The sequence below is a fragment of the Melanotaenia boesemani genome, chromosome 16 (assembly GCF_017639745.1).
Source record: "Melanotaenia boesemani isolate fMelBoe1 chromosome 16, fMelBoe1.pri, whole genome shotgun sequence".
In the NCBI taxonomy this organism is placed as follows: Eukaryota; Metazoa; Chordata; class Actinopteri; order Atheriniformes; family Melanotaeniidae; genus Melanotaenia; species Melanotaenia boesemani.
In genome coordinates, this window is record NC_055697.1 from 9431410 (window position 1) to 9661608 (window position 230199).

At 38.7% G+C, this 230199-nt stretch overlaps 9 protein-coding genes and 1 long non-coding RNA gene across 21 annotated transcripts; 8 read left to right on the forward strand and 2 right to left on the reverse strand.

Annotated features, from left to right (window-relative positions):
- Positions 1-34581: 34581 nt before the first annotated feature.
- fam204a (family with sequence similarity 204 member A) lies at positions 34582-51756 on the reverse strand. The gene is made up of 7 exons (XM_042010500.1): positions 51387-51756; positions 50991-51075; positions 50827-50857; positions 48919-49021; positions 47345-47434; positions 34917-35026; positions 34582-34698 (listed from the first exon to the last, which is right to left on the reverse strand). Exons 1-7 carry the CDS (start codon positions 51636-51638, stop codon positions 34647-34649), a joined length of 723 nt encoding a protein of 240 aa, XP_041866434.1. The 5' UTR covers positions 51639-51756; the 3' UTR covers positions 34582-34646.
- Positions 51757-51922: 166 nt separating this feature from the next.
- On the forward strand, positions 51923-56269 carry LOC121655704. The gene is made up of 3 exons (XR_006013273.1): positions 51923-52109; positions 55883-55955; positions 56064-56269. It is a non-coding gene; the product is annotated as an uncharacterized LOC121655704 (long non-coding RNA).
- Positions 56270-72833: 16564 nt separating this feature from the next.
- pik3ap1 (phosphoinositide-3-kinase adaptor protein 1) lies at positions 72834-86060 on the forward strand. 2 transcript variants are annotated; one of them, XM_042010468.1, is made up of 17 exons: positions 72834-73143; positions 73958-74383; positions 74956-75182; positions 75333-75477; positions 75593-75735; positions 75816-75948; positions 76201-76397; positions 76509-76686; positions 76792-76854; positions 77071-77268; positions 77360-77416; positions 79022-79215; positions 79300-79372; positions 79524-79691; positions 80819-80889; positions 81635-81735; positions 85642-86060. In XM_042010468.1, exons 1-17 carry the CDS (start codon positions 73116-73118, stop codon positions 85754-85756), a joined length of 2517 nt encoding a protein of 838 aa, XP_041866402.1. In that variant the 5' UTR covers positions 72834-73115; the 3' UTR covers positions 85757-86060. The 2 variants fall into 2 exon arrangements, with proteins under 2 accessions (XP_041866402.1, XP_041866401.1); XM_042010467.1 differs by having other exon boundaries at positions 72836-73143; positions 77017-77268.
- Positions 86061-99132: 13072 nt separating this feature from the next.
- LOC121656107 (serine/threonine-protein kinase pim-1-like) lies at positions 99133-100573 on the forward strand. The gene has a single exon (XM_042011153.1). The coding sequence runs from the start codon at positions 99133-99135 to the stop codon at positions 100405-100407; it is 1275 nt and encodes a 424-aa protein (XP_041867087.1). The 3' UTR covers positions 100408-100573.
- Positions 100574-115260: 14687 nt separating this feature from the next.
- LOC121655661 (sorbin and SH3 domain-containing protein 1) lies at positions 115261-155161 on the forward strand. 8 transcript variants are annotated; one of them, XM_042010450.1, is made up of 28 exons: positions 115266-115363; positions 115454-115509; positions 123899-123941; positions 124104-124181; positions 124520-124636; positions 125423-125529; positions 125658-125799; positions 126050-126079; positions 127254-127396; positions 127851-127911; positions 128025-128099; positions 130761-130796; positions 130899-131001; positions 132023-132137; positions 134021-134104; positions 139114-139163; positions 141070-141248; positions 143202-144665; positions 145771-145835; positions 146019-146189; positions 146851-146897; positions 147054-147168; positions 147433-147558; positions 147668-147862; positions 149805-149900; positions 151260-151447; positions 151609-151715; positions 152009-155161. In XM_042010450.1, exons 2-28 carry the CDS (start codon positions 115492-115494, stop codon positions 152074-152076), a joined length of 4023 nt encoding a protein of 1340 aa, XP_041866384.1. In that variant the 5' UTR covers positions 115266-115363; positions 115454-115491; the 3' UTR covers positions 152077-155161. The 8 variants fall into 8 exon arrangements, with proteins under 8 accessions (XP_041866388.1, XP_041866384.1, XP_041866383.1 ...); XM_042010449.1 differs by having other exon boundaries at positions 115454-115505; XM_042010455.1 differs by having other exon boundaries at positions 115454-115505; positions 151395-151447.
- A 1445-nt stretch (positions 155162-156606) lies between these two features.
- Positions 156607-162487, forward strand: pdlim1 (PDZ and LIM domain 1 (elfin)). Its single transcript, XM_042010493.1, has 7 exons — positions 156607-156886; positions 158004-158155; positions 158631-158715; positions 159744-159928; positions 160904-161052; positions 161187-161304; positions 161824-162487. Exons 1-7 carry the CDS (start codon positions 156794-156796, stop codon positions 162008-162010), a joined length of 969 nt encoding a protein of 322 aa, XP_041866427.1. The 5' UTR covers positions 156607-156793; the 3' UTR covers positions 162011-162487.
- A 6968-nt stretch (positions 162488-169455) lies between these two features.
- sgpl1 (sphingosine-1-phosphate lyase 1) lies at positions 169456-177977 on the forward strand. The gene is made up of 14 exons (XM_042010480.1): positions 169456-169610; positions 171818-171983; positions 172553-172620; positions 172871-173018; positions 173134-173213; positions 173364-173492; positions 173571-173659; positions 173752-173860; positions 173952-174050; positions 174128-174274; positions 174506-174744; positions 174831-174977; positions 175060-175180; positions 175837-177977. Exons 1-14 carry the CDS (start codon positions 169599-169601, stop codon positions 175978-175980), a joined length of 1698 nt encoding a protein of 565 aa, XP_041866414.1. The 5' UTR covers positions 169456-169598; the 3' UTR covers positions 175981-177977.
- pcbd1 (pterin-4 alpha-carbinolamine dehydratase/dimerization cofactor of hepatocyte nuclear factor 1 alpha) lies at positions 177491-180625 on the reverse strand. The gene is made up of 4 exons (XM_042010502.1): positions 180482-180625; positions 179641-179772; positions 179440-179520; positions 177491-178566 (listed from the first exon to the last, which is right to left on the reverse strand). The coding sequence occupies exons 1-4, from the start codon at positions 180608-180610 to the stop codon at positions 178474-178476; spliced, it is 435 nt and encodes a 144-aa protein (XP_041866436.1). The 5' UTR covers positions 180611-180625; the 3' UTR covers positions 177491-178473.
- si:dkey-192p21.6 (uncharacterized protein LOC565246 homolog) lies at positions 179779-205632 on the forward strand. 3 transcript variants are annotated; one of them, XM_042010475.1, is made up of 19 exons: positions 179779-180319; positions 181372-181496; positions 181864-181958; positions 183450-183571; positions 185563-185678; positions 187413-187482; positions 187560-187626; positions 190148-190230; positions 193083-193159; positions 193925-193955; positions 194061-194221; positions 196195-196307; positions 196895-197016; positions 197593-197716; positions 197810-197896; positions 199029-199106; positions 202517-202587; positions 203642-203754; positions 205276-205632. In XM_042010475.1, exons 2-19 carry the CDS (start codon positions 181415-181417, stop codon positions 205455-205457), a joined length of 1794 nt encoding a protein of 597 aa, XP_041866409.1. In that variant the 5' UTR covers positions 179779-180319; positions 181372-181414; the 3' UTR covers positions 205458-205632. The 3 variants fall into 3 exon arrangements, with proteins under 3 accessions (XP_041866409.1, XP_041866411.1, XP_041866410.1); XM_042010477.1 differs by lacking the exon at positions 181372-181496 and having other exon boundaries at positions 179779-179894; XM_042010476.1 differs by lacking the exon at positions 179779-180319 and having other exon boundaries at positions 180707-181496.
- Positions 205633-208146: 2514 nt separating this feature from the next.
- On the forward strand, positions 208147-228587 carry ret (ret proto-oncogene receptor tyrosine kinase). 2 transcript variants are annotated; one of them, XM_042010463.1, is made up of 20 exons: positions 208147-208360; positions 216159-216392; positions 216642-216935; positions 218656-218894; positions 218983-219178; positions 219264-219463; positions 221242-221524; positions 221751-221882; positions 222281-222391; positions 222488-222604; positions 222737-222981; positions 223067-223214; positions 223313-223420; positions 223503-223717; positions 223949-224071; positions 224152-224222; positions 225734-225871; positions 226016-226115; positions 226670-226817; positions 227706-228587. In XM_042010463.1, exons 1-20 carry the CDS (start codon positions 208294-208296, stop codon positions 227861-227863), a joined length of 3327 nt encoding a protein of 1108 aa, XP_041866397.1. In that variant the 5' UTR covers positions 208147-208293; the 3' UTR covers positions 227864-228587. The 2 variants fall into 2 exon arrangements, with proteins under 2 accessions (XP_041866397.1, XP_041866398.1); XM_042010464.1 differs by having other exon boundaries at positions 226670-227819.
- The last annotated feature ends 1612 nt before the right edge of the window (positions 228588-230199 follow it).

Consider the following 230199-nt stretch of genomic DNA (forward strand, 5'->3'; position numbering starts at 1 on the left):
GGGCTCTTATTAGCGGTTGCTTAGAGTGTAAACTTCTCAATTAGTATAGTACTTAGTTTAATACTTTATCATTTGTGAGGGGGGAAGAAAGGACATCATCTGAGGTTTTGACACCTAAAGAATGTGTTTACCTAAACTAAAGAGCAAAATAGCGACACAAACATCATAGTTGTGTAATTTTTATAGTAAATGTAGTATTTCAAAACAGCACTTCTCTTCATGCTCAATGTTTATTTATCAGAGGTATTTTGTAATGGTTGTTTCTTCTATTTCCCTCAAAATCTAAGTGAAAAAGTTGCCAAATACTTTGCAAACTTATTGTTTTGTCATCATGCCTGTTAAAAGGTAAAATTCATTCATGCAGTTAATTGCATTTGTATCTCTGCTTTGCTGCAGTTTTCACATCAAGCACAATGAATAGTTTATGTTTGACAAAGTCAGGCACCAAACAACGAAATGAAATAAAAAAAAAAAAAGTGCAGGAGCGACTGTGAATTATTAGATAGTTAAGTTTATGGTTATGTAGAAGAATCACACCCAAGAACTAAACTGTGTAATTTGCTGATGATGTGAATTCATTTAATTAATGAAGTGTGTGTGTGGGTGTGTGTGTGTGTTTGTAATGTTTCTGCGTTGAACTGTGAAAGTTAAGAGCTGGGAAACATTCACTGAAATGCGCAGTATCTTATAATGTGCTTGATAACTCTTGTGCTGACACGGGCTAATTTCCTCAAACATCCTTAACTGCGTAGAAAGTGAAAATCAGCTTCACTCTCAAATGCACTATTGTTCAATTAAAATTCAAATTGGAAATTTTTATTAACAACATTTCATCAAACTTTGAGAATAAGAAGAACTGGAGCAGCTATTTGAGGAATCATTTTGATTAAGGAGGTTATAGTTCTTGGATTAAACTCTAAATATGCTTCAAATATTGAATAAAAATTAATATAAACATTTCCCATTTGAAGCATTGAGCATCTAAAATTGCCTGAAGAGCTGAGAGTCATTCCCAGTGTGTTTTGGTGAACTTAATGTAAAGTTGTAACTCCATGTAGTGTTACCACCTCAGCAGGACACATACTGACTGAACAAACTTGTTTTTCTTTGTCTTTTTTTTTTTTTTTTTTTTTTTACATCATGTCGTAAAGAAGAGGATATTTGTGGTGATACAGTCCGATTGTCAATGAAGTATGCAGAGAGTAGTAAAGTATTGTCTTAAATATTCCTGTTTATATGGACTCCAGATGTGCAAAATATGAAATCCCATGAATCACTGGAGGCTGATTAACTCTCTACATTTGGCCGTTGAAAAATGCATAAGTACATCACTCATGGCTCAAAGCAGATTTCTAAAGATTACAGAGATGCATATTTTCTAAATAGTGGCAGGTTTTAATGTGGTTTACAGAGCGTGCACATGGGAGAGCGAGGAAGCAAGACTCATAAACCGGAGACACCGACGGCCGATTCTTTAAGTCGACATGTAGGCATTTGCCTGTTTCTCACACATACAAACATGTGCTGCTAAGATACATAACTTATAGAGCATGTGAAGGGCTCATTTGTTGTCGTTCTTAAAGAAACTTAAAAGACAAAACTTTCACACTCAGTGGTATCTATTTAAAAGCCGTCAGCTTAAAGAATAGATCTATTCATGCAGGTATGAGTGTACAGTTTAAAATAAAAATGATAGGAAAATTATACTATTAAAAAAGGTGCCTGATTGGAGTTGAGGAAATCTGGTGGTCAGTAGGAACACATGAAAACATTGTTTCTTCTTTCTTCTAAATGCTTTCACAGCTTAAACAAATTTAATAAGACTTCTTTTGACTGACAGGAGAGCGCTCTCCCACAATGTCTTCTTTTTGCTCTCACATTCCTCTTAAGCAGCTGTGCAGCATTTTGAATGCGATGAAGGCTGGAAATCTGCGCTGCACACGCACACACACGTGCACACACACTATCGACTTGGAACAAGTGAGACTTTTATGCAAGTTTCTGCAGGTTTGAATGTGCTACTTAGGATACATCACTGAAGTTATTTTGCGTCATTGAGAGTTTTTATACATTAGAGTATGTTTAAAATCTTTAAATGGATCATTGTTTTATTTTAATCCATGTAAGGTTTTTCTGCTCTGATATTTGCATTTCTTGGGCTGCTGTAAAAGAAGTGATGTGTTTAAATTTCCTGCTGCAGCAACATGATTCTTTGCACAAAGCCACACCTAAAAGAAAATACAGCACTGCTCAAATGTCTGTTCTGTCTTGATTGATAGTCAACAGAAAAAACCCACAATAACAACAGGAAAAACTTAAGAAATCTTTACTTTCCAGCTCTGCAGCGCTGTGTCTGAGTGCTAGTTATGTTTGTCAGGTTTCCCTCACTGAGTCAGAGGCACAGTGGAGGTCTGTGCAGGTGGCATGGCTGTCGAGCCCTGCAGGGGTTTTCTGCTTCCTTCTCCTCCTTCTCCACAGGTGCTTATTAGCACATATGAGCTGCCACATGTTCCCAGCCTGGCCACCGCCCGAGGGGGCAAAATCAGTCTTCCCCCATAATCTCCACAGCCTGACCAGGCCCTCACTCTCACTAACAGGGGCACATGGCGTAGCGTTTATGAAGCACAGCAGAAGTAATACCCTGCCGATTTCTTTTTTTTTTTTTTTTTCCCCCCCTTCTCTTCCACAGACTCCGGGATAACCTTTGAAAGCATCTCCTCCTTTATTTCCATATTCCAAGTTTAAGGTCAGGATGGAAAGTGATTCTGATGCAGATCATGTGAACATTGAGGAGATATCTGTTTTCAAAGGCTAAGAGTCACTCAGACGTTTTGTTGCAAGTGTTCTTCCTACAGATATCAAACAGCTCCGAGCTTGGCCATCAGTTGAAATGTTTTGCACCTGGTCTGCATGACAGAAACTCATTGTCATCTTAACAGCCCCCCACTATGTGAGACCTGTGAATGGTTCCGCTGTGTGTATGTGAGAGGGCAAGATGAGGGGCGGGGGCGCAGAGGGATAGGAGCTATCGTGTTTGAAGTGGGCATATGGCCGTCGCATTTGCATTTAATGCCCTTCAGATTACTTGTTTTAACTCGTGCTAAACACCTCACTCGGTTGGGGCTAATTTGATGAGGTCATGGTATGACCCTGTGACCCATTCTTTCCATGTCCCTAAGTGAAACCAGCTGAGTCACAGAGTGGGAGAAAGATGGAGGGGAGTTGGAAGGGACTCAAAGTTGCGGCTGGACTGAGATGCACACACTTGTCAGCCTTGAGCGGTGTGTTTTTGCTTCTCGGTAGAAACTTTACTGGTGCAGAGTCTTCTCCCACCCACTAAAGAGCTCTGGAGCCAAACAGCAAAGCATCTAGTCAAAACACAATCAATAGATCCAGAAAAAATAACAAATGCTCCGGCTTCTTATCGCCCCGATTTCCACTTTGTAGATGTTTGCAGGAGAGGATGTATACAGCCAACTGTGTGTGAGTGTGGATGTGAGCTGCAAGATCCCTATTAAGGCATTTATTTTCCTTTGCATGGCCATATTTTGTTCATGTCTCTTAAAAAAAAAACAAAAGAAAGGTTCAACATCAACCTTTCTGATATGACTGATTATTATTCATTTATGATTCTGAGATATGTACGTGTATCTCTGTGCAGTGTGGTGAAATTGTGAGATAATATTTGAATTTTACAACAACAGCCATCAGCGTGTGTAGACTGGCTCATTAAACAACATACACACATGCAGGCATACACACACACGTACACACACACACACACACACACACACACACACACACACACACACACACACACACACACACACACTCTTCTCAACATGAAAGGCCATCCGTAGGAAAAGTAAAAGCCCTCTTATGGAATGTTAGGGAGGCCTGTTGAAGTACTGATCCACAGCGGCAAACCGGCTCCTTTTCTTCTGCTCCAGACTCAAGTGCTGTCCAGACTCCAGAGAATAGTCCCGTATGGTCTGAGGGGCTACATTTTCCTAACCTCCAAGGCCACCGCCGTGGAGGCGCCTCAAGAGAGCCTCTTTCGTGTCAAAGGGGGAAAGCCATTCAACTCAAGAACGGCCTCTGGCTTTTGATCAGTTCACAAGTTACAGTTTTGCAGAGGTCCTTTTTTCATGCAAATAGGAAATCTTCAAACACTGTGCGGAAATACATCTCTTTCGGATGTACCTTAATAGGTAGTGCTTTTAACATGGGAACTTTCACAGCCAAGGACTTGTTTGAAAGCCTCCTCAGACTTAGTGAAAAGCGCGCTCATCGCCCAGGTGGACACGGTTCCCTTTAAGAGATTCTCTGTGTCCCGAGTTCCCTCCAGCCGCCGGCTTTGTGTGTTCACAGGAGAATACATTGACTCCCAATTAAGGGATTAGGAAAAAGATTATCAGAACCATTTTCAAAACACATAACATTTACAGGCTTTCCCACAGCACTTTGGATCACCAACCTCATTTTGGCACGCTTAAACTTTATTGTTGTAGATGGAGCAGCTGTTTCTGAGCCCAGTGTTAGTGAGACTGTTGCTCTAAGACTTCCAGCATCCAGGATAAACACTTTTCATTCCATTCTGACAAAAAGCTGATTTTTTAAAAATAATATTTGTTCATACATGATGTATACCTCTTGTTTGAATCCATACATAGTCCTAATTTGAGAGGCTGTTTGCAGTGTGGGGGTCATGTAAATACAGTAGGAGAGGTCTTTCCCAAGTGGGTTGAAATTCAAAGGTGTTGGAATGTCAGGTTTTATTTGGGGTGTCTCCGTGTTTCGTGTGTTTCACTTGGCATTTGAAAACTGCCAATTATGCTCCTATTAAAGTTCATGCTGCTGGAGTATTGGGAAGAAGGAGGGGTGGGAGTGAAGGGCGAGGTGGGGTGGTGGCGGGTGGAGGGGGGGGTTAGTGAACCAAACTCTCGTCAAGGTCATGTTCCAGTGGAAAGAGCCAACAATGCCAGCACTAATCCCTCCTCCTCCACCGTGCTTTGACCCCATCCCGTGGCTTTCAGGACTCTGTGGTGGGAGAGGACAAGAGGACCTGACTTGTTCCTATACTCAGTCCAGCATTAGGCAGCCCAGAGCTCCTGGATTATCTGCCAATTAGCACCAATTGTGCCGGACGGCATTAACGTAATGTTCTATATTTTTTAATACCGTTTAATTTTTGCTCCTCTTCTCTCCCCTCCTTCTTTTGGACCTAATCAAGATTGTCTTGCACTCTCTTTTGCCTTTTTCTCATTTAAAATAAAAGAGTTGGGGTTTAATTTGGCATTAAGGAGCGTAGAATATGCCTTGCCAGCAGAGCGTTTGTTGGAGGCAGAGAGTTAGCGGGGAAAAACGGGGGGAGAGAAAGAGAAAAAGAGGGGAGAAAATCATTTTAGGGGAGATACTGTGAAGGACTTGTTTGAACAGGCCGTGAGCCTCAGTGTCCTGCTATATTAGCGGGGAAGTCAGCTTTGTGAACGAATAACGTGTTGCCTCACTTTTGTGCCCCCTATGGTGGAAGGGTTTGGTGGGTTTGGATTAGGAGACTCCATTACATTACCCTAATAACTGGATAAAGCCGCCTCATCCAGTGCAACTGATCCTCAAGTATTAGCGCTCATGGCTCGTTACAGCATTTCAGCAGCTGATCTGCAGACAGTTGATTTCTCATTATAACACTCTAATAGAAACACACAGCTGCAGAAGATGTTGTCTGAGCATGCCGTGATGTGCCTCTGTCTTTCATAGCAAATGTGTTATTCATAAGAGAATTTTATGAGTCGCTTTCCACTGATTTTAGATCCGAGTAGCAATAAACAAAGTCAGCCAACCTCCCTTCAATTTAGGAGGTGAAATGATAATCTTTAGTCTGCTATGAGGGAATTTCCACTGTGATAAATTCTATTTTACTTTGCCCATAATTGAGTCTGTACTGACTATAAAAGTAGCTCATCATTATAAAGTGTGCTAGTTTCACACAGCTTAATTATACATCAGCTGCGGTGTTAGGGCATGTTGGATACTGGATTATGAGACCTGCATTTTATTGTGATTCTTTGTTTTGTTTTGTTTTTTTTTTCTTCCCCCCCAAAATGGCTTCATTTACCCCACATAAGCTGAGTCCCTTTCACACACCACATGAGAGCAGAGGCTACAAGAAAAAAAAAAAGGAAGAGAAAAATAGAAAAAGGAGGTAAAAAGTGTGTAAGACAGCAGCAAACTGAGCGCTGAAAGCGATGAAGAATTTTTTATTAAAATGCAAAAATTTTGTCATTATAGATCAAAGTGAATTGATGGAGAATGACCTTCATTACAATGTTTGAACATATTAAAAAAAAAAAGGCACAGGCACGAGAATGTGGCAGAGGAGCGAACAGATTACATATAAAGCCGTGCTTCTTTGATGTTAACTGTCCGGCCCAATTAAGCCCGAGGACATGTGTGAATCCTGACACTTTCATGGATGGATCCACGTTTACTGTCTGCAGCAGCTACATACCAACCTATCCCTGAAATTTTGTCTAAATAAACTCACTTTTTCTATAATTTTTTATTATATCTTTTATTTAATGTGGCTGTAATAGTTTCTAGTTTAGAAAGTATTCAGTTAATTCATTAAAAACTTTCAGTATTAGTAGGTAGCTAATTTCTATATAAAAACAAACTGCATTAAAAGCTATAAATTAGTTCTGTAAACTCACAGTGTGTCCAGAGATGTGGCTGCTGCGTGGGAGGAGCTCAGGTGAGGCCAGAGGCCACTGGTCATTAGCAATCCAGCTTCCCTTCATAGTGTTAATATGAGGTCAGGCTGTGGACCAGAAATCCACAACCACAGCTGGCACATTCAGCGTCTCCACGGTTGCTGTTTTCTCTGGTGCAGTGAAAACAATCCGCCTGCTGTTCCCCCCGGTCCGTCGGGGCTGACCTTGCCCTTGGGCCACAGCACCATACACCACCCCAGCTGTTGTCACTCTGCGGCCGCAGAAAAAGCACCGCTGCCTCGCCTGCCCTTCTCCCTTCTCGCTGGGACCTTTTTTCTTTTGCTGTGGGCCCTTCCTGCAGGTGTGCTAAGGTCCTGCCTCCCCCTGTTTGATTACAGCGCAGGCCAAACACCAGGGCTCTCCTCCGCCCGGTCCTGTGGGTTTGGTTCGGGGCCTTCAAATGCCTTTTAGATCCCTAATCCTAAACACTTAAGCCCTTCCTGATGGGTTCAGCTCCAGGTCCCGGCGATTTAGGCAATCCAAATAGTGAGAGCACTGAGGGGTCGACTTCGGCCAAGTTGCCTTTTGCCCTTTTTTTTCTTTTAATTCAGTGTATTAACCAGTTCCCACTGATTGAAATTCTACACATGCAGTTGTAAAAACACAAGTGTCATTATTTTATTAAAGAAAAATTACTCTGCACTTCTTTAGACACTACATCTGATCCTCAAAACTCATTGTTACACTGTCTTTTGTCTGGACTGATTCTTGTCATGAAATCAAAGTTGCTGTAAAATATTAATTTAGATAAAACAACTTCTCAAAGTCAATCATAAAGTAACATGACTTGTTTCTGAGTGCTTTAAGAAGATATTATTGACAGTTAAAAAAAACAACAAAAGAGAGAGAGAGAGAGAGAGAGAGAGACTTCTTCTCACTGAGCCTATATGCTGGTTTGATGTTTCCTATTTTCCTTGTGCTGTTTTAGTAAACAGGGCTGTCTGGGCCTCCACCTGTTTCAGGGTGCTTGAGAAATGGACTTTTCCTAAAAAGTCTGTGACCCCTGACCCCTGCAAAGCAGGAAGGGGCTGCCAGCAGGCAAATGCCCTCCTGTGTGGCCAACTGCCATTTAACCCCATAATTGTTACAAGGCAGCTCCTGGCCCGTCCGAAAACTTGGTTTCCGGAAATCGCTCTTAAACAATCAAATAAACGCACATGCAGGGAATTCGTTATGCCTGAGGCATTAAGATGGAGCTTGTGAAGCAGTCATTGCGGAATTGCTGGCTGGATTTGACACATTTGAAATGACACAAAATAAAAATGAAATTTATGTGAGAAATAAAAGTGAGAAATATTAAAGATATTTCTATGTGAGTAAAAACAGGTTTTCCATGTCAGAATAGAAATATGTTGAATTTTGCCATTTTATTTGTGCAAACTTGTACACTAAACCAGCTTATAATTGAAATAAGTGGGACAATCTTTTCTTTTAGGCATCTTTCAGCAGTTCAGATCTTTTTATTTTTGTTTGCTGTTGAATTACAGTCGGCTTTAGGTTGTATTGTAGATACAGTATCCACTTTACCTTTATCATGCAGTGCCCTGGCCCATCAGCTTTCTGTGTGGTTGGCTGCACTTGGTTATTTTTTCCATCCCTGCACATTTGCTTTTTGCTCAGCGCTCACCTCCAGACTCGGGCTTAGAGTGTTTCCCTAGCAGCCTTCCTGATAGCAGCAGTGCTCGGTGATTGCTTCCCAGGATCAGAGCAGCATGCAGCACGAGCAGGCGGCTCAGCATACCACACATGCTGCAAGATCAAAGGTCATTCTTGGAAGCCCGGGATTATGGGGGAGGTAAAATTATATTTTTTATCCTTGTGCTTTGTTTTCAATCACCCTATCTGACCTGCTTCAACCTGCAATCCCACACCACTTCTCACCACGGCCCTTACTCTCAGGTGTTAGTTTTCAAGTGGGGCTGCGTGGGTCAAGAAAGGGCGAGGTTTTGTTAATGTACAAAAACAACAGACAGATTGGATGCAACCTTGAGCAGCAGCTCTTAAAAGAACTCTAAAGAGACTCCAAGGTCATTGGATGTGGGAACTGCCGCTGCCTCTTGGGTCTGACGGAAATAGTGACCAAATCAAAGACGGCTCATGAGTGATACGTTCACTGAGGTCACAGCTATTTATTACTGTAGCAGGAGAGTAGCACATACACAGCCGCTCTATGACAAAAAACAACATTAATGACACCTGATGTTTGTCATCAGCAGGTGTGAATGACTTGTCATCTTAGAATTTATTATCCAAGTGACCAGAGCTTACACAACTGAGTTACACCCCGTATTTACCTGAGTGTGTATGTGTTCAGTATCATGTTGTTGGGTGTGTGGATGCGTGGAACCACTGTCGTACTTGTTTTCATTTTGGGACGCTCTCTAACTTTTAACAACAGAAGGCTCCAGCTCATTTGTGAGGCGCAGGGTATGAAATTGACAGAGAATGCACTGTATTGTATTAATGTCAAAATTGTACAAATTTGTAAACAAATAAAGCAAATACACAGAGTGTGTTATTGACTTAGTCTTGTAATTTCAAGGCTATTGTAATAAATGTCATGGTGTTTTTCACCATTGTAAGGACATTTAACATCAAACACAATAAAAAGAATAAATAAATAAATAAATAAAAGTAGTATTGCATTTATTAAATAACAAAAATATTACCCCATGTGCCAAATTATGTCTCTAGGACATATTTGTTTTGTACTTTTTTTTTTTATTAAACGTGTCTTCTGTTGTGCACGTATTTATTAATCTGGCAGAAATAATTATGATGTTTAGTTAATGCTGGATTTTAATGTTTACATTCATGGGCTCAGAATTTTTTTAAGTGTATTTATTCTGCTTGAACAACAAATAAAATGGTAAAGAGGTAAAAAAAGAAGTGAATGATTTGTAGTTTTGTTCAGTTATTACCTTAGCTTTGTTCAAATGCTGAATTGAAAGGCATTATGCAAAGTCATGAGTATTTTAAGCTTGTGTACGTATTCTTAACCTTTTAATAAAAACTATTTATGTACATAAAAGTTGCATAATTTATGATATATGTTTATAAAATAATCATATTTTCAAAAGGGGGTACAATTAGCTTAAAATTCACATATTTAGAAAATATGAATTTCAAGGTGATGTTTGTTTAATATAAATAGCCATTCACCAGCTTAATGTTAAAGCAATTTTTTCTTTTTTTTAACATATAATAATTTAGATTACACTACAAAAATATACCTTATATGCTTAAAGAGAAAGAAAACCATTAACAGACAGTTTGTGTAGATGTGTAGATCTGGTACCACAACTGTGGACTCACACAATGATGTGATATTCAAGGGGGGCGAGTTGAATGACTGACGAGACCCTGTAGAGAAGAGGCTGCACTCCGTGTGTTTCAAAATGCTCTGACAGAGTGGGAGCAGACCATTAAGTGGTGTGTTATTTACACATCATAAGCCAGTCTATTATATTGACATCCAGACGACCCAGTCCACCAGTGTTTGCCGCACGAGGCGGCCTCGCTCTCTGTTTGCTCTCAACACCTGCATGCTGATTGGGTGATTTCACTGATATGACATTCCAATGCTCCGGACTCTGTGCAAGATCTTTTTCGTCTGAAATAGTCCGAAAGCATTCATTACCCACCGAGAAATGAGACAAAAGGTCAAGAAAGCGGTTGTGGCGGGGTGGAGCCATGTGAAGTGGAGGTGGGGTTTACAATCCAATTGGGGATCAAGTTATCTCTTATATCTCTTACTTACAATAAATCCACACGTCTCCATCTGAAATGTCTTGTTTAAACTGTAGAAGAGCATGAAGCAAATGTTTGACTTTATTTAAAATTCATTGTTCAATATTACATTGCCGGCTGGGGTGAGCCCTGAGATTGCAAAGGTGAGCAGACAAGCTATATATATATATATATATATATATAAATATATATATATATATATATATATATATATATATATATAAATATATATATATATATATATATATATATATATATATATATATATATATATATATATATATATATATATATATGTAAAATTCTGATCCACAAATTGCAGAATTGCCATTCAGCTGTTGTCCTCCACACACTGCTACCATTTACTGATGGCATCAAAATATTTGACATCCTATAATGGGATTGCATCCAGAGTAATTCTTGTAACTACTCTTGACATAGGTGCCCCAAGTAAAATAAATCTGTTTTGGCCATTGATGTGAATGAACTCTCTGTGAACCACTTAAAAACAGATAAAGAAGAATACATTTCTTGGGCTCAGATCATTAGAATATGACTGCTACAGAGTTACTGTTACTGTAGGCTCTGCTGAATACACTCCCGTCATTAATGTATTAATAAAAATGGAGAGACTGTAAAAATGTATTTTCTAGTGAGTGGGATTGTACTCTCAATTGGTCTGAAATGATTTGTAGAGCAGTTGCTGCTTTTATTCTTTTTCTAAGATCGTTCATACCCCCCAATCCCCTCCCCCACTGCCAAACACAAACACCCACACACAACACAATGCAGGTTCCTTTGAAAAGTTTCCTTCACAGACTGAAGCCAAATGTTAATTTGTGACAGTTTTTATTTGTTAATTTATCTGTGTATTATTAACCCCATAATATTTATTGAACTATTTCAAGAAACAGAAGCATAAATGTAGAAAATGTTATGGAATTTTAAATTAAGTTTAAGCAGTCATGGGATGCTTATTCTTATTATTTATTTATTTGCTTATTATTTATTACAACCAATCCAGCTGGGTTTTATGAATCTAATTATTTCAGTAGACACATTAATTTATTCAGTTTTTTTTCTTCTTCTTCTTCTTCTTCTTTTAAACAAATATTTATTGATTGGTTTGAGGTTCTGTTCTGTGTATATTAACACAAAGGAGGGAAACTCTTTTCAGTTAATACAACAATTCTTTCTTTCATTTTTCTGAATTGTTGGCGAGGGGAAAGAACAGACCTGAAGCTCCTTCACATTAGGCCTATCTGACCGTACCGTAAACTCTGGAGGATGAGTTAAGTACTTTCTGAAGTGGGGTTCCCTGGTAAGAACTCAAAGGGTTTAAGAGCTCCTACATCTAAAAACACAAGTTTGATTTTCAGTTTTTTCTGGAATCACAGTGGAGTCAATCAGCAAATTAATCAGCATAGTAATGATGTAATGCATCTCACTACTTTTTGTCTAAATGGATTTATAAACAAATAATAATGTCACCGACAACTTGTGTGTTTCAGTTTGTTTAAAGACATTAAGTATGAGAAGTTTCCAAAAGTGATTTTATTGTTTTCATCATGTTCTGCAATTGATCGTGTGGGTCGGGTCATGGTCTTATCACAGCGATCCATCTGTGGATTTGTACTACGTGCATTTTAACTCGAAGTAACTAAGAAGTAACTTGAACCCATGCACTGAATACAAATTAAATATAAAACCTTCAAGTTATAGTGATTTTTTAAAACTTTTTTAGCTGATTTTCCTTTTAAAAACTGATAAAAAAAAGTTTGATCTATTAATGTCCTTATAATTTTTTATTAACTAGGTTGAAATAAAAAAACACCTTGAAGTATCCGTTCTTGTAAAAATAAAACAAAAGATGGGGCTCCAGATTGCAAAATTATTAGGATAATTTAATATCCAATAATTTCTGCTAAAATGAACTGATCTAAACAAAGGTAACTTTTATGGCCACTGTCATTTTTTTTCTTTCTTTTTAATAAACTGTGTCTGGATAGTAAAGACACTGTAAACACAAATGAGAAGCTGATAGGAATCTGTTATAAACCCAGCAGACAATTTCCTCTCCTCACCTCAGCCGGGAGCCGCAGTACCCACGGGGGCTGGAGGCGTCCCACTGGGAGAGCCTCTCTGTGGTTATCATACTCCATCTAGTGGCTGCAGTGGGTTAAAGTGGAGAGGAGGTGGTGAGGAGTCGGCTAACTGCTCTCTCTACTAATGGTAATACAGTTTATAGATAGATGGATGGAAAAATATTTTGCTTTGATTGAAACTCAACTTTGCATGCATATGACTGTAAAATTAAAAGAAAACAGACATAATTTGATTAAATTTGATTATGTGTTTGAAGATCTCATTAAGAACAGTCCAGTAGGTGCAAATTAAATTTGATTTAGGGAACAAAAAAAAAGAAAACGGAGGTGTTTAGACTGAAGCGGTACATGGCTCATATTACAGATATAAGGCCATAAGAATGTGTGAAAGCAATGCCCTCTAGATCCCCTCTTTTCACAACCCCATTATCCAATTGAAAACTGATCTTCAGCAAACTCCTATTGTGTGCCTCTCTCAGAGAATAAATGCACCAAAATTGATCTCAGGTCTCTGGAGTGAGCCTGCGGAGCTGGAGTTTACAGATGGGACCATTTTACTCACTTCTGGTGGCAATTTACAAACATGCAAAACTGAGGGCTCTCCAATGCAACCTGTGAGCCAAAAGCAGGAGTTCCACCTGCCTCCTAACCTTGTTAGAGCACAATTTTCAAAAAAAAAAAAAAAAAATGGCAATGACATTGTCAAACAATGTATGTTAACAATTCATCTCAGTGTAGGGGGGATGCCTCGCAGAAAGAGCAGCCAGGCGGAGGATCTGCTAATGTATTGTGACTCCTGCTGTCAGCAGTTCAGCTCTACTCTCTCTTCCTGTAATTTCCAGCCATCTCCACTGCACTCATACCATTTCAAAAGGCTGCTCGCTATCACTCATGCTGAAGCCGTGGGAGCTCTTAACTATTCGCTCTGGTTTTGATGTTTTTTGTTGTTGTTTTTTTTATTGTATGAGAGCAAAGAGAGGTGCTTTCAAAGCACCTGTGTGGCCCAGCTGAATTAAAGGTGTTGCTGCTGAAAGGATAATCAGACAGTTTGGTGTAGTAAACTCCAGCATCCACTCTGAGACGTGTGAGATTGTTAGCTGTATGAAATTGAAAGCCCCAAAACAAGAACCTGTATGTTTCTAAAAAGAAATAAATACCTCTGGAATTATATTTGACCAAAAATAAAGCTACATGGTGATTCTTTGATTTAACTCCCTATCTGGTATTCAGAAACACACACACACACAATTTATATTATTATATTATAAAGCATAAAACTATTTGTGTGCACAGATAATAGTGGATCATAAACTAGAGCGCTTTTCTACAACATCTTTAATTAGCATAAAATTATAATAAATGAGTAATGCTTTAAGTAATACTTCTAACTGTAATTGGGAAGTACTGGTGAGTTCAAATATGTTTATTGTACAATAACATAACACAGATGTCACAAACATTTTAATTTTAATAATTAAAAAAAAGTTAGATATGAGAGTAGCACTGTGACAAAATCACTGTTTTACATTTGTTTTACCATCTTTCACTTTGTTTCTTATGCATATATACATACACACATACATACATACACACATACATACATACAACATGCACACACAAAATGGGGAGTCCATTATCTTTCTGACTTTAGCCATAGTAGTGCTCTAATTATAGCACATATCCTAACCCAACAATTTACAAAAACTTGAATGTCACTCATTATCAGTGTATATATATATATATATATATATATTTGCTTCCTAGAAGTTGGTAAGTTTTTGCTAAATATATTACCAATATTTGATTTGAGTGATATTGTTCAGATATGGATATAAAGACATTAGGCTTTTATAAAAAACTTATTTGTGATTAAATTAACATTTCAAAGTTGATTATATATATATATATATATATATATATATATATATATAAGAAATATTTAATGTTTCAAATATTTTTAGTGTTTGTAAACTGTTTACTTGGGGTTTATATGTTATTTGTTAAAGGACATTATGAATTTATTAAAATGGATGGGGGTTCTGTAAAGAGGCGACTCATTTCTAACATTATTTTTATTAATATCTTTTGAAATGAAGAACTTGTAATTGACGAAAGTGCCAGCTGTTGTGTTGGTGTTGGACTTTTTTCTCTTTTAAATCATTCATTTACTCTAGAATGAATGAAATATGGGATAAAACAAGATCCCTCTCTGCTCTACAAACATATGTAGACCACCTTTCCTTGAGCAAAGATTAAAAATACACACCCTCCCCCCCTCTTCTTTGACCCCCACCCTACCTACTAATTTCCATCTTGCCCTTTAATCAAAGCCATTAAAGCAGCTTCATCCTGTGTACCACACTGTCATGGTGAAACTGAGGTGCATCTTCCATGCAGGTATGTAAAAGTTGTTCTTATTGCTGAAATTATGTCACAAGTCCTGTTATATGTTGTATCATTACAAAGACTTCAGCTGTTTCCACCTATTTCCTGAGCATTCTTCTAATCAAGCTTTGGTTTAAGTTTCATTTGTCCAACCCGTGGATGAAGCAATTGGCGAAGGCAAAGCTCTCCATTCATTAGATTCTTTTAATGTGCATGAAAGCAGTTGTGCAAATAAACAAGCTGTTACACAGAAAAGAGGAATCCCTGAGTCTGTGCTGTAAACCAGCAGGGACCACATTTCTAACTTGTGCCTTTTATCATATTAATCCCACGCAACGTCATTTTGCAGGTCCCAGAAAAGGACTTATAAATTGCCTCTAATAGGCTTCAAATCAAGCACTAATTAAAACTGCATTAACCTTAATGAATCAGAAAAATTGAGACCCAATATATTGGAGTTGTGTTTATACAAGAGCTGGTTTCAATAATACATGACGTAAGCGGCTGTGTGGGATGAGCCCATTCCGACTAATGCGAACCTCCTGTGAGTGTGTATATCTAAACGTGTGTGTGTGTGTGCATCAGTGCGGTGTGTTTTTGGCCCTCGTCATCATTACCGGCCTTGTTAGAGGTTAACTTTAGCAACATTCAGACGTCTTTAGCACCGTGGAAGCAGACGGAGCCGCATGGTGCCAATCAGCGTCACAGGTGTTCATAATTGTCTGTCTAATTGCTTCATTACTGCTGAGGAGGCCTGAGCCCCCTTCTGCGCCGCCACCACATCTGGATTTTGGGAAGCCCTCTCCAGCTCCAATGAGAAGCCTCTCCTGAGTTTTAACATGTATCTGCTTGTTGCCGTGATTTCCCAGGAGCTCATCATTTATTTGTACGCCATTTCTGCCTCAAACTCCTTTAATGGAAATTCCCATGGCTGAAAGGGGGGGTTGGTAGGGTGGAGCGCTTATGGCAATTTGTTGACGGGGAGCTCTCATTTGTTTTGAATGAGTGGGAAAAGATGGGGGAGAAAAAAAAAACACATGCAAATGATGTCAGTGCCATTGTCGCTCCAGTTCAGTACAAGGAGGTTTTTTCCTCCCGCTGTCTGTGTTTTTCTGTTCCGTCCCAGTCACTCATACGGTTAGAAGACCCTTGAGATTTCCCTCAAGAGACCTGCTGTCCTAATGAATCAAGCCTCTCCAATGTGGGAAGGACCTAAGAGAGAGAGAGAGAAAGAGAGAGGAGGGGGGAGACTTGGATTCCTTATTACTTCATCAACCTGCCAAATTCACCAAAGAACCCTCCTCACTCTTATGTCAAGTTACTGACTAAAATTAAATGACAAAAAAAGGTACATGTTTAAGTTGTGAAACTCACCTCATGTCATTCTGAATACTCACTGCCTTGATTTGCAAAACTTCTCTCAACAAGGAAATGGGCAGTAGTCCAGGCTGAGGTCATCTGCGTAAATGAGACATGTAACATGCCATTTACAGAAAGTAAAATCTAAAATCTCCCCTCTCTCCATCAAAGGAGTTCCAGTACGCCTGCGTGAAACTGTACGAGAGGAGGACCGAAGCTCGACCTTAAACCTCCAGCCACCTTTGCCCGCCCACACAAGCTGTGTTTTGTATCCATGCTCACGTCAAGCCTGGGCCTGCACGTGCCAATTAAGTCTCAGCCATATGGATTTCAACTGTGGGCTTTTGGCAGATGTTTGTCCAACCCATCACTCAATTTGGCACATGAGGGATACGGTGTCACCTTTTGGGAGTTTTGGAGATTTCTGTCAGATTTTGATTATCAGTCCTCATCAAGGGAGTGGTGTTTTCCCAGAGGTAAAATTGTTGCCCAATGTGGCTGTTATTTATACATAAAAGTTGTCTTAGTAGTTTGCGGTGCTGCCATTCAGTCATTGGAGTCTATGCCAGTGATTCCATACATATTGTGAATTATATTCATTATAGTTCTGTTAATGAAAAGACAAAACATTTAAACAGAAGAGTCTGTCAGATGTCGATGGGCATGTCAGTACTTGATTCTCCCTGACAACCAAGCTACAGGCTGCTGCATCTCCAGTCAGGCATGCTGAAGTCCTTGGAGAGCTTGCTGGTGTTTCATGTAATGTCAGCATTAAACACATCGTGCCAGTCCTGATTTGCATCTCACTATTCCACTCATGCTCTGTGATTGCACAGGAATCCAGCTTCTATGATGTAATCATGGCGTAGCAGCTCACATCGAGCATCTTATGCATCAAATTTAGTTGCCTGTAATTTCTCGCTCTTACCGGCTGTATTGTGTCCACGTTCTCCCTAACTTGAATGTGGAGTCAACATATCCTGACATTGTTTATTATTGACTCCACGGTGAGTATTTCAAATCCAAGTAGTGAAATATTTCATGTTCTTTGCAGCTTATGTGCAATAGAGTTGGCAGCAGCACAATAGCAATTGGAAGTGATTTATTTTCTTAAAGCAATTAAATGCCTACTTGATCACTTTTTCTTTCTTTTTTTTCTGAGAAAAAGTGAGAATGTGGCAAGCAAATTAAAGGAGCACTCCATGACTAAACCTATCCCTCGGATTGGTGGAGGCATCACGAGCGAAACAGGAGCCAAACCTTCTTAATCTACGTGGCTACATTTGGGAGTTTGTGAGGAAACAATTCAGAAATGTGTTTTCTATTTCCGTTTGCGTCCGATTATTAATTTCAATTTATGTAACTCCACTTACTCCCACAGTTTAATTAATGATGCTTGTTATCAGCTGTGTTTAAGAGGTAATGGACAATACTGAATTTTGAGTGTTTACAGCGCTGGAGAAAAATCCTGCTGTACCTCTTTGTAATGGCCTGCCAGCAAACAAGAGATTAACAGTGTTTGTCACTCTTCCTGCAGCTGCGTTATAATGCAAAGCAAGAAGGGGAGGGGGGTGGGACAGCATTAAGCACATAACTTTGAAATGGTGACTTGAAATAGCCACCATGGTCAGAAGAACTGGCATGGCCTTCCATCACCTAATCCATACCATAATTCCTGATCTAATTAGAGGAAAGCTCAACGTTAGGCCGGCCATAGAAGCAGGGACAACACAGACACATCATGTGCCCAGAAAAAGTAGGACATAAAAAGTCAGTGGAATAGAAAGAGAGAGGAAGGGGAGGAACAAACAAACATAAAAAGTGAACACAACAGGTAAACAAGACTGGCTGTGTTCACATCCTTAACCTACTCTATTTAATTACTGACTGTGCAAACTGTGGACATACACACAACTTTGAGAAAGTTTGTATTTTATTAAATCTGTTCAAGAATGAGAAGCAAATATATTTTGATAATAACTTATTTCAGCTGGGTAGTAGGGAGAATTTTTTATTTTTGCCAAGGGTATTGTGGCAAAATAGGCTAAACAATCTGGTCCACCAAAATATTCCAGATAATTTTATCTACAAAATCATTGAAGTGAGGAATTAATGGACATAGCGTCACAAGGCAGCTTTGTAGAGAAGCTTCAATACTTTGCTAGACCTGCTCGAATCTAGAGCTTAGAATTCATTGTGGGAAAAGATATGCTACCTTTTTATTTCTGAATTTAAAAAATTTATTATTTTTGGTGTTTATTTTTTTCTTATTTATTTTTTTAAACCTCTTTAGTAATATAGAGTTATGTCACAAAGCTTTGGCCCCAGTTTTGTTTGTATTACATGCATGGACAAGGATGCTAAATTAAATGTAAACATGACTTTTATTCATTTGCACAAAAACTCAGCAGAGCACCATTAATTCAGGTCCTTAAATTGATCATGTGTGTGAAACTATACAAAATATAATAAAAGTGCAAAATGGGATACCATAAACAAGTCTCAATATTAAAAAGGCTCAGATAATAAAAATAGACATCAACATGAAACGTTAGTCACTTTGAAGATTGGTCATGTACCTTATTTGGATAAATTCCCAAGTAAACCTCTGTATAACTTTTTGAGTAATCCTGCAAACAAACAAACAAAAAAAATACAACCCAGCCGGAGCCTTATTAGCAAAGATGAGATGAAGTGACAACCTGGAATATTGTGTGCTGTAGTTGTGTGAAAGCATGGGATATTTGCTACAGGCAGAGTCAGTATCTATAACTCATTTTCCACTCGTAAATTGGCATTCAGTTTAAAATCCCAAACATGGACAACATCTTATTGGCTTTGTTGTGTTCATTGTTTCAGGACCTTTGTCATCTATAGCAGGCACCACTGCTGATTTTATCAACATTGTCCATTAGTTCTCCACTTTGTTTCTACATCTCTCTATTAATTTGATTGTTTGACTTAAATAACAGAGTAAGAGTAAAATTTAAGATCAGAATAAGTATTGTTTTATTTTCTCATATGCTGAATACAAATTATTAATGTGCAAATTCAATATAAACATTTGTACTCAACATATGGACAGAGCTTCACAGGTTTGTCTCACAAGATGTAACTAATAAATAAATTTTCATTATTATTTGTGTGCTCAGTGTTATACTGTATAAAACAATAAAAGCTCAACGTTGAACAGAAGTTCTGACTAGTTCTGACCATGTCTTCAGTTTATAAACACATATTTTAAAAACAGTCATGAAGTGGGACCAGATTTCTGGACATTAGCAAGCTACAATGGAGAAGTCAGGGTTAAACGTTTTAAAAGAGCAACAACCAATGGAAAAATACCTTCTAACCATTGTTTCAGCTTTATCTGTTGCAGTCCAGCCAATAACATAGCAGCAATTTAAGGTCAAAGATAACACAACTTTGTAGTGGGGAAAAATACTATGTATGTATGCATCCCCATTTGTGTGAATCTGCAGGAAGTCGAAAAGGGTACTGTAGGTAAGGCTATTTATTTGTTTAATTTATGCAAAAACAGGTGTACTCCTAACAAACTGCAACTCATGGAGGATTTGAAACTAATTCAATTCATATATCCATCCATCCATCCATCCATCCATCCATATATATGCTGCTACACAACAGTTTTTTTACTTTTTTGTTATTGTTTCAGTTACACTTAAAAAAACAACAACATGCTGAAATCAAGAGTGCACACTTACAATATGTGCTCTCAGATTCTTCACTCCTTCGGGGCTCCGTGGAACATTACTCACACAGCAAGAACTCAAAATAAAAACCAAACTGTGAGAAAGAACAGGAAAATGTAAGGCATGTACCTAATCTCTGTTTGTGAAACATGTTTTCCCTTTCATCTGGACAAGATGAAGTCATTTAAAAAAGCTGGGCCTTGCTCGGCTTCAAAGTGTTTGAGGTCTCAGACTGGACACTTGCTGCAGGTGCAGTGTTGGAAACACTGATGCAACACCAGAAATGTTCAGCCCCATCCCATACAGGAGGATTTGGGTGGTGGGAGGGGTAGTACAGCACAAGAGCAAAGTGAAGTCACCTCGTGCATCCACGTGGACAGGCATAAATTCAAATCTCCAATATTTGAAAACCTTTCAAAACTAAACTGCATAAAACCAAGTGGCAAGATAAGATACCTCCCCTGGGTACCCAGGTGAAAGTAATAAAAAATCACTCTGCTGCTTCTTCAGATACAGTAGGACTACAGTAAGTTAGCTGGGGATTACGCTGTTAAATAGCCGAAGGCTGCACTTGTATCATCAGCCTGGATAACTGCACTATTGCGTACTACACCATTGTGCATTACCAGTAATATGGGCTGTAGCCTGAATTACATTCACAGAGATGTCAGTAAATTCCCCTGTGACGTATCTTTGTAGGTTAAGAAATGAAATACACTGATCCATAAGTAAGATAGATGTGCTTACCAAGGTCAAGGAGGCTCCCCAGCGTAATTACATGACTACCAAACACAAAAGGCATTGTTATTGGACAAGTATAATGCCGCACATTACCAGTGCAACACAGCTGTTTCTATCAGCGAACATTAGCTTGGGAAGACATAGGGCGGGCATCAATTTAGCCTACTTATCTAAAGTCTCTAATTACTTGGTTTATTTGATAAACAGAACAAGGAGAATCCTTAAATGATTCTGCAAGATCCAAAGGGGATTAATTTCTTACTCCCTGGAAAAAAAAAAACAAAAAAAACAAATCGCTGGTAGAATCCCATATTTCACTCTTTAATCACGCATTAATTAGGAGCAATAGGGCACCAGTTACACTTGGCATTTGGTGAGATTGGAGGGGAAAAAAATGAGGCCTCGATTAGCCTCTCAAGAGGAGGAGGCGAGCACATCAGGCTAAGACAAAGACGCCACAATCAGACAGAACAGCAGGAAGTGTGAGTTGGTAGAATGAGGATCTGAGCTCCTCAGGCTCCTTTCCTACACAAAAGCACTCTTTCCTTGGGCAAAAAACTGGGCCTGGATACTTGCATTCAGGCAGTCTGAATAAATTAAATTAAAACTATCATTTTAGTACAAGTTTTTAAACATATCATTACTGATGAAACTATCCCTGCTAGATAAAAGTGAAAAAAACTGAAAGCAGTTAAACTGAGGAAAACAAGCACCACCAGGAATCACTGAAAATACATCTCATCAGATTAATCTGTAGATTTATCATAAGAGTGATGAAGGTGCCCCATTTTTAAAAGCGTTTGAGATGTTGTGGAAAGGGCTAAGAAGTAACCAGAGGAGACTTGAACTCTGGCAGGTTTAGCTGGAAAAGAAAAGCGCTCAGGGAGAAAGGCTTAGTGCAAAGCAGGGGCTAAACACCTTGGCTGTGTCTACATGCATGGACTGACTTAATGAATGTCCAATTAAGGTTTGTTTGAGTTGCACTATTTACAACCAGCTAACAAAAACAAAGCCAGTATGCACCCGTTTGACAGTGTGGGCTCTCAAGCAAAATAAAGCCATTCTTCTTCTGCTTGTATTGCTAGTGGCAGTCATTTCTTTCTTTTTATTCTTTTTTTTTACTTTAAAATGGACCTGTAACAGATACTGTTGTGAGGCTTGGTTGGATTTTTTCATATGTGAGGCATCACATGGTGAAAATGAAGCTTGTATATAAAGCCACCGGTCAGTAATGTTAACTTATTTTAACATAATCCAATTAAAAAAAAAAAAAAAAAAACTATTTAATATTAATTGAAACCACTTTTGCAAAAACTTAACTGGAAATATGGTTTAACAGAAGCATATTTGCACATCTGTTCTGCAGTACACATTCTTTTAAAAAATAACAGGGTACAACACCTGATGCAAACAACTAAATGTCAATTATGTCTTAACTCAAAATGTTTTGGTTGACTTTTTTTTTTTTATCTAAGATGAAAACTGTATCAAAAGCAATGATCAAAATGGGCTGTAAAATGTGTTTTGAAACCATTTTGCTCTCAGCCTGTTTTCTGATTCCTCAAGCTTAAATAAAGAGGTAGCTTCTCAAGCAATCTTGGTCTTGTTTGTTTAACGTAATTACTACTTGTCCTCTCATCCTGCCGGCCCAGATGATGCATGAAAATTACCATTCCCCTACTTCAATCAAAGCAGGGAAAAGAAAAGGGAGAATGGGGGGAAAGGAGGCAAGGCAGATGGGAGGGGGAGGCGGTTAGAGAGGAACTCTGTGAGACGCACAGAGCTCCCTCCCTGCATAACAAGAAAGGGCACTGTCTCTGATTAATTAGCTGGAGTTGGTAATCAGTTTAATAAGACTGAAGTTGATGGTGAGAGGTCCCCTTTGGCAGAGCCACGCTAAGCTTAGCACTCTGTTCAGGGCCTTCGCTTTCTTCCACCAAGTAAACACGCAGTGTCTATTTACATAAACAGTTTTTTTTTTTTTTGTGGGGGGCAAATTTTCTTTCCAAACCGCCTGAAAGCCTAACCCCACCGCTTAAGTCACTCCCAACAATGACAGCAGGAATTGCAGACAAATTCATGAATTTTTCAGCATATGAGAACTAATTAAATTGAGGTCTTTTTTTTAATGAATATAGTGTGAGGTACTCACTGGTCCTTTGCACACAAAGAGGGAATAATTCAGCGATTGAGTTCTGGCTTGATAGCATTCAGCCTTTTACCACGGTGAGCTATACAGATGGCTGCGGTCCTTTTTTATTCTTTTCTTGCTTAATGGCAAACCTCATTATGGCAGTTATCGCTGTATGGAGAGCAAGACAGGAATGATGGGTTTAAAGGCACACCGTGGAGGAATTTGGCACCTGACTACTGGAGAACATGATACCTTCTGTAAGGTCACATTATTGTAAGAATGTTGAAATTGATTTAGATGACTACCAGAAAATATGGTCTCATTACAGAACATTAAAAAATACTTGCAATGTCAAGTTACTACATACTGCTTGGCTGTTTATTATTTTGGGATTTGCTTTCCTGCTTAGAGTTAAACGTAAGTTTTGGAAATTCTTTAAAGTGGCATTACTGAATTTGACAGATTTTCCCACCTTAGGGCCCTCTATGAAGGCTTATTCAGCATCCAGCTTGTATTCTGCCTCCTCCCTGAGCTCTCTCCAGTGAGTACAAGCCATTCTGATGTTGACTCTCGCTCTGTTACTTTCTCTCCTTTTTCTCACTTACTGCTATAATGTCTGTTTTGGCTTCTTTGCTGAATTAGCCACAGTGCATCCAGAATGGTCAGTGTGTTGATATGCAGTAACTGGTGTGTGACGCAGTGCTGTAAATCAAAACGGAGCTGTCTCGTGATACTACAGGCTGGAAAAGTGAACTGTGGTTTCTTAGCACCAGGATGCTGCAGCACAAATATGGCCCCATAATGTGCAAAATGAATGTCAGTGTGCCACGAAAACAAGTCGGAAACTTATGTAGAATTGCTTTAATGTGCTCCTCACATTGGGGCTTTGCAAAGCTAAATGTTTTGGCCACTTACATGTTATTCTCACTAGGGGGCAAAATATGGGGTATGTGCTGCTGTTGGCTGTTGTTGGCCCTTTAGCTTAGTTTTTTAATGAGATTGGTTGTTGTTGGTGACCCCTCCAAACTCTTAATGACTTGAGCTAACTTCCAACTAATCAGCATTCAATTAAACGCATAGTATCCTCTCTGAAACATTAGACAGATTTACATTAGAATTTCGTTGTCTGTGGGGCCTAAGATATAAAACAGCTCTAACACAGCTCTCACGTGTGGCCAAATATGAAGCAGGTTAGCATTAAGACTGAAAACAGCAACATAAAAGTCTCCAAATATGTTTGAATTAAAGTTGCAGTGCAACAATAACAAAGATCTGCTAGGAAAATGTATATTTTATGTTTCTGTTATTATCTAATCATTTTTTTAGATTCATTTTTGTTATGAATTTAGAAAGAACCACTTATGTCTATTTGTGCATTGGGTCTATCTGCATAAGATAATGGACATATATACGGTCATATAAAAAACTGTAGCTTTTACATAATGCAAGAGCAAGCAATGAGGCGTGACTCCACCTTATTAAAGAAGCAAATACTTGGGGACAAATAAGACAAGAAGACAAGAGCAAACGTTGGTGTGGCTTTTCCCAGATGGAAAGTGCTGATGAAGAACAAAGGTCTATAGAATAATGCTGAGGCTGCTCTTTCTCCATAGGTAATTCAGCTGAGTGATATAGATGCAGATTGTTGTGAGATAGTGGAAGGATGGTATTTGAGATTGTTTCTGGCTTGACAGCTTGATGTCAGTAACTGTTTCACAGCTACTTTAAATAAAATAGATATAACATTTTAGTCTATAACATATAAGGAGGCTATGATAAACTTTTTTTTGTCTTTCTTTCCGTGTTTTCCCAGGTAAATAAAAGGCCTGCAAAGCCAGTGCTCTTGGTTTGCCATAAGGATCCTTCTACTTCAGTTGCTTATCCACATTACCAAGACACATGCATTGTGGCTAGCTTGGCACACCATTAAGATAGAGTAGCTACTTTAGTTAGCTTTAATTATGTTATTTTTGACCAATTAGCTAACCAGCCAGAGTGGACTAGAGCTGTGCACCTTCACTGGTCTCATGATTCGATTCGATTCAGTTCGATTCAATACATCACTATGTGTTGCATCCTCAATTTTTTTTTTTTTAAACTGCACATTGCTACTTTTTTCATCAATGATTGAACCTTTTGTTTATAATTATTTCAGAAATCAATATGAATGTACTGATATTGAAAAATATCATAAACATGTAAACACTGATATTTTCAGCTCATTATTAAACTTTATGTTACCAGGGGGAAGTGTGTAACGTAAATTTAATAAAGAATAAACAATGTAAAGTTTTAACTCAGTTTATTAATCACATAAATGTAGGGGGTCATCCCCATTTGCTCCTCCTGTCATCTAACCCGGAACCTGCCTACTCCCACCTGACTAGAACCGCACACCACAAAGGCGGAGAACCCGCTTAGGTAACCGGCCCTATAGCGGGCAAAACCAAAACCACACACGATTGCACTGCAACCCACTGCAAACTAACACCCATGTCTGCATGAGTCAGATGTAGAACGGTTCCGGGTGGCTACTGACAGGAGGGCTAAACTCATTCGCAGGGGAGTGCCCAAACAAACAAAACAAACAAACAAAAAATTAAACAGTTAGTCCGCTCGTACAATCAGCACCATCAGAGACAACTCCAGGACCAGGAGCGGACTAACTTTAAAACAAAAAAACCTTTAAAAGGACAGCAGGCAACGGTATCCAACAGCTGCAGACAAAAGAAATACGAAATTACTACAACAAAAAACACTTTAATTCAAACACATTAATCACAACATACCTGCAGCGTTAAATCCCCTTACTCAGTCAACACTCTTTTCCCAGGATCAACATCACTCAGATCCCAGCCCTGCATTACAAACTAAATTTAAAACTCATTCACCATATAAAATTCAACATATAAAAACATATTTACCTGATGCTGCTAAAATCACCTTTCACCAAGGCTGACGTGGCCCAGCAACGTCCTGGCAACTCCAGCAGGAAACTGGCACTCCCTACTACAGTGCCACTTCCCCTTTTATAGAGGAACAGCCCCCCACCGACACAGCGACACCCTATGGTGCCAACCGCTACATTTATTTATCTATTGCAGGAAAATCAAGAAGCATCATCACTATACTGTGACATTCTGTTATCAACACTGTTTAAGCAGCACTCTAGTGGTAAGATTTCTTGCAGTAAAGCTGTGTGTTTTGTCCCTTCAGATTTTCCATAGTCAGTTTAGACAGAATATGGAAGTTAAGATGTTTTTCATGTTCTCCTTTATGGCCAGAAAACATTTGCTTGTAATAGAGATGGGCTTTATGGCTCTTTGAAGGGAGCCAAATCTTGAGGAGCTGTTCCTTTAAAAGAGCCATCCAAAAGACTGCCTCGTTCTTACAATATTTTACAAAATTTCACAATATATAAGAATGACAAACAATCAAAATATGTACCTATAAAAAATCTACAATACAAGATTAAAAAAATCATAGGAAACATATAGATGAAAAAGGATAAACCTGAACAAATTCTTGTAAATGTTTTGAATAGAACTCACAGTATTTGTTTCCGAACAATACTCTGCCCATAGGTGCTTCACATGGAGTGTGTTGGACATCAGACTTCTATTATGTCACAAATGTGATGAAAGCAGTGTGGAAAATTTGTATATAAAAAGAATGGCTCTCAAATGAATCGCTCGCAGCTGTGACTCGGTTCCCATTGTTCATTAAAAAGAGTTCAAAAGAACTGATTCATTCATGGGCGTCACATCTCTAGCTTGTAAGTATTGTAGTGAATTTGTAATTGAACACAGAAAATATTGTTGAGGTAAACATATGTTGGTGGACAAGGTTGTTTTAATCCCTTTAGTCCGTTTGCACATGCTAACTGCTAGCTATAGACTTTAGCCTTAAGCTAACTTATCTGTTTTTATACATTTTTGTGTGTAATCAGCCCACAGACAGAGTACGAGGACAGGCATTTGATCACCATGGGCGGTCCCCATTTATCAAATGAATTTTGAATATATAAGAGGACAAATTCCAGTTTAAAAATTCAATATTTGACCCATGTCTAAACAGATTAGGTATAGATTAAAAAATAAATAAAAATTCTTCCTCTACTATTGAAAAATAAATTAATAAATAACTTTTGCCAACACTTAAAATCAGATCCAGCAGATATCAGATGTAACAGGATGGATTGAACAGAAAACAGAACATTTAATTTATGAATAACAAAGTCAATCTAGTCATTTCAACCAATAATCAGACTTTAGAATTCAATGACAGACTGTCAGAGGTCAAGATCAGTTAATCAAAAAACCTAAACAGTGACATTATGTGAGAGCTGTTCAGACACAAAACTACATAAATGCTCAGCACAATGCAGATGTTTCCATCAAGTTCTAACCACTCAACAAACTTCTACATCCCAGCCAAAGAGGAACCGTGGTGGAACACTCAGTTTGTCTTAAAAAAGGCAACTGGACTTCAACCTAACTGATTCTGGTTCATTTTGTTCAACTTCAACTCTGTAAAACAAAAGAAAAAAATCTGCAGCAGACAAAAACTGGACATACTAAACATGTAATTGCGACTTACTATACTTAGTAAGGATGAGTTGGACTGAGTTTCATCCAGCAGGAGACGATGCTCCAGAAGAAGAGCAGAAAACAGGACACATGCACCTAGGTTGCTATGGTTACTATCTTGCAAGGTCTCATCACATTGCTGTAATAATCCAAACTGCTGGAAATGGTTGATTCTTGTTGTGTGACACCTGATGCATGTTCCTTTCTTCATGTTATCATTGGATCGCTTTCTTATGTCCATTGTCCAGAGGTACCAGTCTGCTACTACTTCATTGAAGCTAGTTAATGACTTCGAGCCAAGTATCACGAAAACATAAAGAACGCATTATGTCCTTTAAATTGTTGCAGGATTTGGTGAATATACACACACGTAAGTTAAATATACAAACACACACACACACACACAACTTGCAAATATCTCGGGAGATATGTTTTGTCAATGCAAAAAGCACATATGGGAACTGATTCTACGTATGATCATTTAGGACCACTATAAAAATACCGGTTAAATAATTATAAATGAAAATGATATGTAAAAGTATATAAATTAAAATGAAAAGGCTGGATGGGAGGGCCTGACTTGTGAATAGGCAGGCCTTGCCCTCTGGGGCCAGTCGGTAGCGTGTAGCATGTAGCCTGTAATCTGTAGTCTGTATGTAATATTACATGATTTTGCTGAGATAATGAATGTATTTGCAGTGAGATACTGATGTATTTTCTGTATGTTTTCTTAGTTTTACAGCTTTCCTAAGTGAAGATTTCATAACAGATTCAGCCTTGGATCTGTAGAGCTGTTGCAACAGCTACATCACGCCACACATGCAAGCGGCAGCAGAATATATACATTACATTATTATAATAGATTATGTTCTATTGCTGCATCAATGCAGAATTGTCCAACACCGCATCACGATGCATCGTAGAAATGCTTAAATTCAAAACGCCGAGAGCAAACTGGAGCTTTTGGGAAAGATGCCATAAAGACACATCAGCTAAAACTTTGTCTTTTTGGCCAGAAGATGTCAAAAAGTGCTGCAGCAAAATACAATATAAGAAAAATATGCTAGTGCATGCTAAACCTTGTTTTGTAGATCTCTCCCAACATAAATTCATGAATCTAGCTTCTTTCAGACAAGTAATTACTAGGGGGGGTAAGGGTAAATAAATTGGTGGTAACTACACCAATAATAAATATAAATACATAACAATAATAATAATAATAATAATAATAAAAATAATAATAATACTTTATTTTTTTCTGACTACTCAGACAATGCTAGCTAGAATATTTATTAGTAATATTAATTAATTGTTGGTTTTATTTATGTTTTTCAAGGGATTTAAGAAATACTGTATGCTTTCAGCAAAAATATTTTGTTAAATTTAAGGAAAAGATTGAAATGTTCAATAATTTAGACAAACAAAATGTCATCTGTTGAGTTTGATTATAGAAGAACATTTTAACATCCATTCTAATTAATCAATTTAATACATAAAAAGATATCAGTGGATTTATTTAACCCCTCTCAAATGCAAACGTGGCTCTATAAATTCAACATCCATTTTCTTGGAAATTTGACACCATTATTTTATAGTTGTGGCATATTTTTTCCAGTGAAATTCCCTTCAATCATGGAAATCGATTATCTTCTCTGCTAAAATCTGCATGCTATCATTTCAACAATTTATTTATTTTTATTTATTCGTTTATTTTGCATGGACATTGTACATTAATAGACATTACTGTAAATATACCAGAGATCCCTGGAGATAAAAAAAAAAAAACAAACAGCAACAAACTAGCTAGATACAATCTCACACAAACAAACAATGATAAAATAAAAGTAAATAAAAATACTAATGACAGTCTAAAATAAAATAAAGAATATTGCTAAAAAATACCAACTAATACTGCTGTTGTTGCTGCACAAATTAAAAAGCTTTTTGAAATTATAGTTTTGCTTTCCACATTCTTCACTCTGGTACACTTAAATCTAATAAGTGACCTTTCAGGGGGAAAAAAAAGTTGTTGTCATGGCCGAGCAGTTTTTATCTGAAGTAAACTCTGAGGACCAAACTGGAGATAAGACAGCACCACATCACCACATGGTGTTAATGATCATCCGCTGTTATAACACAAAGACAGTCAAGCAGCAGATAGAGCACAGAAATCATTTAAGCAGTGCTAAGTGCTCTATTGTCATACAAATGATAAATTAAGCTCGGCAGAGGTTTTAAAGTCACTTTTGCAAAGCATCACCATTGTTTGCAGAGAGACAAGGTTTTAAGTTGTCAGAATGGAGGGAATTAGTCGGGAGAGTTTGGAGTTCCTTGGGGTTTGGACACAAATTATTTTGCTGCTCATCGGGTCTGCCCAAACAACTGTCAGACTAGCCTCCAACATGGCAGCACCAGAGTCCACACAGGACCGCACTGCTGAGACAACAGTACAAAAAGATGAGGATGTGGAAGCAACATGGCAGCTTGTTTCAATGTCAGAGTTAAGATATAACTCACAGTGTTAAAATAATCTTCTTGATCACATGTCAGAGATAATTGGTGGGACATAGGTTGGCTGTCTGTAGGAATCATCTGTAGGAATTTCTTGTTGGAATACATGGGAATCTTTATTCTTTTTGGCTATATCTGCCACTGCAACTGTTATTAACATCACCTTTAAGTGACATGGTTGTACACTATGGAAGGAGATGATATAACTGTATTTTATCCTAAAAGTATAAAAATGCTGCTCTTTTACATTTTAATCATTCATTGGTTGCAGATGTGGTCAATAGCATCTGCTACTACACAAACAATGGCTTAATTCACAGCCAGTATGTATAATTGCCATGTTTTAAGGTAGGACTCAAGCTGAGAAGTGTTCAAAGTATCAGAGTTCAAATTATTTAGAAAAAGTTGTCACGTCTACGGTGGGATTCTGGAAACAGGAACGCTCAGATTTGATGACGGACTGATGACTGGTGGGTAAAGAAACCAGGCTTTTATTTATAGCAATGAAGAAGGTGATGAGGGACAGATGTGCTTCAGTCCTGTCAGGTGCAGCTGGAGGTGAAGAGGGAGCAGCGGTGTGAGACCAGGAAGTGCAGGAGATGCCAGAGAGACAGGGTGGAACTGTCGCATGACAATAATATGTATGTATAGTGACTTTTGTCAATGCAAATTTGTTTCCTAATATACTTTAATTATATTTTAACCTCAAAAGTCTTAATCGCATTTTAAAATATATATATACAGATCAGACACATTTTGGACAGCTGAGATTATAGTGCAGGTCATGTTTCACCCACTTTTGGATTATGTTCAAATGCATCTGAGGCTTAATTCACTGACCTGCTTCTGTTTAGCTGCACTGTAATTATTGTATTAGTATTAATTGATCAATAACAACTGTGGCAGTTTTTTTCTCTCTTCTAATCAAGCCTGTGTCTGTAATTACCTGCTGTACAGTAGGTGGGCGTTCTTTATTTAGCCACCAAGCAGTAAATTACTACACGACGGGCTTACTGAAGGCCTTCCTAGGACAAATCAAGGCAGTGGTAATTACACAAATAAACACGAATAAATCCCCTCAGGCCTTTATGTCCATTCATAAGATAAAAAACAGGTTTCAGGTCCATCTTTGTGGAAATAAGAACAGGTCAGTTAAGGTGTATTCATACACATTAAAAAACAAATGAACATATCTTTATGTTGCACAAGTTAAACTGACTGATCAACAGTATTTTCCTCTCCTTTTTGCAGGTACTTGACCTGCTTAAGATGTCATTACCTCTGCTGGGACTGTTAAATGGTTCCATAAAGAAATATGAAATATTCATTAACTTGGTTAATAATTCATTCAGATAAAATGGAATATGTGCTTTGTAGAATGAAGATGAATACAAAATGAGTGCATGCTCAGCATATTGTGCGTGGGAATGTTTCCGTTTCACGATAGCAGAAGAAGAAAATTAATTGAAAGTTCATTTAATTTTTTTTGTCATACTAGTTGTGCTAAATGATAAAACTGATGCTTTCCAAGCAATTTTGAACTCAGAAAATATATGTAACCTACATTATATGTTATTAATTATAAAGCTGGTGCATTTTTATTAATGATAATTGTTAGCTTGACCTAATTCTCAGTGCACTGCAAAGAACTTTGTACTTAGCTGCCTGAAAATTGGAACCCTAACCTAAGTTTCTTTATACTTTTTGTCTCAGATTATTCAGTTGCTGCTCCAGATGTCACATCAAATGTTTCCCGACTTCTGTAAGTGTGTACAAGTTGCTTCAAATAACACCAAAGTGTTGACATGTTCCCACACTGCCACAACACAGCGTAAACACCACTCATCCAAACACTGTCAAACTAATTTCCTCACACCACAGAGGTTCATTTTGGCTTTCAGATGAATCAATACCTCTTCTAATTATCAATTGTGACACCCATAATGACTGGGAGACTGTAGCTCTGAATAAATGACATGTCTTTTGTGTTATAATTCGGTGCATCTTGACAAACATGACCCATTAAACAACCCTGTGGCCTTTTTCAAGAGTGATGATTACACTAATTAAAACTGCTAAACATCTGAGAGGGGCTGCAGACGTGCCAGAATTAAACAGGTCATTAAATCTGCCAAGGAATACGTCAACATCCTCTCTGCCTGCTGCTCCCACAGTATCCCACTATGGGAAGAAGGAGACAAAAATACCTAGTATCTAAAATTATTCCCACAAAGGAGCTTATTTCAATGTAAAACAGCAACAGCTTGTACTTTTTTTCTTTTTTACAGTACATGCACCACGAGGTGAAAAATACACCATATTAAAGAAAAACTATTAAAAAGAAAAAGAGGACAATTAAGCAGCATATTCCTAATACAATGCTTTCAGATGCAACATTCAACCAGGGAGTTCAGGATCTGTTTGTGTGTTATTCATTGTGACCACTCCATCAGCCTCACTGACAATAATGATACACAAACTGAGCAAAACTCCTCTGAGCTACGCTGTGGTGCTAGGTGTGAGCTGTTTTAAACACCGCTGGCCTTTATCAGCAGCATCTCGGAGAGCTCTCCTCTCCCTTAATCCTCTTCTCACCGGTGATAGCAGCAAGCGATAGTGCTGATGTCTCCTCACCACCGACACATGTTCCCTTTCATACAACAGCAGCTATCCAGCCGCTTAATGGGATTGTTGTTGTTGCTTTTCTAAACCCCGCTTAACACAACAAATACTTTTCCTAGAAGTGGTTCGACTTGTGCCCAAGGAATTTGTCTCCGAGTTTCACAACAAATCATCCTGGGTCAGGGGGCTAAGACTGGCCTCCAGTAACAGACTGCTGAAAACGGCTCCTCAACATGACGAGAGGGAAAAGTGGATTTTCCAGCTTAAGAGCAGAATCATCTCTGCTCAAGGCATTATCCTGTGTTCAAAGAGATTAATAAAGTAAGATGGTATTGATATGCGGCTATGCTGCTCTTGTATCAGCTCTGATTGTGTCTGCTGACATCTTCAAGCTTTAAAAAGTGGCTACATGGGTTTTACATATGGAAAACACAAACACAGATGTTATTATTTTCCTTTGAGCTGAAAAATTTAACATAATAGCAGCTAAAAAAGAACTTAATTAAACCCAACAGAAGCGGCAAAATATTTATTAACTGTGCAAATATCACGCCTCCACTCAGAAATTCTCTGTATATAACTTCCTATGAAATTCCATGAAACTTTCCAAGGTTTTCGAAGTTTTTGTCTTCTTTTGTGCCTGTAATGAAGCATCTCTGCCGTTTCCTCAGTCAAAATCTACTTTTTTCATAGCAGTCATCAAAGTGAAGAAATCCCATGTTGTACTTTGATGTGCTTAACACAAATTTAACTTGCGTCTCATTACAGAGATAATTAATAGTTTAATTAGCAGCAATTCTCACCAACTAGCAGCTTTCCAGACTTATGATACAAAGCTTTTTTTTTCCTTTTAATTCAGTGCATGTTCAACTCTCATCTAGGTTTATTCAGCTCAGGTGTTTTTTTTTTTTAATAAAAATTACCTGCAAACTTTTCTAGCTGATGTTGTGTTAATATTTTTTCTTATACTGGTTCAGCCTGCACAGCAAAGCTATGAGAATAGGCCGCCTCACCAGAGGACAAACTACTAAAATATGTGCAATGCAAACAACTTAGTTGGATTAATTTTAATTCTCATTACCTTGAAGCAAAGCAATCATTTTCTATAGTTTGGGAGAGAAAAAATAGCAAGCATTACGAATAAAAGTAATTATCTTTCTGACGTTTTTTTTTTTTGCATGCGCATTGCAATTAAGACTTCCTGGAATGTGAATGAGCATTTCGGAGGCGTGGGGTGGCTGCAGAGGCAGACGCTGCAGATCTAAAAAGATCAAAGCAAAAGCAACTGGAATCTCTGGTTTTTAGGCACGTTTACAGATGCTGAAGAAAGCTCAGCACACAATGAGCGGCGAGTGTAGGCTTGAAGAAACAGCGCGTGCCTCTTGTTCAGCCTGAGAAACAATAGCATGTCTTCCAGCATGGGTGAGGGCCAACAGCAAAGCCTCTGTTTCAAACTTCCAGTTTACGACCGCTCACAACAGTTTACAGCAGCCAAATTTCATTTTCTGTTCCCAAATCCTATCGCACATTATCCTGTACATTGCATTAGAGCCCTAATCTTTTCTTTCTCTTCCTCTGAAGAAGAAAGGAGCGCCTTCATGATTAACCCACTTTACAGCAATAAATAAACGCATCATCCAGTAATGTACACCAGATTTAATTTGAAGGGAAAAAAGGGCCAGCGCGCTCAAATCACTGCAATGTAATGAAAAATAACACAATGCAGACACCAATGGGCGCCTTAGGAATTAATTTGAATGCTCCATCATTTTTTTTCTCCCTCTTTTACTCTGGATTGGGTTTTTCTCAGCCAACAGCCTGACTTTTTCCCCCTCACATGCTTCTGGTGGAAAGCCTTCAAAATATACAAAAATAATAAAAAGGAAACAGAATCAGTCCTCTGTTGGAAAATAACATTTTTTTTAATAAATTAAAAAAAAAAGTTTTCTCCTTCTCCATGTTTGTCACATGAAACCCATGTTGCTTTTGGTTTCCCATCGTTTCTTCGCCTCAAACCTGCAACACAAACACACACAGACACAAAATAAACATTAAACCACTAAAACCTCTTTAAATGTATTTTAGCTGTCAGCTTAAACCTCTGCATTAGCTACGATTCAAAGTGCAGCTAATTCTTGCAAATGTAGCTCCATCTAAACTGTGCTTGAACCCAGAACGTTGCACATGGCGGTTATGATGATGAACAAATATGAGGAGAGAGATGGACGTCATACCCCCAAGCTATTTGCCTCTTCCTCTTCTGTGCTGCTCTCAGAGCTTCCTCTTCCTGTTTGTGCTGCACAAAGTCACGGCAATCGGCAGCTTGAGCAATTTTCACAGCCATCTTTTTTGGAGACAGACAGAGTAAAAGACCATTAGAGAATGAACATCAATCGTTGAAAAAAATCTTGTCTGCATTGCCTCCTCAGTGCACAGTAAAAACAGTATACGAATGCTGCACTATCCCACAGTATAGTAACTCTTACATGACAACATGTGGCATTAGGGTTAGCAGTTTAGGTGCAAGATACTTCAAAAACATACATCATATATACCCATATAAACACAGGGTGTCCCATTCCAGTCTCAAGTAGAGGATCAGGCTTCTGATCAAGGCATTTTTTTTGTTGATCGATGCGGGGTTTACTGAGTAAAGCTCCACGCCCATTTCTGTTGCCTTTAGTAGGCTTAAAGAACTCATTCAATGTACAATTAGCACGTGGCTAATTAGCATGTCAATGCAAAGACACATAACCAAAGCTATTCATCTTTAATTAAACAGTTGTGTCTCACTGTTATCACCAAATCAGTGAGAGATGGAGGGATAGTTTCAGACAGAGACAGCAGCATTTTCCAGGATGATACATGATGCGTTAAAGGACATTGTTGACTGTAATTTTCTGTAGTTGTGTTTAAAAACAACTGTAAATTCATTCTTCTAATGATACAAATTATTACATGGTTATATTTGTTTAATAAAATGTACATATGGTTTGTACTTGGGCTGTTGGAAAATGCAGGAATCGGACTAAGACTCGGCTGATACTCAATACTAAATGACTCGGGTCAGTATTGGCGACAACATATGTTGATTAGTACAACCCTAGAGTGTGCACACATATATACACAAAAACACAATTAGAAGGTAAACTCAGTTTAACTATTGACTTGTCTTACTTGTGTATAGCACAAGCTGATAGTAAACCTTATAAATGTTTGTAGGTGTACAAAACAATGAAAATGAGGAAATATTCCAAGTGGGAAAACATGAACAAAGCCAAATTTTGTTGCAACTGTCCTTTGCATCATGCTAGAGTTATTCGGGAACCTAAAAGGGCTGTAGAAGAAGAGTTTCTTCTTGTGTTTGGGATCGTCATATTTCTAAATCATGCTGGACCTTCTTCATTACACTGCATGTTGGATAAATGGAAATGGTTTACACTTACTATGTAAAGTGCCTTTTTTAAACTTCGTACAAATCCCACGAAGCCCTTACAATGTGCTTCCCATTCACCCATTTACAGACATATATGAACTACAATGTGTCTTTTTACATGTTTGTACTATTTATGCAGCACTTTCTTTTACAGTCACACACAAGGAGCACATCAGGACTAATGTGAAGTTCAGTGTCTTGTACAAGAACACACCAACACATTGAAGTACTCACCACTTGTCACACCTTTTCACAACTGCCCCATAAAAGTCCAAACTTCCTAAAGTGCCATAAACCTGAACATTGGTATCTGAATTGGCATTTGAGCTAAAACGAATGTTTTTTTACATTATTATCAAAAACTTTAATAACTGGTTTGTTCTTTAATTAAGCTTTTAAGGAAAAGTGGTGAATATTTAAATTCTACTCAGCAGGGGGAAATTATTTTTGCTGATGTTTAGAGAAAGAAAAAATATTTTAAAAGAACATTAAAAAACAGCTCCAAATCAAACTTGTCTTGGGTGGCGCCCAAGCCCAGGATGCAGGGACAGTGTATAGAGGAACTTGTTCTTGTGTAATCCGTGGGAACGTGTGCACCAATAAAGCATAAATATGTCATGTCTTGCTTTTAGAAACCATTCATGAAAGATACAGTATGGCCTACAGTATTGCAAGTTATAAATATTGGTTGAGAAGTGGTATTTTCCAAGTGTTTAGTATAAAAATTAAAAGCCAAAAGTTGTTTTAGGTCGATCTCTTACGGTCCTACATATTTCCCCCCCAGTCTTCAATAGTTTAAGAGACAGTGTAAGAGACACTTTTCTGTTTGGAGTGATGCAGGAAGTCCCTGAAATCAGAAGTGAAGAGAATGACCGTGACTGCAAGAGGCAAACATTCAAATCCCAGAGAAGACATGTGCGTATTGTGAAGCAGAATAATCCCAATAACCCCAGTCACACAGAAGCTCTGGAAACAAAGGAAAAAATCCTGCCGCTTCTTTCACTCCTGAGATAGGTTTATTATTCAAGCAAAGGCAAACTTTGATAAACAACTTGGAACAATTTCACCAAACCTTTGGGTAATTCTCTGTAATATACAGAGAACAATCAGGGGGGAGAGAAAGTCTTAAGGTAATGAAGAAATGTGCCACCACTGCGCCACTTGAAAAAAGAAAAGAAAAGAAAAAGACCTGCTGGAAAAAAATGTTTCAATTATAATTAAGTGGGATAAACTTTATTAGAAAGACTGAAACTAAAATATCTCCTAATGCATGCTGGGATTAAGCAGGTCAGAGCGAGCAGGCAGGAAAAATTAAACTCTAAAGGCTTTTTATCACCATATTTCAGGAACCAAGGGTGTAAAATGTTCTAATTTGGGATACATTAAAAGCCATAAAGGTCTTTCAAAAAGATTAATGGTACTTTGCTTGGATTTAAGATAAGGGCTTCGGCTGGCTGCAAGTGCTGGGCTACGGCTGGGCCCTCAAGGCATTCATCTATACAGTCACTGGAAGATTTGTGAAAGCGTCTGAATAACCTGAAGCGTACATGCTATGACAGTTCCCCAGTTCTTTGCCATTTTAAACATTTTAAATTCCTCAAATCATGTTTTCTCCTCTTAAAAAAAAGGAGTTATAACGGATGATTGCTCAAACATTTGCAGTAGATTTCCAAGCAGATAAAACCCTTCTGGGTGTTCCCTGCTCCTTGTTGGAGCAGTGTAGGTGCCAAATGCTTCTGAGCACCTCCGATGCACGATGAGATTATTAAGCATGCGCTTATTAAATTTGTTGACAAATCCTCAAACAGCTTCTGCTCTTTGCATCTGCAAGAAGAAGAAGAAGAAAAACGGGCTCGTTTTGGGAGGAAATCAAATGAAACTGCATGATGCTAAATGGTTTCATTTGGAGATTTACAGACAGAGCTTTTTCTTTTTTTTTCTTACACACGGATTATCCACATTAACCAGCTCTCCTGTTGGGATGCATCTGAAAAGGTCTTCTTGAAAATATGCCTTCTAAACATTCCTAAAGCAAAATTAAAACCCACCTCTATGGACCTCCTTTTCCCTCTTTTTTTGAATTCACAACATAGTCGTTATCATATTTAATGCATTAAAGGTCTTTAATTTTCCTCTTCATTTTGGTCTTTTTTTTTTATCAGTTTCGTCTGCTCTCCAATTGTCTTTACTGAGGCTCAACATTAATGTCAACTAAGTTACCTAGGAGACAGAACAGATCAAAGAGACAAAAAACCCCTCAAATGTCTGATTAATCAAGCCTGCAAACAGCTTATTTCTTTTAGCCTGCATGCAAGTATGAAAATGAGATTCCGAGAGCAGTACATTGTGCAGATTTGTTCATTCTTATCTGAACAAAGCCAGCGGCAGCTTATTTCATGGATCACTGGCACTGTCAGCGCTGTGGAGCCGAGCAGGTGACGGCTCCTCTTTCTGTGGCGAGAACAAAATTAGCAAAAAGTCGGCACAAATTAGCCTCTCATATTTTCAGTAATATGACATTATTTTTCATTTACTTTTTTGATCCACTTTTCAGGATTTTTTTTTCCTCCCTCTTCCCCTTGCCTGCGTCTTAGTGCCAAATCCGTTCACATCAGAGGCTGGTTAAAAATAAGAATGGGAGTACAAAGCAGGAATAAAGGGAAGAGACAGGAAACCTTCTGCATTCTTTGTTTATGTGGCACCTAAAAAGCATTTCTTCCCACTCCACCACAAATTAATGTACAATTAAGTGTCCATCATGGGTATGGTTCTGTGCAGTATTCCTCTCTCTTGTGTGGCCCTGCTAAAAACAAGGTTTATTCAGAGGATTAATTCTCTGACCTTTGAAAGATTTGAAGGCAAAAAAAAAAAAAAAAAAATCATCCTGCACAATGCTGGCACTGCAGCAGCAGCTTAGGGCCAGTGTGTGTGTGTGTGTGTGGGGGGGGGGGATGGGGGGGGGGTTAAGTCAATAGTACCGTTTTCTGTTCATTCATGTTTGGGTCGTCAAGGAGATTCAAGTGGAGACCTAAACATGACGCCACGACAAGAAGGAAGAAAGATAGCAGTGCTGTGCATAAGACAGACCAAGTCCATTTGAGAAACATTTTTACACTTTTTCCTTTTGTGTGTCTGTCTTATTGCATCATTACTGAGGCGTTTGATAAATGAGTAGCATGGGGGATCACAAAAACAGTGTGGCAATTAACGTGCAGAAAGACAATAGCTGAATGAAAGATGAGAAAAACGCGTCTCCATGTGGATAAAGTGTTAAAGCTCCTATTAACAATATGAAATAAATGATGGCTTTAAGGAAGAAATGGCCTTAAACCCATTCATAAATTTCCTATCCAGGAAGCCACTTCCAATTAAAACGTGTGAGAGGTGGATTAACAAGGGCTATATGGCTTTGCCTCACTAAATCACCTCCCCGAGCTGCTCTGCTGCATTTGACGTGTAAACGATTAATGACCAGCCTAATTCCTTTATCACACTACCTTAATGCCTAAATAATGTGGCCTTAGTCAACTTTGGAAAGCAGGGCTATATAAGAAAGGAATGAATATCAGATTAGGCAGCTTGTGTGTTATTTTAGCATAATTTCTTGGTAAAAAAGGCAGAGGGAAGAGGCAAAATGCGTCTCTGGCTGCAAAGCCTCAGTGTTGCAGGATCACTGGGAGGGTCAAAAGACCAAAGGGTCAATCAATACCACCCGTATCGTATTCAAAAAGGAAGGAGTACAAAGTTTGCTCAGTTAGTCCATTTGGAATCGCTAAAGTAGAGTAATGGATCAGAGTTCTTAAACAATAACCAGGAGAAAACACTCAAATCTTTGGGCTTGTTTAACTGGTTTTTCTTTTCCAGTCAACAAGCAGGTTGTTAAATTAAACATTAAAATTTCAAGTTTCAAAATCTCAGAGGTTATAAAATGAGAATAAATCAAAATATTTGACACAAATAAGAAAGAATGAAAATCAGCATTATTGTTGTTTTATAGCAATGTTTTCAAAATTGATGCTTAAATTGATGTTTAAGAGAAGAGAATACGATTTAGGACACTCGTGCAATTATTTTGAATATACGTTTGACGTCTGTGTGTTTAAGTTAATGAAATGACAGCTTATAAATCAGCAAAGCATTTATTGACTTTATTATAGTGAAGTAGCTTGACGTACCAACAGATTATATTTTGTAAGTGTTCTACTTTTTTGTAAACCTTTAACATGTAAAGTTTGCTAGCACTACAAACCCGCTGCTAGCAACTACAGCTCTTAATTAGAAATAGCAGAAACGAAAAGTTCCTTCTGAATTGTTGCACAAAGTAGAAATGATCTAACAAAGTCCATCAAATCTGCATTAATTTGCCCAACTTGAGCTAATTTATATAGTTAGATTCCTATACTTGCCAGGCAAGTAACTGAGTAATGGAAGAACTTTAAAGCTCATTCATTACCTACATAACGACCTTTGTAATATCACGTTACGAAAACAGCAACACCCCAGTTAATGATTTAATTCAGTAATCCAACGAAAGAGAATAAGTTTTAATCTGTTTAAAAATTCACAGCTACATAAGAACCATAAATCCAAGTAATGCAACAGGCATCTTCATGCTACTTAGTCCCCAAAAGTTTATCAGTTTTCTGTGTGTGGGGCTTCATAAGAGCTTTTAGTAGTCTCGCCTCTACTTTGACAAACAGAATCACACGGTGAGTAAAAAAGAAAGCCACTCCAGGGAAGAGTAGGCATGGCTCATCTTTCTATTCTAGTAATCTGATGCTAGATACACATGTCATGTCATCTTCAGGGACTAGACACACACACACACTCGTACACAATTTAAAAAAATAAATAAATAAAAAAAATCTCTGAAAGTTCGCCTGCTTTATGCACATGCCATTATCTTGCCTCTTCTGAGTAGGGTAGGCTTATTAGCAAGCTTTGAACTCACACTTACAATAATATGCCATCAACAGTTTTATAAGCTAATTAGAAAAAACAGTTTAATTAATGAGTGACTGGCAATAAAATGGCAATCATGAAAAAGGAAACTGAGGGTGCTAAGCTTCCACTACCACCAATTAAGGCCTAATTACAAACAAATTATATATGTGTTTTGCTGTGGGCTTTAATATAAAAATGGCTTTAATTAAAAGAGAAAACATGCTAATTAATTAAACAGCACACAAATCTACATTGAAAAGTATGCTTTGTCTATCAAGTAATTAATGAAATACAATAATCCAAATGAGATTCTCAGGCATTTGATAAAAGCTTAGTACCCATTTCAAAATCCATTTCAAAATTAATGGGCGAACATTTAATGTGAGTCATCCAGAGATACAATAAAAGTTCATTCAGTGATAAATTGCTTATGCTGAAGAAAAAAAAATTAAACAAAGAGGAGAGTTTCCTTAAACTCTCTACAAGGTGGCCCGGGGGGGCTTGCAGGGGAGATGGAGTCAGACTCCTGCTCTGATGTGGGGCGGGGAAAGTCAGGATCTGATAAAGCTCACTTTCCACAAAAGCTCTGCTCATTAATTTTTCGATTACAAACACGGGACACGGCAGGGAGAAGGTGGTGAGAAGAAAAAAGGTGTTAAATAACATAAATATCATGAAACCCTCTTAGTTCAGCTCTTTGTTTCAACTAAGCCACCATGTCTCCTCTGACAAAATGCTGCACCACCTTTGTTTCACAGCATTTAAGCGAGGCTTTCCAAAGGGTAGATTTCAAGGACAGTGGGGCTTTTCCTTTCAGCTGCTGCTTCTATTGAAATATGAGCTTCAACATAATGAGGGATAATATAACCATCCGCATGTTCAAAAGCCACGGAAATAGCTTCAGTTATTACATATTCATGTGGTTAATTGTTGCATAGTCTATTAGGAGGGACCCATTTTTAAATAGTTTCATTAATCGGGTTAATCTTGGACAAATCAGTCTACAGAAAGGTCCAACCGTGAAGGTCCAGCCACTGGTCATGAATAAAGCTACCAGTATAATACAGTAGTTTCACAGACATTTCGTAGAACCAGAAGGACTTCAGACTAACCAGCCAAGACAAACATAACAGTATTTAAACTTAACCCTGATGTTGGTGGAATCAGCGAAAAGGCTATAAGGACCTGAACAAGCTCAGGTTATCACAGGGAAAGCAAAGTTTTGACATATCTATGATGTCAGCTGGTTGTCATTCACATCCTCCAGATATCCATGTATTCATCTGAATGAATGTTCAGTCATCCAACTACTACTGTATAAATCATGACACTGTAGCAATTTAACAGCGACTACGTGTGAAACCTTTCTTTGTCCTTTATATTGCCAGATTTTTTTAAATTAAGATGTCTATTAGGAGTTTATGTTTTGAAATGGTAATGGCACTATAGTAGTTGTGATGAGGGGGAACCCTAAGCTCTACCGTGGTGCGACGCAACATTGTCGGGAAATGTACTCGTACTGTACATCACAGAATATCTGCTAACAATTTCAACTCTGTCACTCTGCTTAATAACAGAAATGCTTGGTGTTGAATCTATTATGTTACAATAGGCAATAACTGCAATACTTTGACAATAATTCCAATAAATTAAAAAAAAAACATCCATGTGGCTCTAAATGTATGCGTCTTTAACATTACACATAAATGAGGCATAAGGATACACATAATACCACCATGAAGCTGATTAAGCCATGGCATTGATGGCAGATTTATTTATTAGGTAGTGTTTTTGTACAGTTGTGATTATAGACTGTTTCTGAGGGACATTTCTTTAACCAAAAAAAAAAAAAAAAAAAAAAAAACACTGATTGCATCATTTCATTCAATTGTCTTGAATTTTTTTAAGTACAATAATCATTTAACAAAAACAATGGTGATCTACTTTTAACAAGAACTACAAGACGTTTGTAAAGTTACATCATCTCTGAAGTCATGTAAACATGTCCAGGTCATCCAGGTTGTGGTTGCTGTAAACGGTTAAATAAAGTCAACCAGACTTTTGTTTCTTGGTTCTTGAAGATGTTTCATCTCACATCTAAAATGCCTCTGATGAAGCCTGAACAGAACTGAAGAAGACTTTCAGATGAGAGGCGAAACATCTTCAACGACCAAGAAATGAAAACCCAGTGGACTTTATTCAAGTGCTTACGAACAGTGGTAATGGTTTACTAGTTCAACTAGTTCATATATCTTGGCATAAAATTGCAAACTGGTGGAAATTTCTAAATCTTGTGTTTAAAACATAAAATAGATTTTGCAGTAAAACATGGAGACAAGGACCCTAAACCAGTACTCGTGATCTTCAGGGCCCTCAGGTGGAACTGCATTAAAAACAGACCCAGTGGTTGAAATCAGTGGATGGGCTCATCAGCAAAGGTTTCCTACAGATGGGACGAATCCAATGTTGCAGCTTGTCTTTAAATATATAAATAAGCTTTAAATATATAAACTGCACATAAAATAAACAACAAACCTATTTGTCATTTTTTTAGTTTACACAATATTTTGCACAGATTTATTTACCAAGAAAAAAATCAATCTCAAATTTGCACAGGTGAACGATTTGGAGCCTCCTGTCAGGCTTTCAGCAGCTTTTAATGTGTGTGTCCGTCACTGCTTGTTATGAAAATTACTGAATTAATTTGCCTATATGCAACTTGCTGAGGCCCCAGTTTTTTAACTGAAGGACTTGCACTTTTTAAACTGTAACTACTTCAGAGGGAAGCAGCTTCTATTTTAACGTGGTTTTGTTTCCTCTAAAGCTTTTGAAAAGAAATCTAAACCTGCTGCAGAGGATCAGCTAACAATTTTATATGAAAAAAACTTTATTAGCAACGTTTACAGTGTGTTGTCAAACCAGTGCAGATAGTATTAATATTTTATTACCTTAAAGAGAATGTAATTTCTTTGCAACATCTCTGGGGGCGTTAAAACTAAAGATGTCTACATGAATTAATCTAAAACAAAGGTTTTCGACCATGGGAAATATTTAAAAGCAGCAATAAGAGTAAAAACTGCAGTATCAAAGCAGAGAGCCTAAGAAGTTTGAAGGATGAAAGAGCAGACGCTTCAAAAACGGCTTTTAATCTAATTATTTTAATGCTGAGATTTGGAAAAATAAAAGACAAAGAAAAAAGAAAGTAGAGCAAATGAAAATCATTAATTGATTCGTGAGAGCAGAAAACAACAGAAATAAACATTTTTCTCTTATAAAAGGGGACATTCTGACAGCAAGCTTTCTGTCTCTCTTTTATTTCCCTTTGCTTTGAGGAGATAAGTGGGAAAGCGTTTGATTGAGGATGTAAATACGTTGAAACATTGTCATCCAAGATGTACCAGTTTTTCTTTACAGAACAATGCCTAGAGGGACAAACAGGCCTCGTTACTTCTTCATAGCTGTCAAAATGCTTTTGCATTTTTTTATAAAAAAGAAACCTGCTGCTATTCTTCCAGTGAAAAGCCTGCCATGATCATGTCTTGCTGTTATGACCGTAAACAAATTAAACATCTAAGCCATTCTAAACCAAATGAGGCACTCTGTTATAACCTTGAAATTGATTCTGGCCACAACGGAGATTATTGATCCTCTAACTGTTTTGTCACCGTGCTGTCAAATGTGAACAGGATCAGTGTAAACAAACATTACTTTAAATGCAATCTACATTACCAGCGTCGTTTAAGATATACTTTAATCCTTTCTAACTGATGCAAAATCCTCCAAACTTTTTTTTTTTTTAGCTGTTGGCTTATAGCTCCTTTTCTACTTTTCTATATATTGTTTGTGGGACTGCCTTTCTTCTAACACAAAAGTCAACATAAATGACTCCTGCATCATTTTGGTTTCAGGGATTTGAAAATGGTCAATTCCTTACTTCCTTGAAATGAAGTTTTTACTGCTTGACAATGAGTCGCGGCTGCCAAACTGCTGTCACGTCTCATCACGGTTCTGGCAAGACATGAGGCAGGTGCCAGGGAGGCGAGAACCTGAGCTCAGACTAAAACCAATCCACCGGTGCTGTAAGAGGCTTTCTGAAAGTACAGCCCAGGTGCCACTCACAAGAGCTTCCATTCAACTCCCCCATATTTGACCAGTCTGGTAGCAGTTAAGATGGGAATATGAAAGGACTCTGAAGCTGCAGACCAATGTTACATATTGGAGTTAACAAACCATGTTTAAAATGCCAGTTCAGTGAATTGGACAATGGCTTTCTTTTTCTTTAAAGATCACTCTCTCAAGAACATGTTTACTAAGAATATGAACAAAGTAAAGAAATATGTAAATATACATTCTGTAACAAGGTCTCTCTAAGGCGATGTATTGTTTATGTGTGGTTGCATGTGTTGAATGTCTGACTTTTCAAAAGTCAGAGATGTTTTTATGTACTTTCTGAGGCATCACTTGTCAGTGAGAGAACAACACAGGAAGATGTTATTTCAATCGATCCTGTATCTAGAAATAAAAGCTGTATCCATTTTTCTCACAGTGTTAAATGAATCACTAGAAACACCCAGCTGAATCTTCATAAGAAACCAAAAGTTTCTTTCTCTAAAGAAAAGAAAAACTTGGGTAAAACTTGGAACTGAAATTCAGTATAATAAAATAAAACACTCAGTCATAATGTTGGGAGTAGGTACAAAGGAACAATGAAAAGGTTAGAGCACATCAGCTGTTTAACTTTCATGGCTGAGATTCAGCATACAGACTTCTGAGTATTACTGACTTAAATCTCTGTCATAAAATGAATTATGGAACCATCTGGACACCACTTCCAAAAGCCTGCAGTCTCTTCATTTCTAGCTGTATCAATTGGTACATGATACGACATTAGAAGAAATTAATCTGCTGCCTAAGCCCAAACAAAATGACTTTTACACTGTTCACTTCCTGCACAACTTCTTCTCGAGCTATTCCTACAATGTTGTGCTGTTTTCTCATTACAATTTAGAAAGAAAACTGCAGTGAGTCCAGTCTTGAGATGCCATCATAAAGAGTTATGTTGTAGTGTTGACATCACAATTTGCTTGCATCCTGAACAGTGCAACAACCGCAGTTGCAGCTTTACACTCCCAAATAACAAAAGAAACCATTAAACAGCCAAAAAGCTGACAATAACAGAGAATAACATCAAGGGATATCTTGTACAGAGCTGTAACGCTGTCCAGTTTGCTATTCCATACAGTACATTTTTTGCTGGTTTTGGTCATCTGGAAGAAACGTTATACACAAGAGCTGAGAAGGGGTACCTAAATATTTATTCAAAAAATTTACTCTCCTACTGTGCTTGCAGACTGGAACACGTAGATCACGCAGCTCAACTTCATTGTGCACATACTGACTGAGACGAATGGATGAATTAAGAATCTACAGCATCCTATCTTGTTAAAAACTGCATAACAAAGTGCAATAAATTCACACTTCTGACTGCCATCCTCCCAAAAGCAGTAGCAGCTACTGGGTATTGTAGTATTACTCTCTGTTATGGAAAATACACTTAAATGCTTTGAAGTACTAGCTGTAAGTTACACCTACAATATCATGAAAGAATGTTGTAGATTTTTGTTTTTTTATGTTGAGAAACACAGAGGATATTATTAAAAGGTGAATGGCCCCTCCCATTTTCGCAACTCTACTGAAATCCAAGCCTGGCAGTAAAACCTGAGTCTGCACTACGTTCCATCTTTGTGTTGCTGCCATTCTAAAATGTAAATGGTCACATGCTGTACGCAGCATGCATCATAAAACAAAGAAGTTTAACTTTGATTTTCAAAGTGCAACTACTCCCTTGGTGGAGAAGTAACACCGCAACTGTGTCTTTAAACATATGTGTGTGGGCTACATTTTATGCTAAATTAGTTTCAAACCACTTGATCCTTGATGCCTGCCAAGGCGGTTAGTTACAAAACTTCAGGCAGTGCATTTAGGGACATGTACACTTCAAAGGTATGAAACTCTTACCTGGAGAATGATTTAACAGTTGGCTTGAAAGCAATGTACCCTTCATTAAAAGGCAGAGCCAAAAGTCCTTTAGACACTGCAGCACTTCAAAACTAAGGGGAGGGCTTTCCATTAACTCAATGGAAAAGGGCTGCAGGACTGAATGGTGGATGTCTGCATGTGTTTTTGTTCCTCTATGTCTTTGCTGCAGAAATGGCCACGGATCCATTAGCCTGATTTGTCACAGAGGGAGCACCCCAAAGATCTCTTATCAGCTCTACGTACCTCTCGAGTGGCGAGTCTGTCGCTCATCTCCTCCGCCTTTGCAATGTCCCCTTCAGCTATGGCCCTCTCTATGCTCTTTTCTAGGCCGGACTGCAGAAGAGGGGGAAGAAAAAAAAATCTGATTTTTTTTTCTTTATTATTTGAAATAGGGGGTAGAGAGAGAGAGGAAAAAAAAATCAAAGAGTAACTTCAAAAGTCCCCAGGGCCTTATTTTTAATATGATTGCCATTACTACAAATATGTAGATTTTGCTTCACAAATGAAAACCTTTTTGATTGGATATTAGTGAGGAAATCTTAGAAATGCTACAGGAGATTACCAAACATAAATGTGCTTCTTTAATTACACATTTCCATTCCAGGCCTAGGCGGAGAAAAAGAGGGGGGGTGCAGCCCTCAGTTACTGATGGCAAGCTAGTTCTGCTGTGATGAGCCCATAGGAGAGATTTTTTCACATTTCTCCAGCCTTCCCAAAATTTCATCAGGGTAGGGAAATACACCAAAAAGAGGCTGTAATTATTAATTAGTTTCATTTAATGTATTTCTGAGTCACTGTATAAGTAACAGAACACAAGGTTTAAAATGAAACAAATTAGGGAATTATCTTTCCTGTAACTCATAAACAAAACTCAAGCTGACAAATCATCGTTTTATATGACTAGAAATGTGCTTTGGGTTACTGAATAGCAGCTGTCAGTAGATGAATTATGACATCAGGCCAATGGTAGCTATGATATATTTATCGTTCTCCCCCAAATGGCTGTATGAAAGTCTGGCCAGTGTTAAAATAAAATTAATTATAAGGATCTGCATTTGAGGAATGAATGAGTCCCTCATTATGATGATGTGACAAGTTCTGTTTCATTCAGCTTAATCATTTCTTTTAGCTCCCTCATAGTTGCTCAATTCAAAATGAGGCAAAATCAGCAAAAACTCAATTTTATGCTGCTCTGAGATAAATTAAGCACAAAATACTCCAAAATAATCATTAAAGGGATTTCAAATTGAAATGAGAACAGTCCCCATTCACTGGGTCAGTTATAATGTTCTTCAAGCTTGCAAATGTTTTACTTCCTTGGCAATTTGCAAGCGTTTGCAGAAAATGTTCATTCCTCCTTCAGTGCAGAAATGTTGTCCAATAAAAAAAAAGTTTAGCTTTGAGTTTTTTAATTATGAATTCTGTTGAAGTAGTTGCACGTATTCATTTATTATATAACCATCGCTTTAAATGTTTCAGCTACATATTCAACACCGTGATCTTTTGTGAAGAAACATTTAAATTTCTATTATGCGTTTTCTAGAGAAAAACCCACATCTCACCTTAATCTTAACCATACCAGAAAGGAGATTCATCCTAATCTTATCACTAAACGTGGCTGAGCATAATCCCTAATATTCTTCTCTCTGTCAGGTTGACTTACTACAAAGGGTTCTTCTAATCCAGATGTCATATCACATAAAACAATGAGACGCTACAGTGGCGCTGAGACACAAAGGATGTAGAGGTGTTACTAACAGCTACGACAGACGCAGAATTCAACCTCAGAAGATAAGTTGGAAGGAAGTCTTTGTTACCTTCGGAGGGGGTTTGGAGCATGCAGGCGGGTGAAATCGATCATTTACACCAAAATACTGCTTAAGCTCATCCCAGTGCTTCTCTCGCTCTTCTTGATGCTCTCTGACAACAACAAAATGTGTCTGTTAATGTTGACAATGTGTAAAGCAGCATTGTAGTGAGGCAAACCATATTTAGTATTTCTATTCCTTCTTTGAACTGGATTTTATTTCTGGAACGATGCAGAAGTTAGATGTGGTGTGTTTTTTTTAATAGTTTTTTTCCCCCAAGTAGAAAAACATGTACTGTAGGTCTAAAAACCTGTTGAGGATAACAGCCATTTGTGAAGGAAATTACTGCTGTCACTAGTTATATTATAAGATAATATAACTTAATTTATTTATATATATATATAAAATATATATTGGTACTATGAGTTAAACGGCTGCACCTTTTGCAATTAACACACAACGAAACTTTTTGTGTTTAATTGAACTGAACACAGTAACACCCATTTTATTTTTATCACTATTACAAAGTTGTCTTGTACAACATAGGCCCCAAAAACTCTGCTGTAGTTCAGTGATTCAGTTTATCTCCAGGTGCTTAACTTTTCATATTTCTTTAACTGAAAACACCACAACTTGGTTTTGGGATGTTTTTGTTTTCAAGGAACGTGTAAAGTGAAAAATCAAAAGAAACGCTTAACACTTAGAGTGGTAGAAAGATAGAGGACAAAGGATGCCATAGGAGCCATTTATCTCTTGTCAGTAATGATTTAACTTTGTTAGATAGTTTTTATTTAGTTTGAGAACATTTTTTCTTGTTATTTAGCTAAGTTTCTTTGTTTTTGTTTAGTTAAGAGCCATTTGTGATGACTACATTTATAAAAATGGTGTCAGGTATAGGACCAAAATGCACTGGGGTGGCATATGTTTTTTTTTTTTACCAGCACATAAAATCTTATGGACTTTGTTTTTCACGTGTAGAGAACTTGTCCCTGGTGCATCCGTGGCACTTTTGTTATATGTTTTTTTTTTTTGTTTTGTTTTTTTTATTAAAGAACAGCCTAAAACTATTAATGGGTTCAGGATTTATTAGTTTACTAAATATCAGTCTTCAATAGTTGCTGCTGGATTCTAGTGATGTCAAGATAGTGTGAAATTCAACTAGCTATTAATGTGTGAAAATTAGAAAAAATGCATTCTGTTTGTTGCACTTGTTCATCATTTTTAAGCTCCACCAGATGAGATTTTTATGTTCCATTCGAGCTTTTGCTCTATGTGCATCTATTTTACCCATGTATTTTCTTCAAGTATACTTCCGCTGTCTGCTGTGGGTCAGTTACCATTATTGTATGATCTCATAACCACAATTACTAGAGTTGCCTGGAGTTATTTAATAGTTTGCAAATACCTGTTAACAGAATTGATGTATTTGTGCCACTATTTTCAGTTAATTTTCCACCATTTGCAACAAATTGTTTATTCCAAAACACTCATATTTGAATGACTACATTTAATAAGGATCTAATTAAATTATCCTGGATTTAGTTATGAGGTCAAACACTGCAACCTAACTTTGGACATCATTTGAGCTCAAGTCAAAGAAAAAAGTAAAGCCAATAACTTGATAGATGTCATTAGTTGGACTGGCAGCAGAAAAGAGGAAGTCAAAGGGCTTTATCACAAGACTAGAAATTATCCACACGCTCATACCTCTACTCTTATTTGTATGCTGTATTACTATATCATCATTTGTGTCACGACCAACTAGTGCACTGTGGGTGCAACATCCCTTAAAGTTAATGCTCTAGCAGAATGTATATTTCAATAATAAGTAATAAAAATGTATCTCACTTTATATGCTTTTTCAATGTCAACACACTGTATAAACACTCCTGAAAGGACACTGCAATGAGTTTGTACCTTGTCTCTGTAGGTTTCTCAATTCCTGCTCCTGTAAAACATATAGTTCACATTTTGTCACATGTTTGCATGCAAATTTATACCCGCTAATCAGAAATTTTAAAATACACAAACAGTGCAAAAATAAGCTTTAACACACTGTCAGTGTTGATCATTGCTATTACCTTTCTTGCATCTTCTTCTTTTTCTTTTCTCTGGAATCTTCATTGCCTTAATTTCATCTTTCTTCTTCCGGAGTTCCTCAAATTTCTTAAAAGAAATACATATTTCATTTACAGAACCACAAACCTTGATCTATTTTTGCTGGAAGCCATGCAATGTTGTACACATGCTCTAACGGGACTTTTACGCCTAGTTTGTATCTTTACTTTTATTTTTATTTTTTAATTTTATTTTTTTTAGGCGTCGCCTTAAGTCCAAGCAGGTGTGGAGATACTAATACACTGTAATATAGCTTGAGGTTTACATTTACTTTTACAGACAGCACCAGTGGAGCTAACCTGTAGCTGTTTCTGTAGTAGCTGCTAACCTAATGCTTGGCATAGCTAAGAACATCCTACCTGCAACATTTCCTGGGAAATACCAGGCATACTGCTTGTCGAACAATCACTGGCAGTGTTAGAGGACTGTGCCTCAACCACCGAACCGGGATTTCTAGCGGCACAGCTGAAAATTTCAGCAGGACCTTTTTCATTGTCCTTGTGGTCGTTATCATCTTTTTGCTCGTCTTCCTCCTCCTCGTCAGGACTAAGCTCATCTTCGGTTATACCCTTTGGCAAAAGTCCGCTGTACATACCTACTCTAGTTAACATACGGATTATGTACGCATTTATCACTAGAGTATATTGAAAACGGACAAAAATCAAAAAGCTGTATTGAAAACAGTTCAGAGCAAGTTCTCATTTCCGGGTAAACACTATGACGCCTGTGTTAGAATCGTGTTCATTGGCTGATAGCGAGCAGCAATGAACAGATTGTCCAATCAAACGTGCATTCCGGACATTCTGAACAGAGGCGCGTGGGGACGAAACAACCGCTCTCATTGGCTGTTTTCTTTTATTTATTTATTTATTTTTCCCAGTTAGCTCAACGTATACAAAGTTTATGGTTTAGCATGGTTTTTGTTAGTATGACCTTTTATTTTGTTTTGTCACTGGGATAAAGGGACATTATAGCTCAGAAAGAGACACGTTCAACTCATTCTAGAGGTGATAGGAGTAAAAAGCTTGTTCTTGACTTGAGAAAAGTCGGGAGAAAACTGTGGCTGACCATTTCTAATTGAGGTGAGCCAGCTTCTAACAGGTCTGTGAATTACCGGGAATCATTCAAATGTTAACCTATATTTGTGTCATGTTCTTGGTGAGATAAGCTTCCTTCTATGGCCAGTAGTTCGCAATTTACTCAAAATGCTTTGGGCATTACATTATTATTAGAATGATTAGCATGCAAATCTTGTATAGCCCCTAGCACTGGCACAGGCATCTACCCTTAAATTGCTCTTTCACAGTCATTCACATTAGGCTCTCTTTTGGTTGCATCTTATTGCAATGCCCATAATATACATAAATTATAGCCCGTATTTTGTATGTCATGTGAATGCAGTATAAAGAGTAAGTCGCATAATAGTAATATATTTAAAAGGTCAATTGCCAGGTTGCACTGTAAATGCTGTTGTAGTATTTTGTGCTGTGCTTTTAAACCATTTTTTTAAAGTAATCTTTCACTATTTTAGTGTTTACAGATTTCAATAAGCCAAACATAAACTTTATAAATATATATATATATATATATATATATATATATATATATATATATATATAGTTTTTCAAATACTATTTAAAATAGGCGTAACTGACTTAAAGCTGGCTGACTGGACTTAGAGCTAACAGATTGACCAGTTGCTTAATCAAGAGAAGACTATTTAAAAAACATTTTTATTATTCTTAAGTAATTAATTTGACTGAGTAAAAGTGTAAACTATTCTTTAATGGTGTTTTTTTTTCATCCTGGTCATCTGCCAAAGCATTCAGCACCAAATACTGTTCAAAACAGTATTAAAGTTTGATACTAAGCCCTGTCTTTTGGCTGAAATGTAAAAGAAAGAAAATCTTGACTCTGTGTTTCTTTTTTTTTTTTTTGTTTTGTTTTTTTTTGGGGGGGGGGGCTTAATTTAACAATAGTTGGACATTAAAGGGATTCAGATAGAGCAAGGAATGACCTGCAGCAAAGGGCTTCAGGCCAGGACCTGAACCTGAAACAGCAGCACAAGCAGCTGTAGCCCCTCCACATGGGCAGCTGTACAACCAATTGAGATAAACACAACCTCAGATGCTAAAATTTTGAGACATACAACTAACTGTGATCTCTCTTCATTACCCACCATTGACCATTACTATCACTTGACCATTACCTGGTCAAGCCCAGGGCAAGAAATGCCTCATCATATTTTCCTGTCTATTTTTTGGTAGTTGAAATCTCTGTGGTTGATTAAACATTGTTTCCCCATTGGTACTTTCATAGATTTGTCCACGTTTTGCTGGCAGTGCAAATACTATATTTATTGATGCACTCCCCCTGTCATAACCCTGGGCCCCCCCAGTTTGGGAACCACTGCTGTAGTAATTTGAGATTAAGTCAGACTTTTTTTTTCCTGCAAAATGCAGCTTATATTACAGTTGGCTGATAAGGCTTATGCTATATTGCATGTCATCTTGAACATGCAAAATATCTCATCCTCTGAAATATGGAACCATTAACTGGTGTCACTCATTCAGCATTATCGTGACTTTAATTACATGTGTGACAAGGTCATGAGCACATCAGTGACTGAAGGTAAATGAGAGTCACAAAGTCCTGTTAATGCTAAACAATTTGGTCTTACAGGTCTGAATCATTTTTTTATTGATTACCAGGCTTTGTGTTCTATTTCACACTTGAATTAATGTCTCTCAGCTTTCTCACCAGCCATGTCTCTGTGTCTCTTCTCCTCTGCCTGTGTTTCTCTCTCCCTGGCAAATGCTCCAGTTCATTATTTCTGTCATTTCTTGGTAATTTGGAGTTGGCTGTTTAAAACTTAGAGCCTCTTATTAAGTTTTGGCCGTGGTGGATAAGAGGCAGGACTGTAAGAGCACAGAGATAAACTAATCATCTTAAAACCCTAATTATTAGTATCTTACTGTGACAGACTGTTTTTGCGAGCCAGCCAAATTGAGCCTCAAATGAGGAAAGGCATATCTGTGGAAGTGGTAATAATTTTAAGTCATCTCGATCTGGCTTGGTGTGGCAGAATTCATTAGTGGAGATTAGCACTGTGTGTACAAAGTAAATGAGATATCTAATAGCAAACGTGGAGGTCTGGGGACTCTTAATTTCATCCCCAGTATGAGGGATGATGTTAAGAGGTGATTATATATATTTTAACATTGTAGCTTCAGCTGTGTAGATTTGTCTGCTCCTTTACCAAGCAGTTAAACTAAACATTGTGACTAAACTGTTGACCTCTCACCTTTTTCTGAGTTTCTGCTCCAGAGAGGTGACAAAATTGAACCGCAAATCAGATTAAACTGTGCTTCTCTGACGCAGAGCTGAGCTGGCTTTTTGTGAGGATATGAGGGAAGTTAATTACGTGTGTAAGGAGAAGGTTGGGGGGAAAAAAATAATAAGATTACAGAGAATAATTTGCTGATATAATTACACCAAAATTGGGTACACACAATTGTAAAATACATGTATTGCTTGACCTGGGTTAGCCAGTGAAATAAATCCTCCTTCTATAGCCTTTGTTAATTTGTTTTTATCATCTCCAAGTGGTGTTTGTGCAGGCAGTTCAATTTGCATGTGTAATTCCACTGTGCAAATTGACAACAAGTAGATAATTCGAGGAAATAGGCTGGTTGCAGACCCCTGCTATCTTCCCAAGCCTATTCATTTTGAGGAACCGCTGAGGCATGAAACTCATACATCAACTATTTCCTGACAACGCTTGGGCTTATTGTCCCCTAAAATGTCATTACAGCCATTATTTATGAAGCTAATTCATTTATTAAACCATATTTACTCCGACAGAATTTGTCACATTCTATCCATATCCTAAGCATTGCTTTTAACATTGTCTCTCAAATGAGTATGTGTGGACACGTACTACTCAAAGTTTTTAAACAACCTTATATGTCACTCATAATAGTTGGAATAATGCAAAGAAAAAAAAAAAAAAAATAATGACAGCAGTTCTGGGGTTTGTTGAGTTTTATGGAAAATTTATCATAGCTAAAGCCTATACCTTGAGTTGCACTACTCTGCTGAAAGAAATTTGATAATAACCTGCATCATATTATGTACTTATGTCCAAATAGAGTATTTAACATGAACATAATCAGATGCAACACAGCTATTTCCGTAGCATTGATAAATCCCCTGCCTTGACAGCCTACTTCCTAAATGAGTGTGCATTAGTCAGTTTTAACACATTGCACTCAGACATAATACTACAGAGTTCTTGCATCAAGCCTCCTGGCCTGTTGCTGCTGACTTATGGATCTGTCAGTTTAGTGCAGCACACTTCATGACAGTGTGGATAATTTTCAATTGTGAGCAATGAAGTAACACATAGAGGGGGGGTTATAAATTTTAATGTTACATGCTCTCCCTGGATAATTCCGTCACACCATTCTCCTGCATCTTTTTCTTTGGACTTACCTGTCACCCAAAAGCACTTATCACAGCAGTGGCGATGAGTTGTGTTTGAACTGTTTTACAATATTGATTTGGAGGCATGACATTTTAATTAATACTGGGTGTTAGCTGTCATATAGGCAGCCAGCCTCTTGGTTAGAATACGAGACAGGCGAGGTGGGGGCAGCGAAGATAAGACTAAAGCACTTATGGGGAAAAGGCTGTAAAAAGGGATCAATGTGGAGGAAAAGAGACAGTCATGGGTTGAATTTAAGGTGGAAAGAAATACATAGTGATATCTGTGCACACTGTATTTCTGTCCAAGCCCATTCTCTGCACGATAACACAAATCACTGAGACACAGCGTGCTCTCTGTCTTCCACAGGTTGCAGAGCACATCGAGTTATTGGGAGTCTGTGTTGCCAGCAGAGCCAGAGAGACGACCAGGGGGAAATTAGGTAACTTTGTAGCACTTCATTGAACAGCAACAAGCTTTCAGGGCTTAGCAAGCATAAACACATTAAACTGATGAGATTCATCAGCACTCTTGTGTCAAATCTATTGAGCCCACAGACAGAGCGTAAATGCTGCACACTGCAGACCAAGGGGACAAGTTAGAGGCAAACCAGTGCTGCATCCCCCTCCATGCTTCCTGATTTATCCAGAGCGAGACTAGCAATCTTTTAGCCAAAAAAAAAAGGTAACCTTAAAGTTTTGTGTTGATTTGGCATTTTACCTTTGGAGGAGCAGAAAATGAGAAGAAGTTAAAACTACATGGAAATGTTCTTTTCTGTTTATTTTCTTTCCTTTGTGTTGGTCATATTTTGATTGTTGTGATTCATGATTTTTTTCAGCTTGTCTGTTTTGTTTTGTTTTTTTTTTTCTTTGTTTGTTTTTTATTTTTATAGGTGCTCCTGATGATTGTCAGCTTTGTTTTTCTTGCCGATGCGGTAGGTGTTTTTTTGTTTTCTTACAGGTGTAGTAGCTGGTTTCTTGGTTTTTCTGTTTTGATTGAACAACTGATGCTGTTGCTTTCTGTCTGGTGTATCCGTGTCTCCTTTTTCTTCTCTTCACTCTCTTTTTCTCTTCTGTTTCCTTTCTTTCCCCCCCACCCCTTTTGTTGGGTCCAGTATTAATGTGTGAATTCAGCAATAGACTAATAAAAAAAATAATACTCAAGTGTCAAGAGGAGCCTTATATCCATAAAGCTCCTCTTGGCAAAGCCAATTTGTTTGGTACAACACAACAGCCAGAACATCATTCCGCCTGCTACGATGCTGGACAGGACAAGGAAAATAAAAATAAATGGAAATAAGATGAAGTTTAGTTAACTATAGGATCAAAATATTGGTTTAAATGACCAAAATATTATTTTCATTAATAGTTCTTCACTTTATTCTTTGCTTGTTAATTAGTTTTCAAGACTGGCTCAAATCTGAGCATTTGTAATAAACTGAAATCACAATTTAATAGTTTTCAAAGCAGTACCCTGAACTTACTTAAAATTCAACCATTTTTTTAAGCTTCATGTGTAAGAGCTACAGATTGAGAATATACAACAAAACAGAGGCAACAAGTTCAACATACATGGTATAAGCAAACAAAATATATAGTATATAGTTATACATGGGGACGGATAAATACAGTAAAAAACAGGTGCTTTTATGTCTATATTATTATGTATTTATGCATACAGTGTAATCAGATTTATGAATCATTAAAATAATTGTTCAATGTCTTTATATATTATTTATAATGTACACAACAAGCACATAATGACTTGCTATATAATTTGGGGTTTATACAAGCCTTTAACTAGTAGTGTGTATGATTTATGTTATAGTATTTGTATTTCGCCTTGCAAATTCAAAATATGTCCAACAACATAAATCGATTTAAATCTGTAGCTAATTTTTTAGACGATTTTGTCTTATCACTCAAGTAATTTCAGGCCAATATATCCGTTTATGAACAGTGTGATTTGGTTATAAAATATGTATCAGATATAAATGTGGTTTAATGTCTGGGAACAGAATTATGCCAAACAGGAGCACGCAAGACATGTGCTCATTTGCAGTTAGTTCACCATATTTGGTATCTAATTGGTGTAAACCCAGAGCCGCAAAGCTGGAGGACCTTACCCTGATAAAAATGATACATTTAAATTGAAATATTTCTTCTCAAAGGTAAGAAGGCCCTTCAACTTAAATTAACCATTTATCTGTTGTCTGTTCCTTTCCAAATCATTATACCCTTTTGACTTTTGGATAGTTTCACTGGAGGCAACAAGATCGGCATGAAATTAGCTCAGTTTGAATCTTTGTATGGTCCAATCAGATGAGCTCAGATTTTATCTTAGCTGGCCTTCCCTGCCAGAGTGCGACCCCTCCGATGAAATGGACTACATATTCATAGGTTCACTTGCATGGTTGATTATAGCAGCATAGATGGAAGGTACAACCTTTCCTCTGTTTTTCTTTATCCAATTTTGCTGTGTGAGAATGAAAGATTGAATATTAAACATGAACTCCCCCATTACCGATCCAAGTGAATGTAGGAACAGATCATGCATGCTTTGGCTCAAGCACACAGTCAATATTTAACCCGTTTCTCAACAGATTGTCTCATTTTGAATAGTTTCCTTGTGAGGATTTCTAGCTGTCCACTGTGTCAGATATACTGAGACAGGGTTGTATTTTGCAGCAAAAAATAGTGTGTGTGCCCTCATAACTATTCATTGCTTACCCTGACATAAAATAATGTCTTGGTATAATGGGAAATTTTACCTGATGAATTAATTGTCATGATACCATCTAGGGTAGGAGGAATAAATGCCATCTTAAATTACATGCAGACAACTTTTAAAGTTGTCTCATTTGCATTAAAGGAGCAGGGCTGTGCATAAATACAAAGCCTTATTATTATTTACATTATACACTAACTGGAAAACTGCTCAATTAATGCTAATAAATAACAGAAATTAGTTCTAAGTAGGTGAAATAGTTCATTTATGACTGTTTTGTGAATACTGTATGCACTATATACCAAGTATTGCTTATATGTATGAAGGGTGCACAAATACTTGCATAGATACACATATATGCATAGACATGCACACATATCTCTTGAAATAAAATTAGCTTTCACAACGACACAACAGCAATTTTCTCATTACTATATTGGACTGCCAGAGGTGATTGTCTCCTGCAGTGGTTCAGCATTTTTAATTGACTTGTTGCATAAAATGTCATTTTAGAAGCAAGGAATTATATTTGGTCACTTCCCAGATAAGAAATGGTCAAATGTAGTGCAAAACATACTAATATAATTCATTGTATTGTTTCATTATGTGCAGTAACCATCAAGGTCTAATAACAGAGAATGTAAAAGAGGTTGGGTTAATGGCATTTGTCTGAAGGAAACAGTGATGTGTTGAGGATATTGCTGTAATTGCTAAAACAGCTGAGAAGCAGCTTTATTGTTGCTGAATAGATAAATAAACGAGGGGATAATTATTTTCTATGTGGTGGAATTTGCAGAAAGAAACAATTAAGTAAATCTTACGTTTTCTGAAAGGCAAACACGACTTAATTGCTAGTCATAATTTTTTAATAAATAGACTCCACTGCCCTTCATTCATAATTTAAATGAAGAGATTGTCTGTAACAGCCATTTTGTCCCTTTCATCTTTAATTTAACCTTTAAAAAGTGTGTTTTACTTGCTGAATATTTTTTGTGTAGTCGCATTAGAGTGAAAAAAAATTCTACTCGTCCTCTTTCACAAAATAGTCCATTACTAATTAGGCTCATAACACCTTACAGTAAGTTCACAGGTAACCTCTCCATCATGACATTATGGCACAGGAGGGGGATAAAAGCCCCCATATTGTGGAAATCTCCTTCTCCTTAGAGAAAGAGAGGGGGAGAGAAAGTAGAAGGAATGCCTTGCCTTCCTCATTACACTGCTGTCATTTACTCTTCATCCCCCGTACTCTTTAGTGGCATTAAGACGGGATGTAAATTTGACAGTTAACGCTGTTAGAAAATGGCTAGTTCAAGAAGGGCAGGAATTAGAGATGGGCATTAGGCGCTGATAAGCTCCTTTCCTCTGCCGCGGCGGCTGCTTAACATTCATGGGAAAGTCATCATCAAACAACGTTATCACAGCTCTGTTGACGGCTGAGGAACATCATCACTATGATAATTTTTTTTATAGCTGTGAGCCAAAAAAGCACTCTTTTATTTCAGCGGTTTGTTAATGAGATAGGAGCTTGTTGGTATGGGCGAATGCAAACTTGCCACTCTCCAGCGTTTGTTTGAGCCCCCTCCTTTTCCCCCTATGTCTCCTGCTGCACCCACCCACCCTCCTTCCACACTGTTTAATGTTGCAGGGGGGGGGGGTGCATTTTATGTACTCCTTTCGAAGTGCTGTGTGTACATTGCTGAAGGAGGGCCTTTATGTGTACCTTTGCAGATCAGTCGCTCAAAGAGAGGAAAACACGCTTATATCAACAAACGCTCTCTCCTAACAGCCCTGTAGCTGGCACCTGTCACTCACCTGGGATTTAGCCACAGATCTGAAAAGAAGGAGAATTTCGATATTTATTGAGGCTGAGTAAACTCCCACCAGCAATAGAATATGATCTTTACTATTAATGACGAAAAGCCTACTTAAACTGTCGGATCTTGGGGCGTTCAGTAATTGTAGCTGCAAATCATTTTCATTGTTTCTTCCTATTTAGTGATCGTGCTCATCAAAGCTCAGTTAAGCGTTAGCTCAGATGCCTTTTTCCGAATTTTTTCCTACCCTGCTGTCACTGGAGCAGCTCACAAGTGCGCTAGCTGCTAAGGCTAAGCGGCTTTCTTATGGATAGGGATTCAGACTGCAGGCTATAGATACCAAAATCTGATTTTGGCTTTATCACTGTTTGTTTTTGTCTAGTAGAGAGATTTGATCGTTAGAAATCTTTACCAAGGGAGACAACAAATCATCTCTAGCTTGTTCTAATGACTTTTAAAACTTTTTGTTTGCAGCACAGTTAGACAACAAGAGTGGCTCAATGTTTTTTGTACTGCTACACACCAGTATTTAATTAAATCTTAAGGCTAAGAGACACTCTTATTATAAAACTACATTGTTATTGTATTGCACATATTAGATCAATATGATGTGCAGGTCTGCAGAAAACATTTTATGTCCTTTGAGAGATGCCAGTGCAAGCATGGAAATAAATCAGTGGAAAATATGTCTGACCCACTACCTTCCTTTATGCTCACCAGATTCAAGAAATATGGGCAATATGTGAATGCATGGTGTATAATTCACATGGTAACTTGGTTTCAGTGCTGCTATGTGTGACGTGTCACACTGCCAGAGTGATTTATTTCTGTCCAAATGATGAGACCCTGTGTTGCAAAGAGCAGTAGTCTGTGCTGCATCTAGTTGAGACATACTTAGTGTCCCTAAGAGTGTTTTTAAATTCTGGCACACAACTCTAACATCTCATCACCAGGTAGAGGAGTGCAATATCAGTGTCCCTACTCTATGATGTAGTGAAGCTCTTAGTAATCATTATGGCAGATGTAAAGTCAACACTTTCTGGCATAGAATTACACCAGACAGATTTATGCATAAAATTTCACTGTGTCAATTAACATTATCGTGCTCTCGGGTATTGTAGTGCTAAGAATTTTCTTTTACATCTTTTTCACACAGAATGCATAATGATAATAGAACATATTCTCAGTTTGTGGGACTTAAATACCTGAAAATGGCACACTTAAATGGTTCATACATTTAAAAATATTATTGTTTATTACACCATCAAGGGCAAGATTTTCTAAATTGTGTTTCTTAGCAGGTCTTGCCATATTTACTTTGATATTTCAGTTATTGTTTCATGTTTAAGTCTATTATATAGATTAGTACTGGACAGATGCAAAGTAAAATACTATTAGTCTAACACTAATTTATAAAATCCCAGTGAAAATGCCAGTAAATGATCATTTCCAGTTTTTTAGTTATAAACTATGGCTGATGCATACAGCATACAACATGAGCAAAGCTGTACTGATGTATGACATGAGTCTAAAATTAATCCATTTTAAAGCTGCTTTTTGTTTAATCATTGTTTATCAGTGATTGATGTTATGTTTACAACTTCATTACATTGAAAGTGGTATTTCCTTTCTAATGATTTTCATTGAGCGATTGGTATGAAAACTGACAAAACCGCAGTGTGTTACTCTGTCAGTCAGATTGTTGCACAGTTTGTAGACATTTCTTTCATTGGAAAAATATATCACAGATGTTGTGCAGTTCTTTGTGGAGCAGCAGCATTATCCTCACTTTGTGGTGGTTTGTTGGGCCTTTTGTCAGGTTAGTTCAGCTTTCCTCTGCACTGTAAACTGCCACCGCTTTGTGTGAAGCTCTGTTATTCAACACTTTGCGGATTTGATCCTGTGTTTCTGGTCACAGAGCTCCTCAGCAGGGTTGAGAAGGCTGACAAAACAAGAAAATAGATTTGATCATTTAAGCAAAACAGAATTTGTTGCAGCGCTTTTTTTGAACATATATTACCACATAATAAATAAATCACAAATTTAAATTCCTATTATTGTTTAACTATTTAAAATAACCTTTTTTATGATAGGAAAATCAAATTTGAGCTCTTTTAAACGACTTGGGGTTAGGTCTTTGCCTCAACAACTCCTCATAGCTAAGCTCCAGTTTGGCTTTCCTTATTTATGATAATGAAATATAATTCCATCCTTTACTGACATGCAGCTCTCTTATACTCAGTAAATTATTCCCTTTTTACCCTTACATCCATATTTTGAAACCATTACTTAATCACATTGTCAAAATCCCCATTCCTCTTCATCAATCCCACACTGAGCTTTATTTGCAATCCGCTCTGTCTTTTGCCCTCTCTACATTTCTCTCATTTAGTTGTGCTTCACATTGGTGTTTATTTATTTTAAGGATGCTTGGATTACCCCTACGGAAATAGCTGTTACTCAGATTTTAGGTCATCTGCCAAATCCATTAGGGAGAAATAAACAAATAACCCCACTTTTCTCTGCCATCCATAGTGGCCTGCTGTTTTTCATGTTGTTGCAGCAGAGTTTTACAGTGATGTTAATGCCAAGTAATCCGCAACCATTTTGTCTCCTGCTGTATTCCAGCGTTATTGTGTTGCAGGAAACACACCTTTTAATGATGATAATGCATATGTCATAACTGCAGACAAGTGGGTCGCCGGCTTGTTCGGCACGCACGCTGAACTAAGTCACATTGCTATCAATAACCGAAAGCCTGTATGAGAGCTAACTGTAGCAGTTCTCATAATCCATAATATATTAATTTGTAATTAGCAGGTTTAATGAAACTGATACGGCAGTATTAGTTATTAGGTGTACAGTTTCAGCAGAAACAAATCTGCTCTTTCAGTACAATAAATGTGGCCACATGAAAGAAATAAAGTGAAGAAGCAAAGAGTATTGAAGCTAACGAAGTGTATTACACACTTATTAAAGTAATTTTCACTTTGCCTCCCAGACCTGGCCAAAAACACTTTTAAATTCTCATTGTACTCCAAGGCAGGTTATGTGGAGCTTTTTTCCCCCCTTGTTAACTTTGAAGTAAGCTCAAAAACGTATAGGTAGACAGGGGTGGCATCAAATAATCAGCAACTTCAAAAAGCATGCTGCCACTTAGCACTCCTAAAGCTAATGTCCCCAAGACATTCAGAATGGAAATTATTCAAACTCATTTAGTGGCAGCAAATTGGTCTAAGTTCAATCAGAAAACAGACTGACACTGAACAAGAAGTGCAGCCTAATTATACTTGTTTGTCAAATGAAAATTTCATTTGGGCAGAAATGAAACCTTCCAGCAACTTCTTTTAAGGTGAGCTCCTAGTTGTATTATCAGCTAAATGCAGTAAAATCCATAATCATATGATGATAATGAAAATGGAGCCAATGTTAACATTCAGGCTTCCAGTGCCCCGGGCACATGGTGATAAAAATTAAGTACCATAGTCCTCTGCCAGGCACGCTGACACCCGGGCTGGTCTTTAGCCTCTTAGATGCGTTTTTGCATTTTAAAAACTTTATCAAAGCACTGTTGCAATGTGGAAAATGTCAACGTGAAATGCACTGAAGGCAAATTGGAATTTCATTAATAGTAAAATTATTGCTTTTGACTGATGTATTACTATGCTTGTTAAAAGCTGGGGAGTGGAACGCTCGCCTGTCTGGTCGGCAGTCTTGCCTCTTGTCCTGTGCCATTTGCTGAAAGTTAGAGATCTACTTTTCGACTGAAAATTAAGCATAAAGTTGCTAAACTTGCAGGAAGCAAGGAATATCTAATGTTAAGAACTTCATTTACTGTGCATGTGATGATTTAAAATGAAACGTTCATGATTTAACATGAAGCTGAAGCTCACATCCTGATAGACAGACATGATGTAGAGCAGTAAGGTTGTCTTGTCGTTAGTAACTATGGTGACATCTTATCTTAGCCATAAAGAACAGGCCCTTGAAATACCACCTGGGATTGTTATTTCAGGTAAATAAGTCTAAATGACTGAGCTCATTCATGAAGCTTTGGTGTTTATTGATTTACCCTCTAATCCTCTCAGAGTCAGTTCCATCAATAGTGGAGGAAGACATAGGAACAGTGTGTCAGATAGAGGACATTTTCTGACAGCCAAACAAGACAACAGATTAGTTATAACGGCATACATGGTATTAATGTTCCCTTGTGAGAATTAATTTTGTCCAATGCAGCAGTTAGTGGACCAGACATATTTGTTTTTATGAAGCCAAAAGACCAAATAGTATCATACAAATGCTAGTAATGTAGCTTTAATATGTTTTGACATTGTTTTATTTTGATATTAGTCATGACAACCAGTTTTAAAGTGCTCTAATGATGTAAAATACATAGATAAAATAGAAGCAAACTGCTAGAACAGGCTACAGTGAGCTAGTATTCTAATAAAATCAACAATATTTATAGATAATTTAAAAGCAAATGTCCTCTAGTTTAAACAGGTTGCTTTCTTGTCAGAGTTTTGTTTTTCCTCCATTGTCAGATATGGACAGTACCTAATATTGCTTTACTAGTTTAGATACGTCTAGTAAGTTTTGTCAGGTTTTTCCTGGTATAGGAAGTTCAACTCATTAATTGACTTGACTGTTTGCCAGAATAGTTTCACACAAGAGTTTTGCCTTTCTGTGTAACTGACTGAAATATATTTACTCTTAAATCTTTCCTCCATTTTGTCAATTCCAGCCTTTTTTCCACAGTGCACATAACAAAATCTTTCAAAAGAAATCTTCTTTATACTATTTACAATGAAAGGTTTGAGCATATTGAGACTTATACCGGTCTTTGGGTCTCATGGAAAGAAAAAAAAAGTGCTCTTCATAAACAGTACTTCCTTCATCAGCAGGTGATTTCCAGTGAACCACTTCCTCTGGTCTGCTAATCTTCTCATAGAATGAATGGTCCTGTGTTGTCTGTGTATGCTTGAAGACGACTCTTAGACATTGACCTGGTTGCATGCACGTACATGGAATGAGATAAATGTACTGTGCACATATGAGGTTTAACTATACTTGTAAGACTAAGTGAATGAATACAGTATTTTTGTCATCACTCTCACAAAACCAATTCTCTCCAGCTAAACATATTATCAAGCCTACCTTTTTTTAAAAATCAGCCTAATAGTTACTTTGCAGCCCAAAGCAGTACCTTCTTTGATAACATCTACATTTCACCATCACTGAGATATTACATTACTACCTGCTTCACTATAAGCTTTTTGTAATTTAAAAGAATTTCTCGCCCTACAATGTTGTCACCCTTTTCATCTAGTTTAATGACAGTATTAATTGGATTTGTAATGATGTTTTAGGCAAACTTATTTCAGCAGAAATCTTTCAGGCGCTGGCCTTCATGATAACGGTGAATGGTGCATGTCTTGCATACAGCAGCTGTGGATATAACACAGAGGGAGTATTTGTAGTGGAACTCTGACCTCTTGTGCCAAATTGCGGAAGTGCAAAATCCTTGTGCTGCGCTGGCACTGTTGGTAATAACAAGCTCTCGAATCAAATATCTTTCTAAGTATGCACTTTATGTTTTGCTATTGAACCTTCTTAGAGGCCTATTTCACATTTCCTTCGTGTAGTACTTTATGAACTTCTTCAGCTGGCTTCCAGAAAACCTTTACAATAATCCCAGTTTAGGTTTGGGGATATTTTTGAAAAGCCTGAAGAAATGATCCACAAGGACCCACTTATGGGCTGGTCACAGTGAAAATGTGGAAGAGCATGTTAGTTTCTGAAAGGCCTTATTCCAGGGCTGCTTAATCTGAGCTGCTGCAACGGCCTGTAACAGAGCAAACTTGGTGTCAGTCATGTCATCATCTCATTTGCATTTAATTAATGTATGTGTAGTGTTGCCCTATGGTTCTATTCTTTCTTATGGTTCATGACCTTTACTGCCTGACATCCGTAACTGTCTCATCATTCCCGTCACCCTCCACTGCATGTGGTAAAAGCAGAAATGTCATCAAATATTCCTAATGTTCCTTAATCCTTCAACAATACTGCATTAACTCCTGTCATATGCAACAAAGGAGCAGGATGAGGTATGATGTTTCTTTACTGCCTTAGATCAACAGTCCAATATGTAAAACCATGGGAGTCAAAAAATATAACAAGGTTTTGTTTGGAGTGATGAAATTGTCTTAAAAATCCAGTTCAATGAACAATAAATGATCAGGTATGCTGGTTTGAATAGTTCCTAGTGTCTCGTTAACCATTAATATAACCATTGCTACTATACTGTCTCATTACAAAACAGTTCTTTTTTTTTTATTTAGCTAGTCCTTTAATGCATAATTGCTATTTAGAAGTAAAATATTAATAAATAGAGTACAGGACAGCAATACAGTAGACTCCACAGAACAGTAACCAGACCACAAAGCCTCCAAGGGAAACTAAAATTTATTCCATTAAGTTTGCTTTTGCAAAAATATGTCTTATTCCACTGAGTTATGATATTATTTCAGTGGTAAACTACAGGTGCAAAAATGATCTAATGACTGGAATTATTATAGTATCCTGCTATATATTTTAGTTTTAGTTACTTTCAAAAAATTTTTTTACAAACAGTTGCCAGTATGAGCATCTATCCATCCATCCATCCATCCGTCCGTCCATCCATACATACATACATCCATCGTCTTTACCCATTTATTGTCATGCTGTGTCCTTATTCTAGCAGCCATCAGGCAAGACAGCGTACATCCTGGACAGATGTAGCATAAAAATGAAAGACATTAAAATGTGTTTTCTTTGTCTAAAAGGTTTTATGTATTTATGAGCCATTTCTTTCAGGTGTGACTCTCAAGCTTCATCTTTTGAGCTGTGGAACTCACACTGAAGTCACTGAAAGGACAATAAAAGGACTCGGAGGATGAGGGATTGCATTTGCTTTCTTCATTCATCTCATGACTCCATCTTTGTCAGCCTGATGAATCCTAATGAAGCAGCAATCTGTCACATTTACTCCACAATGAGGGTAGCTGGCAAACTTTCTCGAGAAAATGAACTATTATCTTCTACTAGACACGCACGGGGCTCAATCTAAATAAATAAAGTCACACTTATCTAGTGGGCAACGTGATTACTGTAGCCAAAGCTGACATCCAAATTGACTGTCTTATCATGTTGAAGTGATTTAAGCAGAGTGGAGACCAAGGATGAAAGTAAAATGATCTTTAAATAGTAGTTAATGATAGTTGCTCGATAAGTTGCTCCACAACAGTTTTGATCAATGAAGCATGTATTAAATATATTGCCTATTTAGATGTACAAGATAAACTTGAGTGGTCTTTAAATTGTTCATAAATGACATTTTCTTCAGTCAAAGGTAATGACTTCTTGGCCTTCTTGGGTTCTTACATGTTGAATGCTTCAAGTAAATGATGTTGAGCTGTAAAGATGCTTCTTGACCTTGTAATACACCAAAAAAAATTTGCTTTTAGCCAACAGTTTTGTTTTAGGAAGATGCATCATCTCAAAACATGAACAATTAAACACTTCGGTGTCTTTTCATGAACGGTATATTTGGATGTTGACCACCCGTCGAATAATTGAAAACGGGCCTTCGAGTAATATATCAGGAGAAAGCTTTTGCTACCTCACGTGTAAAAGCCTATGAATTGAATTTGCTGTGCTCTCCCACGACAAAGCCTTTCAGGTGGGAGCTCCTGCTGAGGAAAATGTCAAAGCTATTTTGCTCTTTACTAGTCAATGCAATGCTTGTTTAATAGTAATTGGAATCTTATCCTGCTGTTTGCTCATCATTTCCTGCACCTAGTTATTCCACAACTAAACTCTATTTAAGTTTTTTAATAACATTTTAGAATAGTTCCTGTTGAGGTAAACACAATCTGATTACCTTGATGGATTGAAAATGTATGTCTGACTGTGGTTTATTTGATTTATTTATTCAAGGGACCTCAAATGGAGGGACTTAAACTGAGGCAAACAAACCGGTTTCATATCTTTTCCAAGAGCGCAGAGGTTTACAGAAAGTGAGATTTTTGTGTTTTGTTAGCCTCTGCACTTCTCTGTTCCCCTGTTTAGAAACACCAGAGATGAAAATACTGTGGGCCGGATTTGATTTGTTTGTTCAGGAGGTTTTCTTTGTCAGCACTTTATTTTTTTGTAACATCTAGAAAGGGTCAGGTCATTCCACACAAAGTTTCCACCTCTTTAAGAGAAAAATACTGTGGACTGGAGTGGACAGTATCTGCGATAGTTTTGGATTTCTCTCTCTCCATAAGCCTCTCATTGTACTGGAGGAACAGCTTTGTACAAGTGCTTGCCAACTGCTTACTAAATGAGGTTATAGTGTTTCCCTATCAACTGTAAATTTCAATAATTTGTTGGAGGGGCCTCTCACTGTCAGTTTTTATCATATTATCAATGACGACTCAATTTTCCTCTGCCACTCCATCTCAAGCACTGACCCCCGGCCCTATTACAGTCCTGTAATGAAGTGCAATGGAGTGGTAATTGGTCCACATTATACCAGATCAGGTAACAGTAGACTTATTTTCTTATCACAATGAGCCCTGCTGGTGACTCTCAATGAGAAACCAAACACAGTTCCTTTCTTATGCAGGCTATCATCCAAATAACATTTCAGCTCCAGCCCTTTCCCCATTTCAGTTTTCCATTTCAAGATTGCACCCCATGTCCTCGGACTGTGCTTTGTTTCTGGTTTCCTCTGCTTTAAAAGTCTCCCAAACAACCTCAGAGGTAGTGCAGATATGAGGTAGAGCCTTACCAGAATGGGGAAGTACAGTAAACAAGATGGTAACGTGACCACTGAATTGGAAATATTAGACAGCCAGCTCTGCCTCCACCCTCCCATTACAGCTTCCTGTCCTGGAGTTCTCTGTAACATCAGGTTTAATATTTTTTCATGTTTTCTGTAATTACACTTTCCTCTATGGGCACAGCAAATTTCAGGAGCTCATGAACTAGTTTCAAAGTGTAAAAATGCATTGCCATCACTGTTACTGTTAAAATTACCTCCATGTAGATGCAAAGTTTCCACCCAGGAGGCATGAAGATGTTACTGAAATCAAATGCAGTTTGCTAAATTGGTACAAATCCATTTACTCGCATGCATTTCAGCAATTATATGTCTGTCTGCTACAAAAGACTCTCCGTAACTGAGTAATATTAAGTTAACTTTAAGTGCAAAAGCACTTCTGCCCAACGATTAAATTGTTATGCAAAAAAAAAAGTGCTTTTTCCTGTAAAATTAGCCAAACGTTGTCAGACTGTTTACTGACTCATATTGAGCAGCCCGCTCAGATTTCCTGTTGGTTTGGATCAGACTGAAAGAAACCAAAACCAGTGGATGGCTGGGTCAGTAGTGAACCGTTCTACCTACAGAAAACTGACTAATCCAGTGCCAGTATTACAGGATAACACAGAGCTGTTAGTCAGTGTCTGAACTTTTGTGCTTCAGGATGTCAGGCCTCTGTTGTGGCTGATGCACTCTCTAGTAGAGTCGCTGTGTGTGCTGAAAACACACAGAGGAATAAAAAGACAGGATATTGGATAACAAGGTTAAAATATAGGAGCAAAAATATTCCCTTATTAAACTCAGGCTGCCGGGATTTGATTTAAGCCACCTAATAGATAGTGGTTTCAAGGGAGCCCAAACAAAAGGTAACGGGCCGGTCATGCTTATGGTAGCTAATGGCAGATTTAGAAGAAATTAGGGGATTCTTTTTCTACAGGAAATTGTACTTAAAGGCAGGTCATGGATCACCCGGCTCTTCACAGGCAGCTTCAGAAGTCAGAAAGTGAACTTTTGTTGCAGCCATTACAAGGTCTGTACCGTGGATATAGTTAAAACAGTTGTGTTATTGGAATAAGGCAAAGATGTGTAAATTGATTTCGTGGCTGAATTTTTCAGGCAGGTGCATGAACTCTTGTGATTTTTTTTTTTTTTTTTTTTTTTTTTTCTGTTAGGCAAACCTCTGCGTAAAAGCACCGAATAAACAAACCACTCACACAAAGTTTTAGTCTTTGAAATTACAAAAAAACCAGTCTGTTGGCTTCAGGAAGTTTGGTGAAGTAATTGTGATGGTGTAAAGTTTTTTTTACTACAGTGGGAAACGCTCTTTTTATTACTGTTAAAATCTGGATTGAGCATTTTACTGGGCGGCATTCAAATTAATCCTCATACAGTGATTCTCATCATTCACCTGACATACGTTTACCAACTCAGTTTCTTGTAAGAGCTTTTACCACTTTTCATATGCATGACAGGTTGCACAGCTGTGGTTGTTAGCATTGTTGCCTCACAGCAAGAAGGTTCCTGGTTTGATTCATGCATGGGGTTTTTCAGTGTGTAGTTTGCATCTTCTTCTTGTGTATGCATGGGTTCTCTTTGGGCGCTGTAGCTTCCTCCCACAGTTCACCAGTTTAGGTTACATATTAGGTTAATTAGTGTTTAGGAGTGTGTGTGTGTGTGTGTGTGTGTGTGTGTGTGTGTGTGTGTGTGTGTGTGTGTGTGTGTGTGTGTGTGTGTGTGTGTGTGTGTGACCATGAATGGTTGTTTGTCTCATTTGTTTCTGTCAGGCTGGACTGGATGGACTAGTGACCAGTCTGTGAGTTACCCTGTTGACAGCTGGGATAGGGTCCAACCCCACCATGACCTTCACTAGGATAAAGTTGGTATAGAAAACAGATGGAGGGTATTTGCATGACTAACAGCTTAAACATATTTGAGGGGGAAACTTAAGCTCTTTAACCTGTCAGGTGAAGTGATCTGTTTTTGTCCTAAAGTTAACATTTAATTTGTAGTTTACACACACAGTTTACACATTTGTTCACACATCTTTGCTTATAGTATGCAAAATTCCAATATACATAAATATACAGAAGTACAAATATGGACGGTTTAAATGTTTTCGTTTTCCTATGCAAGCCAATATATCCAAAGCAAGACAGGTTATATCCACATTAAAAGAAAGATGGTGTTTGAAATATTTTTTCACTGTTGAGATCCAGTAAAGAAACCAAGTTAATCTGTAGCTGACTGTAACTATAATGTGATATTAATGCACATCTTTTTTGACAATTATTTGGACACATTTTTCCATTATATTTAATGGGAAAGTGTGTCCAAACCTTTGACTGGTACTGCAACTATATTCCCTCTTTGTATTCCCTGTAGTTATTGCTGTCTTCACTTAATTTTTTTGTATAGTTTCCAGCAGTGTGGTGTGTTTGTGCTGATGTGAGGATTTCCTGCCCCCTAGTGGTTATAATAAGCATGTGCATTAAATTTTAACTTATTGGTATACTGATTGTAAGACAGGGGTTGTCAACACTGTCTGCCTCACCTTTAGACAAAGTGTGAGAAAACATGACCCTCCATCTATTTGGTGTCTATGAGTTTGTGATTTTATTTTCTTAATCTTATAAAATAATTTAGCCCAAGATAATCATATAATGTAGTCTAAGATTAATTCAAACAATACTAATACATAAGAACAGGTAGATTCAGACAGTATATACATAATGGATTATATTTATATAGCGCTTTTCAAGGCACCCAAAGTGCTTTACATTATATCCATCATTCATTCACTCCTTATTCATACCTGGTGATGGTAAGCTACATGTCTAGCCTCAGCTATGGGGCAGACCGACGAAACAAGACAGCCAATCCGCGCCTACAGCCTCTCCAAACACCACCAAACATTCATATCCACATTCATACACCAGTGATGCCAACACTGAGGGCAAGGAGGGAGAAGTGTTATGCCCAAGGAAACAACAACAAAATATTATGTGTATATATATATATATATATATATATATATATATATATGTGTGTTTTTTTTGTTTTGTTTTTTTGCCGTTGTTGTTTTTTTAACAAAGAAACAAATTTAGGCTGTTGTATGCAGCAACTACTGTTATAAAACCACAAACTTCCATTTAATGAGCACTCACTGAAACTACATGAAGTCGTGGGAACTGGAAACAGTACATACTGAGTAACAGCTGCGTCAGACATATGACCCACTCAAGACATTAACTCATTCATTGGTCATTTGGCTTTTAGACTAAAGAAATGCACCATGTTTCATTGTGTGCTTGTGCATTGCGTGTGTGAATGTCTTTGGTTGGCACATCAGCTTACGAGTTTGTCTGCTAAAGAGACAAAATAACCTCAGATCCTCTATTAATATAATATATGTTACTCATTGTTATTTGCTGCAGTAACAAAATATACATATTAGACTTTACAGTGGCACAGAAACGGTGTATCTGCATCGTAAAAGTAGGTTTTAGTACCTATAGTTATATAACCTTTGGCATCTGTATTGTTGTGGAGTCTTAATACCTGGCAACACTATCACACTGTGAATGTTGTAGTGATAATCATGTTTATGTATTTAAACTATAGTCGTAGAAAGTGACTATGAAACTCTCCCAACCCTATGCACCTTGTTAAGGAAGTGAAAAAACAGAAGAGGCGTGTGGGACAAATAACAGGTGAATTGATCCATTTGTGTGTGTATGTGTGTGTGTATACAATTTTTCTCAATTGTTCTCTACACACAAGAGTAGAGATCTCATGCTTTATGATCTGTGTCTGCATGTTTAAAATGTAACACATTAACTATTTGCTACCCCTTTATCTGTGTTTAAATCAGTTTTGCCCCCAGAATAATTAACTTTCTGCAGATCTCTAGGGACAGCGGGCCAAAAAGTAAAGTGAAATTAAACTCAAGTTGCACGTTCTGACATGGTCGAAGTGCGTTTTCTCACTTCTTGTGCCGTTTCAGGAAGTTGAGCAGAGCCACCAAAATCAGGAAACTAAGTGTTGCTATTTATACAACTGAGCAAAGTGCTTTACATGTAGCTGGTGAACGCTAGTGTGGTGTCAGTTGACGAGTAGAGACGCTTCAGTGAGTTTAAGAAAGCAAAGGGAAATATATGGGCAAATTATGTTCATTTCGGGGTGATTTCTGTGTACTTTGGAGACTTGAACCATGGAGGAAGCTGTCTCAACTGAATCGGGTGAATATGACGCATCCTATTTGACTTGTTTTGGATAAAATAATTTTTAAAAAAACAGCTAAACATATATGTACTTAAAAGCGTAACTTTACAGTTGGTAGTTATCGAACATGGATCACTCTTTTTAATACATTTTTTTTAACTAGCTTTTTATTTGATAGAGTGATGTTTGACTGAGCTTTCATTGAGAATTTTCTTCCGAACCTAAAAAAAAGAGGAACCAGCATCTTAGCATCATGTGTGGATAAATTCATGTGTCAGTTAATGAAGAATTCTTCACACATTTAATTTGAATCAGTTATGTTACAGCTCCTTTCACATACAGATGCCAGGTCTCGCTGCCCTGTCATTAGTGGGAGCAGTGATGAAGGTGAACACTCGTGTTAGGTTTCTTTCCCGGTGAGCGTGTACAGAGGTGAACTTGACCTGATTAAACACTGTAATGAGTCAAACAAAATTACTCCGACCAGTGTTGACACACTGCAGTGTTTGCACAACTTCTTGTTGGCTCTGTGCTGAAATATCAAACAGATCGGACATTCATTCACCAACCACAGTCACCTTGACATTCTGCAGCCGGACAGCTGGTATGCTGTGTAGCATTTCCACCACAAACATAACCTGCTGCAACATGGAAACCAACACATAATATCACCAGTGTCATGTCATTTAGTGTAATTTTGGTTCATGACTGTGATTCATTTCACACTTTTAGGCTTGATCAAAGGTGTTAAACAGAAAATGATGATTATGTTCTGTTTGAATATGTGCACTGTACTCACTAATCACAGTTTAATATATTCTTTTTTTCCAGCTAATTCAGAATCCCTCTCAGAATATGAGCTGTTGATTCTGCACACTGCTGAGGCACAGGAATGGGCAACGTATTTGCAGCAGATCTTGAAATCTTCTCAAAATTTCCACAGAAGGTCTATCTTGCTGTATGCAGTGAGCTCAGCCGATGAGCTCCACCGATATAACTTTGAAGATTTTCAAAGCTGCAGCTGCATTGTGCTGCTCCTCACAGGAGTATTCCTGGACATCCTCTGTGACCACGAACTGCAGGGAGCACTACAGAGACTCCTTTATCCTCCACAAAGAGTAGTGGCCTTCTTATGCGGAGTGCCAGAGGATGACATATGGACTGAGAGTTTTGAAGACTGGCCAAGCTGGAGAAAACTCTATGCTGACGATGAGCCTGCTCTTTACATTTCCACCATTTTAGAAGCAATCACTGACAGTATGTCGCCTTTTCTTACATTTAATATATGTCTAATTTATCTTATTTGTGCCAAATTGTGCACCACAAAAATAAAATTAAACCTTTAGATTGTATTATTGCAGGTTTTAGCCAACCAATGTTTATCCAAAAAAGTTAGAAACAGTTGAATCTCACCTACATTATAAAAAGACTCTTCATTTACTTGGATCAGTTTGTATGTTGCAGTTAATATCTTCATGTTTTGAAAAAAAAGGAAACTAAATGAGAAATATTTGTGCATTTTACAGACAGTTTCAATTCGTGTTACCATGAAACTTTTTTTTTCCATTTTGGATTGACTAAAATCCCCTGTTAAGACTGTTTAACCTATAGGTTACAAAATATTAAAAAATCAGAATAAGGTTAAATTTAGCTCTGCTGAGCATGGGATATTCATAAACCTAAAACTATCTGTACACATTAAGAACATGAGTGAAGCTTAAACACTCCTTAAAGCTTAGCATGAGGCCTCTAATCTGTTTACCATTTTTAATTGCATGATGTTTCTGTGACAGTAAACATAACTTATTGTTGATCATTTTTTCTCAAAGGCAATCAAGCAGGGGCCCCGTGTGACAGTGAAGCAGAGGAGCTGCAAGCTGCTTCGACTGAAAATCCCACCTGCGATGACACAGAGGAAGTGGTCTTAGAAGAGCAAAACGAAAGCGTCTTGAAGGACGAGGAGCCTGTGAGCATGGAGAATTCAACAAGAGAGAAGATTACTGCACCTGCACTCCTCACCTGTCTCACTGTCCAACCAAACAGAGTTTTGTGTGGGGTAAGACTACAGCGTTTTCATAACCGTAGCATGAACGGCTGTATTTGCTGGACTGTGGAGACAGAAGTCTGCAAAGATGATTACACAGACGTCTATTGTTGCTGCTAAGTTGATTGACATGCCATTTTATTGTGCTTTACTGTGTTTAAGAAACAGGAGAAACTTTTTATCATTTTTACAACCAAAGTGGATTGTGAGTCGGTACCAGAGGTGGAGTTCTCATCTGAAAGTATCACAGCAAAAAGAGTGCCGGGCACTTTGGAGAACGAATACACAATTAGTGTAACCGCACCTGGCAAGTATCAACAGGAAGTCATTTGATCTTAAAATAATAACTTTATTTTCACTCCTGTATGCTGCATATCCAAAATCTAAATCTTATTATTTTTTTTATTTTTTTTTTGGTTTAGACATGCCTGCTGGGCCAATATCGCTTACCCTGTACACTGACCAATCATCTGTGAGCTTGAGGCCAGTCACATATTACACCAGTATGGAAGAAGTCAGTCGTCATCTGGAAAAAGCTGCTGATCCTGTGAACTTCATCTGCCAGGTTTAGACTTTTTCCTCATTCTGTTGGCTGGTTTTCTCTTTTGTTCTTAGGTTTGCTAACTTATTTCTATTAAATTCCAGGCCTTTAAATTGACTTCAAATGCAGCAGAATCAGTGGACACTATGCTAACTGACTCATTGAAATCCAAGATGCCTGAAACTGGTCTTCAGTTGTTTGGTGTCAGACAGATTGAAGAAAACGATATGTCGGCATGTGAGTTTCTTCAAAAAGTTTGCTGTTTCATTAGTTACCTCCGATTACTGACGTTTTTTATTAAGATTCTTCTCAAATGATTGACAGCTGACTCGCATTTGTCAGATTTTAAGAGAGCTGAAGAAAACTTTACTCTTTGTTACTTTTTTTACAATGCTCATTTAACCGTTTTTGCAATCACACAAAACAAACTGAAAGCAGCATTTAGGAGTCGGCATGTAGTCTTATATAAGTAGTTGTATCTGTTTTCAGATCAACGGAATGAGGAGTTTCCCACTTTGCTCCACTTTGCTGCTAAGTACGGCTTGAAGAAGCTCACAACAACTCTGCTTAACTGTCCTGGGGCTCTGCAGGCTTACAGTGTGATGAACAAGCATGGAGACTACCCAAACACACTGGCAGAGAAGAGCGGCTTCATGGAACTCAGGCGTTTCATGGATGAATTTGTTGTAAGTCCATTAAAGAATCTTTTGTTCATTCCTGCAACATGATCATAATAAGAATACAAGTGAAACAGCTGGGTTTTTCTCTGGCTATTCAATGTGCTTTAATCACTCCAGGAGACAGCAGACATGGTCAAGTTTCACTTGGAAGACACTGCCAATACGGAGAATGATGTGGAGGTTTACGAGTCGATGTCAACAACCTCTCAGGACATCATGATGAAGCACTCTGGCTGCTCAGTGGACATTTATGAGTCAATGCTGGGGCTCAACCCAGAATGTGCAGAGGACTTCTGTAAGATCAGATATAATTTATTTTTGGTTTTAGCATTGATCAAAAATGGAGGCTTTAAATGCTGATTCTGCTGATTTTTGTTTACATTTTTATTTTTTTTCTTAGATGAAGTGATGACTGCCGTAGATGAGAACCCAGAGGAAGCGATGCTCAGGACGTTCTTCCAAGGTACACATTTATACAAGAAAAAAAGGGGGCTTTGTTGATTGTCCTTTAACTGAGAAGCAACTGTAATCCTAAAATCCTAAAAAATGCAGATATTTCTGTTTTTACTAAATGACACATATCAGTTTTGTGATACTGTGTAAAAACTGTGTTTTTATTCTCCAGCAAAACCACATGCCACTGAAGACAATGCTGACAACCTTAACTTTAAATGTGCAGAGGTGGAGACACAGGAGCAGAGTAACTTGGATGAAACTGAGGAGGAGGATCCATACAATCTTTGTCCAGAAGATATCTATGATACTGTAGATGCGAACAGCACCTATAACCCAGGAATCCTGAACCGTCCACCAGCCCCTATCCCCAGACCTGAGACGGAGTCAGAACCTGAACAAAAAATTACCTACATCTCAAGAGGTATTGCACGTTTTGCTCTGTTTTTATTTATTGATACTTCTTTTTTTAAAACTGTCCTTTCAGCAAAAATAAATAATTAAATATTTGACAGTATTTACAGAGAAGAGTAAATCCCAGAGCAAAACCATGGAAACGCAATACCCTGCAGGTAAAGCAGTTTGATAAGCAAAATATTTATTTTCTTTTTGTTTGTTAAGTTTGTTTTTTGTAGCATGGCTAATTAATCTGACTGATTGTCCTTATTCATTGTTTATTAGGCCAGTTAAACACTGCAGTGGTTGTATTCCGCTTCAGTTTGGAGGGGCCCAAATATATAGTTTGGATTTATTAAACCAACTAACAGGTGTCTTGATCAGTGTAGAGCAGGGGTAGCCAACGTTGGTCCTCGAGGGCACCAATCCGGCAGGTTTTCCAGATTTCCCTGCCCCAACACACCTGACTTAAACTAACGAGTCATTGTGGAGATCCTTATAGGCTGTTGGATCCATTTAAATTGAGTCAGGTGTGTTGGAGCAGGGAAATCTGGAAAACCTGCCGGATTGGTGCCCTCGAGGACCAACGTTGGCTACCCCTGGTGTAGAGTGTATGAATTGTCACATGCACTAACAGTGCGCTTGCTTTGTTTAAATAGTACACATGCACACATCTGGAAAACAAAGAATTTACCTCTTGATTCTATCTGAGTATACTGGTATTAATGGTGTGAGACACGAGGCATTCAGTAACATCAGATCTTTGTCAAATAAAAACCAACAAGAAATACTTAATAGTCATGACTAATTTTGGCTCCAGTGCCCCACATTGCTTATTGGGAAACACAATTGAGAGCTAATCACAGACATTTTCTATCTGACAAAGCAGGGAAAGTACAGGTGCACATAAAAACAACTACATCTAATTTCCTCTGCCACATGTTTTTATCTTAAACCTGAAATGACTAAATAAATGATCAAAACGTTTTTGATCTTTCCACACTTCACCACACCTGGCTGTAATAAATGGCTCATCAGTAGGCTAGCAAAGAGCTTGGTGAGAAGTCCGTTAAGCTGAATCAGATGTGTTGAAGCAGGAAAGCATCTAAAACATGTCGGGCAGTGGTACTTCAGGACCAGAACCGAGAAATGCTGATGAAATGTACATGTATATTATTACATCTGTGCATTTTCTTTGAAATGAGATAATTAAAAGAACAATAAGTGATTATTTGCCCCTGAAGCTTCTGAATCAACTGAATCAATAAATTTGAATAGTACTAAACTGCAGTAATACACGTATATAGTTGCCAAAACAGTAATATAACAAAGTCAAATACAATTTAAGATAAATAAATAACTAAAAAAAACTTCTTTAGCTGATGATATTTTGGAAACAAACACTACAAAATGTTTCAGGTAAACTCTTGGAAAAATCTAAGAATTTTATTAGTGTATCTTGATTACTCTGCCGTCACGCTCAGACACTGCCAGGCCATGTACCCCGGCTGCTGTTCAAAGTTCAGATTAATTTAATGGCCTCTATACAATAAACAATGTTCAGTTATTTTTATGTACTAGGTTTTAAGCTGCTGTCTACTTATAATCATGCTTACAGACCAAAACAGAAAAATGATTGTTAGCCTTTTTGCTTTTTGCTTTTTGCATGTATCCAAGTTCAGCTTGCATGCCAGCTTCCTAAATTAAACGGATGCAGTTTCAATTTAAAAAAAATATTTTATTCTAACTTTACTTTATGTGTTTATTTTTATTTTAAACAGCTAGACCTGCATTTGAACCCCCATTTTCTACATATGATCCCTATGCTGGGATGAAGACCCCAGGGCAGAGACAGCTTATATCCCTGCAGGAGAGGGTTAAAGTGGGGGAAATAACTGTGGATGAAGCTGTCCAAGAGTTCAAGGCTTGGCAGTTTGACAATGACAGGAGGGCAAGCTCCCTACGCTATCAGCAGGTAGATCAAATGTGCAGATTTACAAGCAATGGTCAAGCAATAAATCTAAGATTTATTTATTTATTTTTTATTTTTTATTTCAAGGAAAATCTGAAGAAATTGCGGGACAGCATCACCAGGCGTCACAAAGAGAGAGAAAAGTCTGGAAAGGAACTTGGTATTATTTAGTTATACAATAATTACTCTATCCTTTGAAGTCATACTGTATATTTTCATGATAAACTCAATTATTAATGATTATTTAAAATAAGAAGAAATATTTTGGTTATCAAAAGTTCATATTTTTAATGTGGCCACTCTTCTCTTAGATTATGAAATAACTGCTCCGCTGCAGAGGAACTTATACTGGGGCTCCAGTATGACATTAGAGTGTGCTGTATATGAAACAGCACCCAGGACGATGGCTCCACCCCCTCCTCCAGTTCAGACTATCCAAAGAGGCAACTGGAAAACAGGCAGTACATCTAGTACATCAAGTATGTCCAAGCTTTTACCATGTTTTTCTTTATAAGTGCGTATGATGAGGTAAAAACCATGTTTTGCTGCTTTGTGATGTGAGATGATCAGTGCCTGCACCTTCTTATTGTTCATGCCTATGCTTCTGTATTTTTCATACAAGAGGATGGGGACCAGCTCGGATCTGTAGTCATTATTTCAACCTGAAAAGGATGATTACTATACCAATCACCTTACTTAAGAATTTGCTAAAGTAAAATTTAGCAAAGTCTTCCATTAACACAAAAATTAATAAAAGCTTTCAAGCGCTGATTTTAACAGATGTCTGTAATGATGATGCCCAGTGTTTAAGCTCTTCATGTGTGTTTGTTAAGGTTTCTGCTTCAAGTCAGACAAATCTTTATATTTTGAGTTCTGAGCCAAAAGGAGACACAGTGTGTGTGATTCATTTATTCAAAAAAAAAAATTCGGCACAAGCTTATTTCCTGAAGTTGCTCTTTATCAATGTTTTTTTGTTTATCTAGATGTTCTTGACCTGTTTTGCATTACGAAACATTTATAAAGCCAATAAGTTGATTAAAAACCTTGATCCTAGTATTAAAAACATATTACAACCCAGTCACATTATGTTTTGAGTTATTTAGGTTGCCAGTTTGATCGAATATGGCAGTATTTTTATCAGAGCATGAGCCATTTAATTAGTTTTTTAAGATTCACTGTATGTTTAAGTAAATTTTATATACAGTGACGATAACAGGAAAGAAATCCCTCTTCAATTCTCAGCTTTTACGTATTAGAACATCATCCTTTTCTTTAATAATGTTTATTTAGTATAAGATATTTATTTTTCATTATAAACTCACTCAGACCTAAAAGCAGCATTTAACACAAATAAACCACATGCCGTAATAAACGTTGTTCTACTCCGTTTCTACTCTGCTGGCTTCCCTGTTTAGTATCTCCCGTGTCAACCTTCAGACATGTTGTACAACTGTAATATGCATGTTGACAGACTTGAAAAAGCAATTCTTGCCCACAGTGCTCTTTCGCCATAACTCACCACAAGCACAAACCTCTGGGAAACTTGAACTCATTTGTCTTCTTTCTACATTAACTTGTTTTGTATTTTTCTGTCTTGCTTTATCAGGCACTGAAAGCAACAGACTCAGCACTCACAGCACTTTTAGTTACAGTAGCGGCACAGAGCCTGATTTTGAGGTGAGGTCACACTCATAGCTGGCACATTTGCATCTTCTGGGCACGTGGAGACAGTTTGCTTCACACAAATGTTTTTACATCAGAGAAAGGCAGTGAATTTTTGATGGCAGCTGTTTTTCTCTGTTTGCTCTTCATAAACTAATTTAAAAGTTAACTTTTACTTCTGGTGCTTCGGCAAGAACATCCGTAACTTAACTGCATGTGCATCAGGGAGGTCGACAGCGGGGGCAGTGTTCAGTTTGACTATTTTCAAAGCTCACTTCAGTTTTTCATTTCCTAAAATAAAGTAGAAAATGACGCCTGCTTTCTTGTCAGGTCTTGAAAGCCGAAGACACAGAATTCTATGGTGTAACCAGAACATCTTTCCGAGCCTTATCTCAAACCTCTGTCTAATACTTGACGAAGCCCATTTAAATTAAGGTTTATAGACTTATAACTAATGCATTTATAACTATTTATTTATTTAAAATGGTCCAAATAAATCTTAAAACCCCAATGTGATGTTTAAATGTTTTGCTAAGACCTTTGTCATTTTAGCTTGAGGAATAACTTGGAATATTTAATGATCATTAGAAAAATAATGGGTTAATGCGCTGTTCATCTTTTTATTTTTTTTAACTGTGGCAATAGTGAGACGTTAGCATTGATAAAATTGTTTAATCTTGACGATCATAAGTAACCACCTCTAATTGTGATCTCAAGGTGTGATTACATATTTATTTGGTGTTTCTTGTTTCTGTTAAAGGACGCAGTCGAAAGTCTGCCCCCTCCGCCTCGACCTCCACGGCCGTCCGATGCGGCGCCTGTCATTCCTCCACCCAGGGTTCCTCCCCGGGTCCCAGAAAGGTGAGGCTAAATACCCATAACTGCCACTGCTGATCACTATAGGTGTGGCAGAAACAAACAGGGAGACTTTAAAAACAACACAAAAAAATCTTTAAGCTGCGATGAAGTGAGACAATAAACGATAAAGGGGAAGCATTCACCCACCAGTGAATTCACAGCTGTATGATAGAGAGGAAGCCAGACTGAAAGCGATGGAGGTGGGGATATTCATGTTCTGTGAACATATCAGCTTTTGTTGAGGTGTATGGTGTGTGGTTCTATTATATTTAGCGGCAACCAGTTCCTGTAAGTTAATGAACTGTTTGACCTCTTTTACTTTGTTTTTAGAAGCAGAACCATCTCGACTGCATTATGCCAGCTATAAAGATATGTAGGCAAACAACAGGGTACCAATTATTACAAAAAGTTTCAATAAGGTGTCTCACCATTGACATTAAGTGTGATAGTGAAATCCCCTGAACCAGCTTCAATAGAGCAGCTGCATCTATCACAAAAGTTAGAGGTGCTGCAAATAGCGTGCTAGAGTCTATCTGTGGTTCAATTCTTGTTAGTTTCACAGAACTGTGAGATCTTATCGAGAAGTGTTTTTTTGTTTGTTTTTTGTATGTGTCTTACAAAACTAGTAACAAAAAAAAAAGAACTGTACTAATATAAGCACATGCTGACCACTCAAAGTGCTGTTACACTACATGCCACATTCACACAGCACTTATATTGGTCTATACAGTACTAGGTGTATTTAGGTGTATTTACCTATACACGCATTCATAACTTGATAGACACAGTTTAGCTTTAAAGCTCTGACAGATGGTTCTCTGGGCAAGACTAAAGTTGTTTATCTACCTGTGATGAGCTGTGCGTCGCTTCTCAAATGCCACTTGTTGTGCAGCACAAAGCTGATTCAGAGAGACCTCTTCCTCTTCTAAAGTGTCTGTGATGGATAGCTCCCAGCAGAGATGATAACCTGATATTTCTACAAGCAGGAACCGCTGATCTGGGTAAACTCAATAAATTGGAAATGGTGCTAGAGCAGTGCAGGCAATTTACCCCTGTTTACAGTATGTTTGTTTCTAGATAAAGGTAAGGCTATCAGAAGTGGTATGAGAGAAAGAGTGTACATGCATACACAAACACGCATGCATGCATGTGTGCTACATTTACCTCAAGTAGGTAAATGTAGCAAGCAACCACAATGCCTTATTCAATAACTGCAGGTACAAAACTGTTAACAGAAGTATTAAAAACATGATAACTATCCTGTTGTGGTACATTTCGTAATAGATAAAATTCTGCGATTAATCATGAGTTAACTCAGAACACTCATGTGATTAATCTAATATACATTTTCATAAGCCCAAATTATTAGAGTACTTTCCCAATCATTAATAAAATATTTGGTTAAAAACAAAAAAGAATTTGATTCTAAATTATGAAATGGAAATTCAGGTTTTTCTGTTAGGAAAAATAAGAAGCAATAATTTACATGTTTAAGGCAGAAATAGATTTTTCCTCCAGCAATGGGGAAAATAAATAAATATAGATAAATATAAATAAATGAAAGCAGCAGGTTAAAATAGAAAGACATAAAAATTGTTAAATACAGTACATTCAACAGCACTTTGTGTAAAAGGTAGACAACAAGTCATCACAAGCTATTTTGTTCCTTGGGGAGACTGGAACAAAAGATTTTTATAACTGTTTTGTATTTGGGCCCTGAGTATCTGCACCCAGATGGCTGCAACATGAACTCAACATGCAGGGGGTGACTAAGGTCAGACATGATGCCTTCTGCCTTCTTTAACCTCTTAAGGCCCAAGCAATTTTTTTACATGCATTTTTTATTTCTCTTTGTTATTTGGGCTTGTTTTAACCCAATTAGAATAAAAACCAAGCTTCATATATTGATATTATGTACTTTTAGAGAAAAATGATGTCCACATATGTGGACTAATGTTCTGAATTTCCATAAAACACAATTAGGTCAACTTTAGATAATAGAGTGAAAAAACTCCGTATTTCCACCTTGAACATTGCAGTGTTTTTTCCTGGCTGCTTTTGCATCTATTAAGAACACAAATACCAAATTTTTTTTTAACATGTTTTGATTATCAGAGAGAAAAAAAACAACATAAGAAACATTGCATTTTTGCCCATTCTGAACATTTTAACTACTGGATCAGTTTCATGGGTTGATCAGATTGGCAGGTTGGCAGATAATTGTCAATATTTCACGGTTGTGAACATAAGAGCTAAAAAGTGCTGTCCACGTATGTGGCCGCTAAGCCCTAAGAGGTTAAGGCTCTGACCTCAAAGAAGAAGGGAAAGAAATTAACTGCAACCACAAGGCTCGCGTTCATTTCAGCCTGAGTGTACACCCCTCACAAACTGTCCCAGTCTTTTCTTATTTTTTTAGTTATTTTTTTCTGTTGAGTGTAGTTTTTGTTAGATTTCTATGGAAGCTTATTGCTACCACCAAAAGTAAAACACTGGACCTTGTCATATTATCATATCACATGGTGCGATGCGATGTTGTGATAATATTTTCAAGAACATATTCAGCTATTATTTTGCCTTTTTAAGTGATTTCTTCATTGTTCTGTTCTGATTTATTGTTGTACACAGTGGGAATATGTGACAGTTAATATGTGTGACTCGCCATGTCTACATAGTATGAAGTAAAACTTAAGTCTTGTACATCTGCTTTGGTGTCTCAACACCGTTTCCCTCCCTCAAGATAAAAAGATTAATAATATGAATATGTTGTTTTACATTCCAACATAAAATGTATGATGTTACAACACTTCCAGAGGTTTCTGTTTTAGATCTGTTCTTTGGTTTATCTTCAGGCTTTTATTTCAGGTGGAGTCGTCTGTGTGTTTATCTTCTTTTCTGTTGTATTTAGAAGAATTTGTATTCTGTTTTATTTACTTCCTGCTCCCCTGCTATGCTTGGTTCTCAGTTGCTGATTACACCTGCTCTACATTTATCACAAGTCCACCTGTATTGGAATAGCAGTGGCTCAGGTGTTGGAGTGGGTCATCCAATAACTGGAGTGTTGGAGGTTCAAATCTTGCTTCATTCCAGTTGTCATGTCCTTGGGCAAGTTACTTCACCCTCCTCACCTCCAGTTTCAGTATTGCTGGTGAAAATATGTCCGGTGGTGGTTCTAGAGTCTGTTGATGCAGATTGGTTGCCATGTTTGTCGGTCTGCCCCCAGTTAAACACTCACTCTTGTCTGAGTTTTGTTGTCAACTCGGTTTCTCAAACATCCTGCTTCAGCAGAGCTTTTTGGTTTGATTTTAAATGAATGACTCAGTTCTGTCTGCCCATCTTTCATCTCATTGTTCAGCATTTGAATCCTTCCTGTCCTCCTTTATCACGGATCATGTAAACTAACTATATATATGAGCAGGAAATATAGAGTTTTAACTCGAGTAAAATCCACGTGATCTACAATCTCACTAAACATTTGCAAGTATTAAAACTATAATTTAGTTTAGCTAGCTGAAGGAGCTTGTTTTGTTGGAGTAGCTGTGTGCTTCAGATTTATGTCAGATTGTGATTCAGTGGGTAAAATAATCCACAGGTATGGATAACACAACCTTTATCTCATATGTTTCCACTCTGAACTTCAGACTCTTTATCTTATCTAAAGTAAGCAATCTAAATAAAACCTAAGATTTTAAAAGTGACTACTCAAATATAAAACATAAAATAATGTGCTTCAAAAAAATATGAGAACTTCTCATTTCTAAAAATAACACAGACACTTCACAGACCACATGTTTCACAATCTGGAAGTGTATGTCATAACCTCTTCTATTTTTACTTTTAAAAAGAGGTTTGACTTTTTACTCTGTTTGCTTCAAAACTGAGAACCCTTCATCATCAATATGCTTCCTGCAGGGTGCCAGATGTGCAGCATGAGCGCTACATATCCTGCCCGACACGAGCGCCACCTCAAAGACCCATGCACAGGCAAGCAGACTCAGCGCCTCCATTACCTCGCCGTCTGCGGTGATGCCCACACGTCACCACCTTTAACCAATCAGGCTTTAAAGTTATTTTAGATTAGAAATGGAAATTTATTGTAATGTGTCTCTTCTAACCACTAAAAGGACTAAACAAGATGCACCCATGCAGAAGGAAACTTTTTTTTTACAGTTTCTTTTTCTGTATATAACAGATATTTAGTTGTGATATTTTCTTGTATGGGAGTAGGTGTGTGAGAGGGAGTGTGTGTAGTTTTTATCAGTATATGTATGTCCTTTGTTTTTTTCTGTAAAAACTTTGGTGTGTAATAAATTTGAAACGTTCAATAATTATAATATAGTTCTTTATTCTTTATAGTAAGGCATGTGATAATGATGAGTATTTACTAATGATAAATAACTATTAATCTTACATATATTTCCTGTAGTTGTGTTGTTTATGGATAACTATTAATTTTTAGGTAGTGCTTGCAGGTATTGTACTCCATTGTACATCACATTTATAATATATGTATTTCTTCATCATTTCATTATGATAATTTAACACAACTTAAAGCAAACATGTTAAAAATAAAACAAAAAGGACAAAAAAAATGTGTTCGAAAGGGAGTAGGTAGAAGTAAAGAAAAACATATTTTTCTTACCCCTTTTAAACAATTTCAGAATATCTACAGTATCAGTTTGACACATTTTTGTTCACAATTCGGATAATGCCTAATACTACCAACACACTTTATGAACTTTATCTACTGGATTCATACAGACCTCATTTCCACCCAGTGGTTGATTTGTGCCAATTAAATACCATCATAATAACTTTTACTCCACCGCATATTTCCCAACCGTTTCTTTTTTGTTTAGTTTTATAAGCATATTTACATTTGTGCTTTACTTTAACTCCTCACTCAATCCATTCCATAAATCTACAGTGTAGAATGATATACATGTCCTCCTCTGTGTGGTATGGACACAATGTGTTTTAAAATTTGATTGACCGAGTTAAATGTAAATATTTACTAGCTACTTTAAACAGATTCAGCTTTGGACCATATTTCATTAACTGGATTAAAATCTTATACAGCTCTCCTAATGCGAGTGTCAGAATGAATAAACCTCTCCAAGTTTTAATTTACAAAGGGGTACCGGACAAGGTTGTCCACTATCCCCCTCACTTTTTGCTATATTTATTGTACTGCTAGCCACTGCAATTAGACAAAATCAAGCTATTAAAGGCATTCAATCCAAAAGTATAATTCATAAAATAAGCCTTTATGCTGATGACATTTTACTATTCCTCCAGAACTCAAAAACATCTCTATCTCAAACAATCTCACTAATTAATAAATTCTCATCACTCTAAGACTACTCTATTAATGGGTCTAAGAGTACAGTTCTACCCATCAGCTGTAGCTTTCAAAATCTACTTAGCATCACATTACAATCAGGTAACATTAGATACCTGGGAGTAACTATTCCCTCCAGGCTCCCAGAACTAACAAAACTTAATCACATTCACCTTCTTAAGACTATAGAAGATGATCTCTCTCGCTGGAAATCTCTATCCATTTCACTTATGGGGAGAGTTGCTACTATAAAAATGATGGTTCTACCCAAAATCAACTATTTGTTTTCTATGATTCCTATGAAACCCCCTCCACCTGGTTTAAATCGCTAGAATCACACATCTCTCAATTTCTCTGGAAAAATAAATCCAAACCCCGGATCAGTTTAAAAACTTTACAGAAGCCGAAATATAGGGGAGGATTAGACCTGTCTAACTTTCAACATTTTTTCCTAGGTGACGCTGGTGGCAGGTAAGTGATGCTAATGCTGTAGGTGACATAGTTCTGGTGAGACGGCAGATTCAAACTAGGCGCGCTCAAACATTTATGCTTTCATTCAATTGTATTTTGTGCCAGCCTAATCAAAATATTCTTTAAAGTAGGAAAATAGTGTATTTAAAAGGTACACTCTGGAGCACAGCGGGGAGGATTTGGATTACGACAAACTCGTCATGGGAAAACCAAACAACACGTCAACCCCCTCCACCTTATCTAAGGCCAAGACACAGCGAAATGAGGATTCACCTGGAGCTATTTCACCACCGGGGAACGACTCAACGGACGTTCTTATCGCTATAGATAATAAACTCAGTAGTTTTGATGCTCGTTTGAGCCTGGTAAAAATTCTCCAAAAGGAGTTCCAGGTGTTACGTGAATCATTAGAATTCAGCCAGAAGCAGGTGGAAACTTTGGCTGTAGAAAATGCCGGTCTCAGAGAGTTGGTAAAATCCCTCAACGAGGGCTTGACCCGTCTCTCAGAAGAAAATAAGAAGATGAAGGAAACGGTGATCGATCTGCAGGCGGATATTCTGGTATTCCAGAGCTGACAGAGGAGGACCCAGAGACCATGGTGAAAAACCCCATCAAAACTTACCTGAAGCTCCCAGAGGAAACGGTGAAAAACATCTCTTTTCACAGAGTCAATCATCTCGGCAGGAGGAAACCCGGGTCCAGCAGACTAAGACCTATTGTAGCGAAGTTCGTCAGTTTCAAACAGAAGGAGCAGATGAAGAACCAGGGTCGCAAACTGAAGGGAACGAACTTCGGAGTAAATGACCAATATCTGAGAGAGATTCTGGACCAACGGAGAGTTTTTTCCTAATTCATAATTTTCCTGTTATCTCACTAGATCATGTTATATCCTTAAAACTTCCATAAAATATAATTTAGTTAACAGTAAAGCCACTGTCCGTCTCCACTACACAGCTCTCAACACAGATGCATTTTTTAAATTACTTTTTTCCTTTGGCACTGTCGCTCTTTTCACTCTTCACACTTCTTCTTTCCAACCCTTTAATGGTTAACGGTGTTCCCATTTGTCATTATATTATATACACATCAGCACTTTTCATTATTCACAGGAACGCACACAGAACAGCACAAGCGCACATACATCCCTGTCACAACCAGCTGGCAGATACACATGCATGCGGAGAAGCAGTGGGATGCACGCACACACACTTCAGTAAAATGCATATAGCCCTCATCTCTGTGGTTGGTTCATGAACAAACTCACATTTGTCACTTGGAATGTGCGTGGAGCTGGCACAAGGTAAAAGAGGTTAAAATTTTTTAATCGGCTGCAAGAAATGAAAGCAGATATAATATTACTCCAAGAGACCCATTTATCAAACTCAACAATAGATCTTCTTTCAACAACCCAGTTTCCATATATTTAGCTAAATTCAGCTTGTTATAATTCTAGGCAGAGAGGAGTAGTAACTCTTATTAATAGAAGGTTAAACTTTGACATAGATAAATACAATCATAGATCCAGAAAGCAGATTTGTAATAGTTACATTATCTATGAAAAATGTTAAGTTATGTATTGCAAATATGTATGGTCCAAATGTACCAGTATCATTCACTCTGAGAAGTAAGAGCAATAAACAAGCAACTAGAAACTGGAGATTTAATACGTCATTACTTAAAGATCCTGAGTTTATCAGCTCCTTCAAAAGAGAATGGTCCTTATATCTAGAAAACGACTTGCCAAAAACTTCAGCTTGTGTTCTTTGGGAAGCAGGAAAAGCAGTAATGAGAGGGAAAATAATTTCCTTTTCTTCCCACAAGAAAAAGAAGGAAACTTTGAGAATTTCAGAGTTAGAACTCAGAATTAAATCCTTAGAGGACGCTTACCATGTCTCCCCTGAAGAACGCATACTAAATGCTATAAGGAAAGCTAAACTTGAACCTTATGAAATAATAGATAAAAAGATGCAATTCTTGGTGCAAAGACTTTGCTTGGAGAACTTTGAACATGGCAGCAAACCTGAAAGGTTCCTGGCTAATCAGTTAAAAACAAACAAGGAGAAAACAACCATCTCCTCTGTCAGATATCCAAAAGGAAACATCAGCCACGACCCTGACAAGATAAATAACACTTTCAAAGAATTTTATAAAATGTTATATACGTCACAACTGACTACAACGGATGACAATATTGATAAATTTCTTAGTAACATCAATCTTCCAAAACTAAAACATGAAAATAAAATGGTCTTGGATTTCCCCCTTTCAGTCGACAAACTCCATGAAGCTCTCCAGCATATGCCCAACAAAAAAGCTCAAGGTGCAGATGGTTACCCAGCAGAATTCTACAAAGAATTCTGGACAATGCTGGCACCCACTTTCTACAATATGATATTAAAATAAGGGAAGAACAAAAAATACCTTCAAATATGAACCTAGCTAATATTACTCTACTATTAAAACCAGGAAAAGACCCGACACTTCCATCCAGTTACCGTCCAATTTCATTAATAAATGTAGATCTCAAAATAATTAGCAAAGCTTTGGCCAGAAGGATAGAAAAATTAACCCCTCTAATAATACATCCTGACCAAACAGGCTTTATTAAAGGTATACATTCCTCTACTAACATGCGTAGATTAATTAAATTAATAGATTACTCTACATAATCTGGAATCCACAGTCATTTCTTTAGACGCAGAAAAAGCATTTGACTGAGTAAACTGGACATTTTTACAGGGTGTGCAGAATTATTAGGCAAGTTGTATTTTTGAGGATTAATTTTATTATAGAACAACAACTATGTTCGCAATGAACACAAAAGACTCATAAATATCAAAGCTGAATATTTTTGGAAGTTGGAGTGGGGCTTTTTTAGTTTTAGTATCTTAGGAGGATATCTGTGTGTGCAGGTGACTATTACTGTGCATAATTATTAGGCAACTTAACAAAAATCAAATATATATCCATTTCACTTATTTATTTTCCTTAGGGAAACTAATATAACAACTCAAAATTTACAAATATACATTTCTGGCATTCAAAAACAAAACAAAAACAAATCAGTGACCAATATAACCACCTTTCTTTGCGAGGACACTCAAAAGCCTGCCATCCATAGATTCTGTCAGTGTCTTTATCTGTTCACGATCAACATTGCATGCAGCAGCAACCACAGCCTCCCAGACCCTGTTCAGAGAGGTGTACTGTTTTCCCTCCCTGTAGATCTTACATTTGATGAGGGACCACAGGTTCTCTATGGGGTTAAGATCAGGTTAACAAGGTGGCCATGTCATTATTTTTTCTTCTTTTAGACCTTCTAGAATGCGCCGCTAGGTGGCAGCAGCAATTGTAGTAGCTCTGTTTTTAACTTATGATTTTTTTGCAATATAGCCGTCTTTTTTCAGATATCAGCCGTCAATCTGTGTCTGTTCGGGTAGATTTTTTCGCGCTGGTCAGAGGCTGTGCTATACGGGAGATTTTTCTGAATATTTTTTCTTTTTGCAAGACTTGTTATTGTGAGTCTCCATGGCAACGAGACTTGTTTACCATCGGGATCAACTGATAAAACTCTCCAAACTCAAGATTATCAGTGAAACAACACTTCAAATCCCAACGGAGTTGAAAAGAAAGAGAAGAGGATGCAGGGCAGGAGCGAGGCAGAGAGAAAAACGGTGGCGATTCAAACCGTTTCTTCCAACGGTTGTTATGGGAAACGTGAGATCGCTAGTTAACAAAATTGATGAACTTCAGGTGCTAACCAGGTCTCTTAAAGAATACAGAGAGTGCAGTATTATGTGCTTCACTGAGACATGGCTGCATGAACACATCCCAGACTGTAATGCGTCTGTACACGGCTTCAGGACGGTCCGTGCAGACCGCAATAAACAACTCAGCGGGAAGCTGAAGGGAGGTGGAATTGCGGTGCTGGTAAACCAGCGCTGGTGTCATCCTGAACATGTCACTGTTAAAGAGAAAATCTGCAATAGAGACATTGAACTGCTAGCTGTGAGTCTCCGCCCGTATTATTTACCCAGAGAGTTCACATGCGTTATTCTGGTAGCGGTATATATATTACCTGGTACCGCTCCAGACGCAGCCTGTGATGTCATTAACTCTGTAGTGGCCAGGCTTCAAACACAACATCCAAACGCATTTGTGGCGATCTCTGGAGATTTTAACAACATCTCCCTCTCTGCAACTCTACCAACTTTCCAACAGTTTGTCAGCTGCTCCACCAGAGAAAACAAAACGTTGGACTTATTTTATGCAAATATTAAAAATGCATACAGCTCCTTTGCCCTGCCACCTTTAGGAAGATCAGACCATAACCTAGTTCTTCTCTCCTCCTCCTACAAGCCCATCGTTCAGCAACAACCAGTCATTAGAAAGGCTATTAGAACCTGGTCTAATGAAGCTGAAGATGCTCTGAGAGGATGCTTCGAGGCTACAGACTGGAACGTCTTATGTGAACCTCATGGAGATGACATCAATGCCTTGACTGAGTGTGTGACAGATTATATTAACTTCTGTGTGGACAGCACCGTTCCAACAAGAACAGTGAGGTGCTTCCCCAATAACAAACCCTGGATCACCAGTGACCTGAAAAAGCTGCTGAACATCAAAAAGAAAGCTTTTAGGGATGGAGACAGGGAGTTATTGAAGTCCACACAAAAACAACTTAAAACACAAATGAAGAAGTGCAAGGAGGACTACAGGAAGAAGTTGGAAAGTAAGCTTCAGAAAAACAATGTGAGGGATGTGTGGTCAGGAATGAAGAAGATCACTGGCTTCGGGATAAAAGAGGATCAGACTGATGGAGGTCTGGACAGAGCGAATGAACTGAACATGTTCTTCAATAGGTTTAGCTCACCTCCTGCTTCAACCCCAACTAGCCACACACCCTCCATGAGCCCACAGCTTTCCTGTCACACCTCCACTCTGTCACCCTGCAGCTCAGTCAAGGACCTGGACACAACCTCATCTCCCTCCACATCAGGACTTCCTGAAACCTCCTCTGCCTCCACCTCCACTCTGTCTGTCTCCTGTAACCAAGTCATGCAACAACTGGTGAAACTGAACCAGAACAAGGCTGCAGGTCCAGATGGTGTCAGTCCCAGAGTTCTCAAGACCTGCTCAAAACAGCTATGTCTGATTCTCCAGCACCTGTTCAACACCAGCCTGAGCCAGAGAAGAATCCCGGTGCTGTGGAAAACATCCTGCCTTGTTCCAGTGCCTAAAAAACCACAACCAGCTGAACCAAAAGACTACAGACCAGTCGCCCTGACATCTCACGTCATGAAAGTCCTGGAGAGACTCTTACTGGCTCACCTCAGCAAGCAGGTGAACACCTTTCAGGACCCATTACAGTTTGCATACCGTAATGGGCTTGGGGTTGAAGATGCAATCATATACCTGCTTCAGAGAGCCCACTCTCATCTGGACCAGTCAGGCAGCACTTTGAGGGTCATGTTCTTTGATTTCTCAAGTGCTTTTAATACGATTCAGCCTGCTCTGCTGTGTGAGAAGCTGCAGAAATTCCAGGTGGATCCCTCCACAACCACCTGGATTTACGACTACCTCACAAACAGACCACAGTTTGTGAGACTGAAAGGTTGTGTGTCTGAAATGGTGGTCAGCTGCACTGGAACACCACAAGGGACTGTACTTTCACCATTTCTATTCACGCTGTACACCTCAGACTTCCAGTACAACTCTGAGTTCTGTCATCTGCAGAAATACTCTGATGACTCAGCAGTTGTTGGGTGTATCAGTGATGGACAAGAAGCAGAGTACAGAGAACTGGTCGGTCAGTTTGTGAAATGGTGCGGTGACAATCATCTCATCTTGAATACCAAGAAAACAAAGGAGATGATTGTTGACTTCAGGAGGAACAAGAACACACATAGAAGTGTTTCCATCATGGGAGAGGAGGTGGAGGTGGTGGAGGAATACAAGTACCTTGGAGTTCAGCTGGACAACAGACTTGAGTGGAAAAGCAACACTGAGTACATTTACAAGAAAGGTCAGAGCAGACTCTACTTCTTAAGGAAGCTGAGATCTTTTAACGTCTGCACCAAAATGTTGCAAATGTTCTACAGGTCTGTTGTTGAAAGTGCAATCAGCTTTGCAGCAATCTGCTGGGGCAGCGGCATCAGAACCAGAGACTTGAAAAGAATTAACAAACTGATCAAGAAAGCCGGCTCTGTGCTTGGAGTAACTCTGGAGCCGCTGGAGTTGATCATCAAAAAAAGAATTCTGTACAAGCTGACGAAGATAATGGAAGATCCTTCACACCCCCTACACAACGCCGTGACGAAACAACAGAGTGTGTTCAGTGGGAGGCTTGTTCAAGTCCGATGCAAGACAGAGAGATACAGAAGATCCTTCCTTCCAGCAGCTATCAGGCTGAAGAACAAAGCCCTTAATTAATTAATGTGATTGTTTTACTTTACTAAAAAAAAAAAAAAAAAAAAAAAAAAAAAAAATTACTACTTCTACAATATTGAATTTCCCTTTGGGATTAATAAAGTATTTTTCATTTCATTTCATTTCATTTTCTGGCCAGCCACGCAGTGGAGTACTTGGATGCGTGTGATGGAGCATTGTCCTGCATGAAAATCATGTTTTTCTTGAACGATGCTGACTTTTTCCTGTACCACTGCTTGAAGAAGGTGTCTTCCAGAAACTGGCAGTAGGACTGGCAGTTGAGCTTGACTCCATCCTCAACCTGAAAAGGTCCCACAAGCTCATCTTTGATGATACCAGCCCATACCAGTATCCCACCTCCACCTTGCTGGAATCTGAGTCGGAGTAGAGCTCTCTGCCCTGTACTGATCCAGCCACGGGCCCATCCATCTGGCCCAGGCATGTCAAACTGGTCCAGCAAAGGGCCGTGTGGCTGCAGGTTTTTGTTCCAGCCAGCCAAGAGCACACAGTTTGACCAATCAGCTGTCTGAAGACTGAGATCAGTTGATTGAATCAGTCAAATCTGGTGTGCTGCTGCTTGGTTGGAACAAAAACCTGCAGCCACACGGCCCTTTGCTGGACCAGTTTGACATGCCTGATCTGGCCCATCAAGACTCACTCTCATTTCATCAGTCCATAAAACCTTAGAAAAATCAGTCTTATGATATTTCTTGGCCCAGTCTTGACGTTTTATCTTGTGTGTCTTGTTCAGTGGTGGTCGTTTTTCAGCCTTCCTTACCTTGGCCATGTCCCTGAGTATTGCACACCTTGTGCTTCTTGGCACTCCAGTGATGTTGAAGCTCTGAAATATGGCAAAACTGGTGGCCAATGGCATCTTGGCAGCTTCACGCTTGATTTTCCTCAGTTCATGGGCAGTTATTTTGCGCCTTGTTTTTTCAACACGCTTCTTGCGACCCTGTTGACTATTTTGAATGAAACGCTTGATTGTTCGATGATCATGCCTCAAAAGCTTGGCAATTTTAAGAGTGCTGCATCCCTCTGCAAGACATCTCACTATTTTTGACTTTTCAGAGTCCGTCAAATCTCTCTTCTGACCTATTTTGCCAAAGGAATGGAAGTTGCCTAATAATTATGCACACCTGATATAGGGTGTTGATGTCATTAGACCACACCCCTTCTCATTACAGAGATGCACATCACCTGATATGCTTAATTGGTAGTAGGCTTTCAAGCCTGTACCGGTTGGAGTAGAACAACATGCATAAAGAGGATGATGTGATCAAAATACTCATTTGCCTAATAATTCTGCACACACTATTTGCAACTAATTTAACAAATTTGGGTTTGGGTCATCTTTCATAGATTGTATAAAAATATTATATAACAACCCAAATGCATGTGTGAAGACCAATGATCAAACTTCTCCAAGCTTTTGTTTGCAGAGAGGCACCAGGCAGGGCTGTCCGCTTTCTCCATCACTCTTTGCTATTTTTATTGAACCCCTAGCTGCTGCCATATAACAAAATTAAGAGATTAAAGGAATCTATGCCAAAAATATAGAATATAAGTTAAGTCTTCATTCCGATGATGTATTACTTTTCCTCCAGAACTCAGCAACATCTCTCCCCTTCTTCTGGTGATGCTGTGGATTGAGGGGTCGTTGCCTTCTGTCTGTGATGTTTTTGTCTCCTTTCTTCTTTCCCTTTTGCTTCTTTTTGCTATTTTCCATCTTTTTCTGTCCCCTCCGGTCAGGTCCAGCAAGGTTACATAGATTCCGTGATTCAAAGTAAATAACTAAATAAATGAATCAGATTATCAAGAGGAGCCTTACCCATAGGCCTCCCCTTGGCAGAGCAAATTTGTTCAGCATGATACAGCAACCAGATTATCATTTTGCTTGCTATGATGCTGGACATGACAGGTAAAAAAAACAAACAAACAAACAAACAAACAAAAACATTACTTCCTAGCTTAAACTTAGCTTAAACGTAGTCAACTAGATGACCTGTAAATAGATAAAGAACAAACATTTTGTGACAATTTGGAAATTTCTAATCTTTCTTTTTTCAGCTTAAGTATAAAAAAGCTAAAGTGCTTCAAAAGTGTCAACATCAGCACTTCTCTGACAGCCTTAAAAAAAAAATAATACCATGTAAACTCACACCCTACAGGAACAATCCTGATATTCTACTAAACAAAAATATGCTAAATTTTAACCAATGGACTAACAAAGGAATTAAATACTTTGAACATAATATCCATAACAGAAACATTTGATCTTTTAATACACTCTCATCACAATATGGGATTAACAGCAACAGATTCTTAGAATATCAACAACTCAAAACCATAATACACACAAAATTTCCCCTTCACCGAACAGACATGGAACTTCCTCTAATGGTAGCAGCATTTATGGACCTCTGTATCCCAAAGTTACTCTCAAAAATATACAGATCAATGTCAAAAATAGATTATTCAAATTTCCTACCTACTTCAAAATGGGAAATAAATTTATCCATCAATCCTAGTAAACCATTTTGGCTACAAATATGTCTTAATGCCTAATATGACAGACAACTGTAATTTGCAACTCATACAATACAAAGTCCATTACACAGGACAAAGGATGTTCAAGATGGGCCTTAATCATTTAGATATCTGCACACAGTGCACAGATAACACAGCAGATGATTATTTACTTATGACTCTGTGCACTGGTCCAAAAGTTCTGGAAGGTTTGTGAGGATTTATCAACGTGGGTTAGATGTAACATTCCTGCATGTGGTTAAATTTTGTTTACTTAGTGACCTAAGTGACATCAATATAGACACTAACAAAGCACACAAGATTCTCATGGCCTTAAGTATCGCAAAGAAAACTATTCTAGTGAATTGGAAGTCTAAAAAACCGGTGCCCGCTGGGCCTGCTCACCTTCGCCCTGGACTGCTCGGTGCTCCTGCCCCGTTGCGCTGGGGGACTCCAGTCTGGGAGCCCCTCTCTGAGCTGGGGGCTGCTGCTCTCTTTGCTTTGGCTGTCCTGGGCACTGTGGAACTGCTAGGCCTCGGCCCCCTCGCAAGCACACGTTTCATCCTTGTTGCTTGGTCATACATGCACGTTCATACGTGCATGCTCACAAATGTGCTCCTCTCTCCATCCGCTTCCAACTAGATGTTTCTGAAGTTTGTGTGTTGGTACGTCTCTCTACAGGTACGTTTGATGACTGTTGTACTTTTTCATCATTATCCTATTTTCTTTATGTATCATGTAGTACTGTGGTAGTTTATATTGTTTTTGTGAATACTGTGATTTAGGCATCCAGGACAACTTTTATTTCCACATTTTAAATTCTGTCCTTTTCTCTTTTTCTCTTTTCCTCTATCTCCCTGTCAGATTTGGCACTGACATATCAAGACTAAAGAAAATAAGATTACAACAGAAATAATAAAAATATTCCAAACATCAAGGGCAGCCATTTATATAACATGTCTCCCTTAGTAGAGCAAATCTGTCTGGCAAAATATCGCACACATAATGCCGTTCTGTATGTTAGGATGCTGGACAGGACAGGGTTAAAAAAACAAAAGAAGAATATATACATTACATTATTATAATCGATTAGGTTCTGTTGCTGCATCAATGCAGAATCGTCCATGTCCGCATTACGATGCATTTTAAAAATGATTAAACACCCCTAGTTTTACAACATGATACAATAGAATAACTCTTTATCACACATCATCCCTCACTTTCTGTCTGTTCTGGGTTTTCTCACAAAAGATCCTGAGGAACGTCTCACTCTGGAGGATCTTCGAAGCCATGTGTGGCTCACATGAAGCAGACACACACAAGCACTTTCAATTAACTTTATTCCATTTAGTTATTTTCAAGGTGGACAAACAGACCAAAACCATGAATTAACATAAAATTAATTAGAAAAACTATAATTGCTTTAGTTACAATAAACATGATAATAAATTAAATTAGTACATTTACTGTATAAATCATCTTCACATACTCTATTATACAAGATGTATTGATGTTATCTTGTTTTTTTTCCTATTTCATTCCAGCAGGTATCCCTGGCATTGTGTTATACTTGTTGACCATCTTTCCTGTCCTCTCTACCCCAACTAGTCAAGGCAGATGGCCGCCTTTCCTGAGCCTTATAATAAGTGTGTGTCCCAATTCAGGGTCTGTACACTTCGGAGCGTGCAGACTATGTAGGCTACAGAGTGTCCTCCGTAGTCTACACACTTCGAAGTACGCTTAACGTTCCTGAAATGGTACAGCCTACATAGTCAACTTGAATTTCCCATAGCAACAACACATTATGTTGAATCACCTAAACCTTTTAAATTACTTTTAAATTACTCATAGGAGACTTCAGTGGACGTTAAGACCTACCGGTGACATTGACAGTAAAAAAAAAAAATAAATAAATAAATAAAAAACTGAGGCTCTGTTGTTTTTCAGCCGGTACACATTTCATTAAGCCCTTACAAATCCACGAATATCAAATATTACAGAATTTTAATGTTACCATTTAATGAACATGCTTTTAATGTACTTGGTTTTGTAACGTTTCTACTAAAGTGTGGTTTAAAAAAAAATTTTTTTCTTCGTTTTTTTAACAAAACTGAAACCTAAAACATACTCTTCTGAGCTCAGTTGCTGATTCGCCACCGTCTTGTGCGCAATGAATTCTGGGAGAAAAGAGACCGTGAAGGATGCATCACCAGCAGCCTTCATTTGGGGCCAAACAAAGTGCAGATTTGAAAGGTGGATTCGGAGAGTCCTTCAAATTTTGTGAATTGGGACAGTACTTGGCGCACTCAAATGATGATGATGAATCCGCACTTCAAAGTGTGCAGACCCTGAATTGGTACATACCTATCATCTTAGGGATCTTGTCTTGTTCCTGGGTGGAGTCTAAAAGAGGGTGGAGTCTAACCCTGGGTCTGTTGCTAGGCAACTTCAAAGGAAACTTCACTTTGTGATGTCACTCATGTGATGGCTCTTCCAACATTCCGTGTTCCTCTCACTTTGCTAAAGCCTTCACAGGACGATAGCTGGTAAACACGTGTGTTGAATCTAATTTCACACATTGCTGACATTATCAAATCTGAAACATCTTACAAATTGTGATGTACATGGATAATATGCAGATTAACAAGGAAGGTTGTACTGCCGCCTTCAAGAAAGATCAAGAGGAGAACAGAACCATGATCCACTCTGGTCCAGTGTCTGGACAAGTTCGGCGGACCAAACCTATGAAGCGGAAATCCAGTCTTCATCATCAGATCCCTGCAAAAATGCCAAGGCTTTCTGAGGTAGATGGGCCATCGTCAATATCACAAAACGAGGTCAATAAAGGGAACAGCAAAAGAAAACGGGATGAAGAAGAAGGACCATCAAGCTGCCCTAAGAAGACAAAAGTACTTCTAGACCATGTCCTGTGCAATGACAAAGCATCCTCCTCAAAAAACAGCTCCTGTAGCAACATTAATGAAAGACCCAAAATATCTGAGGTAAGTCATAAGACGTTGGCCTTCAGCAAAGAGGAGGCACCAAGCAGAAAGACAGCCAAGAAAGCTCTTTGGTTTTCCCCTGCAGAGGTAGCCCAAAGAGCTGAATTTGAGGCTAAGTATACAGAAGAAAATCATCTCGGCAGTGGAGGCTATGGTTCAGTGTTTGCCGGCTACCGTAAAGCAGACAATTTACCAGTGGCAATCAAGCACATACCAAAAGATATTGTGCTCTACGAATTCACTGACGAATATGGCAATGGGCTCACTGCGGAGGTAGTAATCATGGAAAAGCTAAAAGCGGCAACAACTGGCTCAGTGGGGAAGTCAGCCCCAGTGGCCCTGCTGGACTGGTATAACTTGGAGCAAGAGCTGGTTCTTGTGCTGGAGAGACCAGTGTCTGCTGTGGATCTTTTTCAGTACGTTGGAGAATATGGAGGTAGACTTCAAGAAGATGAGGCAAAAGTTATAATAAAACAGCTGCTTGATGCAGCGATATACCTCCAGGAGAACCACATTTTCCACAGAGACATCAAACTGGAGAACATCCTCGTTGAGACGGATTCAGATATCCCAAGACTTCGTCTCATTGACTTTGGTTTGAGCTGCTTCTATGAAGAAAACACAAAGTTTAACTTCTTTGAAGGCACTATGGATCATATCCCTCCGGAGGCATTAAGGTGGGAAATTTACAGCGCTGGGCCCTCAACAGTGTGGCAGGTGGGGGTGGTGTTGTTCGAAACCCTGCACAAAGTAAACTTTCTTTCCACCAGCTTCATCAAAAAAAGAATTAGGATCAGAAAAATGCTTTCTAAAAACTGCCAGGATTTCCTGAGAAAGTGCCTCACACAAGATCCTGAGGAACGCCCCACTCTGAAGGATCTTCAAAGCCACGCGTGGCTCATGTGAAGAACACATGACACAAATACTTTCAACTAACTTTATTCCATTTAGTTAGTTTTAAGATGCACAGACAGACAAACAGATGGATAGAGAGACAGAGGTAGGGCTGCAACAATTAGTAGATGCTGTCGACAACTAATTTACCCATCGACTATTGTTAGCAAAAAAAAAAAAAAAAAAAAAAAACTACAGAGTGAGATATCGTCTTCTTCCCTATCTCTGCTGAAAATTGCCCAATGCACATGTGCAAAGAAAAAAAAAATTACATCGTCTTCTTTTCTCATCTCTGCTGAGAGTTGCACATGCGCAGTAAAGTCCACAAGGGGAAAAATATGGCGGTCAACCAGGGAATAGAACGGCGGCAGAGGACTTCAAATGTCTGAAATAACTGCACTTTAAACTTACAAAATAAATTAACACAGTGTCGCTCTGTGGAGCTCAGCTGATCAAACGAACAAGGAAACTTTTGGAGAGAAAAGTAGCTTTCAATGGTGAATTCGGGCAAATACTGGAAGTAGACCTGCCTTTATTGCACCCCAATGCAGCCAACTTAGCAACTGTCACTATATTTAGACCCTCTTTGTTAAAACAGGAGTAGCGACAAATCCAGCGATTTTTTTTGGGGTGTTATAGTAGACTTATTTTGAGTGTGTAATATACGCACACTCAATCAAAACACTGACAGACAGCACAGGTGAACATAGCTACGGCTTAAGCACCGCTTTTACTTTTGGGAATTAAAAACTTAATAAAGAGGGACCGGTATATGACCAGCAAAATACAATGTCAATGTATGGATCCACCATATCCACCTTCATACAATTTAAAATACACCTGGAGAGGTTATCACTGTAATATGAAGCTAATGTTAGCATCTACGTTAGCAACGAGTTTAGAGCCACAGCGTCATATTCGTTAGCTTGTTACTGCTTTTGTACTAAAATAGTGTTAACTCATCAGTTTGGCCCTACTTCACTGTTCAGAAGAAGAATGAGACATTTACTGAACAGTTTCCATAAAAAGCTGACTTTGCCATGATGACAGTAAACTGGGATCAAACCCACTGTAAACAACGCGGTTTTACTGCGTCTGTTTATTAGAAAAATCCAGCTGTTGCTGATTTGGGAATGTAAGTATTATATATTGGACCTGCAAGTATTGGATCTAAATTAAAATCTGTCTATTAAAATATAGAGGGTTTTTTTCAGTTTAAAACAGTTTAGATTTAATACTTTCTGTACTCATCTCAGTTATTTCAAGCCCCTTAAAAAAATATTAATATTTCTCTGACGCACTAGTGCAGGGATTACCAACTGCAGACTGTTGTTTATTCCGTAACACTCCACGTAGCCAGAGGGCGCTCTTGGCTATGTTGTAATTGCAGAAGAAGAGTGTGGAAAAATAAAGAATAATAGTGAAGCTTAAAGAAGAGTCTGCCTCCTTACTCGGCTGCTGCTGACGTTCTATTACCACCCAAAGTTACAACAAATTGGCGACGAGGATGGCGAGTGTTGTGCCCCTTCCTGCACTGTTCCTACCATCCGGACAACCACTGATTCCGTTCGACATGTGGATGAAAATGTTTGACAATTACCTGCTTGCTATCCACGCGGAGGGGGATGACTGGCCAGACAAGCGTAAACGTGCATTGCTCCTACACTGCCTGGGTACCGAAGGGCAACGTGTATTTTACACACTTCAAAACGGAGGTACATCTTATGACTCAGCAGTAACCGCATTGCAAGTGCATTTCAAACCAGAAATTAACGTCGTGGTAGAGCGGCACAAGTTTAGACAAAGACTACAAAGACCGCATGAGACTGTTACTGAATATGTGGGGGCGCTGCGTGAATTGGCGGCAACATGTGAGTTCGCTGGAAATACGGACGAGATGATACGTGACCAGCTCATTGAGCATGCTAGCTGTCCAAGAATACGTGAGAAGCTGTTGGTGCAGACTGAGGGAAATCTCACGCTGGACATGGCGGTTAAAATGGCATGTCAGGTGGAAGCGGCAATCGGACATGCGCAGACTCTCACAATGCAGCCCCAGGCTCCCATACAAGTCCTTAAGGCAAAACCGAAACGTCCATTCAAACCCAAATCCAGGAGAAATAACTCTGCTGAGCTCACTGCAACAGCAAAACGGGACCGATGTTGTTTCAGATGTGGTTCATCGTCTCACCTGGCAGACGCACCAGACTGTCCTGCACACAAAGTAACCTGCAGAAACTGCAACAAAATAGGACACTTCGCCCACGTATGCAAGTCAACGCCTAAGTCCATGGCTAAGGTGGGAGAAGTGGTTGTTCTTGAACTGAACACAGTATTGATGCTACAAGATAGACAGTTAGACCAAAAAATTACCTGTGCAGTGACCATAAGTGCAAAATCAGTTTCCTGCTCTGCTGAACTAGTGGTAGATACAGGCTCTGCTGTGTCTATCATTCCGGAGCACCTCTACAGAGAACACTTCAGTGACGTGCCACTGGAGGTGCCACTCACAAGTCTGGTGACATACACAAACTCCAAAGTCTGAGTGCTGGGTTGCCTATCAGCCGCTGTGCAGCATGCAAACGCTACAGTACCAGCCACACTATACGTGGTGGAATCAGGCACAGCTCTGCTGGGATTGGACCTATTCAGGGCACTGAGGCTTTCCATTGAACAAAATATTGTGCTCCCAGATACAGCCTCCTCACCCGCAGTTACTTCACCTGCTGCTCCTGTAGAAGAGATCAAAAGTGGATCAGCAACAGGGGAGAAGCTTGGCCTTGCTACTTCATTCATAAAGTAAAAGTCAGAGAGTGTCCAGCCTGTTCAACAAAAGCTAAGACGGCTCCCAGTTTCTGTCAGACAGGCTGTTTCTGCTGAACTTAAAAGGCTGCTAGAAATGGACGTGATCGAGAGGATTGATGCATCCCCGTGGGTATCACCCATTGTGGTCACACTCAGAAAAAATGGGAAAGTGAGGATGTGTGTGGACTATCGTGAACCCAACAAAGCAGTAATAATGGACAGTCACCCACTCCCTCATATGGATGACATTTTCTCGGCCATGAGTGGAGCTACAGTCTTCTCCACCATCGACTTAGCTAATGCTTATCATCAAGTACTGCTAGCGGAAGAAAGCCGAGACTTAACTGCATTCATTACACACAAAGGACTGTTCAGGTTCCGCAGAGTCCCTTATGGACTGTGCTCAGCTCCGAGCGCATTCTCCAAACTCATGTCCATGGTGCTGAAAGATCTAAAAGGGGTCCAAAATTATCTGGATGACGTCATAGTTTACGGCAGGGACCAGCAAGAACATGACGTCAACCTGAAGGCAGTGCTAGCTACTCTGAAGGAAGCTGGTCTCCAGCTCAATACAGAAAAGTGCCATTTCAACCAGAAACGTCTACAGTTCCTCGGGCACGTCATCTCAGCCCAAGGTCTACTACCAAATGACGATCACCTGAAAGCTATCGCGGATGCTCCAGCACCAAATGACTCCTCTACCCTGCGCTCATTCCTAGGGCTTACAGCATGGTATTCAAAATTCGTGCAGAACTATGCATCCTTGGTGGAGCCGATGCGAGAATGCCTTCGTGGTGATACATTCAGATGGACTGCAGCCGCACAGGCGAGTTTTGAAACAGAAAAAACTCGCATCTTAAACAGCCCGGCGCGGGCAGTCTTCGACCCCGGCCTCCCAACTATCGTGTCCACGGATGCTTCAGATTATGGGTTGGGAGCAATACTGACACAAACACACCCTGATAACATAGAACGTACTGTTGCTTTTGCGCCACGTTCACTCACACCTGCAGAGAGGAAATACTCCACTGTAGAAAAGGAAGCCTTGGCCTGTGTTTGGGCAGTTGAAAAATGGAGAACTTTCCTATGGGGAACAAGATTTACACTGCGCACAGACCATCAGGCCCTGACCACATTGCTAACCACAAAAGGACTAGGACGCGCAGGAATGCGTATCTCACGCTGGTCAGCTAGACTTTTATGTTTCACATACAATGTGGTCTACCGAGCTGGCGCACAAAACTATGCTGCCGACTGTCTCTCCAGGTTGCCCCTCCCATCCGTAGAGAATGCTGAGCCTGTGATGGAGCCCGAACTTGTAGCACTACTAGACAACTACAAGCCCTGTCAATTAAAGACTTCACTGTGGCTTGTGAGATTTGTCCTGAACTGACTGCTCTGAGAGCACAAATGGAAAAGGGATGGCCTAAGACAGCAAAACCCTTACCTGCAACGCTCCAGCCGTACTTTGCTATCAGAAATGAACTCTCAGCACAAAATGCAATAGTGTACAGGGCATCTCAGCGATGGGTAGTCCCTGTGGCTCTAAGGAAGCAGCTCATCGATCTGGCACATGAAACACACCAGGGTATTGTTCGCACTAAGCAGAGACTACGGAACTTATACTGGTGGCCAAGTATGGATATGTGTGTGCAGGAGAGCATTAACACATGCGTGACATGCCAAAGGAACGATAAGAGTGCCAAAACTCATGCTGCGCCATTGCAACCAGTGCCACTATCTGATGCCCCGTGGCAGAAAGTGGGAATTGACATTGTGGGCGCATTTGAGTCAGCATCCTGGGATTGTTGCTATGCAGTGACATTGATCGACTATTATACCAAGTGGCCGGAGGTCGCTTTCACTCCTTCCATCACAACTGCAGCGATCACGACTTTCCTGTCTACAGTATTCTCCAGATTTGGCAACCCGACAGAACTCGTGAGTGATAACGGCACACAATTCACTTCAAAGGAGTTTGCAATGTTCCTGGCAGTGAGGGATATCAAGCACAGAAGAGTGTCCCTGTATTATCCTCAAGCAAATGGAGCAATAGAACGCTGGAACCGTGTTCTTAAAGAAACACTCCTGACTGCTGAGCAAGAGAGGAAACAGTGGAAACCCTTCATACAGGACTTCCTATCCACATACCGTGCCACTCCACATGGCACCACGGGGGTGTCACCCTATGAACTGATGTTCTACAGAAAGATGCGTACAAAAGTGGATATTGGACCAGCAAGCAAAGCCACGCCACTACCAGAGAAACAACTGTGAGATACTGTCAACTCCAGACAGAGTGCATCAAAGGTCTACACAGATGTCAAAAGAGGAGCACAAGTACCAAAGATCAAAGAAGGAAGCCTGGTCAGAGTGAGGAAACCTTTCCATGTTAAAAAAGGACTGTCAAGGTTTCAGGCACCCACCAGGGTAATCCAGAAAACCAGCACGAGCTCCTATGTACTGGAGGATGGACGCACAAGGAACGCTTCTCATCTCTCCTTGGTTCCAGACAGCACACAGGACACCATCACACACACGGCTACGCCAGCCCAGAGACAAGAAAAAGGGAATGTTAAAAAAAAAAAAAAAAAAAAGTCAGAAAACAGAGAAATTACTGTTTGGTACTGAAGTTAATGTGTATATCTCTGGCATAAGTTGAGTTACATGTGTTTGTCTGGTTACTTTGTTTACAGTTTTACCCTCCAGCAGTGGGAAATTGACTTTGAATGTTCGTTCAGGTTCCAGGAGAAGTAATGTGAAACCAGTTATAAGCTGTTAGTAACATTGTTAAATGAGTATGGTGATATGCCTATTGCTTATGTTTTCTAAACAACAGAAATAGTTCACGGTTGCTGTTAAGGTACACAAGGAAGACTTTACTCTTACCATTGTACAACCAGACAATTTTGATTTAAGATAGTGAGCATTTCTTAGTGCAGTAAGCTTCTTAAAGAAAGGGGGAATATGTTGTGTATTCCGTAACACTCCACGTAGCCAGAGGGCGCTCTTGGCTATGTTGTAATTGCAGAAGAAGAGTGTGGAAAAATAAAGAATAATAGTGAAGCTTAAAGAAGAGTCTGCCTCCTTACTCGGCTGCTGCTGACGTTCTGTTACCACCCAAAGTTACAACACAGACCTGTTGACTCACTGTCCTGTATATTTTACATGTTTAAAGATCGAAGGATTTTACCAAGGCTGTTACTTCCTGTTTGGCCAAAGACATCAATATCGTCTATATTTTAGAAAATATTGCGATATCATTTTTGGCTGATATTGCCCATGCCTAATACAGACAGATAGATGGATACACAGATGGACAGACAGACAGATACTGACAGACACATACAGACAGGTTGAAGGCCAGACATAAAGGGGAGCCCCATGTCCAAAAGGCTCTTCCTGGCACGGTAAAATTTATTCGGCACAATACAGCAGCCAGACAACCATTCTGCTGTCATGATGCTGGACAAGACAAGTTAAAAAAAAAAACACTTTGCACACTAACATGTAAGTGCAACATCCATTCATCCAACAATTAGCAGGCGAGAGGCGGGGTATACCATGGACAGGTCTCCAGTTCACCGCAGGGCATTCAAGAACAACAAATAGAAATGTCATCCTGATGAGCACGCTACACAAAGACGTCGCTGTCAGCACCACAGAGGATGGGAAGCCCCTTATGATCCAGGACTACAACAAGAAAAAGGAGGCAATGACTGCCTTGATAAGCTTAAAGGTACATACACCTGCAAGCGAATAACAGCCCACTGGCCTGTGGCACTGTTCCACAACATCCTTGATGTGTCCAATTTTATAAATTCATGTTAAACACTACTTTGAGACACTGTTCACAGCTAAAGAACATTGAATACAAATTTGGTGGTGAAAAAAAATAAATAAAATAACTAAATAAATAAAATTTGATTAAGTACTTAAATTATAACCCTGTCCCCGTCTTTAAACAGTTTTTTATGTTGTTTCTTCCTTTGAACATAAGGGTTGATTTCAGTTTGACTAGGTCTGCTAATTTTAGTGTATTTGCTTTAAAAAATAGTATGTTTGTGTGAATTGTGTCAATTACACCATGTGTTTTTCCCAGTACTGCGATGGTCTTTGCTAGGTTGGGTCTTGGCTCTTATTAATTCAGAATTTTCCAACAGATTTTATAGTCTAGTGTCACTCCAAGAAACTTTATTTTAGAAACTCTTTCTAATGGTTTTCTATCAGAAAGAATAATACTGAAGAGGGGTACCCCTCAAGGACATTGTTTGTCTCCCCTTCTTTTTGCACTACATATAGAGCCTTTAGCACAGACTATACAACAGAGTGAGGAAATACAAGAAATTGATATTAAAGGACAAAAAGATGTCATCAGTTTGCAGACGATATAAAATACCTGGAAAATCCTAACACAAGCTTTGGTCAACTGATGCATCTTATAAACAAATATGGAGATCACTCGGGGTACAGAGTGAATGTGAATGAAACACAGATTCTGGCCTTTGACTTTGTTCCATCTCAAGAAAACAGGAGAACTTTTCAGTTGAAATGGGATTCCAAAACTTTAAACTATCTTGGTGTAACTTTGTAAACAAATTATGATCAGATTCATATTCAGATTAAAAGAGATATTGAGAAGTGGTCAACTTTTTATTAGACTTCGGTACAAGAATTGAAGTAAATAAAATGAATATCTTCCCCAGACTGATGTATCTTTTTCAAACAGTTCCTATTAGGATTCCTCCAAAAATGTTTAAAATGTGAGCTAAGATGATCTCCAGATTTATCTTGACCGGTAAAAAGCCAAGAAAAAAATACTGTACATTACAACTGGCCAAAGAAAAGGATGGTATGGCACTCCCAAATTTGAAAGAGTATTATTATGCAACACAACTCGCACCAATAATCAAGTGGTGTGACAAAGAATATAGTGCAAAAAGATATTGAGATAACTGTAGTGGGCACCACAGTCCAGTGCTTAGTTGGTAATATTAAATTGGTAAAGTCTTTGCAAGATTCAGTAGATCCAATAAGTTCCCACACACTGAATATTTGGTTTAATGTAATTAAAAAATACAAATTAGAAAGGGAAGTGAGACTGTTGAGCTGGTGGGCCTATGATGACAGATAAACCAAGCTTGATCAAAATTTCAGAAACTGTGGTAGAAGGGATCACAGCAATGTGTACAGTGATCAAAAATGGAAATATGACTTTTCAGAATTTGAAATAGAAACATGGATTAGAAAACACAGAATTTTAGATATTTACAGTTGAGTGACTATTTTATAAAGGAAATACAAATCACAGAAACCGTAAGTGGAGTAATTGATGTATTGCTACAGACATACAGTGGAACAAGACTGAAAGCAATCTCAGTGTTATACACAAAAGTAAGAGACTGTGCAACTTCCTCCACTGTGTACATTAAGGCCAAGTGGGAGAAGGAACTTAACACTGAAATTACAACAGAAGAATGTCTCAAAATGTATGAAACATAATACACCACTACAAATTGAAGGAAGTGGAGGGAGTTTGGATGGAAAATTTTAACTCCACACTTTATTACACCTAAAATAAAGAAGCCGGTACACAAACCAGTACACAACAATCATGCTGGCGGATATGTGGAAGCAGGGAAGCAAACTACACACAGATTTTTTAGCAATGTGATAAAATACAGACGTTTTGGGAAAATGTACATTATACATTCAAAGAAATTCTGGGTTACTCAATACCGCACGAATGTAAAGTTATGTGTCTTGGAAATATAAACCATTGTGTCATTGGGGATGGCAGATATTTAGCTAAGATATTATTGATAACAAGTAAAAAGGCAATAACAAGAAACTGGTGCCAGACTGAACCCCTACCATAAAACAATGGTTAGAATTATAGGAGAAATATGTACTATGGAAAAAAATGGCCTACCAGCTTAAAATGAGAGAAAATCATTTTCATTATAAGTGGAAGAAATGGGTAATTTATGACAGTGGAATGGACTATGGACTAAGTGATGCGTAAGTTTTTAGGTAACAGATTGCTGTTAACCTTATTTTGAAAAAGAACATTTGTAACCATGGATTTGTTTGAATTGTTTTTTATTTATTTTGTATTTATTATTTACTTTTGGACTGTTTTTGTTTGTTTCTGTGCTTTTGGATGTAAGGAAAGTTCTTATTCAATGTATAGATTATGTCTATATTAATGTTTAGTATATAAAAATACTCAATAAAGATTCGAGTTAAAAGAAATAAATAAAAAATTCTTTCTATTTTACCATCATCAATTATTATTGTTACTGTTGTATTTAATGGAATATTATGATTTCCAAATACCATAAAATTTGTTTTGCTTAAATTTAATGACAGTCTATTTGTGTCAAACCATTGTTTTAACTTGTTACTTCTTTAGTCTATATACGACGAAATGTAAATTTAGGTATTTAATGGTGTGCCTGTTTGAGTTCGGTACTTAGAGCCACTTGATTTTTAAGTTGTTTTACAATTTGAACACTTGATGGTGCTCTATACTCTGTGTTTTTCAGGTGGACTCCAACCAAGATTCGTATACTGTGTGAGAACGTCCTTAATTTTATCTCATGATGCTTCTCGAGGGGTTAAACTGAAAAAGGCTCCCTTTTTCTTTATTTAAAAAATGTTTAAATGAAAAATTTAATTTAATTTAATTTAATTTAATTTAATTTAATTTAATTTAATTTAAACAGATTGTAATGATTTACAAACCTCATAAACCTATTTTTTATTCCCACCAAAACATAAACAGAACATCAGATGCTGAAACAGACATTTAACCATTTCATGGAAAATTATAGCTCATTTTTAATTTAATGACAGCAACACATCTCAAAAAGTGAAGTGGAACAAGGGCAACAAAAGGCTGGAGAGTAATTGGCACAAATCTAAAACATTTGGAAGATCATTTCACAACTAGTTATGTTAACTGGACACAGGTCAGTAACATGACTGATATTAAAGGAGCATTTCAGAGAGGGAGAGCCTCTCAGATGTAAAGTTGGGCAGAGTTTCACCAATCTGAGCCTAACTATGTGTAAAAAGCCCTTTATAAATAATTGTTACTAAAAATAGAACAATTTCAAACAAGTATTCCTGAACATAAGATTGGGAGGACTTTAAAAATCCCACCATCTACAATGTATATTATCAAAGATTCAGAGAAACAGGAGAAATCTCTGTGTGCCAAGGACAAGGTTGAAGGGAAACTGGATCCTCATGGACCCTCCGGCTGCACTGCAATAAAAACAGACATGATTCTCAGCTGGAAAACACGGCATGACCTCAGGAACACGTTTAGAAACAATTCTCTCTGAACACAGTTTCTGACTGGCACCAGTCCTGCTGATTGACAATGGGGGACAATGTTGACCTTTGGTCTGAACTGAACCTATTTAAGAACATGTTCAGCTCATTAGCTCTGTCCAGACTTCCCTCAGTCTGATTCCCCTTTAAATTAAGCCGGTGATCTTTTTCTTATTCCTTATTCCTTATTGCTCTGCTGGAGCTGACTTTCTAACTTTTGTGTAGTCCTCCTTGCACTTCTTTAGTTTTGTTTTAAGTTGTTCTTGTTTAGTCTTCAATAATGCAATTCTTTATTTTTTTAAAGGTTTCTTTTTTTAAAATTTAGCAGTGTGAGACCTGCAGACTCCAGGCCCCTAATGTTTTTTTACAACAGTGACATCTACTCGAAATCGCATCTACTTCTTTTTCTCAAAAGTTACACTTTTTAAATCATTGGTCCTGAGGCTCAGAAAGAGAAACTCTTAGCTAAATTACAGGTATTTGCATTAAATCCATCATCACAAGTAAAAAACCTGGGCGTTATTTTTGACTCTGAACTTGGTTTTATTCCACATATTAAACATGTTACTAAAATAGGATTTTATCACCTAAAAAACATAGCCAGAGTCCGTCCCATTCTCTCTCGGGCCAACACGGAGATGCTGATGCATGCTTTTATCACCAGCCGTATTGACTACTGTAATGCCCTGCTCTCTGGTCTTCCCAAAAAGAGTATTGCACCTCTACAACTTCTACAGAACTCAGCTGCTCGTGTGCTGACGAAGACCAGAGGGCGGGCCCACATTACACCAGTTTTAGAGTCACTGCATTGGCTCCCCGTGTGTTTCAGGATAGATTTTAAGGTTCTCTTACTGGTTTTTAAATGTCTTAACGGTCTTGGGCCTTCTTATCTTTCAGATTTGCTTTTACCTTATGAACCCTCGCGGCCCCTGAGGTCTTCCGGTACTGGCCTCCTGACTGTACCTAAAGTCAGGACACATACTCACGGAGAGGTAGCTTTCCAGTGGTATGGTCCTCGTCTGTGGAACAGCCTGCCGGAGGAGCTCAGGGCAGCAGAGAATGTTAATGTTTTTAAGAGCAGGCTCAGGAACCACCTTTTTAATTCAGCTTTTACTTAATATTTATTCATTTTATTTTTATTTATTCTATTCCCCTAGCCTGTTTATTTTTCTATGTTAACCCATTTTTATTTATTCTATGCTTTTATTCTATTTATATTATTTTTAGGTTATTTCTCCAGTGTTTGGGAATTGTTTTAACCATGGAAAGCACTTTGTGCTGCACTTTTGTATGAAAAGGGCTTTATAAATAAAGACTGATTGATTGATTGATTAAGCTTTATTAGAAGTTAAAATATTATGAGTTGCATTGCATCCACAAAAAATGCTCATGAAACTTTAAACTAAAGAATTTCCTTCTGGAGATCAATACATCCAATTCCAACAGCTTTGCAGGTTTATTACAGCATAACTTCTAATAGTTTAAAGGTTTCGTACACCCCAGTACCAGACAGTTTGGCCTGTTACACCGAACTACTCAAAACAAACAACTGATTAAAGACTTTCTTAAATCTCAATATGTTTTTCCTACATAGAAATATGTATTGTTTTGTACATTTATATGTAGCATTCACGCATGTGTTTTAAACATGTTAAAACATATAACAGGAAAAGTCTGGTCTTTGGTGTCCAGTCCTCATTTTGTTGTGGGAATTTAAAACAAAGAGTGAAACACTGAAACAGTTTAAAATGTTTTATTTACTGATCACAAATCAAGGAGATTTACAGAGAAAAAAAATCAAATATATCGGTCACATTTTTTTTATTAACAAACATTTTTTTATTTTGTAAATATTACAGTCACAGTCAGAAAGCTGCATCTGTCCAGGCTGGACAGGTTCGTCCTCGCTGCATCTGTCCAGGCTGGACAGGTTCGTCCTCGCTGCATCTGTCCAGGCTGGACAGGTTTGTCCTCGCTGCATCTGTCCAGGCTGGACAGGTTCGTCCTCACTGTACTGTTGTGCACCTTGAAAAGAAAGTGCTTAATTACTAAAAATTAATATTTTTCAAAAACTAAATCTCTAAATATAAGATATAGCATTATATAAATATAAACATACATGATATATAATATTAATAATAAAGGACACCCTTCATTTTGAATATTTTACATGATGTAATAGCATAAAGTATAAACTGCATATATATGTTTCTCTAATGTCTGCCTTTTGGAAAATGTAAACTGTTTCAGAATTTTATTGAAATGTTGACCTGTACGTGTTTATACTTCAGTCATGTATTTATGATTAATTTGTTATGGTGCCTTGTTTTATGAAACTATGTGCAGATTAAACCTTTCATTTCCAAAAAGTAAAATTAACTACTAGGTATATATATGATAACTTTCTAACTATGGTGGTAAATTCTGTCAAATCATTTTAAACTCATCACAGTAAAACTTCATTTCTTTGTCAATTTCAAGTTGACAAAATAGTTTAACGGCATTAAACAAAGAGATTCAAGTTCAACACCTACTGTCTGAACGTCATACATACTGGTCTGAAATTAAACAGAGAGCGCTGTTTAGGGGTCTAGAAGTGCGGGTCCAGAACTGCAGGTCAGAATCTGCAGGTCTCTGGGTCTGGAGACACATGCTTCTCCTTTTTTTTTAGGTCTCCGGTGATTCAGGGTTTTAATGTGGAAACATCTCACTGTTCTTGTTGGGACGATGCTGTCCACACAGATGTTGAAATAACCTGTCACACACTCAGTCATGATACTGATGTCATCACCATGTGGTTCACAGAGGATATTCCAGTCTGAGGTCTCAAAACACCCCCTCGGAGCAGCTTCATCTCATAGGACTTAGAGCAACATTTGTTCGCAACTGTATACATCACAACAGCACGGCATTGCAGGACAAGAGTCTGGGTGCTGAACTAGCCTGCCTGAAGTCCAGACCTTTCACCTAGAAAAAACATTTTAAAGCGTCGTGACAAAAAATTTGGTAACAGGTCCAGAACCTGTTGAGCCACTAGGATCCTGCCCCAAACCAGAATGGGACAACATTCCTCTCCTGAAACTCCAGCAACTGGTTTCCTCACTTGCCAGATGTGTACAAACAGTTGGAAAATGAAGAACAGACATTCCAGTTTATTTGAGACGTGTTTCTGCCATCTAACTCAAAATGAACTCATATTTTGCATGGGATGGTAAAATGTCAAAATTTCAAACAGATATGTTTTTTATGTTTAATTGGAAATAAAATATTAATTTATGAGATTTGCAAATCATTGTTTTCTGTGTTTATTTGCATTTTACTCAATATCCCAACCTTTTTGGAATGGGGTTGTGCTATTGTTTATTTTTTACTGCAGCAATTCATAGTGTTTGAGCTCACTGCTTTTGGTGTAATATAATGAATTTGACTTGTGTTGTTTACTGTTCATATCACCATACCAACAGAGTTGTAGGTTGTCTGTGGATAACATGCTGGATGGTTCCTGTCCTCTTTAGTCTGCAGGACACAGCATCCATGTTTCTAAAAAGAATTTCAAATTTGGATTCATATGACCACACAATAGTTTTCCACTTTGCCTCAGATGTTTAAATGAATTGTGGCCCATAGAAAACGCCACCATTTCTGGATCATGTTCACAAATGGATTCTTTGTTACAGGAGAGAATGAATTTGTAGACTGTGTGGCGAACTGTGTTCACAGACAATGATTTCTGGAAGTGTTCCTGAGCCCATGCAATGATTTCCAGTTGAGAATCGTGTGTTTGTAACACACTGCCTCCTAAGAGCCTGCGGAGTACAGTCATCCAGTTTGACCTTTAGCCTGTTTATCTGAATATTGGTGATTTTAATGATATTATACATTGTAGATGGTGGGATCTTTAAAGTCTTTGCAAGGTTACATTAAAGGACATTTGCTAATTTTTTGCCCAATTTTTAGACAGTTTATCACAGATTAGTGAGCCTCTGTCTACCTTTGCAAATGAGAGGCTCTACCTCTCTGAAATGCTCCTTTTATTCCCAGTCATGTTACTGACCTGTTACTAATTAACCAAATTATTAATAAATGTTCCTTCAGTTTTTTTTTCTGTGCCTTTTATTTTTTCCAGCCTTTTATTTCCCATGTTACAACTATTTCTGAGATATGTTGCTGCTGTCAAACTCAAAATGAGCTCATATTTTCCATGAAATGGTAAAACCTCTCACTTTTAACATCAGGTATGTCGTTTATGTTCTACTGGGAATAAAATACGAGATTTGCAAATAATGCATTTACATTTTATACACCATCCAATTTTTAAATTGGGCTTTATTAACGTTAGAATTAAAGTGAAGGTTAGAGGTATTTATTACAGGCCTGGTAAGTAAGAAGACAAACGTAAATTCAAACATCCATGCTTCTGCACGAGTGTGCCAACTTTAGTGTTCATTACAGCTTGTTTAGTCTCAACCATCGGGCTTACTGAACTTTAATGTGAAGTGTCTGATTTTTTTTTTTTTTTTTTTTTTTTTGTTTTGTTTTGTTTTGTTTTGTTTTGTTTTTTTGTTTTGTTTGTTATTTTGTTGTTTTTGTTGTTTTTTTGTTTGTTTGTTTTTTTTTTGTTGTTGTTTTTTTGTTTGTTTGTTTTTTTGTTTTTTTTGCAAAGGCCAGCCCCTTCGCTCCCTCCCCCCGCTCTCGGCGGTGTTCCTCGGTGTTTACGCAGCACAACGCTGCTGAGGGTGAAGCGCTGACAGGACGCTGGTGGAGAGCTCAGTGAAGTGTGTCTGCAGCAGCAAGCCCAACGCTGGATTACCAACACACAGAGGTAAGTGTCCCTGCTGCGTGGAAGCTGCAGACCTTTTATTTAATCTTTTTTAAAGGTGTTCTCACTTTTCTTTGGTCACTTTTCCAACAGCTGGATTTGGGTTGTGGAGTTTCATAATCATAAGATGCATGACCAGCGGCACGTATGTAAATATGCGTCTCCTTTACGCTTAATTTAGCCGACTTTATGAGATGAAAGTGCTTGTATGGTTGTGGATTTTTTTAGATTTCGCATCCCAGTAGACCTGCCTCTCTCTGGCTTTGGGACAGCCGCTGCAGTAGAGACAAATCCATACCGTGCAAATGCGACCCACTATAGGTGCTGCACTAATGTTTAACACCAAGGACCAAGCATAAATTCTGGCTCTATATCGTCCCAAATACCCGATCGTAAAATGTTATCAGGCAGCAGTGAAGCTTCATTTGTCATTGTGAAGCAGGGAGCAGACCACGGGCTGTCCCTCGTGCAGACAGTATGGCTGTATCATCAGGACCATGCTCTTAATGGAATGCATATAATGCGGCATGGAGATATTAGGGACAATTTATTTAACAGCCTGTTTCTGTTATTTTTCTTGCATTGTTTTCAGACAGTAGTGCATTCTTTATCATGTTTAATGTTAAAGTTTATCTTACAGGATATGTGAGGAGGAAATATCTTATTTCAGTGTTATGTTTGAGAACATGACCCGAGCACCTGTTCTGCTGTATAAATGCACAGTAGTTTGTGAGCATTCGCTGCATCTGTTGACACAAGGACGTGAATGTTTAACTATACAAGCAAGTCTAACAAACATGTCTGCCAGGACTCATAATGAACAGCATGTGACATGAATAACTGCTTCACTACACAAGTGTAGACTCACATAGGTAATGAAAACTTCCCACATCTTGTCCACATTTATATGTCCAGTGTTGAGCTCATCTGCTTCCAGACATTTGCAAAAGCAACTCAGCTAATGTGGGCTTATTTGATCAGTCCTACAAGCAAGCAGTGTAAAGCTGTTTCTGTTAACTGTGCTTCACTTTATGAATTAAATTAAATCTCAGTGGAAAAGAAGATAATTCATCTCAGCCTCTTTTCCAGAATTAGTCAACGCTCCCTCAGTAAGTTCTGTGAAACTAAACAGATGTCCATGTTTCTGCCTGTTTTCATTCATGATTTTACTACAAGGACTCTGTGTAACATGACACTTAATGAGCTTGATGAAAAATTTACCTGCACACAAATAATTAATCAAACTGAGTCTGACTGACTTGTGTATTGTGCAGCTTGATTGTCACAGTCGCCTATGCTCTTTTTGTCACATGGTCTTGGTGGACACAGACAAAAGAGATCTGCAGAGATATATTTGTGCAGAAAGTGCAGGAAATCCATTTGCTCCCCACATGTCCTGCATGTTTTCAGCTTTCAGCAGTATGGGCTAAGTGGCAGTGCAGCAGCAAATGAAGCAGATCCCTGGTTTGCAGCATGTCAGCAGAGGAGCTAAAAAATGAACGTTTAGAGATGCTGATGGCTTTGCACATGCAACAGATACTTTCATCTGTCATATATTTTTTGTTTAGTAGCTCAACTCTTTGTCCAGTTAAAGAGTAGCCAAGCCGATGATCAGTTGCACATGTTGTGCAATTAAAGCAAATAAAACATGAGCTCTGTAGCATTTTGATTGAGTTTCTTTGAAAATGATATTCAAACAGAACGAGAATTTTTTTTTTATATTTCACCTGCATTTGTGCTGTTTGAACTTAATAAATCAAGGTCAAGCTGTTTCAGTTTGGTCTTTTGAGTTTGATGAACAGAAGTTATAACCATCAGAATGAGGATGCGACCTGTTGGTATGAACCCAGCGCAGTTGTTAATATTTTATGAAGTTTGTTCAGAGTCACATTACACAGCTCCCCTAGATTTGATAGGATTACCGCATAAACATAAATCTTGAAACTGATTTTCAAAGATTTGCCAAAGGCTGCTGACCTTATAATCACATGTTTTTGTTTTTCCCACAAAGATCTCCATGTGCTTTGAAAAGTTATCAGACACTGTTAGAACAAACAACTCATATTGTGCTTTATTTTTCTTCATTCGAGTCAAGTGAACACATCTGCACAGACATTTTCATTCAAAATTGGATCGCTTTGGCAAATAATGTGTCATTTATCTGTATCTGAGACACAAATGAGAAGTAGAAGAGTTTGCCAGCTTCACCCATGTGTTCAAAACGACTGTAAAGAATTAGTCTGTTTGACTGGATAATGGCTAAATAATTTAATGATATTGTTCTCTTTGTTTAAGTATATTTATTCCCCAGAGTTTATGCATACCACCTGCTAAGTGAAGCTGGCTATTTGTATGAGAGAAACAACAACCAAAGCAGTGCCAGTGTTTTTAGCAAGAGCTTTGTCTTTACTTTGAATAACCGATGGCTTTGGATCAGGACGGATGTTTCAGCCATACACCAGGTTTCTGTTTTCATTCCTTGTTAATGTTACAACAGGTTGCTTGGCAACGTACTCTTCACCCCTCTCATCTCCTTTAGACATTGCCTGCCATTGGTTGAAGTGGATGGTGAAGTGAAGTGTTGGGTTTTGGCTTTTCAAGGTCCGTGTCACAAAGCCGCCCCCCCTCCAGTCGTGGATGTATGTAAACAAGGCAGTAAAAAAAAAAAACAATTTATGCTTTGGTGATGGATTTAAGCAGAAGCCGCCTCCACTCTTCTCCTGCTGATGGATGGCAAATAATGGAAAACAGCAGCATCATGACAGATGACTGCAGATATTCTAATACGAATCAAAATATTCATACTCATTTTCTCATAGACTCAACCAACATTATAAAGTAGTTTCTTTACATTTTTTTTTAACTCTCTAAAATATAAGAAACAGTCATGGAACTGTGATATGTTTGCTGCCACCTGTGAAGGCAGACAGTTACTGATGCTGCTGCCTGTTGTGTTTTTGTATCTGGGTGTGACGGGATAAGTCGGACTACACCCACATTCCCGAAATAAACAGATGATGGAGACTCTCTGGAGTCCTGCTGCACGCTCATTTCACACGAGGATACCTTCATAGCACTTAAAATTGCTGGATTATCACATCGCTGTTTATATTCACGTTTAGCCGCCATATCCTATGACTCAATTATCAAGTAGTGCTGTCATACAGGCGCTCACAGAGTTATATTAGGGAACACACTCAGAGCTTCCAACCTTTGTTGGAGTCAAAACATCCAGCAGAGATGAGGAAACACTTTCAGCACTCTCTCAGACAATTATTTGAATTATCATTGCAACTCACCTAATGTCCTATATCTAAGCCAGGAGGAATCTGATGTACACAGCTGAGCTCATTATTTAGTTATGACACTTAATAAACACCATGTGTCCCTCTTATTCATATTCCCAAATAAAATGTTACAGCTGAAATAATTTATCTTTTTGTTTAGATTATGCCGTTTACTTTTCACTTAGCAACTACAAATTAAACTTTCTTAAGAGGTTCAGCAGAGCTACTTAAATATTCAGTGTTTACCCTTTGTCCAAGGACTGCGATCCAAGTTTCCTTGCTCGTGACGTGTAGCCTGGACCATTTGCTGTGAAGATGCATCATCGTGGATAAACTGTCAACTCAATGACATTCTTATTACACTGGCTCTAAAAGCCTAACAGGCTTGCTATAAGCAGCCTGGCTCTCTAACTCAGTGTCTACAGACAATTTGGTTCACGCAGCCCACTGGAGCCCTCCCAAGGACCTTCACATGCACAAGTCAAGTGTTCCCCGTACAGAGTACCTGCCCATTATCACATGCAGTAACTGTCTGGGCTTCTCATTGATGCACTGTAAGGCTGTGAAGCTCTCCAGGATTGTGCTTGTTTTTTTGTTGTTTTTTTTCCAATTAAAGGTTCAGAAAACATCCCTAGAACAAGCACTTAACGTTATAGTGAGACTATTCACTTCCTTTGTTGCTGTGATATTTCATTAACTGAGCTTCAAAGAATTTAAAAGCTTAGACACCTTACAGCTCAGATTAAGCTAAATTCCATCATAAGCATGAATCCATTATTATCCCTCTCAGAGGCTTATAATGACTGTAATGTATAAGTTACATGCATTTCCTTTTATGCTGCAGTTGTTTGAAATGAACTTCAAATAGCTTCATTTCAGGAATGTGTAGAATCCCAGGCTGCTGTCCAGCATGGAAGCTGTTTATGGAAGAGTGTTGGGAGGGTCTCAATTAAGGGGATAAGCTGCAGCTCTGGAGTGGCCCTTTCGAGCCATGTTTGGAGCTGTTTGGTGGGTTCTGCGCACGGCACTGGATAGCTTCTCCCCTCTCTGCCATTTGTTGACAAAGCAGAAGTCAAACGGTTTTACGTAATAGTCCATTCTCTGTCCATAGTACAGCTGAATGTGTGATGAGAGCTCTTTTGTGTTGACATAGCCCAGTGTCAAGGCAGCCTCTGAATGTTTCACAGAGAGACCCCCTGCATGACACGCATCATAGTTCAACTTAGTACCACCCTGCCTTTGTTCAGCTTTCAGAACTGGCAAACAGAGAAGATCTGAAAGCTGATAGTCATGAAGATATCTGCTAATATTAGAACTAATAAATGACATAAACTCAGTCCTTGTGGATTTATTCTTCAAATTTAGAGACAATTTGTCTGCTTGTCCCTGTTACTGAGCTTTAAAGGTGCAGTTGGCAACAATGTGAAAGTAACAGCTATGAGATGTCAGAGGTATATATATGTAGGAATATGTCTATTGAAGTTGGTATGCTAACATGGTAGCTTCATGCACCACTCACCTCCAGATGGGATGGTGTGTCAGTTCCTACATTTGCAATATTTTTCTTCTTCTAACTAATTTCTTTACATTTTATTTATTTATATATATGATTTATTTATTGGTTTTTGAGGGGTCATATCCACAAACTGATGCAAAAGTGTAGTTCACTTGGCTCAAAAGAAAGAAATATCTATCTATCTATCTATCTATCTATCTATCTATCTATCTATCTATCTGTCTGTCTGTCTGTCTGTCTATCTATCTATCTATCTGTCTATCTGTCTGTCTGTCTGTCTGTCTGTCTATCTATCTATCTATCTATCTATCTATCTATCTATCTATCTATCTATCTGTCTGTCTGTCTGTCTGTCTGTCTATCTATCTGTCTATCTGTCTATCTGTCTATCTGTCTGTCTGTCTGTCTGTCTATCTATCTATCTATCTATCTATCTATCTATCTATCTATCTATCTATCTATCTATCTATCTATCTATCTATCTATCTATCTATCTATCTGTATGTATGTATGTATGTCTACATTAATGTTAATATTGATGTGATTTTAACTTTCTTGGCGTCCAGCTCTTCCCTATCTTTATCCCTTTAGAAATGGAAGCAAAGTGGAGGAAACACAGACATTAGTGATGCAAATTTTACTATGAAAACTCAATCTACGAGTTTTCATAGCAAGTCTGTTCTTGCTTCTGATTTCTTCAAATCTTCACAGTCAAACTCCTGCCCATTAGCTGTAAAGCTCCATGGCACAAGTAGTCAGGATGGGCTCTTCCAGTGTTACACATAGAAAAGAAGGGCTGACTCACCTAAGTTTCTCTAAGTAAGGCTGTGCAGATTCAAAGCAGAACCCCAGCCAGAGTGTCAATGGTTGATTTTGCTCACAATGTGACTTGTAATATATAGAGAAACATCTTATGGGCACTTTAAATAAGGTTAAAATGTCATCTTTAGCAGTGGAGGACTTTGGTAGTCCTCTATATATTTCAAAGCTACTTTTACAAAGTATTACTGTTTTTGCTGTTTTACACTTCCTACAATTTAGTTTCATCGATCTAATAACACATTAACATGTTGTTAACAGCAGTATTATGAACTTTAGAGATTGTTTAGTCGTCCATTAGTAAATTCTAGCCATCCTCCGGCCTGTCTGTCTCTCATCTGCTGGTCCTACATGAGCATATCAAGGGGGAGGAAGATTTTTATATGTTGGTCTGTACAGTTGTTGAGTGGGTGCCACATTCCCTGGTGGCATGTGATGACAGGTCCATCAGGAAACGCCTGCTGTCAAAAACAAACAGACCCCCTAGATTGTATAGGGTCAAGGTCAGTTTGGGGGGCCGTCCTGCTCAGACAAGACCCTCAAAGCGCAGTCAGACAGCTCACAGGGCTTTAGAGGGACCTGCTGTACGTGGACTAAGGACTCTGTTTTGCACATCATCAAGTAGGTAATGTATCACTCTGGATCTGCAGTGAAACTTTTAGATGGTCATGGCCTTTTGGGAGTTGTTTGTTTTGGAAAGATATTTCTGCTAGATCAGAGAAGAGTCAGTAGCTGGTTTATTTATCTGCGTGTGAGTGTTTTTTAGTGGTGGATCTGAGGCGTGCATATGGGATCATCTTACCTCGTTGGCTGTTTTGTGATTATCTGAAACATGTCTGTCCTCAATTAAAAGTTAATGTGCAAATAACGCCTATGTTTAGAGAGTTCTTAGTTCTGTGTAGTTGTTTTTTTTTTACTAAAGGCATTTTTTCCACTCCGTTTATGAGAAATCTGTAGAAGTTACACTTATTATTAATCATCTTGCTGAAAACCTCTTGAGGAAAGTGTGGTCTCAAAGGTAATAAAAATATCCAAATCAGTATCTATAAATATTAAACAAATGTTCAACAGATGTTGATTTAATCTCATATAATTTTTCTTCACAGATGAGCCAATTTTACTCCAAAATTAAAGCACAGGGTGTCTGGCAGCTTCTTAGATTATAAGGAGTTACTGGGAATTTAGTAACTGATATACTAGCCTCTTATTTCCTGTTTGTCTTGGCTTGACCAACACTTATCTCCAGTGCTTCGCTCCTCTTTTTCACGCGTTAGATGGATGGAGTTCTTTGCCCAGCTCTGCTCAGATATATCTCTTCCTAAAAAGGCCTGGGCTGATATTTGCTCTTGTATGTTTATATAGTGAACTAAACGCTGCTTGCTGTCAACTTCTCTTTAACTATCATATCTGAGAGCTTCAAACTCTATTGTGGTGCTTCTTCTGCTGTAGATTTACCAAAGTGTGGTTCATTTGAGGATACAGCAGAGGCAGAGATGAGCTCAGTCTAAGAAGTCCTCAAAGGAATGACAATTAATGGTTTTGGAAATGAGCTCATGGCTGCATAAGGGGGTCAGGAAGCCAGCTGATTTTATTAGAAAGAGGAAAAATAAATACATTTTCCCTGATGCTCAGGGAGAACTCAGTACCAAGACTGGAAGTTTAAAAGGGTTTAGCTCGGTGTCCCCTTGAGACTTGTTTGGAATCGTTCCCATTTTCCCCCCATCCATTTAGGTCTATTTGTGGACGCTTCCAGCTGGAACATCAGTCCCCAGCTTGCTCTGCAGGTTGGCTTATTTACTGCCATTTGTAAACATCATGCAGACACAGTCCCACACAAACTCATCACGGGCTGGAACAAGCAAGCGTAAACCTTAAAAGGAAAAAAAGTTTAAATTCAGTAACAAAGTCTATAGATTGTCCCATTCATGCTGTTCAAAACTTTAATCCAGTCTACAAACAAAAACACACTATGCGTGTGTGTGTGTGTGTGTGTGTAGGTGTGTGTGTGCATGAGTGGCTGGACAAGTGTTTTTGAGTGTGTTTGCATCTTGACTCGATTGGCCTGTTTCTTGGCAATTTGAATGGAGATGTCTCTTAAATCAGCCTTGCTGGCTGAGCTCAATGGGAGGCCCAGCAGAGGAATGAAAAGTTTGCAGCTACTTTTCTGGTGGCCTTGGTGCTGCCTCTGTATGCTCCACGGAAGCAGCTTAGACTGACATCTTGTTCTATCCCTGACCCTCACTTTTAGTCCTTTAAGGGGAGCACGTTGTTTTGATTTTGCAGCATTTATATAAATTAGGCTGAATTTCTCTATAAAATGGAGTGGCTTGAAAAGAGAGGGCTGTGATGTTGTCAGCTGTATGTGCTTCCCAGCTGGCAGCTTTTCTTTGCAGTTGTGTCACTATTTTTATTGCAGCAAGCTGTTTCAAAGATATTGAACGTGTGTAATAAAACACATTGCATGCTGTGAGAAAATACTGCAGCTGGTCTGGTGAACAAACGATGTAAAAGCTTCTAGGATGTGATGTACAGGAGCTGATCCAAAGCAAATATCTTCAGGCGTATCTGCAGGCGGTGCTACTGTTAGGCCGCTGGATTGGTAAAGCTAAGGGCACAACATTAAGGCACATGTAATTTGGAAACCAGCACAGCTGAATACAGTTTGTCTATAAAGATTTTTTCCATCCACCAAGAGGCATGTCTAAATTTTTTGTTAGTTATTTTATATTGAGCTCAAAATGGATGGATGGAAATGTAGTTGGAATTTACTATCACATCTCAAGAAAGCTTTGTAATGCTTTGCACTTTTTCTAACTGCCTGAGAAAGCATTAATAGTTATTTATTTGTAGCACTTTATAATTTTTGTTACGTGGTCTAAATCTCCTCACATGGACTTCCATGTGTTTCTCTTCCAGGGCTCTCCAGCAGGGGGCAGCATAGAACCAAGAACAACTTCCAGTGAGTCCACTCTGCCGGATTTCATTCAATAATTTAGCAATCCTCATGACTTGCACATCGAGATCATTTAAATTTAAATGCAGCAGAGGCACAAATTATGCACATTTATGACATATTGTATAATTATGTCAGTTTTTTGGTTTGTGGCTTGTCTTGTATCAGGTCCTCGGACTGTTTGTGCTGTCAGAATCACACCTCTGAAAACCATGAAAGGTTCTCCTGACCTGATTCCCAATGCAGGTGAGGTTTCCACACCTCATGAATTTTTCAACTGTATGACTGCTCATACCTACATAGAAAACTAAAGAAACTTAAACCTACAGGAGAATTTTCAAATGCTCCACTTTCACCTCTTGACAGCGTGGTGATGATGATAATTAGTTTTGCAGACAGTAGGATGTTAATTTCATGCCCTGATTTTCATGTTAAAGTTCTATTTCAGTCATTTAGGCCATGAGGTAGCAATAACGTGAATTCCCAGCAGCTCTGGAGCACAAGCGCACTCTGAGAATGCAGCATACAGAAATGAGATCTTAAATTAAGCACAGAGGAAACAAGAGCTTAATTTTTGTTTTCAGATTTGGACCCAAGCAGAGTGTGCAAAGGGAAGGGAGTTGTAACTCTAAGGGCCACCCTCGTCCACATTGATGATGAGGACAGCATCAGTGACGAGCCAAACGCCATCACAGCGCCAAGTAAGTCAGAGCTTGTGCTTCTTCCATTTCACAAGAGTTCTTCACATGATGAAATAACATTTAGAAGGCAGCAATAATTGCAAAGCCATGTAAAAAAGAAAAGAATAATGTAGAATGTAGACAGAGGATGAAAATGTTGCCATAATTTAAAAGGCATTTCATCATGTTATTTAGTTGTAAAAAATTCCACACGTGCCTCTTGGATTTTTTTTTGTGTGTGTGTGTGTGTCAGGATTATATAATACCTCATGTTTTGAAGTGTGTTTGCAGTTGTTAGGCACTCTCAGAACCATAATGAGGGGCGATTGCTCATATTTTCATGTAAGTGTCAAAAAGCTTCTTTGTCATGGCCTGCCCACGCTGCACTTTGGAGCAGGAGGCCCATCTGTGGGATTGTTTGCAACGTAGAGCACTTTGGAACAGAACTGGGGGCTGGCCAAGACTGTTGGGGAGATGCTTTAATTGTTGCAGAGCTTGAATAAAAAGGCCACAGGAACAAACGATCTTTGCAGCTCACTGAATAGGCTTTTTGTTCTCCTCACAAAGTTCAGAGATTGTGGGAGAATCTTGTTTTTTTCCCCTTTTCTGGAGATATTAACAGCTCTGTGCATGAAACCTCCCAAAGAAGGCACTCACCCAGCTGAATGAAATGAAGATTTATTTGGATTGCAATCATCTATTGTGGTTTGCTGTTATGAGTTCACAGGAAAAACTGCACCTTTTAGTATCAGCCTAATTGTTTTTCTTCTTGCTGTACTGGCTCAGAAAGTTCTGGACTCTTTTCAGGTGGCTGGACAAGCCAGATTAATGGAGACAGCTATAAAGCAGGAGGGGCTGAGGGAGGCAGCAACAATACAGCTCATCTACCTCCTGAAAACAGCACTCAGTGCCAGGTATGTTTATTTTCACCGCATTTAAGATGAAGTCTTAACTTTACTGTGTGATATTATTTTAGGGTTTAATATCTGCAAAATTTATTCAACTCTTTAAGCCTTACAGTAATTTTTTCTGCTCTTTTTAGGTCAATTTACCCAGAAGCATAAAAGAAAACCAAGCTCCATCCTTTGCTGACACTCAGAACTGCATCACATCAACTCTCAGCTTTGGTTATCCCTCCACCACCACCGTAAATCCTACCATTGTCCTGCTTCAGCACAACAGAGGTAAGCACTGTAAGCGGTGGGTGACACATACCAAGAAGAGCTTCCAAAAGTTGGTCTAGCCTGTCATTAACCTGTATGTGTGAAATTTTACTACCCAAGATTTGTGATACTGTGAGCTAATTGTGTGTGCAATCCATCAGCATTTTCTCTGTCTGTGCTGCACACCATGTAACCAGTGCTTTCACACTTTTGCCTCACTGCTAGGTCACATTTCATCAGCATGTGTCTGTCTGTCTTTCTCTCACAACAGAGCAGCAAAAGCATCTTTCTCATTCAGAAGGTATGCATTTAGGTTTTGACGACAAATTGATTTCTTTTTTTTTTTTCTTTTCTTTATTTCAAGAAGAAGCTATGAGCAGTTTAATGTATTTGAGGCATTGTATGTGTTAAGATGTCGTCATATCAACTATTTCCTGACATTTATAAAAACCCGGTAGAAACATAATTAAATTTAGACATTATCGTTACCTTCTGCAATGCATTTGCTCCATTAATTAAGAATATTATCTTGCCTTTCTTTGCTTGACATTTAATGTACCATATCCTTTGGCTCTTGGGGACTCTTTATACTTGGCTTCAAATTTACACTGATGTAGAGTTGCTCTTAATTTAACAGCTACCGTACTTGGATAGTATGGAGCTCAGTCTGTATATCAGTTGCGACAGAATGAAATATTTCTAAACTATAAGTCTAAATATTTAGTCCTCCCCATCATAATAACTAGCAGGTTAAGTAGCTTCATCCATGTGCACACCCTCTGATATTTATGGGTGTACAGACCCTACTGGAATTGTCTCACTGACACACAAGTCAGTATCACATCCTCTATATATAATAAAAACTTTACCCTTGGAGCAACAAAATGTTCCAAGAATTATTCGATCAATTATGCTTCAGTAGTGTTTTAAAAAGCAAATTAAGGATTAAAGAATGATGTAGACCTCTTGCACAACAACAGCTATTTGTTGTTATTTTTGTGTTTTTGCACATTTATTACTGGAATAATTCATTTTCACAGCAAGACAAACTGGTGGATTTGATACCTTTAATAATCCACAAAGCAAGTCAGCTGTATGTGACTTAAAAGTTTAAATATTTAGTAGTAAAATGCACATGTGGTTAATACAATGCATCCAAGAGGCATGGTGCTACCATGTTACTGTCCCATTGAGTAGTAGGAAAGTTAATCATTACCCTACTTTCATAATAGTCACGTCACTGGAAGCTTTGACCCCACCGAGTACACACCAGCTTTACACAGCATAGTTAATGTTCTTTTCCTGCCTTGTCAGGTTACATGAATGGTGAGGAAGAAGTCCTTATGTTTTTATTTCCCATATGTTTTTATTGCATGAAGCCCACAATCACTTTTGAGTTGGATTTAAGGCCATACTTTAACCTTAGTTTGGCCTGATCCTGCTCTGAGAGTTATTTATTTCTGTGTGCTTTGCAGACCCAACCCCGGAGAGGGACAAAAGCCCTGATCCAGGGAGAGACTTGACGAGTCCGGTCTCTGATATGGACGGGAAGAGGCTGCGGCTATCCCTGCACTCCCCGGTCTTCGCTCCTCTCAATAAGCCTATTGTGCCTGAACGAGTAAGTAACAAAACCAGCTGTCCAACGAAGACTAATTTACTCTTTGTAAATGTTTGTTTGTTCTGTTCATGTAAAGAATACGCTTTTGATTATTTAGCATTATTATTGTTTGTTTTTTTTTTAAAGCATTTTATTGGCATGTTTTTATTCTTGACTTTAATTTTTTGGTCATCTTTTGAGCACTAACATTCATAGAAAGGGGATATTTTAGATTTTTATACCAGATGAAATGTATGTTTTGATGAAAACATTAATGATGCTCAATTTAGGCGCCAGAATACAAAATCTGAAAGGCAAGGTTAGTGTCGGTAGCTGCAGTAGGGTTAGACATATCCAAACCAATCCAAAAACCACCAAGACTGCTGAACACCTGACTGAAAGCAGATAGGTGACATATATTTCACGTTCTGATATACAAATCCATGGTTTTAAAAAGCTTTTTTTTCTGTTTCAGAACACGGAAAAGTCCAAAGACTGGTATAAGACAATGTTCAAACAGATACATAAATTACCAGGTAAGTTTTTTATTGCTCCTGTTGTTTCCATGTTTGATGAGTGTTGCTGTGGAAGATCTGCATGTGTCTCTGTGATATGTCACGCTGTCCTGTCTCTCCATCACTGTGTTCAGAGCCTATTGAGGAAAACCCGTACCACCCCACCTACATTTTTCCCGAGAACTTTGAAATTCACATGAAATCCAAAGGTATCTGATGGCAGTAACCTCGTTCTCATTGGCATTACTAATCTGCAGCCATCTTGAGCCTTCTCAAATCCTACAGCTCTTTTTAGCTTGTAGTACCTGCCTGTTAAAATCACACATAGATTAAAGAAGTACTTGAAAATCTTTACTTAATCTTTTCTGATGTTAACTCCAGACCACAGAGCCATTATTGATGTGAGTTATTAGTTTGTGCCGATTTTATGTAGGAAATTTAGTCATATCACGCACAAATAAACAAGAAGAACGATTGCTAAATTTATTTTAGCCACCTCAGATTGCTGCATTGCCAATGTTAAAGTCAGAATGTCCACTGTGGAAAACACCTTTACTGTGAGCAGAATGAGATATTCCACTACAACAATTCATCCTTTAACATTAGACTCTGATGAAGTAAAAACACAAGTCACTCCTCCCTCATAGGTTGTTGATTCTTTACCTGCCACCAACATCTCCAACTCATTGCAGCATGGGCTCCACCTTGTGGTACCCGCCACTAAGAGTGTTGTAGCACACCTCTCAACACTGTGTTATGTTTTAGTCTGGAACTATTTTGGCAGAAGTTTGAAGTTTCACACAAACTTTGTCTTTTCAGAGATGCCTCGACCCAGTCATTCAGCCATAGTGATGTGGTCTTTGTCTTGTATCTCTCACACTGGACTATGGCCCCTGTTCCATATGGGAGGACTATTAAACCCTTGTAGAGTTATAGAAGTAGTACTTCAGCATGTGAGCTGATAGAGCTGATAGAGCTGGTTTAGACACACTACTGTGAAAGCATATGATGACTGGAAACAAAACTTCAACATAAAAAAGAAAAAATGTTCCAATATATATTTTCAACATGTAGGACTATTTTATTTTGCATTTGTTAATGACTGTTTATTACCACCAAAACTAAGCAAAACAATGGACATTAGATTTCAAATACAAACATTTGACTAAAGACAACAGTAAATAACCTCAGCATGTGTATGCTGACACTGATAGATAAACATTTAGCAAAGGACAGGGCAAGCTCATTTATACTGTGCATCATCAATTTAGCTATGAGTTATCAGAGAATCCTGGAGGAAGGCCTGCAAATGTACAGACTTTTAGAAAGATGCATTATGACTTTTAAAAATGCATTTGACTCCTTATGCACTTGAAGAAAAACTAGATGGACTTCCCCGAGTCATTATAAATGCAGTAAGCAGGATAAAAACATTTGAGTTCATGATTATGGAATTTGTGATTTGACTAATGTTGTTGTAAGATCATCATAATTTTTTTCCATCTAAAAGTGGTGATTGTATTTTAGCTCAGTTATATACATAGGTGTTAAATTAATATTTAGGTTTTTTGTATTGTGCAACATTAGCCCCACACTGTTTCACGTGACAGTTGTGTTATTAGTCATAAGTAATCTTGGTGATCCCATTAGGATTAGTTCAATTATGGTCGAAGTGTGTAAGCATTTACAAAAACTCTACCTTACGGACAGGTTTCTGTGCCCTTTTAGAAGATGAGAGACGTAGTAACAAGTGTTTTAGGAACATGACTAATATTAGGTGTAACAACAAGAGTCAGGTTAGCATCTACTGCGTTTTTAAAAGTTCCTCCAAACCCATGGCAACCTCATTATGCATACTGAATTGCTAAGGTACAGGTTAAATGTTTACAAAAACACTACTTTCCAGTTGATATTATCAAAGAAATGTCGATTTGGTTGCTTAAATGTTCATTTAAACATGGCTGACTGAGCAAGATAAATCTACAATGTTTTTTCAGAAATTCAGAAGAAACGTGTCATTTTCATTTAATTTCATAGATTAATCCCACTGACTCATGTTCTATCTTCTTCTCTTTAACCATCTAGTAATAAAAGCTTCAGACTGCTGTCTTGTTTTAATATTTGGCTAATTTGTAAAAGCTTATTCTAGCTATTTTCCACCAGAGCATGATCAGCGTCGCTGCTGTTCTGGAGAGGCAGTGTGTGGTTGTGTCCACTAGATGGTGCTATAGTCCTGCATTATGGTTGTGAACACACAAAACACAAAACCTTCAAATTGTTTAGTAATCCTGGTCCATATAACTAAAATTATGTTTTGGTTAGTGTCTCAAAGTATTTGATTATTGGTTCTGGTTTTGGATCTTAGATTTTCTTTGAAATGGGTGCGATCTTTATGTAGAATAAATGACAGGGCCTTGTATTAGAGTATTTTCTATTATTAGTCTCCACTCACTGTTGGATGTAAAATGATCAATCTGTGTGTGCATTTTTGATTGATATGGTTGTTTGAACGTTATCTCACAGGTAATTATCCTTGGATTGCTCTTAGTGCAGCACTGTGGACTGTTGGCTTTACAACCCATTACTCATTCAAAGCCTTGATGCTCACTGATGCTTTGGTCCCTTTTTAGCTCAGTAATGCTTCCAGTAAAGTGCTTTGATTTGACACACTTTGATTTTGTTTGTGAGCCTGCAATGCTTGGCCTAATGGAAGGTGTGAAGCTCAGTGTAAGGAAAAAGACAGGATTTTAACGCCCTCTGAATTATTTAGTAATGTGCTGTATATATTACTTCCATTCAGATATCAAAGATAAACAGAAATAAAAATTCAGCATGAACATTGTGTGATTTTTTTCCCCCCTCTCTATCAGACAATGCTCCCGCTCCCTTTGGTTACCTGGAAGATGGTGAGTTTGGGAAAATGGAATCACTGAAAATTCATTTTTAGCATTTTCAAGGATTAAGCTAAATTTCAGCTGATCTGACGTTATTCTGCTGATTTCTATCAGTCAGAGCAGTCCCACGCTCAAAAAGCAACGATGAAGTCGACTCAAGAGGCAGGTCGATGCCAGTGCCAACGCGCTCCTCTTCCCTCAAACCTTCTGCCAAAAGGTCAGTGTCCTCCATCTGTTCCAAACCTTCCTTATGACATTCATTTTCATGTTAGTATTCTGCATCGTTTTGCACTAAGAATGGAGCTATTGATTTCAAGAAAAGTTAAAATGCCGTGACAAATTGTGTAACTAAGAATAAATATATTTTTAATTGGAAAAATTAGATTTTAATCCATCTTTTTGACAGGCAGTGTTTCCGTATATGGTCATACTGTAATGATAAGTAGCTCCCTGTATGACATTAACTTCTAGGGAAAAAAATGTAACAATCTTGTGACGAGCATGAAGCTACAGTAATGTCACCAAATATGACAACAGAAGTTGCTTCCTAATGCCTGAATCTGAGGTTATTACATTTCACTTCGTCTGTTGTATCCTCCAGCTTTTACTCTAGGTGTGATTAGTCTGACCGCCCCTCCCACATACACATATACTCACATGTTAACACTCACACAGGAGGATCAGCTCTCAAAAGAAATTAATGTTAAAGGTAAAGTGATGTAAGATGTAGAGTTGTTGCCCACAAAAACTAAAAATGACAGCAGATGTTAAGCACTGACCCTTCTGTCGCATCATCTTCTCAAACACATCTTTATTAAGTTTAATTTTTAATGAGAAAGAATGTTTTTCTTTAGTTTTCTGGGGTGAGGGTGAGCGTAAGGAAGAGAGTTTCTGTTTTAATAGTTGAGTAGTCGTTTTAACCTCAACAGTCAGTTACGAAATCCTCTCAGGAAATGTTACCTTCTGCTTTTTGTCACTGAGTCCAATCTTGTTTACGTTATCAAATTACGGCTCGGCTCTGAGCTCGAATTGGATTTTCTGTCACATCATCATTAGAAGAGGAGACAGACACATGGAGAAGGGGGGCTGGCATAATGAGTGCCGACGTCATGTTTGAATGAAAGAAAAAATAAAAAGATCATCTTAGCCAGTGCTGGTTGCCATGGAGACCATTTAATAAGGATTGGTTCTCTTCAATCCCTCACCCCACCCCTCCCTGACACCCGCCTCCGAAACAGGAACGAGTGGGAGCCCCCGGATAAAAAGGTAGACACCAGGAAGTACCGCGCCGAGCCCAAGAGCATCTTCGAGTATGAGCCGGGGAAATCATCGGTGCTGAAGCTGGAGAGAACGGTATGCCAGCTATCTGTCTGCCCCCCCCCCCCCCCCCCCCACTCTCTCTCTCCCTCTCTGTCTCCCTGTCGGTGTTTGTGCTGTTTGAGCTGTCCCCCACTGCATCCATCATCATCCATCCTCACACCACCGCCACCACCACCTCTGTATCTCAGCTCCCTGGCGGCTGCATCACTAATAGCTCGGAAGGCGACGTGTGTGTAGCCACCACATTCCTAAACGGTGTCCTGTTGCAGGGACAGACGATCCTGCTTGGAAAGCGAGCGGGGGAGTATCACTTACAAGGATAGCTGTTGTCTTGCTGTCTTCAATTTAAGGTTATTGGGCTGGATCAGGTCGCTGTGAGAGGCTGCCAGCACAGACACAAAACATGGATCTGGTGTGTTTTCTGTGGAGGAAGTGTAACGCTCTCTATCCCACTTTCCTGTCTAGACCAGACAGCTTGCGGTAAATTCAAATGATGATACATAAATCTGTGTCCTAAAGGGCTATTTTTCACATTGATATGTCAAGTTTTATGCATGTAACTATTATATTATAATAATAATAATAATAATAATAATAATAAGAGGTTCATTATTTTGATGGAGCAGAAATGGGAGGGGGGGGGGGGGGTGTTATGTAATTACTGCTTGTTTGATACCCAGTTGCGTCAAGCTACTAGATGAAGCTAGTTTCTTTCAGCTGGCTTGATACCAGTGCCAACCACTGTGCTCATTACAGTTTACTCCAGTTTGTCACTGGACTGCTTTAAAATAATGAGCTGTTGTTTCTCATTTACAAGCTCAGTTATCACAGAGGAGCGTCCTTCTTGCTGTATGTTAGGTCAATTTATTTCACTCTGTGGTGTTTGAAGCATTGTTGGTTCTTACTTAAATCTTCCTGAATGTATCTGATCATTCAGATGGTTTTACAATGTCAAAACTAAGGATGCATGGATTAAAAGTTATCCTCTGTATGTTTTTGTTGATTAGAGTGAAAATATTTTAATTTAATGAAAGCAAGGTTAATAGAAATTCATGTGCATTTTAAAGTACTGCATATAGGCTTAAATTGAAGCAACAGTTGCTAAATTTAAGTCATTTCTTCTGTCCAAACTGGCATCAAAGGGATCCGCTCGCAGTGGATGTTAACTACGTGGACAGGAGAAACGTTCATTCTGCTGATGTCTGTGAGTTTGAAGGACTCATTCGACAGTTATTAGTCTTATTTGTTTTTCAGTTAGATGAGAGGATGGATACCACTCTGTCCAAATATGAAGTAAAAGCCACTTAGGTTATCTGTCTATGAGGACTGGAAACATAGAAAGCTCAGCAACTCACATGAAACTGAAGTGGCAAAGCAAACAATTTGCAGTTTTAAGCCAGGCAATTTGTTGGTTGGGAGCAGGGACTTCCTGGAGTCTCGATTGGTTGCCTGGCAACTTTACAGTGAGAAGAAGACAAATGAGATATTACGTATTAATTAGTGAGCTTACGAGGTACTGGGAAGCAGATTTTGTTACTGTTGGAAAGTTCCAGTCTCTCTGGAGAGGCTCCCATTTTCCCAGTCTTTATGCTAAGCTGTGTTAATCAGCTGCTGGCTATGATATCAATGCTCTCATCTTACTTTCTGCAAGAAAGCAAATAAGCGTTGTCTCAAAATATCAATTTCATGAAAGGCTTGAAAGAACATGAACCTATCATTTCATGAACTTCCCATCAGTATTTATCTTCCTCACTGAGCCCACCTGCAGTATTGAAGATTATTTGTGGTTGTTTGGCAGAAAAATGGGCTGAATCAACGATGTTTGCTAGACTCATTACCGTTGTGTGTATATGCTTTGCTGTCTGAACTGTCTTCTCTTTCTCTTTCTCCTCCTCTTCTTGTCGCCATGCCCCTAGACTCAGGATTTAAGTCCAGAAGATGTAGATTTAGAGAATGAGCCTTGGTATAAATTCTTTTCAGAGATGGAGTTTGACAAAGCGGTAAGTGGTCGCTGTCTTCCGTTTGACAGCATATTGTAATTTATTGCATGTCATAACATCCGTGTTGAAATAATGTCTAAACAAACTGTCTGTCTGTGAAGACTCGTTCAGTTCCTTTGCCCCCCCCCCTTCATTCACATGCATTCATTTAATAAATATTTATTTTATTTCATTTTACATAGAAAAGCTCATTGTGTGTTTCACCGATGCAGCTCATGAGACCAACTACTGACCGACTTAAATACATGCAGTCATGCATCAAAATCCCTCTTGTTTTTAATTAAATTTCAACTAATTTTCAGGATATAAAATAGTGTGCAAAAGTCTCCAGACACCCCCTTTCCTTATATATTACCATTAAAATAAAAAATTGGAGCAGCAACTTATTAAATAGGTGAAAACATAAATTAAATGATAGTTTTTAAGGCAGAAACAGAGTTTGTGTAATCCTGTAAAGCTTGAAATTCAATTTTTGGTTTGATCAGCTTTATTCTTCAGCCCAGCCTGAGCCCTCTGAAACGAGCTTTCTTGTAATGTCTTCAGGAATAGCTCTTCAGGCTTCTTGAAAGACTTTCCAAAGCTCTTCTTTAGATCTTGGCTGACTTTTGTTGCATTCTTTGTCCAGATGATCTTACACTGCTTCAATAATATTGAGGTCGAGGCTCTGGGAAGGATTCATGACCCCCTCAGACCTGTTGCCACTGATTTCAGTCCAGTTCTTGTGCCATTTGGCATACCTCAGTCTTTTCTCCCCATTGCCCTTCTTTAAAAATGGCTTCTTGACAACCAGTCTTCCATGGAGACCATCTCTGATGAGGCTTTGCTGAACATTAAATAGATTAGTTGAATTTCCCAACGCATTTCTCTGGTTCTGGGTCAGGTCTTTGCTGAATTTGTTTTTCCTGTTTCTTAAAGGCATCACTTTCAGATACTTTTATCCTAAAGCACTTTTTTGGACATGCTACGTCTTCTTTTTTCCTCCTTTTATTCAGTTTCATCCTTTTTTCAGGACCAACTAAACAGCATGTCAAAAAATGTTTTCAGATTTGGGAATCATCTTGTCCTGTCCTACTGTTATATTTGGAATTTTTTATAGATTCAACAAGAGAAATGGGAATAAATTACCAGCTGATAGCAACAAATTGCCTAAAGATACAATTAAAATTGGTCCTATGCTAAGTTCTCTGTTATGCATAGCACTGGTTCATGCCTTTGGATAGGGGCTATTTTTAAGCAAAATAAAAAAAAAATTAAAAAGGTCCTTGACAAGAACTAGATTGTAAATGAAAGAAAACAGCAAATGTCCTAAGAAAAACTTTTAAAGACCTTAAGAAAGCCTGGAGAACAGCTTCTGAGGACCACTTTGAAACAACTCACTCTTCAGAAGCATAAAATGTAAAGAAAGGGGATCTAGACTTTTGCACAGTATTACGTTCATATGTAATCATATCTGCAGCCACATTTTTAAAGCATGTGATGCAGCCTCTTGTCATTCTGCATCATCACCTCAAACATAAAAGGATGCTGTCCTCAGTGGTGTTTAAAATAGTCAGCAGAAGTCTATTTTTGCTCTCCTCAAAAAAAGTTTCTCAGCATTTTTTTCCATCTGTGAGCCTGAGGCGCAGGCAGCTAAGGCAACAAAAGCCTTTATCTATGTGCAGTTAAATGTTTGAAAAGATTTACTGGTTATTAGAATTCATTATATTTGAGTATTAACAGAAATTTTCAGGATTAACCTTTAGATAACAGTAAAGCTTCATCTTCATATCTTTTGCTGCAGGATTTTTCAGTCTTTAGCCATACGTCGCAGTGTCTGTTCTTCCATGTCTTTGACTCATCACCCAAGAAAAATACTTTGTCTTCTTCACGCTGATGTGCATCCAAACAACTAAAATACATGTAATAAGCTTGAATATTGATAGAATGATTCAATCTGAAGTCATTCCTCACTTGGAGAGGTTGCAGTCCAGGCGAGCGTTAGGCTCCAGGATAATCCCATGCACTTGAAACAATAATTGCCGTCTGTCTGTCAGACTATCTGTTATACTCACCAAGATATCCACATGGTGCATGCATAAAGCAGTATACAGTGACAAATCCACAACTTAGTTGGCACCATACGAGTGCAGCACAGACAGATGTTGATCCTCCTCTGTCACTCAGAGACAACCCAGCCGCACCCTGGATCATATGAGGTGGCACCGCTTGCTACAGCATGAGATCATATCCTAGCATCTGCTCAAATCAGGAGCAGAGGCTCCTGTTCCAGGTTAGCGTATATGTGAAGGATGTTTAGTCCTGGAGGCGGTCAATTCTGTTTCATGGCAGCCTGGATGATTGCCAGATGAGTTTGGTTTGATGACTGGCTCCTGTTTAATGTCAAAGTCACTTGTAAAGCTGCACCTGGTATGTGCAGCATTTGACCTTAAGGCTCAGCCAGACACAGTGGCTCATTGGACGTTGATTGACATAGCAGTACTCACTTGGTTTTAGCAACCCAGAGATCTGTCTGGAAGTGTGGTTCAGTCAGGTGTTGTTCTTGTTAATAACTTAATGTGCCAAGGAGAAACGCTGTGCTACAGACAAAAAAAGTTATTTGATCTTCAGTTTTATCCAACTATCATCTAAATACCTCCAAACAACATGCTCATTCTTTCTTCTTCATCTTTCCAGGTTAAATGAACCTTACTTATCCAGTTAATGTGAAATCTGCACCTAATCACAGTTGAAGACCTCTTCATGACAATTAACAAGTTAAAGTTTCAAGTTAAGTCGGAAAACACACCCACAGACAGTTACACTCAAACGATTGCTCATCGATATACATAGCTAGCTGGAGCTGGAATTCCACACATATTTATGGTCAGGAAGAGAACTTTGGCCCCCTACAACCGACAGAGTGACTCCATCTGTCGAGCATATGCTGACGTGGGGGCTGCTGCCACACTGTCTCATCACTGAGTTACATAGAAAGCCTCCCCCTACCACCTGACATATTCTAAAGGGGGTAACGCTGTAAGCCTGCCAGCTCATTGTGCTCTCATATTTAACCTCTGTTATACACTTAACCTTTACCTTTAAGCATTTAGCGCAGGGAAGATAAGGGGCACACATGGCTGCAACAGGCCCCTCACACTGGGGGGGATCAGTTTGTTTTCATAAGAACATATCAACACAAATAAGGTCCTGGAAAGAATGGGATTCATGTTACCATGACCCACTCATGATCGCTATTTTGACTATGAACGCGGCATTCAGGAGTCTGAGCTCTGAGTGGCCGCAGACACCTGTTAGGAAACATGCGCATGAAATTCTGCAGAAACGTTGTCATCGGGGCTCCGCGAAGACCTTCACTCATGTCCATAAACAACTTCGGACCTCTCACTTAGCTTTAAGCGTGTGGTTTCATCCTTTCTGTCCGTCTGCGCCTCATATATCAAACGTGTTATCACATCTCACCTTATGTGTTGTCAACCCCTAAACTGGTTGTGCGGTGTTTATTTCAGAAACTGGATGAAAATGTTATTTAACTATCACAGAGTAATGTGATGCTGAGTGATAACATTGTTGGATTAGTTTTTAACTTCACTTTTTTACACTTTTAGATAGAGAAAAGTTCATATAAAAAGAGGCTAATCAGGCATCTTGGAAATAACGAGATTAAGATTCCATTCCTTTACTCCAGATAAGCCGTCCATGATCGTTTCCTGTTTATTTTCCACTGATGCTGTCTGTTTGTAAGCCCAATAACCCAGGGGTGTCAGAGGACACTATCTTTTCCCCTGATAAGAGATTTAAAAGGGGATGCAAGATGTGGCAGAGCAAGGAAGAGCAGCAGATTATTCAATGACACCGGTGTCTTCTCCCAGTCGCTATGGAACATTTGGCTTTATAAATAGATCCGACTATAGACCTGCCAGCCTGGTGTTCTGCTCCTACAAAGATAGGCACTTATTCTGAAAGGTTATTAATGATCATTCTGCCCTGGCAACTAAGTGGAAAGGCATGTTGTGGCAAATGAGCTGCTCAGAATATTCCCTGTCTGGTCATTGGTGTGGGAAATGGAGGCTTGGTCGTACCGTGAGGAAGTGGATGTGGTATTAACAGCAGGGAGAGGCTGGCCAAGGTGGGGATTGTGCAATCGTATTTGCAAACAACACTTGTGCTTTTATTCATAGAGCCTGTGTCACGTCTGTTATTTTTACCTGCTGTGACGTCCGAAAAGAGGAAAGCAACAGAAACAGTAGGCTAAAATTAGTTGTCTTTAAACCATTCAGTATGCTGGTAGGTGCTGAATGAAAGACCCCCCTCGTGGCTTGTTTCGGCTACCCAATAACAACCAACACTTACCCTCATAGTCTTTTAAACATCAGTGGACTCACCTTAAGCTCACAATTATCAGTTAATTTGTTCCCGTCTTTGTGTTGTTCCTGGATAACATTGTTTTAATCACCTGTTTCATATGTTTTGCCATCTTTAATGTTTCAGTAAACATTTGTGTAAATTTTCACAAGTGTATGTGTGTGTGTGTGTGTGTGTGTGTTTGTGTGTAATTTGGCCTCCTCGCACCACCAGCTGGTTAATTGTCCCCCGGTCTGGTCCAGTGGTAATGAGAGTGACTCAATACCAGACAAAAGAGATGGCTTCACTGAGAGACAGCAGCTCATTGGCTGAGCCTGTGACAGCCCCCTCCCCGCATGGGCGCCCCCTGACCGATGCACGCCCACCCACACCCCTCCACCCCCCTTTACTCCCTTCCACTCTCTTTACAGCCGCTTGTTTTTTCCCACTTGCATGCAGGCCAAAACACACGCTTACCCGTTCATGCCAAGCCCAGTCCAGAGAAGCTCAGAAGCCCGGGCGCTCGACACAGAAACCTACAGCAGCGAGTGAACGATAGAGAGAAAAGAAGAGAGAATCTGGCATTAGCTAATGCTGCTGCCTCTGTTCTAGCTGGAGGAGACCTTCCTGTGGATCTATCAATGACTTCTTTGTTTGGTTTGTTGCAGAGTACCCCCTCCTTCAGCCCCTTGGAAACAGCCTCCGACCTGCAGCAGTAGTAAGTCCATTCTTCTCCTTCTTATTTGACTACTTATCCATAACATTTATTGTCATCCTCCCAGTGTGTTGATGATTATTTCAGGTTTGTTATGGGGATAAATGTCAGTGAAAGACTTGTCCACCCTGTAGAGCTCGCCCACCTTCAGCGAGGGGGGACTCCTGTTTCCTGAGGAGATCCTGTTAATGAAGCAAAAAAAGCTAACAGAACAGAGTGTCCTCTGTCTGCATTTCATTTTTTCAGGGGGTGGGTGGTTATAGGGGGACGACATGACTGCTATGTGGTGATATATTTAAAGACAGGAACCTGGATGTCACTAGGATAGAGGGAACTCACCCAGCTGCTGCATAACTTAAAAACCGTTATCTGCTGAATGCGAGCATGCAGCTGTATGACCAGTAACTGGATTTTTAAAAGTGATGCAAGCTCAAATTCAAACAAATCTCACCCAGCCCTTGATCTTTTTGTTTCTGCTGGATGAGACTGACAGTGTCTATTTTTGTATGTGTAATAAAATGTGAAGAATTTAAGACAGAGCAACGGTAACTGTCTCACACTTACAGTCCAGTGAAAATAAACTTCCCCATTCGTTTCTGCTTTCCATCTGCTACAGTCATTATGTCATCACAGCCCTGGATTTAAAAGAGATCCCCAATCCAGCTTTTTGATCCACTGATTTGTTGATAATTTGAAAGGGGAAAATGTCCCTGATTAAAGGATGGTGGAAGCTCACTCACACAGAAGTTTTTCAAAGGAAACCTCTGCTCATAAACTGACTTCCCTCGAAGGCACATATGTTTATAGCAGGATGTTTGTTTTTTGTTTTTTTGTTTGGTTGGTTTTTTTTTGTTTGTCTTTTTTGCCACAGTCTGTGGACATTTTAAAAATACTGCTTTGCAAAGATCATATTTGGTTGTAATATCAGAATATGTAGCTGTAAAGTATTATTAAATGAATGAGCCATTATATTCTAATTTTAAAAGATATGGTTAAAGTAGCAATTTTATGCTGTCAGAAGACTGATAGAATAAACTTGTCTCACAACAAGACGCACACAACATGATGCAGTGGAACTTGGCAACTAGCTTATAAAGGAATGCCTCGTCATTCCTGATCTATAAACATTGCTGTTAAACTGCAGGAAGTGCTGCCAGTGATACTCTCTCAGGTATCATATTAGCATTAGATTTTACTAGAACCTTCCCAGGAGATTATTTTAATCTGGAATGGCTCTTGTGATATACATTTCCTGCTGAGCATTTATGTGAATTCTTGGAGGTAACCTAAAGCTAACTTGATTTTTAATGGATCTCAACAACCAGCAGTGCACATATTTTTTCTACAAGCTATGAAAAAGCCCTTTGTCAGGGAAGTGAACAAGAGCAGTGATGTTTCCATACATTTGTAGAAGTTTGTAAAACTCTGACTCTGCAACGTGGCAGATGTTGAACGCATTTTGAAAAATATGTCCCTCTCTTGGGGTCTTATTTTCTCTGGAAGTTACTGGAACCTCATGACAGCATGTGAAAGAGAGTAAAGCTGAGAGGCGTACAGGTGCATGAGCAGGGGCTGATGCACCATGTGGGAATGCTCAAGAGAATATTTTTAGAAATCTCTACCGTTGGCCCCTCTGGAATGCCAAGATATCTGCTGTAGCCTGCGTCTTCACTTAACATTAGCCTCCTAATTCTGCACTTTCCTTCTCATGTTTGGCTTTTCTGACTGATCATTTTCTTTCCCACAAGTCTGCAATGACAGGAATGACCTCAAGCTAAATAAGAACCATATGACAGCTCATTAACCAATTTGTGTGTCTCTGTTTATCATAAAAACATGTAGCAAAGCTCCTCCAAAGAATCGGACTGTATTTAATTAGCTGCCTGCACTCCTCTTATTTGTGGTCTAGCTCCTCGAGCAAGTCTGGACACAGCGAGGTGGAGAAGGACAGAGGATCATCCACAAATGAGCCTACGGCTCCAGAATGCGACCGACATGTTTACAAGAGTGTCCTGGAGGGCGGCGACATTCCCTTACAAGGTCTACGGGCTCTAAACAAGCGCCACGGGAGCTCCTCCTCCTCTAAAGGTAAGATATCAGCTAAGTTGCAAATGCGGCTCATAAAATTTCAGGTGTATGTGAGTGTATGTGGATGTGACAGACTACACAGCAGACTTGTAAAGACCTTTCATGCTGAGACAAAACCAATGAGTTGCAGATGCTGATGTTGGACCATTGAAGGCTTCAGACAGGGACACATGTGTTTTTCTTTACCTTTCTGTTGGAATTCACACATTTCCTTTGCTACCGGCCTCACAGCACAACCCACCCCCCCACCCCCAACGCAGCTTTTGATTTGTTATTAACACCATGGATCTTTTCATCAAACATGTACAAGCCATCTGCTTTGGAAAACTAATGGAGGGAGGAAAGGTTGTCGATGGAAGCTAACCTTGAGGGTTTTCCCCCCTCTTGCTCCAGTTGTGAGTTGCCAGTCGCCAGGCAGGCTTAGGGCAAGACTCCAGAGTGTTCTAGCGCCAGAGAGGGCATGGATGAGGAGGTACAAGTGAGATAAACAGAGCTCTGCTCTTCACAACTCAGCCAGACGCGGTTGAGATAAACAGGAGGGACACAGAGGGTGGGCAGGCATGAGGAAGTCAGCTGTCAGTGTGAGGTCAGGGGCTGGAATGTCTGTGCACATGGTCAGGGAGAGAAACACTGGGGGTGGAGAGGTGAAGAGATGCAAGTAAAAAGAAAGGAAGGGACACTGTGACCTTATACATGTCAATACATTACATTTGGGAAGACACACAACAGATATCTAAGTCCAGTACATTTTTCTACAATAACAGCTATAATAGTAAGTAAATATGAACATTATAGAAGAAGAATGATTCACATAAGCAGTTTTGGTGCAAAACTATTCTAAAATTTCTTGCAGTTTCTTGTCATTTGGATTAAATAAGTAAAGCAGTAAATGAATCCAGCTCTCCAGTCAAATGACTAGCACACTTCTTCACTGAGCTCATGCCTGAGGCACCACCTTCATCATTAGTCACTTACTGTTCGTGATACAGAAAGTAAAGTGTTAGACAAGCCCAAAGAAACAGCTGAGCCTGAAAAACCAAACACTTCATCATGTGTTTCTGTCATGTGCTCACAATATAAAAAAATAAAAAAGTAAATAAAAAAATCAATTCTAATCTTTGTGCTTTAAGAAGCAGAGCCTCCTACAGGGCTTTTTCTTTTAGTGGCCCGGATGGGAACTCTTTACTTGCCATATGCCATGAATAAAATGTTAAGTCAGCTCTCTCAGTCTGTGTTTTCCTGGCAGATATGATTGTGACAGATCGGTCACTCATTCCACTGAGGCGCCTCACAGCATGTGAAAGTGTTGTGTCATTTCCCAGTACCATCTGCAGCGCTATCACAAGCATACTCTCGCCAGGAACTGACATGAGTTTTTCTTAGAGGTTTTTGACAGACATATTTTACTGTGCCGGTTGACTCAGGATACATTTTTAGTTTACAACCATGTAGGAGGGCGGCGTATTACGGGCGCTGCCAGCAGCCACTGCAGCCGTCTGCTTAATGGCTAAAAGTAGAGGAGATTTGTGTGGGAGGTTAAAGCTCTGGGAGAAAAGGTGTTATTCCTTATATATAACTAAACTAAAAATAACAGGAAAGATTAGATTTATTTTTACTGTACAAAACCACAATAAGTTTGAGTGATTCCTAAATAACCTCCAGCATCACATGACATTTCATTGTATATTGCTGTTTACTTGTGTTGCTGTTTGCAGTGATATTAATGATATTTACATTTCCCCTGGTTCCATTTCTATACAGCATTATTCAGTGCAACAGTCATCTATTACTTGATGCACAGTGCATCAAGTTTGCTTCTTCTTCTCATCTACTTTTGATGGAATTTAGCTTTATATCTTAGAAATGTGTCTGACTGTTTTAGTGTATGTGTGTAAACCTGTGATCATTGTAATCTAATATGTTGTTTATTCTGTTGTCCTGCATGCTTGCCAGTGGATTATAAAGGTGGGAATGGCTATATAATTTCACCCTGCTCCTCTGTAAATAGTCGATCGGTTCTTGCCAGTAATCCAATAGGTGACCAGTGTAAGAGTAAGAAGCCTCTATCTGCTGCCAAAGCCTGCATACCCCAAATCCTGCCATCGAAGTTCAAGCCCAAGCTGTTGCCCTCCAGTGGTAACAGTCAGGAAAGCAGGACTAAAGCTTCTAGATACCCAAAGGCCCACAGCTGTGAAGATCTCTACACGGGGCCATTTGACATAGACTGCGTAGGAGCAGAGGAAAGTGAAAGCGGGCAGCAATCAGACTCTAAGTCCAGCTGTGGGAGTGAGTGCTCTGATGGCCTCAGGAATGTTTCCCCTGCAATTAAGAGGAGTACTTCTGAGTTTTCCAGCCTGTACAGGAGCATGCATCACATCCAGCGACCCAGCTCAGTTGGCTGCAGCCCCCATGGCAGTGTCCGATGCCTGACCTCTCTTTTTGAGAAATCAAAGGCAGGGGATGACAAGTCAGAGACGGACGATGGGTGTGACATTCCTCGTGACAGTGTGTCGTCACGGGTCAGTGAGTTTGAAATGATCATTCAGAGGTCCAGCTCAACTCCTGGCCGCTCTTCTTCCCTGCCCACCCTGCACTCCAGCCACAACCACAGCCCCAGCCACAGTCCTGCCCACCTTCACATGCCATCTGCAGTGTCAGCTGAGTCCCTTTTGGTAGCTGACACCACACAGACTGATGCCCGTGCCCTGGTGGAGACAGAGGGCAAAAGCAGCAGGCAGGAGGCCCCTTCACCAGACAGTGTGACTGTAGAGGAGACTGCCTCCTCCTCAGAGGATGGACATAACATCAGGACTGAGTCCCCCTCTAACACAGAGGCTGAAGTGGAGCAGATATTTAGTAAGAGTTCCCAAGAATTAACCCACCAAAATCTAATTGAATCAAAGAGTCCATCAGCACAGTTTACAGCGTCTCCTCCACAACACAACCATCTCCACCATCACCACCACCATCTCCTGCATCACTTGAACCACCAAATCGTCCTTAAACCCAGCAAATGCAAAGGTTCCTGCCCAGCCTCCTACACCCGCTTCACCACCATCCTCAGGCATGAGAGGCAACAAGCCACAACCCAACAGGAGAGACCACCACCTTCAGAGAGGAAGACCACGCTGCCAGGAAACCTCTTCCTCATGGGCCCCGCTCCCTTCAGGTTACGAAAGAACCTGCAGTCCCACCAAAGTCGAAGGACAATATTAGCCACCAGGGTGTCAGTGAAAACTCAGAGGCCCTGCAGCCTGTCTCCTGAGCTCAGGCCCCTAATCCCTCAGCGCCTCTCCTCCCTCGAGGTTCTTGAGAGGCTGAGTAATGGGGAGGGCAGCGGCACTGAACAGCTGAGTAACGGGCAAGCCTTGGACACCAACGGGAACCTACTGCAGCCGCTGGCAGCTCACTGCAGAGGTGGCTATCTCCATCCCTTTACCGCTGTCACCCTCTCCCTTTGTGGTCACTCATTTATCTTGACTCTGTTTTCACTCCGTGTCCCTTTTCTCCACCAAAGCAATGCCACCGCTTTCCATTTCTAGTCTGTGTGGTGTGTTTAAGAGACAGGGAATCCTCCATGTCATTCTGAGAATGCTGTTTGGTGCTCTTCCATTTCATTTTGAATGAGCATGGCCCCAAAAACCCATCAAAACAATGCAGTGACTGTAGGAGGTTCAGGAAGCTTTTGGTAACGTATATATCCTCTGGACGTCAGATTTGAGTTGTATGCATGAGTGCTAGAGGCTGCAAAAGACTTACATGGATACATGCAATGTTTTGCATTTTATTTCATTTTGTGATGTAGTCTTCAGGCAGTAACTTGCAATTAAATGCCTGCCCTATAAATAAATACATTTCCAGAATTAATCTTAAACCTAAAGCAGAAACAAGGACATAGTATTGCATACACTTTCTCAAACTGATGTCTTACCATGTTCATGTTTTTATTCTTTCCTTTTTTGTGTGTGTGTGAGACTTCTGCCATCTTCAAATCCCCACAGACACAGGATGTTTCCTGCCTTGACTTATTTTATCATGCAGTACTTAGAGCAAACCTGAAACATTAATTGCTGTTTCTTGAGGTCCTAGATGGGACATTGATTGAAACATCTGTGGTGGTAAAATGGCATAGCCAAGTGAAAGTTAGGTGAAAAATTAGATGCAGGTTGGTCCATCAACATCAGTAATTTTTCTTTTTTCTTTTTTTTTTTGTTTGTTTTTTTTACAGTAGATTTCATATTTTCTCTCCTGCATTTGTTCTTTCATGAACACGTTTGGTCATTCTGTTCATATCTATATGCATGTCGATGCTGTGTGTTTCTTTTAGTTGTGCGGTAATATTGGTGTTCATTTTTAGCATGCATATTTGTTATTTTGTCTTATTCTGTTAACTTGAATTGAGGAGTTGACTGCAATATCCTCATCTTAATGTTTGAAAATTTTTGGTTCTCTTTTTTTGCGTTTGCCATAAATATGTCAGCAAAGTCTTCCCAGCATGAACCCCTCTCTGTTTCTGTGTCAGACTCCTCCCCAGCTCACGGGGAAAGCCAAGATGAAGTATTGAGGCGGCGTCATGGTGACAAAGAGGTAATTTGTCCTTAAATTTAAGCTAAACTTTCAGACAGTAACCTACACAATAGACATGTTTTAGTAAAACGAGCTGTGGTATAAGTTTTTTATTTTATAAATATATATTACACATAAATTAATAAAGAGTAGAGGGGGTGTGGATCTAGAGTGGACAAACAGTTAAGTCTGGTTTCCTGACAGAAAATGTTGGAAGAGCAGCGGCGGCTGAAGCGGGAACAGGAAGAGGCGGACACAGCATCGAGGCGGCACACAAGCATTGTCCCAACGCACCACCAGTTCATCACTAATGAGCGCTTCGGAGACCTGCTTAACATCACAGATAACGCAGAGAAAAGGAAATCAGGCGTAGAGGTACAATACAGGCCGTGTCTTATCCTTCTGTAAGCAGGAAGAGAGACGGCAGATGCATTGTCACTTTGTGTGTCAGGCTGAGGACGAGGGTGGGAGGAGTGCCATGCTTGTCAGCAGGCTTTTCTGCAGACACAGATGGCTCTTCCCTCTAAGTCCAAAGAGAGTGAGAGCAGGGACAGAATACAAAACAGGAGCTTAGTTTGCCACTGAATATGTATACCACTTACACTCTGGCTTCACTTCCAAATAACACACTAGCGTAGATGTACTGTCACTGGTATTAGTTGCCACTCTTCTGGTTTTACCAAAGTATACCTTCTCTTTTAGCTTAACGCTCTTATTGTAAACAACTCACGGTAACTTGTCATGGAGCATGCTCCAGAGGTGGAGTAATCCAGTCAGTCACAAGCACATCATTCCTGCCATTGCTAGAACATTTATGTTCACGGACACTGGAAGGGCAGCTCAGACCACAGATTTACAGCTTATAACAAAGTCCAGGAAATGACAAAGGCCAAAGAGAGAATAATAGACATAATTAAGTAGATGTAAGAACTTAAAAGTTTTTATATTCTTACCCTTTAGTTTGTGCACTGCAGTATTAGTTTTGCTTGTAAACATGAATTAAAAATAAACCAAATTTGTTTTTATATCTGCACAGAAAACTCCAGCTATGGCTCGTTTTGACTTCAGAGCAGAGACCCTAAAGTAAGTGGAAATTATCAGAATCTGTGTGTAGCCATGATGGAGAAAATACCTTAATGGTACTTTTTTTTAATATAGATGGGATTACCAACATCTAACAAAATGTGTAACATATTACCTTTCATTTTCATTCTCTCATTTCTCCAACACATTTTTTAGGGAATTACCATTTCAGAAGGGAGACATTGTGTATATCCTACGACAAGTAGATCAAAACTGGTATGAGGGCGAACATCATGGAAGAGTTGGTATTTTCCCAAGGAGCTATGTCGAGGTTGGTCCTGCCTACTTTGCTTTGCACTCTAACTGTATATTAATTTGTAATTTCCATTTTCCCACACTGACTCATTGAATTTATTTAGTTATTTTTTAGTTATTTTTTGTCTTCTGATGTTAAATGATGGTAAAAAAAAAAACTTAAAATGTAGTTAGTTGTCATTTCTAACTACATTTGAAGTGTTTTTTAACATCACTGCAAGTCACCATATATTTTCTCTGTCTGTCAGATGTATAACTTCTACATTTTGTCATTACACAGCTGCTCCCACCGACAGAAAAAGCACAGCCAAAGAAAAGTGCCCCAGTACAGGTGCTGGAATATGGAGAAGCTGTGGCCCGTTTCAACTTCAGAGGGGACACAGTGGTGGAAATGTCCTTCAGAAAGGTGCAGAGCTGGATTAAATCATTTCAAAGTGAACATGAAGTAGACTCACTTTTCACTTGTAACTCTTGTTCCAACAAGCTCTTTCTGAACCTGTTTTGTGTTTGTGCAGGGAGAGAGGATTACACTGATTCGCAGAGTTGATGAGAACTGGTATGAAGGCAAAATTGCAGGCACCAATCGGCAAGGCATCTTCCCAGTCACCTATGTAGAAGTGCACAAACGGCCCCGTGTTAAAAACGGCGTGGACTACCCCGACCCTCCTATCAGCCAGTCTCCACAGCGCAGCACCAATGCTTCTCCTCAGGTAAACTCTTGAAACAAAGTGATGTGATATCATATATCCATGATCATTGATGAATCAGAAATTCCTACATTTAGTCTCTTCGCTGTTTACCTGATAAAAGTTGTTTTGTTTGGTAAATTTGTCTCATATTTCATTCCATTTCCTTTCTCTTATCTCCTCTTCCTCTCTCTGCCTTCATTATCATATTGTGCTAAAAAGCTGTATCGTAATCGTCTGACCACCTCCCCCCTGCCTCTCCCTCGCTCCCCCCGCCGCTCTGTGTCCCCTGAGGTCCATGCGGTCTCCTCTGAGTGGATCTCCCTAACAGTGGGAGGTGGAAGTCCTCCTGCTGCGCCCACCCCTCCTCTGCCACCACTGCCCACTGTATCCTATCGTTGTGGCGAGTACCTGCCCCCGCCGTTTTCTGCCAGCCCCGTGCCTCCCATCACCGGCAGCCCATACTGCATCTCCCCCATGGCTTCACCATCTGCGTCCCCTCTGCCTCCTCCTTACCCACCTAGACCCAACTCAACCACTCCTTTCCTCACGTTCACCCCACCTCAGGGGGAGGACTTCCTCCTTTCCCCTCCTTCCCCACATCTGTCACGCAGTGTGAGCCCTAGTAGCGGGCCAGTGCTGGAGGGCTGGCTGAGGGGGGAGAAGGAGCTGACAGAGGGGGAAGGCGCTGAGGGGGACAGGGGCCGAGCAGCCCTGGGCAGCAGGCAGAATAGCCCTGCAGAGGTATCTTCTGCATGGTGTGTAGTGTTGCATCTCAGCCTCACTCTGGAACGTGGACTTTTGGTCACTGTGTGATTCTCTGGAATAGCTATTCTGAAGCACTGAAGTGGATATTTATGTGTGCAACTAACTAACTTGTTTCAGCTCCATGGAGGATTAGAAAAGGAGATTAAATTGGTGTCAGTTCTCACAGCTGCAAGTCTGCATGTTGTGTGCACTACTAACATGCAATGGTTTTACAGTGTTTGTGTGTTTATGTAGTGAGTTCAGATTTCCTTGTTGTGAAGGACTGTATGAGGAGGTATGGTAACACTTTGACAGGGTGTGCAAAAGATTGACAAGACCCCACCAAAATCATGACACGACACCTGTCATGAACATGAAGGAGTCTGCGTGACTATTTATGACTGCTGTCATTTAGGGGTCATTTGGTTATTTGTGCCATTTTAAAGCCTAGATGACGTTATTTGAAATATCTTTGTTTTGACAACTTGACTGATCAAGACAGCATGGCCTGTCAGTGTCATTGTTTTTTTGGGGTTTTTTTTTTTTTTTTTTTTTTTGGAGAAGCTGACATTAGACAAAGGTTAGTGGTTAGGTTTATATGAAAAAAAGTTTTAATGACACAACTATAGGTAAAGGAACAGAATAAAAATAAAAACAAAACATGAATGACACCTTAGTAAAATAAAATGTTAACACATAAAACTATTTTCTGTACATTTGATGACCAGCCCTGCTATAGTCAACCTGTGAGTCATTGTGTCATGGCTAATGTCAGGATGTCATAACAAAACCATATCAAACTGACCAAATGACAACAGTCCTAAACATTCACAAAGACAGGTGTATGTCATGGCTATGATAATGTGCAAATCTTAAGCATACCCCTTCACAAAAAGTATTACCAGTGATATTATTACTTGCATTTTTAGAACAGATCAGAGTTCTCAAGTTACTTTGTAGTGTTCAGCATATGGTTGCATGATGTCGTTCTACACAAAGGTGTGATGGCTTAGATGCCATTAAAGACTGGCAGTTTATTTAAGAACATGACATATTTATTAGTAAGTATTAATAGGTTTCACATGCTAGTTACAAGAGCTGCTGTGAGGTTGAAATTTCCTCCTGAAGAATAACACAACCTAAATGGTTATGAAGAACGGTAACATTTACAACTGAAAACATTCATTTTGAGCTGTTCCTTCTAATTTTTGTGTTGCAGTTTGTGAAGAATGAGGCTGACCATCATGGACGAAGCACTAGAAGCCCTGTGATGCTTTTTGATATCCAGGATAACAACAATGTCAACTCATTTGCAGTAAGTTGCCATGTACAAAAGATTGTAAATGTTATGTGTGGTTAAAGTGACATCATCGTCTGCTTAACATATTAAACTATTCATGCTCCAAGATCCAATTAACTCACATAATCTTAAACTTCCATTAAGTTTATCTTGTGCTAACGTGTTAAATGTTAGACAAGAGAACTCCTCTTTCAGTTGTTTGACATTTGGAGAAAATATGAATTTGCTTTCTTGCTTAATAAAGTTCACTGAGAGGGTCAATATCACTCCTTCCTCTTCTTCTTCTTGTTTTTTGGCAGTTAGCAAACCAATATCACTCCAGGTTATTTTGAAATCGCTATAAAGCAGGCGCTGGTTAGGAAAACCGCTTTGCTTTCCTCCCTTTATTTAGCTTAGCAAAAAATAAGCTAACAGATAGCCGGCTAGAAAAATTTACCTCCACACTTAAGTTTTAAATACTTTAATTTAATATTAATTTAATTAGTACTGCACACTTAAGCATGTTTTTGAGTTATAAACCAGTCATATTATTGTACTGTGATAAAACATACCAATGTTGATGTAAATAACACAATTACAAAACTACAAATTTAAAAAAAAAATCTGTATTCCTTGGGTTTAATATATTATTTGCCAAAGTCAGTCCTGGCATGTGGAGTTAAGTGTTTAAAACTTTCCTACATCATGAACTCCATTTTAACAAAGACATGTGGGACTGTCTGCTTTCAGCTTATCTTACCCAGCCTTCACCCCTGCAGGAGGCTGTGAAATAAAGCACTTATTTTCATATTCATCCTTATTAAGACTCACCGTTCAGTGGAGTTTGTGTTAGTTTTTGTCTCGCATCTACTGACTCTTTCCATCATAATGGCTTAGAAATATCATTTTGTGGTGGTTGTGTTCTCCACATTACAATGTTCTGCATAAAGCAGCTAAATGCGGCTCAAAAAGAACTTCTGCCCCATATTAAACATACAGATATGAATGTGATACAAGTTCTAGTCTATATGTGAACTAAGCAAGCAAGTGAATTACCTACAATGTCAAGCTGTACCTGTTTACTTCCATTTAATATTGCATGCTCACACTGACTAATATCTTGTAAAAGTGAACTAATATTTCATATTTCCTGTTTACATGCTCCCTCTCTGGTATCCTGCCTTTTCATACCTCTTCTCCTGGGCTCCACCATCATCTCTACTTTTTCTCCTGGTTTTTAATGGACCACTTCCTTTTCTGCCTTGCTACTTATTGGACCTATTCTTGTGTTGCCCCCCTTCCTTCTCTAACTCCTCACCTCACCCCCAACAACATCATCTTGGCCTCATCTGGGACTCTTGTTGGGCCCACTGTCTGTCCTTCTACTACTACTAGGAGGCAGTGTGTAATGAGATCTTGAATATAGCTGAGACCTCGGTGAGGTACTGCAGCACGCTGTCCCACCACCATAATGACTCTGTCCATAGACTACACCCCCACCCCAGTAAACAATCTCTCATCATTTCCCAGCAACCCCAGTCCCACAGCAGCAGCCCAGAGCCAAACCGTCTCAGCTGTGGAATGTGAGTGAGATCAGTTTTGGTTTTGTGCTGATTCTTTTTTTCTTTTTTTTCTTGCGTTCTTATATTTTATGCAAACCCACCCCTTATTATTACTGAACTCAAACAGGTTGCATTTCTTTGCTTTGCACATTCAACTGAATTTTCTTTGTGTGCTGCTCCAGTTTCCAGGCTTTATACAGTTATGTGCCGCAAAATGATGACGAGCTGGAGCTGCAGGAAGGAGATCTCGTCAGTGTCATGGAAAAGTGTGACGACGGCTGGTTTGTCGGTATGGTGGATAGACTCCTCATAGATTCCGTTGCACTCACTCTGTCACATTCATCCATATAGGGTTTCTGTAGAATGACAGCAAAGGTCTGCATGCTTGCAATGTGCATACTAAGGACTCCCGGAGAATTAGAACTATCGTCACTGTGTCACATCCCTCCATATAGGGTTTCTGACATGCATGCACAAGCCTTGTCAGCTATTTTTGTCTAAAACTGAGGTCATGTTAGCCCAAAGACTTAAACAGAATCTTTTTACTATTTCTTCAATATTTGTCTTTCTTTTCTTCTACAGGTACATCAAAGAGGACAAAGCAGTTTGGGACTTTCCCTGGGAATTACGTGAAAGAAGTAAAACTGTAAAAATGTCTAATATGGCTGTAACACATGGTTGCCTGTCAAGCTTGGGAAGTCGTTGCTACCGCGCATGGCTGTTGGTTAGACTAGTCATTTAGCAAGGCGAATATAACTTGTCTGGGAAAGTGATCAGTTCAGCCTGGGGTATGTCAAACTGCACGAGGCGAAGATGGGGACAGCTCACTGCCCAAACCTCAGGACGGTGTGCACCGTGATCACATATAACTAACTTTTTTGACAGAGTTCGTCCATCTCCACATGTGGAATTACTCTGTGACAACGTCCCTCAAATTAGCTTGTGTTGCACAAATAATAGCTTATAGTTTGTCTACGTACACAAGTGTTTACGTTGCACCTTGGTCTAGAGGCAGGCAGCAGAGCAGTATATGGATCAAAAAGTGGATCTTATTACCTGAAGTGAACTTTGCAAGAGTGGAATGTAATTTAATATGATGCGGAGTTGAAGTTTTTTTTGTCATGAGCTACCTTCCAGGACCAGAAGTGTTGACCACAATTGGCAAAGTATGATGCAAACTATGTATCTGTTTTTTATTTATTTTTTAAATCACTCCCTTATGATTTTGCTTCCAAAATTTATGTAACTCTGTCAAATAGATTATCTCCCACAGTTAAGACATAAAAAGATTGCTTATAGTCCCTATGGAATTTAAATATTTTCAGCCTTATGTAAAAACCCTGCTATGTCAGAAACCGGTCTGACATAGCTGCTTTGCGTTCTTTTGATTTTTTTAAGTCATGAACTCAATGTTCCCTGCTTTTGATGAACATCACAGCTTTCATGCTTCAGTGTAATCCAGATGTTCTAGATACCGCTTCAGTATTGCCTTCATTTTCTATCCAAAGATTGCTCTCCAGTTATTAAGTCATATGTGCATTTACATGGACTGCATTTTATCTCACATATAAAAGTGAAGCAGAGCAGTGTCCGTACACTTCCTTTTTCCTTTTAGAAAGTAGTTTTGCTTTTATATGTGTTTTCTGGAAACACAAGTAAACTGTGTTAAGGTAGTTGGTGGTAAACACCCGACTTCAGTGTAACCATAAGACAGGCGTGGTAGCACTTAACTTCCTGTTTGGTCATTTAAGGAGCTCCCTTCTAACAAGACAAATGCAGATTAGTCCAGGATGACCAAATGAAAGCCAACAAGGTTTCTTGAAATAAAATAAAACTGATTTTAGATGCATATTGAGATTTTAAACATGCCCTTACTGACAAGATTGTACATATATATGTAAATGCCTACAGAAAACTCTATGCGGCCCTAAATAAGGCTATGTATTTTCATATGTAATGATTGCAAATGTAAGGTCAGCATTGGTACAGCATGCACTGTAAAACCAGTGGGAAACAGACTAATCAAACTGGAGCATGAAATTCTATCTCAACCTTTTCAGTATTTGCACCTTTAGCTTAAAGCAACCAGATGTGAGTTTACACTGCTTATTAAGCTACTTTGAATTCAGCTTTCAAAGCATCAGAGCCGTCTTCCTGCGAGTACAAAAGCTCCCACATCTCCAGTACCAGCATACCCTGTAAAAGACACCACAGAAAAGATGATAGCTGTTATTTTCTTTGCTTTTTTTCTTCATAAAATTCCTTGTCATCAGTTTCTGCACTGTGCCCATTAGTCATGTAGCGCTTGTTATGACCTGCTCAGAGCAGCACACTGGTGTAGTTTGTGGGGTCATTGCTAAACAAGTATTTTTAAGTAAGTGTAGTTGATATGAGGTTGGTGGGTGCAGTAAGCTCCCTGAGCAAAGATCATCATCATAATATTCCTGTTAATACAAGTTTAATCAAGTAGCAGACTATCAGTGGCTCTACCTTTTAGTGTAGCTTGGTATGATTACACAAAATCGTTGACACATAATGTAAATTACAGAACTATAAGAGTAGCTCACTAGATCCAGAAGCATTTGTGACTCCGTTTTTCATCAGAGTTTTGAAGTAATTATCGTTGTTGGCCTGATGAAGAAAAGTCATATATGAAGTTTAACAATTCATGCAATACTTCAGTACAATCTGTTTTCATCATCTTGTGGCTCTTTGCTGTTTAATCGGGATTTTCCATCTTGTTCAAATCACCTGTGACTATTTTGCCAACATCAGCAGGGGAATTATTTTCTCAGCAGGACAACACACTCTGCGCTGTGGGTTTGGCTGCACAGCCCTGATATAGTGTTCATGTGTTTTGTTTAATAACAGAAACCTCCAGCTCTGGCTAAACATGTTTGTTCCTCTGTATCTTTCCTCATGAATGTGTGGACTGGTTGAGATCATTTTTTTTTCTTCCATGACAGAACAAAAAGGAGATGGATGTCAAAAGCACTAAATCTTGGGCAAATAATAACTAACTTATTTTGTCCAAAAACAGCTTGCAATGTAGATTGTTTCTGTCTTTATTGTGCTCCATAAAACATCAGAGGATGTGTGAATGTATGAATCTATCAATGTCTTGCAGGCAGTGTACACTATTATGTAAACAATAATGTCTGAATTTCATCATGGAAGAAAGACACAGGAAGGATTGTAAATATGTAAAATAGAAAATAGGCTGGGAGTGAGGGGAGCATCAGATAGGGCTCTTCATCACTTGCAGTGGTTTATTTGCCTGAAGGGTTTTTTTTTTGGCAAAGCACATGAGTGGAGCGTTCCTCAGCAAAGAAAGTTTGAAATATATGAAGATTTCGCTGCCATTTGTGAGGATCATAATGCCTTATGTTAGATTCAAAATTGTGCCTCATTGTCTTTTTTTTTTCTGGGGGTATCACTGAAATGTATTCATGATATTATTTAACGTAACTATGGTTTCCCGATTAGTCCTAGTCTCCCTGATGGGAGAACATTTACTAAGAACTTGTCTTTTACTGTACAAGTACCTAAGAGTGTCACAGTGCTTCATAATGATTAATAATCATAAGAATGGACTAGTTTGATGATATGCACAACCTGCAACAGGTTTGGTTTGTTTGCTTCTACTTGCAGTGCTGTTACATTGACTATATTAAAATAAAAATACTATACACTGATGTGACTATTATGCAATATTTAATAAACATTTTAAAGCATCTTATGTTATCTGTTGTGATTTCTTGAGAAAAAGTGTTTTTTTTCTATTTTATTTATTTATTTATTTTTATTTTTTTTTTTTTTTTTTTACAGCATGTCACATTAGTTATCTTTAATTAATTAACTTTAACAAAAACAAAAGGTTTCTCTAAGCAGACATTCAAACTTTGGCTCACTGTTTGAGCCAAAGGTGAGGAGGCTGTTTGCTTCTGAATAGGTGAAATGATCTTTCTTTGTTGTTTAAGCTACTGAGAGAACTGTGGAGCGACAACCTGTTCATCTAGACGGGCCAAGTCCCACTGTGTTTTCATAGAGGCCTAATAAGTAGTAGCACTTTCACTTTCCACTAGAGCTGATCCCATACACTGGAAGAGCTGCATTATATCAATACGAGCTTGGAAGGATGGATGTAAATCCTACAAGAATGGGCGTGTTTCATTGAGTGAATGTGGCCATACTCTATTCTCTCCCTCCTTTCAGCAGAAAGCTCCTGCCAGGAATTCAGGTTTTGGGAGCGGCACATTCCACATCCTGGGATTTTAACTCTTCCATAAATGGTAAGCTCGCACATAACACGGTGACGTAACAGCATGCCGACATCCCTAAAACAAACGGCGGAGCTCAGATGAGATGGGTGAAAAACGAAGAGGTGCCTCTCTGCTTCGCTTTCTGAAAAGTTTCCATTACTTTAAAACAAAAGTGACCTAACGGTATCATTCGTCGGTTATTTTTGAGTTGCGTTTTCGTGTTATTTTGATGTGTAATGTCAATAAAGATTTTTTTAACTTTTAAAAATCTAACATTTTTTAGTTAAAAAAGGGCAGAAGCAAAGAATTTTAGAGGATTTTCTGTACTTTTTGGCTGTGACGTACGTTCTTTCTTACTTTCGCTGTCTTTCTTTCTTTCTTTCTTTCTGTCTTTCTTTCTTTCTTTCTTTATGTGTGACTGACTGGGGAAAATTAGATGTGAAAATAATATTTAAATTTAATCTTGGAAGATGACTAAATATGTAATTTTTAAAAACTGTTTTGTTGTGTTTTAATTGTTTTTGTTTGTTTGTTTTACCTTATCTATATGAATTTTTGTGTCTTAAATAAACGTTGATAATGATGAGGACAAAACAGACCCTGACATTTTTCAGAAAAGACCACATACTAAACTATTAAAGTGAGTAAGAATTTCTGTGGGCTGAACATTTACAGGGAAAAAAAACAAAGATTAGTCCGTTATCAGAAGAATAATAATAAAATTCATTAACTGTTGTTGGTCTCTTGTGATTTCTTGTCGTTAGCTGATGGACTGTCTTTAATGTGATTTCTGAAAGTGCCAGAAGTCAATGAATAGGAAGTTTGGTATCACGTGACCAGCAGCTCTGCACGTTGTGCGCACTCGGCGCCATTGAGAGCTTGTAGTTATCCATCTTTTACATACACGATCTGTGGTCCCTCAGTTATCAGCGAGGAAACTTCAAAATCGATTCGTCCATCTGTAACCTGAAGGTCCACCCCTCGCTGTAGTGCTATGAGCTGCGGTCGGTCTCATGTCATATGCGATAGGAACAGAGCCGCTGGTGTGAAGGGGAATTTTTAACGCAAGTTACTTACAGTCAACTGTGTTGAAAACATTTCCATTATGCCTCTCCGTGTGGTGATGCAAGGGCCCGGCCCCTGGGGATTTCGGCTGGTTGGGGGAAAGGACTTCGAACAGCCGCTGGCTATTTCCCGGGTAAGTTAGCTGGACACGTTGCTGTATTGCACTTAAGGTTACATACACCTGGGCTTGTCCCATGTCGCGTCATTGGTATTTTTCAACTTTATTCAAAGCAAACAGAGACACTTTGATTAACGGTCGGCTAACGGTCGGCTAAAATAATACCAGTACAGTCGAGCTAGTGTTAGCTACTTCTTTAGTTTGTTGATGTGCATTGAGCTATGTTACCGTACTATTTTATCTTGTTGCTCATATATCAAAACTAGTAAATATGTAACGATTTAATTAGCGAATTCCAGTTTTCATCATTAAACACGAGACAACTTGTAATAATTCAGGTTGCTTTAATGAAAGTCATTTATCTGGGAAGTTATGTAGGACTCACTTTGTTACAGTTAAAAATGCATAATAGCTTGTTGTAGTTTCCCCTCGTGGAAAAAGTGGTTAACACAATCAAAAACTTAGAACCAGGCCAGTGTTAGATATCTTATCTGGAATTCATATAAATAGGCTCCTAATTGGCTATAAACCTAGCTCCTTTATATTCTCACATTGTCTTCTCTTGATGGCATTTCATGTAGAATATACCATCTGTTCTTTGTGTCCGCGAACTCTGTATTCTTAAGCGAACATTTTTTACTTGCTGTCCTTTTCTTACTTCACGACAGTTATTTTAACAAATGCTAAACCTTTACAAAGCAGCACAAAGGGTTACACACATGCGGATTGTAATGTAGCAGTATATGACACGCCACTGTGTACTTTGCCTCAATGGAGGCTACTGTTCTTATTGTAAACATTGTTTCTGCAGCTTGTCCACTCCACCCATAAAAAAGTGATTAGGAATTCCTGGACTCTATTTTTTCTCTGGTTCAGCTCTTTATCTTGATAAATGATCTGCCTTAAGGAAGCTGACTGAAAACTCCTCTCTCCAAGTGGCTTTGTTTACTATAAACAGGATAATGTGTGTAAAGTGGTTGTTTCTGGTCAGATTTAGAGCTTCAGTACAATAGAACGTAAAGTTTGACTCTCAATATGTCAAATGCCCTAATACTTAGAGATCCCTGCTTCCTTATGGACTCAAAATGGCTTTTTTCAGTTTATTTATTTTTTATTTATGTTTGTTTCCCAGGTTAACCTTGGCAGTAAGGCGGCCCAAGCCAACCTGTGCATGGGGGATATAATCTTGGCCATTGATGGAGAACCAACAGAAAACATGACTCACTTGGAGGCGCAGAATAAGATCAAGGGGTGTGATGAGGAAATGGTGCTGTCCATAGACAGGTAAGCTGTATCAACATGTGTCAGTCTGAATGGCATAGCCACGGGCCTGAAAAGCAGTAATATGAAACGCCTCAGCCATAATCCAGGTGTTCAGCGAGTGATGTTATGTTTGCTCAGTCTTTTTAAAGGGTGGATCTATCTTCTTTTTTTGTGAGAAGTGTCTGTACACTGAGCTGTGTTGCAATTGTCATTTTACTGTGTTACATCATGGCTTTTTGGGGGCAGATGAGAGTAAGAAGCACTGATGTTGCAAAGACTCACAAAATGGGACTTAAGCAAACGGACTGTATGTGGGAGGGTTGAACTACGGAGGAAATCAAGCACAAAATTAGTGCTTTGTGCATTCAAAAAGACATATTCTGGTCATGTGCAAAAGTGAAAAAAGAAATGATCAGAAACAGAAAATTCAGCCATGTTATATTTAAGTACATAATAAGCATTTTTGAAGTTTTATTATCCCTCCTCTGCTCCTCAGGTCAGAAGCTAAGTTGTGGTCGCCGCTTTCATCTGAGGAAGGGAAGACTCATCCGTACAAGATGAATCTTGCATCAGAGCCACGGGTGTGTGTCAAGATAAAAGCTGAATCAAGGCTTGAGCTTTTAAAATTGCTCCCCTCACTGTATCATTTAGAGTGGTATCCGGAAATCTTGTGTACAGGTCGCCATATATTTTCTCAAACCCTAAATAATTGGTTCTAACTGTGCTTGCAAAGGCTTCTGGGATTTTTTTTTCTTATTTTTTTTCTTTATTACAGCCAGCAGTGAAGTCATTGTTTGCTTCCCAACAGGAGGTTTCCTAGGAGACCGTATTTTATCAGCCAAGCTCTGACGCAAGCCTCAGTTCCTGCCCGCTGAGTGGAAAGTTGAGGCTAAAGTGTGAATTCATGTAGGAAACGGTGTTCCAGGCCCAGTGTGTGTGCGTTTTGTGTGTCACAGGTCACAAATGGCGTGCATTTTTCTCACATGCATAAGAACACGTTTTAAGCGTTTGTCTGAAATCTGTCACTTTGACGTGTTTCCTTCATTTTTGTTTAATCAGACTTTTCAGTCATGCTTTTAAGGCAGTTTCTTGTTTTTTTTTAAGTATACATGGCTGCAGGGACTTTGTGATATTCTGCGCTTTACATGTCAAACGCTTGAAGCATGAGCTACATTTGGAGTCATTTCCTTGTTCCCACATTGAAGCATGAACTTGGTTTGGTGGTATTTGTTTGCCCATTAGATGGCATGCCAGTGTCATTACATGTTATTTAAAGTATCTTAACTGGTATAATTAAGCAAGAATCCATACTATGACGAATATTGTGACTTTTTATCAAACTAGAAGCATTTTCTGTTTCTGTAGAAAATAATTTGAAGCTTTTTGCTTTGTTTTTGTTTTTGTGTTTTATGCATGTTTGTGTGTGTGTGTGCAAGTTCATAGGAAAATGTACGGCATCAAAAGTCTGCTGCATAATGTTTAGCCATTTTTGCACTTTTCAGAAATTGTATGAGTTTTTATTTTACAAACATCAGACTCTTGTTGCACTTGACCTCTTAAAGCTTTGGTTACGTATAAAAATCTTTAAAGACCATCTTCTTTTTTTCAGGAAGTTAAGCCCATCGGTTCGACACATAACAGGAGTGCCCTGCCTTTTAATGCCTCTGGCTCAAAAGTTGTGACCAACCAGTACAACAGCCCATCTGGTCTGTACTCTTCAAAGAATATCAAGGACTTTAACTCTGCTGTGGATGAAGTTAAAACTGCAGCTGCAGCTAATGACCCCAACAGCAAGTAAGTTCACCTAATACGTGATACCAAAAATCCAGTTGGCGTAGACCAGGGGTGCCCAAGTCCAGTCCTCAAGATCTACTATCCTGCAACTTTTAGAGGCAACCCTTCCCCAACACACCTGAATCAAATGAATGGCTCGTTACCTGGTGTCTGCAGAGCTGAATGATATGTGGATGAGGGAATTGAGCCATTTGATTCAGGCATATTGGAGAAGGGTTGCATCTAAAAGATCCATAATAGTAGATCTTTAGACAGACTGCATGATTGATCTGCCAAAAGCTTAAGATGTTAAATATGTTAAAAGCATTAAGATATTTTTATGTCAGAATTTGAGTTGCCTGTAGAGTTGATACAGAAAAAACTGAGCTGTGACTTGAGTAACTAAACAGAATACGATTTTAGTCACTTTTTGAATTGGTTGCTGTTTTTACACCTTAAGAAAAGATTTTAAAAAAAAATCAGCTCAGATTATACCCACAGAAGAGATTCATATTTTTTTTGCACACCAGTTCTGGTTGCAAACATGTAATATGATTTTGATGTTGTCTGTCCTGGCGACCTGTCCCAAGTATCCAGAGTGTTCCACACCTCTTACCTGATTGCAGCTTTGATAGGTTCCACCCCCTTCGTGACCTTAAATTGGATTAATTTTTAATGGCTAGATGGATAATACAGCCAGAGTTGAGACAGTCAAATATTCTCCAACCAGAACAAAATGACATGTATGTCACGATAAGTAAAATGAGAAACTTAATGTTTTCTCTCTAATCTGCTGCCTATTGCTGTTTGCTGTAGCACTGAATAAACATGAATTATCTCAAAAGGATTATGTGATCTCCAGAGCTTTTACAGTCATGCTCTTTAGGTCAACATCAAGGACATTTAAAAGTCAACATGCTTGCCTCTAACAATCTTTGTATATTTTCATCCTTTAACTCCTTCTGACACACTGATATTAACACAATGTGTTTGCAGAGCTCCATCAGATCCATCAGCAGCGGGAAAACAGCCGCCTGTGGCAGCAAATTCAGAAGTTTACAAGATGCTGCAGGAGAACCAAGAGTCTGATGAGCCACCAAGACAGTCTGCATCATTCAAGGTGCTTCAGGAAATTCTCGAAACAGGTACACTCACATTTAATGTCTGCAGCTTTCATTGGTTTAACACTGTGAGCATAAAGGCGTAATTCACTTTTCGTTAGGAAGAAATGTTATTGGATGTGTGTAAAACCAGTTAAGAGATGTATTTTTGTTTGAAGATGACTCAGATAAACCGTCGGGCTTCAGGAGTGTGAAAGCACCTACGACAAAGATGGGATCGTCAGTGGGGAACACAGAGAAATTGCCTACCTGTGACAAATGTGGATCTGGGATTGTGTAAGTATTTCAGTTCTGCAAGTCGGATGTTTTGCACAGTTTTTGTTTTACTCTGTACGTGAAAAACAGATCAGCATTATTTATGACTTCATTTGGATCAACATTACTGACCCTGATCTTTCTAAGCTGCTTTCTCCCCTTTTTCTTCTTAGACTCAGAAGAAACTAAACATTGAATGTGATTAAACACAGGATACAAATTTTTTGTGGTTGTAGTTTGTCGCCTCCTAGTGGCTGAAAGTAGAAGGTGCCACAAGACAAAACCTGCTTTGTAGAAACCCCATTGAGTCATTTGAGTTTTTTTATATTAACTTGAAATGACTATTTCTTAAATGTTTCCAGCTGTTTCTGTGACATTATCCTGTCATTCAGTGACACAATTAAGAAAATTATGAAAAAGAAACAAATCATTGCTACATGTTGAAGTAAATTGTATGTCTATAGTAGAGGGAATAACATGATCAGTCAGAACAAAGTTTTTAACTTTCTGCTCATTTTAATGGGATCCTTTGTGTTTTAGTGGGATGCTGGTGAAGCTGAGGGACAAGTTCCGTCACCCTGAGTGCTACACCTGCACAGACTGCAACGTCAACCTGAAACAGAAGGGACATTTCTTTGTGGAAGACCAGATTTATTGCGAGAAGCATGCACGCGAGCATGTTACGCCACCTGAGGGCTATGATGTGGTTACTGTCTTTCCCAAGTAGGGGGCTTATTGAGCCTCGCTTCGGACTGCACACCCCTGTAGTACACAATGTTTAACATTTATCTCAAGATACTTGTGAGACTATAAAATGGTTCTCGGCCACATAATGCTTCAGTACTGTCACTGGTAGGCAGAGTAAAGAGCTACGTGCTTGAAAATGTTGATTTGCACATTGAGTTTGATCCAAATATTACAATAGATCTGTGTTTCTCTCAAAACATAATTGCTGTTAGTGTTAGCTGTGTCATGTTCTTTGTACACGTTTGGTGTTTTCTCAATCATGAAAACAGTGAAAAGGATACTTGTCAACCCCTTGAAAAAACTCACTTTTTTTAAACATATTTTTATTCAATAAATACACTTTTATACAACAAAATAGTACAAAACACGCTAAAATATCATTGTACATTAAATATTTTAGCTTTAAAATTCATGTCTTGTCTATATTGATTGTGATTAAATGTCTTTTGAAACATGGTGACAGCAAGATTGCAATTGGTTGGATTTTATTTTTATTTAGGTGTATATCTACCTTACACCCAGTTTAAGTGCTTTAGAATAAAAACTAAAGACTGAAAATGACACTGCAGTGCTTCAGATGGGCTGAAGTCTGCCACCTTTCTAAGAATCCTAGTCACGTGACTCCAGGTGTTCCGGATTGATTTCTGATAGAAAACACCTGCTGTGACACCAAGTGCAGCGTGTCTCAATCTCTTAGGAACAACAATAATAGTCTTAGTATTGCCAGTTATTAATGAGGTCTTCTTTACCACATAATGACTTGAAATACAAAGTAACGGGGAAAGCGCTGGACTCCTCTCTGCTGAAGGTTTTACAGCTCATTTCATTAACAGAAATGTAAGAGTCAGCAGAGGTCCCATAACAAGACTCTGATGGCGATGCAGAGTCCCACTCCGCGGATGAGACGCTCTCTGGACTGCTCAGGTCTGATACCACCGGTAGGATGTCCGCCGCAGTGTGGCTCTGCTGGTCGACCATGCGCAGAGTCTCGGTCAGAGCCCAGATGTAGTTGCAGGCGAAGCGCAGCGTTTCAATCTTGGTCAGCTTCGCATCTTCGGGCATGTTCGGCAGGATGCTTCTCAAGACGTCCAGAGCCGAGTTCAGGTTGTGCATCCTGTGGCGCTCCCTGTCGTTTGCCTTCATCCTGCGCCTGCCGCGCTGCCCACACAACTCACTTATGTGCTTTGTGTGTTTTACTGAGGACTCTTCTCTTCCATAAACTGCCGGTGACTTTAGGTGCATATTATCATTGAAATGCCTTAAAGCCCCAGCTTCTTTTACAGAGTTGCGGAGTGTTTGAGGGAAAGTTGGCAGGTCATTCGGGGCGCACCTTCTTTTGGGGGACATCCTGGGCAGATGCACACATTTTAAATCAAAACAAGATGCCACAAAGCACATGCAAAAGCTTTTTAAATATTATGAACAATTTGTATGTATGTCATAGCAATAGTTTGATAATGTTTTGCAAAACGTCGGATAATTACACTTCCCAACTTTTCCATGAGACTCAAACAGTTGTCTTTGTTAATGCAACATATAATTTAATCTGTTTTTTGCGAAGTTTGTACCTCAAAACAACTTCATTTCAAAATTATCATTTAATCTGCTATCTTAAAAAAAATACATCTGGAAAAAAATGAATATGCAAAGCTTCAGCTGGATGGATTTATTTGCACTTACGTCTGTATCCGTGACAGGTGAGGCGAGGATGAAGAGACGGGCCGTCTTCTCTTGAGCCGGAGGCAGCAGACAGAGTAAATGTGCAATTGACAGTGAGGGATGGGTGCGCATCTCTGTCATTTTATATGGCCTTTATCTTATCTCTTTGGGTCGTGGTTGCCTGAATCAACAGCGCCTGTCAAGTGGCCAATCAGATTCCAAGTAGCACGTCTCCCCCCCACTCCCTGCTTAGTTCGTCCTCATCCTTCACAGAGCTTTGTCATATTCAATCAAATGCATGCGTATGGCGAAGCACCACAGGTGTGCTTCAGGTTAACCATGTTAGATGGTTTAATGGCAATGTAAGATTTAAAATTTTGTTTTCTTAAAGAGAATTAACTAAACATGGCGTATCAACTCCCACATGTTTGTTAGAGGCAATATCTCCAAACCTCACATCACATTTAAAACCACTTCTGGGAATCCTGACAGACATGTAACTACTTTCCAGGTCTCGCAAATCTAAGTAGTCAAAAATCATTCAAGACACAAATAAACGGTAAAGGGTGAATTATTTTAAGGCCGACAACAATATATATATATATATATAGTTTTTTATTATGGCACTTGTCTTTTTATGAACAGACGCAGGAAAGGCCTTTAAATAAGACTGGATACTTTAGTTTGTGGCACAAGCACTTTAGTATCATAAATATTTAATGCAACGTTGCATTTCTTTTCAGAAAGACTGTTTTAGCAACACGTGGAATTTTCGCCTTCCTATTATTTTCAGATCTCTATATCCTTAATATACTTGCCATGCTACATTTAAGCACTCATAATATGAACACATACCCTGCTTTGCCAGGTGGTCATGGTAACTGGGCACACAGAGGTAGATATCAACTCAAAAGTCTAAAAAAAAGACACATTTAAACCTCGAGTTTTAAAGCATGATTTTGGAAATTTTAAATAATGTGTTTGTTATAATACACTGTGCTTTGTAATTGTGGGCATTCCTCTTGACGTGTAAGTTTGACAATTAAGAAATTTGAGCTGCTGTAAGTCGGTCCTTATTTGTCTTATTTAATTCTTTTAAAAGATCTAAATAAGATCTCTTTGCATCTCTGTATTTTTATTGTCTCAGAAAATTTTATTTATATCGGTTCTTTTTTTCTAATGGCACATTTGGACAAACGTTTGCATACTGCGTTAAAGCGCGAAAGATATTTGGATAAAGAGAATTACGCATGAGGTATGCTAACAATGAGAATATGACGGGGCGAAACCTGCTGTGTAAGTTGGAAGTATAAAGGTTCCTTTTATGTGTCGCATCAATACATACCCGATTTCTTTATTTAATTTGGGCAAATATCTGCGCGCTATGACGTCTCCAAAACGTTTCCATTGTCGCTACAACTCTTTTGCGCATTGACTTTTAATAACATATCTTGACTATTAGAGAGTTAAATATTAGTTAAATGTGTCAACAAGACTCAGACTCGTTTTGGCTTTGATGAGGGGAGAGGGGAAGTGTGCCAGAGTTTAAATGTGATTTACAATTGCCAACAAAGGATCACAAAAAAACTGTCCTTAACTTTCTGTCTAAATATGTGTTTTAGGAGCAATGTGATAACCATATGCTTTCCATAAACTGGACAAATACAATTGAGAGATAGGAGACGTTGGTTTACTGTTATAAAAAAAGCCGGAAAAGTCTAAAGTAAACTGGATATTACCACTTCACAAATAATTATCGACGCCAAATCCATGTTCGGAAACCGTAGACAGGTGTGGGTTTGAAGTTGTCAGTCTCCCTTTGATTTTTATCAGCGTGCTTGTTATGCTAAGTGTGGGCAAACATAAGCGGCCAGTTGCTGTGGAAATGGTAGATATGAGAGGAGACTCGGTACGAAAAGTGATTTAACAATATTTAACAATAAACTGAGCAAGCTCCAGAGCAGGTGATACCTGCCCGATGCTTCTGATTAATACTTCCCCTACTACTTCACTTTACAGTCTCTTTTGCTTATTTATGAAACGAAATCTATTTATTATTACTTTAGCAAACAGAGGTACCAGGTGGGGCTTTATTTTGGTCTTCAGCTTTTTGTTTGAAGGACGTTTTGAGGGGCACAATCACAGTCCGACAACTCGCTGACCAGATTGTTGTCATCCCAAACTAGCAGCGAAGCCATTCAATGTGCCCCCCCTCCTCTTGTTCTGTCTGGCAAAGAGCTGCTGGGAGAGAAATAAAGAAAAGGGAAACTTCTTCAGGAAAGGAAAAACATCTTAAAAAACATTTAATTGCAACCCGGATGCCATATGTACACCTCTTGTGAGACCCACAAACAATGTGACTGCCTTTTAGAAATTATAGAGTGCGTCTTTGGAGACGTGTGCGTCTTTGGAGAGGTGCGCGCATCGTGACCAGCTTGACCCCGAACACATTTTACCCAAGAAGTAATTCACTTTTAATGTGCTTTGGAGTTTCCTTTCACAGGCAACGCATTGTAGCTCTCACCACAGCTTTTGAAGAATGTAACCAATTACAGTGGAATCGCTGGGCTTTGGAGACGGCTCGTCTTTTTGTAAAGATTGAAGATTTCAAGCGCAAATAGGGCTGTTGCTGCAAGTCGCTTCCTTTCACTCCTTAAATATATTTTTTATTAGCTTTAAATCAATTATTTAAGAAACAAAAACGTCTCTTTAGAGTTTATTGATAGACTAAATGGGAAACTTGATCCAGAATGTAGGCTTGACTTTAAAGGCATATTAATTTATGACTGTTTTATTCAGTGAGTGATGGTTAGAATATTGATACTGACACTGAAAGTATATAGAAGTATTTTATTTGCCTTTTAACTTTAAACAAAATCACAAAATTTGTCTCACAATTCATGATCAAATAAATTACTTAAGGAGGCAAAATGTTGATTATTTTGAGAAATAGAGAAACAAATAATATCTTCAAAATTAAAATCTTAAACATTTGTAGCCAATTACGCTTACTGCCAGTTATAGTGTTAGACAAAGATTACACATCTGAAAGATGTTTTGCAAGTGTGAATATAACACAATCATCACTAAAAGTATTTCACTACTGTGGACCTCTTTCTCTTTGAGTACAAGAGATAATTATCTCCTGTCACATTGAAAAGAAAGTACATCTTCTAATAAGTTTTAGGTTTGAAGGATCAAGATAGTTTATTTAATTTCATTTCAAAGTTTATTTCAAACATGTTCTTTCATTTACAGTATTTACATCTTCACATTTCATGTCTGAAAATGGGTAGGCAAAAGTATAAACTCATATAGCCCTACCACATTAGATATGTAGTGAAAATTAAAAATCCTCTGCACCAGTTCTTTAGATGGAGTAAATACATCCTCAGATGAATTAAAAGACTTGGTGTAATTCAGCTGGTCTTTTGTTTAGCTGAAGCTAAACCAAAATGCAGAAGAGGCATGTGAAAACCGAGTAAAACCTATAGATACAATTTGACCTGCTATAACTTGAAATCATTTCTCTTGATGTAATCAGTCTACCACACCATTTAAGGGGATTCTTAGCCAACTGTTCTTTACAACGTTGCTTCACTTCATTGATATTTAAGTCACTTATTTATGCACCTTTCTTAGGGTCCCACAGCATTTCAGTCGGCTGATGGTTGGTAAGTCATTGCAACATCTTGATTCTTCTCTTTACACAACTGAATTTAATCATTCTTTTTTAATCTATAGGGGATGTCATATTTTTTGCCACATACATTAATGAGAAAAGGGAACTAAATAACAAAATAAAAACACATAAAACCTGTTGAAAAACTGATGAATGGTTGATGTCCAGCACAGAAAAAGAGACTCTAGGTTTAAATTTGCAAAAACTGTGTGGAGTCAACTGCACCCATTCTGTAAAGGGTTTATGGTTAAGCTTGTGATTTTTTGTCCTGTTGCATGACCTGTTGTTTCACATTTAGTTATCAAAAAGATTATATTAGATTCACTTCATTTCACTGCAGTGCATAGCCTATAAAAAAGTTTAAATGCTTTAGAAAAGTTTTAAGTTCAAAATTCACAGTGGTGCATGGTACCAGTTCAGTGCTGGTAGTGCTGTCTGGTTAATTGCTAAAGAGGTGGCTAACTGGACTGGGACAAAGTCTAAGAGTGACTATTTGGAAGGATGGACAGGACATTCCAGCTTCCTGGAAGTTTTTCTAGCTGATGCTTGCTTACCTTGAAGATGCTTGCTCCTCCCTGAAGTTGAAGAAGAAAGTATGATGGGAGGGTCCATAATAATATAAGCAGCTTTCCTGATGTAGCACTTCTGGTAAAACTTCCTTCCGGCAGAAAAGTGGGACACCAATGATTCTGCTGGCTGCTTTACCCTCCTGTTCAGCTGCCTCCTTTCCTAGGCATTGCAGCCCCTGAACCTGGATGTGAAGCTGTAGGTGAGGATGCTTCCTAAAGTACCTCGGTAGAAGATGAGATAAAAGATGGCCACACATTTGACTCCAAAATACTTTGGTCTGTATTCATGGTCAACTCAATAATTTCAAGATGTCCAGGGCCTGTGGCTTTAAAACAAGTCCCTGCCATCACCACTCCACTGTCATGCTTGAGAGTTGATATACAGGGTTTGTGTTGATGTGCTGTGATTGGTCTTCATCAACAGAGACATGACCAAACATCAAACATTGGACAGATGAGACCATTTAAGTCTGATCTGTTTAAAGGACTTTGTTCCAGAGGTTTTTTATTAGACGCAATTTTACAAACTGTTCAAGCACAAGGTAAGCATAGCACATAAATAAAATGCTAAATGTTATTAATAAAATCAACATGCAAACTGAAGCCAGTAGAATCATGCAGCTCATGAGTAATCTACCATTTTTTCTGAGCACTGCTTGGTCTGACTTTGAAATCAACTTAATAGGATGTCCACTCCTGGGAAGACTGGCAACTGTCTTGGATGTTTTCCACTTGTGAATAGTCTTTCTTACTGCAGAATAATGGACTCTAAATTGTTTTGAAATTGTCTTCTAACCATTCATGGATTAATGGGCTGCAACAATTGCTTTTCAGATATCACAGCTGATGTCTTTCCTTCATGGCATTGTGTACACACCAGCATATTATTATTATTATTATTATTATTATTATTATGGGGAGCAGAGCTTTCAGCTGCTCTGCTCCTCATCTCTGGAACTCACTACCCCCAGACCTCCGTAACTCTGGTTCTATACAACTGTTCAAATCCAAACTCAAAACACATCTGTTTAAACTGGCATACTCACTGTGGACTATTTATTACCCTGCCGGATGTGTAGTTTCTGTACTTGGCCTCTTAGAGGCGCTGTTTTCACACTTCGAAACAAAACAACTTTGCGTCTAATCACAAAAGTGCCATGGGGCGATGCCTTTACTAAATATGGAAACTACCATTCAGTTCAAAGGTTGGCCGAAATGTGAATTTGCCACGAAATTCAGATCAAATTTCTTTTCTTGTCAAAAAAATATTTCTTAAATGACCACAGCAGCCGCCGTTACAAATAAGGATGATTAAAATGAGCTTGGTGACACTATAGTGTATGTGTGTAGCATCAGTTGGGCCAGTTGTGGGTGTGAAACAATACTGTTTAACCCGGAGATCTACAAAGCGCGCGGCGCTGTGCATGCAACAGACTTTCAAGTCATTATACCCACGCAGAGCATTGTCAGATCAGCACATGCGCAGAGGACGCACAGCTGTGTCAGACCTTTAGTTACTTCCTGAATCAGGGTTAGCTTGCTGCTGGCTTTCATTGTAGCATGTAAATGTGAGCGGAGGACTCATACAAGGAGCGAGAAGTGATTTTCCGGCGAAACAAACAAAAGGAAGACTTTTGGTTACTTTTTGCCTTGGCAACATGGATTACTGGGTTGGTGCCCTTTCACTTTATTTCGTTTTGTCATATTATATACAGAATGGTACGCATAACGATAACATTGTTGTTACAAGACGCTTTAAGGATAGTTGTTTATCAGTTATGAAGTGAGCTATTGACCCAACTGTTTGTTCATATGAATGCACCCGGGATACAAACAGTGTGTTTTGACAGTGACCTTTGTTATCAGTTTTGTTTTACATCTTTATTGTCACGTTTAAAGGTACACTTAACCTGCACTGATAGTTTTGCCCTATAAATAGGACACATCGCATGAAGTAATCAACATGATTATTTTATACCTGAGATAATAAATGTAAATGTCCAGACATGGTGCCGATTACGGCTGCTATTAAACCAAATCCTTGTATGTTTTGATGAGATATTTCCTTTGTAGAAGGTTTAACGCTCTTTCCCATTGTTGTGTTGTAAACACAGAGTAAAATAGGAGATCCTGTTCAACAAAAACCTGCAGGAAGTTTAAACAATGTATTATTCTTAGTAGTACCACCAGAGAGTTGTTCACATTTGTGTGGGTTTTCCATATAAGTACCCATCAACTTTTTTTTTCTTACTTTTTTTTTTTTTTTTAATAACAGCAGCTAGACAAAAGACTCGACAGTAGAGGGCAGTTCCTCAGACAGATCTGCTGTCAATGCAAGTTTACTGTCTGAAGTCCAGATCAATTCAAAGACTAGAGAAAAGTAATTCAAATGGCTTATCTTATTTTGACCCAAATGTGAGTTCATGTCATGAAAGACCTTGGTAGTGGGGGGGTTGGGGGGGATAGATAGTTAAAGGAAACTTTGTAGACATCACAGCTGTAATTATTTCCCCTTTTAATGAATCCTGAATCTCTTTGACTAAAAGCCTGTGGGTGTGTTGTGCAGTCTGTTTTCCCTAGATGCACCCAGAAGCAACCACCTCACATTTCATGAGAACACGATGAGTCAGATTAATTCCAGACCAGTCAGATGTTGAATTGGGAAAGGGGGGCAAAGGAATGGGCATCCACTACTTAACAATGAGTAAGACCGTGCTGGTGCAAGAGCCTATGCATGGACTTCATATAAGTTTTCCAGAGGCAGAGATGGCAGTGAATGGTTTGCAGAAGTGTGGGCAAACCAGAGAGTGAGATGTGGACAGAAAATGTGTTGGATAACTGAAAAGGGCTTGTATCTGAAGGACAGCCTTGCTTGTTGCAGTGGTGTCAGATAATTCCAATCTAATCTTGTCTTTATCACATAAATGTCACAGAGAGCATGTACAGGCTTTCTTGTATCTTAAATCATATGTTTTACATTGTGTTTGTAGCATATTTACTTCTCATTGCTGCTCTTTGCAGCATTTCTTGCCAAACCCGAATGACGACCTACTGTCCAGACAGCCCGGTACAACTGCAGTTGTCTGGCTTTAATTTTATTAACTTGGCACAGTGAGGCTTTAATAATGTACCATTTCTTTTCAGACTGAGACAAGTGTGGAGAACCTGCGGACATATTTGGCTGTGTTTCCATTGCACAACAAGCACTTGCATCTTTGCACTATTATGTGATGTTTATTTCAGACTGCACAGATTGCGATTACTTAAGATATTTTCTTTTGAACCTTAAGCTTTGATTATCTGATTGTAGCTGAGGTGGAATGTCTTCACTATCAAACTGCCAGCTATTGGGTTGTAAACACACTGCTGGAAAAAGATAATGGAAAGATAATTTTCTTATGCAATTTCATGCATCAGTGTTTCACTGCAAATCTACTATGAGGCTCAATGAGACTTGGAGACTGGATTTAAATTTGGATGGACAGCATGTTTCAGCATTGTTTATACTAAGAAGCAGAAGTGCAGTATTATTTATTGCTTTGGCTTATTTACAGACAAACTTCCTGTTTTATATGAATCGTGACTGATTGCAAAACACCCCCTTAACTGGCTCGATGTACTGTTGCCGTTTCGAGTGGTGGGAGGAGTTTGGTGATAGTCATCCAATTAGTTGAGTGTTTCTTAGCTCTGAGTTGGTTAATGAAGAGCTAAACACCTGAAAAAGTGCCAAACTTGTTGTAGTGTTACACAGAATACGTACCCTGTAGGTCTGACGATGCCTTCTGATGTAAGTACTTAAACTTGTAGCACAGAGAGAGATGAGCCAATTGAATCATAATTCCTTCTGAGAGATGTTTTTGTTCATATCTGTGTGCAGAGTGCCTTGGAGGTTTACAAGGAGATGCTGCTGCTGTACCTGGAGGAAGGCCGGCGGCAGGTCAACTCACGCTGCGCCGACCTGGAGCCGTGGCAAATCATCGGAGCATCTGTCATCACCACACTGGGAGCTCTCTGGGTCAAAGGCTTCCTCTTCCAGCAAGAAAGTAATCATTTCACACGTGAAGAGTACAAATAATCCTGCCAGGCTTTAAATCAAAGATAAAAAGAAGCTCAGCCTTCTAAAATTGTATTTGCTCTGCAGCTATTGACAGTATTTAACAGTTTAACAGTTTAATAGCATTGCTTATCAGAGTATGGCTGCTAGTTTGTATTTTTTGTTCTTTCGTTCTTTCAGCATTACTTAACTTTTAAAGCTTGCTTATCTACTGTATATCAAAATGTGAGCAGCTCTGTAGTGACAGCATTCCTCTTTCAAGCTACTCAGTCGTTAGTTACTAAAAGAGCTTGTAACTCTTTAAGTGTTTGACTCATGGATTTTAATATCTGTTGTAATATCAATCAGAAATTTCTCAGCAACAAAATCAGCACAAAAAACTTGAATTTAATTCTTTGATTGTAAAAGTCAGAATGAGGCACTAGCGTTTCCAAAGTCAGCACATAATGCCTTATGATTCCACAGACGTGATTTTTGCTAAGAGTCAGGAGTTTATTTTTAAGTTGAATGTCACCACAATTTCACCACAATCCTCTGCCTTGTTGTTTTGGTTAATAGGTCTCACATCCCGAATAAAGAGGCAGTGTTTTCGACTCATCAGAAAAATCCCTTTTGTTGGCACGAGTGTAAGTATCTGTGGTAAATCTGTTCCCTTTTTGCTCAGCAAATGTGCATTCACTCTGTTGTCTGAGACTCTGAGTCATTTTTCAGACCTTTGACATACTTCATCATACGCTTGTGATAAGGTGGTTACTTGCGTTCAGTTAGACACGCTGTCATTTCATCCTGATTCCCTTCACAGTATAACACACTGAGCCTTTCTGCTGAGTTTACAGTTGAAGTTAATAAAGTAACTGCGTCCTCTCTGTAAATCAGATCCAGAAGCAGCTGAACAAGGCTTTGGATGACATGTCTGTCAGTGTCTGTAATCTGAAGGAGGGGATGAGCTACACTAAAGAGCTGCCCTCTAAAGGTCTCTCTCAGAGCCAAGTGATGGACAAAATCAAAGAATATCAGACCCTGAGTAAGTGACGTTTCATCCCCGAGCCCATTGGTTCAGTGTTTGTGATGATTTTCACTGATGAATTAATTTGTGGGAAGGAAAGCCAGTGATTTCTGAAGACACTGTATCATTACAGATGAGGTAAAGTGGGAGAAAGGATGTGTTTCTGGTGCAGTGTACTGGGGTGATGAGACACTGACCAAACTCCTGGTGAAGGTATGCATCTTGGTCTTCACAAATAGACAAATAGGTTAAGTTTAAGGCTTTTTGCAATTTATTAAAAACAAGCAGGACTAAGTGATTGTTTATTCTTAATAACACTAAATATTTACTTTAGTCACTTATTTATATGTTTTTGTTCTTAAGGTATATGGAGATTTTGCATGGAGCAACCCGCTTCACCCAGACATTTTTCCTGGAGTCAGGAAGATGGAAGCTGAAGTAGTCAGAATGTCTTGTACACTTTTCCACGGTGGACCCAACTCCTGTGGGACAGTGAGTGGCTGTAAACTGTGACTCCAGAGAGGTGATAGTTGGCTTAATTTGACGCATGTCCTCTCCCGCCTTGTCCAGGTCACTTCAGGTGGAACTGAGAGTATACTAATGGCCTGCAAAGCATACAGGGACATGGCATATGAACGCGGTGTCAAATACCCTGAAATGTGAGCTGAGTGATAAAGAACATAAATCCATGGCACATCCTGAACTTGAACCAGAGAAAGTTGTAAAATTACTTTTATTGAATCTTCTGCAGTCTTGCACCTGTGAGCGTTCATGCAGCTTTTGACAAAGCAGCACATTACTTTGGGATGAAGCTTGTTCACATTCCCCTTGAGAAGAAAACCATGAAAGTAGATGTAAAGGTGAGAACACAAGCTGTACAGACAGTATCTGGGATTGACTGCTATGGTCAGATGTTTGTTATAATAATGCCATATGTGTTTGTGTGTCAAGGCTATGAGGAGAGCCATCAGCAAGAACACAGCCATGCTCGTCTGCTCGGCACCTCAGTTTCCTCATGGGATCATGGACCCTGTTGAGGAAGTAGCCAAGGTAATATTTTTCCCATAGAAAGGATCCAAAATAAAACAAGAGGAAAGTCAAATCTTTGGCATTTTGTTGTGTTGCAGCTGGCTGTACGCTACAATGTCCCGCTGCATGTGGATGCCTGTCTGGGTGGTTTTCTCATCGTATTCATGGCCAAGGCTGGTTACACACTAGCTCCATTTGACTTCAGGGTAAAGGGTGTTACTAGCATCTCTGCAGACACCCACAAGGTAGGGAGAAGTTATTTATTCCATTGAGAATTAGTATTAGTCTTCTACATTATTCTTGATTTGTCCCTTTTCTTATCTAAAATTACAAAACACAAGTCAGTATGTGTAATAACACATTTTTGAAGTATCATTTTATTATGTGCATGATAATTTGTTTAACCTTGTATGGTATGAAGCTATGCTTATAATTGCATTAATACTGGATTATTGCTGCATTACATTTCTCTCCAGTATGGTTATGCCCCCAAAGGCTCCTCCGTAATCCTTTATAGTGATAAAAAGTACCGTCAGTACCAGTACTTTGTAGCTCCAGACTGGCAGGGGGGAATTTATGCCTCACCTTCCATAGCGGGCTCCAGGCCAGGAGGAATCATCGCTGCCTGCTGGGCAACCATGATGCACATGGGAGAGAGTGGATATGTGGATGCAACTAGGAAGATTGTTAGCACTGCACGCAAGATCAAAACAGAGTAAGACAAAAATGCATGTATCAATAACACTTTAACCCCGCCTCTTCACGTCTAATATGCATCCTATTTTTATTTTTTTTTGGCAGATTACGGAAGATAAAAGGAATGTTTGTGTTTGGGGATCCAGAAGTGTCAGTGGTGGCAATTGGCTCAGATGTTTTTGATATTTTCCGCCTCTCAAATGCACTGACGTCAAAGGGCTGGAATCTGAACACGCTGCAGTACCCCTCAAGGTAGCCGTTTAAAACTGTCTTTAATTTGATGGATTTATTGGTGTGGCAAGTGTTTACAACCGCATGACTTTCTCTTTCACAGCATACACATTTGTTGCACGCTTTTGCACACCCAGCCAGGCGTGGCGGAGCACTTTATTCGTGACGTCAAAGAGCAAGTCGCCATCATCATGAAGAATCCCAAAGAGAAAACCACAGGAATGGTGAGCTGGCTAATGTCCAGACCTTGTAAAGTTGGAAATGCATTGTGTTGCATTACAAAGGTTTTAAGTAAACACAAGTTGCTTGTTGTAGAAGTGGAATGTGGAACAAAACTGACTAGTAAAACTACTGTCAAGGCATAATCCAGCTCAGGGGAAAGAAGATCCCACAAAGAGGGAAAAGGATCATTATGAGTAAATATTAATGATGTCCAATTAAATGAATATTAAGATGTATTTCTCATTGGTAGATTTAAATTATTAATGTTTGTTAAATCATTGCTTTATCTCATCCTTCTGACGTTTGTTGTTCTTCATGGTGTGTGTACGCAGTATTTGGCTGTCTTACGTTACAGCTGTGTGATGCAGGCCACTGCATTTGTAATGACTGGTTCTGCCTCATGCACATTGCCCTCATCTGGTTTTATTCAATGTACCTACACTGAGTCTGCTTTGCTTTGTCAACATAGATGATAACATTTCCACTGCTGAAGTAGTAGACTGCAAGAGAAGCTACCATTAAAGGGGTTAATAATTTGACAGTTATTGTAGATTATATCAAAAAGAAAGGAAAATTCAAAACCAAATATTTCATTTAAAAGCAACCAATGCCCACACCGTTCACTTGTAAGTTAACTCACATCTTCCTCTTGTTTCAGGGAGCCATCTACGGCATGGCCCAGTCCATCCCGGACAGATCCATGGTGACTGAGATCTCCCGAGGTTTCCTGGACTGCCTCTATAGCACTGAGGTGCCCAAGTCAAACACCAACCATATGAATGGCAACGGCAAAGCCCACTGAAAAGGGATACAGCCTTCCTAACCTGAACCCCCTGCAGGGAAACACGCTCGCTGCCTCTCTGAGTTCCGAGTTAATTGCTCAACGGTTGCCTTATCTCACATACTGTATAGAAAACATCTGCAAAGCTCTTAAAAGCACAAGCCATCATCATTTTAATCAGCCCAGAGGGAAACTGCTTCTACCAACTGTGCCTGCATGGCAGAGGGGAAGTGACTGGGTCCAAACGAGTTTTAATCATTCAGTTCAATTTAATTACGTCAAGTTTGTGTGTGAGCGAAAGTTATTTTAACATATTTCATTTCAATTTTAGCTTTTAATACTGTCATGATCTCTTAGTGATATTACATAAAACCATTTTTTTGTTTGTTTTTTTTTTGTTAGATCATTTCAGCCTAAAAGGATCGTCATCGTGTCTCACAATAAGTGTGAAAATGAAAAAACACAAACCACTCAGAACATGTTAAAGTCGCTGTGCTGCCCTCTAGCATGAAAGCTCCAGACTGGCAGCACATTTCTGCTGAAGGGATCCTGCAGCACTTCTCCATAAAACTTAAATTTTTTTTTTCTTTATGAAATGAAACAAATCAGGTCAAACTGAAAATCACTTGAAACAACACTTTAATATTATGGTAGGTGTTTATCTGTGAAGATGACATTTAATTTCTTTGTGTCTGCAGTGGTTGGGTCCGTAGACAGAGGGAGAATTATTTTGATAATGGGAGCTTTTCATGTCAATGAAATAGGGAAAATCAAGGGCATTAATATGTCGAAAGCTTCCACAGACATGTCCGCTTAAGTCATGAAATTCTTTATCTTAACCGAATGGACTGAAGGTTCGCCCTACTTTGGTTTTTGATGTTATCAAGAAGCAAGAACTCAGTATTTTTCATCTTAGTTTGCCTACTTACCTATGTACCACTTTGTTTTTAATAATTTGTCTCCTAATTCAATCTACCTCAGTTTCTACTCCATGCAAGTTACATTTACTCATCCACTCAACAGTGTGGTCGTTTTCCATGTTTAACATTAATTTCACATCTGGGGCAGTTCAAGAGTAATGAGTTATTTTTGTTAAATACACTGACTCTGAAATGTGACTGAGGTTCTTCGTCCACAGACAGAGTAGTTTTTATCATGGGAGAAACTTTCTGCTTCTGGATGTATTATTGTCTGATTACCATCCATTCAGCAGGAGATGGAGATTAATAGTGTGGTAACAATGCATACTGTAACACCAAAAGGACCTTGTTCTAATATTGTTGAAATTGTCATGTCTGTGCAATATGTTTTCTTTTTATGAAGTGAGATAAGGTGGGATGCTCTGTCAGAGGCGTAGTTGGGAATGATGGCTCATCAGCCTTGATAATGTCATTTCAGCATTTATGTGTGATCACTGGGAATTCATTAATCACTTATTAAGTTTTTTTTTTTTAATTAATCACATCGTTCGAGGATTTATTTTTACATACTGAGGAGTTTTAATAAGTTAGACTCAAATGTATTTTTGTTATTTTTGCCAGTGCCTGGTTAAAATACTTATTCATCCCTGATAATGATTTAATCATCTATTCGATCAGTCTGAAATACAAGGATCATAGTGGCTTTTAGCAATGAGTCACTTAACTTAGAAAGTTTTGTTGGTTTAATGGCCACAAAGATTGTTTTAAATAAAGACTTGTACAATAAATTTTTCTCTTAAGCAGTAACATTTATTCTCCCATTACACAGGAAATATAAAAGCCTGTCTTTTATTCCTGTTTGGGGACAACTTGTTGCAATTAGTGTTTGGATTCAAGATGACTTTTTTTTCCCCAGAGTGATGAGTGATTGGCTTCGTAATAACTTTAGGTTTAACATTAAGTCCTTTTTAGATTTTATTTTAAAAGCACTGGATCTAAGATCTGTTTTGACATTCGCCCTGTCATGTTCAAGACATGGCTCTGAATGTATCATATTAAAGTATTAATAGATTTCTGTAATAAATGCCCTGATTCTAAGTTAAGACACATCAGATGGTTTTTTTCTTATATCCACAGCATACACTGTTAACCCAAACAAAGCCTGGCTGGACACGGCTTATGCCTCTACTGTATTTTTCAATAAAACTTGTTCAGTCTGATTAAATCATTTCCTGGTCATTTTTCATCAACGACAGTTTGACACAAAATACATTTTTTTTTTACTAACAGTACAAAAAACATCTGCCACATAAGACCTTCACTGGTACAGAACACAAACACAGCTGAACGCATTTGGTTATTACACCTGGAATGGTTGCCGGGGAAATTTCTTTAAATCTTAAATTTGTAAACATTTTTCTTTTTTTTTCCACCTACAGGATGGCAACATTTTTCTTAATGAACTTTGAGTAACTGGTTCATATTCTTTGGACTTTGGAAGTCATGTTGAAGTTTCTCAGTTGAATTCGTGTTTGAAGAATTACGGCTTCCAGAGCTTCACTTTCCACTGCTGAAGTAGCTGAAAGCAGGTTGCTCACACCAGAGAAGCTTGGTCAATGAAGGTGGCCAAAGTGATGTCTCTCTGGGACAATCCTCCACAGTCATGTGTGCTGAGAGTGATCTGGACCTGAGGGAACAAAAGTGGAAACTGACTAATATTCATGGGAAGTAAGTGAATGTGTTTAGCTTTGTTTTGGTCTCCACCAACCACCAAAGAAAATATCTGTAGCCAGCTTGCTAAATGCTTTCTGTTTCTGTGTTATCTTAATGTGTTACACATAGCTGGCAGGTTTTAAAGCCCAAACTTTTACTTTCTGTCCTTATCTAGTTATAAGAATGGAGCTTATATTTAGTCAGCCACAGTAGATGCAACTTTATTTGTTATGGTCTCAAAATGTTTGTAGGATACATTAATATTTTCTCTACTGCTTATGCACATGCATTATCTGTATCTATCTATCTATCTATCTATCTATCTATCTATCTATCTATCTATCTATCTCTCTATCTATCTATCTATCTATCTATCTATCTTGAAGGTGTAATGATATACTGTTGGTGACAATAATTATGATGTTAAAATGATGAAACATCAACATTGTATTGATAATATAAATATAATTTATTCTGAGAAGTGATCCCAGCTGATAGATAGCTGACATTTTTTAAAATGTTGATTGTAATTCAGTTACCAAAAAAGACCAAGAAAAACAAAATTCCAATATTTATTATTTAATATGGAAGCAACATAAAAGCAGCTTTCATTTGGTGCTCCAAAACAATTGATTTCATGCTGTGAGTGAGGCAGAATCATAAACATGTGTTTCTGTTTTATGCTTTATGGCTTTTGTTTTATATCTAGTAGATGAACATATTTGGAGTTAGAGACATAATTGAAGAAAACGAAAGTATTTTTACGGGAAGTAAATCTGAAACTTGATTTCAGTGAATGTAAAACTTTTAGAGACTAACTTTGTCTGTAGTCACTGGTTTTTAATACCTTATTATATATGTTAAACCACTCAGGATGATGGTCCATCTTCTCTGCTTGTAAGGCCACTCTGGACATGAAACCAAAAGCCTGAAAGACAAAAAGAAAAAAAAAAGAAACAAACAAACAACAAAAAAAACATGATGTACACAAGTTAGTTACATGAATTGTGTGATTTCAGCAAAATAATATGAATACCATGGTATCTACCTGATTGAAGTCTTTAAAAATAAACTCTTTGTAAATGGCGTCTCGTCCCACAACCTCCACCCACTGAGCATTGCGCAGTAGAGGGAGTAGGTGGGCCCTCTCCTCCTCATTCAGACTCTGGATCTTGCCGGCCTGCAGGGGACAGAGCAGAGAACAGCAGTTTTCAGAGGGGCAGTTTCGCAAACACAAACTGTGATTGGTGCACAGGCTACCATCTGGAAACAATGAGAGGCTGCATTCCTGATTTTAAAAAGGTATGTGATGGTGGTGGAGGGAGTATGAGAGTGGGGGGATGTGTGGTGGTGGCTGTAGGAGTATTCCTTCTGGTCACTTTCTTCCTAATCTTGACACATGATGCAGAGTCACATGGATTAAAATGAGTCAGGCTCACCACATTCAGCCTTCATGACCACTGACTCCAAAATCTGAACTGTTTACGATTTCGCAGTCTAGGGGCCACATGTCAAGGCTTTGTCCCCAGATGAACAGTGAACTAACAGAGCAAACAGATGTCTCCACTTCGGCCTAAATCAGAGCAATGACATCAACAGGTATCATAGCAACGCTGTAATCTGCTCTATCTGAGACGCTGATGAGCAGCACAGAAACAATTCCCACAGGCTTAAACCCGTCAATGCATACAACCACACAATTCATGGGTGCACAGGGACACAGAAAGGTACTGATTTCATATATTCGAGATTAAATGCTTTTAGATTCATCTATTTGAGCACATGTAGTTGTCAGTTTACAATAAAACCTTTTAACATGAGGGTATGGTAAGTATCAACATGTGTGTGAGGATATGTGTGTGATATATGTATTGAGTTTGTGTACTCACCATGTCCAAAGAGTGCTTTGTTTTTATGCACAGGGGAGGTTCAGCTCCTGCTCCCTGCTGCACAGAGGTAAATCTGCTGTGGCAGCCAGTGAGTGCAGCTGGAATGAACCCATCTGACACATGAGCCATGGGTCCTGCTTATAGCAGCCCCCCCATAAGCCTGAGCAGAAATCCTTTCTGCTAAAATTCTGTTCAGCTGCTTTTCAGCATGGGTTTAATCATAAACAGCCATCTGTTGCACAAGGCATGCATGAGGACAGCTATTGTTGCAGGATTCAACACAAAGGCACAGCAGTGTTTACTGTGTGATGAAAGAAGGAAGATACCGTCCCTTTTACATACTCTTTAATAATCTGTTTGATCTTATATAAACACACATACTAAACATGAACTTAAAGCCCATAGTAGCTACGTATGTCATCAATAATGTTTCTGCTAAACAGGAGAGCAGATTTAAAAGGGTGGAGTTCATGTCAAAGGTTAATGAGCTGAACCGTGAATTTGCCCTGGTGATTTTATCCGTCACAGTGAGCGCTCAGGGAAATGAACAAGTTAATGAAATGAGCGCAGGAAGAGGGGGTGACAAGTGATCAACATTTTAACAGTTGACTGGATGTGAAAAAGGGACCTGGGCTTCGGACAGGAAGGAAAGCAATCTGTTATTTAGAATGAAAACTATTAGATTAGAGTGAAATAGATGATAAATTAAAAATTGGTGCAATAGCACACTTTTAATCTTTATTTAATTTATTTTAACTACTGTCTCCTCCATAAATTATAGTGGGCCATTATTATATTTGCCCTCAATATATTCATTATAAACTAGTTAAAAGGAACCACATATGAATATGAGTGCTGACCTTTGGCCACTTGTTATACTGGTGTGGCAGTTATAAAAATGAGCAGTAGGAGAGGCTGTTTTTAAGAAGCAACATGGAATTCAACAGACTTCTGTATGAAGCTCTTCCTGTTTTATTCCTTGTAATCGGTGGATATGGAGAGCACATCAACAATGGTGAGCTTTATTATTCATTTGTTATTGATGGTGATTATTATTGTGTATAGTGTGATACAGGCATTAAGGAAAAAAAAAATCCCATTATAAATGGTGGGACACACAGTGCCACTGAAGAACACCTAAAAAAAGATAAACTAAAATAACAGTAATAATAGTAATAATCGTAATCTATTTAGCTAGATTGGTTCCCTATAATTAAAAAACAGATATTAGAGAATGAGCCTTAACTCAGTCAATAATATTGAGTGGGTTATGATCTTGATGGTGATAGTTATCTGTTACACCCTTCTGCTATCATGTTTTTATGACGTACAAGAAGATTTGTGTACCAGCCATAAATCAGGGGTGTTTGAAATCCGTGCAGGACCTCTTCTGAAAATGGATCAGGCTTTGCTCACATTTCATAACCAGCTGACGGAAGAAGTACAGGTTTTCTACACATCAGATTACTGCTACAAGGTAAGGTCTCCAGGGTTATCAATACACAATACAGGATCAGTATCCCCTTTAGTTTTAAATAAAATTAATAATATATACACACAGATAAAAATGAAAGGCCACATGAACATCACATTTGTAACTATGATAGAAGTCACATTTTACTTGTCTGAACACTGTGGCATGTGAGAGTTTTCTTTGTTCAAAGATGTTTCTTCTGTCAGTAGATAAGTGAGAAAAAGAGGATCTGATTTCAAGGAGGTATCTCAAACATTTCTTTAAGATTTAAAGATTAATTACTTTTAAAAATTACAATTAGATATTATAAATTACACTTGTAACACACTTGTAAATTACAACAAAAGAAGAAAGATTCAGAAGCTTAAGTTTGGCCATCACGTTTGGTCTTTGTAGCCAACTAAAAGGCTTCAAATGAGACTTTTAGTTTGTCTTCCATTTACTTTTTAAGTTAATTGAACTAGTTTAGATGTTTGTTGTTGTTGTTTGTTTTTTTCTTTTTTAGGGGGGGGGGGGGGTTAAGCAAACCTTCAGCTTATGCTTTCAAAACTATTTTCTTCTTGATATTTCTTGATATTTTATTGAATCCTAAATGCAACACAAGCTCAAAGCATAATCAATCCACCACCATATTTAGTACTGGGAGAGATTTTCTTTTTTCTTTATGAGGCCAGAATATTCTTAACAACTTTGCCAGATTAATAAACATGTCTCTAAAATACACCAGACTTGTTTGGATGTTAATTTGCACATTTTTAATCCCAAATGTTGTGGGTGAAAAGAAACTTATTTCTGGTAACTCTTCCACATCATTTATGGGTGTATTACTGCAGAACAATGCAATTAATGCACCTCTACATCTACACCTTCCTGAACCTTTTTCTAATAGTTAAACTGGGGCTTTTAAACAATATTACAGTTCTCTAAGTTTTCTCCAACCATTCATGTTACCTGCTATTTCTTTTGTGCACTTAGAAAATAACCATCTAAAAATGCATTGCTATAGATCTTGCTTTATTGGCATCAGATATTTTAAAAGCTCTAGCCAGCTGTTAGAGGAGCTCATGGAAACTGAGAGTTGGAACAAGGTTTGAGAAGTCCATGACTCTATGGCTTTTACTACTTTTATGTGAACCATGGCTCTGACTAACTTATTTAGTAGGTAAAAAGTTTAATTATATTATATTTGGGTATTTTCTTTTTTTCGCTCTAAAATATGTTTATCTTGATTGAATTACTAAAAAGAATTGTTTACTATTTTCTTCAATGCTATTTGCAGATCTGTAAATTATTTAACAATAAAAAGAAAAACTACTATTATTATTCAGTGTGAGAATAATTTTGCAGGCCCTCCATGGTACATTCAATCTTTATTTGACTCAACTACAATGATATGATTCAAGATTGTGAATTTTTGTCTGTTTGCCATCCTAAAAGTTAAAGTGGGATGTTTGTTAAATGACTATTTGAGCTGTTTTGTTTTTTTGTTTTCAGTGTGTATACCAGCCTCTGGTCTCTCTAAAGCCCAACAACAAAAATGCATCAGCACAAATCAGCACTAAATTCACTCTGACGATTCAGGTGGAATCACAAACCAGGAATAAAACTCTGTGCAGGTAACAAGATTAATTCTCAAATCAATTTAGTTCAATTCAGCTTTATTTGTATAGCACCAATTCACAACAACAACTTTACAGACAAATCCCTTCAAGCCAGTTCATTATAAATAATAGCCTAGCTGAGGAAAACCAGTGAACTGCATTGAATCTTGATTTCAATTTAATCCCCCATCCTGTGCAATGCACGGGGCGACGGAGGACAGTGGAAAGGAGAAAACTCCCTATTAACAGGTAGGAAAAATTTCCGGCAGTACCTGGCTCAGTGAGGGTGGCCATCTGCCTCAGCCGGTTAGAGGTGGAAAGAACAGGTAGAACAGGAAAAAGAAACCAACACACTTTAGCTAGGGAGACCAGCTAAAAGTGGTTAAATACAAGTTTATGATGCCGATGCTGTCATAAGTTTATTCTGGAAATTAAAGAGCAGAAGGACAAAAAGGGAAGAACGACCTTAGTGCATCATGGGATGTCCCTCAGCAGTCTAAGCCTAAGGCAGCATAACTAAAGGATGACTAACCCCCTCTAACTATAAGATTTATCAAAAGGGAAGGTTTTAAGCTGACAAAGGTAGAGAGGGTGTCTGCCCATGAACCCAAACTGGGAGCTGGTTCCATAAGAAGGCCCTGCCTCCCATTCAACTCTTAGAGACTCTTGAAATCACAAGTAAACCTGCAGTCTCAGAGTGAAGTGCTCTGCTGGGGATATATGGAATAATGTGATCTTTGACATACAATGGAGCTGGGTCATGGAGAGCTTTATATGTGAGGAGAAGAATTTAAATTCTATCTTAGATTTAACAGGGAGCCAATGACGAGAGGCTACAACTAAAGAAATATGATCTCTCCTGCTAGTTTTCATCAGAACCTTTGCTGCAGCATTTTGGGTCACCTGGAAAATTTTCAGAGCATATTTGGGACAGCCCAATAATAAGGAACTGCAACAGACCAATCTTGAAGTAACAAAAGCGTAGACTAGTTTTTCCTTCATCGCTATGTGACAGGATCTCCCTAATTTTAGCATTATTTCAAAAGTGGTTCTAGAAACCTGTTTTATCTGTAAGTCACAGGTCAAAATTAACTCCAAGGTTCCTCACTGTAGTTCAGGAAGCCAAATTAATGCCGTCCAGAGTAATTACATAGCTAGACAATTTTGTCCCAGCTGTTGGGACTTAACCAGAAACAAAAGGAGAAAACAACCTGATTCTCATCTTGTTTGCCTATATTAACAGAGGGGAGTGGATTTCTCTTGTCTTTAAACATAATGCAGTGTGATGGCATCCAATGATTGCGTCAGCAGTCAGTAAGATTATTTACAAGACTGTGGGAGTCATCATGACCTGCTTTCTGGACCTGAGTGATGCCCCTCCTTAAACCACCTCGCCGGGTATCGATCAGGAGCCTTTTTGGGGTTAATAAGACCTGACATTCTGATATTGATGAAAAGGGCTCATTAAAACTGGAAAGTCACGTGTCCTCCAGACGCATCACTGGAAATGTTACCAGGAGCAGATTGTTCAAGTTTATGACTAGTCAGATCTGACATAGCAGAACTTTCCATTTTAGGGGTCACCTGTAAACATGGTATCAGGGATTTTGCTGCTACATGACAAGCCTCTGTTGCTGTCTTTGCCCTCTCAGAGGTCCAGTCTTTGTCCTTTTAAATCAATGCTGAGGTCTCTAACCAGGCTGTGCAGGTATTGATTTCCTTTTCCTCTTTGAAAAAACACTCAGAGTGATAGCTAGTATGTCATCCCAACTCTGGATCAATACGTTTGTGTAATGCATGTTTTTTTGGGGCCTGAAACTGGAGATGGTGACGAAGACATGCACTTTAAGTCTGCAGGCACTAGGTGGTGCTCCTGAACTTTACTGTGAAGGATAAAACATTATTGAGAAAATGAGAAAAACAGTACCATGCCTCTCTGGAAATAGAGGATCAAATAATATTTTCTAATATAAATGTGTCTAAATATTTCACTGTTGTTGATGCAGGTGGGATCAGACATATATGGAAGGCGGTCATTACTCCATTTGGATCATGCCGGTGGCCTTCAATAATCCTATCTGCAATCTTTATGTGGATAAAAGGCCAAATAATCCACACCTTCGTAAGTAGAAAGCATGTATACATATATTTGAATTGCCTTACTGAGACACAGTGATAGTCAAAGAACCAGTGGACACACTGAGTCCAAGCCTTTGATCCATTCTTTACTTAAGCGAGTCCATACAGCGGAGCATCTCCTCTCTCATCCACATCCACTGAGCTGTAATTCTCATCCATCTCATGGGACATGATGTGTATTGATCAGATAAGACTTGCTTTCTTAAAAAGGGATAAAAGAAAAGCTTTTCTGCTTGTTTTGAAGGTCTGGCTCTGCGTGTCGAGGGATGTTGCTAATACATTAGGGAGTGTGGAAGGATTAGGGCATAATGGGATTTTGAAAGCGTCTCTCTCCATAATGTACACTCTACTTAACAATATTGCAGATTATGTTGTAGATCAGACTTTTAGGGCCAAGTAGCCATTATCTGTTCTGGTCAGTGTGACTGCACCTCTCACAGTATGATGAGCTTCCATTAGCTCCACAGACTAGTGATTATGCAAACTCCCCATAGGACTTGCTCAGCTTAAGTAATGGTCTGGTCAGCAGCTCCAAAGACAGGTAAGAGATGCCCTGTTGGGAAATTTCAAAGCTTGCTCTGGTGGCTCAGATTGATTGGCCGCAGAGCTTTGTAAGGCCATTCGCTGGGTTCTTCAAGCATGTGTTTCAGTGCTGCTGCTATCAGATGCACCCTTTAATCAAGTTAGTACTGTATTCTGCTTTGTAACACATACCACAAGTCACCTGCTGAGCCCTTTAATTCAGATGCAGAAACCCACAGTATTAATAGCATGAAGTGTTTGTTTAAATTAGCCATACATTCATACATACATGGCTTAATTGAGTTATTTCAAATGCTTCCATCTACAGAAATGGACTGAGCAGGCACTTTATGCAGTGAGAGCTTTATGGTGCTTAATGAATGGATGTCGGTCATGCCGTGACTTTTCCGAGGCGATTAAGTGACTACTCTTTGTTGAGAGTGGATGTCCCAGTGTGGTTTCAGCTGTTTAAAAATGGCTTCTTTTTGTTTGTTTTTCCACCAAAGAGAAACGCTGTGCGTACGTTCCCTGTATTGCCTGTGCTTTGATGCAAAGAGACCATTCTGATAACTCCAGAGCCTTTCTGTTATTGCTTTATAATCAAATGCTGAGCTGTAAGATGATTCACCAGTTTCTCAGTGCGGTTAGTGATGAGAGCTGGAATACATGACACACTTTTTTTTTTTTTTTTTTTTTTTACCTTTCAGTCATTTTTAGTAGTTTTTTTTATCTGTTTAAAAGTTCTTTTTTTTTTTTTTAGGAAATAAAATAAATCCAGGCCCTCTTCCACTATAAACTTGCACCATGACCCTTTTTATTTTGCAGTCTGGCTTGTTCTGAGTGTATTTGTTTTACTTTCTACATTGTTGCCTTACATTTTCCACTTTGGATGCCTGTAGGGTCAGATTGCCTAGACTGGTTGCTCTTTGATGGATCAACCAGGATTTTTTCCCATTAAGTTCTTTGTTTGTCACTTGAGGGATCACCTTTGACATGAGTTGACTGACAGAGAGACACTGGAGAGTCCAGGAGCAGTAAAGCAGACAGTTTGGACTGTCAGTGCTTTTATGCCCATTCATTTCTAACTCTGAGGTAGATGTACAGTAAAAAGCTCTTGACTAGACATTGAGTGGTACAGATTGATTACACGGTTCCCATTTGCAAATGTTTCCTTATCTTTTTTTTTTTTTTTTAGCTCTTCTGGTGGCAGCTCTCCTGATGGCTTTAACTGCTCTCTTATTTGTTATGGTGCCCTACATCTACAGGTAACCACACATTTTTATACATCATCCTTGGAAAAAAATACCTCCCTGCTCTGATTACTCTGCCAATCTTTTTACAGGAAGCGCTGTACATTAACATTTATTAAAACGATTTGCTGCCGAGGCGAAAAGTACTCTGTGGATAATGTAAGTAACATATTTCTTCCAATGAATGCACTGAATTAATAACTGGAATTAGATGGCACAGATGTTGAATTTAATTGGTTAGTTTTAGATCAATCATAAATTCATTCATTAATTAATACTCAGATGTGTAAAAATGCTTATTAATGACCCAGTTTTTGCTTTTTGCACTGCACAAAAAGATTGACTGTATGTTCTTTTGTAATCAGAATAAGCATTGCTTTGATCCAAAAGTTACATTGCATTATTTTCACTGGACCATATGCAGCCTGAGATGCATACTGAAATTGCACTGAGACTCCAGTCATCAAGACGTTTGGGAGACACTAATGCAATGATTGATACAAATGTTGGCAGAGCCAGTTGTACAGCAGACTTACATGGAAGCGGTAGAGAATTGTATCCATCCAATCATCTTGCTGCATGGCAAGAGCTTCTGTGTATTTTTGGTGAACATGAATAGCTCCTCTTATTCTACTAACCAAGATGTCTCTGGCTTCCATATGCTGTCTGGGTGGTACGCAGATCCATCATGACATATTAGTGCTGGTGTCTTCCTGCTCTGGTGCTTTAAACTGCTTCATGGAGGCCAGCAATTCAGGCTAATCCAACAGAGAGGGCAGCAGGCCAGAGTCATCAAAATACTGACTTCAGAGAGAGGGGGAGAAGGAGCCAGGAAAGAAATTATTTAGAGAAGTTTTAACCCAGGCAACATTTAAGATTTGAGTTTTATCAATATTTTTACATGTCATTAGAATTGCAATTATGTAAACACTTCAAATAAGTGTAAGTTTATGATTGTGGGCAGTTTTAAGTATTGCAATATCCAAACCCCAAATGTTACACAGTAAACCTGAAATATTGCTACCACTTCAAAATAAAGAACTTTAATCATAATTACAATTAATCACTCCTATAGTGAAGGGTCACAGCAATTAAAAGAGGACTTTGTGGATTTTGATGCAACTTTGATCAGGCAGTGGTTCAGATTCACATTCAGCTCATAACATCAGAATATAGACGGTATAGAAGGTATGTAGCTAGCTGGTTTACATAGTATGGCTTTAAACTGACGAAGAATTGCAGCAAAACAACAAAAATCTTTTATTTATTTCCTACTTAATATGTTGTGTTTTGTTATTCACATCAGATATGTTAAAGAACCTGTATTTGGTCTTATTTATAGGTTCATAACTGTATAATTGGGTCTGCTCTAATTTTTAAAAACGTGTTATCAGTAAAACCCTGCGATGGACTAGTGACCTGCCCAGGGTGTACCCTGCCTCTCACCTGCTAAATGCTGAGCTAGGCTCCAGCGTCCCTGCAACACTTAATGGATGAAGCGGTACAGAGAATGAATGAATGAATGAATGAATGAATGAATGAATGAATGAATGTTACCAGTAAAACACCTTATTTTTTCTGGTACTGTACATTCCTGCAGCGCCGGCGATAGCCTCCTGTCTGAACTGCTCCAATTCAGCTTCTGTCTCTTTAAATCACTTTCCCAAAAGATCCAATCTGATTGGTTAACTGAAATAAAACAAACAAACAAACAAACAAACAAAAAAAACTAGGTTTCCTAAATACAGAAGCATGGAGCTGTCACCCATAGACATAATAAATTGTATTATTTTTATTATAACTAATACATCTTTATTATGTCTATGCTGTCACCCAAATAACTAAACATAACTAAACTAGATCATGAGAGGGCGCTACATGTTACAAGGTGATGTAGGCAATGTTTGTAATCATCTTACATAATTAATTCATGTTACCCATGAAAACCAATTAAATATGTCAGATTAAGTCATTGTTGAAAGAGAACTTCTCATTGCTGTAATTAGCATGCAATTATTTATAAAGTGGGCTACATTATAATATATTGAAAGGACTGAGGTGTATTGTTTGCGCTTCATTTATTCCTAAAAGATAGAAAAATGACATTAACAAGATGTAGATGTTAGCAATAGTTTGCATTAGCTTGTGCTGGCTAGTTAGCATTAGCACCCTCAGCTCCATAGATGCAGGCTTTAAACTGGACAACATGATGGTCCACATTAACTGATGCAGTGTGCAGCTTCTGTACAAGTTATGTATCACACAAAGTGTTTGTAGTACGTTCCATAGTGAAAAAAAATCATTTTGTCTAGCTGCTAGAAAATGGTGGACTCATATAGTGAACAAGAATCAAGATTAGATATTCGAACACAAATGTTGATAGTTAAGAAAATCTTAATTATGAAGTGATTCAGGCAGTTCAGGAACAGTGGTTTGTAGTAAAATAAAATTCATGCCACTGATATGGACTAACTGAACACACTGCTGAACAGGTAAACAGTTGAAAAATTAAAGAAAAGCGTCATTTTGCTTGATCAACTTTAATAGTCAAATGAATTGTTAAATGTACACATTGTTCCATAATTTTCACAAGTTGTCAAGCATAGAAGCGTAGAAATAGTTCAAACCTGTTCCCCATCTGTGCTGACATTATTTACTCTCCCTGCTGTTGTTTCTACAGGAAGATGCACATGCTCGTGAAACTGCGCATGGTACTGGTGAAGCTAAACCATCACGTCTGCTCTCCCTGGACACTTTCCGAGGGTATGTAAATCATCAACAACCATCTTGCTTATCAGTCTATCACCACATGCTGCTTGTTCACATGCTAATTTTTTTTAGAGCCGTCTGAGGCATGATGAAGATCTACAGGCCCAGTGTAATGAATAATTATACAGGGGTCACAGTCTGGCCACATGGTCCCCCAAGCTTTTGTTATCAGGCGGTATAGCTTTGGGCATGATTTCTGATATCAGTACGTCTCGGGTTTGGAACAGACTGTTTCTGTTGGGCAGGAGTGATGCATGTGATTGAATCTGGGCTCCCTGCTAGCCTTAATTGTGGCCTGGGGGGTAGACACAAAGCACGCCTCTCTGGAAACAGGATGCTGGTGTGGCTTTGACCTCCCCCTTGCCAAATAATTGATGTAATAATACCATCAACATATCAGCACACATCCTCATGGCCACAGATCTCCTGCCAAAGCAGAGAGCAAGAGGAAATCCAGCAGAACACAAACAGCATCCAGCAGACGATTGGCATCCTTTCCTTTCCGATTGGGCTCCTATTTGGATGAAAAACCACCTGAAACCACCGAACAGATGTGCTGCATTCAAAACACTGCCTTTATATTTAGTTTAGAGGTTTTAGTACATTTTCATTAGAATTAGCAAAGGTTCACACAACAGATACATTTCGATTTAATCTCTCACTTTCACTTCTTGCCGCAGTCCTGCTCAATCTTGTTAGCTGAAGTGTCACTCTCGGGTTACAGATACTTGTCATATATTAATGTCCTGTTTGGTGATACTGAAAGTTCTCATGCCTTGCAACACGCTTAATCAAACTGTGACTCAGCTCACAAGATTAACACTCAGCTTTGTGACTTACGATCCATACCGCTGATAAGTAACAACTTTCTACAGAGAACAGACACATCACTCATCTGCCATAAACGCTGAGGCATTTCTGAAGGCAAAAAGGCTTTCCTTCTCAGCTGAAAGGTTTTTCTGATCATTGCTCAGGCTCCACTGACATGATATACAGAGAACTGTGGGGTACAGTTGCACGTTAATTTTTCTGAAAGGATTTGAATTTTAATCTTGTGAGGCACTGCTAAAAGCCTTTCACCAGTTTCCCCACCGTTGAAAATTGTACTGCCGGTTATTAGCCATGCCATACAGCAGACAGAACAACCATTACAGCAAAACCAAGGATTGTGAGTTGCATTTAACACCAGGTGGCTGAATCACTCTGTGCCTTATTTTGACTGGGATCCAAGTTTTTTCCAATCCAGTCTTAAGCTCTGATGCTTGACCACAAGAAAGACAAAAACAAACCTTGGCATTTCCACTTACATTATAATCCATTCTGACTAGATCAAGTGTCCATAAACTTTGCTTTTGCTACCATCATTCAGTTGCAAAGTCGTAAAGTTTCAAGTTGATCCTCTAATTAGTAATGCATGTTTGACAACTCAAATCAAAGAAGGCCATAAGTGTCTATCAGTGGGTCGTAAGCAGCTGCCACTGCTGTACAAAAGACAAGTCCGTTTGTAATCTGTTAGCTATAAATCAAAGATACTGATTTCCAGACAAGAATTAAGACTTTGGATAAAATGAAAAAACGTTCTGTGGAGAGTTTGCCAGTGATACGAACAACTTTAACTTAATTAGAAACCAAGAGAAAAGTCTGCAGCACTTCAGTTAACTCTAATGCTACAAACACTTCTCACCATCGAATTAATCTTAATCATAATTAGCATCCTCCATTATTGTGTGTGTGTGTGACATTTGCAGTGTGATGGAGCTCTTATTTAGAATCAGGCAGGAGGGTTTTTTAATTAAAAAGTTGGCCAATAAGCTGTGAGGTTGCTGTGATCTTCATCAGGTCTCATCTGGCTGAGGATTTAACCTTTGTCTGTGTTACTATGGCAACTAATGGATATGTTTGTCAAAATTTAAAGGATAGCCTCTGAGTATATGTGTGTGAATGTGCGAGAGACAGAGAGAGAGCACACAGACACATGCACCAGGGTTTACTCTGCTTTAATAGCCCTTTGGAGATGATAGCGACCGATTAAAATCTTGTATCAGCAGGTTGGGGCTAAAAGAGCAGTAATGGCTTTGGTGCACCTTTTAATTGAATCCAGGCAGAAAAACAGGAGGAGGCAGAGGTAGATACAGTGCACCTTATCATACAGGCTCATTCTTAGAGGCTGTCCTAATCCCATTATCTTAAAAAAACCCCTTATGATCTTTTTTTTTTATTATTAAATAACACATGAAAACATAAATTCATATGTTGATGTTGTTGAAGCACTTGTCACAGCTGCATCTCCATCGATTGAATTCTTTTGCAGGTTTCTGTTGTTTAATAGCCCCCGGCCCATTTTCTGACAGGCAGCACAAACATGTTTTTTTTTTTTTTTCTTCCAGTGTCTGAATCAGTCAGGCACTTCATCACGTATGCTGGGTTTCATCAGTGTTGGCTGATGCTAAAGTATAAAGTGTATCTTATATTAGGCTCAAAGTCTTTAGTCAGCAAAGCTGCTTGAGGAGATCCAGAGGACAAGTGTTCATTTCCTGAGTGATTCATAATGCTTAGGTTGCATTACCATGCTTTTGGAGTTGTGACACAATAAAAAAAAGCATCTTGTTTGGCTTCTCTTACTTTAATTCAGAAGTTTATATTCAGTTATAATCAGTTTAAAACAGCTGAGCTGGCAAAAAATGTGGATAAATTGTTATTATAATTGTGTGTTGCATTTATGATGTGTATTTAAAAATATCTTTGCCCACATTTTCTTTATTTACTCATTCAATGTACAGTACCTGAATAAAACCCATTTTTACTGACTGATAGTGGTGTACTACAACCTGTGCTCATCATTGTAGGTTTTCCCTCACAGTGATGGTGTTTGTGAACTATGGTGGAGGAGGCTACTGGTTCTTTCAACACGCACCTTGGAATGGTTAAGTATAGTACAAGACATGCATGAATTCACTAAATAGGAGTAGACTGTGCAGTACAGTCTGTGCCTTACATAAAGCCTAAAGCTGTTAATCAATGGCAACGCTTCTCATCATGTCTGCAGCATAGTCTGACCTGTCGTCACTAATTATGATTAATGCAATCACATACGCATGCATGCATGCAGCATGCCATTCTTCATATTGGCCAAATCGGATACATGATTTGTAGATGTTTGTTGTGGTGTGCAACTGGTAGCAAATGAGGAGGAGGAGAGATGAGAGTTTGAACGACTTTTAGGGAAAGATGGGAGGAGGCTTAAGGAGTGGATAATGTTGATGTGATCTTAAACATAACACCTCTGCTTAAAAAAGTTTCATTTCATCTTGTAAATAAACAATAAAAGTGCAAATATGTCAATATATTTTTCTTAAAATGCATGTTATTGTTATGTGGCACACTCAATTAAAATGTTTGAATAGGCTCTTTGCTACATGTACAAGGATGTATTGATTTCAGCGATGGATTAGTTAATACCGTTTTGGCTGCAAGGCTACCACATGTCACAGGAGCTCAGATTTTAAGTAATCGCTCCTTTACAGAATGGAGATTTAATGACAGAAGCAGCACTTTAAGAACAGCCTTTAATTAATCTGGTGTTGTTATAGGTACCAAGAATATAGTGGAACAAGAAATGTAAACTCTGACATTAAAGTATTTGTGGATTATTTTGTATTTATTTAGTGTGCTTATGAATTTGTCACAGGTCTAACTGTGGCAGATCTCGTCATGCCATGGTAGGTATGGTGCAAGAAAACTATTCAATTTTCCCTGTCCTATTCACAAATTGCTTTATGTAATTGTGCACCATGTAAATAGTGTAATACTGTTATGTCTGGCAGGTTTGTGTTTATAATTGGGACTTCAGTGGTTTTGGCTTTCAACTCCATGCAGAGGAGGGGAGTTGGCCGCCTGCAGCTGCTGCGAAAAATCACCTGGAGAACAGTCGTACTTGTGATGCTCGGGTTCTGCTTTCTCAACTACTCTCCGAGAGATGGACCATGTATGTGCAAAATATGCAGAACAAAAAAAATTGTTTACTTTTTTTTAATCTTTACTATATAGTTCTGTATTTTGCACTACATTAAACTGATCACAAAACAGACAGGTCTTGTGCAGCAGTGGAGAACAGATGGAGAATTTTTTTGTGCTGATCCACCTGTTGACATGTAAAATGAAGCTTGTAGACAAATTACTTTTGCTGCTGTTTTAGGGAACATCAAACACAGTTTCTTTCCCTAAATATTTCAGTCATTTCTTCAACAATTAGTTTAGAAATTAATTAGTAATCCTTCCAAGTAAAATATAGATGGTCATACTTTGCTTTATAAAAAAAGATGTTAATCTGACTCTTAGACTGAGTCAGAGTTAACAAAGGAGAGTAATGCTGAAAATCCCTGTTTCACCATCCACTTGGGATGCACAGGGCGCCCTTCACACATTAGCTATCGCTGGTGCTAATGGACTTTCCTGGGTGGATGTCTGTGTAACTGGGTTAACGAAAATATTGTTGTGTGTGCAGTCTCAAAATCCAGCACCAGGGGACGTTTACCAGCAGCAGATTGAGCAAAAACAGCCACTGCAGTAATGGACAATTACAAACAGATAGAGTTACACACTTCAGCTCCATGCAGCTGCTGTCGATGGGCTCTGCTGCTGGAGCTGATCATAACGATGCAGTGACTTTTATCATAAACTGCAGCTTTGCCCTCTGTCTCCAAGGACGGCCTCTGCTTTTCAGTCCCTGGGTTTGATCTAATAAGAGAATGGAGTCACATCAGCTTGATTTGCTAAACCCTTTCAATGTCAGATTGGAGAGAAAAAGGTGTTAAACTTTGTCTGTCACATGAGTCACTTCAAATAAATCTAGCTGTGGTTAAATGTTCATGAAACTGTCAAAAGAGTGTCAAACTGAGACCTTAAAATCAGTTTCCCCTCTGTTTTAAACAGTGTTTTGTTGGTTTAGAAAACTAGCAATAGACAATAATAAGCAATGGCCTCAAAATGATTAATTTGAGAGTGAGTTATAGAAACACATGTTAGAGAAACTGGAGAAATTTGGTTGTTAATTCAACTTAAAACATAGAAATCAATCATTTATGAAATATTCTTTTTTGAAGTGTGAGGATCTTTTTTTTACTGTTTGTGAAAGATAAATGAGATTAAAATTACTACAGATGGTGTGCTTTAAACCTTTGGAGCTGAATTGCCTGAGTTTGTTCTACTTTCTGGAGGATTTTTCAGTTCTGTTGGCATCTGTCACTGAGAGTGCTCAGACATTTGAAGCAGGCAGCAAAGTTTTCACTGACATGATATTAAACATTAAAAGGGGGTGTCATGTTTGCCAAGAAAAAAAAAACAAAACAGAAATTGACCAAACATGTTATGCTGCAGAGCACCTTATTAGTGTAGTTAGGTTACAAGCTCATGATAGGACAGAACAATAAATTATCTTTGTGGGTGTGTAACCTGCAGATTTAACTAAAGTGTCATTAGTAAAAGCTTCCTCTTTTCCTGTGAACGGAGACATTTCCGCCTCTTATTTGATTTGACTGGATCAATGATCAGGATCATATTGTTTTTACAGCACTTTGTGTGACAAAGAGGTTTTCAATTAACTAATGTGTAGATTACCATCAATCTCTCAAACAGCAGCCATTCTGATCCATCCCAATTTGTCGAGACCAACAGATAACTGGGAATCTTTGATTAGACTGCCACATTCTTGACATTTCCATATAGGGCTGATACCACCACCCTGGGCCTCAAGCTGTCTATCACCCTCCTGTAGGACATGGAGGAAGCAGTGGGGCAATGGAGAAGATTCCTAATTGCTTAAATCTGCAGACACAGCTTCCCTATATATTAGCAGGTCAAGCCGGTACAAGTTCAAGTAGTTTTCAAATACTGTATGAGGGTATGTCAGTGTGCACTTCAGTGTTGTGTTTACCCTGCATGTTGCTAACTGTGTTCCAGTGTCCTGGTCCTGGCTTAGGATCCCTGGAGTTCTGCAGCGTCTGGGCTTCACCTATTTTGTTCTGTCTCTCCTTCAGACTTTCTGGGGCCAGAAAGAAATCCCATTGAGAGTGGTGAGCTCTTCTGTCAAGTTCACTTTCATCAGTCATTACACACAAAAAGACACTAAAGAGGTCAAACCTGAGGCAGCACATTTTACTAGACCAAATAATCTAAAGACATGCTAACAGCTCTTCCACTGATGCACCCCCCCCCCCCCCCCCGACACACACACACACACACACACACACACAAGACAAAAATGCTATTAGCATGACATTAAAATGTTGTGAGGATGCTAAAAATCACATCTTCTTAGCATCATCTTACATATTCTTATCGTGTTAGCTGCTGTGCTAACAGCTCCTTAGCATGCTTGGTGGATACATTAAGAAGAAAATAATGCGCTACAATAAATCTGACATATAGAAATAAATACACAAAAAATATTTTTGCTAATTATTTATTTATTTTACAATTTGTTTAAAGTCTCGCCTTTGGTCAGGCTTAAGTGATTGGTTCTTTAAAACATGAAACATCACTTAATTGAATCAGACAGATCAACACTGTTCTCATTAAAGCTGCAAAGAAGAAAATCAAACTCCAGCCAAACAAATTTTTTATGTAAAAAGTGTAAACATGTAAACCTCAATGTCTGCAGCATCACTGGTGGAATCCTGTCCAGGATGTCTTTCTTTACTGGCCACAATGGCTGATTATTATCCTGCTTGAGATTTTGTGGCTGTGCATCACTTTCCTCATGCCCATACCCAACTGTCCCACGTAAGTCCAAACGATGCTCCTATATAACTTCTCAAGTGTAGTCTGCTCATTTACCCATCAACACATGCACATAAAAAAGAACATGTTTCATCCACTTCTGCATGCTAAGATAATTTCTATCGGCTTGCTGCGCAGCAGAGGTGTTACTGTGCACCTTGTGTTGCAGGTGTTATGAACCACTGTGATTTATGGGCCTGTGGTGGAAGCTTCAGACAGTATAATTAGCCAATCTCAGTCTGTCATGTGCAATAAGAGGAGGGGAGGCAGAGGATCTATCTTCCTTGTTTTGTTCTGTTTCTTGCTCCTTGTCCAGTTGTTTTTGTTACCATATCTATGACCCTGCATGGCATCAGATTTACAATATTGTGGTTAAAATAATAGCATGTGCTCACAACTTTATTTTTATTAGTTTTTATTGGAATGTGAGGATTTGTGAGGTGATCCTTCCTATTAGAAGACTTGGATTTCTTTGGCAAAATATGTTTTTATTCCTCTGGTTTTTTTTTTTTGGGGGGGGGGGGGGTTAATCTTTTGTTATGATGATATTTAGAACATAATAATCAGATTTGTTATCAGAGGGTATTTGGGACCTGGTGGAATTGGTGATGACGGCCTTTACCCAGACTGCACTGGAGGTGCAGCAGGATACATTGATCAATGGATCTTTGGAGATAACATGTACAGATACCCCACTTGCAAAGTAAGTGTGTGTTTTATGTACTAGTAGATTGTCTTTATGTACAAAAAAAATGCGGTGGGTAAAGTGCTGGTTTTCTGCTGTGTGTTTTTCCAGGAAATGTATCACACTGTGCAGCCCTTTGACCCTGAGGGGGTTTTGGGTACAATCAACTCCATTGTAATGGGATTTCTGGGGATGCAGGTAAGCTTGATCATTTATTCCCCTATAGGACTCAGAAGGTGGCAAAAGTGTATCTTTGAATTGTGAAATACCAGTTTTATTATCAATTAATATTGATTATAGAATAGTAAGAATAATACGTTTTCATCTATATTGTACTAGAATAACCTAAATGCCTAAACATTGTTGGAGGCTTTCATGCTAAATTACCACCAAAATATCATTTTGACAATAAAATGAAACCAGGTACAAACAAGAATAGTCACCTCAAGGAGCAATACTGTAAAACAAAGAGACTTAAAAAACAAAACAAAAAAAAACTTGATTATTTTACCAATACAAGCAGTATAGGTGCTACAGTTCTGTGAAGAAGTCTTATAATGAGGTGAATACAACTTCAGATGAACAATGACATACAACATGTATTATATAATATATAATTGTAACTAATAAAGTGGCCGGTGAATGGAGTGAACTGTCCCCTATGTGTCATTGTGTAGCCTCTTTTATTCCAACAGATATCACCTTGTCCAGTGCATCCTTTACAGTGGTAGTAATAGAAAATATGCATTTAAATAGCCTTTCCTTTAAAATGTTAAACATTTAACTTTGTGTTTAGTAAATGTGAATTTCCTGCCTCTCTGTAAGAGCACAGCGGTCTTCTTTTGTCAACATAATTTTGTTAGAAAGTGAGTAGAGAGCTTTCCACCTGAGTCTCTAATGGCGATAGTGTCATTTATAGCCATTTGGGCTGTGGGAAGTTGTCATGCAAAGGCAACCACATTGCTTAATTCCCGGTGGGCGGTTAGCTGTGAGCCCTTCAGTCAGCAGGTTTCAGACAACACACCAGGTGTCTGCTGCCCTCTTCTGTGTTTGTCCATGCTAATGTTGTCAGCTGAAACATATTCATCATCACCAAATTAATCAAGAGGCTGCAGATGACTCACATGCCACATCTGGCTGCACGGGATAGGAGAAATATGACCGCCACATCAGGGACACGCCATCGACAGCTACATCCCAGGACTATTTGGTTACCCAAGGCCAAATGCCCAGGCGCACAGGGTGTTGGTGTTTATGTGGTATTTCTCATTAACTGTATAAGTGAATTCAGTTGTCGTGTCTGAGATAATCTCTACTTGTTTTTCCACAGGCAGGGAAGATTATCATTTTCTACAAGAAGAAGAACGTCCACATCCTCTGTCGATACCTTGTGTGGGCCATCATCCTGGTACGTTGCACCATGTGGTAATAAATAAATGTAAAAATTAACTGATCATTTAAAAGCAAGGCAACAAATCTCCTAAAACATTGTCTTACCACTACAACTCATATCTGAGCGGTGTTTTACTCCACATTGCAGGTATAGACACTGCTTTGTGTTTTCCAGCAAATTGGGTATTAGTCATAGCTGCCGAAACCATTCATTAGCAGGACTTAGCAGAGAGCATGTGTGCAATTTCAGTACAATTAAACAACATCCATGTGTGGCTGTGTTTCCGGGAAGACATGGGTATCCAGCTCCTCAGGGGGATACACGCTGTGTCTCATTGCCTCTCTGTGCCTCACATGTGGTTTTAGATTATAAGAATTCAGCATATTATTTACAGTCTTATGCAAGAAGAGCATGATCAGTTCAGGTACTTGTAAGCAAAAAGTCTGGAAACAGACAAAACATGCAGGTTTTCATTAGATAAGAAGTTAATTTATATATAGGATAATAAGTTAAATCTGTTTGGATAAAGTTTTTGAGGTTGTATTAGTTTCTGGGTGGTCTGAAAACACAAAAAGAGCCAAGCTGGACTTTTGTTTCATTTAGAGGGGGACTATGTCCCCCAGGGAGAAGGCAAGTGTTACAGGAGATGACGTGTTTTGCATTTCTAAACCTGTGACAGGAGGCTGTTAGTTGATTCTAACAAGACAAGGAGGCAGCCATGTAGAAAGGCCAGGCTGTGTAGAACTGTGCTCGGCTACTGTTTTGTACATTTATTGTCATGCTGCAGAGATGTAGCTCGTTTGTAAAACAGGGTTGGTGGGAGCCTGTTCACTGTGGAGAGAGACATCCTGAACTGGCGGCCCTGTGACCGGGAGCGATGATGGAGCTGGAGGAGCTGTCTTCATCACCCAGGCTTTGAAATCAAACTGTGCAGGATGAAAAGAAGGGTAGACTCAGACAGAGCAAAAACAAAAAAGAGGCAGGAATACATTGGTCTTGTGTAGTCTTTGTGTATTTCTGTGCTTTTTGTAAAACTTTGGACATCCGGTTGTAGAGTCTAAACTGTTATGTTTAACTGAATATGGTTTATTTATCTGGTCTGTGCTGAAACCAGACTGAAGGTTCTTCATTTAAGGAAGGTTTGACAAGTCAAGAAGCTTTTTATAAAATCTAATATCAGGTGCGATATCCCAGTGGGATTAAAAGTCAACACCATTAATGTTTTTTCAGCTGGTCTATACTATCTAAAAACCATCTTAAAACTTAAGTATGCAAAGAATCAGAATTTAAAACCATGCCAACATCTCTTTTAGGCTCTGTTTTTAAAAACCACACATGTGTAAAATCACAACATTCCTCCTCCCTTCTGTCCCTCCTTGTTGCATCTTAGTAATATACAAGATTTTGAATTTTGCTTTTTACACCAAACCACAGTCCTTGCCTAATCCTAAACAATGTATTTTGGTACCTAAACCTAACCAATTAGTGATAGAGAGCATAAGTAAATAAAAACAACAACAAAAACAACACACACACATATGTATATATATGTGTGTGTGTGTGTGTGTGTGTGTGTGTGTGTGTGTGTGTGTGTGTGTGTGTGTGTGTGTGTGTGTGTGTGTGTGTGTGTGTGTGTGTGTGTGTGACAATACAAGAGACTAGAAGTGTAAACCCTCTGGGGGTTTACAGACATTTTTACTCTGCTGACTGGGTAGATTTAGGCCCAGCAGTTCTTTGACCTAAATGTTAACATGAGCCTAGTAGCACACTGCTGTAACATGCTGATCATTCACATGTATGTTTATCATTCATAATGTGCATAATTAAATGTTGGAGGTTCCTACAGCACAAAGAAAGAGCAGTTTGAATTCCTAAATTTGGATAAAATCCTGCTTATACGCAGAAGAATCAATTGAAATTCTATTGTAAGAATTTAATTTCATTAACCTCAATTCTTAAATGACAAATCTCCTCCATTATGTCTTCTGGTGTTGAATCTTATTGACTGTCATTGTGTAGTGAGTGGCTGGAGGGAGGTGAAATAAATTAGGTCCATTTGGCTTCTCCCAGAGGCACAGAGTGATAAAGTAACATGCGATTTAATGAATAAATATTAGGCTTTATGTTTTTCCACTGTATCTCATGGTGTAGCAGTTAACATGTCAGAGATTACGTGGATCCTTCTCAAGATTAGGATGCTGGAGATGACATATTCAAGATCCTACAGTGCAGTGAGATGGATCAATACAACATAAAATGAAACTGAAATAGGGAATCACAATAAAATAGATTTTCTCACATTGCAGTGGTTGAGAGAGAGATCAGACCATTTTTATTGATGTAAGAAAAGATAAAGACCAAAAACAAAGAAGGAACAGGGCTTATAATCATCTCATGAGCTTCTTACATTCACAGTTGCTTTGGTACTGTAATTTTAGTGGTTAAAACTACTTTTAATTTAGTTTTTTTTTTTTTTCTAAAAACACAGAAAGCAAAATTAGTTCTAGTGATTGGCCTGCTCATGATATTGAATTCACTAATACAATTTCAGCTCACACTGGAGGCCGGAAGCAGAGCTGAGCGGCCTCTTGTTTCAGACATGTGTTCTTGACATTAGCAGGTCTCCTCGGTGAAGCGGGGGGCTCTACACTGCATGCACTCCACCACTGGATCGTTCTTTAGCAGAGCTGATTCGTAAAGAACAAGAGAGGGTTGATACCGTAAGCGACAAGCTGGGTTTCACACTGCAGATTCTCTTACTTTGTGATTTCCAAGTCGCACAGATATTGGGACAGCCATGCATCTTCCTCATAATAAACAACAGCCCCAGTTAATTAAAGCTCAACGATCAGGCTTCAGATGTGTGAGATTGAAATTGAGCGATTGCCCCACATACCAGCCCAATCCCACATCCTGCCGCCTGGATAGCCTGGAGACTCAATCCAGCCCCAGCTAGGCTATTTCCACACCATTGATTCTGTCATCTATACACATGATGGATATCCACCTAACGAGCGTGTTTGGATTTTGATACACTGCCCTGAGTTTCTCTCTGGTACACCAAATGTTTCTTTATGCACCTAAATCACATGTTAATATGAATGAATGAGACAATAAATGATGTAGAATTCATTAGATCATTTCCCTGTATGTTGAGTGAAAAAGACCAAAAAGCTGGGCCTCAACAAGCTTTTTATTTAGCTCTGCATTTTAATGCCTTTCAGCTGGTTGTTTTGGTGTGGATGATAAGATTGGCCTTTGTCGCCTGACTGTGTGCGTGACTTGATACACCTTTTCTCATCTGATCCTCAGATAATCGGTTAATCTGCTGGACTTTCTATCTGTTGCCTCACGTTGTAGTAGCCAAACACAGATTGCTTTATCGCCCTCCATCGATTTGAAATCTGTTTCATTTCCACCCTCAGGGAATCTCTGCAGCCATCCTTTCTAAGTGCACACGAGATGGAGGATTTATACCTGTCAATAAAAACCTTTGGTAAGTGCTTCCTGACCCTCTAAATCCAGCCACTTTTCCTCACAAAAGAAAAGGATGGGCTTCCAACGGGCACAAATCAAGGCTGCAAAAACACGCGTTTGCTTACCTTTAACAGCCTCTATGACTGTAAATAATCACCCAGGCAGTCGGGAGTGTGAGATGGAGCGGTTATACATCCGTCCAACATGATCACTCCTCCAGAAAAATAGAAAATCCTGTATCCTCTTCACCTCAGAAACACTTACTACACTTTTTTCCAGCTTTATGTGCTGGAAGGAGATTAAGCTCTGGGAAAAGTAACTGTATAACCACAGCACAGTTTTTGGATAACAAGACAAAGCCCCTTGATAAATGCTTACAATGATTTAACATTATAAAAGGTGCAATTTCTATCACAGATGTAGATTACTTTCTGACTATGTTCCTCCCCCACATTCCCCCTTTAAAATGATGTGAATCGTTTTAACGTTGCAGCAGGAAGAATACCATTACATCTGTGATGTGTAAGCAAATTTCTCATGATGTTCCTCAGGGGCCCGCACTAACACCATACTCATCCTCCGCTATTACTGTACCTGCCTGGCTTTTATAGGCAGTTTATCATGCACAGGTTATTGAGCTCTTGAGTACGAGTCCCTGCCTGGATGTCTAGAAGTAATTAACTCCCAGCCAAGAGTCCTTTTTTGGCCCCACTTCAGCTGAGATGAAAAAAAAAAAAACTTGCTGCAAAGAGGCTCTGGGAGGCAACCATTTTACATTAGATGATATTTCATCAAACATTCTTGCACTTAGGAACAGACAGGGACATGGCTGGCTGGCATAGATCCACGGGGCACATGCCAGAGATGCACTGCTGATGCTTCAGAGCAAACTGTCCAACAGTTTGCTGGATTGGCTCGAGACCCCAGGGTGTTATTTATCTGCAGCGGTGGATTGATGGACTGAGTGTGTTTACACCCTTGTTCACACCAAACTGAACATTTTGGTGATGCCCACGTAGACTGAGTAAATGTTGCTGTTGTTGTAAAGTGTTACTGATGGTCTGTTTCTGCAGGTCGTTGTCCTATGTGGTGTGTATGGGCTGTTTCTCGTTCCTGCTGCTCGGAGGCATGTACTTTGTCATTGATATCAAAGGCTGGTGGGGTGGACAGCCTTTCATATACCCAGGTACTGTTCATCTATGAGCTAAGCCATTCGGTTTGGCTGAAATCAAAACCTTCACCTGCTTCCTCATGAATATGTTTTATTTTAACATTTTAGCCCTGCTTCAAAAATGATGCCTCTCCAATCTAACCTGTCTGAAATAGCTAATAACACGACTATTACCAAACAATGAGCGTTCAAAGAAAAAAATCTGAACGTGGGAAAGAGTTGATGTCCTTACAGACAACAGTCCTGTATGCTATTATTGTATTTCTATTTGTGGGTTCTTGTTTATAATGTTTTTTTTTTCTTTTGTCTTTTTGTACTACATAGGTAAATTTACAATTTTGCAATAATCTAACATGTTTACATCATCTGCTTTTTCACTGATGTTTATCAACTTGCACAGACCCAGTTAAACCTTATTTACAAGATAAAGAAAAATATATATGTCACAGACTATAAGACTTTAAGAAAACTCCATCCAAGTAGATCTAACTCTTTTCCAACTGTTTTGACTGTTTAAAGGCAATGATTTTTTTTTTCACAACTAACAAGCAACTCCCTGGTCTCTGCACATGTACATGCTTATCACGTGACATGTTTCCAGGTTGTGTTACTGTTCTTAATTTTGTTCTTAAATAGACCTAAGACACCTTTCTGGACAAACAATTTTATATTACAATATAAATGTATTAGTGTAAATATACCAAACACATGACTGGATCTCAGTTTTAACAGGGAGGCTCTGACTGTAATTTCAGTATTAAAAGTGTTAGTTTCACTTTGGGTTTTATCCTTTAGGATTTTAGCCATTTTGCTTTAAACTAATTCTAAATGTATTAAAGACATTCTACAAACAGAAATGATGGTATTGTAGATATTATATAGGACAAGTTTCCTGTTTGTTAATATGCAACTTTAATAAAGGGGGTAAGATGCAATATATAAATTGTAAATTGGAATAGGCTCCAGCTACCCCCCAAATTAGACTAAGTGTTATAGAAAATGGATGGATGGATGGATGGATGGATGGATGGATGGATGGATGGATGGAATTTAAAGTAATAACACATTGCCATGAGTACCTTTTAATGCTGATGTGGAAGAGATCATAAAATACAGTGGTAGGCTGTATTATAACAATGAATCAATGATGCATCAATCGTTTCTAATTAACTGTATTTTAAAACAGTGATTTAAAGTTAAATATATGGATCTTTCCTTTGTTAAACTCCTGTTACCTTGGGAACTAAAGAATGAGGAGAGGAACTATGAACAGATTGGGAAATGAATAGAAGAAATGTGTTGTGTTGTAAAGTTTGTATCGTTGTATCAAGATTTACCTTTGTTTTTGTTCAGTTATTTGCCTCCTCATGGTCAGACTGTAGGAGAAGCTTTACTCAAAACAATTGTTTATTCAGCCCTTTTTAGCCGAAGTAAGGAATGCACAGTTCTGAAAATAGTATCTGAGTGTAAAACGATCAATAATTTGCATTAAAACTGAGAAATCCTTTTCAGTAACCTTCTCTTCTCCTTCTGCAGGGATGAACTCCATCTTTGTGTATGTTGGCCACTCTCTCCTTGGTTTCTACTTCCCTTTCAGCTGGGAAATGCGCTTCCAGGCGAGTCACTGGGAGTTTCTACTACAAAGCCTATGGGGAACTGCTTTGTGGGTGCTCATCGCCTACTTACTGTACAGAAAGAAATTTTTCCTCAAAATATAAGAAGGATAATTTGTCCAACCTTTATTTTCTAGATGCTGTTATTTCGTTTTAACACTGTAAGAAACAATAATAATGATTGCAGGTTTTATAGATTATTCTAACAGCTGGGACTTTGGCTTATTGTTCTTGGCTTTTATGTCCTACCTACTGGTATTAAACAGTATGTTTGAATGAATTCAGTTACCTTTTAGTCTAATTCTTGTCCTAAATCAAACATTTCAGAGAAAGTGCTCAAAGTTTTGGTCCAAAATAAGCTGCAGCACACTGGAAAAGGCTTGAAAAAGCTTCATCCATGAAATCCATTAAGCCAGCAGCCTTGTCTTTAAAGAAGACGTCTGCTAAGCTGTCAGCGTGGGCAGCTCATGATTTATTCGATGCCACTTGTTTTGCACACAGAATAGACTGATTAAATCAAATATACTGAGGTGGTACTTAACAAATTAGGCCAAGTGATTCCACTACACACCAGGCCAGTCATTAAGAGTCCGTTGCCATGGCCACTCCTCTTATCATGTGTGTCTGTGTGTGCCATCTGCTGTCCAAGTCACAGTACTTTAACAAGGGTCAAGATGCACAGTCACAAAGGAGGGAGTTAATGGGACTGACACTTCTTGCACTCATTGTATGAGAAAATCAGGGAAATTACACTAATCCTATTCATCAAACAAGCCCCATTAAAGAGCCCAAGTCATTAAGATGTTTTACATTTTACAAGTTTAACTCTAAAAGCTGCTTACTTACTGGATTAAAGTTTTTTCTGTATTAGATTGTAATATTTCCACTTCATTGACAATGTAGTCCAGTGATATACACATACTGGTCTGATGGATCTATGACAGTATTGAACTGAGGCCAGCGTCCCTCCACATCAAGTCAGGTGATGTGTACATCATGAAATGACCAGTTAATCAAATAAAAAATCCTATTACTCCCTCCTCAGATGTAATAACATTGCATAATGCTGTAGTGGTTTTGTCTTCTGAGCTGAAACTGTTGTTTGAATCCCAGTAGGTGTACCCTGGCCTCTTAAGCAAGACTCAAATCTGTTATAGCTTTTTCAAACGGTTTTGCCAGTAATGGAAATGCATAACTGATACTTCACAAGAGGAAAATGAAATCAATACGGACTCACCACAGAGGTCTAAAGATATTGTTTGAGCATTTGCATGTGTTGATAACATTTTGTGTTATTACAAGTGTTGAGATGATGCTACATTTACAAGGAGTTCAAACATAAGCAGTTCTTAATGAAGATGAAAGAGCTGAAGGTAAGATGGCCAAGACCATAGAGTAGACAAATATTCTGCTCATGTTTCAGGATTAAATTCTGCTGAATCCATATAACACTTTCCAAACATCTTGTCCATCTAGTATCTTTAGAAAGTAACTATAAAAAAAACTATTGTGGCTGCATGAAGTATGTTCAAACCAGCACATTTCCTTGCCATTATTGATTCTCAGTGAGTCTGAAGATAACTATGGCTTGTCATATGGAAACTTTATCCCACATGCAATGTGCTCATGCCGCCTGCTTGGCTTCCAATGTCACAGAATGATGTCCAGAGTCTCCCATGATAGAGCAAGGTCCTTTAACATAAAAACTAAACATATATTCCATAAGATCATTTCTAAAAAAAAAAAAAACAAAAAAAAAAAACAGTTTAAGCTTAATTTTATACATTGAATATCCAATGTTAACATTCAATGCCTTTACTGATAGTCTAAATTAATAACTCTTCCTTCAATCCTATTTTTTGCATTAATTTAGAGGCACACAATTTTAACTACACACAGAGGAGCCACTGATCATCCCCAAGAAGTGAGGCGCTAATTTAAGTAGCAACATCTAAGCGCCAAAATGTTTTTCTCTAGTTGTGAAGAGCCCCTGAGAAACCTTGCTATCTCCTCTTCAGTCTAGTGAGCCTCAGTGTTTTTGCTCCATGTAGAGACATTAATTGGAAAGTCACTGCTGTGTGAGTGACTGGTGTCCAGGCCTGAGGCAGCAGCAGCAATGCATCACTCCACATTACCCAGGAATCCCACAGACCCACATCTGAGAAGCCCAAGAGCCCACAGAGTTTGACTAGAGCAAATGTGCTCTCGGAGTGGTATGGCAATGTAATTTGGGGGGACATTTATGAGCAGAAAAACATTGCACAAGTCAGTTATGAAATATAATTGATCCATATGGTGCTCAGGGTTGCGGCTCAGCAGGGACTGAAGTGTGTGATCTGTTTATCTAAATGAGAATGTAGAAAAATCACTTTTACAACTTACAGATTTAAAATCACGATTGTTGATAAATTAAATAGTAAAATGAATCGACTAAACGAGAGAAAAAACTGTGCCTGCACCTTTAAAGTGAACCATTACACGTCCAATGACAATTATTAATACCCCCCCCCCCCCCCCCCCCCCCCCCCCACACACACACACACACACACACACAGCGTTAATGAGATGACTGACCTGCTGATAAATTATACTCTTAAATTTCCTGTGGATGCTGCGCTGCCTGCTGCTGCGGAAGCAGCGGGGCAGTGAACAGTGAAGCAGTGATCCTCCTCCTCCTCCTCCTCCACCTCCTCTTCCTCACCCCCCACCCTGAGCAGCAGCTCAGCCACTAGAGCCCCACACAGCAGCCCGTCTATGGGACACTGAGGACTTCATCTGGCTGCGCGGAGCGCCGGACGCAGGACGCAGGACGCACGCTGGTTTACATACCGTCTTCGGGTGATTTATTGGTTTTATTGTCGTTTTTTAAATTGTCGACCCAAGGAACTTTTTTTTTTAAAGTGTGCCTTCATTCAGAAACTTTCCCCTATGGTTCGCGAATATGGGGTCAAGTTGTGGTTTCTCTCGAGGAAACGTTGTTTGGCTGAAGCTGTTGCTGTTGTTTGGAGGTAAGTCATCACTGATTAACTATTAAACTTAGAAGAAAGAAACATCACCTCTCGAAGCTGAAAAAAATGAGTAAGTTGCGCTAGAGTATGGTTCAAAAATCTAGACAAATTAGGCATAAATATGTGTATTTAAACTAAAAAGAAAAACATTGTAGATTGTGCCTACTGTATGCTTTCTGTTTAAAAGCTCTTTGTGTTTTTTGACAGCACATTTCTCATCCTTTACAAAGCCTAACATCACTTTGCTGCTTTAATGTAGCAGGAACTTTAATTATTTTTAATTTGGAGTGTGCTTAAAGTCCTACAAATTCATTAATATCTGCAAAACTAGCCACAATGAAGAGAAGTGGAGAGAAAAAGAGCCAGTGGACCTGAAGTGTAGACTGCAACTTGGCTGTTCATGTGTTAAGCCAAATTGCTTTCTTAAAAGCATTTTGAAACCTGAGTGATTTTTAAGCCTCTCCCCTGAGAAGTACCTGAAATGGCATGGACACAATGCCAGCACTGTTTGACACAGCAGAAAGTGATACTGGCATTGTGCACTAGTTGTTATGCTTGGTATGGGTCTTGTCAAATGAATACTGCCATATATTATAATAATATAATCCCATTCACAATCCCACAGCCCAACTGTACCAACACTGTCCTCACATGCAGTCTATATTTAAAGTGTCTCTCATAGGTCAGGACTGTGTAAATCTCATCGTTCAGAGGTCATGTCGAATGTGTTGCTTCAACAAAAATAGGCCATTGTGTGGAATTCCTCATTGTTTTTTCAAGTCTTAACCTGGTTTTAACAAAGGTTAGTATCAGTGCTTTCATTATGGATGTAGAGGGTTCAACTGATGACCATCACTGTGTTTTAGTGGTACTGAAATATGAGGAAAGAGGTGCAACACGATTGAGTTATTGCTGTTTTATGTCTGCAAAGTGATGGTTACTAATAAACTAGAGGCCTACGTAATCACCCAGGGGAGCATTTTCTGGAGTTGTTAAAATGATTAATGAAATTTTTAAGATCGTCTGATTATTTTTCATTGAGATAGATGCTGTAGTTGTAGCTGTTCACGGACTGGGTACTGATTAATGTGCAATCACAAGATGCAAATCTTCCACACAGAGTTCACCTCTTAACACGTGCACCAAAGCTTGCTTTTTTTCTCGATTTAAACCAAAGTGCACCATCATTCCAGTTGGATTCATTCATCAAGGCTGTGATAGTAATTAATCGGGTGGTGAAATCTACACCCAACCTGAGTGCAGCACCCATCACCTGCCTGCTTGCTGCAACAAAAGACCCACACTTGCTCAGAGAGGAGAAGAGGCGAGCTGCAGGCAGGTGTGCAGCAGCTGCTCCTATCTCTGGGCAAACACTGCCTGTTTGTTTTCTTTAGGAAAATATTGCCTGTTATACAACTGCACACAGCCCTCCGACTGCAGGGCGGACGTAAACTTCCCCCAAAATGACATAGCCGATTGATTTTCACTGAGCAAATTACAAAATGATGATATTGTTCCACTTATGGAGGAAGTTTAGGCTATTCATGTCATAGACAACCATATTCTGTAATAAACTAATTTTCTCTTGAATTTGGATTTGCTTTTTTTGTGTTAAATTTCCTCTAATCTGGGTTTTTACAGGAATGGAGGTGATTTTTAAGCTTCAGTGGTTTGTGTTTGTGAATTTACATCATCACCATTTCAGGTTCCAGGTTACGATTAGTTTGGTGTTTCTTGCTGAGGTCATCAAACAAAGGAAATAGGCAATCAGTGTCCACTATTAGAGAAATCAGCATCTTTAAATGTGGCTGGGCTGTAGAATTAAAGCAGTTCCAGACACACGTTGGAGTAAATAAAGAGCTTGAGTCCATCTGTGCTAATGTAGGTATAAATTTTGGAGCTGAATGTTGATTGCATGTTATACGTGACTTTTGGTCATGACTTTTCTTAGATTTGAATGATATTTGATGAGATCTGAAGAGCACGTTGAAATGGCCATGTGTGGTAAATTAGATTAATTTCAAGGGCTAAGAAAGGCCTGTAATTCATGTTTACAAAGAAAACCTAAATGTTTGGCTCTCTCCTTATTAAATTCTGTTCTTGAACCTAGTGAAAGTCAAATCTGTTAACAGAGACAACAATATAATCCATCAGTTCCACAAGAGGAGCCACAGATGTTTTCACATAAAAGCATTGATCCGTTTATCTTCTTTTGTGACCTTGCTTCTGTAACTTTGACCCTGCATTGCCCTCCGACCCCTGAATCAAAAGGTAGCCCTCAATGATGACCTCCACCACCCCAGAGGAGGTGTGCAGCCTCTTCAGCTGCTCCTCCTTCTCGATTTAGAACGAACACTTTCATCAGCATCTTCAGCTTTTGAGAGGGACCAGACCAATAAATCTCATTTGATACTTGGTGCTATTTGATTTAGCTCTTTATTACATTACACAATTTAGTAAAGCTTCTGTTTTGTGTTACTTATGGAAACAGAATCCATCTTTGTCAATTTTCCAGTCTTGCTGTCACAATGTCTTTTTTAGAATAATTGGAAACTATTATAAAACAACTCAGTCTTTTACGTTAGAAAACATCAGGACTTGTCTGCTGCTACTGGCAAATTAAAATCTGATTCGAAAAAACCTTTTATGTAATGTAATGTTCTTGTGTGTTTAGTTTTATTTTAGTATCTGTAAATCTCTTTGCTGTATACTCAGATACCCACTGGCCCAGATGCAGCACTTTTCAATTATTTGTCAGTTTTATTAAAGCTCCACCTATGCCAACTTCTGCTCTTTTTAATTATAAAATTGTGTCAGAAATAAACCTTCTGGACTGATGGTTGGCTGCTGCTTCCTTTGTTAAAAGAGTCTCAACTTAGAACTCTGGACTGTTGCTTCTGCTGCGTTTTCCTTTGCATGGACGCTGCTCCTACCTGTCAAAGCTCAGTGCCTGATCCTCTAGTCAGTTCAGGGTCACAGTTCCTTCTCATGCATGGGTAGAATCTAATTTGCTGTGGTGAAAGGACAAGGAGACATTGATTGAAATTTCACCCTGTGGGCATTTAGTCCCCTGGTTTCACATGGGTTTTGACAAGTTATTTTCCAGTCGCCTAGCTGTGCACGCGGTGTTTGACCCATCATTTACAACAATGAAAGAAATAAAGAACAAGTTCTGCTCATTTGAATCCATGTGGTTGATGTGACACTTAAGAAATTATTATGAGATGGAAGTATTTTGCCAGTACCAATGAAGCCTAATTTTGTTGCAGTTTCTCCAAATACATTTCACTTAAAATCAAATTCTCACCTCACATAAACTCCAGTTGTTATCTGTCTTGGTGCTTGCACATCATATGAGCCACACCCTGGCATTCTTCCATATCCATTTGTTTAATTCTATATTTTTACTGGAATCATTTTCAGTTTTTCACTGCAAAAATCTTTCAGAGCGTCACTTCCTATTCGACTGAATGATCATCTCAAATCTGAGCCATAAACGCTCTCATAATGCTAACATGCTACACAAACTGTTCCAAAGTTGCGCAGGAACAGAGCGTCTCAAGTTTAATACAACTTTCTCCCTAATTTAATAATTTAAACATTAACAGAACAGACCTCTAAAATTATTTAATATGGGTAAGTTATTTGGCTGCATTTGGTTAGCTCTAACATCTATGTTATCTTTTTTTTTTTTTTTGTCTTACCATTTGGACCTACAAAAGCTATTAAGTTGATTATATTTTGTACAATCACTCATAATGTCCAGAAAATGAATTGCAATAACCTTTAATTTGTGGAACATAAAGATGTTCATACTTACTGTGACCAAGTTAGCATTACAGATGCTACATTGGAATGCAGTCTAACAGAGCTGTTAGCATGACTGCATGTACGCTCATGTTAAGATGTAAAAGATCTGTTTTCTTTTTGTTTGTTTGTTTGTTTGTTTGTTGGTTTTTTTTTGTTTTTTTTTGGTGATGGCTTCATGTAGATAACATGTAAAAAGTGACAACAAAACTATTTTTCTAACAATATTTTGCACTGTAAAAGCTTGAACCTTCTTGAAATCTACAAATCTAACTCTGTGTGTAAGATGGTAGTTTTAAAACCATGGTGATGAGGACAGATAGTTTTATCAAAGCAGTCTAAGGCTGCTGCATCAAACTCAGTTTGGAGCTCCATAATGTACCACGTGTTCAATTTTTGATGCCACACTCACCCCCAGAGGATTCCCTAAACTGAATTTGTACTTGCAGCTAACCCTTAGGGAGATGTTTCATTAGATTTCTTGATGACTGATGAACATGGGTCATTGGATCTCAGCTCTTGTAGTCTCCTAGGGCTAATTGGATTACATTACGGGGTAAGTGATCATTATGTTATGGTATGCATAGTGGTAAACTGAGTAAGCTACCTGGAGCCTGACTGCCTCCACCAAACTGAAATCAAATATCTTATCACACTGATGAAAAGTTTGATGACTGTCATCATGACAGGAAATGACTTTCTCTTGTTATTACATTTTATTGTTTTGAGATTGAACACAAGACAGCCATGACTATATTAAATCCAGGTTCTGAATCCAGGGTGATATGACAAAGCAATTGTGCATAATGGCACAGGAAACAGAGAGTGAGAGATTTCAAAACATTTCTGATCAATAATAGCTCTCAGAAGTGGAATTATAGTTAAATGTGCAGCTTTTTAGTTAATTGAATCTCTGAAGAGAGCCATTCCCATAACTGTTACAGCTTTGGAAGCAGAGTCAAGACATATTTCAGAGTGATTATAAAATTTAGTGTTTTTATCACCATGATATAACTGCTCCTTAATGTTACTACCTGCAGCTACTTTTGCAGGAGAAAATGGATTTTTTGGATATTGATGAGCTAAATCATAGAGCTTGTCATGATATCAAGCTCATACAGAAAGAATAATTTTTCTCGTGCAAAAGATGCCTAAACAAATGCACCATATTAGAAGATGATGGCACACATGCAGCCATCAGCCTTTGCCCATGTCTGTCTCATCAGTGAAAAACAATCAGCATCACTGTTGATTAGTACTATTATTGATTGGTCTGCTGCCAGATACATTGCCTTTCCAATGGGTTGTTAGTGGGGACAGATTGAGCAGTGCACGCTGACCTTGGATTCCAGTCTGCAAACAAGATTATTGAAGGAATGAATAAAAAGGCATCTGGGATGGGTCATTTTTTTCCCTCTGATCTGCCATGTTGTTGATGATAATGCTGACGAGGACGTCTGACCAATGTTTAGTTTCACTGAGGCAGATTCGGGGGTATATTAGTAAGCGTGTGTGGTTTACTCCAGCACATGAGCTCATAGATGGTAAATCTATCAGTAGAGGCACGCATTGAGGTAATTGAGTTCCTGTCTTTGTCTGGGACGATGGAGAGGACGTCCCACCCTATCAGTTCTGACTCGTCCGAGACACTATGTGGTTCTGTGGCCGACAGCGCCAAGGACTCTGACAATGTGCTTTTGCCCTTTTTGTTCTGGCAAGGTTAAGAAAAAGGAGACACACACATTCAAACACTAATAAATATGGAGAGGCATACAGCAATAACTAACTCTAGAAAATGCAATCATTAACAGCAGCCATGAAAAGCATGTACACATGGAGGAGTGATAGGGTTTTCTGCTATTTTGTTTCTTATGTTTTCATTGTTGTATAAGTTCAATCTCACTATCCACTCAGCAGTTCATGATATCTATTGCAAACACAGATCACTACAAGAGTCCTCCTGTTCAAACACTGGCTTTGTTTGCAAAATCACTTAATCTCGCTTTTGAAGAAATGATGCCGTATGTAGAAGCTCTGCATCAGTTTTATAGGTGATTGAAAGCCATAAAATCCCTGTTTATGACGGCAGTATTTACAGACTTTGATTCCAGATTGGTTGAGGCTGAACCAAAATAGCTATTTGTCCATGTTCATGTCAAAATCTTAAAATGAAGTTATGATCTGTGTTCAAAACATGATACATAGGGAAAACTGTTACTGCATCTGTTCTGTTTTTTAATTAGCTCACCGCACTTAGTCATAGCAGGTGAAATGTCATCACTGCATGTGTTTATGTCATTCTTTCTCATCATTAAGGGAAGGTAATGAGTCACGCTTTGTAAAATCATCATCATGGCTTCACAGACCTAAGATGCCATTTGCAAAAGAAGGTCTGCTTGATCCATCCAATTAATTAGTTTTGATATAAACTGCTTGCTTTATGTTGGCTTCTGTCCAGGAAAGAAATTGAATTTTGAATGATATAAACTAATTGTGTTGCACTGGGGGTCCAGCCACTGTGGCTTACAGCCAAGACCTGCCTTTACAAATGAGTTCAGCTCCCACTGGTTAACACATTGGACCCTCCAGTTTTATTAGTAAAGCTGCTGTCATCTGCTGCATTGAATAATGACGTTGTCATGTGTAAAATTTCTGTTGATCTAATAAAATTTATTTATTATTTTCAGAGGTTGTAGAGTGGTATGATTTTTTTAATGAACCCAAAAGGATTAGTATTATTTGAAATTGTGGTCATGACTGAGAGCATTTTGGGCCTGTGACAGCATGATTATAGCTCCCTCTAATGGCAGTTTTAGGCACACTTCTCTTAGATTGATAGCATACCACATTCACTTTCAATTATAACATGATCATGCAAATAAACCAGGCACGAAAAGCCAGTTTAACTGATATTTAATTTCCTTTTGTAGGGAACTACAGCTCAAAATACATTACAAATTAATTTTTAGATTTATTTAAAAGTTTTACATGAATAAAGAAACAAATATGATCTACAGTTGAGGCTAAATACATCTTTACGAATGGAATGATTGCAATGAAAAAAAAAAACATCCCTGAGATGAACTCCTGTTTTCTCTGCAGGGTAAACAAACAAGTGGCCCTGTTGTTTGTTTTTGTCCCGGAACACTTTTAATAAAAAGGTCTGCATCCTCATTGAGTGTATCTCCATCCTTCAGGAAGGGCGGCCACATTTTATCCATCAGCTCGGCCTCCTGTCATCTAAGCCTGGCAAAATTAAATCAATGCCTGAAACCAGAGCCGATGCCTCAACTGCACCAACAGAAATAGAAAATCTAGTTTTGCTGTCTGGTAATGACATTAGTGCGTTCCCTAAATGGTCGCCTACCGTCGTCAAAGAGGAGCATAACAAGGATATAATTACAGGAGAAACGCATCTCCATTTTCCTGTAAAACACACAGTGTGCTACAATGCTTTATAGATTACCCCAGCACACACACACACACACACACTCTCTCTCTCTCTCTTTCTGGCAGGTAATGATTCATTTCTCAGCCCTATCATGTTATCCCTTGTAATTAAACTTCTCAAGGTGAACGCAAGGAGAATAGGAAACCACGTTATTGACCACATAAGAAATTCATTATAAAAGCTGCATTAAGTGTCATTTGAACCCTCCTTTCAATTTCCGCTAACGTGGGAGATAAAAGATGTACCAGGGCCAAGAAAAAAAAAATTGGACCTGTCATATTCCATGTATGTATTAATTTTCATTCAGTGGCCAGACAGCATTGTCAGTGGGTATTGTTTCCACAGTTAATCACCCAGCGAGAGATCTCTAATAACAGCTGTTTACCTTCTTTGTAATAATACAGGATCTCAGCAGTCACATCAGATCTTCACTTTCAGTTAAAACAATGTTATCTTTAGGGGGAACATAAAAGATTCCCCAGTGTTTTACTTGATTAGCTGTTTTCTGACATCTGGTTATTCATTGTCTTCTCTCTGTAGGAGCGACAGGATTCTACTTCCCTCAGAAAAAGTACACTGAGACAGTATACATTGGCCAGCCTGCAGGAACACCGATCCTCCAGGTCCACGCCATGCTGGACAGCCCCACTGAGCGGCCACATTTCTACCTGTGTGGGAGACGTCAGCTCTACAGCTCTTGGTTCCACATGGACATCAATACTGGAGTGCTACTCTTGAACAAAACACTTGAGGAAACAGAGTTTGCCTCGTTGTGTGAGTTGGATTCATGCCTTTTGATGCTAATGCACAGTCTCATTTGAGTGCCAGGTTCTTCTGCATATGAGAGTAAATCTTTGATGTTTATGCTCTTTGCATACTAATAATGCTTTGGCTCTGTTCAGGTTTCTGCCTTCAGCAAGTTAATGTAATTGCATACACTCAAGGAAGAGCTAAGTCATCAAAAAGAGCACTGTCTGAGATTAAAATGCCTCTTGTTTTTGTTTTGGCTTTGGGTTTCATCAGATCAAAATTCATGGTCTGTGAAGAAGTTGTCCCTTCAAGCCACGGTTTTGAATAAGTTCACCAAGAAGACCCAGTGCATCGTGGAAAAAGCTGTTCACATCACCCTGGACTTTGTCAATGCCACAATACCACAGTGTTCTCAGCCAGATATGAAGGAACTTTGCTTCCCACACAGAGATACCTCCAACCCTCACATCACGGAAAACAGGTTCCCAGGGGCCCTCCGGCAACTGCGGCGTCTCACAATGCTCAATGTCTGCCCCAACTACACCATCTCTTACAGTGTGGAATCAGGTGAGACAGATTTATCACCTGATAGAAGGAGTAACCCATTCCTTCTCACACAACCATAATCCCCAAAATTTGGATGCTGTGTAAAACATAGATTAAAAAAAACAGAATGTGATGTTTTAAATATATTAGAAACAAATATTTTATTCACAGCCAATCACAGAAAGCATATAAAAAATTAAATTAAGACATAAAGCACAGTTTTTTTGTAAAATATTAGCTCTTTTTGAAGTTGATGGAGATAGCATGAAAAGTAGGGATGGGTCCATCAAAAGTCTGGAAAAGTATGAAGCAGCTGGAGGAACATGTTGCAGCTAATTAGGTTGGTTCCTTGGCAGGAAGTCAGTGACATGACTGGGTGAAAAAAGAGCACCTAGGAGAAGCAGAGTCTCTGAGAATTAAAGTTGGGGAGTGGTTCTGCAATCTATAAATACACATCTAGTGGAGAAATTTCAGTGAAATGTTCCTCTATGTAAAATTGCAAAGGCTGAATATTCCATCATCTATAGCACATACATATAAAAAGATTCAGAGAATCTGAAGATGTAGACATAGCCATATATTAATATTGAATATCTATTATGTTTTGGCAGCGCTGCTTTCAAAGCAGACATGATTTTATCAGAAATCATTACACTGACTTTAATTATTTGTGACAACAGTGAGCTGTGTCATCCATAAATGCAGGTTAACATTGAATCATGCAAACCTGTGAGCATGATCCAGAAATCCTGCCATCTTCTTGAGGCCAGAGCTAATTTAAAACGGACTGTTTTGTAAACAGATTAATAGAATTTGAGATATATTTGATATATATATATATTAATATATATATATATATATATTTTTTTTTTTAATCAATAAACTTTGTACTAAAGAAAAGGGGGCTCATCCCTCATGTTATTTGTGCTCAGTTCAAAATCCTCTAATGGTATGGGAGTACATTGCCTATAAAGATGGCAACCTGCACATCTGGAAAAGCATGATTAGAGAAACAAATATTTCCATCCAGATTATATCTTTTTTCAAGGAATCCCCTGTCTATTTCAGCACGACAATGTTAAACTGCATATGGCATCAATTACAGCAGCATGGCTTCATAGAGGGATAGTGCAGATTATGGTCTGCCTGTAGTCTGGACTTTCCACCTGCTGAACACATTTGATGCATCATGAAACAAAAATGACAAAGAACAGGACTGTTGAGCAGCTAGAAACCGATCTCAGACAAGACAACACTCCACTCCAAAAAGTCCCACAAATGGTCTCCTCTGGTTCCAGACTATCCTGCAGCTTTTAGATGCATCCCTTCTCCAACACACCTGAATCAAATAAATGCCCCTTTACCAGGCCTCTGCATAGATGAATAACATGTGGATGAGGGGATTCAGCTATTGGATACAGGTGTTTTAAAGAAGGATGTATCTAAAAGTTGCAGGATGGTAGATCTTGAGGACCGAATTTGGGCTCCCCTAAAGTAGACTGTTGCTACATTGATGTAAACATAACTGTATCCCAATTTTTATGAGATGTGTTGCTTCCATCAAATTCAAGATGAGCTTATATTTGTTTTATGGAGAAGTAAAATGTTCTTTAAAAAAGAAATCCTACTGTAGTTTTGTTGTAAATTCACCCATTACACCATCCATAGAGCGGCTGCAGACACATATACCCAGCATATATATATATATATGTTTTGTTTTTGTTCTTCCGGTTACCTGCAGATACTCCAGCACCCTTTGCTGTAAATGAGAACACCACAGAGCTGGTTGTAACCGCACCACTGGACCGAGAAGAAAGAGAAAGCTACAGACTCAGAACAGTTTGCACAGTTCGTACTGAGACCTTCATCAAGAGGGAGAACATCTCATTGGATGTTTTTGTTGACGATGAGGATGATAATGCACCATATGTGAATGGAACTGACACCGCAGACATTGTCATCAGCTTCAATCGGACAAAAGTAAGAAGACTTTAGATGTAATTTGCTTCTAAAATTTATCTTTACTCTAAAATTGAAATGTCTAATTTTGACTTTTTTTTTTTGTCAGGGTGGAACTTTTGGCACCTTGTTTGTCTTTGACAGAGATTTAACTACTATCTATCCAAAGGATCAGAATCACAATAAGTATGTGGAGACTCTGCTGAACAATGACCCCTGGATTAATGCAACGTTTGACATTAAAGACACCTTCAGTGAAAGGAGAGCTGCTCGTGGAGGCATTCGAGAGTCCGTCCATGACTACCGTAAGTCATCCAGAGGCCACAAAAACAGACCTTGCTCTGAGCCCAACAGAGAGACTTTCGATTCATGATCTTTCTGTTATTTCAGAGCTCGTCCTAAAGAGGAACTTGTATGTGACAGAAAATCGGAGCGTGTATCTGGACTACCTGGTCAATGACGTCACCTATCCTGGTCTGGAGGGAACAGTGTTGCTGCATTTCAACGTCACCATCTTACCAGTCCACATCCGCTTTGCCAACACCACGCACATATTCACACTGTCACGCAGAGCTTCTATTTACGCACAGGTACTCCAAATATTCTTCTTACCATACAAACCTTTACCTTTCTGCTTGGTTGTTTTAAGTGATAGCCGCTGTAATAATTTAAGGAGTATAAGGAGAAGGCTGAAAGGGATATAAAGTCTGTTCTCTAATGCAATTCAAGTTAAAGTGATTGTTTGAAAACCCAAAACTTTTATCCCACTACAAACACTGAATGTATTTATTCAAAAAGCTTTAAAAGACAAAGACCCTCAGAGTATGAAAGATGCCAATTATGCTTTTTTTTTTCTTTTCCCCGAATCAAGGTCAGTACATAGTAAATAGTTCTACTTTTTAATCAATATTGTCCCCCCTAGAGAGGCCATTCAGTTGTTAGTCAATGAAAGGGACAAAGGGCAAAATGTTTGCGCAAAGATAAACCCTAAAGTTAAATAAATGCTAAGATTTTCTGGGGTATGCTGATGCATTGCTGGCATAATGTTAGGGTAAAGTAACTTTTGGTCATTTGATTGCATTGAAGTGGTCAGAAGTTGTTTTACTGTAATGCTTACAAAAGGAAGTATAAAGATACATCTAAAGTTTCATTATCGTGATTTTTTTGTTTCTATTATTTATATTTGGCATTATTTATTTCTATGAATAAAGTATCTATATCTTATTGTTTTGTTAGTATCTGTTATCTGTTATCTTATCTAGTAATTTGACATATTAGGCCCCCAGGCAATATAATATGGCAGCACACTGCTCCTAGTATAACCAGGATGGGTAAAATGTAGTAAAATAATTTCACATTTGAGATTAATAAAGTATGAATTATTATAATTACTTTTTAAATGTAATTTTGTTCTGCTTTAAGCTTAAAGTCTGCTCCGACTGGTCATCTGATGGCTCAGTGCCAGGCATCTTCTCATTCTTTATTTGAGGTGTGCGTCTCGACAGACATTATGGAAATGTGTTTCATGTTGATGTTATTAAGCAAAGGAAGAAATATTTAGGCCCAGGTGCATAAATGATGAGTGCCCAGACAAAACAAAAACCTTTCCCTCCGCACTTGATCTCATAAGGCAAGAAAGAATGTGTACATCTCATGCTGTCTCATCATTAGTTGTAATGACTGTGGAAGACTTTTTTAATGGGGCTTTGAAAAAATAATGAGTACAAGTGGCTCATGCTTATGGTGTAGGCTTCCAGAGGTTATTTAAGATTACATCATCTGTGAATCTACTGTATGTCACCTTCTCCATAATCTCGACCCAGCCATGTATACTGTAAAGACTGTGTTTATTCATTGTTATTTAACCAATCAGTCTCAGTTTTATATCTGATAAAAAACTTTCTCTTTTTTATTGCTGTTTTCTTTATGATGTGTTGATAATTGTGGAGCAAATGTTGTTTTCATAAGCAAATGACTAGTTATGGGAGTATCTGCACCCATTTATGGCCAAAAAAAGTTGAAGTCATGTTTGTGGCTGTTTGCATATTTTCACAATGATTGTGATTTATTAAATATAAACATATTTATGTATACCTTTAGAAGTCTTCTGTGTATGCATAGTTTAAGTCAGAAATCTACACACAGTTTTATTTATCTGGCCCCTGGATTATGAGATATATCAGAAGTTCAGAAGCAGTTTTTGAAATGACATGTGTGGTCTCACCAAGAAACAACCAGCTCCTACAAAAGTAAAAACAAACACAAAAACAATAACTGGAATTTATCAGTCTATAAACATGTTTATGCTTCATAAATCTTCCACTTATACTATCTTGTAACATTCACATCTCTGTCTACACATCGTCAGGTTGGCAAAATATGTGTGGAAAACTGCCTGCAGTTTGATGGCTTCAGTGTCACATATCAGCTCGAGGTGCCAGACAGAAACATTTCTGCTGACTTGCTGTCCTGCTACACCGCCATAAGCATCACCCAGGCCCCAGATGGGATGTGGGGACTGCTATATGTGAATGACTCTGAAGCTCTGCACAAGCCTGAGTGCCAGGACCTGCAGTACCTTGTTGTAGCTCAGGAGGGACACACACAACTGGAGGCCAGCACTCAAATCCACATTGTACTTGATGGTGAAGGTAAAGACTGTTACAGCCTGGCCTGTTTTGAAATGAAGAGTGTTTTGTTCCTTCTATGATAATCTAATCTGTGTTAGTTAATAACATGCTGCTGTTAAGCAGATCATCTTTTCTTTCCTCACTAATTCCCATCAAGCACATGTGCAGATGCTTTTCATTAGTTTAGCCTCTCCCAAATATCCTTGAAAGATTCAGTTACATGTTCCTGTCGGTCTGTTTTGCGTAGCAAACAAGGCCAACGAGGAGAGCCAGCAGTTGCTGTCCTGTGCAGAGAACAGACAACGAGGAGACTGTGAGTCTTCCCAAGGCCTGGGGGTGACAACCGGGAGATGCCAGTGGAGGCAAGGCACTGGGAAAGGTACATTTACTTTTACAAACACTTCCAAACATGTCAAACCTGTGTTTGTTACAGAATGATGGGACAATTTCACATTGTCAAGTAATTATGAGACCTTGGACTAATCCACAAGAACCAAATGAAAACAGGTTTCCCTCAGCAGTGTAATGGAAGAAATGAAAGGCAACAATCATAGAAAATGTGGTATTAATTTGGAAAGAAACTAATTCCAGCAGCATTCTGTCATTTCTAAAAAGTAAAAGAAAAGGGGAAATAGCTGACACTGGTCTTCTTTTTTTCTTTAGCTATCAAATATTAAATAACTTTGGTTTCTGTTGTGTGCCATCTACAGAGTCATCTGGATTCATCAGGATGTTTTTCTGCTCATGTTTTCCTTCTCCTTTGTGTTCTTCTTCCAGGAATATCTGAAAATTATTCTACATGCTCCCCAGACTTGCGAACATGTCCAGATAGCTTTTGCGATGCAGTGGAAAGTAAAGATAGGTCAATATGCCCCCAAGACTGCACAAGTAAGAAGCACGTTCTTTGCTTTTTATAATACTGATACATGTAGTATTGTGCCACTTTGTATGAAGGAGATGTTTATGTTTCATCTGTTTCTTCAGTGGAAGCTGTAATTGGAGGGTATGAGCGAGGCTTGAGTGGGAGTGGCATTAAGGCCTGCCATGGAACCTGCTACTGTTTTGCTGATAAATGCTTCTGTGAAAAGGAAGATGTTGAGGGTGAGTTGACATAAATAACAAAAAGAGAAAAAAAAACTACTCCACACAGTCTCTTGTTATTCCATCTGAATAGTGGAATAGAAATTCTTTCCTGACATATAGTAGTCACAGTCCAACATGCTTCTTCCCCAGACGTGATTTGTGATGACATGTGTAAGACCATCATCGCCACAGCTCTTCTCCTCTCCTTCATTGTGTCCATCCTCCTATCATCATACTTTATCCACCGGTACCACAAGAACTCCCCCAAAGCCCCGATAGCATCTGCTGAGATGACTTTCCGCCGGCCAGCTCAGGCCTATCCTATCAGCTTCCCTGCTAATAATTTACGCAGGGGCTCTCAGGAATCCATTGAGACTGACACCTTTAAAATACCTGTAAGCTTCTTTCAGTCTGTAACATTCATCCCTTCAGTATGTTGGATCCTTTGAAAAGTCAAATGTCATTATGTTATTCCAACAGGAGGATCCAAAGTGGGAGTTTCCTCGTAAAAACCTTGTGCTTGGCAAGACTTTAGGAGAAGGAGAGTTTGGGAAAGTTGTCAAGGCAACGGCATTCAGGCTGAAAGGAAAAGCTGGTTACACCACTGTGGCTGTAAAAATGCTTAAAGGTAAAACTAGCCTTGCAAAGGCCAGACAAGCCTGGAATAAACTGTGATATATGAGGAGATACTTCATCATAGCAATCCATTGCTTTCCTCTGTAACAGAGAATGCTTCGCACAGTGAGCTGAGGGACCTTCTGTCAGAATTCACTCTGCTGAAGCAGGTCAACCACCCACATGTCATAAAGATGTATGGAGCGTGCAGCCAAGATGGTAAGGCCTCGGTCATTCTGCCACCTCCTGTTACGCCATGTGGGTTGCACACTGAGTCTCAGTGCTTCATTTCCCTCAATAGGTCCATTGTATCTCATCGTTGAGTATGCCAAGTATGGGTCACTCCGTAATTTCCTGCGTGAGAGCCGGAAAGTTGGCCCGAGCTACATGGGCAGGGATGCAAACCGAAACTCAAGCTACCTGGAAAACCCGGATGACAGGGCACTTACCATGGGAGACTTGATTTCCTTTGCATGGCAGATTTCTAGAGGCATGCAATACTTGGCAGAAATGAAGGTATTTAACAGATTATTTATTAGGAGGTTTTGGAAAGAAAGTCAGTGTTTGCTTGATGCTTAAATCTTCCACTTAAAACATTTAAAATGCTAAACAGAGTCTAATACAAATAAGCTACACATTTTGATGAAAATGGATTCAGTTCAAGCTTATTTGGAACATTCTGCATGCTGCAAGCATTTGAAACCATTTGGTTGTGAAGGGTTTTATATGAGTTTTCTGCTCCAACAGCTTGTTCACAGGGACCTTGCTGCACGAAATGTTCTGGTAGCTGAAGGACGGAAGATGAAGATCTCTGACTTCGGCCTTTCGAGAGATGTTTATGAGGAGGACTCATATGTTAAGAGGAGTAAGGTAGAGAAAAGTACTTATTCTGGCAGATTAATTACAGCCTTTGGAATAAAAATCTAACAAGGTTTCTCTCTATTCACCAGGGTCGTATACCTGTCAAATGGATGGCAATTGAGTCCTTGTTCGATCACATTTACACAACACAAAGTGACGTGTGAGTATAAATTCATAGTTTAAAGGAAACTGCTTGATATTTTTCAGTGTACACTGTTGCAGTTTTTGCTGTGTTTACAATCTGTGGTGGTGTCTGTCCACCCTCCTCTCTGGGGGAGGATCTGGCTTTCGCTGGCGCCCGCTCTGCGATTTTAGGGGGCATGCTCAGCTAGCCGAGGGGCGGGTCAATGGTAGTATCCATTACCGGGGTCAGTGGTTATTTCCCTTCGTGAAGTCACAAAAGGAAAGATCTCAGACTCAACTGTTTGAGCACACATTCGCAAGCGACAGGGGTGACAGAATTTTCTCATTTTTGGGCCATATACACAGACTGTGAGGACACATATGACTTTTTTTTCAAAAACCTTTAATATATAGATATAGAGATGGGTTCAGTAAATGAGTAGTTGCATTCGGAAAGCAGAAACCTTTTTTAGGAACTTGGGACTTTTTGAGTGATTTCTCTGATTTCCTCCATTTCCATAGCAGGAACAAAGTCCTAAAAATGAAAGAAACAAAGAAACCAGGGAAGACATTTTATCCCCAAAATAGCCTTGGTATGGAAGCAATGCAACTGGCTGCATTTTCTCCAAAAGAAACCACGAATTTATAGGCAGACAAAGGCTATGTTCACATTGCAGTTATATGGTTACATTTAAATTTATACAGAGTAAATTGCAGGAGAATGTAAATTTTCATGTTAATGCAACTACCCACTGAAACAGCCGGCTTGTGCTCTTTTGTACCTTGTCTGCATGCTACAACAACCAAAAATATCATATATGAGAGGCCATTTGGGAGATTATGTTAAGACAAACAAACATTACTGAAATGGAAGCTATCATTTGTACATGACATTCAGCTTCAGAAAATGGCAAACATTTGTCCAGCATTTTGAAAAGACTGAGAAGGACAAGGAAAGCTAGATGACTAGCTTTTGCAGTTTTAGCAGCTATTGCTAGCAGTGTTGTAATAAAGCACTGTAATCTTCAGTCATGTTGCCTAGCTTCATAGTGACGTGATCACATACTGTAGTGAGACATATTGGATTTGAACTTGACATGGATTTCAGTATTCATACATTTATTTTAAAAAGTCCTGTTTGACGCTAATGTGAAAGTATCCAATACAGCAGCACTATAAAGCTGGGTCAGACAGCCCAGGGCACATCTCACAAATATCTTCTGAAACCAAAGTTTTGTTTTTATTTACATTTAAGGATAGGAGTTAAAGATAAGGCAGATCACATTTAGCTTTACACATGTTGATAAAGTGTTTTTTTTTTATTTTCTTACAAGGTTTGCCTAGCATTTTAAACTGTTTCCAGCTTTTATGCTATGCTAAGCTAAGCTAACTACTCGCTTGCTTTAACATCAAACATATATTATTAGTTTCTGATCCAACTCTTAGTAACATAGTAATTTATGAAATTGACTAATTATGTGATTCAGAAGACAATCACACTCTCCATATATAGAATTGTTCTCATGGGATGTTACAAAATTTTCCCAGCTGGTCCTTCGGTGTGCTGTTGTGGGAGATAGTGACATTGGGAGGGAATCCATACCCGGGTATCGCACCTGAACGCCTGTTTAATCTCCTCAAGACGGGTTACAGGATGGAGAGACCTGAGAACTGCTCTGAGGAAATGTGAGTTCTCCTAATCTGTCTTCTCTGGCTTCACCTCATTTTTGTTGAGTGCTATAACTTCCCTCCACCACCTGAAGACAGGCAGTCAAACAACTCTTTTGGGAGGATTAAATAAAACCTGCTGTGAAACTTTTTCCTACTTAGGTATAACCTCATGCTTCGATGCTGGAAACAAGAATCTGACAAGAGGCCAACATTTGCAGACATCAGCAAAGAACTGGAAAAGATGATGGTGAAAAGTCGGGTATGGCTTTCAGATACTTTATGATACATCAATTGCACTTTTTGACCAATAGAAAAAGAATTACTAAAACAGTGATGACAAAATATCATTACTGCATCAGTGAGATCTGTCAGTCATAACATTTTTAGATTTCTCTTAGATTTGCAGCTGTCCCAAAAATCATTTCAGCTGAGCTCTGCTGGGTGAGCATTCACTCATCCCAAACACTTCAAACACTATAATTAGTCGCTGAAGAGCGATTTAAAATGTGACCTTGGGTAGTGTAATCACAGAGCACAGCAGCCAGGCTCCTGTTGCTGAAGAGAGGCTAAAAATAGAGCATTTGAGGAGACAGGAATGCAGGCATCCCAGAATCAGCAGTCCATTCTTTAATGTTATCAAACACAGTGGAAAAGTCACAAGATGTAATAAAACAGTTTTTGGTGATCAGCGTCTGCAGGATCCAGCAGTCAGTGCATGTTTCTGCTCTTTAGCTTGAGCAAGCTCAGCCTTAGCATGCAGTGACTCCTTTGCTCCTTAATCAGCCTAATTGCCCCCTCATCTGCTCTTGCCAGGATTACCTGGACTTGGCAGCGTCCACCCCAGCTGATGCCCTACTGTATGACGACGCCCTCTCTGAAGAGGACACACCACTAGTGGACTGTAATAACGCCCCTCTCCCTCGAACCCTCCCCTCCACATGGATTGAAAACAAGCTCTATGGTAGAATCTCCCATGCATTTACTCGATTTTAGAAACAGGACACACAATACAAGCTCTCTTTTTTGGCAAGCTGTGATTGGCTTTTCCGTAGTCAAGTGTGTGTGACTGTGATCTAGGCATGCCTTTTGCTGTTTAATGCTGACATATCTCCCATTTCATTGTAAATGAGAGGTTCAGTGAAAAAAAGATCCTGTGTCTTGATGTTTTCTTTGTTTTATTTGGACCTGCTTCTAATGTACATGAATGCTGACCAAAAAATACATTTGTAAATACTGACTATATCCCCTCCATTCTTATTTATACATCACTACTCATACCCATGCTTCATCTGCATTTTGATTTGTATATAGCTCATTTTCCTACATCATCACATTTCAGTTGTCATCATTTCGTTATTTGTTTGCTCTGGAGGAAACAGTTTGTAACATTTGAAACAGGTCCTCACTGATTCAATCATTCATTGTGATTGGAAGTGCAGATTGTCTTAAATGTCCTGACTTTCTTATGTGTATTAGTAATTTATCTGTTTTGATTACACAATGCTGATCAGAGGAACAGTAAGGCTTTTAAAGGCAACTCTTAGGTGACATTGATTAAGAGTAAAGATCATTTTGGAGAAGTTATTTGCATATGCATTTCTAAACAGTTTCCGGAAAACAGCCCTTGGTAAAAATGTAAAGCCATTAATAAGATTATAGCCATGATACATTATGAAAAAGCTAATAAATAATTAATTGTGATTTACAAAGCCATAACTTCCTACCTCTGCGAGTCAAACCAGGGCTTGTTTCATAGAAAGACACCACAGAGTTTGATTTGAGAGCCTTACTGTCTGCACGCTGTTTACGTTTCACTGAGTGCAGAAAAATGATATGTTCTCATTTTTAGGCATGTCATACCCGAACTGGCCTGAGACGAGCCTGGTACCTCTCAACAGACATGATGCCACTAATCCAGTCTTTACAAGATATGCCAATGATAGTGTTTATGCAAACTGGATGGCTTTGCCCTCACCCGCAAAAGCTGTGGACAAGCTTGATAGTTAAAGACAAAGCAACACTGTAGAAAATATGACTAATTGGTAGATGTATATATTTCTGTAAGACTGTACATAAACAATCTGATGCTAAAGTTGGTTCCCTTTTATTTCTGTTGCACGGGTATTCAACCTTTAAAACTGGGGTCTTTTTTGCTGCAAAACTGTCTGGATCAACATAGACTGTGCTTCATTCAGCTCTTCACTATGTTAATCATTACCTCACAGGTCATGTTGGCCAAGCTGTATCACTGCATGACTATTGTACCAGATTGTATGTCAGTGTCAATGTCTTTTAAGTGCCTGTGCTGCTTCTACAATAGCCTCCAAATGTCAGTGTGAGACATTGAAGATGTTATTCCAGCCCAGGAATTAAAGGGGACATCTTTATCATCATCGATTGTAGAAAGCTGGGATTGAGTGGACAAAAGTAAAAAGTTGAACTGGTTCTGAAAATGTAAAGTTTCTACTTTAGGGGACTGCTCTCCTCAAAATGTCATGACTCTTTTTGTGTTTCTCCCATGAAATGTTTCAAAGCTGCCAAAGAAATGCAAACATGTTCCACAAGCTACTTTCTTATTTTTGCTCTTGTTTTTGTTTTTTACATATAAATAATATCATGTAGTGAGTCTTACTTCACTAAGAGGACATGAAGGTTAATGTAGATTTGTCAACATGTCCTGTGTCAGACTACAGTTCACATTTCCATTCACTGTAATTATTATGTAAACCAATGAGTGTTATGTTGTTAATTGATTATGTTACAATTAATAATAAACATTAAAAATATGTAGTTTGTCTGTTTAATTCACATCTTTGTGGTAACCTAGGAAATATGTATCTGTGGATGACCACCATGGGTTTTCTTTTTCTTTCTCACCTCTAATGCCTAACGATAGCCAAATCAGCATCCATCTTGCTTCCCACCTGTGCTCTGAGCTATCTCCAGCCAGTAAAAGTCAGTCAGATGTTGACTCTTTTCTTACCTTTTGCTTTCTCCATTCATCTCTTTCTTTTCCTTTCTTCCGTTGATAATGCCAATTTGTATTTGTTTGATTAATCAACCATGGTGCATGTTCATAATTGCCATTGTGTTGCTTGCATGTGGTGCGGTGCATGTAGCGAAACTTAGCTGTAACGTGATGTTACAGGCTAAGAAAAAAGTTGTGAATTGTGGGTTTTCGGCTTTAGGACGCTCCTGATTCCTGGTCCTTGAGAGCTGATGTCCTGCAGGTTTTAGAAGTTTTCCTGCCACTACACACCTGACCCCAACTCAGACTTGTGCAGACATAATTGTCTATTGATTTCAGTCAGGTGTGTTGCAACAGGAAAACTTTAAAACCCTATAGGAAACCAACCCTGGAGGACTAGGATTAAGGATCCCTGTTTTAAAGAATATGGCAGCATGGTTTAGGCTTGCAAAGTTGCATCTGAACAAATTACAAAACTTTTGGAACAAAGTTCTTTGGACTGTGCCATGTTTTGCAAAACCCAAACACAGCATATCTGCATTAACACCTCATGTTAGCCATAGTCATGATTTGGGCTTATCCTGCAACCATAGAACTGGAACACTTTGCAGTCTTTGAGTCTACCATGAACTCTTTTCCATACCAAAATACTCTCAAGTCAGATGGAGGCCATCTGTCTCACAACTAAAGCTGGGCTGAAACTGGGTCATACAACTGCACAATGATCCCAAAAACACCTGCAAATCTACAACAGAATAGCTGAGCAGGAAAGACTCAAGGGTCAATAAATAAAAGTCAATAAATGAATATTTACAAACCTTGAACTAAAGTAACATAAAGAAAAACTGGCTAAAATATCCTCCAAAATGATGCAACACATTGATAATGTCACATAGAAAATGATGACTTTGCATTACTTCTGCTAAACGAAGTCCTACAATTTTTTAAACATGGGGCACAGTTACAATTTTAGTTTTCAGCACTCTGCTTATGTATTTTGTTTCTGATGATAGATAACAGAACAGCATAATATATCATGTGTTGTTGCACATTTGAGGTTATATCTACCTCATTTTAACACCTACTAAGGACCAGAAGATATTTCTTTTACTTTAGAGTGGATGTACTTTCTTCGTCATATGACTGTAAACCATTACAGTTTTTCTTATCTCTTCCATTGTCAGAATTTTGACTGTACTCTTTAATGCTGATGAAAACAAAACTCTTTTATTTTCAAACACAGGACTAGTATCACTTATTGTATTGTGACTGAAATACAATATCTGTATCTGACATAAAAGAAAAAAAGATTAAACAAAATGTGTCTAAAGCATTGAATAGAATTCCTCAGTGATGAACCAGTGATTTTTCCATG

Bases quoted from the DNA above. Each gene is read 5' to 3' on its own strand.
- fam204a (XM_042010500.1), bottom strand. From the start codon at position 51,638: ATGTTAACTAGAGTAGGTATGTACAGCGGACTTTTGCCAAAGGGTATA. The intron at 47,435-48,918 runs GTAACAAAGACT...CCTCTTCTGCAG, and splicing joins GCTCCAAACCCCCTCCGAAG to TCCGGCCTAGAAAAGAGCAT. The intron at 35,027-47,344 runs GTACGTAGAGCT...TCTCCAAAAAAG, and splicing joins ACAGACTCGCCACTCGAGAG to ATGGCTGTGAAAATTGCTCA.
- pik3ap1 (XM_042010467.1), top strand. From the start codon at position 73,116: ATGGAGGAAGCTGTCTCAACTGAATCGG. The intron at 75,736-75,815 runs GTTTAGACTTTT...ATTAAATTCCAG, and splicing joins CTGTGAACTTCATCTGCCAG to GCCTTTAAATTGACTTCAAA. The intron at 76,398-76,508 runs GTAAGTCCATTA...TAATCACTCCAG, and splicing joins GTTTCATGGATGAATTTGTT to GAGACAGCAGACATGGTCAA.
- LOC121656107 (XM_042011153.1), top strand. From the start codon at position 99,133: ATGCAGATTAACAAGGAAGGTTGTACTGCCGCCTTCAAGAAAGATCAA.
- LOC121655661 (XM_042010450.1), top strand. The intron at 123,942-124,103 runs GTGAGTCCACTC...GTCTTGTATCAG, and splicing joins AGAACCAAGAACAACTTCCA to GTCCTCGGACTGTTTGTGCT. The intron at 130,797-130,898 runs GTGAGTTTGGGA...GATTTCTATCAG, and splicing joins CTTTGGTTACCTGGAAGATG to TCAGAGCAGTCCCACGCTCA.
- pdlim1 (XM_042010493.1), top strand. From the start codon at position 156,794: ATGCCTCTCCGTGTGGTGATGCAAGGGCCCGGCCCCTGGGGATTTCGG. The intron at 159,929-160,903 runs GTAAGTTCACCT...ATGTGTTTGCAG, and splicing joins GCTAATGACCCCAACAGCAA to AGCTCCATCAGATCCATCAG. The intron at 161,053-161,186 runs GTACACTCACAT...TTTTGTTTGAAG, and splicing joins TCAGGAAATTCTCGAAACAG to ATGACTCAGATAAACCGTCG.
- sgpl1 (XM_042010480.1), top strand. The intron at 173,214-173,363 runs GTATGCATCTTG...TTTGTTCTTAAG, and splicing joins TGACCAAACTCCTGGTGAAG to GTATATGGAGATTTTGCATG. The intron at 173,660-173,751 runs GTGAGCTGAGTG...AATCTTCTGCAG, and splicing joins GGTGTCAAATACCCTGAAAT to TCTTGCACCTGTGAGCGTTC.
- pcbd1 (XM_042010502.1), bottom strand. From the start codon at position 180,610: ATGGCTCATGTGTCAGATGGGTTCATTCCAGCTGCACTCACTGGCTGC. The intron at 179,773-180,481 runs GTGAGTACACAA...TGTCCCCTGCAG, and splicing joins CAAAGCACTCTTTGGACATG to GCCGGCAAGATCCAGAGTCT. The intron at 179,521-179,640 runs GTAGATACCATG...TTTGTCTTTCAG, and splicing joins TTTTTAAAGACTTCAATCAG to GCTTTTGGTTTCATGTCCAG.
- si:dkey-192p21.6 (XM_042010475.1), top strand. From the start codon at position 181,415: ATGGAATTCAACAGACTTCTGTATGAAGCTCTTCCTGTTTTATTCCTT. The intron at 181,497-181,863 runs GTGAGCTTTATT...AAATCCGTGCAG, and splicing joins TGGAGAGCACATCAACAATG to GACCTCTTCTGAAAATGGAT. The intron at 183,572-185,562 runs GTAACAAGATTA...TTGTTGATGCAG, and splicing joins AGGAATAAAACTCTGTGCAG to GTGGGATCAGACATATATGG.
- ret (XM_042010463.1), top strand. From the start codon at position 208,294: ATGGGGTCAAGTTGTGGTTTCTCTCGAGGAAACGTTGTTTGGCTGAAG. The intron at 216,936-218,655 runs GTGAGACAGATT...GGTTACCTGCAG, and splicing joins CTCTTACAGTGTGGAATCAG to ATACTCCAGCACCCTTTGCT. The intron at 223,421-223,502 runs GTAAGGCCTCGG...TTCCCTCAATAG, and splicing joins TGGAGCGTGCAGCCAAGATG to GTCCATTGTATCTCATCGTT.